The 245,817-nt window shown below is 40.1% G+C and overlaps 4 protein-coding genes across 6 annotated transcripts; 1 reads left to right on the plus strand and 3 right to left on the minus strand.

The window, feature by feature from the left end:
• Window positions 1-33,400: 33,400 nt before the first annotated feature.
• Ca2 (carbonic anhydrase 2) lies at window positions 33,401-48,674 on the minus strand. Its single transcript, XM_052716114.1, has 7 exons — window positions 48,530-48,674; window positions 47,254-47,451; window positions 40,191-40,309; window positions 39,678-39,770; window positions 38,583-38,645; window positions 37,287-37,442; window positions 33,401-34,172 (listed from the first exon to the last, which is right to left on the minus strand). The coding sequence occupies exons 1-7, from the start codon at window positions 48,561-48,563 to the stop codon at window positions 34,053-34,055; spliced, it is 783 nt and encodes a 260-aa protein (XP_052572074.1). The 5' UTR covers window positions 48,564-48,674; the 3' UTR covers window positions 33,401-34,052.
• A 650-nt stretch (window positions 48,675-49,324) lies between these two features.
• Window positions 49,325-158,137, plus strand: Ca1 (carbonic anhydrase 1). 2 transcript variants are annotated; one of them, XM_052716113.1, is made up of 9 exons: window positions 49,325-50,151; window positions 68,700-68,865; window positions 148,923-148,982; window positions 149,412-149,609; window positions 151,034-151,152; window positions 153,431-153,526; window positions 154,076-154,138; window positions 156,770-156,925; window positions 157,682-158,137. In XM_052716113.1, exons 3-9 carry the CDS (start codon window positions 148,946-148,948, stop codon window positions 157,796-157,798), a joined length of 786 nt encoding a protein of 261 aa, XP_052572073.1. In that variant the 5' UTR covers window positions 49,325-50,151; window positions 68,700-68,865; window positions 148,923-148,945; the 3' UTR covers window positions 157,799-158,137. The 2 variants fall into 2 exon arrangements, with proteins under 2 accessions (XP_052572073.1, XP_052572072.1); XM_052716112.1 differs by lacking the exon at window positions 49,325-50,151 and adding an exon at window positions 64,173-64,360.
• Window positions 63,468-72,920, minus strand: Ca3 (carbonic anhydrase 3). Its single transcript, XM_052716111.1, has 7 exons — window positions 71,897-72,920; window positions 71,039-71,236; window positions 68,745-68,863; window positions 67,616-67,708; window positions 66,750-66,812; window positions 65,839-65,994; window positions 63,468-64,283 (listed from the first exon to the last, which is right to left on the minus strand). Exons 1-7 carry the CDS (start codon window positions 72,222-72,224, stop codon window positions 64,164-64,166), a joined length of 1,077 nt encoding a protein of 358 aa, XP_052572071.1. The 5' UTR covers window positions 72,225-72,920; the 3' UTR covers window positions 63,468-64,163.
• Window positions 158,138-193,343: 35,206 nt separating the features above from the next.
• On the minus strand, window positions 193,344-224,253 carry Ca13 (carbonic anhydrase 13). Of its 2 annotated transcripts, none has more exons than XM_052717798.1 (7): window positions 224,039-224,253; window positions 220,453-220,650; window positions 213,946-214,064; window positions 207,423-207,518; window positions 206,004-206,066; window positions 205,019-205,174; window positions 193,344-195,441 (listed from the first exon to the last, which is right to left on the minus strand). In XM_052717798.1, the coding sequence occupies exons 1-7, from the start codon at window positions 224,073-224,075 to the stop codon at window positions 195,322-195,324; spliced, it is 789 nt and encodes a 262-aa protein (XP_052573758.1). In that variant the 5' UTR covers window positions 224,076-224,253; the 3' UTR covers window positions 193,344-195,321. The 2 variants fall into 2 exon arrangements, with proteins under 2 accessions (XP_052573758.1, XP_052573757.1); XM_052717797.1 differs by lacking the exon at window positions 224,039-224,253 and adding an exon at window positions 220,898-223,977.
• Between the last annotated feature and the right edge of the window lie 21,564 nt (window positions 224,254-245,817).

Here is a 245,817-nt window from a genome sequence, read left to right on the forward strand (position 1 = left end):
AAGTGAGTTCCAGGAGAGGCGCAAAACTACACAGAGAAACCCTGTCTCGAAAAACCAAAAAAAAAAAAAAAAAAAAAAAAATATTACAGTTACTTTGCTATAGTGCAATTCATTCTCTCAAATCTCCATGCCTACAGCAGTTGCTTTTGTTTAGGACTTACAGTGTTTGCCCCTTGTAAGTTCTGTGGCTGTTTTCTAACTCTCCCAACTCCAGCATGTTTTTCTACACTGTCCATGTTGGAGACGTATTTCTAAAACTCGGTTATGGGCATATTGAATTTCTCCAACTATTCCACACTGACTTCAGGATTAAGACCTCTTTAGTGTGTCTTAATTAAACCAGTCTAACTCCAACTTGCCTCTCTGCCAATATACTGCAATCTTAGGCCAAAACTGGACTGGCTATCTGTGTTCCCTTCAGGTGAGCCACAATTTCACACCATCTATTGTTTCTTACATTATCCTTCCATTTGTGAGCCTGAGGCCTCCTGGATGAAGTACCACCTTGTTTTCAGAGTTCTGACTACACTATTTTAAAGATCTGTTAATATCTGCATTTCCTAACCAATACCCAAACTCCATGTGCAGGACTGTCTAACCTCTCTGCTTCCTACTGCTCAGCATCTTCTAATCAGTCAATTAATGTTTGTTAAATAAATGCCTGAGGTAACAAATTAAGAACATTACATTCTGCTTTTTTTTCAGTAAAAAAAAAATAAAATTGCCAAAATAAGAAAAAAATCATTGTTTGGAAGGTTATTTACTACAGTAAGTCGTCATTGAGATAGCCACTTACTCCTACTCATGTATTCTATTTCTTAAATAGAGCTATTGCAGAACAATAACACTCTCCATCAAGATCTGATCTGCACTAACGTGCCTCCATGGGATTATAATAGAACAGGTGAGCCAAGTGTGCCTGATCCACTCATGCATTATTGTCTCAGGAGCCACAAGCTAGGCAGCTCTGGGTTCCCAACAGTACTCCACAGAAACAGGGAGAGGAAGTTGATTCTATTTCTCCTAAAATAAAACAAACGAACATCCCAAAACTGACAGGCCAGGTACTTAATTTTTTTTTTTTAAAAATCGATCTTATTGGCTTATTTACATTGTGCTTGATCTTATTTCACAATTAAATCATGTGTGTGTTATACACTACCGTAAGTCCCTGAAGTAGAACATAAAATAGAAATAGAGCATAAAATGGATAAAGTTATAGATACATGCTCTATCTGTATAATTACAGAGTTGCCAGTACATGCTATATAGTATGTGGGCTCATTGGCTTCATATTTATAAGATTAAATTGATTGATTTTTTGCTACCTGCAATATTAATTCAATTCTCTTATTGTAAGAGTTTTAAAGCTTACTACTTAAGGATTAAGTGTCAGTATCACTAGCTGCTTCATTAACACCTCTAACTTGAACCCAGTGCACAGCAGCAAAAATAGAATTGAACCAGCATGCCCCTTCTAAGATCTGAGGAATACACAATTTTTTCAAATACTTTCTTAAAAACACCTTTAGTCTCAAACGTCATAATTCAAGCTGCCATTTACTTTTGCTTTCAGATCTTTATAATCTTTACTGCATACCTCTGTAAAAAGTCACTTTGAATCTCTAACGATACACATTTTTAATAAATCAACAGGTCATTCAGTTTTAAGGAACACAGGCTTTTCAGTGTTTATTATTCTAAGAGAAACTGGGCAAACATATGATTCAGATTCTTTAAATATTTATCTAAGAGCCATGTATGCCAGGCACTCTGACAAGACAAGATACTTTCTCTTGATGTCTCATTTGGTCTTTTTGACAGTGCAGAAGAAAGACATTATTACATCTAGTTCCTAGACGTGCAGCTGGGAGAAGGTAAATTTCTTACTGCTGTTGCCTGGATTTGGAATGCTCTCTAAAGTCTCAGTGTCAAACCCACAGTTCCTAGTCAATGGTGGACACTTTAAGAGGTGGGGCTTGATTGGAGGGCCTTAGGTCTTGGGGTCTATAGCCTCAGAAAGGTTTGTTGATGCCTTTCTTTCCCTTTTTTTTTTTTCATGTAGAATATGAGATTAGCAGCTTAGCAGCACGGACATACTCCCCACCAGCATGTGCTGCTTCACTGCAGGAGCAAAAGCTGCAGAGCAGTCCACCACAGACTGAAGCCTCCAAGACTGAGTTTGAAGAATCCCCTCTCTTTATCAGAGTGTTATTTCAGGCATCTGTGACAGTGATAAAAAGCAACATTCAATACAGGCAGAATGGAAAATGTGCCTAGAACATCATAACAGACTGCACATTCTCAGTGAGCACACACTAGCTGACAGTGTGTGTCTTTTTCTTTATGAATTTATTTACTCTCTCTCTCTCTCTCTCTCTCTCTCTCTCTCTCTCTCTCTCTCTCTCTGTGTGTGTGTGTGTGTGTGTGTGTGTGTGTATCTGTGTATATGCCTGAGAGTATGTGTGTGTACCATGTGCGTGCAGATGTTCAAAGAGGGCATCGTATCCCCAGGAACTGGAGTTACTTTCAGTTGTAAGCTGTCTGATGTCTGTTCTGGAAACCAAACTCTGGACCCTAGCAAGAGCAACAAGTACACTTAGTCACTGACCCACCTTTCCCCAGAGTTCTGTCTTTTTAGGACAGATGCTGCTTCTTCCCAGCATTCCTAGAATCTTACACAAGTAAACTCCAGACAACCATTCTGGCCTATTTGTGTATTTACTTTTATATGTCTGAACAGGTCATTAAAATCTCAATTGTTTTCAATTCTTTTAACATATTAAAAGCTAGCTTTTCCACATGATAGCCTATGGTTATTCTGCAATATTTCCCTCCTTCGTTTTATTAAAGTATTGAAAAGAAATTCTTTGAAGTAATGTTTAAGGTTTTCACATGGATCTGGAGGAAGCATCCCTATATTCTAACATTGGAATTTGAAGTACACAAATGGAAACTTGTTTTATGATCAATCTGTATATTCTGTGATTCTTTCCCCCAAGTTCCCAGGGGCATGTTTAATAAATTAAAGACATTTAATAAATTAAATAGTTGATAAATAATTTCTATATTAAATAACAAACCCATTAAATAAGTAACTCTTCACTGAAATGTTCCTTTAGGTTGATTACAATCTTGCTAAAAGATTCATATCTGTCCTTAGAGAAGTAAACAAATTAAAACAAGGTTATCATAATGAACCTTGATTCAAGGTGCCCAATGGCCCCATCAAATGGCTTAGTATGTTCTCTCTCTTCTTCCTTGAGCAGTATGGGGAGACATAAATAATAATAAACACCTCTTGAAAAAGTCATATGGAAACCTAATTACTGTAGAAGCATCTGTGTGCATCAGTGTGTGTGTGTGTGTGTGTGTGTGTGTGTGTGTGTGTGTGTGTGTGTGTGTTTACATAAAGGGAGTCAAAATGAAGCTGCCTTATAACAAGGAAACAGTAATCTACCAAATATCAGAGGCTAACAAAAAGTCCAATGCTAGGAAAGGGTTTCTTCTTTTGAGGCTGTTAGCCAATAAGATCCCATAAAACCCCCAATACTACAGACAATTGCCATTGTTCTTGGTTGTCCTCAAGAACTTGACAGTAAGACCCTTTTCAAAAATGTCACATAGATGGAATTATAGAACATGGTACTGACTGGTACTGACTTGAAAGCTTTATCTCTGTTGGCTAGCTTTCATAATGCTAGAAGGTTCTACACAGGCTACCAAAGGAGAAAAGCAATCCTAAGTCATACCCAGCTATGAACTCTGTGAGTACAATAACGTCTGTCCTGTCAAGACATAGCCAGTAGTGCAGTAGTGGCATGAATATCATGGGAGTAAACAACCATTTTCTAATTGAATTTAAGTCCTGCACCACAAGACAAAACTTCTACCTCTCACTATTGTTAGATCAATAACCCATACTGAACAGGCCATAGGCCTTTTAGGAGAACCTCTAGTATCATCGTTATACCCATAGATCTCTCAACTCTCATTTGAGAAGCTTCTATTTGTAGTAGACACTTTCATTCCACCTACAATTATTAGACACCTCTCACTTGTCCAGTGTGGTGTTTATTGTCAGAGGGATAACTGTAGCTCTGATAGTCATGACCCATACCTCTGTGGAACTTACTGTTCAGCAAAGTTTTGAAAATTTCATGGAGCATTTGAGATAGTGAGACAATTTGGCATAAATAAAATGATTATCAAACAACACTGACTTCAAAGTGTCCGTAAACAAGATTTGATTTCTTCCTGGTTCTTTGACTTCATTTTCAGTCTCTGTCTCTATCCCTGTCTCACCATTCCCAACACTCACATATTGTCATAACAATCCAGACACACATGCTCATACTCAGACCACACCCCCACACCCTCCCAAATGTATTCTTTAATAGGCTCCCTTAAGTTTCCCAAAAGTTTGTTTCATGCCTTAGCACATTCCACTCTCTGTGGTGAATATCTTCTGCTCCCTGTACTTACCAGTGCAATGTTTTCCTGGATTCTGTGCTCAGGCGTGATCCTCACATTTTTCAGTTTTGTTTTGTTTTTTTTAATGACTACATTGGGCATGAAAAGAACCCCTCTGCTTCCGAAGTATTGAATACCCACTACTGCATTGAACTATGACTTTTAGAACTATATTGACTTTTAGAATAACCTCCATTCCTCTTTGCCTCTCCCTCCCTATCCACTCACTCTCTGCTCCTCCTCTCTCTCACGCCGAGTACAGTGCCATAGGAGACAAACTAAATACTCAACATAAGTTCATACATGCACAGTTAAACTGTCCCAGGACTCATTTTCGGTATCGCACCCACTTGTTGATCAGCCATGTCTCACTCTTTCACACACACAGTGTCATCTATCAGCAACAGCATTTGTTTAGTTCTATGTGTAGATGGAAATACAAAACTTAAGAAATGCAAATCTAAGTTTTCCCTGCCTGTGTTGCATTTTGATTTGACCTTAATCTCTTGCATAAGTATATTTTCTCCTGTTTACAAAATGGAAATTATTCAAGTATTTGTACTAAAATATACATTTGATTTCTACAAAACAGTACATTGAAAATAAGAAAGCTATGGGAAGAACACATTTGGGACAGGTTGCAGAAAGGCCTGGTGACTTTGCAGCCAGAGAGCTAATGAGAATAATGAATAATTCTGATATAAACCCAAACATAGCTAGAACTCTGCTGATACTTATGGCCAGTTTATACGTCTTCTCAGTCTTAGCTACTGATACTCTTGCTTCTTTGAGGTAGAAATCCTGTGGACACTCTCTTTCTGGTTAATTAGTTTATATCCATTGTATAAAATGATAGGCTGTACAATGGCATTTTCATACATGCATAAACTGTACTTTGCCTATATTAACCTCCATTATCCTATCTATACTCCTCCTTTGTGCCTTTTCTCCTCCTAAATAGTCCCCTTTTACTTTCATATATATATATATATATATGATTCTGTATATGAGAATAACATTATGTTTGCCTATGTCACTGAATATATTTATAAGTTCTATCCATTTCCCTGATAGTATAATTTCATTCTAATGTGTGATTGAATAAAATCACATTGTGTATATACGCTACATCTTCTTTATCCATTCATCTGATGATGAACACTGATACCTCTTCTAATAGATCATTTGATAAAGATTATAAATTATTTAGAGTTATTTTTCTTTGGTCCATTGCTTCAAACAAGGGAAAGAAAGTCTGCAGCATTCTGGTCTGCTTTCCCAGGAATCTTGGCACAGTAGAAAGTGCAGGAGTCCTGGTCTTCACCTCAGCTCTGTGGACATGGGAGTTTCCCTAAAGGTCTTTTTCACAGATTGCTATGGCTGACTCTATCTGAATAAATGCCAACAGTCTGCCTCTGGGTACTTCGAATCATTAACCTGCTGGGAAAACCGCACAGGAGATAATACACATCTGAAACATGGAGATGTTATTCTTCACATTTCCAAGAGTTCAAGGGGTAAGCACACACTTTAAAGTAAAACAGATTATATTTCTAAATTTTTACTGAATAAAACTAATCAACTGAGGCCTAATGAGATCATGTCAGAAAACTGATGGAATTGTACAAGGTAAATCTATTACTTAGCAGTAGACAGAGTTAATTGGAAGCCTCCCACATGACATTTGCTACAATGAGCCCCACTTGTAAATTTAGGAGAAATGGACTGTCAGCAATGGCAAGACCCTCGCTGGCTCCTTCCAGAAAGTTGTGTACTAGAACCATTGCTGTAAAAACAATATGCTTGCTTGAATTTCACCATGGGAGTCTTCTTCTAACAAGGGTCTGGTTGACCAGATGATTTTCAGGATGCAAATCTAAATGCTGTGGCTAAATTCCCTTCCAGAGTAGTTTCTCATTTTGTTCTCTCTGGCAAGAGCATTCTACCATTTGATTCTGATAGAGCATCAGGGTAGTCCACCACTGTCTTCCCTCTAAGATGAAGATATGTAAGGACCACTGAAAAAGATTTTCTGAATCATACAAAAAATATGAAAACTTCCTTTCTAAGCTATCATCTCAAAACCTGTTGGAAGTGATACTGGGACATATTGTTAAAAGAAAATTAAATGTATTCCTTCACTGAATGTTTTCAATTCTTCTCTCTCTCTCTCTCTCTCTCTCTCTCTCTCTCCTCTCTCTCTCTCTCTCTCTCTCTCTCTCTGTGTGTGTGTGTGTGTGTGTGTGTGTGTGTGTGTGTGTGTGTGTGTGTTCATGTATGTGAGTTCAGGCATTCATGTGAAGACCAGAAAACAACCCTAGTTGTAGGTTCTTACTTTCCACTTTTTTTGACACAGGGTTTCTTTGCCATCCCACATCGCATATGCCAGGCTAGTTAATCTTCCAACTTGCCAGGATCATCCTATATCTGCCTCCCATCTCATTTCAGAGCACTAGGATGACAGATGTGACAGATGTGTGCTAACATGGGAAGCTTTAGTTTACGTTGTTTCTAGGGATTTGGACTAAGGTCCTCATGTTTGCATGACAAGTGCTATGCCCGCTGAGCAATCTCCCAATCCTCCACTTTTTCTTTTTAACCTGAAACTATGTTGCCCTTCTGGAAAAAGAATAAGAAACAGATCTCGGTTGTGAAGTCACTGTTCCAGACAGGTGTTTGGAAGTCTCATCAATCTGGCTGGCCCTCATTAATTTCCTGTTGCTTAATGCATATGCCTGTAATCCATCTACTCCCACAGTAACAGACACTCAGAAATGTATAATAACATGAGCCTTGAAACATAATTAGGGATCTGTAGCTTCTTCTATAGATTACAAAAACAACAGCCATATAGAAGAAATGAAGAGTGAGATCCAAGTATTCGTTATAATACATACCTGTTTTCCTTTGAGGGTAAAGGCAGCAGGACATTATGAGCTGGCAAACATTGAAAGTAATGAGGTAGCCTTTGGTATATGTAGTAACAAAGCATGAATCAAAGTATGAGGTGAAATAATTTATCCTACTGAACTAGTAAACTTCAGAAGAGATCCCAGCCCCTCTTGATTCATTCTGAATTTATGGTCTATCTGATGCTCATTATGGGAAAGATCCTGCTTTACTCGTGGGGATACAAAGATAAGGAAGTGAGGCAAACATGACGATGGTTGTTCAGGAAATCAACCTGAACTGAGCCTAGCTTTACCAATTATTTACACATTCCCAATTTAACTATTAGCCTAGTAACTTATTTCCTTAACCTCTCCGGCTTTCTGCCTCACTAATCTGCCTTATAGAGCTTCCTCTAAATGATAAAATATGATAGCTGGCATGCAGGCACTTAGCACAGCAGCAAATGTCTAAGTGTCTTTCTACCCTAGACCTGGAGACAGAACTCATAGCTTTAAGGAGTTCACAATGCAGTAGGCGCATGCACACTAACTTATACATGCTGACACATTTATACTGTAAGATTGGAAGCATCTGGTCATTAGCCCACGTTTCTGTTGTTGAATGATTACATGGTAGAGAACGAAGAGGAAACATTTGGTTGAGAAAGAGGCTAGGATTCTAGGAAACAGCTGTGAAAAGAGGCTGGATATTGAAATATTTGGAATACCCTCAACATTGATAAAATATAGTCAAACTCACAGCAAGGTATAAACTACCTATGCAAAGTACCTCTATTTTTGTTACAAATTTGAAACATTTAGAGCAATAGAGAATACAAATAATCATAAATTGTATAATTTAATTGATGCAGATTTTCTTCCTTTTCTTCACAAACTGCTTATTTCTGGTGAGCACTATGTTTGACACTGGGTATCAGTGTTGATCAAGAGGACAGTTCTGGGTCCTAATACATATTAGCATTGAGAGGTAACAAGAGACATATGTAAATAAGGACCAACAATATTTGGAGTATTGTGAAGAAAACTTAGGTAAAATATTCAGCTATATCATCCTAAGGGAGTGAAGCTTTAATCTGAATCTTAAAGGGGAAGAGGGGGCTAGCAATACTGGACCAACTATATTGCTACAGGGTGATAAGCAGAGGTCTTGAGATACAGCTGGTAATGGAGGAGGCCCTACCCAGTGTGGATGAGGTCCTGAGTTCAATTCTCAGTAAAGAACAAAATAAACACACTAAAAAGAATACCAAGAGTGGAGACCAGCAGAAAGGATCTGATACTGAAGTATCAATTAACCTGAGAACACAAAAGCTACATTGCTGAGAACTCTACACAGTGCTCACCATTTATCATGTAACTGGATAATTAATGAATTAATTTTGAAAAAGCTGACTAGTTAACAAAAACATAGAATAGAAAATATCTTGACTGTATCAGTGCATTAGAAAAAGCAATTGCAAAGCCATCTGGCAAATGAATTGTGAGGCAGGAGGGGGTATAATCAAGTGATGGCCATTAGGATAGTTTTCCATAGCACAATATAATTTCTGAAACTGTAGTTTAGGATAACGGTGGAAAGTAGTTTGAACAGAATGATATCCAGTTTGATAGCCCTAGTAATAGGAGTCCAGGACGGACAAACTGGTCTTGTAAATGTTTCTTCAGACCTTGAACTTTACCTGGCATAAAACAGATGGATTATGAAGTTTCTGATTGGAATTTATGGTACCTTAGACAAATCATTTCAGTGACAAGATGAAAGATGAATTTTTAAGCTCCCCGGGATAAAAGGAAGGCAGGAGGTTATTGTAATTTTCTCATGAAAAATAGTGAGTAAGTGAGATCAGTGGGAGGTAAACAAAAGTAGGAGGCAATTGTAATGTTTCAGATGAAAGAAATAATGAGTAATGAATGAGGGAAGTAGTATCAAACAGGAAAAAGGACACTGACTCAAACTACTTAGGGATAGAATTCTTTGTGATTATTCATATATGCAGAGGGGGAGGAGGAGGAGGAATTTGGGTGATTCATAAGTACCTGACTAGGATGATTGAACCATGCAAAGAGCAAGAAATCTAGGAGGAACATCCCACTATGATGAGAAGGTAAAGGAGCTGAGAATGGGACAAGTGAAGTTTGAAGACACATGGTACACTCAAGAGAAGATATTAAAAAATACACTTGGCTATCCAGTGTAGTCAAATATGTGAAGTCAAGTAGCACAGGTAGACAGAAAGAGGGGTGAATGGATGGTTGATTGGTTGGTTGGTTGGTTGATTGGTAATTTTGTAAGGAATAATGTCAAATGCATCAAAGTAGCCAAGGAAACCCAGAATTGAAAATGACCTGTGTATAGAGTTAAGAGTAAAAACTGAGCACACTGGGCACTGCAGTCAGAGCACAGTAGTAAAACGGAAGATTTTTAGTAGGAATTACATTGGCAGCAAGACTTAGTGTATTATGATTATGTATGGCTGAGGTGGTATGAAGTTTACTGACTTTGAGACAGGAAATCAAGGGACGGTGAAGTCACCAGTCCACATGACCTCTGAAATCACTGATCATTGGCAGAACATGTTAAGCTCCTCTTCTGTTTGGAAAGTGAGCACAGCAGCTGGACAACTTGCACCAAAATGAATGAGAATGACACAGTCAGTTGTTGTTGCTGACGCACCAACCAGATTTTAAAGTGACAACTCCACTTTTTAGTCCCAAAGTACATGAGAATCCTGTGGTCTGTAGATTTAAGTATGGACTGAAGAAAAATAGATCAATGGTGGATCAAAAGTAGAAAGCATGAAACAGAACAGCCCGAGATAAGAGGACGTAAGTGACTCTTTTTTTTTTTTTTTTTTTTTGGTTTTTCGAGACAGGGTTTCTCTGTGTAGCTTTGCGCCTTTCCTGGAACTCACTTGGTAGCCCAGGCTGGCCTCGAACTCACGGAGATCCGCCTGCCTCTGCCTCCCGAGTGCTGGGATTAAAGGCGTGCGCCACCACCGCCCGGCTCGTAAGTGACTCTTAAGGACTGAGTTCTGTGAGAATGACAGAGGACTTAATAAGAGCCTATTACTTGGAAGACAGCAAAGCTAAATGTATTCAGTAGGTTATATGTGCCTACATGTGTGTATAAAAATTATAATTGAAGAAGAAATTATTAATTTGGGAGGCAGCACAGTGGTTGGTGAAAGTAGAGTGATAGCAGGACTAGTATAGATGTGGTGCTCATATACGAAGTTCTCAAAAACAAAATTTTGAACAAAAAAGGAAGTGAAAAAAGATTAGGGGTAAAAAATAAAGTGTGATTCCCTACCCTTTTGTAATCGGTGCATCTATTCTATAATGGGGTCATACTTTCTCACTTCCTCAGCACATAGGCTAATAAGAGATTAAAAAGTGTCACACAGAGAATGGAAGAGGAAAATGTGGAAACGATTGGCCACCAGGGAAAACAGCTGCCCCTGCAATTGCTGCTGTCTAGGAAGAGGCTGAGACAAAGGCAGTTGGGAAGCCATGCATGAGAAGACTGTGTGCAGTGTTTGTGGAGGATATGCATGCCATATAGCATACATATCATGGCGGAGCTCAGCATGCCAGACCTGAGAGGCCACAGGCAGTGGTTGGTCTTTGGTTAAGAGTAAATTTTATTCTTGAGCCAAATATCCTTCAATTCTCATAACAAGGTAGATGGGAAGACTGAAACACATCTTACTTCTTCTGGTTGAGAGATCTATTAGCAAACATGGAGGAGAAACTTAGCCTTTGCTTCAAAGAACGGTTCTATGGTCCTCATAGCTGGCATGCACTTTTCAGAAGGACTCTAACATCCTTTCTGGAAGGAAACAAAGCATGTAAGCCAAACCAATATGTGAGAGGCCTTTGTGAGTCCCACCCTCTCCCACCATGCTTCCTGTCCTCTTCCCTTCTGTGCGAAAATTAGCCTTTGCAATGAGCTGGAGAACAAACTTGAAGATGACAGAAAGGCAAGGTGCTTCTGGTAGATCAACTTCAGGAAATGTATGTGCATAAGTCAGGTGGCTGTAGGTAAACAAGGAAGTGGGGTGGTTAGCCACAAGGTTATTTCTAAAATTGTCATGAGAAAGCAAGAGAGAGGGAGAGATAAGAATGAACCTTGAATGGTGATACATATAAAGGAAGCACATCTGAGTATGTGGTTTTCAAAAACATGTTGATGAAGGAGTTTCAAATACTCCGTAAAGAGCAATGACAGCAAACCAAAGCATCACAGAACAGTGATTAACAACAGCATTGCCACTTTCACCACCTGGTCTTTTTCCAAGGCATTTTATAGTCAAACCGCCATCATAATACTTAATATAATTCCCATATTCTTTCTTGCATATTACTAATTGCACACTTCTCATATATATGCATATATCTATTCTACTCCAAGGCATCTAATAGTCAAACTGGCATCATGATATTTAATATAATTCCCATATTATTTCTTGCATATTACTAAATTGCACACTTCTCTTGAAGATCACTATTCCACTCCTGTGCAAATATCCAAAGGACAGTACTACGGAGACACCTACACATTTTACTCAGGTATAAAGAAAAACAAAATTACAAAATTTGAAGCAAAATGGGTAGAACAGAAAAAGTTATTTTCAATGGGATGATTCAGATTCAGCAGAAAAAATGCCATGTTCTCTTTCATGTGTGTCCTAGCTTCTATTATTTCTTTCTGTTAAACATACAGAATACCTGTGGATTACCTGTGGGTGCTAGGAAGAGGATATGGACAGTGGGTAATGCCTTAAAGGAGGAGATCTAAAAGGAAAATAGAGATGGCAATATTGGAGACAGAAAGGTTTAAGTAGGTGCAGGGTGGGGTGGGTGGGGAGAGATAGGAAGACCAGTTAAGCAAAGCAAAGTGTATATGAAAAAGACATATGGAAACATACTTTAATTTTTTTTTTGAACTTTTTTTTTTAATTTATTTTGCATTACAATTCAGTTCTACATATCAGCCACGGATTCCCTTGTTCTCCCCCTCCCGTCCCCCTCACCTTCCCCCCAACCCCCCCCCCCATTCCCATCTCCTCCAGGGCAAAGCCTTCCCCACAGACTGAGGTCAACCTGGTAGACTCAGTCCAGGTAGGTCTAGTCCCCTCCTCCCAGGCCGAGCCAAACAATCCTGCATAGGCCCCCAGGTTTCAAACAGCCAACTCATGCAATGAGCACAGGACCTGGTCCCACTGCCTGGATGCCTCCCAAACAGATCAAGCCAATCAACTGTCTCACCCATTCAGAGGGCCTGATCCAGTTGGTGACCCCTCAGCCATTGGTTCATAGTTCATGTGTTTCCATTCATTTGGCTATTTGTCCCTGTGCTTTATCCAACATTGGTCTCAACAATTCTCGCTCATATAAACCCTCCTCATTCTCGCTAATTGGACTCCCAGAGATCCACCCGGGGCCTAGTCATGGATCTCTGCATCCAGATCCCTCAGTAGTTGGATGAGGTTTCTAGCACAACAATTAGGGTGTTTGGCCATCCCATCACCAGAGTAGGTCAGTTCGGGCAGTCTCTCGACCATTGCCAGCAGTCTGTTGTGTAGGTAACAACCCAGATGCCCTTCAACTGAAGAATGGATAAACAAAATGTGGTACATATACACAATGGAATACTACTCAGCAGAGAAAAACAATGGCATCATGAGGTTTGCAGACAAATGGATGGATCTAGAAAAAATCATCCTGAGTGAGGTAACCCAGACTCAGAAAGACAAACATGGTATGTACTCACTCATAGCAGGATACTAGACATGAAACAAGGATGACTTGTCTGCTACTCACATCACCAGGGAGGCTACCTGGAAAACAGGACCCCAAGAAAGACACAGGGATCGCCCAATGACAGAGAAATGGATGAGATCTACATGAACAGCCTGGACATGAGTGGGGGTAATGAAAGGCGAGGGTTGAGGGAAAGAGAGCTTGGGGGAGCGGGAGATCCCAGCTGGATCAACAACAGAGAGGGAGAACAAGGAATAGGAGACCATGGTAAATGAAGACCACATGAGAATAGGAAGAAGCAAAGTGCTAGAGAGGCCCACAGAAATCCACAAAGATACCTACATACTTTAATTTAACCAAATAAAAACTCCAAAAGAGAGACTGAAGGGAGTTACCATGCATGGCTCCTTAGTGGTGCTCCTAGAAACAATGGGTTACTAAACAAAGTCCCCAGTGCCAGGCATGGACTGCCTTTGTAGAAGTGGTTGGTCAGGGAGGCCTGAGAGGCCCCCAAACAATAGAGGCAAGAGTCAGTCCTCAGTTACCCATCAAAATGAGAAAATGTGAATCTGTTGCTGAAGACAGCACGTACCTTGTTTGCAAGGTGTAGAGAAATGGAGCTGGAATGACCTGGAAATTTCTTGTTTGCTGGCTTTTAAAGTTCCAGAAGGTTCTCACAGTTGCCTTACCCAGCTTTGAGCTGTCCGAGTGACTTCTGTGTTTTAAACAGAGAAGGTGGATTTTGTTTGTTTTTAGTGAGGATGAGAGCTAGAATATGTCACAAGAAGTGTAAGGGGATGGTCACAGAAGGAGAGGAAAGCAGACACTCTTCATATGGGAAAAGTGAAGAGGAAAGTTGAAGTTTTGCTTATGAGTGAGATTTACTTCTTCTGAAACAAAAGAGAGAAAACACTGGTGATTTTTGAAGTGGTGATAGGGATAGTATTCAAAGTAGAAGTCAATCCATGCAGTCAGATATAATCATCGAGAAGGACTGAAATGAGAAGTGAGAGGTGATGCTCACGCCAGGCTCACCTCTGTTCTTGGTGAAGGGAAGCTGCTCACCCTGCCAAATTACTTTCACTTTCTCACTGAAGTAGAAGGTGAGGTTGTTTGATAAGAGGGAAGGGTAAGGGTATGGTTGTGATTTCAGAGGTAAATATTTAAAGGTGATTGTGGACGTGAACAAGACAGTATATCAACCAAAGATAAATAGTACCTACAAAACCAGGGGCATAGAATGAACAAATAAATTGCAGGTCTCAGAGGTGCTAGGTTGCCAAAGAATGTGATAGTAAGACTGGTGAAAAATACATAGGAATCAACAAAATAATTTTCATGTGTTTAGTGCTTAAATGTGGGCTTTTTTTGTTTGTTTTGTTTTTCATTGATAACTGAGATTGGAAGACAAAGGAAAAAAGAATTATTTAGTTTTGCTAATAGAAGGCAGTGAAAACATGGGTCCTATGATATGTTTGGTAAACATATATTTTTTTCACTATTAAAATTTTCAAATAATTGCATATGAAAGCTAGATTGCTAGAGATATAAAGCCAAACTTTAAAAATCTACCTTGTCCAAAATTATCACGTTTGCCTGTCATACACTCACAATAACAACATAAGCAATAAAAGAAAGTTGGGAATAAGAGAAAAACAAATAGGACAAAGAACTATGATTACATCACCACTGTGAATTTCTGTTCTCACTTTTCAATGAACTTTTGTTTGAAAGGCCAGATCATATTGAAAATCACTAATATCCTCTGCCATGGCTTTAAAATCTGGTTCTGAAGGGATTCATGTTTTTATAAGCAATACAAGAGAAAATTTGTTTCCATGCTCACTTCAGAGGTAGAAAGCATTTATTAATGAATACTGAATGACTAGTTTCCTATGTCAAAATGTGTGTCTTAGTAATTATGAAAAGCTAACATTTACGGAGTAAGTTCAAATATGCACTATGAAAAGAATCCTAATTCATTAAGCCTTTCTATCACACTTTTGCAGAGAATGAAAGTGCCCAGTTAGCCTTCCAAGAGCCATGCACAGAGGAAAGGCACACTGCCAGAGCTATAAACTGGAGGCCATGAAACACTATGAATAAAGTATTTACACAGATACATAAATAAGGTCATTCCAAGTAATGGTAGGTGTTTTGCCAGAAATACAGTAGAAGTTACACAGGAAAACTGATAGGAGTACGGTGTCGGTGTGGGGTTGGTTTTTCATTTGTGGGTTTGGTTTTGGTTTTCTGTTTTGTTTTGGTTTTGAGACATGGTTTCACTTTGTAGCCCTGCTGATGCAGAGCTCACTTTGTACTCCAGGCTGGCCTCCCATCTGCCTTGCCAGAGCTGGTGTTAAAGAGGTCTGCAGCAGCAAAACTCAGCGCCGTCTGGCACGAGAGTGATTTAGGGCAGTGTGAGCTCTTCCTTACGGCGTTCTTCCAGCTGAGACGACCAGTGGCAGGCATGTGAAACCTAGAAAAGGGGCCCCAAGCGCAAAAGGACAGTACAGGGGACTACAGCAAGATAGGGAAATGGAGGAGAGCAACCCGTCTAAAGAAGAAGGCTGAACCCCAGGGTACACAGCCTTGATGGCAAAGAATTGAGTTTCCTCTGTCATAGAAGGAAGCATGTGATGTGATTTGTGCTCTACATGGTTGACTGCAGCTCCTGTGTAGGAAATTAACTGTAAAATAGAGGCAGGGAGACATGTTTTGCTGCTACTAACAGAAAACACAAGGGTTCAGATAAAAGTTGGATGAAGAATGTTAGGGAAAAATAGCACTCAGATGTGATTTCTAAACTTTTCATTAAGCCATGTATAGAAAATAGTACCCTTTGATGCCCAGAGGGAGCTAAGAGATATTACAAAGATGATTCAGTAGTCTTTCTGGTCATATGAAAGTTTAGATGTAGACATCCGGGCGGTAAATGGACAGCTGCCATCTGGAGGAGAGGTAATTTAGGGGTCTTCCATTCCCTGTGGTGCAATGCCTTACTCAGCCTTGATGCAGGAGGGAGGGGCTAGGTCTAGCCCCAACATGGTGTAACAGCCTGTGTTGACTACCCAGGGAGGCCTCGCTCTCTATGAGGAGGGGATGGGGGTGGAGTGGGGGGGTAGGTGGAGGGAGCAGGAGAACAGGAGGGAAGGGGAATGGTTTGGTGTGTAAAAGAAAAGAAAATACTTTTTTTAATAAGAAATTATTTTTAAAAAGCTTTTAAGAATAAAAAACATTGTAATAAGACATTAACAGCATAGATGACTCTTTGAAAAAAATAAAACTTTCTATCAAAAACTGAAAAAAAAATGAATTTAGGGGTCTTGAACTGGGTTGTGTCTCATGCCACTTGGTGGTAGAGACTTGCCTAGTACGTGTGAGGCCCTGGATTTCACATCTAATGGGAACCTTTAATTTTTATTATTTTTTTACTTAAAAATAGATTTATTTTAAGCATTATATTATGATTACAGTTTCCCCTCTCCCTGATTCTCCCTGATCTTACCCACTTCCTCATCCATCCAAATCTCCATCTTTTATCTTCCTCATTAGAATACAAACAGGTACCTAAAAATAATAATAAAAACAACAACAACAACAAAAAACAGAATGGGATGAAACAAACTAAGAGAAGAAAGAGAGCCAAAGAACAAGCACAAGAAACACATATAGACCAAGAGACACACATGTTCACATGCATAGAAATCCCATAAAAACAGAACACCAGAAACTACAATATATATATGCAAAAGAGCAAAAGATCTGTAAGGGGGGAGAGAGAGAGAGAGAGAGAGAGAGAGAGAGAGAGAGAGAGAGAGAGAGAGAGAGAATGTCTAGACAAAGCATTGTGACACAAAGAACTTCCAAAAATTTAATTGGTTCTTAAGAGTGGTTTGTGTACCCAGGGAGATTCCGCTGGAGAAAAATAACTGGGAGTGGTTACCAGTTGGAGATAGCTTTTGGGTTAGGGATGGAGGCCTGAGTTCACTTTTCCTCTGAGTACTGGGATCCCATCTGGCTTAGACCTGTGCAGGCCCTGTGCACGTTGGCATGGTCTCCATGAATTCCTTTGTGTGTCTATGTGGCTATGTTTGGAAGGCCTTGTTTCTTTGGCATCCTCAATCCCCACTAGCTCATACGATATTTCTGTCTCCTCTTCCACATAGAACTCCTTGAGCTCTGGGGAAAGAGGTTTGACAGAAACATCCCATGGAGGGATGAGTGTTCCAAGGTCTCTTGCTCTCTGTGCATTGTGTAGTTATAGGTCTTATTTTTGTTCACATCTGCTGCAGGAGGAAGCCTTTCTGAAGATAGCTGAGCCAGGCACTGATCTGAGTATAGCATAACGTCCTTAGAAGTCATTTTATGGCTATGGTTCCTTTAGCAGAACAGCAGCATTTGGTTTTTCCCTATGTCTCTGACCTGTCTAGTTTCAGGTTCTGAGCCATTTAAGCAGTGTTGGGTATGGATTCTATCTCATGGAGTGTAGACAGATTTTTCTTTGGGCTGCCAGCTCACAAAAAAAATGACACAGAGACTAATATTAATTATGAAAGCGCAGCCTTAGGCTTGTTTCTAACTAGCTCTTATAGCTTAAATTAACCCCTATTTTTAAATCTACGTTTTCCCACATGTTTGTTACCTCATCTCCATTGCGCCCATCCTGGTTGTTCAGGTCTGGCTGGCGATTCTGCCTTTCCTCTTCCTAGAGCTCTCTCTGTCTAAAAGTCCCTGCTATACCTTCTGCCTAGCTATTGGCTGTTTAGCTTTTTATTAAACCAATCACAGTGGAATATTTTCACACAGTTTAATCAAATATCTCTAACAATGGAGTGGGCCTTAAATCCAATCAGATATTGGTTGGCTGCTCCTGCAAGCATTGTGCCAGTACAGCACCAGCAGATCTTGCAGACAGGTCACCATTGTGGATTGAATGACTTGCAGCTGTGTTGGTGTTTAGGTTTCTCACTTTGGTAGCATTCAGAGTACCTTGAGTAGATTTTTAAAAATGTGATACATTTACACAATGGAATATCACTCACCTATTGAAAAAAATTGAAATGTTCTGGTGAATGAATGGAATTAGAAAAATTTATCCTGAGTCAGGTAACCTAGACTCAAAAACATAAATATGATATATTTTCTTTTATTTGTGGATATTCACGTTTAAGTCTTCAAAAACCAGGCTCTACCAACCATATAACCACAGATGTTACATAGAGTAAGGGACTGAGGGAGGGGTGGATCTCCAAAATAGAATAGATAGTTTTGTACAGATGGGGAGATGGACTGAGACAAGAGGATCACGTGGTGGAGGAAGGGAAAAGGGGACAAGAAAGGGGACATGGGGAGGGACAGATGAAATTATAGTCCATTGAAGAGGTCATGTGAAAACTTAACACAGTAGAAGCTTCTTAAAATATACACATAAAAAAAGAAATCTAAATCGAAAAAAAGAAATCTAAATCTAAATCTAAATCGAATCACCAAATAATGAGAGGACAAATCCCCAACAAGACATCATTCATTACCAAATAAAACCTCTAATTCCAGGTATGGGTTACACACCTAATCAAGTTGTTGGCTAAAGGAGCCCTATGGACACACTCAAACAACCCAGACTATTTCCAAGGTTATTGGTTGCTCTCCACAAACTAATTGCTGCTGAAGACAATACCTACACAACCCATTGAACATGAAGTCATGTTGGTGCCTACCTAGAACCTTCACCTCTACTGACTAGTGTCCATGGTACTGGAAGGAATTATTAACAGGAACTTGGAAGTTAGATTTAAAAGTCTTGATCACCTAGTGTGTGACTCAAGAAGAAACAAAGGTCTCTGCAGAACCCAATCAATAAGAGGCTCGGCAGAGAAAGAAGTGTGTTGGTTAGTTTTAACTATAAACTTTACACAACCTAGAATCACCCAGGAAGAGAGTCTTGCTGGAGGAATCATCTAGATCAGGTTGGTTTGTGAACTTGTCTGTGGTGGATCGTCTTGTTATTGAAATAGGAAGACCCAATCTATTGTGGGTGGTTGCAGTGCTGAGGCAAGTGGTCCTGAACAGGACAAGGGAGGGGAAAGCTAGTTGAGAGCAATCAAGCAAGGGTGGATTTTGTATTTCCTCTTGACTATGGATATAGGTGTCAAGTGGCTTGTGTTCTTACTTTGATTTCTCCAAAATCATGAGCTATTACTTGGAACTGTAAGCCAAATAAATCCTGCTCTTGCTTATGTTGCTTTTTGTCGAGGTATTTTATCGCAGGAAAAAAAAACTAGAAAAGGGGCTAGCCATGGGGGCTCATATGAAAGAGATAGCAAATTACTGTTTGACCCCAAAGCAGCAAAAATGAAAGACGGATCGCTCTTATCAGATGTATGCCATGACAAGGAAGAGGAGAGAGAAGCAAGAGCTGTCTTCCTTTATGTATCTGTGATCTTTGCAGCTGTAATGGTAACTAGCACCATTAATTGATCCAATGCTGCAGAGTGATGACTCAAGTGAGTCACCGAGGGAAGGGAAAGAGGAAGTGAAGGCAAGTATGGACAGCATTACTAAGATTTGCCTGGAAGACACAGATTTACAAGCTCGCCTGGAGGACGTGGGTGATGAAATTCACCCAGGTGTGCAAAGAGCTCAAAGCGATGGGTCAGACATTCAACCTCAAGTGTCCTGACAAACTTTTAACCATTTGGTTGATATCTAGAGTGTTTTCTAAGTACTTACTTAGCATCACACTATTAATTTTCATAAAGCAGTAATACCACAGTCATTCACACACAGTTTTCTGACATTGAGAAAGTATCAGAATCAGTTAGTGGAGAAGGAGCTTGGGGGCTCCATGACTGTAGAAGTATAGTACAGGCTTACGATGAGACCTCACAATTATTATAAGAAAAACAACTGCGTGTTGTAATTGGGGCCATTTCCAGAAAAAAATTTCTCTTTTCCTAGCCATATACATTGTTGTAGAAGAAGCCAAGCTAAAAGTGATCCCACCAAACTTCATCTGAAAGCTCCTGTCAGACACTCACACCCAGGAAATGGTTTCTTCTTGGCTTCTGTTTAAGGTCACTGTATACACTATGCATGCAATGAATGTCATGCCAAGTAGGACTACCTCAGAATAATAAACTGCGTTGCCATTTAAGTTTGAGATGGTGGTTCTCAAATGTAACACTGAAAGTAGGCTTTAAGAACAAATGTGAATTTATTAATACCAAGAACAGAAAGTATAAAGGGGGAGGAAGGAGAGAGCATAAAAATTGTTGCTCACATATGTGCCAGCACAGAGCTACGTGCTTTAAAATGCATGATCTTTTCAGTTTGCACCAAAGGGCTTTCAAAGCTATTTTCTACATTTTTCCAACACGGCAAAAGTGAGGCTCAGACAAATCAGTTCCCTAAAATAATATGTGATGTACAGAGTCGATGCATGCATGGCCTAACCAAATTTTAACTAAGGCCATAAAATATAATGTGATGGCCAAAATAGCAAAATCTTGTCATTAGGCTGTGACAGGCTGCTTTGCTTCCTGATGGGCTTGTTGTTGTTGTTTGTTTTGGGAAGGAAACAATTCTGTGGAAATTCTTAGACTTCTGTTATACTGTCTCCACTGTGCTTCAGCTGTGGCTGCTTGTCACATGGCATTCATGGGAGCGTGACACATATTGGAAGAAAGCATCCACTCCTGATTCAGTCTGAAACTCAATCAAATGTCAGGAACACAGAAGTAGGACGTAAATAGTACATCTACACTATACAAGTGGGAGCTACACGTGTAAGTGGCTTTTGTTTATATTTAAAAAAATCTTAACAGACGTTTCCTAGTTGTATACATAGAAGAATGGTCATACTCTGAACAGGCAAGACAGTTGATGAGCTTGAACTGTATAGGGGCCCCAGGCAGTAGGATCAGGACCTGTCCCTGGTGCACGAGCTGACTTTTTGGAGCCTAGTGCCTATGGTGGGACACTTTGCACAGCCTTGGTGCAGGGAGGAGGGGATCGGACCTGCCTCAACTGAATGTACCAGGCTCTACTGACTCCCCATGGGAGATCTAGCTTGGAGGAAGGGGAATAGGGAGAGGGATTGCTGGGGGGGGGGGGGGAACCTGGGGGGCGGGAGGAGCGAGGAGAGGGGAATCTGTGGTTGGTATGTTAAAAAAAAATACAATGATTAAAAAGAAGAAGACTGGCCATCCCAGTTCAGAGTTCAGTTCTCATGAGGGCTCAGTGTTGTCAGAGTCCAGGGAAGGCCTGATCATGGTATAAAATGCTATCTGGTCATATGAATAGGCAAGTTTCTTGGAACAGTAACAATTCAAGCCACCTTAAGTCACAAAGAGGAATGCAAAGAGAGGAGACCCAGACAGTTCTAAGGACTTAGCTTCTCCCTGCTCTCCTGTGTGCTTCTGGCCTTTGTCTTGTAGGCATTGCATGTTGATGTATTCTCTCTCTACTAGACAATCCTCTGCACAGTATCCAGCCCAGCACATACAGGAAGTCTGTCCAGCACCCTCATTTGTTCATGGAAAGTTCTTTGGACTAGAAAGCTTTACTCCAAGATACTTCTTCAAAGCTTGAGTTAAGTCTTCCACAATGCAGTAAGTGTCCCCTGGGTGCTCAGAGAAGGACAGGATTCAGCTTCCTTAAACTGGAAACCATGCAAATACAAGATCAACTGGGAAAATGTGACAGGGGAACCATGCCTAAGGCAGTTTCTCTGTTCTCTGACTCCATGATCAAATTTAGTTTGTACTAATAGCATGCAGTTTAGCCAGCTCTTTGTACATGTTTTCCAGTACAAGTTTGACATTTTTATTTTTGTTCTTGTTGAACAAAGGAAAACTATATAAGGTATTTATTCAATATTCTTTACAAAATAAGCCTGATGTTTGAAGTCCAGATATACCAATATATCAGAATTTTTAAAAAGTTCGTGAGTATTTTTTTTTCCTAGACTGAGTTGATACAAATCCAAATTTCTGTTGACTTTCAACAAAATGATTTTTGTCAACTAACAAGTCTCTTAAAGATTTACTTCATTAACTGACAGCAATGTCATATGTTCATGCTATAGAAATAGTTTTGCCCTCATAAAAGAACCTATCTCCTAGCCAGTCATTTAGTCCTTAAGATGACTGACAGGCTGATGAGGTATAAGATGCAGTCAAGAGACACCTACCTTGCTTTACAAAAAATGAAAATGTGTAAAAAGTACATTTAAAGACATCAAGGATATGAGTATATCTTGGTAACTTTGTTATTTCTAGCTTGGTATCTATACAAATATTCTGTTGAAAAATCCTTCCTGTTGTAAAAGACTTGAATTTTTACATTATAAATACACAGGTCTCTACATTGTGCATTTCCCTTTTACACTTAATATTGGATTTCTATTGCCATGACTAAAAGTTATCTTACATAATCCATAAAAATCTATTCTCAAGGAACAAGTAAGTTACTTAGGAATTAATGAATAATATAGTTTATAACTTCACTTTCATGTAAAACAGTTTATACAAGAAAGCTCTTTTGGACAGTGTTAGGAGTTGACCTGCATTCTAACAATAGAAAGATAAAGATGCGTTAGAGTCCTAACTGCCTGTTTCTCCCAGTGTTCCCTTATTTGGAAATGGTATCAATTTGCTCAGACGTGCTTATCCCAGGGGAGGTATGTTCGGAATCCAATGTGAATGATATCCTTATTAAAATGAGTTCAGAATTAGGAGGCCAGGAGACAAGCCTTCCTTGACTATCTTCAGAAGGCTGGCCAATACCTTAACAACTCCAGTCTACCCATCTGCAAGACAAAGCCTTATTAGTTCACTCAGATTGTAGTTTGATGGTACAAAAGCCCTAGCCAACCAGTAGAGATGACCAAGCCCTGCTGGTGATTGGATTTAACCTCCCACCTTGGTGAATCCATTAAAATGTAAGTTGATATACTGTGGGGCAGAGTCGGACTTTCTCATATGTGTATGTTAAAATAAATCAGGTTTTGTAACAACTGAAAATATTCCTGCCTGTGTAAAAAGACATGGGAACACTGACTTCATTGGGATTCCAGTTTAAAAAGAAATGATTAAAACCAGAATGTACCATGACAAGGCAAGTATTGTGAGAAGAGACAGTCTGGGTCTAAGCTACATATGGCATGAAGATCCAATGGGCCCAGTGCTGTGGGAGATCCCTAGAAACCATTGACTCTGTGTGTACATAAGTTAATGGGCCTGTATGTGTGTTGAAAGAAACTGACCTACAGCGTTTTGGAAAACATAATAATTCCAATCCAGGAAAGCACAAAAAGAGAGAGGACACAGCTTTTTGTCAAGAACCATCCTCCTGAGCTTAGTGAAGGGTGTAGGCATGAAGGCCATATAGCTATCCGGTTTTGCTGGAGTCTGCACAGTTGACAGAGACTTTCATGGTCATCAGTTCCATTCCCTGACTGGCAGCAGAAGCAGTGGACCCAGAATCAGGAAGCCAAATCAATTCATCACTTATGGATCACTTATGTATTTCATAATTCCCTACTATGTCAGCAAGTAATAACACTGAATTATGATCAAGGGGAGTTTTTAAAATAAATATATACGTATCTCAAATCTGAAAATTAATTTGAGAAGAATCTTTCACAGATACGACAAAAATTGTAAACACTAATGTAAATGTTTTCCGATTTGCGTGCAAACTTGGATATAACAATCTTACTAGGGTACATTTTAAGTACACTTAAGATGTAAATATTAAAAGACAAAGAGATAACTTAGCAATTAAAAGCTCTTTCAGAGTATCCAGATTTGGTTCCCAGAACCCACATGGCAGGTCACAGTCATTTAAAACTCCAATTCCAGGGGATCCAGTGCTCATATCTGCATTCATGTGATGCACATAAACTCCTGTAAGTACATGTACATAAAAATAGAAATTTAAATATATATTAAATGTAAGATTAATTATTGTAAAGGCAATGGCACTTAAAACAACACATACTATAAATTTGAGGCTTTATTGACCATTTTGTAATTACTCATCAAAATCGCCTAAAAAATAAGCAAATAAAAATAAATCCAAGTCAAAATGATTGAGAGCACCCCAACAAACTTGCTTCTTGGACCCTGATGACTGACAGCTCTATCTCTACACTGAAGGAGCTAGACACTTATTTCTTCACAACCACATGTCAGGGACTGCCAGACAATTAATGAATTGTGTATCTGCTGGAGGTTGGACATTTTCAGAGATGTCACTGTAGATTTCCCCTGAGCTATTCCCAGGGCCATCAGGCATTCCACAGGCTCACCACATGTCAAAGTTCATTGGAAGGTAAAAATCAACCGTTATTTCCTTATTTGGTTATTCATTTCCAAAAGCCCAGAAAAAAAATCTACTTCCTACAACATGAGTCAATGAATGTGCTTCCAAGTATAATACAGTTATTGAGCATTTCCTACGAACTAGGCATGATATTAAGAGTTTCACTCAAATTGTCCTTTTACATCCTCAGAGCAACCCTCGTGAGTGTGCCTTTATTGTATTCACATAGAGGATAAGGGAACTATTACCCCAAGCAGCTGGATACCTTTCCTAGTCATACAGGAAGTAAACACAGAGCCCAGGTTCCCAGATTGCAGCCTGGCTGAACCATACAAGCTGCTACCTGGCTGCACACAGGTCAGTCAAAGGAAGCTCATGTGATCTTCACATAAGGCTCGGGCTGTAGTTGTAGCTTTGTTTAATTGGACAATAGATTTTATTTTGTGATTAGTGTGTTTCTAAGAACAACTGTTTACTGAGCACTTACTATGAGCCAAATCACACACGTGACCTTGGTATATAATCTCTCTTACTTTTCCCCATAGAAGTATCTCTCTCCTCCTACACAAGAAAGAACAGATGTGAATCATTAAGTAACTTGTTCAAGGTCAGACAGTTGGACTCAGGTCTCTAGGTTGGAGTTTAAAGAAATTATTTTTTTCTTTCTTTCTTTCTTTCTTTCTTTCTTTCTTTCTTTCTTTCTTCTTTCTTTCTTCTTTCTTTCTTACTTTCTTTTATGGTTTTTTGAGACAGAGTTTCTCTGTATGGCCCTAGCTGTATTGGAACTCACTATGTAGACCAGGCTGGCTTTCAACTCAGAGATTGGCCTGCTTCTGCCTCCAGAGTATTGGGATTAAAAGTGTTTACCACCATCGCCCAACTACTTCTTTCTTTTATTAAAAAGTTCTCATCTTAGTTTGTTTCTGATAACTTACTGATAGCTAATAATGATTCATATGAAGTATCTTTCTTCTCAAGTCAACATGTACATTTTTATGTCATATTAGACCAAGATAGGCTGAGAAAGGGTTCTCAATTAATTACAACAGATTGCAAAATAAAATGCCTATCTGAAATACAGTAATCATCTACCTTTCAAAAATAGAAATTAAAACAAATATGAGGCGAGGCAGAAACCCTGGCTAGTGGTTTTGCATCCATGTTGCCTTCTCCTGAGGCAGCACAGCTCTATGAGTTTTGTGGAGAGGGACTCAGCGATAGCTTACTTTACCAGCAAAAATAATCTTAAATATGCCTTTCAGTGGTGTTTTGCAAAGAGTAAAATGGGAAAATAATTTGGTTTCATTTTCTGGTTGCATTCAGGCTTTCTAGACTGTAAAACAGAAGGAAAAAATTGCTTTTTGTCTACTTAGTGCTGATTCATTCCTATATGTACAAATATTTAGCAACGAGCTCAGGACAGCCAGGAAGACTTCAATCACTCGAAAGCACGGCAGTAGTGGTGCTCTGATGCCCAGGAGAAGCAGAGTAAAGATGATATGGGGACTCAACCATTGCTGCTTCCAAGAAACACCTGGTTTGGGTTGCCCTAATACTGAAGGCTTTTATTTTTAGTGACGTTTAGAACCTTACTAACTGTCCTTGATTCGTGTGTGTGTGTGTGTGTGTGTGTGTGTGTGTGTGTGTGTGTGTGTGTGTGTGTGCTTTCTGAGCCTAAAAGTGTATCTGTTACATGGATTCTCTTTCAAGAATCTTATGTATCTGTTAGCATTGTATCAGTAATCCTTTTACTGATGAGGAAATGGGATTTAAAGAAATTAAATAACTCACCTCAGTTCAGGTAGCTAAGTGACACAAAGTCAGCTTATCCCAAGACACATGTGATCAACTACAGCATGCCCACTCTTCATCCTTTTAAGTTATGTTTACAAATTCACTGGGTTTGTGTTTTCTAAAGTAGTCTCCTGCCAGGTGGTGGTGGCGGCGGCGGCGGCGCACGCCTTTAATCCCAGCACTTGGGAGGCAGAGCCAGGCAGATCTCTGTGAGTTCTAGGCCAGCCTGGGCTACAGAGTGAGTTCCAGGAAAGGCGCAAAGTTACACAGAGAAACCCTGTCTCAAAAAACCAAAAGAAAGAAAGAAAGAAAGAAAGAAAGAAAGAAAGAAAGAAAGAAAGAAAGAAAGAAAGAAAGAGAAAGAAAGAAAGAAAAGAAAGAAAGAAAGAAAGAAAGAGAGAGAAAGAAAGAAGGAAGGAAGTCTCCTTTATAACAGACAGGAAAGAAGAATAATGGAAGGTGATATCATTACAGTGATTTACACTTCATATGTTTACGGTTGTGCTAGGGCACAGAGATGACTGTCATGCCTGACAGTCAAATGTTATCTCCAGGACCCACATGACAGAAAGAGAGAACACACTTCGGCAAGTTCTCCTCTGACCTACACATGGGTGTTATAGTATGCGCCTACATTTGTGCGTAGACACACACACACACACACACACACACACACACACACACACACACACACACACAGGGAGAGAGAGAGAATAAATAAATAAATGTCATATAAAAAGAAATTGTGCTAGAATACTGTCATAATAAAAGCGGTCACTTTAGCCATTTTTCAAGCTTACAGTTTTACTAAGTACATTCACATTGTTGTACAACCATCACCAGAACCGTTTTCTTTATATCTGGCATTATGTATGTTATGTTTTGTTTTGTTTTAAATCCACCTATTCAGGTAAGTCCCTGTTTCTGAAAACACCATGTACTTCAGACACCGGGCTGTGACTTGAAAGCCTCCTCCCTGAGGACTAACTTTTTTGGTACCAAAAGGTTCCATGAAAGCTTCCAAAAGAGGGAAACAGCCAACAGTTCTACCACAGCAACCACCAGCATGGCATGATACTGAGAGCACACCTAACTGGACTAAAGACCTACTCAACAAGAGGGGAACCTGCCTGGTATCAGAAAACCACTAGCTACCCAGGGCCAGTGAGGTCACTGATCCTGGAGAAGACCCTACAATCCCCATTTTAATAAACCAGCATGATCCCTAACTTCATCTGCCCTTATACCCACAAATAAGTGTATTCTTCACTCCTCATCAAGGAAACTTCTCTTTGCAATAGATGGAGACCACTAGAGAAAACCATGATCAACCAAAATGCAGAGTCATGAAGCCCAGCTAATATATTAGCCTGACTAATATATTGCAATGCAACTCCTGCACTTAAGGCTCAGGGATCCTTGCAGAAGAGGGAGCAGAAAGAATATAGGAGCCAGAGGATCAGAGTGTTTGCTATGAGATTGTGTTTCCTAGGAATGTCACAGGCTGTACTCATAAAGTCACACCAACATGACTGTCTACATGTGACCTGAATAAAGACCACACCAACAGACATGGTAGCATGCATGGGAAATCTCAGGAGGCTTCAACCTTACACAAAGAATTACAGGCAACTAAGGACTTCAGAGAGCAGGAGAAACAGCCTTCCTCAGGAAAGAGCATGCCAACTGGTTATCTAATACCAAATGTTCAGCCCTGAAAACATAGACATACAGGTAACACTATGCAGACTGACCAAGCTGTATTTATATATTTAGGAACACACACACACACACACACACACACACACACACACACACACACACACACACAATTAACAAAAAAAGATTTTGAAAGAGAGCAAGAAGAAGTCTAGTTGAATCTTTTTTTACTGGACCTCTTCTGACCCTTTTCATATTTTCAAATCTTTGTCAATCTGGCCAGACAAGCTTGATAAGCCCCCTTTCTTTTATTTTGGTGGCCAAAGCCAGCTGCTTAGAAAAGAAATGGGTATGAGGATTTGATGAAATTAGAAAGCAGGACCTGGCCCTGTCATCCTATGGGAGGTATTGTAGAGGATATATGGACACTAATTCTTCTGACATCCAAGCTTCATCTGTAAAGTTGATTATTTTTTTTATTTTGTGGTATTTAGTATATGATAAATTATAGGTGTATGGGGAAAGAATTTAAATTGATTAATAACAAGAAAAATGAGTATTTGTAACTCTCCAGTCACCATCCTGATGAATAGTCTTAGTTTAAAAGCATAGGGACTTTCATAACTTGTTTGGATGTTGCACTCTGTGTACATGTGTGCACATGTGTGCATGTGCTCCTGCATGATGAGTTCTTGCATGTATGTGTGAGTATACATAGGTGTATATCAGATGTGAGGTTGGTCTGTTGGGGAGATGGAGCTAAATGGATATGTGCAAATACAGAAACACGAAGCCCAGCTAATATTCTAAGTATAGGGCATTGTAGTGAGGGTAGGTTCAGAGTTCTCGAGGAGAAAGGGTAGGTAGTGAATGAAGTTTGGGCCACAAAGCATTGCATGTGTATGGGGTACATGCACACTATTTTCTGATACCTGCAGTCCACACTGCTCTACCTAAAATTCACAAATCTTCTGTTTGTAGGATGTACTTGAAAGTGATATGGACATAATGGTAAATCCTGCTACAGCGTGTTCTCTTGAAGAAGCCAGTCAAGTTACCAATAGAGCTATACACTATATAAAAATTATAAGTAGCATAAACACACATTTTGCCAACTGTGGTGTGTGTGTGTGTGTGTGTGTGTGTGTGTGTGTGTGTGTGTGTGTGTGTGTTTAAAATTGTTTTGGAATCCTCCGTGTATCCAATGTACAGGTCTCTGGGCTGAATGACATCATTAATACCATAGAACTTTCTGAGGGTTAGCTTTCGGCCATGAAACATACAGACTTCAAAGCTTTTAGGAACTAGGAACTTGGGAGAATGAAGACAGACCAAGTGACTGGGTAGTAGCAAAGCGCTGGACAGTCCTTTTCTTGGATGGCTGTGCTCTCTGTTAAACAAGCCAGCATCATGTGCTAAGAACTGGGGTCCACACTTTCTCCAAGAAGCAACCTTCCTACCAAAGACAGATATGGGTTAGAAACTCTCAACATCCTTGGCCTTGCTTAGAGTATGCAAAGTTACCCAAACTATGCAAGACTTTTTCCACACACAACCTTAGGCCTCTGTCAGGAAGGGCACCTTCCATTCTTCCCAACCGTTCCTGCAGGCTTCTCTAATGTCTGAGGCAAGTCCTTTCCAGTGTTATACCCTGAGGTTCTACAGAATATCACTTAATGGAGGACAAGGGGAGCTTTTATTTGCAGCCTGAAGCCAGCATGGCAGAGATAGAAAGGAAATTGAATGGTTTTCTCTATTCATAAGAAATGAATCTTTCAGGTTCTGAACCATCAGTTCTCCTTTATGGAACCATTGTACCATAAAACAAACAGCCTACTCCCTGAAAAGCAAGCTACCTATCAGTTAGCCTTATATAGACATAACAAAATGCCTGAGACACACTTTAAAAGAAGAAAAGTTTACTTAGTTGCAGAGGCTTCCAGTCCATAGTTAGTTGACCCCCTCCTCCATGGCTTCTGTCATGGAGGAGCATTTTGGGGAGAAAGCTGTCCCCTTTCTCTGTTTCTCAAAGAGAAAGTTGTGGCAGATGAGAGGCAAAGACTGGTTCCCGCAGTGACCTAGGACCTCATACTCGGCCCTGCCTCTTTAGTTTCTACCATCTCCCAATAGTGTCACACTGAAACCACCATTACACACCCGCCTTTGAGGGACAGCCAAACCCAAACTACCCTGGTACCTTTCCTCAGAGAGGAAAGGCGGTGCTGAAGAGAGGACAGGGGAAGATACGGGACGCAGGTGAAATTGCTTCGAGATTACCAAGTAGGTGCAGACATCTAATCTTTGCCGGCAATATGACCACAGTTATGTGGAGACTAATTTGGAAATAATCGCTGATAGATTGTCCCTATGGTGAAGCAGATTTGTGGGATTTTTGTTTTTCTGTATCATATCTGTTATATTCCTGGGAAAGAGTCAAAATATATATTGCTTTCAGGAAGAAACAAAGTAGAAGGAGGCCACTACACAAGAGGAGATGGCCAACCTCCCCTCACTTGGGTCACAGGAGAAGCAAAACTAAGCAGGCAGAGACACCAATCACCAGTGTCCTTATTGCCCTCCACCTCTCCTCAGACCTCGGTGTTCAGGCAAAGCAAAGCAGGATGCTGGTACTTTGCTCAGAGGAGAAAGGCTGCCCTTCTTTGCCCCTTACCATGTGACAGGGACTTCCCTCTTCCTGTTTCTGTGCCTCTGGGCACTTCCTTCAGTCTTGAGCAGAGACTGCAACTAAAGCTAATGACAGCAATCAATATTCAGCTAGAGGTGCCTGCAAACACCGGGGAAGATGAGCCCACCCTGGTTGATACAGATCAAGTTGTGGCAAGCAAAAGCCAATTACTCCACAGCAGGAACCTGCAGGACTCTGGAGTCACCTTCTCAAACCAAGGAACAACCCCATTGACTCGAGCACCATCTATGATGCCTGGTATGAGTGGGGATCAAGAACCTTGGAGATGCCGGGCAGTGGTGGCACACGTCTTTAATTCCAGCTCTCGGGAGGCAGAGCCAGGCGGATCTCTGTGAGTTCAAGGCCACCAGCCTGGTCTATAGAGTGAGATCCAGGACAGGCACCAAAACTACACAGAAAAACCCTGTCTCAGAAAAAAAAAAAAAAAAGAACCTTGGAGATTATCCCTTGCTTAACATCTAGTATCCACTTATGAGTGAGTTCATACCATGTTTGTCCTTCTGAGTCTGGGTTACCTCACTCAGGATGATATCTTCTAGTTCCATCCATTTGCCTGCAAATTTCATGATGTCATTGCTTTTTTTACAGCTGAGTAATACTCCATTGTGTATATGTATCACATTTTCTTCATCCGTTCTTCAGTCGAGAGACATCTAGGTTGTTTCCAGGTTCTAGTTATTATGAATAATGTTGCTATGAAAATAGTTGGACAAGTGTCCTTGTGGTTTGGTTGGATATATGTCAAAGAGTGGTATCATTGGGTCTTGAGGTAGATTGATTCCAAATTTTCTGAGAAGTCACCATACTGATTTCCAAAGTAGCTGTACAAGTTTGCACTCCACCAACAATAGAGGAAGGAGTGTTCCCCTTGTTCCACGTCCTCTCCAACAAAGCTGTCATCAGTGTTTTTGATTTTAGACATTCTGACAGTTGTAAGATGGTATCTCAGAGTCCTTTTGATTTGCATTTCCTTGATGACAACCCACAGCTCCAGAGAAGCTAGGTAACAAAGAGGACCCTAAGAGGGACACATGGATCACCTTGGGAAGGGGAAACAAATGAGATTTCCATGAGTAAACTGGGGACGGGGATTGGAGAGGGAGGGAGCAATAGAGGGGAGGGGGTGGGGAATGAGAACATGAAGGAACAGGATGGTCAAGCTTGGGGAGGGATGGAGTGGAAGATCAATGAAAGAAGTATCTTGACAGAGGGAGACATTATGGAGTAAGGTAGAAACCTGGTGCTAGGGAAATTCCCAGGAATCCACAAAAATGACCCCAGATTAGACTACTAGCAAGAGTGGGGAGGGTGCTTGAACTGGTCTACCCTGGTAATCAGATTGGTGAATATCCTGTCATCATAGAGCCTTCATCCAGTAACTGATGGAAGCAGATGCAGAGACCCACAGCCAAGCACCAGGCTGAGCTCAGGGAGTCCAGTCGAAGAAAGGAAGAGGGATTCTGTGAGCATGGGTGAGGGGATAAGATCATGATGGGGAAATCTACAGAGACAACTGAACCAAGCTCATAGGAACTCACAAACTTTAGTCCGAAAGCTGTGGAACCTGCATGGGACCAGACTAGGCCTTCTGCATATGAGACAGTTGTATCATTTGGTCTGTTTGAGAGGCCCCTGGCAGATGGATCAGGATCTATCCCTGGTGTATGAGCTGGCTTTCTGGAGCCCATTACCTATGGTGGGACACCGTGCTCACCCTTGATGCAGCCAGGAGGGGTTTGGTCCTGCCTCAACCGAATGTACTAGGCTTTGCTGACTCCCCATGAGGGGCCTTACCCTTTTGGAGAAGGGGATGGGAGAGTGGGTTGGGGGAGAAGTGCTGTGGGGGAAGTGGGAGGAGAGAAGGGAAGGATCTGTGGTAGGTATGTAAAATGAATTTTTTTTTTTAATTAAAAAAAAAAACCTTGGAGAAACTGCTTACAGTGGTTAGGATGCAGTGTTTTGAGACCACGGCTTCCAGCTACCTTCCGCTAAGCGGAGACTGCAGACAATGTGGTCCAAAGGAAATGTGCAGGTGAGCATCAGGTGAAGGAAATGAGGAGCTACCTGCCTACCATTTCTTTATATCAGAACCAGAGAGGCTGGGAGAACAGAGACTGGACCATAATCACCCAGTTCCTCCATAAAATTGGAGTAAAGCTTAAGAAACAGTGAAAGTAGAAGGAAATTTACCTGAATTTAAAAAAAAAGTTTTCAGTCCAAAATAGTGAGGCGTTTGTATATTAAGCATAGAGTCCAGAGCATGTTAAATTTGGCATTCCAGAATAACTCATACCCCAACATTCCATGGTGAAGGCAGAGGATAAATGCAGAAAGGGATGAGTGAGAGAATGTTATTTTGTTCACTCACTTCTCCCTGTCTGCAGTAGATACAATTTGCTGTTCTAAGACCCCGTTTGAACCCCACATGTCACTTTTTAAACACACGGGCTTTATTTCCAATGAGCTTCTATAGACTGGGGAGGGACCCTTCCTTCCTCCTTGGAGGATTCAGCACAGTCAGTCCTGACATCTTGCAGGATGAATGTCCCAGGAATGCCCCAGGACCATACAAGTGTCACACAAGAGCTCAGAAAGCACTCCAAGCAGAGCTAACAAACAGTGCAGGGCTCCCGGGATTTTCCTTCAGTTGTAAGCCAGCTGTGAGGCTGACTATCAATACTGACTGAGCTGACGTGGACCCTGTAAACAGACATTTGTTCTTCCACTTCTGTCCCGATAACACGTACAATAAGGCAACCCAGAATAGAATTCCGATTTTTATTAGAGAATATATCTAAAATACATTATCCATTAAGTTATATGTTATCTGAAGGGAAATATACTCTGTATCACAACTATTCCAATTTTTACATCTCTAAAATTCAAAAGTCACCAAGTTACAACATAATTCATATTTAAGATAATGTTGCTACAAATATATAAGCATTTTAAAAGCTTTTCTTTAATATAACCTCTTGGAATAATGAACTTTAATTTATAATCATAAAACTATGACTATTTTGCCTAATTTGCTTAAATTATCTCAGTTTGTCTCATGATAGGGGATTGTAATCAACCATTCTACTTTCCTATGTTTTAAAAATAGCATTTTAGTAAACAGGCCTGAGTACTCATTATCCTGTGGCTGAGGCAAGAGGCCACTTCTGTCCTTTGCAATAGATTGCTTTGACTGAGAAGGTATGTCGTAAGCCAGCCACCAACCTGCCAGCGCTCTACCACCATGTGATACACCTGGGTCTTGTTCTTCACATTTTGTTAGTAAGCACAACAGGTGAGAGAGGAGCAGCCTACAACGTCAGACACAAAGGCGGGATCCAAACCACCAAGGTAGAATTGTGCTTAGCTACAGAGAGGCGCCACACTTGTATTGTTTGGACGCCCGCTCCAGGACCATCTTATTTGAAGGATGCTTTGATCTTTCTGCTTTTCAGGGGCTGAGCCGGGCGCCAGTTGTCCACCATCAGCTCTTCAGGTTCCCCCTCCGTGTTGAAGTTTAGTTTACGGAACAGAGACATCTAAAAGATACGATGAAATGTAAAAAAAAAAAGTAGTGTCACAATATTACATACTTAACTGGCATGTTTTCTCTTTAAATAATGCCTCCAAAGCTCAGCAGTGGTGGCTCACACCTTTAATCCCAGCACACAGAGGCAGGCAGGTCTCTGAGTTCCAGCCAGCCGGATCTACAAAGCGAGTTCCAGGACAGCCAGGGCTACAGAGAACAACCCACCCCCCATCCCCGTCTCTCTCTCTCTCTCTCTCTCTCTCTCTCTCTCTCTCTCTCTCTCACACACACACACACACACACACACACACACACACAAAGAAATAAAAAATAAATGCAGCCTCTGATTCACACTATCATGAATTCCAAACAGTTACATTACATGTGGATAGAGGATGGACATATGCTTTCATGAGTAATCTGTTTATGGAGACTACAGGAAGCCACTGGGGTCTTTAATAAAATTTTTTGTGAGCTTGCTTTTCTTGTTTTCCTTTTAAATCAAAGTCAAAAGTTCTGTAAATCAGTACCTCACATAAAGCAATGATACCAGTTTTGATCCATATTAAAGTTTTGTTTTCTGTCTCAGAAAAGACAAAGTACAGCAAGTACTCGAGTGTGCAAAGGGCCAGGCCTACGAGCTCCCGAAAAGACTGAGTAGCTGGTATCTCTGCTTAGATATTCAGACACTCAGGTTGCACTGGGATTCTGAGACTCTGATCCTGGGAACTGGCTGAGTTTTAGTCTCCTTTGAGCTTGTTTTGGTTTCCTGGCTCAACATAGATACAGGCAGACTCAAACGTGGAAAGTTCTGCTTATAACATGCACCACAGCACTGTGCGTGCGTGCGTGCGTGCGTGCGTGTGTGTGTGTGTGTGGTGTGTTTATATGTTTGTGGGTATACATGCATACATATGTGCACATGCCTGTGGAGACCAGATATCAACCTTGAATGTTGTTTAGTAGGTGCTAGCCACCTTGTCTTTTCAGAAAAGGTCTCTCATTGGCCTGGAGCTTGACTAGTAGGAGAGGCTGGCTAACCTGTAAGCCCCAAGGATACATCAGTTCTTATTTCCCTAGCACTGGGATTACAAATTAACACCAACACATTGAGCTTTTTCACGTGCTCTCTGGAGTTTGAACTCAGGTCCTAGTGGTCCTGAGATAAGCACTTCAGAGACTAAGCCATCTCTTTAGTCCTAAAACTTTTTTTTACTATGTTGTTACAGATAGCTGACTTATGGCCCCTTTCCATCACTTACATCATATTCAAATATTGGTAAATTTGTCGCATCATTTTAGAATCAAAGACAAGGTTATGTGTAGAAAATTAAGATATCAGAATATAACCGATTGTCTATATTGTTCATTTACCAACCATTCCCAGCCCTCATACTTTCTCATAAACCGTTATCTGTCTTCTCCTAAAACCACAATAGGTAAATTCCTTAAGTTTTGCTTTTTCATGGTAACACTTTCTTTTGCTAGAATATAACTTAGAAATGAACAAGGGGCACAATGCTAGTCAGAGAGATGCGAAGAATTTGCTGAGCATCTTTGATCTTTAGAACAAGGCTTCTGTGTCACAGGGAACCAATGGAGGCTGCCTTAGAGGTGGAGTGTCTGGAGTTTTTTCAACCACCGCGATACAGAGCCAAGAAGCATAGCAAAGTGAAGGGAATCTTGGAGAAAGACCTAGAGCTGTGACTCTGAGCTGAGCATGACAAGACCTCCCAGCCTATGTTCCATGATATGCAAATGTGCCCTTACTATGGGATCTCAAACACTCAATTCATATTTGTAGCTTAACATCATTTCTACAGTTAAGGGAAAATCCATTGCCCGTACTTACCTGTATTTGGCACTAGAGCGTGTGCGGACAATAAATATACCTGTCAAAGCAGCTATTGATAACAGACTTTGAAATATCATAAGCTGTTCTTAGTGGAGAAATAAGAGGAATGCTGATGTTTTGCACCATATCTCAAGCACCACATCTACAGCAAGAAGTGGCATTTTAATCTTTTCCTCGTGCTACTTCAGGATGCTTGCTCAACTGTTAAAACTCCCAGTTTAATTTTCAAGTCACATTCCAGCCAAGCATACCATTGTGTGGCCCACTTTGATTATAATACACGTGACTTTCTAGTTGTATATTGATTTCTTCAAAGAACAGGTGTGAATTGTTTTTAACATTAATACATTAATATTCTAAAGGAGAGCACAGAAAAGAAAATGTGTTCCCAGCCGTACCTGGTACTGCCCAAGGGACTAAGTGGAATGCACTTCCATTTTCCCGTGCTTACGGTTTTTTATCAGCAAATTCCAGACAGTGAAATAAGAAAGTCTGGCAATGTGATCTCTCTTGCATATTACAAGTCTGAACTCTCATGATTTCAAAATTTTTCCAGTTTTAAATTACACAGTTACTCAAATAATTGTCACTTCAAAACTGGCTGCAGTTGTCTTTTATATTACCAAGATCTGACCTTTTGTGATTCCTGAGAAGTGTCTGTTTTCCACATTTCAGCATATGCTAAGGAAGCCAGGGGAAAACCCATTTGCGTTCACTTGCATGGGTGCTCACAGGTGACTTGGGGGCTGCACTGAGCACTCAAACATCACAAATTGCTCAGAAAATGTAGGAACATATGATCTGATCCTCTGAAGCAAGCTAGGGTGGGATGTTTTGAGAGATACATTTTCTCCAAGTCAAGACTACCTTGGTCAGGATTTAGAAGTGCATCTCACAATCACAAGACTTCACTAAGCTCTTACATCAGTGAGCAGGAGACTGAGAATCATTACTGATATCTATGTAACCTTCAATATGAAATCTCATTTTTCAAAGCCTCTATTTCCTCCTAGCTGTCAAAAAGGAATACATTAGTAAGCAGATACCATTCTCTTGTAATCCTCACAGTAACCAACAATCATAGATGAAACAAACTGCTTAAGAACTGCCTACAGTGATGGCAGTAACAGCAAATCTTTACTAACTGCCAAGCATTTCTGTGACATTAGCCACAGGATGAGAAGTCACAGGAGGATTATATCCCAGACCTGACTCAGAAGGCCAGCTTTTCTGAGTCTGTTAAATGAGAACTCTCCCTAGGAAACCAACCTGCTCACTGCTGACGGTAATGGGTTCCTTGAGCACAATCCAGGTCACGCACTCCAGCAGAGGTGGAGTGGTCAGAGAGCCAGGGTATGTCCAGTAGTCCAAGCTTCCAGGAAGAAGGGAGCGAGGATCGAAGTTAGTGAAGGCAGCACTCTTCCCCTGCAAGGCAAATGCCCAGAAAAAAAGTCAACACCAGATCCACAGTAGGAGACTATCACCCACAGGTCTAGTCAGCTCTTACTGAAAGTCTTTTGTACAGAGGTTCCAGGTTTATTGACAAACCAAATGAAGAACACTAACAGAAGACATTTCACTTGGAAACAGATTGGCTAGCAGGCGCATGAAAAATTAATTATGTTTCATTAAAACAATTCCTTAAGTTTTCCATTGCACTTAGCTGATCATATCTGGTATTTATTTAAAGCTATATTGTTACCACTAAAATGGTAAATATAATTAGGTTGCAATATTAAGAGAAATAAAGGATCTTTGATGATAAGGTGATAATTTTGCTATGATATTTCGCAGCTAAATTAAAGCACAGTATTCAGCTCTGGACACAGCACTTCCAAAGCAGTAACTGGGTAGAAATGTCAGATTTCGCACTACTGTTTTTTCTCCTTTTTAAGGTTGTTGCAGAGATGATGGGATATAAGAAAATAAATGAAGGGAACTAAGGATAATTAGCAGTCAGGAGGGAGAATAGGACCATGAGAAAGATGGATCAGTCTTATCACATATGATTCAAGGGGAGCAAGATAGGCACAAAGATTGTGCATTTCATAAGCTGGGTGCTATTTAAAGGTGAGCTTTGTGCATCCAGCCTGCCACAGGGATGGCCAGTCACTGCAAGTGAATGTTGTATATAAGCAGTTGCCCAAAAAAACTCAGCACACCAATGCTGCACAGAAGGTTTAAGCACAGAATGGATGAACTAAGGCCATTCAATATGAATCTCCATGGAGCAGGCTTGTCCAACCCATATATCTCTAGATCTCCTGGATTAGTATAGAGACCTCCCACAATCACTTCTGTGTGAATCACTGATGTTTTGTTCAGATGATCTTTCTTGCTCCTTGATGTCCTCTGGTTCTTGTGTATGTATGCTTCTAATAGAAAGTCATTACAAGCCAAACTATTTAACAGAATTAGAATCCACTTTTGCAGAAGGAAAAACATTATTATGTATATGCAAGTATTTACTTTCACTGAACTATTCATTCAAACACCATGTCATCAAAAGACTATTCATTCTGATGAAAAGAATATTTCAAAATCTAGAGTATTGAAAAGAGTTACCTTTGTTTTAATGGACCCCAGTGCATCAAGAACTTTCTGAAGGCCTTTTGTAGCAGGTCCAATCTGCAGAAAAGTAGGGGTTACAAAACCTTATGAGTCAGTTGGCAACACTATCATAAAATTTCTGAGAAAGAAGAAGAGGAGGAGGAGGAAGAAGAGGAGGAAGAGGAAGAGGAAGAGGAAGAAGAAGCTACTCCTTAGCTTAGACATGCTACACATCATCCGTGGCTTGTAAAGATTGACAACATGGCTGTCACTGAATCTTTAGCCTACCTCTGCTTCTGTAACTTGCTGCCCTGAATTTCCTTGTCCTATGTCCCCCTATCACCTCCAACTGCTAAGCTGAAAGAACTCTAGAGCTGACTGCAGTTGATGCTTTTAAAGGAATTCACATTCTTGCCTATCCCTCCTCATACAAATCGTCTTTCCCCACACCCTCTAGCCTTCCTATCTCTATGTTTCTTTTCATTCATCGGTAATCATGTTCTCAGGGCTTAAAAGCCTCACATTAGCAATTTCTCAGGATTATATCCTAAGCAGTTTTATCATCTTTCTCTTTCTGCTGTCTTTGGATGAGTTCATGAGCTCCTGTAGCTTCCTCCTCAGCATGGGACACTACTCATGAGCATCCATTCCCAGAGTATTCTACACTCCCTTTTCCAGCCTTCTAGGGACAGCTCAACTCTGAGATCTCACAGTTCCTGATAATTGCCAACATTGTGTCCCTGACCTAGAACCCCACCACCATCTTACCAGAACTTGATCTCACTTCAAGTCTATCCTAAACTAATAGAACAGTAATGTTAGCTGAAGGTTTGATTAAAGCAAAGCACGTCCTACTGGTGACATTCAGCTTACCTACCTGTCTTTTCTTTACATTATTATCTAACTGGCTTCTAAGTGACACACTCAAAGTGTCTTTCAGATATCCATAAGGAAAGAATGGAGTCGGGGAGGGAGAATTAAGCCTAAAAATACTTCAGTGCCAAAAGTATTTCCTCAAAATTTTTGTAGAATGTTCTCCCTGTTAAGAATATTCTGTCTGGCCAATAATTCTTGAAAGCAGAAACACAAAGAGCTGGGTCATTAACTAACCTTCAGAAAAATACCCAGAACAGCCAGTCCATCTGGTTGCTGCGCAGCTTTCCCAAAATCACCGTATTTGGTGTTCCAGTGAACCAAGTGAAGCTAAAGTCATGGGAGAAAAACCACAGTAAATGATTCACATGATAAAAAACCAACAGATTTTATCTAATGACTACTCTTCCCTTTACAGCCAAAGGTTATTAAAGAGAAAATGTGGATAATTTTAAGAAAAAACTTGATTTAATTTTAGTTATACTTGATATAATAATAGCACATCACTTTGAGAACAACTCTAAGACAAGGAAATGTAGATGGAGAAAGGGTACAGATTTTATTTATGGATTTATAATAAAATAATGCTGTTCTGACAGACTTAACTGGATGGCAATGAAGTGTGTAAGAAACCAGTGTGAAGGTCCTTTGCAAAGAGGTTGTTTACTTGGCATGCGTTGGACTTATAAAGCTAAGCTTTGTTAATTAATGCTAAACAGGCTTTTCCCTGCAACAAAGAAATGATATTACCTCCGCAGCATATTTTGTTTTGTTCACAGTGTGCTCGGAGCCATGCCCATCAGAGGAACCCCAATGAAAGTGAAATTGGATCAATCTGTAGGTGCCATTCAGAGGTCCTCCTTTCAGCACTGAAATTAGAATACACACGTGTAATGTCTCTGTAGACACACACACAATGCGAGCGCACACACACACACACACACACACACACACACACACACACACACGGAAACTAAATCCAGACAGGTTAAGTACAGAGTACTAACCAAAATTATTCCAGCTGTGTTTTATTCTCCTATGTGCTAGCTGATGGATGGATGCCTTGTCCATCTTGGCTGGGTACATGGGTATGTCTCCTGCAGACTCTCAAGTCCAGAGAGAGGAGATTTAATGTACGATTACTGAAAGGCCTAGTGGAATGATCTGCGAATCCAAGGACTCATCTTCCCATGTGGCCCAAAGATCATCCTGCCAGTCCAAACACCAGAATTTGTGAAAGAATTCAAAATATTTTAAAACTTAACTGTGCCTAACTGGCTTTGTCCCTGAAAATCTGCATCAAACCTCTGGAACTTCCTAATCTGTAAAATGTGTCATTCAATTATTTATATCATTAATAATAACCTGTCTATCATCTCTATGTGCAGTGCAATGTCCCTTATTATCTTCCAGAAGCTAAAACTCTAACTACAGAAATTATTCTGGATTCTCTATCCTGGAATTAACTTTGTTTTAGTCGATAAATCATCCTAGAGGCCACATGCTCGGACTCTTACATTATGGATACTTGACAAGTGTGTCTTGAAAGAGGATTACAATGGAATCAAACTAAAACTTTTATCGTACTTGTATGTATCCATGCCGTTTAAACAATACAGTTAAATGTTTTCGGAAGTGACTCAGTTCTACTATTTGATTTTTCTAGGATGAAAGCATCTGTTGCTTTAGGTACATTTTACTGGCCTTGAACTATAATTCTATAAAATAATGAACTTAAATCCACAGTGGCTTTGTAAAACATAGGGGTAAAGTCTGTACAATAAATTTCATTTGCTTCATTTCACTTAAATATGTTTGGCCAGTAGCAAGACCTATTCATCTATTCAAAGTAAAGGGTGAAACCGGCTGAGATGTGCTGTGTGGCCTTTCCACAGCAGCTAAGCAATCACTGGCTGCTGACTCTTCCAACAGGCCAAGAGAAAATAAGAAGAATGAAAACAGAAAGAATGAATCATAAACGGTGTTATATTACACGTACGTGAAGAAATGTGAACTCATATGTACTATGCTAAGATTGTATCTCTTGAAGCACAGAAGCTACTGTGTTTATTTATCTGATGAGACCACAAGGAAAGGATTAAGCCTAGGGCCTACACTAGGTTTTTTTCAGAAATAAAAGAATACCCTTCTTTCCCCTTTTTATTCTTCTCTCATATATTACATTCTGACTTCAGTTCTCCCCCCCATCTTTCCCCACCACCCCCTTTCTCTCCCAGATCCACCTCCCACCCCCAACACCTCCCCTAACCCACCCCCCCACACACACACCTCCCCTCAGACAAGAAGAGCAGGTCTCCCAGGGACATCAACCCAATAAGGCACAACAAACTACAATAAGACCAGGCATACACCATCACAAATAGACACTTAACAGTGAAACTATCTTTAGGAAGCAATTTAGTGCAAGGGAAAAATTTCTTTACACTGATTCCTCAAAGCTCACAATCAACTGACCAGTCATATGCAGCAAATGTTATGTATAGCATCATTAGATTTGCCAAGGGGCAAATCCAATTCAATGAAACCATCCTGAGCATCAGGCATCACCGATCTAAGTATATTTGCTTTCCCCCAGAGGAGAATCAAACCGCCATCTCATATTTTAAAGTGACCATACTTTCCCACTGTTTCTTATTCCCTCCTTTTCAGACCTTGAAATTGCATCATCTTTCACTTGTTTTAAGGAGTATTTTAAATGCAAATGTTTTCAGTGCATATACATTTTTATTTTAAAAGGCTTTGTGAACACTAGAAGAAATGATTCAATGATTAAATATACCCAGTAGTAACCTTTAACACTAGACAGACAGCTGTTTTAATCCACATTAAAATAAAACTTCTTGCTATGTAGATTAGAAGTCCATTGTAATTAGAAAAGGTTATTAAATCTTTAGAATTAAATTGCTACAGACAGCAGCAGTTTTGGCTTCAAAAATTGTTAGCATGGAGTTTAGTTGATTAAATCCTTTAAAAGCATCGTTAGAATCTTACAATGCCTTTATCCTGGATAAATACAGCATGTGTCACTTTGTCTAAGAAATAGAAATTACAACATTTTGATTAAATATAGCTTACACTATATTCCGAAATACATTTATTTATTGTGACTGCGATACACCACTTTAAAAACTGTATTGGTTTATAATGAAACCTGCTTTTCTCATACAAAAACATTTTTTTCAGGGTAGTAGAAATTACTGGCTGTATGATTATTCTCTGTAAAAATTCAGGCATTTGGGGTGGGGAACAGTACCACGGAGTCCATGCCTTCACTGTGCCACAGAAACTTGTTCTACCAGGTGGCAGATAAAGAAAGGGCCTTTCTGTACTTGTTTATTCAAGACTTTCAAATTTTAATTTAAATTTCAACTCTTTTTTTTTTTTTGGTTTTTCGAGACAGGGTTTCTCTGTGTAGCTTTGCGCCTTTCCTGGAACTCGCTTTGTAGACCAGGCTGGCCTCGAACTAAATTTCAACTCTTAAAACCAGAACTTGTCCTAATTTTAATTTTTATAATCTGTTATCAGATAAACAGTATAAATACCACATAACACTATATAATAATGTCTTCTTATACTGAATACCTGGATAATTTATTAAACTATATTTTTGTTAAAATAGGAGATTCTATACTACTGAAATTAATTTGAAACCCCAATGAAATAACAGAAAATTTACCATTTTTCATTGTTTTTCTTCAAAGTCACTATTACTAATTAAGATGTATTTGAACAACAAGCTAAAGACCACTGGGGTAAGTAATTGCCCTTAATCCCAAATTACAAGTAAGCATCCCCAATATGTAGTTCATAAACCAACATTTAGTGATTTTCTGTTCAATGAAAAACTTTCCACAGATAAGATGTCAGTGTTAATACCTGAACATTTTTTTCCATAAATACTCTGAAATTTTTTAATTCATGCTTGCAATTTTTACTATTGTTTAAGCTACGCATACTTTTCCTTTAACAGTAGCAAATGATCCCAGGACTATAGTATTGCAAGTATATCTGCAAGGGGTGCTCATATTCCATTTCTTCTAAACAATGAAACATTTAGCTACCAACTTCATTAGAGTAGCACAATGAAAAATCAAGTGTGCAGAAGTTTTAGTTTAAGCTACAAAGGGATTACTTAGGCTTAAGCCTGACCCCTTTTAGGAGAGAGTTTCACTACTCAGCGTTCTTAGGAAACATGGCTTAGTGTCCTAGGTATTAGAGATTCTGCTGACATCATTGACCACGTGCATGGAAAGCCCTTCCTTGGTTGCTTATGATGGCTTGTGGAAGGTAAATTTATAGCTTCAAAATTAAGTCCCTGTAAAGTCAAACAGAATCCAGGTACAAAGCCCCATTATGTTATCCAGACAATGGTCGGCTTCAAAGGCGCACAGGGGAACCACTGAGCTTCCTTCTTTCTTCTTGAACTAGCATAAACAAATAAACGTTGTTTCTGTTTTTAAAAACAGAAAGCTGACTGAGATGAATACGATGTTGTGAGCTGACCCAATAATTCCAACATTGCTCTCAATATTCTCCCGTAACTTTGCAATAAAGCACAGAGTTCTAAACTTATTAACAAAAGTTAATAAGTTAGCAGTGGTTAATTAATGCTTTGATTGTTTTTGTACCAGAAAAAGCTGGCAGGAAAATATCTCAAGCAGAGAAGTTTATTCCTTCATAATACTTTTTTAAAGAACTTAAAAGGATTATTAGCAATTTTTCATTAATTTAAGATTATCGGCTTTAAACAAATTTTGAAAACTTTAGTGTGGACTTCAGATTAAGACCTATTAATTCCATGTGTTAAAAGAATTACCTGCAGGTAAATAGACAACACCAAATTCAGCTAGCTCGGTTTCTGACACCAAGTACTTAAGTCTGTGTGTAAGATAACATTCAGAGCATACAGTAAAGCCAGAATTAAGATAAATTCTAGAAGGCTTGGATCTCAGTGTTGGGGTGGGGGTGAGAGTAAATGACTGATGCATTTAAATGTAGAACATAAGAAAATCAAAATAGCCTAACAGAGACTCCTTAGTGTTAAATTTCAAATATCAAGTAACCAAAATGAATTCATTTTAGACTTAAGTGTACAGAAAAATTACAACGGTTTTTTAAAACATGGTATGTACAACTAAACATTGAAGATGCTTATCATTTGAAGATTCTTACATATATTTATTTATTTATATACAATACATAATATAATGTATATATTTAAGTCTGCTAGTTAATGTTTTCAGGAAAGTAGTGCTGACAAGGACAAACTTCAGCAAGTGATTCTTTCTTCATGTTGTGGACTGACTATAGCATTATTACTGTCTGTTCTACTTCTGTGAATCTAAGAATCGTTAAAAAGAAAATCTAAAGGGTATTTTTCCATGTGGCATATTACTTTTTAACTTACTCTGTAAGTGGGTTTGCTTTTTATATCAGCATTTTAATACATTCTAGATTCTTGTTTAACCAAAGTCACTGAAGGAGATAGGAGACACTGGAAAAATTACAAAGGAGTCTTTCACGGCATGGGAGAGCAGTTCCCTCTAATCTTTGCTGACCCTTGTTTTTCCTAGACCTTTCTGCTATCTAGGGCACATAGACACACATCCTGTACTCTCTTTAACCCCCTGGAGTTTCCTAATTCCCTTTGCTGGAGTCTCTTCCAACACACCCCAACCCTTTATTCCTCTGAATGACCCTTATTTACTCTGGAGACTTTACTGAGGTGTCATGTGGAAGCCAAAGCCTCCTTTGTGTTTCTACAGTCCCTAGGACCACATCATTTTTGCAAGTACCAAAGTGACAGCCTTCCCTTTTCACAGATATTGATAGATACCCAACTGGGGACATTGTCTATGAGTCTCTAGCTAACAGACTTCCAAATGCCAGGATTTCCCACCTGGGGAATAAGTTTAAATCAAAAGAAGTATTGGTAGCCACATATCCTGTTCCCCACCCCCTTTCCTGCATGGAAATTCAAGAGCTTGGTTGCAAGCTCCTGCTATGAAACCATCCCCCCTACCTCATTACTCTCTTCAGACCACCCCACCCAACACACACACACACACACACACACACTTCCATGTTGTCTGTTTCCGGTGCTAGGGTCTTAAATTCTCCTCAAACAATTCTTACACCAAACTATCCATTTCAATGACCCCTTGGATCCCATATCAAGAGCCTGCAGTTCCTTGAACAGTTTATTTTTGCATGTATCAAGGTTCTTTGCAAGTCAGGGCCTATTATTTCTATATCCTTCGATTTTAGATATCTTCAATACATTCTGGATTCTGAGGATACAAGAAAGAAATCAAGCTTCAACTGCCCTCATGACCCTTATCTTATGAGGCATGAACTGACGTTAGTGATGATGACAGACTAGGAATTAGAAAGATTCCTAGTAAGGCAGAGAAGGGGAGGGGGCCACAGCTAGATACTAAAGTGGCTAATTTCCAAGATGGCCAGCTTCTTCACCACCCTCATGACTTGAGATAAAAGTTTAAAACAAAGGCTCTGCAAGACTTCTGTCTTCCACCAGCAGGCCCCCTGCTGATGGACTGACTCAACAAGTTCCAAGGGCTGCTCAGGACAAGTCACACAACAGTTCTGGGCCAATCAACCATCCTAGCTTTCTTCAAACTGACCAACCCTAAATTAGGGGAGGAAAATCTTTCAGAGACTTAAAAAACCCTGCCCTCGAGAAAAGACTAGATTTTTTTTCTTTTTGACATTCTCAGTTCCTCTTTTTCTTGCAGAGGGTCTTTTTCTCTGTGTGTCTGCTGCATATGTATGTTTCCCCATCCCCAATAAATGCACCTTTCTTCAACTGTTGATTCTGTCTGAAGTATTTGTGATTTCTCTGCTGCTAGTGAAACATAATGGTCAACCTGATTATAATACTTTAATTATGCATCATATACATGCATTTAACATGGTCATTACTTCCAACTCTGACTGCAACTGTAGCTGTTTCCTCTGTCTTTGCCTTTTCATCTAACACAACCCCTTCTCCAAACCACCAAACATAATGCATTTACAGGCCCATTTCATTCAGTGACCTTCAAAGGAAAACATTCAGGAAAATAGGACACTAGCAATTAAATCAGCCAGCGAGCAATCAAGACAGTTACTATGTCTAAATGGGATCAGTCTCTTCTTTCTAAATAAAGAAGAAAAGCATTCACCAGCATCCTGTCAACGGCCCTATTACAAATAAATTATGGTAACTGGTTTTTTCAGTAACTGGCTAGGTATATCCAACCAACTCTGAAAAATCTTCACTTGTGGAATAGATTTCTGAATAAGATACTGGTACCTTTATCATGCTCTGCTGATACTGACATATTTACCAGGAACTTCTATATTTTAAGTCATCAGACTCATCACTTTCCATGCTGCTGACTTGAAGACAGCAAAGACCTACTTCTCTAGGATAGACATCATCAACTCAGAGGGACAAATGTTTTAAAACTTTAGAGAATCTTAAAAATTTAAAGGTTTTGTGAATTCCCTGGTCTCTGGATTGCTAAGGACCTGGCTTGCTTTCTGTGAATTCTCGCAGGCACATTGCCTGATGCCCTACATAGCTCACAATCTGACGTGGTAGAAAACAGCCCCAGGATAGTTCAAAGTAATTTGCCTACTTCTAGAACCTAAGGAAGAAATCAGAGTGACATCTCAGCTTCTAGGAACAAACTGTGGTGGCAGGGGCCTCCTGCCAGTGCCCCTGTATCTTCCATTAAGATAGAAAATAATTATTGGCTAAAAAGCCCAGTATTTCTTAAATACTGACCTGAACAGTCCTGGGAGTCATCAAACTCCACGTTGAAGGAATGGCCATTGTTGAGAATCTTTTTGGAAGTAGCTTGGTCATAACATACACTCAGAGGCTGAAGCGCAGGGTCATACTGGGCAGTCTTGGTATCAATGTCCACCGGGGACTGCCGCTCTCCATTGGCAATGGGGAAGTCCTTGTGCCAATGCTCTGGTCCTGGAGGTGAAAAGACATCTGTGAAGTCATCAGTGTGGGAAAGGAGACACTAGCCACTAGAAGCCACCAGTAACTCTAGAGAAAGTCTGCTCAGTTTCAGATTTGGAGGTGATACTTAATAGCACTGTAACGTTTACAAAAACAAAACGTGCCTTGGTCTCCTTATTTGCAACATCAGGTAATAATATTTCAAGTCTTCCTAATAAAGGTCAGTGTGAAAATTAGAATCCATATACATCTATTTTTTTTAACAGAAACATAAACAATTTTGAGGTCTTCTTACCCAAATTCAATAACTAAAACTGGACAGAACTACTGGTAGGGATGTGGTCTCGCTGGGGATACACATCCTCTTGCGATTGGGTTTGGGATATGTATTCTCCCTACGACATTATAACAGATCCGGATGCCTCCTGCTGTCACACTAGGTGACAGTACAGACGATATAGACCACGCTCAGGCAGTCACCTCCTTTAGAACTCTTCCTCCTAGGGAGCCCACACACTTCAACCGCGAGCCAGGTGCGCCTTCCTTTCCCCTCAGCTGGCCTCAGGCACCTAGGTCTGTGACCAGGAAGACGTCCGGTTATCGACGACACTGGAAGTTGAGAAATGAATGGAAAACTCTGGAGCCAGCGCGATTAGATTTAAACTGGCTCCAGAGGATGCCGTGACAGAGTACGCTGGGAATCTTAGCCACAGGTGCGGCAGAGGGTGATGTGAAGGGGACAAGAGCCACTTTCCCCCCGCCCCTTAATCTTCCTGTGACCTACAACTCAAATATTCGTAATAATTTTTGTGCGATTCTGCCTGGGTTTGCATACGGTGACCAGCTGTGGTCCGCATAGGTACTGTCCTCCGATCTTGCGTTGGGCTGTCCCTCCCGGACCCTGTGCGCGGCCGGGATGGCTTGAGATCAGATCCTCGACAGCGCTCCGAGTGGCGCCAAGGACATCCCAGCGCGGGGACCCTGCTGGGACCCAGGCATCCAAGCTGCGCTACGGGAGCCGCGGTGCTAGGCAGGTGCCTGAGCGGAGACCGGGAGCGCGCGGCCCGGAGCGCGCGGCCTCCGCACTCACCGTTGTTCCCGCCGTATCCCCAGTGGTGGGACATGGTCGCGCCGGTGCTTGGGGCAGAGCAGCAGTTGTCCTCTGACTAGCTGTCTTGCAGTATGTGTCGCGGGTCGCACGGTCCGGCTTTTATAGGCTCCCGCCAACTTGGTGCTTTGGGCGGCCCAGGGGAGGGACCGAGTGGACCTGAGCAAGGGGAGGAGACGGCGGAGGTGGCGGATGGAGGTGACAGGCGGAGGCCTGGGTAGCCGGGGGCTCCCGCTGCTTGGTCGGGGCGGGGCGCCCTCCGGCTTGTCTCCGCTTCAGCGTCCGACCCGCTCTGCGGCAGTCGCGCGCTCTCCACCCCTCCCGGGCGCGGCGCTGCCTCCCCGGCCGCCGGCGACCCACATCCCCGGCCCCCCACATCCCCGGCCCCACTGTGCGCACAGCCTGTGCCACCCGCCCACAGAGCTCGACTCCGCTTCGCAGAGTCGCCCGACCCCCGGAACGCGGCCCGCACGAGGCTGCCGGGTTTGACCTTGGGCGGGGAGCGTCTTGGAGGCGCCCTGAGCGGGGATCCCCGAGCCCGGAGCGGGGAGCCGGGGGCCCCCTGCTGCCCGGCTGCGGGAAGACGACCTGGCCTCCCCACCAGGGCGCCCTCCTCCAGCTTCTCACTTGCCCCGCAAATTAACCCAAGGCACCGAGCTTTCCAGTCGCGTGTTAATTTAACATGATCAACACTTCTCAAAAATCGATTTTCTTTTGGAATCGGGTTTTTAAAAAGAAAGTCTTCCAAAGGGATGAGAACTTTCCCTGCCTGGCAAAGGAATTAGCATTTGGAATGCCTAAACAAACAAAATAATTTGATCAAAATGGCTTTAAAAAAGAAAGGTAGCCCTCTGACTTTCCAGGGAACTAGGGCGTCGCAGGGACACGTTTCTCAGTGTTCCGTTTGTGCACTTATGTTTAAACATTTCCCTTCACATAACACTTTGTTTTTCCCATTCTGACTTTGAGAACATTTTCGTAGACTTCTGAATCTATTGTGCACCCGAGGCCATAGTATTTAGAATTAAAACTGAACTGGATACAGTTAGGGGTGGGGGGCGCTAGACATCACATTACCTATATATATTAAAATCTATGAGTAAATACAATGACAAATTAGCATGTGACATTTTGAGTGTTCTCGGAATCTATGTGCATTTGTTTCAGCCAATGTCACACAGAGATGGTGCATGTGTAGATCTCCTTGTTCTTATTCTAAAACTCAGAAGATTGTGTTCGTCTGTATACATGAGTCTTTAGGTTGATGTCAAGGGAAATTTTTGACAAAGGAGCATCAATCACAAATTTTAGATTTCTGGGTCATTACCAAGTGCAGTTCACAGGGTGTCCCTTCCATCTGTGACACTGGACCCGCATAAATTGCTGCGCGGCTCTCACTCATTTCCTGTGAAGCCTACTGTTTCAACACAGCCATGCACGGAACAGGAACAGATTTTGATTAAGTACCTCTCAAGACTTCAGACCCCACCAACTGAGGATGCAGCTCCTGGGAATCTTCATCATCTTGGGGACTTCTTAGTGGGAGCCAAGCCCCTGCTAGGGAGTCTCGCTTGTCTGCCTTGGGAGAGTCAAGAGAGTCTCAGGTATTGGATTTCTTACTCATTTCCTTTTCAAATTACAGCGGTGGTCGGCATTTTCTTTCTCCTAGGTTTTCCCGATGGAGATGGCTTTGCACAGTCATGTAGATCAGTCACTGTCTAACTCCGGTGTACTGCGGTCCTTCCTCCCAGGCTGCCATCATTCACTGGCTCCCAGAAACTGACACTGGGTTTTTAAAAGTAAAAACAATACTTAAGTGCTTAGATCTCCTTAGAGGGAATAAATGTACCTCCGGGGGATATGCATGTATGTATGTGTGTGTGTGTGTGTGTGTGTGTATCATGACGATCAGAAAAACCTCATTTAAAAATTACTAAAATCATGTTCCACTTATTATAATAAAAATTCTTTATCATGAATCTGAACAAAATTTTAAAACAAAATGAGAAAGCATTTGATTTACTCCCAAATACAGATAGTTAATATATGTTACAAAGAAATACATCTAATTTATGCAATAATTAATGAAAGAAGTGGGTAGTCTCATAGTGATTAATTGGAGTATTAAGGTCCTATGGAGACTGAGAGTCATCCCTTCTCAGGGCTCCTAGGGCTCTATATGTAGCCATCTCTCTACCATGGTGCAGCCATCCAAGCTAACCCCTGTCTAACCACCTGTTTGTAACCCACCTCCCCAATATGCTATTGATTGTTCATGGCGAATTGATAATAATCACACCGAGCTAGAGCTGTTGCACAAATTCAGCTAGTGAATGCACATTAATCACCTGCCACCTGAAGCCATCATCAGTAAGTTCTGACTTCAGAGTCCATCCTACATAGGAGTGTACAAAACACCATGCAACAGATGTAAAAGTAAACATCTGGGCAAAAGGGAGAGAGAGAGAGCACGCCTCCAGTTGTCTGGATTTTCCTTGTGGAGGGAATGAATAGTGTATGGGACATGAACATCCATTCTACCACACACTGAGCCGTTCAAGTGCAGAGTGTGTCATATTCTCCTGGCTAAATTTTGTCAACTTGACACAAGCTAGAGTCATCTGAGAAGAGGGAACCTCAATTGAGAAAATGCCTTCCTAAGATCCAGCTGTAGGGCATTTTCTTAATTAGTGATTGGTGGAGGAGGTGGGCTGGTAGTCCTGATTCTATAAGAAAACAGGCTGAGCAAGCCAGGGTGAGCAAGCCAGTAAGCAGCAACCCTCCATGGCCTCTACATCAGCTCCTGCCTTCAGGTTCCTGCCCTGCTTGAGTTCCTCCCTCACTGCTTTTGATGACGCACTGTTATATGGAATTGCAGGCAAAATAAACCCTTTCTTCCCCAAGTTGCTTTGAGTCATGGTGTTTCATCACAGCAAAGGTAACTCTTGGTTAAGACATATTCTTTCTCTTTATATCCTAGGTAATGGAACCCTTTACCTAGACTGAGCCCCCAGAACACATGCAGTAGCTGCTCATGTAAAGCTCTTTGAAAGTGTTTTGTGTTTTCATTAATCTAGGTGAAGACAACAGCAACTTTACTAAGAAGCCAGCTATTTAAGAATGGCATTGTATTAAAATTAGAGTGGCTTTGATCTGGGTTTATTTACTAGCTTTATGGCCTTGGGAAAATTGTTTTATATATACTCATAAACACACACACACACACACACACACACACACACACACACACAAGGTTTCACTGTGTAGCCTAAGGTTGTTATGAATTAAAATTCAGCATCTCACCTGTAAATTAAGATAATAATGATTCTCATGTCATAAGGTCATAATGAGAACTAAATGATATGTCATGTGTAAAAGGGTTTGACATTATGCCAATGATTACAGCTTATTAAATATGAGTTATCATTTTTCCTACTGTATTTCTTGAGACCCTACTAAGTGCTCAGTATTTTCCATTTACTTTTTGGGCTACATAAGGTAAATCCATTCATTTACCAAGATCTCAAATGCTACTTTGGGCTGTAGTCATGTCAACCTGATGCCAGTCCTCTTGGCGTTCGTGATGAATAAATATGGAGACAGCAGGGAACGATAAGCAAACGAAAGCTAAGTGAATTCCAACAGTGCCAATGAGTGTGAAGTTCATGACACAGAAATGAGGTAGAGTGGCACAGGAAGAGAGGCCACTTTTAGACTGAGGATCCTGGAATCCCTGCTGAAGGAAGCCCTGGAAGAGCCACTAAGGAATGACCAGAAACAGAATAGTTCAAGCAAAGGAAATAAGTATAAAGGCCTGGACAAAGAAGTTTCTAGAACAGAAAAGTTTGTAACTTTAGCATTGGGATCAAGAAAGAAAAGACAAGCAGTAGCATCAGAGCCAGGCAGGACCTACAGCCAGAGGAGCCTTATAGACCACCATACCAAGGAACCGTTTTCTATTTAAGTATACGAGGAAACCAGGGGGCAAGTGTAAGAAAGAGAATGACACAACCTATAACTAAGACAAATAGAAGTTTTGAGGCGACACATCCAACTCTTCATTTTACAGCCAAGGATCGGATGGAGGGTCTGTGTGACCCTTGCTATCCCCACCCTTGTGTTTGCCTAAGAACTACCTTCAGAAAAAGAATCCAAGTCTCTCTGATACGGAAAGCCATCTGACTCTGGCTCTGGCTTCCTTTTTGGATTTTGAGTCTCCCAGCATTCTTCTACAGGAACGAGAGCCAGGTTTTGTGGGTTTGTGCTGGGTCTCTGCGCCTTCCCAACTGTATAAACTTGTATGATCTATTCTACTCCCCAAGCTTCTGTGTTTACACATGAAATGTATTAAGCATACCTAAGGCTGATGAGTGATAAACTTCATTTATGTGGCTTAGCTGAGGCTTCCTGTGTTATTAGCTTCTCTGTCGGGGTCCTTGTTATTGTGGAGGAGAAGCGTAGATTTGTGAAATTAAATCCAACTTTCAGTGTGAGCTGAGTCCACCATCGGACTCCAGCATAGCCCTGAACTAAAATTAGGCAATCTTTCTCAACTTGCCCTGCTCCATTTGTAAACTGATGAGAGAGAACTCTAGCCACAGAATACCATTATAAGACAAAGGGTCTGGAAGATCTCAAAAGCCTGGTGTGGTTTTATGCCTGAATTAATAATATAATGGTTATTATAATATTTTCCACTGAAAAGCAATAGATTGCCTTTTCTGTGTCACTAACTTAAATGGAAAAAGAGCATTTAATTAATATGTGTGAGTTTTTACACTCTTAAAATAACTTATTAAAACTATTCATTTACCAATACAGTTCTAAAAAATAACTTACTAAAAGTAGTTATCTACCAATACAGTACCAAATTCTTCACATAAGTCTAAATTGCAGCCAGAGCACTGGATGACAGAGATAAGTTTCTTGACCCCAGGCCACTAAGCTAGCAAGCATTAGAGCCAGGTGTGAATCAAACTGGCAAATCCAGTTTGAACCCTCAGCGACCTGTCCTTTGGCCTGCTAAGAGCCAATGAATTCCTCCTTGTCAAGGACTTGCTCCATGGTCCTGGAATAACAATGTGTTAAGATTATGTGTGCAGCCCTACTCTGGGAAGCCAAGTTATGTCAACACGCCAAGCACTTTTGGAACATCCTGCCAAAGTCCCTCTAACTACAGTTTGGGTAAGAGATAACACTAACTTTACATCTACAAACAGTTGAATTTAACTGCCCTTAGCCAGCTGTTTTCTAGATTTTAAAAAATGTAATACCTACATTTCTAAATTTAAAGATTTTTTAAAATGTCTTTGTTTTTTCAGAATACCTGGTAATATTTAACTCCTGTAAGAACTAAATCCATCCAGAGTAGTCAATGAAATCAAGTATATTGAGTTTCCATTTTAAGCAGAACTGAGCTGAAATATCAAATGAGAAAATTATACTCAAGTGTGCAAATTACACCTTTTTAATGTTAGGTGTTTCAGAGCAGCTGCCACATTTACCACACACAATGCTCCAATAAAAATAAAAGCCCCCTTCTCCTTAGAACATCGGTTCTCAACTGATTTGCCCTATGGGGAATATTGATCATCTCTGGAGTGATGTCTGGTTTTCCCAGCTTGGGAGATATGGGTGTTCTGTGGCTGGCATCTATGGACAAATGTCAAAGATAACCTATATATGCCACAGTGTACAGGAAAGACCCTGGAGACTATTCAACTCCTAATGTTACCTACCTAGCAGAAATTTCCTTACTCCTGGTTTCATTGGCTTCTGTTACCCATGGTCAGCCATATATAGGAATTAGTAAATGGGAAATTCCAGAAATAAACAATTTATAAGATTTTTATCATCCACCATTCTCATGAAATCCAACAATGTTCTGCCTCATCCCACTCAGGACATGAACCATCCTTTGACCAGAATAGCCATGCTGTAAACACTACCTGCCAATAGCAATTTAGTAGACATGTTGATTAGCAGACTGACTGCCCAGGTATCATGGAATTTTTTTCTAACAAAAACTGTTTTAATTAATGACGACCCAAAGCACAAAAGTAGTAGCCAGGGTATGAAATATTGGAGGACAATTAACTCTGGAACTGTGCATCAAAGCTGCAGAGCATCTGGGGATAAGAATGGAATATCTGTGGTTTGGTACTATCTAGATTTTGAAGTAGGACCAGGAGTCTTGGGCTGTATCTCCTCACATATGAGAAACCCCACCAGACCAGGCTGTGAAATTCTGCGATAAGATTATCTACATGGTTAATGGCTGAGGTAGAGCTTAGGGGCAGAGTGTAGGCCTAGCATGTGCAAAGTCGTGGGTTCATTTGCACACACACACTATATATACTATACTATATACACATATATATGGTAATTCTTTTCTTAAAGGTCTGGAAAACAATTAGGAAAATTATGTTTGTATTCAAAAACCTCTGAGACCTAAGACAGTGAGGCATTCATAATATTCCCTCACTTATCTTTTGTTCACTGGATTGAGTAGGAAAGAATAGAACTCTAGCACTGCACCTTGGGAAATTGTCAGTTTACGCTGCTTGAATGCACACCTAGTCCTGTGCAGATCTGAACAGCTTGTTAGGTGAGCATTAGCTTCACTGCATGATTAAACGTCTCTATTGCCAATAAAACACTGCTCTGTTTGGGGAATTCTGACTCCCTCTTACTAACAGGAGCGAACTAACACTTTCCATGCAGGACTAAAGGCATCACAGCTACACAATTCCTCTGGCTTAAGGGCAGGAAGCCAGAGTGACCAGCTCTGTTTACTAGGAGCAAACAGAGACATAGCCAGCAGCACTTTCACAACTCCGTAACATGTATGAGTGGGCTTCTACAGATGGGCATGGCTGCATTTTATAACTGTCGTTGTCTTGTTTTGTTCTTATTCAAGTTAATTCAGAAGCAGAAAGGAAATGTATTTTATTCACACACACACACACACACACACACACACACACACACACACACACACACACAGATATTTTAAGAGTTTTGCACTACTCAAAATCAGGATTCAGGAAAATAGAAACCATAAGCTAAGAAAATGCTCCTGACTTTGAACTCGGACAGCATTTGCTTCAAGCATCTTTGCTTTATGCAATAATTTCATGTTCTAACCACTTCGTATAAAATTTTCAAAATTAGACTATAATTTTCAAGAGCGTTTCTGTGCCCTCTTCTCCCCACCTCAGTACAGTGGGTGAAATATAAATATAAACATTTGAATGAATAACTGAATGTTATTTCAGTGGACAGGAAATACAGTAAATCCTATATATGACAAAATGTGTTATTTTCTCTCTCTCTTCTTCTTTACTCTCCTTCCTCTTCCTCCATCCATTCCTCTTATTTCTTCCTTTTTTGGGGGGGTGGGGTTCGAGACAGGGTTTCTCCGTGTAGTTTTGGTGCCTGTCCTAGATCTCACTCTGTAGACCAGGCTGGCCTTGAACTCACAGAGATCCGCCTGGCTCTGCCTCCCGAGTGCTGGAATTAAAGGCGTGCGCCACCGCCACTGCTTATTTCTTCCTTTTGTTCCTTCCTTCTTACCTCCCCAACAACAGGCTTCCTTTAAACCCTTCTTTCTTTTTTTGCATTGTCTGACCAAACTGAAAGGGTTATAACCAATTCAAAACTGACCCACCGAATGCTGAAGCTGGACAGCCTATGCTGCATGCTTCCCTTCTCCCACCAAGGCAGGAGTGCTGGCCTGTTTTTCTAATATTCACGGTATAAGACTTCTTTTGTTTCACTCTCCGGTGCCCACTTGAGAAGGCTGTGAATGAAATAACAGATCAGCAGAGTGAGAAAGCACAGGATAGAACAGTGTGGACAGAAAGGCTGGAGACCACGGCTGCTCTTGTTAGCAGAAGACTACCCAGCTTTCCACAGAAGACACTCCACACAGTTCAGAGGTGTCCATGATGTATCTGTCACCCATGGCAGGAAGAAAACAGATGAACTTGTATTTATGATTAATTTTCTTCACCCTTTAAAAATGTCTTGTTTTATAACAGATACTTTAGTTATAACAGATATATGTTCTGTGTGCCCATACATTTAAAAAAAAAAAAAAAGTCCTGTTTGGGGATCGTGTGCCTCAGGGCTCACATCACCCAAAGTAAGCCTGGAGTCCATTATGGGTTCCCAGGCCTGCTGACCCAGAACCATGTTTTGCAGGCCACCTGTCCTAGGCCCTGCTATCTAGGCATCCTTTCCAGTGGTGTTGGTATCTCTATGGAACACACCCTGGTGTTGTGGGCCATGCTCATGCCTGATAAGCTTTTCTTTTGGTAGCCATAGCCCAAATCAGCCTTTCTGCTTAGAGACTGCCTTTCTCTTCTTAATTTTTTCTCCTTCCTGCATCCAGGTAGTTTATTGACCTTCTTTGATGTCTTACATTCTTGTCACATAAACACATTTGAAAAGCATGGAACAATTCTGAAAAGAGGGTTTTACAAAACCACTTGTGTATTTATTTTTAAAGCATGTGTCTAATACTGAAGGCTTTTCTATATTCAGCTAATGCCACTGCTTCTAGCCACATCCCTCCTTCCCTGAGCCTTATGCTTATTTCCTAGCTCCTCTGGAACTCTCCCTTCCCCTTGGGGCCTAATCTATGTTCTCTATCAATTAGGCTGCTGAGGGCAAGAGGCTCAACATACCTCACAATCTTGACAACAGGTCCTTTGTAGAGAAAACAAAGTAAAAAAGAGGAATTGGACTTTCTTTAATGACATGTCATTAAAATATTTTATTTAAAGAAAAGCATTTACAACAGGTAGCTACAAATCAACTTATGAGCTAAGACACAAAGGACCACTCAGCCTCCCCACACCAAAATAATCCTGCTTTCTCTTAATTGATTATCTGGGGTCAAATTTTGGTGTGGTTTTTTTCCCAAAAATATTCTCAGCTATATTAAAAAGGGCTAAGATGGGCCTCGTGGTACAGACCTCTCTTCTTAACCACGAGACAGGCTGAGGTGGGAAAATATCAAGTTTAAGACCAGCCTTGGAAATTTAATGCAGCTCTGTTTCAAAATTTAAAATAATAATAATAATAATAACAACAATAAAGAGGGCCAGGATGTAGTTCATGGTATAGTGCATGCTTGAGGCCCAGTATCACGTACACACACAATAAAAGGTGCTGATTAGTAACTGCAAGTACATGAACATATTGGTAGTATTTGTGTCTGGGCTGCATGTGGAGGGGGCCATTTCCCTGAACTTCCTGTCTTAGTGGAGTGCATCAGTTAGGAGTGCTTGTTGACGCTTCAAAAGCATTCTACTCTCTGATTTCTTACCACGAGGCCAGGATTGGACCTAAGAAGAGGACTCTTTATCATGTATATAGAATTGCTTTAACAGTCCTCACACAAAACTAGAAATTACTGGAGAACTAAGTCACTGAGAAAATTAAGAGAAACTTCTAGAAAAAAGAGAATGGGCAAACACAAGCACCAGGATGGTGATGCAGATGAGTGCTACTGGAGACAAATCCCCCAGGCACTCTGCCAGCCCCTCGCTCCCATTTGTACACAGCAGTGCAGGTGCTAAAAGAGATAAGTATCCTGGGACAGAATTCTCTTTCATATCTCCTAACACACATCTCTTCTTTGCTGAGTTCAGTTTTAAATTTACAAATAACAAATGTTTGGATATATGTAAAACGGCGTTTCCCATGCATTCTCTTCATAGAGAAACTTGGATTCTACAATTTTCCAAAAACTCTGAGGTGTCTCTGACCTTCAAAGTGTGAGGAAATAGCTCCTGCCAGAGCACTGACAAAGACTAGCAAAGATTATTGGACCATTCCTGTTTCACCATGTATTCATCCCTCATCCATTCAACAAACACTTTTGAGTTCTGGCAGGTTCGTGGTTCCAAGTTAGGTCTTCAGGCCTCAGTGCAACAAGACATATCAAGTCCTTACTTCCATAAAACCTTGCTGTCCACCCTCACCTATTTATTCATCATACTCATATTAACCCACACCAACCTTCATTTCACGTAGAAATTTCAAATATATTTGCTCTTTCTAAATTAGTGTACACAGCAAGAACTTGAGTCCCTTTTATATTCCCAGAATTGTATGTAGCCAGCCTCTCTCTCTCTCTATGCAGCGCTGGGCCCTGCTCTCACACCTGCTCTGCTTGGCTTGTACAATCTCATCACCTTTCCAGTCTCTCTGGGGCTCTTGCTCCATCCATGCATGCCCTTGGTGACCTGAGGTCCTGCTCTGAACTGCTCACAGAGAGGCTGAAGTGTGACTTCTGTGAGCCCTGTACTTGTATTATGCTTCCATGGGAATCAAGAGGTCTTTAGGGAATGACTTCCCTTTAACAAATGTGTTTGGAAGCATCCAAATTTCAAATGAGCACGTGAACACGATAGAAATTTACAGGCAAGTTGGAACAGAGAAAATGTTTACTTAATGGAAAAACATTCTCCCTGAGGTTTCAGGCTCCTTTACTTGGGGCTGATTCAAATACAAGGGAGAACCCGGTTCCCTGTTTACTGCAGAGCCGCTTCTCAACTGGCTAAAATTAGCTTTTAGATCACTGGGCTTGTGCGGCAGCAGTGCACCCTGTCCCCGGGGGCTGCGCTGTTAGACTCGCACTAACTCCTGCTGATCACCTGTGATTATCTCCCTGGCTGAGCAGTCACAGGTTGTACCTGCTAAACTCCATCGCATCCGCAAAAGATGGATCATTAGCACCGCCCGATCCCTTGATCATAGATGTTAAGCTTAGGCCGCCTGACTTCACTTCCTTCCATTGGAGTTGAAAGCCCTCAGCAGCACGAACGCTTTTCCCGAGTGTGACTCGTACATCATGTTTGGCATTCTCACTTTAGGACATGCCCAGGCACGCTCAAAATTAATTTCACAGCAGGAGACTTTCTGCCTTCAATATTGAGATGGCTTTTCCACCGCACTCGGCACTGCAGGAGACCCTGTTCATGACATTTGAAAAGCCAGCGTCAAACAGAAATGAACATCATAATTCTCCAGCCTCTTTTCTGTGCTTGATTTTTCTGGATGTCGGACTAATCATACACCTCCTCCACTAGGAGCAGAGCTCCCGAGGCAGAAACTTCCCCAGGAACAATTGTTTAGTCTTCCTCCAAGCCACCTCTTCAGGAGATGTGTTAGTTCAGTGTGTCCACACCTTGGTTACTGTACTTCATCTCTGGTACCTGAGTTATTGCTTTTGAATAGCATCACTGGGCCAGCAAGATGGCAATCTCCTGATGCCAAGTTTAAAGACCTGAGTTTGATTCTTCAAGACCCACGTGGTAGAAGGAAAGAGTTGACTCCCAAAAGTTACTCTCTGCCATTCACAAGAGCACTGTGACACATACACACACACACACACACACACACACACACACACACAACGTAACTAACTACCTAACTAAATGCATACACATACATGCATACACACGCAGATATATTTAAAAGAAATTAATCAAATAATAAGCAGCAGTAAATGGGAATTTTCACGCCCTTTCCTACAGTATGAACAGATGAGATGTAAATTTCTAACACCACAAAAAGCTTCATTAAAACATGACCTTTGGAGCCGGGCGGTGGTGGCGCACGCCTTTAATCCCAGCACTCGGGAGGCAGAGCCAGGCGGATCTCTGTGAGTTCGAGGCCAGCCTGGTCTCCAAAGCGAGTTCCAGGAAAGGCGCAAAGCTACACAGAGAAACCCTGTCTCGAAAAACAAACAAACAAAAAAAAAAAAACATGACCTTTGGGATTGTAATAAGCCATTAGAATTTTCCTAAGTTGAAGTAAAATCAATTTTAAAAGATAAAGGTTAACCCTTACTGAGAATTTTGTCACTATGACATTGTTTTGTATTATAAATGTATTGATTAAGTCTTAAAAATATCCGTCCGATAGATATTGTTGCGGTCCCCACAGACACAGAGAGATTACAACCCCTTCATGGTCTCCTGTCCAGCTGTGTGATTTTCCATCCTTTACACACTAAACAGGACTCTAAGCTGCTCAGTGCTTCTTGGTCCCCTCTCAGTTCAGTAACTGCTTCCCTGTTTGCCCTCAGCCCTCCTTTTTCAGCTAAGGTTCTTAAGAATAAGTAAAAATCCTTCATCTCCTTGGCCGGACAGTATCAATAGATAAGAGTAAATATGTAAGCAAAGGAAACAAAGTGTCAGTTTAAAAAACTTGAAAGCTTAGCAACTTAGATGTCAACATGATTGAAACACAGGGCAGCTTTTAAAGGCTACTATTTTTGTATCAGAGATTTTATTGCCATCTAGTGTTCAAAATGAAAATAACATGCAAACATGTTAGCCTTTATTTGCATGTAGTCTTACTACCCAGGGAGTCACTTAATAAAAAATCATTAAATTTATATACATTAAATAAGAAATAATTAAACTCTGACATGCAGAGCTATTGTTTCCTCTTACTTCTCTTATTATTTGTATGCTAAATAATATGCTATACATGTCCAGAGTTCTTTCTTATATTGAATAAAACCTTAAAGAAAATGGAGAACTAATTTTCAGTAGATGCAGTTAATGTGTTTGGGGACCCTATGGTTTATTTTAGGTCAATTTTGCGGAGTCAGCTGTCATTCTGGTATCTGGTGTATTACCATTTCAAATGCTTCCGAGTGTATTTATGGCTGGTTCATCTCAACTAGATTTATTTAATGGTGTAAGTGGCCACAGTCAGGTGCTGAGAGCTATAATATAGCTTTGCAGTTTCTATGTAGAATAGCTCCCATTTATCCACAAAATGATTCACTTATTTTGCATTTGGAAACATTCTACATTGAAGTCCTGAATTATTATTTGCCTTCTCATAAATACAGTATCTCTCCATTTTACAAACCCCGGGCCTGTCACGAATTTGCACCCCTCAACCTAACAGCTGCCTGCCCGTGTTGCTCTCCTTGTAGGCTTTTCAACATGCCATTATCTGAAGATTACGAAACACTTAATTCACATCGGTTTCTCCAGACTTTGAAATGTTAAGATACCTGCAATTATACCCTGGAAAATAAGGTTGGCGTGTTCTGGAGCCTTTTCAGGTGGCAGCTCTTGGCACACTGCTCTGCAAGCTACAGAAGCCTGAAGTGCAATCATTTGGAGGCCTGGACCTAATCTGGAAAATGATGGTCCCTCAAACACAGAAGCATGCCTGTCTTCAATACTCCAAAAGAAGTCTATTGCGGCACCACACGTTAGGGGCAGTTGTGTGGGGGGCTTAAGATGGCTGATTGTTGTGTGCACTATCAATCACTGACAGCAAGGGCCGACAGGACACTGGAGAGTCTCCACCTACAGTCAATGAAATGATTTTTTAGGAAGACATCAACTAAGAGGAGCAAAAGCGGTGTTAGTATCAATATTCAAAGTGCTGTGAAGTTCAAGAGGCTGGGCCTTCCCTGGACCCCTCTATTTTCATGACATCATCTGTTCATACGAAATTCGGCAAGTGGTTATTTTTTGCTGGACACAGTATAAGGTGACAGGCAAATGCCAGTGGCCGGAATAGTGCCTATGCCCTCTGGGAGCTTATGGTTCAGGGAGACAGCCTCCTCCAGCCTTGTCCAGCCTGTGTCCTAGAATAATAACCATTTCTAACTGGTGTGAAACCGTGTGCCTCCCACACACAGCATAAAAAAAAATGGATACATTCTTTACCATGCTCTAAATGTGACGAACCAAGTATCCTGAGACAAGCAGCTTGTGTATTACCACTAATGATGAGAGCACCACACCTCTTAATTTCAAGGGATTTAATTAACACATCCTTTTCACACTGACCAACCTGGTTTTACCTCACCCAAGTGGTAATCTATTAAATAACTTCAGCCTCCCAGGACTTTGTCACATGATTTGACTTCCAGTGTCTCAGGGCTCTCCTGATCCAGGGCCGTTTTCACTCCTTAAGGTAATGTGCTTATTGCTACCCTTTTCTACAGTAGCTAACTTGTAGGCCACCAAAGCAACGAAAGATAACCCATATCTCTGACTGTGCAGTTGGACTTTGTGTCTAGAGATATTAAATGTTAAAAGTCAAATATATGCGTTTCTGTGCTGTTGGGTCATAGCATTCTGAAGTACATTTTTCAAACAGTGATAAAAGGTGCTATCTGGCCTAAAGGGAGCACTGGCTGGTCCCACTGGCCTGCATGCCAGAATCCAGCTTTGACTTGACCCACTGGGACCTTTCACGTGATGAGACTGACCAACACCCACTGCTCAGGTCTGCAGTTGAGTTAGATGCCCTTACCGACTGCCTTTCCCCCTTTCCTAAGGATGCAGCATCTGAACTCAGAATTTGACTCTTATTGCGACCCTTCAGTTACAAAAAACAAACTTGAGAAGATTGTCATTCCAGGTTTCCTCCATTTTTGTCATTTACAATACTTTTCCATTAATTGTGCACACAAAATACAATCTTATTAGGGGAAATAAGTCAGACTCAGAAAGACAAATAAGGCCTAGGCTTAAAATAATAAATATCTATGGACTTATGGGTGGTCGTGAAACTATAAAGGGGATCATGAGGGGAGGAGAAGACATCTTAAAAGGGGAGGACAGTGGGATTCATGTGATGTTGAAGCAGAGGAGGGGATGGTCGGAGGGCAGATGTGATGGGGGAGGGCAGTGATGGAGCGGCTAAATTAGAACACAATATAATGATGACTCGTATGCATGCCATAATGAAACCTGTCACTTCATATGCTACCTTAATACAAATGTTTTAAGTCTTCAGTTTAAAAAGAGGATACACCCACTTGTCATTTACATCCTGTCTTTATAGTTTCTGTGACCAAGTTGTCATCCACTCCTTCCTGTTCCAGGAATCATTCATTCCAACCTCAAACTCAGAAGACACCAGAGACAGTTTTTATTTTTATTATTACTATTATTATTATTTTAATAAGCATGCAAAGATAAAAGTAGTGAAATAAAAAAGAAATGGCCCTGCTTTGGACAAAGAAAACCATCTTTATGGAGAAGAAATTCAAATGCTGGATTGAACATTTTAAAACACCTGATCGTGTGTGTGTGTGTGTGTGTGTGTGTGTGTGTGTGTGTGTGTGTGTGTGTTTTACAGACAATTTAAACCAGGTAAACTTGGTAGTAGGCAAAATTTTAGCGAGTAATGGAGTTTTGCTGGTATTAAGAGATAAAACACAATGATCCTAACAGTGGGCACGCATCTCCGTACCCACCCACGCACACAGCATGACTTCTGTAATATCAGTAACTCAGTTGGAAAACAGGAGCCCTGAGATTGTGAGAAATTCAATATGCTCAGTAAGTCATTGTTGTATATATCTCTTCTTCTATTTCTTCCTCATTGAACCCATACTAGAAATACTAATTTTATAGAAAAGGTGGTTATTATAAAGGTTAGGTGTGAAATTCATGCTTCTGGGTTAGAGAGTGTCAAAAGGCGTTGCTATTTCACGTGACTGCATCTTTTCCCTCTAGGTGTTTTAGAACAGCTTAGAAAACAGAGCACCAGGAGGAGGAGGCAGGCAACTCTTCAGGAGCAAGTTTTCTTTCCTGAAGAGGGCAAATCCAGAGCCTCACTTGAAGGAGGCCCTCACCACCCTGCCCTTGACCGGCTGCGGAGGGCGCCAGTTCCCCACCAGAGGCACTGGGGGCTCATTCTCCGCGCTGGCGAAGAGGCTGCGCAGCTTGGCCATCTGCAAAGGGAAACAGACTGTTAGAAACCACTGACTGTCCAAGCCAGCCAGGCAAACCACAAGCCAAGTCTCCAGAGGTAGGACGTGAGTTGGCAAACATCAGCTCGTACCATAAACAGGTCCTTACATCCGGGATCCCCTGCTCTCTGGATACCCACCTTCCCCACCTGTTGTAAATTGAGGGGTCAGCATGAAGTATACATTTTACATAGAAGGGGATGATGGTTTATTGTATGCCTGCAAATAAGAAAAACCTTGGTAGGCTTCCACTGTGTAATCAACTCAAGTATTTATGAAATTACTTTAAAGGACGAGAAAGAAATTAAAATCGGGCTATACATGTTAACCCTTTCTTTTCTTTTTTTCCATAAAGGATCAGAAAATAGGAAGTTCTCATAAAAATAGTATGTCTTGGTAGTTGAGATGGTTCAGTGTGTAAAAGTGCTTGTGGCAACCCTGACAACCTTCGATGTCCAGAATCCACAGGGCAGAGGGCTGTAAGTAGTCCTCTGACCACCTCACATGTGTTCACACACATGCATATACATGCACATGTTGTACTTTTACAGTTAAGATAGCCGAGCGGTGGTGGCGCACGCCTTTAATCCCAGCACTCGGGATCTCTGTGAGTTCGAGGCCAGCCTGGGCTACCAAGTGAGCTCCAGGAAAGGCGCAAAGCTACACAGAGAAACCCTGTCTCAAAAAATAAAATAAAAAAAATATTATGCTTTAGTAATAAAATGGTTTTAGCTTTCCTCATTTAAAAATTGTCATTCCATTTTTAAAATCTTTATACCAGTGAACAAGACCGTTAAAGCTAATCCTTATTTTATTCATTTATTTTTTTAACGTCGGTTTGCTCTTGGGTCCACCCTGGAGGAAACATATAAGCCACTGTCTTGGGCCAAGGAGTCAGCTGGTGAGCTGATCTTACTGTGAGACATTCATGTTCCGGGCTGTGAGCCCTATGTGTTTCACGTCTTTACCTATGTTCTCCATGTCCACACCCACTTAGCTTTCCCTGAAGCCCCGGTCTTGTACATGTTACCAGTCCATTCTTTCGATGAATGGAAGTAGGGCAGGAATGAGAAGAGCAGCCAGGAACTCCTGGAAGTAAACAGGCTGGGACTGGGATGAGGATTTTGTGCTTGGTTGTCCTTGTGGAGAAATTGATTTATGTTTCAGAAACTGAGCCTCAGCTTCTCTACTGGTAAAAGCTGGAGGAGCGCAGCACTCCTCAAAACCTGTCCTGCTAAATCACTTCTGCGTCGTTCTCTTCCTCAGGCCCGGATTTACCACCCCATCTCCTAGCCAGTCCTTACTCTTACATAGACCCAGTTCAGGATCCCACCTGCTCTTTCAAGATTGCATTGTCCCACTACCCTTGGGAAGCTCCCTTGGATAAAGCTGAACAGGCTGTGGGAACTTCTAGAGGGCCAACCGTGAGACATCTGAGGACCACACCAGCAATCTGGCATTCAGCGTCTATGTGTTTCGGCTTTAGCAAAGGCCTTCAGCCCGCAGTTCACACACAGGGCTCTGCGGTCGCGCTCACCTGGTCTGAGCTCACGGTCATAGGCTCCTTCAACAGCAGCCACACGATGCATTCCTCGCAGGGTGGGGTGGTGAAGGAGCCATGGTAGGTCCAGTAGTCCCGGCAAGCAGGGAACAGGCACGACGGGTCGAAGTGCGTGAAAGGAGCCTCCTTGCCCTGGAAGACAGGAGGAGCAGGCACTCTAAGCCGGCACGTGCACTCATCGCCCCCTAGAGGCCTCACTTATTCATTCATGAGAACGGAAAGGAAAGCAGGCATTTGAACAGGTTCAGGCCCTTCACTAGCAAACCTCAGATGAAAAGAAATCTGCTTTATGTCTGACTTGATCTGTTACCGTCACTGTAGTATTTTATTCCTTGTTTTCACCCTGTGTGGGGCTGCTACTCTGTCCTTTCTCACACGGGAGACTGAGATTGAAGAATACTTCTTGGAGGTTGATTTGAAGACTTTCACTTTAGTACATTTCAAGCTCAGAATACTTCTTCCAGTGTCCACACTTAAAAGCAGCTACTTGAATAATCTCAAAGATAACCAAATTGTGTCAGAAGAGATTGTTGTTAATATTTAATGTATATAGGGGCTACCAGGAAAGGACAATACCAGGATTGAAAGAGTGACCGTGGGAGGCCTGAAGAAGCTCAACAATCCTGTGCTCACCATGGAGTGGGGAAGGAGACCCCGGAACCTCTCACTTACCTTCCTGGGGAAAGTCCTTATCTGATAGACTGACTGACAAGTGAAATAACAGATGTGAACGTGCTCTAAGGACTCAACACTAAACAAACACCTGGCATTTACTTTTGTATGCAAACGTAGGATATCCATCAGACAGTGGAAGGGTTTTCCCGAAATTCAAACACAATTGATATGTTGGGACTTAGGTTTGCAGTCCTTATCTGATTTGCTCTTACCTTAGTCTTAACTTTGTCCAGGGCATCTAGGAGAATCTGGAATTCCCCTTTCTCCCGTCCTATCTGTAAGCAAATAGGCATCCAATAAGATGTTTTTTCCTCCTCTATAATTGGAGATCATCATAAAAGCTTATTTGATCCATCCACATGCAATTGGGGTTTATAAGTCTTCCATAGTCTCAGGTTGGGCCAAATATAAGTTTATTCACCCTGAAGGACTGTAGAATATATATTTTCTGATCTAAATTTGGATTTTAGTTCTCTGAAGTACAAAACCACAAAATTACATGTTGGTTCAACTCTATTTCCTTGACTCTCTCTGCAAAGTCATTCCATTTTTTAAAAGAGCCAAAGCAAAAGTAAACTATGTTTCCACAACCGAACTTACTATCTCCCCCTCACAATCTTCCCAGTGAATTCAGAACCTAGAACAAACTAGGTCATTCGCTGGCTTAAAACTCAGATTGGGTTACCATGAAGTTCATGTGTTAATGTCACTAAGTCCTCTTTAAACCAAGGTTGGCTGAACAACACACACATTCTTTGCGCCATCCTAGCCTGAGATTCTGTGGGTGGTGGCCCCGTTAAGCTGAGGGAAGGTCCAGCCAGGCACTTGGCATCCCAGAAGTTCCCAGCACTGGCTTTCTGGTTTCCAGTGTGATGGAAACAGAGTGGTGTGAAAAGAAAATGGACACATGTCATGCTCACACTCGCCCTTGCTCTTGTCTTTGCCTTCATAGGCTTTTTAAGATCCTGCCCTCACACGTGCTTCAGATACAAGGGGAAAATGGAATGCATGGTCTCCTAAACATTAGTAAGGGATTGCATTCTGAACGAGAAAAAATTACCATCAATGTCTACCTCACCTTCAGAAAAATGCCAACCACAGCAATTCCATCGGGTTGCTTTAGAGCTTCTCCAAAGGTGTTGTACTTCGGGTTCCAGTGAACCAGGTGAAGCTGCAACCACCAAACACAGGCTGTGAGATAAATCCTTGGGATGCAGAAATGAGCATTATTATCCACAAGAGACCCAAATGTGTGCAGTCTCCAGGTTGTTGCTGAACACTCTCATGGAAGTTGATGAGATTCTAAATATTAATAAGCAGTACTTCGGTGAAATTTCAATAGTTCAAAAAAAAGGGGGGTATGAAATTGTGCGCCTCCTCATAGACAGAGCTCCAGTGTCTGGCAGCAAGCATATCTTAATTTAGGACATGAGCACAGCTTAAGTAATCAAGTTGCCCATATTGAGTTACTTAAAATGGCAAGAGAATAGTTTATAGCTGTTAAACATTTATATTCAATTTCAAAAATGTGAGATAATCCCATGTACAAATACCACACTCCAAGACTTTTCCACATTCGGAAAAAAAAAATTAGCCTGAACTTTCTCCACTGGTGGAGGAAATGCCGAGCCAGGAAGACAGTCCTAATAATTTATTGGTCTCTACCCTAGCTTTCTAGATTGGCTGTAGAGAAATGGCCATACCACCCTAAATGTGCTGGATCTCATCTAATCTGGAAGCCAGCCAGGCCAAGCCTGGATAGTACTTGGAGTTTTTTCAAGTTTTATGTAGCCAACAGTTAAGTACTCAGTGATGGCCACAATGGGATCAGCTATAGTGTGCTGCCATGATTACACTTCCATCCCATCCTAGTGCTCACCAACATCTTTGGAAAAGAGTGAAACAGAAAGAATGAATTTTTGCTCTCGATTTTTGAAGAGTGAATTTTGACTTGATGTCCTAATGAAAATGAGAGGTGATTTATCTTATTCCATTTGCAAATTACTGCCTTAAACAAGGTGCCCGTTTCTCAAAATAATCTGGAGAATCTTCATTGAGGATGCTGACCCATTTGCCCACTTCTCTCTGACCTTTGGTGGCTTCACTTTATGAGTGGGAGGCCTGAAGCAGAAAGAGTACTGAAGTTGTTTTTAAATTTCCAGTTTCAACGATTTGAGACCTCGAGTGGATCAGGCCATTCCTCCTACCTCAGCAGCATACTTCACTCCATCCACTGTGTGCTCAGAGCCATGGTCATCCGAGGAGCCCCAGTGAAGATGGAACTGGCGAAGTCGGTAGGGTCCAGAGAGAGGACCACCCCTCAGCACTGTGAGTAAGATAATAAGGTGACTGGTGAGTTCCCCTACCTCTGCGGGACCCTGTCTGAAACCAGCACTCTACAGAAGACTCCATGGGTAAAAGATGATGTCAACTTCTGGGAATATGGAGCCATCCCCAAGTGCTTGTAACTTGAAGTCAAAATATATCAGAGCAAGGATTTTCTTTTCTCTCTCATTTTTGCTTGTTTATCTTGTTCTTTTAACACTTTAGGAAACAAATTAAAGTGGCAGATATACTATAAGAACCCTGAGGACAGGCTAGTAGTACAGTACTGTTGGGAAGAGCTGGGCACCTGACAGGATTTAAGTACCATTTCTGAGTTGACACCCTCATCGTTGTGTGATCTCAGGCAAGATACTCAGCTTCTCTGAACTGGTCTTTGAATCTCTAAGAAGGAAATAATAATCCCGTACTTTTTGACTTGCTGTGAGGATTCACTGAGATCAAGCACTTAAATGGTGCTCATCTCACAGTGCCCTGTGAGGGATCACTGAGCAGGCAGGAACTCCTTCTGAGTGTCCCACTTCCAGTGGTGCTTCTCCTTAGATGACAAGGGGTACTTCTCATACACATCTATTTTAGATTGTATCTGCTCCTGGCAGAGGAAACAAAAGTTCGGAAATTTCCCAGGAAGCTAGTCAGGGTGGACAAGTATATGTAATCATTATATAAATGTGTATGTATGTGTGTATGTATGTATGTATGACACATGTATCATTCTTAGGCATTAGTTGGGGCTTGTATAGCACTTGTCTAAAACTCTCCTGTAATTTGGTCTCAATTCATTCTGCCTGGAGATTAATTTAAAGATTCAAATATCTTCCAAAGGATACTGAAAACTGTACTGAAACCCTAAAATCAAGATTCAGCAATGAAACAGCATTGTAACAGCAGCTATTTTAGAAAGACTTGGTTTCTTTCAGTGGTACAGGGAAACCCACAGTGAAGACCTACAGCAATAATGCTAGTCTTGAACCAGCTTGATCCGATGGGAAGGAGGTGGTTTGACCTGTAGTTTCCTGTTCAATCCCATTTTTAAAAACAATTTTTTTTTAAAAAATGGCATTTCATGTGATTCTGCTTGTGGTTTCTAATTTTGTTGGTTTTTCCCCCTTCCAAATGGAGCTTCAGCTTTTAAGGCAAAGGGGAAATGGGAAAGAGCAAAAGGAAATAACTGCTCAGGAAATGGTAAGCTTCTGTCCTTTTCCTTTACTGGAAGGTAGGAGTGATCACTCTACCATTATTTCTTATGATATCACTGGGATGTTCATTCATGCATATCAATAAAGGAAATTTTAGCTTATGAGGAATGTTCTTCTAGGAAATCACATTCTTGATAACTAAAGCATAATTCTTATTTAGACTTGTTTACAATGAAATAAAGCCTGCTTAATTGAAACAAAATTTCACTCTTTAGATCTGACTGGCCTGGAATTCATTAGCAAGACCAGGTTAGCCTCATATTTGTGGCAAACCTCTTGTCTCTGCCTCTTGAGTGGGTTTATAGATGACAGGCACCAAGCCTGTCTGAAATAAAGTCAAATTAGTCTTATTTTATTTCACAGATTGGTTACTAGTCTATACTTAAAAAAATTATAATATGTTTCCAATTTCATGCTAACATTGCCCCAAGAAGAAGTGGTCACATACATCAGAAACACTCACCACAAAGATTCTTTGGTTGATCCCCATTGAGGTACTGAACCCAGGTCACCTGAACTCAAAGTGGCTCTACCTTTCCCCATTGATTGGCCTCCTTCCAGTTATCCAGGGAAGATATGACCCTATTGATTTCTCTCTGTTTGAGGGAGTCTGTTCTCCATATCATCAGGAAACATATGAACTTCATCTCTTGGTACTCAGAAAGTCCATGTGGACTCCCTGTTCAACCATACTCTGTCTCTGGAATGTGTAGCTAATGTTTAGCTTGGGCACATGGCCATTTTTCAGCGACAGGGTAACCAAAGTTAGTTAGAGGGTATGGCATTCTTCTTCATTGCATAAATATAATTCTTTACAACTAGAGCCAAGCCAAATGTCATCTCCATTTCAAGGATGAACTTCTCCCCCTTCCCACTAGTTCTGTTACTGTGTCACAAACTGCATTTTGCCAACAGATACTGAAAACACCCACATGACCCTTCCTAGGTGCTGTACTTACTGGACCTGTCATAAGTATCATCAAACACAACTCTGCAGGTCTTCCCGTTGTTCAGGATGGTCTTAGCAGAGCCCGGATCATAAGATGCTGACCAGGGCTGCAGAGAGGGGTCATGCTTGATGTCTTTAGTATGCAGCTCAATGGGTGACTGGTTGTCCCCTTTGGCAATTGGATAAAGTTCATGCCAATGCTCAGGACCTAGGAAGTAAAAGGAAGGGGATTTATTTATTTAATAGTACAACCCAAGGTCTCTTTCCAGTGGACTAAGCCAGCAAAATACACATAGGCCAGAAAGTGGTTACAGAAAGGTCTTGGGTTCAGATTAAGCAACATAGCACTTTGCATTTCAAACCTATTTGGAGCCTTGCTTATCTATGCTTGAAGAGTATCTCAGTCTATGCAGTCCCTCCTCTCACTTAGGAATCATGTAACTTGAAAAGCTTATCTTTGAAATGAATCACACATTGATCACATGATTTTGCATTATTTTGCAGCTTTCTTCTCTTGCCCATGGCTGAGGGCTGACTCATAATCAAAGCAATGATTGTTACCAGGGCCCCAGGCTTAAAGAGGCCAAGTGCTCGCTGCTCAGTTTCACAGAGTAAGGACCAACCAGACCTGATTTGGGGTTGAGTGACTTCTCAGACACATCATCCAGCCTTAGACTAGTTACAGTGTCTCTCTGAGCTTCGGAATCCTCGGTGGAAAGGAAAACAGTGAACCATGTTAAAAGGACCAGCAGCATGGGACACCTGAAAGTTCTCACTACATGCTAGCATTAGTAGTTCTTAACTACTCCTATGCCAGCACATCTGTGTAACGCCAAGGACAACCCTGTAGTGCCATGGCTCTACTCACCGTTGTGGCTGGCGTAGCCCCACTCCTTAGCCATGGTCACCTTCTTGTTTCTCAGCGCTGGACAGCTCCTTCCTTTCCTTGCTCCAGTTGTCCTGCCGTCCCCAACTGTCCTGACTTTTATATAGGTCTCCTGCAGTGTGCATGGCCTTATTAGGTCAGCAGGGTGAGGCAGGGGGCTAAACTGGATTGGGGTGGTATTTGGAAGGCGGGGCGGGGGAAGCCAATGAATTACAAGAGCTGAACAGCTGTCCGGGTGAGAGGGTGGCAGGAGGGGGCAGCGAGGGGGCGGAAGCCCCCCCCACCCCCGCCCTCCCCGCGGCTCTCGCATGAGCCCTGGCTCCTTCCCCTGCTCCCTTTGCAAGTTTCCGAGAGGCAGGGCTTTCTAAGAGCTCCGGCTTTGGCCATGCTGGTTCCCTCCGTCTTTCATGCACTTGGGGGTCTGGGGAGGCGCGGGCGCAGGCGGCCGTGCTGTTCCGCTTAGTCAGCAACTAAAAGTTGCACCCGCGCTCTTGCAGCCCCACTCAGAAGACGTTGCTTTTACCTCGGACTGGAGGACCACCGGCTGCGGTCTCTGAATGCTAAGGTTCCTTTCCCTGTAGGAATCCGGTTAGAGTGGCAGGAAAGAACTCCTCTGATCCTCTAACTCAAGCATGATTCCCTTGTGAAAAACATGTAAAATCCCGGGAACAGAGATGAGGAGGAGCCCGCAACTACACGTTGCCCAGTCCCGTTATCCTTCAAGGGATGAGTTTCTGAGGCAGATCGTGCAAGGCTTTACATCCAGTCTAGTGGGTACATTTGTTCTGTAGGACTCTGAGCACAGCGCCGGATCCCTGGCGGAGCAAGGACTCTGCACCCCAGCCTCACTCAGCAGCTGTCTGGGACTGAGCCACACTGGGAGTTGTGCTCCGTTAGTCTCAGGACGCCAAGGATACCCGAAGCTTTAGAAGGGCACTGTCAAAAAATGAGTATGCTACCTAAAAATTTCACTCTCCAAGACAAATTCAGACACTAGGCAAAAAGGAGAAAAGGGTCTACGGAATCGGTTTTTTTTTTTTTTTGCGGGGGGGGGGGGTCGTTTCTTTTCTCTCAGTCTTAATGTGTTTCATAATACAATAAACCACATAAAAGGAGACTAAAACTGGAGTATCCCATGTATGCACGGCAAAGATATAATTAGCAATACCTGGTTGCTGTTCACACTAAAGAAATCAGTATAGCAGATGTTTGCAATTCTATGCATATATTATAAAAATTCTTGTTTGGACAAGATTATCTTTTTAAAAGACCAGAAAGATACATCTGACCTTAGAAATTAATTGAACAAGATTTATGCATGCATTTTCTTATAACTTCTACTTTTCTAAATAGCTTTTTCCATTTTACTTTTCCTTGGGAGTTACAAAACCTGAGAAGGAAGTCTCTCATCACGGCAAAGACAGCTCATCGGCTAGGCATGTGGAATGCCTGACCACACTCAGAACCTGGACGCCAGGGGAGTCAGTCTCCAGGGTATTTTTGTGACCAGGGATCACTTGATCCACACAATAGCACTGTGGAATCAGGAACCCTCAGTTAGTTGGAAAATCCAAGCAAACACAGGGAAACAAATGCCCTTAGCTCTATGCATGGCTGGGTTTCTAGCTCACGGTGATAGCTGCTGCTGTGTTTGGGATTAATAGAGGTGATTTAAAGTTATAAGTGCATGATTATTGGTGTGAATAAGCCATAATCTCACTCCAGGTCATCAACTGTGATGCTGACTCTTCTCTGACCTGGGTGATCAGGAGATTGATAATTAAATCTCATAGTTACCAATAGTTATTTGATGCTGAGTATTGAGTTAAGACATAAAAGGAATTATAAATGCAATCTAGGAATTCATTATGCTACTACTGTTTATGATGGGAGATTTTTTTTAAATGCTTCATTTACAATTTAACAATGTACCCAATGACACTTAAAAAAAACACTTGTAAAAAATTGTCAAAGTGAAATATCTAACAGAATTAGATACAATAATTTTGAAAACAATACTTGGAATTTTTTATCTTATTTTCTTGTAAGAAATTAGTGAAAACTGTAATTTAGCATAATTTATAATAAATTGTGTAATTGTAAGTGAGGAGTGGTGGCTCACACCTTTAGTACCAGCATCTGGAGTTAACAAAGTAGGCATATCTCTGCAAGTTTGAGGCCAGCTTGGTCTACATAGGGAGTTCAAGGGCTGCTAAGGCTACAATAATGAAACCCTGCCTAAATAAAGAAAGAAATAAGTAATTATATCTCATCTGAATTCATCTGCAAATATTTTTTTAAAAAAAAACCTCACCTGCAAATTTATCATCTGCATCTTAACTGAATTACTCCAGCTTACTTAACTATAAATTTCAAAATTATCTGTCCACAGAGAAAAAGATACTTCTAAATTGGGTTCAGGACTTATAAGCTTTTGGAGTTGGCTTGGAAAGGAAAACTGTTAGGCATATACCAAAACTAGAAGAAAGATAAAAGAGCCATTAATAATTAACTACAGACTATCTCTTCCAGTTCTCCCAGCAAAATCATGGGAAAGTTGATGTAGTGGGTAATTTTCTGGATTTTCCTCCAAAAATGAGTGTATGTAGAGAAAAAAATAGGAGAAAAGAAGGGGAAAAGTAGGATAAGAGGTGCTCTTACCAGAGTCACCTAGAAGATATTAAATTAAATTTAAAATATTAGAAGTAATAACATTTAGATATATTTTATCCATGATTTAACCATTCTATTTTGCAAAAGATATCATGTAATACAATTAACTCAAATCATCCACAAGTTGGTATCATTTGGCATTTGTGTTGCATTACTGAAAAAGAAAATCACCAATTAGGATTTGAAGTAATTTAATAATTCAGCTTAAATATTGTAATCAGGAGCATGAATTTTCTACTACTTTTGATTTTCATAGAATAAGCTCTAGGACAGGAAAGCAAAAGTAGGCAGCAAATATAGACACCACAAATGAAAATTTCAATAAACTGCCTGAATACGATGGGTGGCCCGACTTTGACCTTCCTCATCAGTGTGGGCTGAAGCTTGGCTGGGTATGCTATAGATAATTGCAGGCTCCGTTCCCAAGTTTGCCGCTAGTGACAGCTGGGTCATTTGGATAAGATCTTATATTTGGCCTCTGTTCTTGGCAAGGCTGGAGGAGAGCAGCCTAACTGGGATATGTCAGGCTGATCACTTTACTTGAAAGTGGGAGCAGGAGTTCCAGGGTAAAGCCCTCCCCGATCCACCCAGTAAGATCTGATCATCAAGGCCCATCAGTTCAAACCAGTTTCTTCCAAACATAATTGTTATTTTAAAATATAGTAATAGAATATTAAGTGGAGAAAATGGTTGAACTTTATAATATATTTTCTTAGGGTCAAACATGGACCACTGAGACTTTATTTCTAATAATTTCATGATGTTTGTTTATAGAATTTAACAGGTAGAGTTTTGTTGTTGTTGTTTTGTTTGTTTGTTGACTTCTCAGAAACATTTAGATGGCTGTTTGCCTACATTTTTCTTTGGTCTTAGGTACCTCCTATGGGAAATGGAGGAAATAACTCCCACCTTACGAGTTTGTTGTGAGGCTTACATGACAATATACAAAGCAGCTAACACATCATACATAAGATAGAGGAGTGAGCATTCAGCAGAATTAGTGTCTTTCCTTGTTCGCTACACATAACATCTCTCTGGAAAGTCATCTACCCTGAATAATCCCTGTTCTTTGTTGACCATAAACAGTGCCTTCCTTGCATGTTGCAAAGTGTAGGTGCTAACCTGAAGATATCATTACATAAAAGAGATAACTTGGGTGAATGAAATAAAAATGGATACCCACAGCATTCACCCTCTCCTATGAACTGTCTTGTCTTGCTTGGAGTAATCATGCTTTGGCTCTTTTCAGCATAGGAGTCATAGCAAGCCAAGAACCAGTTATACACATAATGCATTAATCTAACAGAACTCAATGAAACTCTCAACACTCCAATAATACCTAAAAATCATCTTACAAGGCTGAAAACTTATGCTACTTGATGATCAGGATTTTTGTTTCCCGTTAATTCCTCATGCTTAATGAAGTTTCAGATGTGACATGAATTGCTAAATAGTCTTTTAATAAAAAACCCAGAGCCAGATATTGATGTAAATGCTGAAAGGTTGGAGAGACAAAGGAACAAGCCACTTCTTACCTCTAGGACTCCTTCGCCCGAAAAAGCCTTTCTAGCCGAAATGCCTTTAGCCAAAAGGGATTCCTCAGCCAAAAAGCCGTTAGTTTCTGTCGCCTCATGCCTTATATAACTTTCTTTGCCCAGCCATCACTTCCTGATATAGGTGTGTGTGCTTCCCCAAGTATTGGGATTAAAGGTGTGTGCCACCACTGCCTGGCTCTGTTTCTCTCCTAGACTGAGTCAATCTCATGTAGCCCAGTGTGGCTTTGAACTCAGAGATCCAGACAGATCTCTGCCTCCCGAGTGCTAGGATTAAAGGTGTGTGTCACCACTACCTGGCCTCTATGTTTAATCTAGTGGCTTACTCTGTCCTCTGATCTTCAGGTACATTTTATTATGGTACACAATGTATCACCACATTCAGGTGCTTTCAGAAGCACGGTGCACATACTCTTCACCCATCCTTCACTGCATCCATGGAGCCTCCTTTACTCTTTCCATAAGGCTTTTATTTTTTCCTTGCTGTAGACTTCTTTTTACACACTTTCCTTTGGTTTAGCTGCTTCTTCCTTTTTCTATACCTTATAGTTTAAAACTGTTTATAATTGCAATTATATAGACTATGTCATGTGTATTAAAATGCTATGCTCCTGTCATCTATAAGATCAGTGATGTATTAAACCTGCCTTCTTTTGTTTCCAACTGCCATTCTAATTCAAGGCAAAGCTTGTTGAGCTTGTAATGACTCATTTTTGGAGAAAAGAAAGAATACTACATCCACTGTCGTGTGCTTTGTTTCCCTGGGAAGAAAAATACAGCAACCTCATTTCTATAGGAGCTAGAAGATTCTCCTGATGGTACCCTCTGTAAACCACATCATATAAAGCACTGTGACCCTTGGGTAACTAGATAGCTTTTCAGAATAATGTCTGCCAGTCTCTGGGTTCCCAACAGCAAACAAAGTGATGCAGTTTACATTTAAAAAGTAATATGTTGAGCTAATTCTTACTCTCATGAATTTAATTGAAGAGATGATTAAGGAACAAATAAAAAAAAGATTGGCTTTTAAATTGTAAATACCATTTTGCAAGACACACCTGGGTTGGCCCCAAATCTAGAGCTGGCCGACTAGAAGTTTAAGAACAGGCTGCCGCAAAGACTTGGCTCTGGAGGGGCCCTTGGGAGGACAGACCTGGGTAAGGGAGGACATGTGGCAATGGTGAGCAGTGCACACAGAACAGTTGTTTAGGTGGGTGCCAGACTCACCACAAACAGCCATCCTCCAGAGAACTAGGTCTGTGCTTTGAAACCTGACCCACTCTCAAGAGGCAGCATTAGCCCATACATAAGCACAGAGCCACAGGATCAAATGACCTTCCTTTAGGTCACACCTCTTTAAAGTTCCACCACATGTCACCACAACCCTGGGGATCAAGCTCCCAGTGCAGGAAGCTTTGGGAAGCAAATTGCATCAAAACATAGCAGAATCTTAGAGATATGAGAACATTTGAGACTGTATTTCTTCAACTTCTATGTAACAGGGCACAAAATCATCTTCATCAACCTTTCTAAAATACCATTATTCATTGTTTTCTAAAGTTCAATACCTACTAATAACATGACTCTTTCAATTTGGAAAATGCATCATACCACTCTTATATCCTGTTTATTCCAAATAAATAATAAAATTTAAAGTCTGCTCTTAAATGTTTTAAATGTTGAATACTAATGTGAAAAACTTTAATATTGTAAGACTAAAAATAGTTTCTATAGAAAATGTTATGCAATATATCTCCATTTCTTCTTTATTCATTTAAATATAAACTATTATTTTATGCTCCCCCCAAAATATAATAATTTTAATCAAACTATAACCCAATGTTTTAAAAATACTTTCAAATAGCCAGGTGGTGGTAGCAGGCCTTTAGTCCCAGCACTCAGGAGGCAGAGGCAGCTGGATCTCCATGATTCTGAGGCCAGTCTGCTCTACAAAGCAGGTTCAAGGCAGCCAGGGCTGTTATACAGGGAAATTCTGACTCCAATAAATAAATAAATAAATAAATAAATAATAAATAAATAAAGCAATCAATCATGTGTTAGTATTCCCAATTAATATTAGCCATGACTACAAATTATAAGCACTGAAATCTTAGTTACATATTAGCATATGAATTGGTGTTTGATACTTAAATAACTAAATTCATATGAAATCTTTAAGTGAATTTCCACAAGCCAGAGACTTGTTTATTAAAAAATACCACTATAAGAAAAATGCAGACTGGACAGTGGTGGTGCACACCTTTAATCCCAGCACTTGGGAGGCAGAGGCAGGCAGATCTCTGTGAGTTCGAGGCCAGCCTGGTCTACAGAGTGAGTTCCAGGACAGACACCAAAACTACACAGAGAAACCCTGTCTCGAAGAATTTAAAAAAAAAAGAAAGAAAGAAAGCGCGCGCGCGCGAGAGAGAGAGAGAGAGAGAGAGAGAGAGAGAGAGAGAGAGAGAGAGAGAGAGAGAGAGAGGAGAGAGAGAATGAGAGAAAGAAAGAAAGATGCAACTGTGGAACACAACGGGATTAAGCTATGTAGTCACCAAGGCAACTATAGCATAAACTTAAATGTACAGGACACATAATTGGGACCAAGAGAATCTGCTATGAGAGCAAACAGCATCTCTGGCCTTTTACTGTTCATCTTTTAGCTGTCCAGTTCAACACCTCTGACTGATACAGTGTCATTTTCTTATGACATTGAAAGACACTATAAATATCAATAGTGACTGATATGAATTCCTGTAAAACTAAAAGTTTCCAAAGAGGTCTCTATAAATGCCAATATCTACAGTCTGTGTTTTGTTACATGCTGGAATAAATATTTTCTTAAAGCCAACACAGAATGGGACTAGAATTTGTGATTTTTGGAGTTATAGTTCCATATCTGAATTACCTATACTAGAACTTTTTTTGTTTATTTGTTTTGTTTTCATGTATCAGAAGTGTCTGGTGAATTATGATGACTTTGAGGAATTTACAATTGACAATAAATAATTTTTCCTTATATCAATATATTTCAACCTTGAAATACAATGTGAGTTGATGGAAACAGAAGTTGGTTTATATTTTTTATAATGTTGACTTACCAGAATGCTCCATTGATAAAGGAGCAGAACTGAGTGAGAAGTACTTCTGGGGCATGCAAAAGTAAATTGCAGTCCTTGGGACAGCCAGACCCAAAAAGACTCAGGACAACAAACACACTATGTCACATTCTATGGAATGTGACAGAGCACATAATTACTGTTAGGTAATATTTACAAATGTCAACAGATGGGACAGTTGGAAAGCATGTCCACATTGCAGAGCTAAGACAGTATCGATTAGACAAATAGAACGTGTAGGATACCGCGGATGGGCCAGGGGGAGGACGGCTGTGAAGACTAGAGTGTCCTGTGCTGGCTGGAAGCAGCTCTGTCCTGATACCTCTCCCCATTAGTTCCTCATTAAACTCTGGGGTTCTGTTGATACAAACCTGAAGGTCAGTTTATCCCACTCGACACTATCAAAGCCTCAGTCCTCAAGAGTGGTAATTCTGATCAAATCAAGGTTTTTTAGCTTCACATACATAATCATTTATTATTGATCTTAAAGACATCCTTCTTTTCAGAAAGTGCCAAGTACAAAAACCAAACAATCCACAAACAAATTTGCACTCAGACGAGCAAAATGAACCTGGCTGGCCCTGTTGGCAGAAGTTCACACAAGATTCCTTACTCACAGCCAGACTGATGCACAAGGCGTTTCCAAGATAAACAGGGCTAGGCTCCCTGTTTGGCAGCATTGTGTTGAGACTCACAGTACTGTCCTGGGATAGTCTTTCTTTTAAACAAGGATCAGACGTGAAGCTGAGAGGCACAACTGGCCCAATCTTTCATCTTTGGCTTAAGTCAAAGACTTCCCACCTTGATATCTGACTAAGAGAATGAGTGATGGTCATTGTTGACGAGGACTCTGCAATCATTAACACTGCCTCCTCTACCAGGGTGATGAGAGAAAGAAATGGCCGCCTGGCCACTTTCCCCAAGCACAAGGAAGAATTGGCATAATATCAAAACAGAATTTTTTGAAGCCCAGTAGTTCTGATTCAAGTGTAATCCCCATGTTTTCTCATTGCTGAAATGCTGTGCTACTTAAGCCCTGGTGGATTTTTCAAGCTCTCTTATCAAAGGAAATGAAAGAATGCCTGTCTTTGGCAGTGAAAAATTAAGAAAAAAATCTGAAAATGTAATCATTTGATTATACTAAAAACACAAAGTACAAATCTGTTTTATAAATTTAATGTACTTTGACTAGAATAAAAACCTTTAATTTAGATTTTTCAGTAGACATAGATATCACAAATCTTATCATAAATCCATAATCCCTCTAAAATCACTCCATCATCCAACAAACCCTGTAAATAGGTGACTTATAGTACACTTGTCATTGCTGAAGAGTCTATGGTTATCCAGTCATATCTGATTCGATGGATTCCAAATGCAGCAATATTTTAACAAAATCCAATACATTCAAAAGATATATTTAAAGAATACAATTTAAGGACTTACATTTGTTTTCTCATGTATTCAGCACATTTACTCAGTACTCCTATGTATAAGCCTCTGTCCTAGGCACCAGCAATCTAACAAGGAACAAGAGAAAGTTTCTCTCACTTAGCTTACGGCTTATGTTCTGGTCATGCACTGACAAAAACCAAGCAGACTAATAACCTGTGGTTTGTGATTCATGATAGAATAAAAGGCTAAGCAAGGAAATAATTTATTGGGGAGACCAGAAAGAAGAGATCCCCTTAGAATATAGTTGTGGAAGGCTTCCAGAAGACATAAAGTCAAAGAACTAATGCTTGGAAAGGCATTAATCATTTGAAGAGTTCAAGGAAGGGAATCCACAGGGGCAGAAACTCCAAAAATGCTATGGCTGGAGGGTGATGATTCAGAGAGGCTGGTGTAAGGCAAGCTTAGGGAGCAGGTTGAGCACAGGCCATGAGACCTTAAATGTCACACTAAAGAGTGCACTTTGATGCACTGCTGAGCTAGATGATGTAGCTGGGAGGAGAGACACAACCTGATTCACATCATTTGTTACTCACTGTTGCAGAAGAAGGGAATGAGTAGAAGTGGAGGCAGAAAGCAGAAAAAGCACATAATTTGTATTACAAAAGTTTTAGCAAAATATTTCCTCTGTATGACTAAGTTAGCAATTTCATAGATCATTAAAAAGGTAGATATGGCTACACAAACAAGAAGAATACAAGAAGCAAAACTCAGTTCAAGATTTCAATATGGATAATTGTAAAATAAGATAATGGAAATGCTGAATGCTGTCTTGGTTCCCTCCACATTGGGAGATGGGGAGTGGGTATCTGTCTGAGATAGTTAACTAGGAAACCACTGAGAGTTCCCTTAGTCATCTTCATCTTATGACTTAGACTAAAATATATCTCTAAGATATAGATCAGAGCACCCAGTGATAGATGGTCACAAAGCTCCCCAGAGCCTGCCCAGATCATAACTTCAGCTATAGCTAGACATGGAGATGCTAGAATAAGTGTTTATTTGTTTCTGTGTTTGATTTTATTTATGTATTTAGTTGGTTACTTTGAAAATGTAATCAGGAAGACATCAAAACCTTACAATTAAGAACAAATTAAAAACAGAATTTTAAAAAATTTAAATTAAAAATAAATTAATTTTAAAAATTAAAAATAGAATTATTATGTGATCCAGTGATCTGATTGCTGGATATAAGTCTAAATGAAATAAAAATAATATTGTAAAGAGATACTTGCACTCACATGCTCATTTCAGCATTATTCAAAATAAGAATTAACATAAATATTCTTTGATAGATGAATGGAAAAGAAATGTTGTGTATATATGTATATGTATGTGCACACAAATACACACAGAGAGAGAGAGAGAGAGAAACTCAAATTATGTAGCCTTTACAAAGGAAGAAAATCTTACCACCTGCAGCCACACTGAAAGGAGTCAGATTATAACTGTGCTAAGCTAAATAAGCAAGACATAAAAAAAGAGATACTGCATGATTTCACTTATTTAAAGAAGCCCCAATATTTAAACCAACAGAAACAGATAAATGCTGAGTGAAGGAGGTATGGGATGATGTTGGTTAAAGGCACCAAAAGAAGTAACTGTTAAATGCTACACTAATTGTCTATAATAAGGTGATTGGTTCACTGTGTGTGTGTGTGTGTGTGTGTGTGTGTGTGTGTGTGTGTGTGTGTGTGTGTGTGTGAATGTGTGGCTAATTTTAATTTTGTCAACTTAATTCAAGCTAGGGTTATCTAGGAGGAGGGAACCTCATTTGAGAAAATGCATTCATAAGACTGGCCTGTAGGCAAGTTTGTGGGGACTTTTTTGATTAATGATTGATGTGGGAGGCCCCTACTCACTGAAGGCAGTGTCACCCCTGGGCAGGTGGTCCTGGGTTGTATAAGAAAGCAGGATGAGCAAACCATGGGGAACAAGCCCCCAAAGCACATTCCTCCGTGATCTGTGCTTCATGATCCCTGGCTTCCCTGAATGAGGGGCTATGATTGGGATGGGTAAGTCAAATAAACCCCTTTTATCCCAAATTACTTTTGATCAGAACGTTTTGTCACAGAAATAGATGTAAACTAGGATGGTGAACAATATACAAAGTTGTATTCTTATGATATACACAGCTGTTGTATGTCAAGTAGATTAAATTATCATGAACTAGAGAATTTAAGAGACAAGATAAAATCTTTTAAAAGTAAATTCAAGAATTGGTTTAAAATGTTGTAATTAATCTCTTAAAAGTGGGTTAGTCTGAGCTGTCTTTCAAGACTAAAGGTAATATTTTCCCTTTGAATTCTGGGTGGTGTGTATTCCTCTTGTCCTCAGGATAGAGTTAAGTCCTAGGGCTCTTTATAAACATGTATAATGAACTTAAAAGAGCCTTTATAAACAACTATGAATCACTTAAGTGTTCATCATGAGAATGTAGATAAAGAAGAGTATAGATTCAAGAAAAGCCAATCCACCAAATATACTTAAGATTAACACTACATATTAAAATGAAAAGAGGGCCCCATAATATACACAAAAATAATTACATTTGTAGTGGTTTGAATAAGAACACTCCCTAGGCTCATATATTGGAATGCTCGGTCACTAGGAGTGGTGGTATTTGACAGGGATTAGAAACCCCATCCAATGACTGAGGGATCTGGATGCAGAGATCCATGGCTAGGCCCCGGGTGGAGCTCCGGGAGTCCAATTAGCGAGAAAGAGGAGGGTTTATATGAGCGAGAATTGTTGAGACCAAGGTTGGATAAAGCACAGGGACAAATAGCCAAACGAATGGAAACACATGAACTATGAACCAGTGGCTGAGGGGTCACCAACTGGATCAGGCCCTCTGAATGGGTGAGACAGTTGATTGGCTTAATCTGTTTGGGAGGCATCCAGGCAGTGGGACCAGGTCCTGTGCTCATTGCATGAGTTGGCTGTTTGAAACCTGGGGCTTATGCAGGGTTGCTTGGCTTGGCCTGGGAGGAGGGGACTGGACCTGCCTGGACTGAGTCTACCAGGTTGATCTCAGTCCAAGGGGGAGGCTTTGCCCTGGAGGAGGTGGGAATGGGGGGTGGTTCTGGGGGGAAGGTGAGGGGGGCGGGAGGGGGGAGAACAAGGGAATCCGTGGCTGATATGCAGAACTGAATTGTATTGTAAAATAAAATAAAATAAAATAAAAAATCTTTAGCATCACTAATAATAGGGAAACGTAAATTAAAACTATACTGAGATTTATCTCGTCAAAATCAGAATGACATTCATAAATAAAAAACAAGTAACAAACGCTTGTGAGGATGTGGAGAAAAAGGAAAATCTTGTGGTGTTGATGGAAATGTAAATTTCTAGTCACTATGAAAATCAGAATGGGGATTCCTTAAAAAGCTTAAAAGGAATTTATTATATCACCTAGCTACCACTCCCGTGTATGTACCTGAAGTACTGTATGTGAACATATCGCGGAGATATTTGCACATAGTGTTTATTGCAACATTATTTACAGTGAGATAAGTTATAAAGTCAACTTCAGTGCCCATCAACAGAAAAATTAATAAAGAAAACATGTTGCATGTATATAATATAATTTCTTTCAGTCAAAAAGAATGAAACTATGTCACTTGGAGGAAAATTGAGGCAAGCAGAAATGATCAGATCAAATGAAGTTAGAATGAGCAAATATAGCATGGTCTCTTGCACTCGTGGAGTCTTTATTTTATATAGTTACACAGAGTCCTGCATGTATGTGTGACAGGAATGTAGACACAAAACTGCCTAGAAAAGCAAAGGGAACTAACAGGAGGGGGATGTGAGAGAAAGGGGAGATGAAAGGCGCATAGGGCAGGAATACGGTAAAAAATGCATTAAATATTGTATGAAAATATTCTCATGAAACCCAGTGAATGTACACTAATTAAGGGGAAAGGAATGTACTGAAGATGCTGCCACTTTTCTCCTCTAACAATGGCCTACGCTTTGTGTTGGAGCCTAGAAATTTAAACTAAACACATATTTTCAAGTCTGTCAGGAAACATTGGTCAGTTACTCAACTGCTAGGAACAAGAAAATAAAACCACAGACGCTGCAGAAAGTTAATTGCCTGACATACCAGTAAATACGGTAATTTCCATCCTCTCTTCATTCCATTCTCTGCTAGGCTTCTGCTAGCATGGCATGCATATTGAAATCCCAATTCAGGAATGAACATCTGAAACCAAGCTATCTGCTTTTGTGTACTCTGGCACTCTCTTTCTTAAAATGATCCAGGAATAAGACATGAGCTAAGCTATCTGCTTTTTTAAATGCTGGACCTGAGAATCCAGAATTCTGCTGAAAGAGCCTTTCTTTCCACAGAGATAAGAATTCTAGTTGACCTTGAATTATTTAGATGTCCAACACACAACACATCTTTATTTATAGTCACTCTAAGCATATAGAATTCAAGTAAAATTTTCTCCTATAGTCAATCCATCAAGCACACTAGAAGACATGAAGACTGGGAGTTTTTTGTTTGTTTGTTTTGGATTTTGTTTTGATTTATTCTGGTTTTTTATTTTGTTTTGTTTTGTTTTTGAGACAGTGTCTCTTTGTGTAGCTTTGGCTGTCCTAGAACTAACTCTGTAGACCAAGCTGGCCTTGAACTCACAGAGATCCTCCTGCCTCTATCTCCCAAGTCCTGGGCTTAAAGGTGTATGCCACCACAACCCAGCAAGCCTGAGAGTTTTAGAAGAGAACTTGTTATGTACAGCCGGAATTCCACAGCCTGTGTTTGTGTCATGTGTCTTGGGAAAAGTTACTCAGCCTAAGGCCTCAACTTCCTCACTCATAAATAGGGAAATGAGAGTTGAAAGCTCTTTATAAACTCTTGTGGGGCTAACTACAACTATATTAGTTGATATCATGAAAATTATTTATTATTCTTCTTGCTTTTTAAAAGCTCATGAAGATCTTTGAGGTCATTAAAACAATCCTCAAGGAAGTTCAATCAAACAGTTTTAAGTGGTCACCCAGACTCTTTTTCGGTAGTTCCCATAATGGTGTGCCTGTCCCACATGTCCATGTTGTGTCTATGTCCCAGCTGCCCAGGTATGTGAAAATAGTGAAACAGGAGAATTTTGCATCACCATCTCATGGGTCCTGGTTCCCTGAATAACTATCAACCCTAAAAAACCACTTCTGGTTTTCGTCCCCAATCCCACCTCCCATTGTGTTGTACATGCTCTCTCTTCCAAGCTAAGTCCCCCTGCTCTTCATATGACAATGCTATACTTCTGGCTCCTCTTCTCTGCACTTGCTCCAGTGTGTTGATGCACCTCTTATAAATGACTGCCCTCACTGCCAAACTCTACTGAATCTGACAACAGCAGAAACCAGAAATGCACTTGCATTCCTTTTCCTGGATGCTGTATTTCTCTTAATACAGGATAAGAGTGCTTTAGCTCTTTTGGCTCGCACCTTTGGATCACATTGAGCTGCCTGTCAATTAAAATATCCAAGTCTTTTTCGTGTGAATTCCTGTTAATCCAGTTCTCCTTGAGCCTTGTATTAATTTCAAGTCATAGTTCCAGTCTGATGGATCTCTGTGAATCCTCATTCTTTTCTGTGAGTGCATTAACTGTCTCTTCCAGCTTTGTGTCAATAGCAAATGTAGTTGGGTCTTCATTTATGTTGCCGATAAGAATATTGACTAGCATCCAACCAGGATCAGAACTCTGTGAAGATGCTGGAGATGGAGATCAGTATAAGCTCTTGGGTTTCAGGCACACAGTGATTTGACTCTGTAACTCTCCTTAGTTATACCATGACTCTCTTAGACACAAGCATGCTGCATTTGGAAGCATGACCTACGGAAACAGCCTGGGCTTTATTGTCACATACAATAGTTAAAATTTTTAGTGTCACTTACTAGTTTATTTAACTTCTGGGAACTTTTCTTTTGTAATCAAAATAATGTTTTTGTTTGTTTGTTTGTTTGTTTTAGTTAGTAGGCTAATGCCACGGAGACTTATCTCATTCTGACCTCTATATCTCCAATACCCAGAACAAAGCAGGCACTTTCAATGAAGTAGCAGCAGATAATTGTTGGAACACCGTTTAAGAACAGAGTTGTGCAAAGAGAATTCTGAGCACTTGTGAAGAAACTCCAAGAAAACAAGACAAGAGTCTTGTGACCTCAATTTCTTCAAAAACACAGAATTGTCCTGGGAATGTGCTGTCATGCCCCTCCCAGGTGTAGCAGATAGGAGTGAGTTGACTTCAGCTGTTGTTATTCATATGCCTCTATGGAAAAACACGTTTTTGCCACATGTGGCTTGTCCTTGGGATTGTATATTTTACTCAGGTGACTCTTCTTAACTCTCAGAGCATAAATTGTCTGATTCTCTGAATAAAGTTGGCTACTGCATGATACTTCAGTCCGCCTCATTTTTTAGGCCCCACTCTCCTAGGTTCATGCTGACAACTACAGCATTAAACAGGTAATTATTTATCTAAATAAATAAGTAAATAAAACAATGATTGGACCAAGAAAAATTGTTCATGTCTATTCCTGTATTTGTTTGTTTAGTCCAATTATGAAAAACCATCAGACATAGTGTTATTCAATTATCACTTATTCTTCATTGATTTGTTGTTGTTTTACTTTATAAAAATTTGCCCTTTTCAGCTTTGTAACTCAGTTACTTTGAGTATCCTCACAAACTTGTGAAAATGTTATCATAATTTAAAATCAGAACATTCTCTGAAATTGATCATTTGAACTTCCTTTCTGTTCAACCTAACAGACATTCATATTTTTTCTCTTGCCTTGAATTTAGTTACTGGTCATGTTTATAAATGAGGTTATTTGATATGCAGTCTTCTGTGAATAGGTTCTTTCAGTTAGTGTCATTCTTTCAAGGTTTACTGAGGACTGAAAATTCATCAGTACTTCATTCAATTTTAGGGTCAAATAATATTTCATTGTTCAGAAACATCCTGCTTTACCCATTCTTTACGTGGCAAATATTTGAGCTGTTCCCTAGCTTTGGTTTTTGTGAATAATGGCACCATAAACACTCACATAAAGATTTCTGTGTGAACATACTTTTCACTATGGTGGGTGTAGTAAAATGGGTGGGTCCTTTGGTGACTGTTTGACCTTCCTGTGTCTGAAGTAGTGACACCATCTTGGGCTATTAGCAGTGTAAGTGGGCTCACATTCCTCCACATCCTAGACAACACTTGTTACGGTTTGCCTTTTTGATTGCAGCTGTCTCAGTGAATGTGTGGTAGTGTCTCATTGAGGATCTGAGGTGCATTTTCATGAAGACTAACACTAATGAATATCTTTCTACTATTCTCCCACCTATTGGTTAGTTCTAGGGGGAAAAGTGTCTATTCAAAGTATTTGACCATTTTTCAATTGTGTTGTCTTTATTGTGGCATTACAAGAGGTCTTTCTGAATACTTCATATTCTGAATACTAATGCCTTACCAAATGTATGATTTATTAGTACTTTCTCAACGATTTGTCAATGCTTTCTCAATGGCATCTCTTAAAGTACTACAATATTTAAGTTTTGTGAATTCTAGTTTACTAATTATTGTTGTTTCTTAGGAGGTGACATCATACTTAAGAAACAACTGCCTGGTCCAAGGCCACCAAGATTTATATTTATGTTTTCTTCCAAGAATATAGTTTTTGCTTTTAGGTTCAAATCTTCTTCAGTTGTCATTGATGATATGGCAATTGTTCATTTCTTGGGAATATAAAACTATGATACCATAGTTTCACTATTTCCACCTGATTTTTGTATGTCACTGAAAACATTTTGGGAACTGTCTTCATAGCCCTCTTTTCCTATATGAATTGAAGTATTTTCATTGAGATAAAATTCATTGCTCAAACCATCTTAAAATATATAGCCCTGCCAATGTCTTCTAGTACATTCCAAATATGTAAATCATCACCAGTATCTAATTGCAAAGAATTCCCATAACTCCAAAAAGAAACCCAAGTCCATTAGGTAGTCACTTCCTGCTTCCACTCTGACCACTCCCAGCACTGGTGGCTCTCACTGTGCCCTCCATATACTGACCGTATCTTTAAAATAAGTTGGATTGTACAAACATGACTTTTCTGCCTAGCTTCTACTTGATTCATAGGTGTAAGAACTTTATAGGATTTTTGTTTTGTTTTGCTTCTGCTGAGATAATAATCTCTTATTATACTATTAGTTTATAAACATTTGGCTTATTTCTATATTTTTAACTTATTGATTCTTCATGGATTTTACATCATGCATTCTGATCCCACTTATCTCCCTGTCCCTTCTTATCCACTCTCTGCCCTTGCAACCTTTGCTCAAATCAAAACTAAATTTAAAAGAAAAACCAAAAACCAATTAAACAAAACAAACAAAAGGAGAAGAATTTCATCATGGAAGCTCTAGTGTGGCCCGTTAAGTCACACAGTTTACCTTTTAGTCCATCCATCTTTACTTGCAAATATTCATTGTCTTAAGTCATTGGTCTGGCTTGAGGTCTCTGGTTTCTGCTACACCACCAATACTGGGCTCTCACTGGGGTTCCCCTTGGATATCCTGTTGTTATCCTGTGTCATGGAGAATCTGATGTTTTGGATCTGTAGGTTTGTCCCCTTCATATGCTCCAAAAGTTCATAGATACAATGGATGTTGGGGTGGGCCAACTTATAGCCCTGGTTTCTGGGCCTGGATTGTAGCTGGGTTGATCAGCCCTCCAACGTTTCCTCATCGTCACTACCTGGGCAAGCTCTCCAGTGCTGCCTTGGCTAGTTCACCCAATGCAGCCTGAAGCAAGTAAGTAGTGGGTATTTATTGTTGTTGTTGTTGTTGTTGTTACTAATACTTCATAGAATGCTGATGTCTTCTTAAATCCCTCTTCACTATATTCTCCTGGGTGTACCTAAGAGGAGGCTTGCCGAATCATTGGGAAATCTATGCTGAAATTTTGGGGTAAAGAGCTACACAGGTTTGTTTGTTTGGGCTTGCTGTTGTTGTTGTTTTCTCTATTCAGTGAGAAATTGTATATCATTGTGGTTTTGATCTTCATATACATTTATTATATCTTTTTCTCATTGTCTGCTTTTCTGAATTTGATATTATGATATAAGTGACCGTGTAAGAGTTTTAAATGAGAGATATTAGTTGCTCTTTATGCTTTGTACAATTCAACAGCTAGGGACCAATCCTTTTACTTATTTGTCTATTTAACTTGCTGACATAAAATTTTCCATTGCATTTCCTTTCAATTCTTTCATCTTCAGTTTTCACAGTGTAAAAGTAGCTCTCCGTGACATCAAACAGAAGCTGGTTGTTTTCCTTTCACCCACTTTAAACTTTAACATCTGCTCCAAGAAGCAGTGAAAGTCTTTCAAAATATTAGATTAGTAAAAGTCATAAATATGTTGCTTGCCACAGTTATATTTCACCCAAGTCAGAACTAATTTTGTCCTTGATGTTTGTATAATTATTGGGTTACTCTGAATGCTAGTATTCCTACATAAGTCTTATTTCTACATACTTCTACTCAATTCCTATATCTATATGTCTTTGCACATTTAGGGTTGTCTTTAATCAACAATCTAAGCTTTTTTCTTTAACTAGAAGTAATATATTAAAATATGATGTTTACCTGGTATTTATTATATAATAAAGGCTTCAAAATTTTTATAAGTCTGTAGCCAGTTCCTTTTAATTTTTCTGTTCTTTTAGAGAGAATAGGGTGGGAGTCAGATGGGAAATGCCTTCCAGAATCCAAGGAACCCTCAATTCTGCTTATGTTTCCTTCTCTGCCTAACCTTGTTCCAAATGCTTCTTCTTCACTATAGGATTCCCTCTCAGAGATTATACTCATACAGTTGAGCAGGCTCATCATCATTTTCATTTTGCCAAATGGAGACAGATATTCTATAACAATAACACTTACACTGGGGGAGAGGTGAAGAAACCAAGACAACCAAAAATTGTCCAAAAAGCAATTTAAAGCATTCCAGGCAAGGACATTTTTTCTAGATATATATTGAGATGGTATTTCTCAGTTTGTGGAGTTCTCCATTTATTTCACAGTTATACACATGAACTGATAATTCCATTTATAAAATAGAATGAGCATTTATTATTCCTTGCTTTCTAAGAAGAATCATGTTTTTGCATCCTCAGTGAGCTGATGCACGTGGACATTTACCCATTCATTCCAGAAAAAAAATGTCATGGATATAAAAGTGACCAAAATACATCCCTGACCTCAGGAAGCTTATATTCTAGTAAGGAGATATAAGGACAATTAAAATTTTGATAAACAAATTATAAAGCACAATAAATGTGGTTAGTGCTTTGAAGAATAAAGAAAAAGTAATAAAGAAGACAGATGTGAGGCCACAACTTTGCAATGTGTCAGTTGTTTTTGAGTAAGAGTTATTTGCACAAACAACTCGAGGTATTTTCCCGATGTATTTCACCCATGGAAATCATACCATCATGGGTTTCTACTTCAAAGTCTCCTGTGATACACAGCACCTGCTCTTCTGCTGGGTCAAATGGCCCGCTGTCTCCTGTGTACCATTCTTCCACCTCTAACACCTCCGCACATTCTTGTCCCCTTTCCAGTCCTCATCAAATATCTTTCCATGTGCTACCATGGAAGATGTGTTCTCCCACCAAGAGACATGACATTTTAAAAAGGCCTTTGACTTCTATCATGAGCATACTATAATAGATAGCTGTCCTCTGGAGAATTTCCCCGTTGGAAAAGGTCCTCTAATTTCACCGTTTTTAACAGTCCTAATGTGGTACAACTCATTCTGTAACAAGGTACCAGTTTCTGTTATTACTATGTGGTCCATGATTTAATATTACTAGAGTGACTTGTTTTTTAACATTTTTAAAGTAACTCCACCTAGATTTTTTTTTAAAAAAAAACTGTATTTAATTGACAGTTGTTAAATTCAACACTTTGTATGTTAATAGAAAATAACCTACCAAAATTGTTTCAGTTCCCTCAGAGGACATTTTTTTTATCAGAAATAAAAAGAATGTCTCCAAAATCTAAAGGCTAGAGAACTACCCATGTCATTCTTTTTGGACTTCTTTATTACCCGAGGTTATTTGTGGACAAAGATTATTTTTATCCTGGATAATTTTATGAAGGTAAAGATGAGATCCCTTTAATCTTAATATTATCCCTTAAATTATAGAATGGGCATGTTTCAAAGGTTGGGAGTGGCATCATCTCCAGGGAGATGCTGAAAGAAAGACATGGACATTTGTTCAGCATCTCAAGCTGGTTGTGACCCTCACAACAGCAGAGGGTAAGTCCTCAGACCCTCTCAGCAAGTGATACAACTGAAACTGAGAAAGTAAGCTGTCCCAGACCACAAACCTATAGACTAGAAAAGCTGGGCTCAAACCTGGTCTGTGTGGCTCCAATGCCCATTGGTTATCTTTCTAGCAGTTCATATCATAATGGTACTCAAATGGAGTTCATCTCAAATATTAGTTATTATAGAAATCCAAACTACTAAATCTTGCTAACCAAAGAACACTGAGTTATAGGTGATTTTTAAAGTAATTGAGTCCAGTTAGTTGCAAAAACAAAGTTTCCCTAAGCACGAAAGACAGAAAATCTTGCTCCATACTACGTTATGAAATCATTTTGAAGTTTTTTTCCCAGCAGTTTTTAGGGAACATGGCAAGTGCCTTCAGTGTGTTTTGAAAGCACAAGTACACCAAGTATTGAGTTTCACATAGTAGTGAAAACTGAAGACTGGAATGTGAGTCTCTTTTCCAGTGCAATGTTTCCCGAGGAGTGGGTCTCCTACCAAGTTACAATTCATTCTAATGGCTGCTGGACACTGATGGATCCCCACAGCCATGATCGATCTCTGCACAGAATATTCAGTTCTGTTCTGAGAACTGTTGCTAAACCGCACACACCAGCCCTAACCTAGACCAGACATCTTGAAAGTTCACATCCCTGGTCAAAGAGAAGAGAGACCAGACTGTGGATAACTCATCACTCATCACCACTGGAAAAACACCAGCTCATAGCTGGTGTGAGAAGATCTGGCATTAGTATTAGTACCATGGCTGTATAGTGTGTCTTCAGAGCCTGGGCTATTGAGGGATACATTGCTAAAAAATACTCTAACATGCTGAGCATATGATACAGCAGAGCAGCAAGTGGAGGCTTTTTCCTCCCTCCTCTATTGTAGAAAAACAAAGGTAAAGAAAATGAGGAGCAATAGAAAATTAAATTAAATTCATAATTAGAAATTTTCGTTCTAATTATTGAGGCATATTTGCACGTTAATTTTGATTAATTTATTTTATTGCAATCACCTGATTTTTTTGTTAAGGAATTTTTTATTCATTTTAAATACCAACCACAGATCCCCCTCTCTTCTTCCCTCCCTCCTTCTGCCTCCAACTCACCCCCCATTTCCTTCTCCAAAAATGTTTGGCCTCCCATGGGGAGTCAGCAGAACCTGGTATATTCAGTAGAGGCAGGTCCAAGCTGTGCAAAATGTCCCACCATAGGTAGTGGGATCCAAAAAGCCTGCTCATGCACCAGGGATGGATCCTGATCCTACTTCCAGGGACCCCTTAAGCAGATCAAACTACACAACTGTCTTGCTTATGCAGAGGGCCTAGTCCAGTCCCATGCAGGCTCCACAGCTGTTGGTCTAAACTTCATGAGTTTCCACTAGTTTGTTTTGGTTGTCTCTGTAGGTTTCCCCATCATAATCTTGATGCCCCTTGCTCATAGAATCCCTCTTCTCTTTCTTCAACTGGACTCCTGGAGCTTAGCCTGGTGCTTGGCTGTGGATCTCTGCATCTGTTTCCATCAGTTACTCAATGAAGGCTCTAGGATGACAGTTAGGGTATTCACCAATCTGATTACTGGTGTAAGCCAGTTCAGGCACCCTCTTCACTATTGCTAGTAGTCTAAGCTGGAGTTGTCCTTGTGGATTCCTGGGAACTTCCCTAGCACCCAGTTTCTCCTTATACCCACGATGTTTCCCTGTATCATGGTATCTCATTCCTTGCTCTCTCACTCCTTCCCTGTTCCAGCTCAACCATCCTGTTCCCTTATGTTCTCATCCCCCACCCCCTACCCTCCATTGCTCCCCCATCCCCAGTTTACTCATGAAGATCTCATCTATTTCCCCTTTCCAGGGCAATCCATGTGTCCCTCTTAGGGTCTTCCTTGTTTCCTAGCTTCTCTGGAGTAGTGGGTTGTAGTCTAGTTACAGTTTGTTTTACATCTAGTATCTACTTATGAGTGAGTACATACCATGTTTGTCCTTCTGAGCCTGGGTTACCTCACTCAGGATATTTTCTAGTTCCATTCACCATTTCATGATGTCATTGTTTTTTACTGCTGAGTAATACTCCATTGTGTATATGTACCTCACTTTCTTAATCCATTTCTCGGTTGAGGGGCATCTAGGTTGTTTCCAGGTTCTGGTTACTATGAATAATGCTGCTATGAGCATAGTTGAGCATATGTCCCTGTGGTATGATTGGGCATTCCTTGGGTATATTCCCAAGAGTGGTGTAGCTGGGTCTTGAGGAAGATTGATTTCTAATTTTCTGAGAACCTACCATACTGATTTCCAAAGTGGCTGTACAAGTTTGCTCTCCCATCAACAGTGAAAGAGTGTTCCCCTTGCTCCACATCCTCTAAGTGGAAGCTTTTATAGAGCTTGCTTTGACATCATCTTTGTAAATGAGAAAACATCTACACACTATATAGGTACCAGGTAGTATTGAAGCCCAGGACCATACTGAATGCAGCCTACCTTTGGGATACACTGGAAGTGAAGCCTGTTGTGTAGATAACAGAAGTGCATGGTTAAGTCAGCCTCTATAAATGGTATTAGAGTAGTGAGAACAGGGTTCTAAGACAAGGGATAGTAACCAAGAGAAAGTAAGGCAGTTGCTATTACCCATGGCTCCACAGAACTTTGCTTGTGGTTACATATAAGCTCTTAATAAGAACTGACATTTATCTATAAACAACTCCCAAGGATACACTGTTCCTCTCTGCAGCCTCTGTGCTAGTGAAGACATACACTGCTCAAATTTGGTAACCTGGGAAGGCGAATGACAATGGTAGGATCAAGATTCCTAACCTCAACTTGACTACAATTGACTTAAAGATCAATTTCATCTTGGTTAAAAAAATAATAATAAACAAGTAATTAAATATATAAACCTCACTAATATTGAGGAAGACAGTCCCATGCAAACCCCAGAAGTCTCCCACCCTCCCTTAGTTTCATTTTGCCTTCATTTGCAGATGGAAGACAGAAAGCAAACTGGCCTGTTCAAGTTTGCTTCACTCTAACACTAGATGGAAAGCAGCCTTGCCGCCAGCCCCTGTCTGGTCTCTACAGGGCCTTTCTGGCCATCTGTGCTTTGCTCCCCAAACAGTTTTACCAGCTGTTTTGGAGCTGGCAAAGCAGAAGTCATTGTAACATTTTCTAAGACAGCCGGGATGGAGAATATTCTTTTTGAACTCGCCCTCCCTTCCCTTTGCTACAGCCATAATGGAATCAGAGTTCTAAATAAAGTGCTTACATGTGTTTTTAAACAGCCGAATTCACCTCTGTTTACTTTGCCTCCAGGAATATTTCTGGCTGGGAGCTCTGGAGCTTCATTTATGGGTAGCTCAGTTAAGGCAGGCTATGACATGCTTCCAAGATGGCCTTTGGGCAGAATTTAAAAGAGCTGCTTCAAATTCTTTCTAGCAGCAAAGAGGGGATAAATAAATAGAATTTTGAAAGTAACTATGGGAGAGATGTAAGAGTCATATCTTCTCTGGAATGAGATAGGGTATAAATACGTAGATAACTATGCAGGTTTCCATCTCAGGTATTTGTTTACAAGGAAAGGGTTGGCTGCCTCAAGTTCACATACTTTATTGCTAGCAGGGTTATTTTCCTGAAGTGAGATGCCAATCTACTGCCTTTTTTGCCTCCACCTTCCATGCCTCGCATTATCTACCAGCGCACAGTTTTCATTCCAATTTATAAGACTTGTGGTTTAATTTTCCAGACCACCGCTCATCCCTCTGACACATACTCTTTTCTTATCACATAGCAACTGGATCCATAGCTGGCATGTCTCTCTCTGCTCCTGCCCCGTCCATACCCTGCCATGTGACTATGTCCTTTTTCCTTCTCTGTAACTCTGCTCAGGGTAGTGATTTGCTTTGCCTACAGAAGGTGGTGTGAGCCAGGTGGTGGTGGTGCACACCTTTAATCCCGGCACTCGGAAGGCAGAGGCAGGTGGATCTCTGTGAGTTCCAGGCCAGCCTGGGCTATGGAGTGAGTTCCAGGAAAGACACCAAAGCTACACAGAGAAACCCTGTCTCTAAAAACAAAACAAAACAAAACAAACAAACAAAAAAGGTGGTGTGATAATGATTGCTCCATGGGTCTTCTGGAGGTTTTGTGTGGTGTTCACTTCTCTCAGAACTTGCTGTCATGACAGACAGCCTAGGCTAGCTTGGTGGAGGATGGTGTTCACATAGAGCAGAGATAGCCATCCCAGAATATACTTTTAGACACACAAGCATCCAGCCCCAGGCAGCTAAGTAAAGACACATCTTAGACTATCTAAGTAGGATGAATTCACAGAGAATATTCATGGTCACAATCATCTCAGGAAACACTACAATAGTTTCTGCCTTGTAAAATATGGTAGGCTGGCAAAACTGTTCACCTCTCTTCTAAGAAGACTGAAACCTCATGAAAAGCCCTGAAGAGGTTGGGCAAAGAACTGGCTCAAAGTTTGGGCAATTATAATATAAACTCCCAAGTGCATAATTTTTGTGGTGATGTAAGTTTTCAGATCATTTTGTTAAATACCACAGACAATTATCTGGATCATATGATCATAATATCTTTAATGTTCAAAGAAATGGTCAAACTGTGTTCTGATTGGTTGACTTCAAAATTTTATATTTCCAAATATCCCTGCCTTTTCTGTGAAAGGTAAGATTCCATTCTTGTTAGTCTATGAAAAATGTTCTACTACTGCCTTTCCCTGTTCGTTACAATCTTTTCCTTTCCCATCCCCATCTACTGCCCCAAGTTCAAAAGAAAAGTGGATGATAATATCAACCCATTTCTATTATCTGACATGTCTATGAAGTTACTTTCTTCTTTTCTTATCTTCTTTGATTCTGAATGGATAGAGAAAAACATAATCTACAAATGTCCTTTAATATCATTAACACTTCCTCTTCACCTGTTTCTTCTCACCAGGTAAACTAACAAATAAACAAACAAACATAATCCCAACACAAAAATCCTCCAGTTACACTGTCCTGACTCCTTCCTGTCTTCTCTCTCTTTTTTTCCTCCCTCAATATTTTTATTTGTTTCTTAACTATCAGCCCCCACACTAAGTAATGGGTGTTTTTATAGCTTTTCATACACACTTTTTTGGTTTACTCTTCTGCCTCCCCTGTCCTCTCTTTCTCGTTCCCTTCCTCCCCTCAGTAGCTATAATTCAACTCTCATGTCATATGTGTTCTTTTGTTCTCTCTTCCAACCCTTTCCTGAAGATCCAACCCCTTTCTTAAGGCCTTTCATGATCCCCTTTCTAGTTTCATGTCCTATACATATATTACCATATACATACAGACACACAAACATATCTAGGACTCATATATGAGTGAAAACAGGAAGTATTTATTTCTGAGTTGACATCTAGGCAGATTGCTTCATAATTTTTGCAAAGAAGGCAGCAATGAGTATTGGTGTTCAAGTATCTCCATGGAAGGACTTAGAGGTCATTGAGTATATAGCCAGGGATGGTAAATCAGGGTCAGATGGTACTTCTATTATTAATTTTTTTGAGGACTCTCCATACTGATTTCTATGATGGTGTCTCATATCTCTCTATATCCTCACCAGCAATGAATAATGATTCATTCGTAATTATCCATATATTCAACAAATCATAGAACCTTTCAATTAATAAATGGGCGAATAAACTGAACAGCAGGTCTCAAGATAAACAAAAAAGTCAATAAATGCTTTTGAAAGTGCTCAACATCCCTAGCCACCAGAGAGATGTAAATTGAAACTATGAGATTTCATCTTTCTCTGTAACTTCTCCCACAGAAACAATGGGTCAGCCCCACCTACTTGACTTGCTCCCTTGTGGTTCTCTCTTTTACACATTGACTTTTGCACCCCTCCTCCTTTGGATCTGTTTTCTCGAAGGTCAAAAATCATCTATGCATTGCATAACCCAGTTAGTGCTTTCCAGCCTCACTATGGCTGGCTTCCAGCTGCTTTCTGTACAATCTTGACTTTTTTCCTACTTTTTTCTACCACTCTGACCCTTTGGTTTTATCCAATGACTCACTCTCCTGGCTCACTCAAGTCTCTGTTAGCATTTTTGTCTTCAAAACCACAGGGAAGCTACTTAGACCTATCTTGACATTTTTAGATTACACATCTGAACCACCCCTTGGCTAGTATAACGTCTAAACTCTTAATTGCCTCCCTTCAACTCCATCTTCATTACATAGGCTCACAAATATATATATATATATATATATATATATATGAAGCACCCCTAAGGACATCTGAATTGTTTACCTCACCTCATCCTCTCCTTTCTGTTCTTTCTTCGATACTCCTTTTCTGAGTAAATGAATTTCTGGTCATTTAAACCACATTTGTTTTGCTTCAATAAGTTGAGCATTATTGCAAGTCTTACACTGTTTTCTTTAAACTTAAACCTCTCACAGTTCATCCCATAACGTACTACCAGCACTACATGCTAACAAACAACTTGAAAGTCACCTTCCTAATCAGAAAGCTTCAGCAGCCCTCTTGATTTCTTTGGAATAGGCACCACATAGAAGCCCTGAGTCCCTCTTACCAGGCTCTTCTCCCAGACCTCGGCTTCCTTTCTTGTCAAGCTAGCTCACACTCATATTCATGACCCAGAAACTTTAAGATATTTAGCGTTTTAGATGCTATGTAATTTAGGAGTCAAACAAATGAAACAAAACAAGGACCATACTAGCTTTGCGACTGTGACTAATTTAGTGCAAGAAGAATAACTCATGAGTGGTATTGACTCTGCTCTGAAAGGATAAACAACCATTACTGAAGTGTCTGTAACTGGAGGGGGCACAAAAAAGGAACAAGTCCCTTCTTTCTCTCCTGACTTTCAATCTGCCTTTAGAGACTCCTGAATATCTATCAAAAACTCTCCCTATATAAGAAATAAGGAGCCCTGATTCTCACTATGAAAGGTAGAAGGTGTGGTGTTACTGCCTTTCTGGGCTCCTGCAGCTAAAGCTTCTATATCTATATAAACCACAGGTGGTTCTCAACCTGTGGGTTGCAACTCCCTTGGCAAACCTCTGTCTTTAAAAATATTTACATTACGATTCATAACAGTAGCAAAATTATAGTTATGAAATAGCAATGAAAACATTTTTTTGGGGTTGGGGGTCTCCACAACATAAGGAACTGTGTCAAGGTGTTAGGCCCCTTTGGGGCCAAAGTATTCATTAATTTCAATGCATAACATTTAGAAATACTGCAAGCATTTCTATTGGGTCATATTTATGTTTATAAAACTTCTAGTATACAAATTAAGCTAATATATACACATATTCCATGGAAGTTACATTTACCAGCCAAAATATAAAATTCAAAACATCATCATGCAGAAAAGTACTTCTTTGCACAGTACTCTATGTAGTATAATTTATCTGTTAATATGAGGCTTATACAAGGCATCTATTCTCATGCTCCTTCAACAGCTAATAACAGAGGGATCTGAAGTGACCTTTCCTTACACTAAGCTTCTATAACCCAGAGTAGAGAGAAGAGCATGCTCTGCTGGTCATTTATGTACAGTCTATATGTAGACATGCTCTTACTCATCCTTCCTTGTCCTCTCAGTGTCATTGTTAAATGCCCTAAATAGGCCCCGGCAGACAGCTGTGGTGTTTCTGAAGTCTTTCCAAGGCTGATGCTGTTTTCTTCTTCTTCTTCTTCTTCTTCTTCTTCTTCTTCTTCTTCTTCTTCTTCTTCTTCTTCTTCTTCTTCTTCTTCTTCTTCTTCGTCTTCTTCTTCTTCTTCTTCTTCTTCTTCTTCTTCTTCTTCTTCTTCTTCTTCTTCTCCTCCTCCTCCTCCTCCTCCTCCTCCTCCTCCTCCTTCTCCTTCTCCTCTTCTTCTCCTCCTCCCCCTCCTCCTTTTCTCCTTCTTCTCCTCCTTTTTCTTCTTGTTCTCCTCCTCCCTTTCCCTCTCCTTCTTCATTTCTTTGCAAGTTTGGTTTCTCTAATCTCTAGGATACTAGTAGCAGAGACATCCTCAAGTACAAAGCTGATACACATGCCAGAGCATCTGAGTGTGTTGTACATGCTCCAGCAGAGCAGAACTCATCCCTCTGAATACTGGTCCTCCTTAACAAGAGGGTTAGGAGGATGAATAGCCTTTTTTTAAGCCATGGACCAAGTACTAGAGGATAAAAGCTTTAAAGACATTCATTGGGGCCCAGAACTTTGTCCCTTCAGCCTATTTGATTTAAATACTTCTGAATGGATTCATTTCCATGTTACTACACTGATTCAATGGAGATAAAGGGTGCTTTCTGTTTCTGGTTTCTGAAAGTGCAACAGATAGGGCTCCAAGTCTGGATGGGAGTGATGGTGTTCACACTAGCCCCTTCCCATTTTGGAATCTGTTTAAGCTTACTGCTCCTTAAGGGGCTTAAGAGGAGGTTGACAGTCATGGAGAGACTCAAGAAATTTTATTGCTTTAAACAGATCTTTGAGTACAAATTTTATCATTTTTTCAGAAATTCTTCTAATATTATACTTAGATAAGTTGCTATGCAGCCATATATAGGCAAATGCTTATATTTACAATTTAAGTCCATGCATTAGTGTCCAAATAGGGAGAGAAGGGAGAAAAGGATGAAAAGGAGGAGGGAGGGAGGGAGAGAAGGAAAGAGACAACCAAGAGTATTTTACTTTTTTTAAAAGTCAAGGCATAGTGTAGAAAAGCTATACTGTTGTAATAATGCTGTGCATGGTGGTGCAAACCTGTGATCCTAGCATTTGGGAGGTAGAGGCAGGAGGATTGAGAGTTCAAGGTTATCTTTAGTTATAATAGTAAGTTTGAGGTCAATCTGGGCTACATGAGACCATGTCAAAACAAGTAAACAAATCTATACTACTGTGAATTCCAGAACACAGTCTGAAGTGCTAGTTCCTGGGCTAAACATATACCCAGCTCTGCAATCCACACTAGTCTTTTTAAATCTAGAGAGGAGAATCACTGTTTCAAAGACAGCCTATTTAAGAAAAGTAAATAGATCATCTCTTTTGCTTAAGTGTCTTCCAAAGTTTCACCCATTAAATGCTTGGTTCTCAGGGTAGCACGGTTAGGACATGGCAATGACTTTAGAAGTGGGGCTTAATTGGAGGTTTTTGGCCACTGGGGGTACTCTTGAGAGGCTGATGGGTTCCTGGTGTTTCACCTTCTCTTATGCCTTGGCCACAAATTGGGAGGTTTTATTTCACCAGGAGCCCCCACCATGCTGGGCTGCCTCATTACATGCTCCAAGGAATGAGGCCAAGAGCATGGACTTCAGCCTCTGAAACTGTAATCCCAAACAAACCTTTGCTCTTTAGAAAGTCTCTGTAATTTGCTATAATGACAGGAAACTAGGCAAACAACCAGCACAGTTTGTCTTCTGTAGCTCATCAATAAAACACTCACCAGGAACCGAGTATTCTGCAAACAAAGAAGATAAATACAAAAACCCTCTTAGCAACTACCCAAAATGAGCACAGTGAGGTTTTTCTTCAGTCAAAAATGAGAAATAAATGAACATGAATTCTCTTAGGATTTTAAATTTTTCTACAACAGCTAGTTCTTTATAAATATAGCAGTGTCAGGTTGAGTTTATTCTGAAAAAATTACAACTTTACTTTCTGGAATTTATCTCAATATTCCTCAAGGAACTGAAGCACTGAGGAATTCAACTAATCAAAAGATACAAGTTTTATTATTCACCAACCCAAGGAAATATTACATTGCTACGTTTCTATGTTCATGATTACAGTAAATTAAATAAGAAAAAGTGGCTTTCTCTACTGTTAAATAAAATTGTTTGAGGCTTTTTTCCTCCATTTTTTTTTACATTTTATATTTTGACTCTGTGTGCGTGCGAGCGTGCGCGCGCGTGCGCATGTGCCTAAGTATATGCGTGTGTGCAAGCTCCCGTGGAGGCCAGAATGTAGTGTCAAACGCCATGGATCTGGTGTTGCACCCGAGTGCGGGTAGTTGTGAGCCTCACATGGGTGCCGGGAACTGAATGCAGATTCTGTGGAAAAGCAGCAAGCACCTACTGAGCCATCTCATCTCCCCAGCCCCTTGTTTCTGCTTTTGCTTTATAGTGCTAGAGAACCTAATGCATGCTAGGCAAGTGCTCTACCCCTGAGGTACTCTTCAGCCAAGAAAATACCACTTTCCTATTATATAAGAAGTATAAATTCAATTTAAATTCACAAAATGGAGCCTGCTTGAACGTACATTTTCACATGTGCTCACTTAACCATAGTGGAAATCCATATTTATATTTAATTTTGTGTCTAAAAGTGCTATGATGTTTTTGCAATATGTCATAACATTTTGTAGCCTAAATGCCTGTTTACATTATTAATTGTGTTCCTAGATTCATGTGTTTTTCTTTTCCATAAAGATTCTTTGAGAAGAATATATTCAAGAAAAGAATGATGGTTTCTCAGAAAGAAAGCTGGCAGACGAGAAGGAATCCCAAGGTGAGGGCTCAGCTTCCTGTCAGAGAACTCTGACAGCTCCTCATGCACCTCCAAAAACCAAAGTCATCCAGTGGCAATCCATATGATTGTGTAACCGAGCTGACTTCAGACAATGCAATGAGTGTCTCAGTAACCATGCTGAGATGGGCTACATTCAAGACAAGACTTCTAAAAATGTCACATGTACAGAAAGTAATTGGAAATTGGCTCCTGAACTTTCCCACTCAAATTGCTATATTGCCTTCCAATTCACCTTTTAAAAATATACTTCACTTATGGTTTTTTTTTATCTTGAGAATTTTTTTAAAAATGTACTTTTAATCAAAATACACTTAACATCACTTCCACCTTTCTCTTTCCTCCCTCCCACCCCTTCCATTACCAGTTTCACTCTCGAACTGATAACCTTCTTTTCTTTGATTTATATATATATATATATATATATATATATATATATATATATATATATATATATATATTCAATATAAATGCACTGTAGCTGGAGAATTTCTCTCTAGCTCCCTCTAAGTCTCGCCAGTCCTGAAGCCCACTTATAAAGTAAACACACAGACTCTTACATTATTTAAACTGCTTGGCCATTAGCTCAGGCTTATCATTGTCTAGCTCTTACTCTTGTATTTAGCCCATTTCTATTAATCTTTACTTTGCCACGTAGCTCGTGACTTACGGCACTTTACATCTTTCTTGTCCTGGCGGCGGCTCCAGGCGGTCCCTCCTGCCTTCCTGTTTCTTCTTTTCTCCTCCCTGTTAGTCCCGCCTATACTTCCTGCCTGGCCACTGGCCAATCAGTGTTTATTTATACAGAGTGATATCCACAGCAATGCACAAATATATAAATACAACCTGATGAGCCCTTTTTTGTTGTGTGTGTGTATATATGGTTTCAGGGTTGATGCCTTATATTGGGTAACTAAGTAGGAGGCTCATCCTTGGGATAGACTCATTCTCCCTCTTTGAGAGCTTGTTATGTAGTCAAATTTTTAATCTTTTCTTCTTCTTACCTGTAGGTTTTGAACCAGTGGAGAAGTCTTTCTAATTTAGATAATAAAAGAATTCATACATTGTAAGTGTCCTTTTCCTCCCTCTTTTCCTTATGATACCAGCTAGGTGGTGGGTTCTTTTTCTCAGACAATTAAAGAGTTAAAAGATGTGAAAACAGCTCAGAGCAAAATGAAAGTCTATTGACAAGTATTGCTACTTCTGGTGTAGAGAAGGGTTCCAGAGCTGGACAGGGCTGACTCCAAAAGCTTTATTTTGGGTTATGTATCAACCATTCACTCCCTCCACTTTTAGTGTGAGGATTGGGTCTCTTGCTTCTGTTCTTGGACACAGAAAGGACTGCTGTATGGTTCCATGTGTTGGTGCACAAGCAGGAAAACATCTATAATAGGGTCCTCAGTCTCCACACACTGGTACTGAAACAGGGCTGACTGCTTGGGATGCTGATTGGTTGGAGTTTGAATGGGTCACCAATCCCACCAATCTCCTTATTGTGTGGTTACTGGAGAATGAAAAAAATTACTGTAGGTGAGAGGAAATGACTTACTTGTGCACGTAGTGGGCGCTTGCTTCTGTGGACAAAGACCAAGAAAGAGATTCTCTCATCCTAGTGGTCTACCAGTTTCCCTCCTCCCCCTCTTTCTTCTTCCCTCCCCCTCCTTCCCTCCCTCTGTCCCCCTCCCTCCCACCTCTGCTCCCTCCCTCCTTCCATTACCCTCCTCTTTTCACAATCTCTCCCTCATATCCCCCCCTTTCTTTTTTCCTTTCTTCAGTCCTTTCTTTCCAAATATCTGGGCCACTGGATATAATTTTTTTTATGTGAGGAATAAATACTGACCTGACTGCATCTTTTTTAATGAGTTTTCTCTTCTAGGCAATTTAAAGCCCATCTTTTCTCTTATAATTTAAAATGTCACTCTTATTAGAAGTAAATCCCCCTCCCATGTGTTAGAGTCTGTTTCTTGACAAGCAGTTCTGTTTCTCTGGGTGATATCTTTGTTTATTTGTCAATACTATCATAGGCTAGCCTCAGAGGTTTTCTAAGTATTTGTATTAGCTTTTATTTTCAGAATCCTATAGAGTATTTTGGTTCATCACACTCTTTTCTCCTGTGCACAATATTATCTTGTAGAAATCGTGTTTTGCTTATGAATTAATCTAGAGAAAAGTTTTGTCATTCTAAGGAATCATCTGATCAAAATTTTGCACAAATATCATTTCATGCCCATCATACTTCATAATTTCAAGTTTATTTCTATGTATATTGTCTTACTTTACTATTTAAATGGAGTACTAAGTATCATTATATATGTTAATGGGTTATTTTTGTTTGCTACCTAATTATGCATATTAATTTGTGTCCTACACTCATTTTATTTTGTTTTATAATTTAATAATTTATTTTTGAAATCAATGTATGTATATAATTTTCCTAGCTTATATTAAAGCACATTTTTGTTTTTTATTGAAAATAAGGGTTTTTTTCATATTATACATTCTGATTATGGTTTCCACTTTCTTCCCTCCTCCCAGATTCCCCTCTACCTCCTTACCCTTCCAATACCACACCTTCCTCCTCTTTCAAGAAAACAAATGGGCAAGTAAAAAAAATAACGGAAATAAAATAAAAATGAAAAACTAGCAAACAAAAAAGAAAGAAGGCCGGGCGGTGGTGGCGCACGCCTTTAATCCCAGCACTCGGGAGGCAGAGCCAGGCGGATCTCTGTGAGTTCGAGGCCAGCCTGGTCTCCAAAACGAGTACCAGGAAAGGCGCAAAGCTACACAGAGAAACCCTGTCTCGAAAAACCAAAAAAAAAAAAAAAACAAAAAAAACAAAAAAGAAAGAAAAGGAAACAACATGAGAAATATACACACAAACTCACATACACCATAAAAACACAAAATAGGAGTCATAATATCAAACAAAAGACCAGTAGAATAACAAAAAAACTAAACAAGGAAACATGAGACAAAAAAATCTACAAAAATGCCTTTGGGTTGGTTTTGCATTGACCATCTACTACTGGGCATGAAGTGTGCCCTTAAGTGTGGTTTCTATATCCAGTGACATTCATTCAGAGAAAACTATTTTTTTTTTTCCTTTGAGAGCTGTTGTTAGTCGGAGATGGCTTCTGGGTTAGGGATGGGTGGTTTGTGTTCACTTCCTCATATCAATGCTGGGACCCTGCCTGGTTTGGCCCTGTGCATGCTACTATGATCCTGTAAGTTCATATGTGCATCAGTCCTGTTGTGTCTGGACAATAGTTTCATTGGTGTAATCTGTCCTCTCTGGCTTTTACAATCTTTCTTCCTCCTCGTCTGCATATTCTCTGAGCTCCAAAGGGAGGGATTTGATGGAAACATCCCACTTAGGACTGAGTGTTGTTACAAGGTCTCTCACTCTCTGCACATTTTCCAGGTGTAAGTCTTTGTATTAGTTTTCGTACTGCAGTAGGAAGTTTCTCTGATGAAGAGTGAGTGAGACACTGACCTATGGATATAGCAGAATGTCATTAGAAGTCACAGGATTGCTATGTTCCTTTAACAAACCAATAGTATTTAGTTTTTCCCTAGGTATGGCCTATCTAGTCTCAGAGTCTTGGCCACCCTAGTAGTGTTGGGTGAAGATTCACCTACTACATTTATTGAACTCTCTATTGCTCAAATTCATTGACATATCTTTGAAAGCACTATATTGTACACAATGGAGAAAGAGTAGTATTTTTGATAATAAAGGTTGGGAAAACTGGATGGACCTCTATAGAATAAGATTGTACCTAATCTAATATTACATATAAAAGTTAACTCAAAATGGGTAAAACTGAACTAAAGCAATCAGAAGACTCTGATTATAAAGCTATTAGAGGAAAACATAGGATAAGCACTGTGTCATTGGTCTGAGTAACATTTTCTTGAAAATCAGACATTGGAGCATCATAAGGCTAAAATGCTTTTATATACAATATAATATTATGTACAATAATAATAATAGTAATAGTAATTGACAAAGAAACTGACAATGCATGAGTCAGTGGGAAAGTATTTGAAACTATTCATCTAAGAAGCTCATATTCAAAATAAAGAAGTGATTCAAACAACTCAATAACAAGAAAAGAATAATCCAATTAAAAACAGTCAAAATATTTCCCAGAAAAAGAAGTGAATGACCAACAGACACATTAAGCCTAATCATGAAGGAAATATAATTTAAAACCACCATGTTAGATCATCTATATCTTTTGTTGTTGGTGGTGGTCGTTTTTTTTTTTTTTTTTTTTTTTTTTTTTTTTTTTTGGTTTTTCGAGACAGGATTTCTCTGTGTAGCTTTGTGCCTTTTCCTGGAACTCACTTGGTAGCCCAGACTGGCCTCAAACTCACAGAGATCCACCTGGCTCTGCTTCCCGAGTGCTGGCACCTATATCTTTTATAATGGCTTTCATCAGGTAACAATGAAACTATACAGGACACTATATGTGGAATGTAAATTAGGACAGTTATTTTGAAAAATAATAGAAAGGAGCTTCCAAACACCTTTGAACTACATTATGATCTAGCAATTCCATTTTTAATATATATGTAAAGGAATTGGAATCAATCTGCTCTCTTATCTTTAGACTACTCAAAACAGCTAAGTCATAGAACCAAATTCAGTGTTGATGAAAGAATGAATTTTAAAATGTAGCATGGGGCACTATATAGTGAAATACTATGTGACTCTTTAAGAAATTGAAGACAGCGATTTCTAAAATAGAAAGTGGTGATGGTGTCATAGGCCTATGAGGATGCTGGACTAAAGTCTATCAAATTGTGCAAACAGGCAAATTGTATACTATGTGAATTATTTGTCAGTAAAGATTTTATAAAATGTAAAAAAAAGAAGAAAATACTGTCATTCACATCAATATGAATAGAACTGTATGATATCATTCTAAGTGAAGCAATACAGGTACAAAAATATGAACAATATATGACCTCATTAAAAAATGGATTCTAAAAACATTAATAGCATAGAAACAGAACATAAAAATGGAGTTATCAGTCTTCTGGGAAAGAGTGCCATGGAGCTAGGAGAGATGTCACTTAAAGAGCATACATACTCTAGTGGACTAGAGAAATACATTTTTATGATTCCATTGCACAGCACTAGCACTATAGCTAGCTATACTATAATATGCATTTCAAAACCGGGCGGTGGTGGTGCACACCTTTAATCCCAGCACTCAGGAGGCAGGGCCAGGTGGATCTCTGTGAGTTCGAGGCCAGCCTGGTCTACAGAGCTAGATTCAGGAAAGGCAAAAAGCTACACAGAGAAATCTTACAGTCTCGAAAAAAAAAATATGCATTTCAAATTTTCTCTTAAGAATATATTTTTAGCTTTCTCATTGCAAAAAAAACCCCATAAGTTGGCTATATGATAGGCATGTTATCTAAATTAATTAATTATACAATGCACACATAGATAAAATGTCATTTTATATTCCATAACTATACCCAGTCATTTTTCAATTGAAAGAAGCTAAACACAGAATACAAACAAACTATGATGTGGAATCAGTTTCCTGTAGTCCCAGCATTCAGTAGGATAAAACAGGAGCACCACCAGAAGTTTTACAATCAGTATTACATAGCGGATTTTAAGTTGGCTTAGACTGTACAACAAGACCCTATTTCAAACAAAAAAGAAATTGAAGAAGGGCTGGTGGCATGGCTCAGCAGGCAAAGGTGCTTGCTGTGTAAGCCAGGTGGCCCGAGTTTCATCTCCAAGACACAGGTAAAAGTGGAAGAAAAAAATGCACTCCACAAAGTTGGCCTCTGACTTCCATATGTACAGTGTGGTATACAATCTCTCTCTCTCTCTCTCTCTCTCTCTCTCTCTCTCTCTCTCTCTCTCTCACACACACACACACACACACACACACACACACACACACACAAATTCTAGATAATTTTTTTAAAAAGAAAAATTTATTGAAGTATTAAATGTAAGTGTAGTATAGTGCTATTTGCATACGTAAATTACAATTCATATAGTTAAAAGTGAACAATATCTTGTTAGTATATGTTATATTGGATTTCAGAAGACTTTTGTAGAAGGTGAGGAAAGAATTGTGTGAAAACCACTAAACCACAAAGAAAATTGAAAATGATAGTTTTTAAATCTTTACATGAACTCTGACCTCAAAGTTGCAATTATTTATGGAAAAAAAAACCGTTTCTCAATAAACATTTTAGACAAAATAACAACTTCATCACAATAGTTACACCTATAAACATGCCAACTCTTTAAACTTAAAAAAGTAAGTGTAGCTATAGTTGACTGAGAAACTTTCAGATCCCAGCCTGATGCTAATTATGTCAATTCCTTCCCTTACTTAAACCTCAGAAGCAACTCTGGGCAGTTGCTTTTTATAACCACTACTTTACAGATAAGGAAACTGAATCTGAGATCTTTGTCAATGGCCCACAGCCACAGCTGGTTCATGTGGAGTCTGTCACTCTATCAGATGACTTGCCTTCAAATAATACTTGTCAACACATTATCAATGAACAGTGGATGACTTAGCTAATGATGTAAAGATACATACACAAATGGGCCCCTTTCCTCCACTGTTTACTTGGGATTATTTTAATTTGTTATTTATCTGCTGATAGAGCTGATTCACTTTCACCTGTTTCTCTTTTGTCAGGAGCAACCACGATGTTATATAAAAACATGCTCTCATCCCCAAAGGCAAGGTGGTCAGAGAATGCCAGTGATGGGGGCATGATGCTGGATATTAAGTAGCGTTACTTAGACTGCAGCTGCAGGTGGAGTCACTCATCTGCGGCATCATTGCAGATAAAGGGTTTTAGACCACAGCGTCGTTGGTCCTGACTAAAAGTTCCAAATGGTTGGTTAAAATCTGAGATCAGCACTTCATCTGGATTCTAGAGCAGGGTCAATGATGCCAAGAGCAAGATTGATTGTACAACTGCAGACATGGCAGCCTTCGCAATCATGATTTAGGGCAATCAACTTTCACCTTTCCTTTCATTCTAGATATAGGAAGAATATTTTTATCTTTAAATGCTTGGTTTTACTTTTTCTGGAATCAGCTTACTTTTGATGATACCCTAATTTCAGGATAAATTCAGAATATCACATCAAAGAGTCTCTAGCTTAGTACTTTTCCATAATAATACATATCTACAGGATTATGATCTTAATGTAGGATAAATTAACTCCCAAAGATTTTAATCATTTCTAAATTAAACTAATAGGTGAACACAGAGTTTACATACAGGTAGTCTCTGAATTTTGTCTTCTATGATTCTACCTGGCTCTGGTCAGTGGGTAAAAGCTGTACAGAGAATGAAAACACTATTTCACAGGCAGAATTTTTAAAAGAGAAAATTTGGAATTAATATGATTGCGTAAGTTAGAGAATTAAAATTTTTATTCCTAGTTCTTGTAACCACAGGAAAAGTTTGGAAAAATTTCTTTGAATATTTTAATTTTATATCTAATAAAATATAATAATATCTAAATTTATATTTTAGAATGTAAGTTTATATAAAAACAAATTTTAGTGGCCACACACTTTTCTCTGAAGAAATCAGTGTGTAAATAACTAAGAATGTGAAAAAAAATCATAGGAGTAAATCAGAATCCTCTTCACATTTGATGATAAAGTGATCCATAATCTAGCTTCTCTCACAGGGGATTTGATCTGCATACAACTTTTATCAATTTGGAACCATGTTTTCACTCCTGGTGCCTTGAATTAGACTTTTCTGCTCCTGTACAGTCTACCTAATGCTCAACCTATGTTTACCCACTACCCCCGACTAGAACACATAATCCCTGTGTTACACATTGCTCAGGTCAAGCCCTCTCAACCCTGCTCATATCTTCTCCAGTGACCTTCATCCAGCCTGGCCCTGGAATTTACACAAATGGTCCCATTAAAATGTTCCCTGTGCATGTTTGAAGCTGATACTCGGTGCTCAGCTATTTCAGAAACTTATTAGAGCAACTGCTCTGTCTTTAAAGTGTCTGTGGACAGGTGTCATGGCTGAACCAGCCAAAGAGTAACAGAGCCCATCAAAGCATTATGTGCAAGCTCAAAGTACTCTGGTGATGTCATTCAGGGAACACAATCTCCAAGCATGTGTGTCATCTGGTCCAGCTCTCTATCTAACTTAAGAACCCATCAGTAATACTCAGGGAAGGTGAAAAGAAAAGAGTAGGGCCTTCGTGAAGTCTGGGCTTGAATACTATATCCAGACAGTTCTAATTCTGTGATCTCAGGCAAAATGCAAATGTCCTGAAATTCAGTTAACACTTATAAGTGTTGGCTTCGAGCAGTTGCCTGAGAAATAACCAAATGAGCAACACATGGGTAACAGTATTTTGGGTATACTTGTAAGATTTCAAACCTTTACCTTCCCCTCACTGTTTGTGTAACTGTATTCTCTGCCCAGGATCATCTTGGCTCTTTTTCACCCTTTCATCTAGTTAACTGTCCAGACGAATTTCCTTACAAGAGCTTTCCAACACCCATGTCATGCAGGCACTGCTTCCATCTGTCACATATGAGTTCCTTGAGGATGAAGGGATGTTTTATTCCTTTATAGTTTTTTCTTTTTATTCCTTTATACTTTATACTTTGTATTTTCCTTTGGTGCAAAAGTTCATATTACTTGCATCTCTCAGTTTAGAGAAAATGATTATCAGTCTCACAAAAGACTTTTCTTAACTTCCCCCTCCTTACATTATTAATTTTTTCGAGACAGGGTTTCTCTGTGTAGCTTTGTGCCTTTCCTGGAATGCACTCTGTAGCCCAGGCTGGCCTCAAACTCATAGAGATCTTCCTGCTTCTGCCTCCTGAGTGCTGGGATTAAAGGCGTGCGCCACCACCACCCGGCTACATTTTTTTTTTTAATCTCCACTATAGTAGTACTTTCTTGTTGGGACTTCCAGTTCACAAATACTGACACAGCGTCTTATTAGCTGTGAAAGGTTGGCCATTAGCTTAAGCTTGTCCCACTAGCTCATATAAATTAATCTGCTTTTGCAGAGACGCATCTTTACATTGTAAACAAATATTCCACAACACTCCACATCCAACTCCTGTGTTCTCTCTCTGTGTAAGTATCCACTTTGATCACACAGGTCTTTGGATCATAAACATTTCAAAATGAGGTATGTTGTTTGTATATCTGTCTTTATTTTGCTAATTGATGTATTCTTGAAACAACAGTACTTACTTTACAATTTTTAAAACTTTAATTTTCATAAATAGAATGGCTACTATCATAAAGCCATCCCGAATTAATGAATGTCTATAGCATTATGAATGGATCTTGTCAGAAGAGGCCACTTATTTATCTATACCAGTTAAGATACTTGAAACTCCATAACACCAGTTAAATCAAGAAACAGAAGAACAACATTCTTCCTTACATGATTTATTAAAAAAGAAGTAATAAGAACTAAAATTTTTCCTTTTGATAGTCCAAGTGCATCTAAGACCCATCCAAGTAAAGGAAGGCTCCTAGTTGATTACAGCCATCTAAAGATATCCCCATCAAAGTAGCTGTGCTCAATAGTCCTCAAAAGTCAAAACACAGTTAGCGACCTGGCCAATATTCCTTAGTGTGTTCTGATTGTGGGGCTTGCCAGTCTCAGTTTGCCTTCTTCATAGTATTAATGGACTTGTCCCCATTTTCCTGTGAAATATTTACACACCTTGGCTGTGGCCAATAACCACTGTGATCAAGATCACATACTGATTGGCTTCTCCTTGTTGCAAACATTGTACTATGATATTCTCCTAAATCTGAATCATCAAAGGCTATCTATGCAGATAGGCCTCAGTGCCTTAACTCCAAACTACGTTGGTCTGTCACACTGCATTTACTTCAATGTCTGGCATCGTTTCCTAAATTCCAGGGCAGTAGTCAATGGTCTAGATTCTGGTCCAGTCAATGCATGCTCATATACACACACACACACACACACACACACACACACACACACACACACACACACACAGACTGAGAACAGAGAGAAGAGAGAGAGAGAGAGAAGAGAGAGAGAGAGAGACAGACAGAGACAGAGACAGAGACAGATAGACAAAGAATTTCCTTATGCAGGACAAACAGTAACAAGGGACATCAATTTGATAGCAGTTGGCAAATACCTTAAAGTCTGGGTCACCCATGTCTCTATTCATACTAGGGACAGTACATCTAAGGCGCTATAACTATATTAGGATAGAATGAGTATGCATTACAAAGGAATTTTATTATATTGACTTAAAGGATATAAGCTAGATAATCCAACAGTGACTTTCTGCATATCCCAGAGGCTGAGGACCCAGTCACCGCTCAGTCCCAAAGGCTGGATGTCTCAGCAGTCATCATCTGGCATTGAAGGCTTGGAGGATTCTTGGAGAGCCACTGGTCTTCAGTCTACAGTGACAGGCAAAGAAGTTTAGCTCCAAAGTCAAAAAGGACGGCAAAAGCAGTAGCCTCAGAGTAGATGCACTCACCCACAGAAGGGAGAACAAACAGGCAAAACTCCTTGCCTTTCAATTTATCCTCCCAGGAATTTTTCTTTTTTTTTAAAAAAAAAAATATATTTTAACTTAGTGGTTTTATCAATTCTTTGAAATTGTCATAGAATGTAATTTGATCACATTCACTGCCCATTCCCTGCTTAGCTCCTCCCAGATCCATCCCTACCTTCTTACCCACACTCAACTTTGACTCTTTTTTTTAAATCTCATTAAGAACAATATGTGCTATGCATAGACTCCTGGGTATGAGGTATCCTCGGGACCACAGTCAACCAATCAGGGGTCAAACTCTTGAATTAAACAGACTCTCCCTCCACCAGAAGCCATAAACTGCCCACAGGTCTTTGGTTAGGGGCTGAAGCTTCTGAGTACCTTTCCTCCCTATGCTGAAATGTTGACTGGCTTGATCTTGTGCAGCCCTTCTGCAGGCAGCCCCAGTTCTGTGAGTTCATGGGTGCAGTGGCCTGCCATTTCCAGGTGACACTGTTTTGCTATAAGATCCTGACTTCTGGATCTTGCAGTCTTTCCACTCCCTCTTCTATGATAGCTTCTGAGCCTTGAGGGGGTGGCATAGGTGTCTCATTTGTAGCTAGGCACTCTACTGATACTCTTGACCAGTTGTGAGTTTCTGAAGTAACCACTGTCCACTGCACAACAAAACTTCTATGATGAGGTCTAAGAGCTGCACTAATCTATTGGGAAAGATATGAACTTAGAGTGTTGCTTGATACTTTTTTCATTATCAGAATAATAGTTGTAGGTTACCTTCTGGGGTCTATGAGTATTTCAAACATGGGTTCTTGGCCAGATTTACAGTACTAGGCATGCTTCCTGTGCAGTGGAGCAGTGGACCTTAAAACCAATCAGAGAGCACTCAGTCACACACACACACACACACACACACACACACGCACACACACACACACACACACACACACACATACACACATACCCCATAAGATTCATGCCATTGTTGTACCCAGGGGTCTATCTTGCTACACCAGTCACTATTGTAGTTCGGAGTCTATGGTTCCGTAAAACTGTTGATGGCTTTTCTCATAGCAGCTTATACAGGACCTTCTAATATTACAAAAATTATTTGTAAGTGAGGAAGCTCCAGGATATATTCTTACACACAGCCCCCATAGACATGTGTTATTTGATTCCATATCTAATCAAGTTGACACCTACTCAAGATTAACCATCACAAGGGTGCACCAATGATCAAGCTAATCTAGTAACAATATACTGCCCTATAAACTAGACTGCACCCACTTGTTAATGGACTCATCTGAGACCCAAATTTTCTTACTATTCATCTTGTAAGGGATGAATGTTTAATCTGACTTCCCTGCTTAACTCCATCTAAGAAACTGAAATTACTCTTCCACAGAAATTTCCACAAAACATAGACTATCAAGGAGGGAAAAAAACAAATCCATTGAAAAATAATGATAGAAACCTAGTGTGGTGGCTCATAAACCACCAAGGAAAAAATTTAAAAAGAGGATTTTTGTGAGTTTGAGGCCACTTAGGCTACACATAAAAACCAAGTTTCAAAAACAAAACAAAACAACAATCAATATTCTTTCCTACTCTAAGACTAGGCAACCTTTCTTTGGTGACAATTCCTATCAGAAGGAAAGAAATATCAAACAATAAAATGTTGCATGAGGTAGACAGATAACACCAAGCAAACCTTGATTCTAATATTGGTTTGATTGTTTTCATTGTTATATGATTTAGAGGCTCAAAAATTCCAAAATGTCCTTGTTTCAACAAGACATAACAAATCCTGTGGCCTCTTCATTTACCTCTTGCAAGCCCTAAAACCAAAATATCTTCAAGACTTGCCTATCACTACTAATCAAGACCTGAGATAAAGGCCCAAGTGACTGATGGAATGAAGTCGTCTGTAGGCTTGTATAAGAGTTTCAAGTTCAGCCAGTGATATTTTAACAGGTAAACTTCCTAACATCCTACTGACCATACACACACACACACACACACACACACACACACACACACACAAATCACACTGTGTGATCTAAAATCTTGAGTAAGCCTAACCTCCCCTCACTCATCCACAAAAGACCTTGCATTGTTGAGAACATTCAGATTAACCTACTCTTGATGGAGACTAAAATTGTATCAGTCAGACTCTAGCACAGACTCTGGTCCACTTACAGATGTAACAACTCTGAACACCCACAAGTCTACAACTGAAAGGATAAATCTAATTTCTACAACCCAGTATTACATTTAGATTCTACAAATGGCTCTACCTCTACATGACGACTGATGCAACAATGTAAGCCACAAAATTACATCATGCATGGTTTATATGTGGGAAGATATCCCTAGTACCACACCATCCAGGCCAAAGACTTACCTTTAGAGGTGAATTTGTCTTATCTCCAATTACCAGGAATATGAACTACACCAGACCTTGGGAAGCCTCACCACACAGGAGGCCCTAAACTGTCAGTGACCCATTAGATTACTGAGTCCTGTTTTATTTAAAAGGTAGGACTCACAATACAGGGTAACTTTCCAGACGTTACAGTTTGTGTGCACAACAAATTAACTCTGTCCTATGATCATGTGTACTTCTAAGTTCTTTTCTCTGTGACCACAATTTGGCTATATTCCATGGTAAGGTTAAGCCTCCATGGGACCACATCTAATGTTTCCATAACACTTCTAAGATGCATATTCCTGGTGCTATCACCTCCTGCTTCTGCCTAACGGATATACTTACCAAAGTCTGCAGACTGTGTGCTCCCCTGGTATCACAGAGCTATTCTACTGGCCTTTAAATGTTCAAGTCATTTAGTCCCCTTTATCCTTCCCTGACTTCCTCACTGTTATGTCTCCTACCCCTACCCAAATCTCTTTTAAAAGCACCTTGACTTCTTGTATTCTAAAAACTACATTGACAGTAAAATCCAAACTTATTGTCATAGACTTTGGATATTTAAACAGATATCCAAAATATACACACATCTGACTGAAGTTATGTCCTACAAAGTGATTAGATATGCTATCATCCTGTGGCCTTATATCACACACCACACAGCAAACAAGCTGGTAATTACCCTAGATACACAATATATGGAGAAATTAAAACTTCTTTCAAACCACCACCTCCCTGTATCTGGGGTGCCCCCTCATGACAAGTGGTCTCGTGTTTCCTCCAACAGACATGTCTGTGCTCTCTTAGGACTCACAGAAACTTTGTGCTCCTCCATTTCCATCCTTCATGCCCAATTTTTATAAAATGTGGTACAATCATCCAACCTAAAGATGATAGCACACTATACTGTGGTTCCACAGCAAAGCTGCACGTTACCCTACTTTGTCCTTCCAGTGCCCTCAAACCTAAAGCCATATGGAAGCACTCTAGTGTCTCCTGCCTTCCCACATATATAATACCAACCATTCCTCCCCAGCCTGGCCAGATGTCACCACTGTCCTATACTTCTGACAGTGTTCCTCATTGTTGCCTGGGGAGTGGCCAGAATGGCCACAGGAACCCTTGCTATAAACCCAGCATTGGAAGCCATCAGTGCTAACCCACAAGTTCCCCAAATTCCACTATCTCATATTTCTGAAGTACAGCATACACTAGACCTGCTTCGTGAAGGTCAGAGAACTCAGCAAATGCAGAGCTGACAATAAACTTGTCATCAAATCTCTATTAGCTAGTTCAGCTGATATATGTAACATTAATTGTTCTTGCTTATGAATTAACACCACCAACTGAGGGTCCATTCCAACAAAGCTTGGACCAAACTAGCATCTTTAGCATACTCTGTAATTCTAAGCAGAAACCTGTAATTTAGGCAAAATGATGGTGAAGTCTCACTTGACTTACTTGCCTTCCCAATACCAAGCAAATACTAAATCCAACTGCCAGTCAAGCTTCAGTCACTTCCTGTTCCTACTTGGTCATTTCTTTTACTCCCATATTAGAATGCTTTCTGTCTTCATCTATTCAATCCTTAGAAAAGTGACTGTCTTTCCTCCATGCTAGAAACTATTTCCCAGTTCTCTAGGAGTCCCTTCCACTCAAGCCACTCAACTATCTCCCAAGTAATTGAATTTGAAACTGATATCAAGATATCTAGGACTATAATAATTGCATAAGGCTGTGCATGTTTTCTTTTTTTTTACTGTACTATCTTGTGGTGGTTTTGAGACCCTGGTAGTGGCTGGCCAGTTCCCTTTCTTGAAGAGTTGATTAAGTCCACACCCCAACTGCTTCTCTTATCAGGGTCTCATGTTCTGGGACCCATTATGTACCTACACTAATCATTGTGAGGTCAGGCAACAGACATCTTGGGACAGGGCCTGGGCCCCACAGCCCACCAGGATTATTCAAATCAGCCAACATGGGCCCCTAGCTAACCCCACCCTGTATACTGTATATAAGAAGTCACCTACTCCTCCACATTGCTGTACCCATCCTCAGGAGGGATCCATTGGGTGACCTGACCAGCCTTCTCTGGAGCTGTAAGTAGCACAGGGTTCTGTCTTTTATCTAGACAGATATTCTTATGAACCTATCCATCAAAAAGATCTTATAAACAGAGTCCTACCTATTTCTCAATGTATTAAAGTTACAATGTTTAAACTCAAGTTTTTCCAAAGCTTTATGTTTAATAAGTAATTCTTTACAAATCTTGAAATTTGGGAGAGGGATATGATGGATTAGTTACACCTATTCTTTGGTTAATTCAACATTCATTCCCCTAACTTATGTTACTAACAGACTTGATTAAGTTTCTTTAAATACTATAAGTTACATAAACTACTAACTTAGTCTATCATAATCTCTCAAGCCTCTCAAATGTTTTTCAAGTCAATTTCACAAACTTGAAATTGGCAAAGGAATGTTAATAATTAAGGCAAAGTTGGTAAAAATAGACTAATTTCAGTATGCTGTGGCACTTCTATGATCCCAGCATTCAGGAGGCTGAGGCAGGAGTTCAAGTTCAAAGCTAGCCTAGAATGTATAGCAAGGCCTTGTCTCAAAAAGTCAAAAGAAAACAAGATCAATATGTTCATTCTCCTGGTTTCTCATTCCATCTAACACTGTGTAGAGATAAGAAAACCGTATTGTTTCTTAAAAATTAAAACCATATAGTTCATGCATCTAATTTTCTTTTCAAATTACTTTCTTTGTTTGTTTGGTTTGGTTTGGTTTGGTTTTTCGAGACAGGGTTTCTCTGTGGAGTTTTGGAGCCTGTCCTGGATCTCACTCTGTAGACTAGGCTGGCCTCAAACTCACAGACATCCACCTGGCTCTGCCTCCCGAGTGCTGGGATTAAAGGCGTGTGCCACCACCGCCCGGCTTCAAATTACTTTTATTTGTATAATATGTATATGAGGAGTGGAGCCTGCCATGGCACACATGTGGAGGTCAGAGGACAACTTACACGTGTTCTGCCGTGAGGGCCCTCCCATGGATCAAATTCAGGTGGTAGGACTTGGTAAGCCATCTCACTGGCTGTCATTCATCTGATTTTCTAACATGTTAGGTTCTGTTGTGCATTTCCAGGCTTTTAGAAACCTTAATGACTTACCTCAATGATTACAAACATTAAATTCTTGAACTTAACATGAACACAAACTCTATAGGTTTAACCTTGTGTTTCAGAATCACAGCATTCTGCCGAAGTCTGTTTGCTTTTGGCACTCTATTGTTCCACCGTAGACAATCATGAAGCATGAGGTAAGGTAAGGAGAATCAGTGTCTAGACAGGAAGCAACACAGGCAGCTGTGCCGAGGAGGCTGGAGAGTCAAGGGCCCATCTAGCTCACTTTGGCCTTCTTCTAGGATAGCAAAGTCACTTACTCAAACAAAGGGAAGGGTCTTATGACCCTACAGTTGAAGTTACTGTACTGAGAATCATGGCCAAGGGTGAAGCATCAATAAAACGTCTTAGAGGGAATCGAGACCTAATGAAAACCATGGATATCTAGGGTGACTAGCCTGAGACAAAGGGTAGCATGTGGCATACTCCCCTCAAGTAAGGACTTTCTACATCTTGTAGACCTTTACCCTATTTTTAAGTCACACTCCGATCTGATCGATGAGAAGCTATTTACATTCTAATGTTCTTTAAATTTAACTGATTTCTTTTTTATTATTGGACCCTGTAAGCTTTTTATGTCTTTCAAACTGGTATGATAACAATCATATTATTTTATTGATCATTTCCTGTATAATAAGCACTACCTTTTGGATGTTTTGTTTTACAGCATTATGTAAATGTACATCAAGGTCACTGCTCTGCAGCTAACTGCCTGCTCCCATCCTGTTTTGAAAGTTGGTTTGGCATGTACCTGCAGAACAGCTCTGCCAGGTCTCCACGGGGCCTCAGAACCAGTCTGAGGTCCTCCATCTTGAATAGCTCTGCCAGGTCTCCACGGGGCCTCAGAACCAGTCTGAGATCCTCCATCTTGCCTGAGCATTCTTCCTGCTCTCCCAGAGAGAGACCATGGGGCTCACTTAGAGCATGTAAGATTTCCATGGAAATGCCTTGACCTTTTTTTTTTTTTTTGATTTATTTATTTTATATATGTGAGGGTTTTGCCTACATGTTGTATGTCTGCCTGATGCTTGTGGAGTGCCTTAGATCACCTGGAACTGAATTATGGCCAGCTGTGAGCCAACTTGTGGGGACTGGGAATCAAACCTGGGTCCCCTGCAAAAACAAGTGCTATTAACCACTGAGCCATCTCACTAACACCCTGTTTTATTTTCAGATCCATTCTTGCCAATGTTTGTTTTAATTTTTCTATTTGCTCAAAATATTTATTGTAATTATTCTCTTCAGAAGAAAAAAGTTAGGAAAAAGGGAAGGAAAAAGAAAAAAGAAGAGAGAAAGTAAAGGAGAGAGGACAGAAAAAGGAAAGGAGGGAGGGACGGAGGGAGGGAAAAATAAATGGTTTGTGTCAGCACCGGTCAGTGTGGGCAGGTGGACCAGGCACAGAATTACCCATGCTGGGAGGCAGAGGAGGCTGCTACACTGTTTTATATCCTTGCTAGAATGAACAGGCTTTTCTATTCTTCCATATCTTAGACAAAGCCTGCTATTTTGTTTGTTGGTTGGTTTAATAACTATCTAGTTATTGGCAGAAGTATTTTTAGAGATAACCACCAAAACAATCCTGTGCATTAAACGATTCAGGTGGGCATTGAAGTTCTACTTTGGTAAAAAATGATCACTCAGCTCTGTTTCCTGTATTCTTTTTCTCTCTTGTAAAACAAGGAGACTGGCAGATATGTCTCCAAGATTCTCTTGAAGGCCTTTTGAAAGAATGCTTGTAAAGCTGTTAGTCTACACTTAGAAAAGTACACCATTAATTTTTACTTGTTTTCACAGCTCTCTCTCTCTCTCTCTCTCTCTCTCTCTCTCTCTCTCTCTCTCTCTCTCTCTCTCTCTCTCTCGCATAATTTCATCTACAACAGCTCATGGCCTAACACACAGTCAGTATTTTTTTACTGCTGTGGTACATAAAATAATTTGTGAAACCCAGGGCATATTCTTTTGAACATAGTGATCACTGAGGCATTCCTCTTTAAACAGGAACTGAAGGTCAATATCAGAGCCTTGCTGTTCCATAATCCGCTGAATGCAATGAAATCTTTATCGATATGGTAAAACCTTTATTGTTCTCATTCCCTAAAGCAGCTTCACTTGTGCTCAGAAAATGATTTTATTTTTCTCATAAAGTTATAAATTACAGTATCTCTATGGGTATGGCTCTAGACAAATATTTGCACTGGGCGGAACCTACCTGACCAGTGCCACAGAATCAGATGACTTGGGATACTAAGTAGTACATGTGTCACTAAAGCCTTCAATGTCTAGAAACTCCTTTCACTCTAGAAGGATCTAGATCCAGACATGCAACAATGATAGGATTATGACCTCAAATGAAAAGTTCCTAAAGTACCTAGACTAGTAAGAAAAGCAGCAATTTAACAATTGTAGATCTGCATGAGCAGAGCAAAGGTTTTTATTTATATTTCATTTGTACTTTAGTCTAAACTTCATGTTTCATCTGATAAAAAGAAACTTGAAATTATGTATCTTCAATGTAGGTCTGGTTAAAATAATTTATGAAAAATCAGCAAAAACAAATACTAACTGAGGAAAGTAAGAAAGGAAATTATGAGTGACAATGTATCCTTAAACACAGTAGTGCAGAGTGTCATTCATTTGTAAATTTTTTACTTGTATTGTTTATTTATTTTGTGTGTGGGGGGGGTGCACACATGCTATGGAGTATAAGCAGAGGTCAGAGGACAACTTGTAAGAATTTGTTCTCTCCTTCTTCCACCATGTGGGCCTGAGGAATCAAACTCAGGTTGTTAAGGTTTGGTGGCAACTACCTTTACCCACCATGACATCTCACCAGCCCAATTACCAGCCCATAAATGTTGACAGGAATTGTCGTTTTCTGGAAACTGAGGTTACTTTCTATTTAGTCTATGTGAATAAAAAATTCCTCTTCTTTCCTGTGCCACGCCTGCATGGTAAACTGGACAGTTCTTACTGAGTTCTGTGCTTCTAGAAGTGAGGCAGAATATTTTACTTCCTGTCTGAAGCAGTTGCCAAAGGTGACTGAAGGGACTCCAGATCCTTTTATTTAGAAAGTTAAAATGGAACACTGCCAAAAATTGTAAATATTTTCAAAAATGTGAAAAGTTTCAGTCCTATTGAAGACATTTCTGAGTCTAGAGGCTTGGTGTGACTTCCCCTGATTTAGGATCCCCTCACGGTCATGGTCACTACCATTCTTGTCCCCAGATATCTAATGCAGTCTCAACAAAGCTAATATTCATGATTCCCATTGCCAAGCTAAAATGGTCTTGGATTTTTCAAAGGCAAAGGAATCAGTATAATAAACATATTTATGTATATATTTTATTCTATTTGTCTTTTACAACATGCATCTTGATCCCATTCATTTTCCATCCTTTTATATCCACCCTCTATCCCTGTACACCCCCACCCCAAATAAAACAAAATTTAAGAGAAAAAATGAAAGAAAAAAGGGAAAAATTAAAAATATCATCATGGAAGCTGTAGTGTGACATAGTGAGTTACTCAGTAACCTCATTTGTCCATATATCTTTACTTGCCAGTCAGTGTTCACTGCAGAGTCATTGATCTGGTTCGAGGCCTATGGTGCCTACTACACCATCAATGCTGGATCCACACTAAGACTTTTCTTGGACATCCTGATGTATTGTGTTGTGGAGATCCTGAAGCTTTGGGTCTGCAGGTCAGGTCCCTTCATATGCTCCAGCAGATAGATAGGGTGGGTGTTGGGGTAGGCCAAGTCATAAATTTGGTTCTGGGTCTGGGTAATTGTAGAGTTGGTCCACCAGCCAGTTCTCCCCTTTCCTCACCACCAGGCTGAGCTCTCCAGCATTGACCCAGCTAATTCACCTCTTGCAGAAATGAGCAAGGGGTATGGCAGGTTCTACTTTCACACCCTCAGGGTCAGCTTCTCCCACATCTATACCATTAGGGCCAGCTCTATTGTGTTGCCCAGGTGAGGTACAGGGGCCACTGTACCAAGTACTGCAGCTAGTGAGAGGTAGAGACAACCCTCCTGCTCTTATGACCCCAGGGCCAGCTCCTCCACCTGTCTCAGGTGTTGATGGATGGGAGGTGTCAGGGAGGGTATCTCTCCTCTGCTCATGCTACTATATGTCTGATAAGAAATGGAGACAGCTTCTTTTGCTTATAACATTGGGGCTGGGTCACCCTCACCTCCAACCACCACCAGGAAGCACTGCTGTGCTGCCTAGGTGAGGGGCAGGGCCTGATTCTTGAGTGCTGCAGCTGGTAAGGAGGAGGATCAGCTCTCTCATTTGTTGCAGGTGGTAAGGGGTGAGGGGCAAGAGGGGTATCTCTCACCCTTCCACACCACCACATGACAGATATTTTTATAAGAAATAGAAGAAGGGGCTGGAGAAATGGCTCAGTGGTTAAGAACACTGATTGTTCTTCCAGAGGTCCTGAGTTCAATTCCCAGCAACCACATGGTGGCTCACAACCATCTGTAATGAGATCTGGTGCCCTCTTCTGACATGCAGGTAGAACACTGCATACATAATAAAATAAATCTTTAAAAGAAAAAAATTTTTAAAAAAAGAAATATAAGAAAATCAAAACCTGATTGGCTTATAAATTACAGATTGTTTATATAAGATAGCTAGTTTTATAAAACAATATAGCCAATTCAGGCAGCTAGTTCATCATCCATCCCCTACCCTGTCACTTCCAGTACTGATTACAAAAGAGTGATACCCTGTTATTTCCCTGCAAGAACTGGTCTACTAGACTCTTAGCCCTGATCTAGCCACAAAGCCTCAGAACCTAACCTATTACATATTACACTTGGCTATTTATTGAACTGTAATCCTGCTCTCTACTTACAGAGCTAGAACCAAAGGGTTTCTTAACCATAATTAAATGTTTCTTCTAGTCTGTAAGAAATAGGCTAGCATGAGTCCAGCTCTTGGAGCAACAATGTGAGGATGAGTCTTTCACTGTGTAGGGTTACATTTACCTCTCTGTTAGATAGGAATTTCCTGGAGTCTTTCAAAGGAGAACACTGCTTGCATCCTCATAAGCACAACTCTCACAGCATCTTAAACTGATGTACTGTGATGTGAGCGACACTGGGGAACTGCTCTGATACTCTGTCCCTAAACTGTAATTGGTTGTGACAGTCCACTGCTGGAAATGTATTCCCTTACAGAAAGGTATTTGGAGTTTAAAATTTCCATGTAAAACACAGATTAAATTGGAAGAGATTATCTTTTAAAGCTATGCTCCCTTTAACAACCTGCTGTGAATTTGTATCAAGATGGTTAAATATTCAAATTCAGGGAGGTTTAGTTTGGGGACAAACGTCAGTAAGATGTATTCAGGCAAGCTGGGTACTCTCCAGAGTAGACTAGCCAAGGGATATAGCCTCAAGAATCAGTGAGCTTGGAGAATAGAAGATAGCAAGTAAGATGAAATCTGATACAAGCCAGGAGCAAGGAAAGCAAAGCCTCATTTTCTCAGATCTGTCAACCAACTGCAACTCTGACCTCTGGTTTCTCTAAAGCAATCACTTTCACAAAGTAAACATACAATTTGAAAGTATATCTGCAATGGCCATGCAATTATGCTGTACAACATAATGGGATGGGAAGAGCCCAAAGACTAGGATTTGAGGCAATGAGAGGGGAGGAGGGTACTTTACTTAGAAATATTCTTAGGTCTCTGGAAATGGCATCAAGCAACAGTATCAAACCCAAGCTGAAAGAGAAGCTTTGCTGAGCCTTCCTGCAGACGTGTTATGACCTAAAGATCCTGTCTTTGAAGCTCACTCCAAGGGAGTAGTACTGGGTCACACAGAAGGCCAGATTCAGTTTCTGAGAGAGAAGGTCTGTGGGTACACGACAAATCAGGAGCCCGTGTCTTGAACACTTAGCTTTGGGGCATATTAACAGTAGAAGACTGCCTATCACTGAGGCTTGCTTCTGGAAATTTCAGCCATTTTTGACAAAAAGGGATGCTTTTTTAGTATTTAAATATTAAAATATTTTTAAATATTTTTAAAGCAATGGTTCTGTAAGTACGGTCCTTAGGCCAGCATCATCAACGTCACTGGGGAACCAGGAATGAGTACATCTTCCTAGCTTTCACCCAGACCTATTTACCCTCATGGTGAAGTGGGGCAGTAGCTTTTCCCAACCTTCCAGATGGGTCTAATGCACACTGCTATCTCAGAGACAGTGGCTTAAAGGCACATGGAAAAGAGTGTCATGCCCCAGAGATTATTCTGAGATTTTCTTTCCCAATCACTCAGCCTTAATGTTTTAATTTCTTATGCCATGGAGTTCAGTCAAATTGATCCCTTGTTTTCTCCAAACCTCGTATTTTTCTCCAAACAAGTAATTCTTTATCTCCCAAGAGGATCATCATAATCTAAAAATAAAATAAAATTTCTTCTCCATGTGTTCATCTGGTTAGGAGAGTTTTTGATTTTATGAAACAACAACGTAGTATTTAAAAATTGCATGGCATCTGGACTAACATCAGTAGATTAAAAAAAAACTATAGAAACCTATTTTTCTCCTATGTTTTTAAATATAAAACTTTTGAATAAAGTACACAAATATTTCGGATATATGTTCATTGTAACCATCAAATAACTCAGATGTGAATCAAGTAAAATTTAGTAGCCTTTCCTTCCTTACGCTCATGGGCCTTTGAGGGCCACAGCACCTGACAGTGTCTATCTGTAGACTCTCATTTCACTGAGTGCATAAGCTTGTATGTGCAGAAAACTTCACACACAAAATCAAGATCATTGTATGTTACTGCTCAGAAACTAACCCTTTACATCTAAAAATAGCAGAAGCACAGTCAGATTATTACATCCACTCCTAATTAGATTTTTGAATGCCTGCTCTTCAGTTAGCATTCTGACATATTTATTTCTATTTACTCCTTTTAAATTTTTAGTGGGTTCCTAAAAATGAGATGTGGGGGTCCTAGACCATGTCAATTTATAATTTAGAAATATCCTGAAAAGTAAGTGTTTCCCCCATTTCTGGTGTCTCCCATGGTTTCAGTTTGCATTTCCTGACCCCACTGGTACCCCAGGTCATCTTTTCTCCTCTTATCGTTGAAAATTTCACCTTAGAGTCAAAGGGCCTCTCTGAATCTGTAGGAGGGAAACTGATGCCCTGATGTTACTGGTAAGGAAGAGTATGGTGGGCCCTTCCAGTTCTCAGCAGTGTTGGCAAACAGCAGTTCGATTCAGGGTTCCAGTTTCTCTCAAGCACTACTGGCGTTCTCACTAGAAACCGAGAGGTAGATTTTCTCCAGGCTGAAGGGTGGCCTTGGTTTAAATGTTTGGACCCACTCAGGAAGCTGGGGCTCTGAGTTGCTGCCAGAGCTAATAGATCAGTCCTCCACCCATCCAGGAGCTCCTGCCTTCTGCCTGAGTCTCAAACAATGAGATGCACACCTGTCTGGTTTTGAGAGTGTATCTTGGAGGCTCACTGACCTTGTTATTCTACTGTCTGAATCTTTTGGGTGGAATACTGACCAGGAGAGGGATCATGGGTACACAATCACACTGCCATATTTCCCAATATCTCAGTTATTATTCAACTGTATGGTTTGTTTCAGTTCTTCACCCTCTGCTTAGAAAAAAAAGTTAATAAGATGATACTGAAAGAGATGCTGAGTTTAAAATAATACTCAAAGTATGTCAACTTTATCTATAATGAAACACAAGCAAAATACACGAAGTGGTCTCCCAATTCTCTGAAACATTCTTTGGAAGCAAAGCCCTGTGTAAGAACAAGTGCAGGATGCTGCTGTGTGAAGACCATACTGGCTTCCCAGCCTGCAACGTGAGAAATTCCTTTTCCCATAATAATGTGAGTGAGGCTGAGCACAGCCAGACAAGGTTCTCTTTCTTAAGTCACAGAGGTTTATCACATCAGGCAAGATTTCAGCATCATGTAGTCTCACCTTTCATCATCTCTTATGTGAGCCCAGCCTAGACTAGCTCCTTCTAGACTGATGTGCCTACAATTCGATCATAATGCTCTGAAATGTAGCACCTTCAAATTTACCCCCTATGAAGACCCCCAATTTTTTTGTCATAAAAGATACAATATAGTCTCTCGATTCCATGCTGTAATTCAATATGAAATTTCCTGGTCCATTTACAGATCAACAATGACCCATCTCATCACCTTGCTCTATAGCATTCAGCATCATCTCTGGAGGAGAGTGGAGTCATTTTCTGATGCCCTGCCCGGGTGATTACCCACCTCCCCAGCTCATCTGAGAGCTCTTAGTTGCTAAAGCTTGTCACATCCATCTCTTGTCTGACTAGGGAGAGCAAGGGCCGCCTTCAGAGACGTGAGCAGTTGTTGCTGCCAATATCACGACTAGAGGCCAAGCTCTAGCCCCAATCATAGTGTTTCTCTCCGCATGCCCCTTTGCTGGCTCTCAAGAGTGGCTAATGCTTGGGCTAATTTGATACCCTCAAGCTCTGTGACAGTTTGTCATCTTTTAAAAGTTGAAACTTATTTATTCTCCAGCAGGGAGGTTTCAGCTTTCTGGTACTAAGATTAGACAGAGTCTGAGGTCGTGAGATGGTATCTCTTTCTTGAAAATGGTGTACTAAGAAGCCGGTTTCCAGAAATGAGATTTCTCTTGGCTTAGTGTATCCGAGTACCATCTTCCTCACCTGAATAATCCACTAGTATCGATCCACATGACTCTTATTCTTGAGTAGGCTCAAACAGTTTGTTCATGTTTTCACTAATTTCCCATGGAACAAATGAACAAAATAAAATCATTCATTCATGTGAACACAGAGTATAAATGAAGCATAATGCAAGACACCTAAGAGTAATAAGATTCAGTTTCTAATCCCAAAAACCTTGCCATGTGGAGGAGAGAGAAGGGCACGAATGAATGTAATTATGGCTTCAATGTGAAAAGTGTCAGAAAGAGGCAAAACAAATTCAGCGGCAATGTGGAGATATCATTCAATTTGAGACAGTATACATTTCATGAATACCTTCACTAAGCAAATACTGTATGGTTTCCTCATCAACAGTTCCCCTCTTAGAACTGTTTCAGTTACCTGTGGCCAATTACAGTCCCAAAATATTAAATAGAAATTTATAGAAATGAATAATCATAAGTTGTAAATTGCACTCTATTTTCAGTGTTGAAAAAAGCAAACAAAACAAAACAAACAAAAATTTCTTGTTCCTTTCCACTTCATTTTTCCTGGAATGGGACCCACCCTGTGGTCTGTGTGTCCATGCTGTGCACACAATCCACCAATTAGTCACTTAGTAGGCTTCTTGGCATCAAATTGGCTACTCGGAATTGCAAGGCTTGTCCTCAAGTGACATAGTGACCTAAGCTTACAGAGCAGGACATCATGTGGATATTGTATCATGTATATCACCTCAAGGAAGAAAGATAATGAGGACAGTACAATAAGTATCTACATAATTTTTTGACAACCTGGAATTTTAGTTTACTATTAGCGTTTGCTAACTTCATGCCTAGCAAATAACCTATGAATATATCATAAATGCACATATAGAGAGGAAACACTATTTATAGGTTTTTGTGCCATTCACATATTTTCAGACGGTCTTGGAATTACCACATTAAATAATAGGGCACTACTGTACCTGCTATGTAAGAAGTTCTTAGATTTTTCTAAGTGAATATGCGTTTAAGATGGAAGTTTGCACAAGAGTAAAATGAGTATCAAATCCTGAAGGTGGAAAGATGCATGCAGACTAGATTTAGAGATAACAGGAAGTCCTGTTTTACTGAAAACTTAAGCATAGAAAGGAACTCCCCATGTATTCTAGAAGAATAGATTAAAGGTGCTTGCCAGGGCTGCTGTTCACCGTTTTTTGCAAAGCAACTGCTAATGAGGTAATTAGAATTGGGTTTCAGGATGACTATTCTCAGTAGGACTTGAGCTGGTTCAGAAAGAAGAAAGGCTCAGGCAGCATGGCCAGTTAGGTTATGAATTTATATCAGCAGTTAAGTAGCAATGTCGACATGGGAAAATGAGGGAGGAAGAAAGAGTACTAGAGGGCCTGTGAAGATGAAATTGGTTGTCTCATACTTTGGAGCCGAATGAAGAGAAAGAAGACAAAGGGAACTCCAAGACTATGGGTCTGGATCTAGCTCTCCATCATGGCCACCCTGTTCATAAAGACGCCAAAGGCAGAAGGAAAGAATCACATGTTCCCTTGGAGATAAGAGGGCTGAGTACAGACAAGTCACTCCCATCATGCTGACCTTTACACAGAAGGACTGAGTAGATGTTAAGGACATTTTTACAGATGCCCTTTGGATGTGATTCTGCATGTTTTACAATGATTGGCTGGTGGTGTTCTTGGCATCACTCTTCAGCTGTGTGAACAGAGGTGTTTACTCTGCTGCTCTCCAGTTCATGATGGCCCAGAGCTTAGAATGACAGACAAAGGCTTATGCTGAAATTAACTTTGAAAACTGGAGTTTTTCTCATTAGTAGTGAATCTCTGCCATGCCTGAAACAAGTATTGGGGAGAAAACATTCCCTTTGTTGTGCCCTCAAATTGTAGTGATAGATTTGTGACAAACTAGTGACCCTGGTGACTAAGCAAATCTCTGCAGCTGTAATAGCCCCTATAAAATAAAACTTGTATCAAAATCAAACTGACTCACCTCTGTGCTATTGTATCACAGGGGGATTAAGGTGGATAGTCCACACAAATGGTTTTATTGGCAATCTTTTTGGCAAAACAAACATTTTCAGTTCTTCTTAGTCATTTCTCATGTATCAGTTGCTGACATTAGCATGATATTTTCCTCAAATAGTATGACATACTAGCTGCCTAAAATATCTGATATAATAATGGGTAGACATGTTACACCAACTACGATCAATTAGAAAAGATACTGAGAATACTATTTATGGTGGTGATGAAATTGTTAGGTCATCATTTTATCTCAGTTTTCACTTACTCTTCCTATTGCCCTTTTCACAATCACACTCATATTTCATTTAACCATTTAGTAAGTTAATCAAGTGGTTGGTTTCCAGGGTATAAGCCAGGGCCCTTCACATTCTAAGGACATGCTACTGTTGAATCAAGCCCTTGGTTTTATCTCCACATTTTAGAGTAAAATATCTAGGTCTTTTTCATTCAAAATTCAGCTAATTCCTTTGAATACCATAAATATACTATCCAAACATTCTCAACTCTTGTCCTCTTGTTGGCCTATTTCAATAGGATACCCTATCTATTCTCAACTCCAATCTCTATCATAGTTTTATGAATCCTTCAGAAAGTACCCTTTGCTCCCTAGTGGCCCCAAAGATGTCCACAAGAGAGTCCCCAGAACCATTGAATATGATAACTCACATGAGGAAGGGGATTTCACAATGTGGTTAAATTAAGGACCCTGAGGTAAGAAAATTCTATATAAGAATGTAAAGAGTAGAATGAGAGAAGCTTCTATGCTGCTGGATTTGAAGCTGGAGCAGAGAAACACAGACAGCTTCTAGAAGCTGAAAGAAGCATTCTTGTTTAGGGTCTTTAGAAAAAAATACAGCCCTATCAACATATGGAGCTGAGCCTGTTAAGATGCATTTCAGACCTGTGATTTCCAGAAATGTCAAAAGAAGAATTTTGTGTTCTCTTAACACCATTGAAATTTTAGTAACATATTACTCCCTTACTTCTGTATGATTTACCATGAATTTTTGGCCACACAGCTATAGATTCCTGCCCAGGGAGAGGTCCCTGTATTATCAACACAAACTTCAGGGTGATGATAACTAGAGAAGCAGCACTTGCAGCCTCAGTTACAGAAGAAAGGATGAGGTGGAATCTGAATGCACCTTCATACAGAAAGCACCACTGAGTTTCACTGATCCTGCAAAGTGTTTTACGTGCTGTCTCTTTACCTATTTCTCCCTTATTATCTTTTATTGTGAGCTCGTTGCTTGACGATCTCTGGTTGCTCTGAATCCCCAGATTTTCCATCTTTCATTCAAAGAGGTCATTACTATTGGACATCCCCAACCATGAGCCAGAACCAGTTCCTGTCATAATCTGTTCTCCATGGACAAAGCTCACAAGTTCAGAGGCTCCTCCTCTTGGACCAAAATCACAGTGGTTATGAGCACCCACCTCATCTTGAAGCCATACTTCCCTTGTACACAAGCCCTCTGTTGGAGGTTTTATTTTGTTTTCAGACAGACAAATGCCTCTTCTGAAGCTTCCATGATGTTTTGCGTGGCACATTCTTCCTGAACATCTTCCTAGAGTCTGGTGTATCTGCAGAAAGAACATGGCAGAGGTTGAAGGTAATGGAGATGGCTTTAAGCCACTAACCTTGTTGGCTCTTAGATATGTAGGTTTTGTGAAAGGAAATATTCAAGAAGGATTATGAGATTTCTTTTTCAAGAAAGAAGAACGGTGTGATGCCATTTATAAAAGTAAAATTGAGAGGAAAAGTAGGAGGATGGGAACCAAGCCTTGCATTTTACACTTGATTTTGCCAACTTACTTATCTTCTACTTTTATTCCTTTGAAGTTTTAAGGCTGAGTGACCAGAGCAATTTCCATTACTTTGTAGACTGATAAATAAAGGTCAGTAATGTCTTTATTTCATATTAACATGTTTATCATTTTATCATCCTATGAATAAGGTCTATCTGAGCTTGATTTCCTGTTAAATAGGAAATGTTAGTGAATATGTCAAATAAGTATGGCTGAAGGAATTAAAAAAATGAAACTCTCATATGATTTATCTTTCTGGAAGGATTTAGAGAACTGTAGAAGACCGACAAGGATTTATTCGGACTCAAGTGGTTCTTGTGTACCTTTGTGTTTTTTGTTTATTTAGTTCCTTCCCATCAAGTGATACAGCCAGGAAACACAATCTGCACAGAACACCAGCACTTGTTCTCCATGTTCTTCCAAGGAATTTGCTCTGCTCTTTAGTGCATCACATACAATCCCAACAGATAGCTTTGAACCGGATAGAACTCAGTTTTCAAAGTATATGTGTATCCCAGACTACCCCAAGGAGTTCAGGTGAGGGACGACTATGTGCCTCTGAAAAGACCCTGCTGTCCACCAGGCTGTCCACATCCTATTGCAGTTGCTTCTATCAGATTCTTAAACACATAAAGAAAAAAGATGACCAGTCTCTTTCTCTAGCTTCCCTCCGTACTCCTCTTCTAACTCCATGACAACCTCTCTCTTTTAAGCTTAGGCTTGGCATCTTCTTTTTCTCAAATCTTCTCCGCCATGTAAGATAAGAAAGGTCCTGGTATGATAATTTCATCTCATGGAATCTTATGCTTATTTATGAGTTAGCTGACCCAGACTGTTCTATTTTTAAATGTTCCTTGAATTCTCTAGGCCTTGTCTACCAAATGAAGTCACTGATTGATAGCATCAGCCTGCAAACCAGATTCTCCTCATACCCCACCCCACAGATCTTCACCCAGAAGGCTCTGGATCCTTCAGAATGTTCATGTGCTCAGAAAGAACTCTGGACATGTTCCTTCCACTAATATTCTTGTTAGGCCTTTGAAATCTTTCTTGTTGATGTGGGTTTTCTCTCAGTTGTGGCAGATAATTACCATAGTGCGAAAGTATCATTCCTAGCTAGAGTAAAATCTGTGAGAACCTTCCATTTTCTTTCCATTTTCCCTATATAGAAGCAGTTATTGCTGCCTTTACTTCGTGATTTTTTTCTTGCTTGTGTGATTGCTGCACAATAAGGACCTATGAGTTGTCTGTCTATTGCTAGAAGTGTTTAAGCTTCTTGTAACTAGTATTATAGAATATGCATTTCTCCAATGTAACTTTCTTTGCTTAATACGTTTTGTAGATTTTTCTATGTTGATACACATGTTTCTATTTAAACTCTGCAATACAACAATGCCACAATATATTTCTCCATTTTGCTACTAGTTGATGATTAAAGCATTTCTTGGTTTGGGCCATAAATTACAATAAAAATACATTTTTAAAAATTTCTTTTAAGGTAAACTCAAGAAACAATAAGTATGGAAAACAAACTAGTGAAGTATCGTTCTTCAAAGGTATATTTGGTCAGGATTGTCACAGAAAGTCACATTTCGGTATGATAGTATAGGGGAAGTGGCTACCTTGAGGGGTGCTTTCCAGTAATAGCCATTCCTTTCTTCACCTTTGCTTTTCTTTCTACGTCTACTATCCGGTTTCATGTCATGCCTGTTCCATAGCCTCAACATTCTCTTATATTTCCAGTCCAGAGCCATCCAATCTCTTACATTGGCCATAACCTGTTCCATAATTAAGCAGCCTAAATTAATTTACCACCCTTTCCTTTGCAAATCCCTGAATAAAGGTCAATCTTGCCTTCATTTTTCTGATCAGTAAAGAACAGAGATGATATGCACGACAGTACTATATTACTTATTCTGAGATTATGTCACCTAAGGGCCCTAGGTGACAATTTGGTCTCTTCCCATAGTGGGATGCATGTGCCTCCTTTTCTAGATTTGATTGGATCTGCTATTCTACCCCTCCTTATCATTTCCCAAGCATAGTTACTAGCTTTCTAAATGAAGGCTCGATGGCTGGAGATATATCTCAGTGGTAGAGCACTTGTCTAGCATGTACAGACATGGGTTCAGTCACAAGAATCCATTAAAAATTCTAATGGAGGCTCGGCCTCCTGAGAGAATGTTCCTAGAAAAGGCATCAGAGCTTCTCTGAAATCATTAGAGTCCTGATCCTGGATCATGGTGCTGGGATCTTCTCCCATATTCCGTTAGTTCAGCAACAACAGATGACTGAAATAGTCTCCTAACCGGCTTCTTTGATCCAAAACATTCTCCCTTTAAATCTGTTAATAACCTCCCATCACTTGTAATATGAAATGACTGCATGGGCAAGGTTCCTGTTGACTTCTCTGAACTCTGAACTCCCTTTTTTCCCGACTTCTCTGCCTCAGCCCCTTTCCAGTTCTTCTGTAAGTACTACATCACCTGAAACCTCATCACCTTAAGTGGCAACTAATTTTTTTTATTAATCATAGTTCTGTGGGGTGAGGAAATCACTCCACTACTTTTAACTGAGCTTACTCATGTAGCTAAATTTAATTAGAAGGTCTTGGAGGAAGGGAGGGTTCTAAGTTTTACTTACATATCTAGGATGCTTGGTCCTTGATCTCCCAGCCATATTTCATACTGAGAAGGGATGGAAGCAGGGCAGCTTTCCTTACATGACTCCTTTGTTCTAAGCAAGCACTTACCAAGCCTGTACTTGTATTGTTTGCTGATGTCCCGATAGCCAACCCCAGAGCCAACATTAGGAGTAGCAGGGATAGGAAAGCCCAAGAGACAGGATTCGGGAAGAGCCACTGCAAGACCACAACACCTCATCGTGCTTGACGCTCTGTGGTCTTTTCTCCCTACAACTCTTGTGTGGTCTCATCCTTTTTTTTAAGCCAAATAGATGAATAAAATACATAAAACTTTAATCTTCTTTTCCAAAGAGGAAAAGCATGTAATTAACAAGTTGCAAAAAATTAAGATTATTTTAGCAATCATAAGATGGTCTGTAGAAACAAACTGAAGTGATTGGTAGGGAATATCTGGCAGAGATGGAGAGATAATGATGTCAATAAGTTATTTTGGAGGGATGACACTAGACCTAAAATCTGAAAGACGAAAAGGAGCTAGCCATGTGGTGTTGTAAAGGAGGACAGTCCCAGGCAGGAGAAACCTCTCTTTGTCAGGTCATTGCCTCTAGCCCCACCTCCTCCCAGGTTCTTTTCTGTGAACTGCCTGTTTGCTCTGCCCTTACGGTTGCCAGCCTTCTTCAGACTTGTTATTCCCTTCAGAGAAGCTGCCACAGTGTGTAGCAAGCTGCTCTTGTTGCTTGTATAAGTATACAATAAAGTATAATACCCATGAAGACAGGATCATGTCTATACACTTCTTGAACATCTCCAGAAAACTAGTTGGTCAGCACTCAAAAAATATGCTCACCAGGCCCTATATATACCATGACTAATCCTCTTAAGTAAAGAAATTGAGGTCCAGTCAGGCTAAAATATTTGTTTCTACTTGCACCATTAAGGTGTTAGAGAGCTTTTCTATAGGCCAACACATCCTGTGGATTAACTCTGGAAGAGTCAAGTGTTTTATTTTATTTATTTTTTAAATAAATTTTTTATTAAGAGATTGTCTATTCATTTTACATACCAACCACAGATTCCTCTGTCCTCCCTCCTCCCACCCACCAGCCTTCCCCCTCCAACCCCCCCCATTCCCATCTCCTCCAAGGCAAGGTCTCCCATGGGGAGTCAACAGAGCCTGGTACATTCAGTTGAAGCAGGTCCAAGCCCCTCCTTCCTGCACTAAGGCTATGCAAAGTGTCTCACCATAGGCACTGGGCTCCAAAAAGCTGGTTCATGGACTAGAGACAGGTACCAATCCCACTGCCTAGGGGCCCCCTATACAGTTCAAGCTAAACAACTGTCTCACTTATCCAGAGGGCCTAGTCCAGTTCCATGGGGGCTTCTCTGCTATTGATCCACAGTTCATGCATTTCCACTAGTTTGGCTAGTTGTCTCTGTGCTTTTTCCAGTCATGGTCTCGATATCCCTTGCTCACAAAATTCCTCCTCTCCCCCATTGACTGGACTTCTGGAGCTCCACCTGGGACCCGGCCGTGGATCTCTGCATCTGCTTCCATCAGTCACTGGATGAGGGCTCCATGATGACAGTCAGGATATTCAGCCATCTGATCACCAGAGTAGGCCACCTCAGGCACCCTCTCGACCATTGCCAGTAGTCTATGGTGGAGTCATCCCTGTGGATTCCTGGGAACACCGCCCCCCGCCCAGCACTCTGTTTCTCCCTGTTCCCATGAGTATTTTATTCTTAATAGTATAGTATGGCAAAGTTCAATGTGGTCTTAAAGTTCCCAATTGTGGTGAAAAAACACAGTTGGGCCTAGTCTCTTTTTGTGGGATCAAATCTTATCAAATCTTATCTCTCCAGCCCTGAAGTGTGATATCAGGTATTCCATGTCCACCCTCAGAGTGACAGTCACTATAGTGGGTTCACATGTTGTCGTGGGAATTTTGTCAAATCCTGAAAGCACCGTGTGCTACAAGAAGCCACTGCAGGCAGACACTCTTGATCTTCCTACCCGAAGAGGAAATTTATCATAATGTACCATCAATAAAAATGCCTAGATTCAGACTATATGTTTAGTTTCAAGCTACAATAAGAAAATAAGGTGTGCTTTATTATTGCTTCAAATTGAAAATGTGTGCTTTTAATTTTCCTTTTAAAACTGAATTTATGTGGGTATGTGTGTTTGTGTGCGCGCGAGTGCACATGTGTGTGTGTGTGTGTGTTCTCATGTGTGTGCATGCTCACCATGGCACAAAAGTGAAGGTCAAAGGACAACTATATCTTCCTCCACCATTTGGAGCCTTGGGGATTGAATTAGGATCCTCAGGTTTAGCAGCCAGTGTCATTACCCCGACCCAACTCACCAGCCCAGATTATGTATTTTTTATGTTATTTTTAAAGATTTGTTTTATTTTTAATTATGTGTAGGTATGTTTGGGGTGGGTGGGTATGCGGACATGAACGCACCTGCCCTTAGGAACTGGAAGAGACCATCAGATTCCCTGGAACAAGAGTTACAGGCGATTACAGACCACTGGACATGGGGGTGAATTTGGGTCCACTGCTGGAGCGTTAAGAGCTCTTAACAGCTGAGCCATCTCTCCAGCCTCACGTGTATTTTTTAAAGTACAGAAAGGTAAACCTCTATAAAGGAGTAGGCACACAAAATGTGTTTGGTCATCTGCAAACTGACCTTTGAAGTTTTTTTGTTTTTTCTGATGGCTTATCTGGTGCTTAAGTCAGACAGGAAGCCTCTCTGGAGCGGTTCTCGGTGTCCATGTGTATCTCAACCTGTTGTTCATGGCTCCAGATCTGAAGCTCAGTGGGCCATGCTTCACTGCGTGCCTTCTACTCAGAACACTCGTTTTCTCCCTTCATGCTGATCACAGAAGCAGTTGTAGAGCGCTCCTCAGCAATGCAGCAGCAGTGCTCCTGTCTCCTGCTTCCTCGTGCTTCCCTCCGTCACCGAATCAGAGATTGGAAACAAACAAAATCTCTGTTTTCTCCAGTTAGTTCTCTCTGTTGTCTTTGTAAAAGGTAGCTTGAATCTATCCTCAATGAAATGAGACTGCCTCTCTCTGCTTCTATTGCAATTTGCTTTCTTTTATACTGTGCATGAGTAGGAAGGAAGCAGGCATTTTTAAAGAATGGAAAAATTGTCTCAACAATGTTTCCATATTAGCACTTTTTCTGGAAAATAGAATGGATTTCTCCACTAAAACGTGATATTTGGGGTGACTACAGAAGAATGGTTTCTGTCCAGCCTTATCACTAGAAAAAGCTGTCTGTGTGACTTCCTCTTAGATATGGTTTTCCCAAGTACAAAAACCATGTTGCTCTTAGCTCCCTGTTATTAGTGTGTTCTGAGCAAGTGTAGGTGAGCGAGCACAAAGCAAAGCTGCCCCTGTAAGCCGTTTGTATCACCAGACTCTATTCTTCTTCTCTGGAGCATGCCTTTTAAGAGCCAGAGATCCCTCGAGGTGTTTGTTTGTTTGTTTGTTTGTTTGTTTACCACTGGAGAGCTCAATATGCCCTCTGTTCCTAGCACAAGTTGGCTTGCTCTCTTTCCCCGCTGTGGCTTAGATCCCTGTGCACAGATTTCTTCCTTGGCATAAGCTCAGCCTCTAGTCCAAACAGTTGCCTCACCTGCCTGAATTCAACTACAGCCCATAAAAGGTCCTGGGACACAAAGAATAAGGGGTCCTGGCCTCAGAGCTGGGTTGACCCGGCAAGCAGGAGACAGGCAGGGCAGGAGCCTGAATCCTGAGACATACAGCAGTAAGAGTTGTGACATAGCCAACCAGAGGAAAGGTCAGAGTCATGGCTGAAGGACCAGAGATGAGGTCCAGAAAGCTCTGGTGGGCCAAGACAAAACTGGGACCAAGCATAAGTGTGTGGGTCCAGTGATCAAGCTAACTTGAAGCCAGCTTCAAGAAAAGACAGGCCTATACCTGAAGTGTGTCTCTGCACTGGCTTTAAGCATTTTTCCTGCTTACAACATGTGGTACAACAAATATTATCTCCCTCTCCATTTTCACTAATATCTGGCCCAAGTTTTTACCCTAGTAAGCCATGAGCCATTGAGTTCCAAACACGCTTTCTCCATTCAGTGCTAGGCATAGTGTTGAGTGATTTGGGCACATTTCTGCAGATAGGTATCTTGATAGCATCAATGACAATATGTCACTGAATTACAAAATCAACCCCTAAGAGCTGCAATGCTAAAGGCAGTGCCCCACAGCCATGAGACCATTTGTAGCACCCCGGACTTTGCTTGTCTACACACTGCAGTTCACATCCTCTGTAGGAAGAAGCAGCAGTGTAGTCTCAGAACGTTTGATAGCAGTGTTGTAAATGATCCAAGTTACACTAGTTTAGCAGAGGCATCAGGAATATCATGACTCTTGCCTCCAGGTTATCCACAGAAGTGGTGAAAAGAAGTAGATTTTCAAGCTTATTTTGGAAGAGACAAGCAGGAAAGAGACTGAAAGCTGACTATAAATCAGTTACTTTGGGCTGCACACCTGCCCTGTCAGTCTCAGCTACATCCAAATGGAAAAATGGGTGATCTAGGATTACACCAGGGCCATGCCAGCAGCCACAGAACTGAAAGGTCACATCTATTATGGTTGGCACGTAGCCCCCAGAGCTGTACTTTGAGAGGATGTCATAGTCATCTCATGCAGAAGGCACGTCCATCATGCCAGAATGTTGCTGTCAGTATTTGATCTAATAAAAGACACACTATCCCCCTTTCATTCAAATTCAATCACATCTAGCTACTGCTAAATAATGATCACTTTTTTCCCTGCTATTTTACCCTTACATTTTAAGCCCTGGGTTAATTCATCAAAATTGTGTTGTTTGGCTCTGACTTTAAAGTTACAGAGATTCTTTCAAAAACATTTTATTAACTAAAATAAATGATTCAGTCAGCCTATACTTAGGGGTGGCTTCATATAACCAATTGGTGCTGCCTTGGAAGAAACCACTGGCCCCTGCTAATAATATCAAGTGTATCAGCAGTCAGAAGTTGAATGAGGACTACAAAGAAAATTCTGAAAACAAAACTAAGGCAGAAAAGAGCAGCTACAGAGCTGGTGCCATCTGTGAGCAACCACAGAGTCAAATCTTACCCTGCTCTGCAGAGGAATTTGTAAGAATTCTCAGAGCCCTGCACAGGAGCAACAAAAGACCTTATTGTAAGAATGTTCATGTGAGCCCTGGCTAGCTAGCTTCCCTGGGGATTGCCAACTGGAGGCATCGAGAACATAGCCAGGAATTTATCTTCCCAGATCAAGTCACTCCACTATATAAAACCAGCCATTTGTGTCCCAAGAGATCCATAGTTATAAGGTTCACCTTAACAGGAACATGGTTCTTAGCGAGTTGGGCCCTTAGGATTCTTTGGGTTCCATGGGTGTCCATTTAAAAACATTGACATGAACCTGAGAGGTGTTTTTCCTGGAGTTCTTTCTCACTAAACTGGTTCCGGCTGCCTCCTGGGTGATGATGGAAAATGCAGGCACTAGCCAGCATCAGTCCCTGCTTTTGCAACCTTTGGGAGGTTGCACAAAGGTTCTGTGGAACTTTACCAACTCATTAGAGGCAAAGTTGGGAACAGTCTTAAAGATATTACTGCAATTTCAAAGTAACTGCATATTAAGGAACTTTTGGGACAGGCCAAACACCATTCCCATGGGATGCAGCAGGGATCTTGTCCTTTGATACCTTTCCCAGAACCCTGGAGTTCAGAAACGCAGTGACTCCAAGTCATGTTTGAGAACTCTTGCCTATATGAGCTAATCAGAACATGTGACTTCAAATAAAAAAAAATAAGAAGGAAGCAGTTTGTTGTCTGCACAGAGGATTCACACATATAAGAAAGCTCCAAGAGTTATGGCATTCCTTACTTAAACCAGTATTTAAATCTGTTTTGAAGCAATGTGTGTGTGTGTGTGTGTGTGTGTGTGTGTGTGTGTGTGTGTGTGTGTGTATGTGTGTGTGTGTGTGTGTGTGTTTATACATGTTCCTTTGTCTGAAACAGCTAGCAAAAAATTAGAAAGAAAAACAGGAAGTTCAAAACAAAAGATATGCCTTATCAACTAAATTAATTCCTTCAAGTAAACTTTTACCTAAGGAAGATAGGCTCAGAAAGGGCATTCATTCAAACTTGTTTACTTTGCCCTCAGCTAAGAGAACAGAAATCTTTCCTGGTCTCCTGTAATGACTCAAATATAAATGTAATGGTTTTTTACCTACCTGTCCAAGAAGGGAAAATATCTGTCCTTCACCCCTAGACATAGAAGAAATAAAGAAAATGTTTGTGGAACTGTAGAAAAACGTCACCAGCTACACTAAGATCTGGTGGTGTAAGCCACGTATCACCTGGTTTCTACACAAAAGCTCAGCTCTGGGTCTGGATACATTGGCTGTGGACATGTGCAAACACACAGTCTATGTTCTTTTGGGGGAGAGTGTGACTCACACTCACAGACAACATCAGGAAGGACACCAGGCTCCAAAGAGGAGACAAGAGTCTGTGTCAACTCTGTGACCTATACTCCAGGGAAGTACAACGACCATTCGGAGGTAGCAGCTCCTTGTTTAAATGAACTCTTTGTTGATAACGAAATAAGTGTAATGGGAGAAAGGCTGTGGTTGGGTAATTTTTTCAGTAACTCACTATAGTGAAAACAATTCTTGACATAGTTTGAAGATGAGATTCTAAGTCTGAAGTGTATAGCCCACTTTGAACAAGTAGGACAACCCCCTCAACTATAAAAGGTTATATGTTCATTTTGAAGTGAAAATACTGATATTTGTTCTTTCACCACACAGAATACTTAAAAATTGCAAATAAGGTCTTACAAGTGAAGCTACAGTGACTCAAAGCTTCCTTTTATGGGGCTGCATAAAAGAAAACATTTCTTTCCTGAAAAGCACCTGTAATCATTCCACTCATTTTCTTTTTAAAGGGAGGAATGTTTTTTTTCTGGATCACATCTCAAGGATAAATTCTATCACAGCAAGGTCGTTGAGGCATCAGTAGCTTTAAGCAATTTGTCATGTTGCACTCACTTTAAGATATTTTTAAGGATTATAATTATGTTATTCTTCCCCTTCCCTTTCCTCCAACCAACCCCTTCCATGCATCCTCCCCTTACTCTCTTTCAAACTCACGGCCTTTTTTCTTTAGGTTTTGTTACTTGTGTGTGTATGCACGTGTGTGTGTGTGTGTGTGTGTGTGTGTGTGTGTGTGTGTGTGTGTGTGTGTGTGTGTATTCCTCAATATATAAATATACCCTGCTTGGTCTGATTCATGTTGTTTTATGTATGTTCTCAGGGCTGACCATTTTGTATTGGATTACTGATTGGTGGACTTTTCTCTGAGGAAGACTATTTCCCCAGCTCTCAACATCCCTTAGTCACCTGGAGTTTTGTCTATGGTGGAGGCCTCTTTAGCTTTCCCCCTTCCACAATTAGTATGTCTACTGGGGTTGTTCTTGTTCAGGTTTGGCTTAGGCAGCCACTTTAGTGAGACTTTACAGGTGCAGCTTCTCTGACATCTCTAGGAGACACAATCTCACAGCAAACTTTCTGATCGTCTGGCTCTTATAGTCTTTCTGCCCCCTCTTCCGAAATGACCCATGAGCCTTAGGTGCGGTTGTGTTGTAGATATAACAGCCTGGGCTTCACAACTCTGCGATCCTATCCATTGGAGTCTTTTATAATGGCCTCCATCTGTTGCAAATAGAAGTTTTCTTGATGGAGAATGATAGCCATACATATCTGTGGGTATAAGGATAAATATTTAGAATCTAGTTAGGGATTATGCTGCTTTATTAAAGTGGAGGTTGTAGGTTCTCTTCCAAGATCCATGACTTCACTAACCCTAGGGAGTTTGCCAGGTTTCCAATATCAGGCCCAGTTTCCCTTTCTTTGAGCTGGCCTTACATTCAATTAGAGAGCTGTTGTTAACATCAAGGTACGTGTGCCACAACTGCACCCTCAGAGTTTTTGTGCCATGCTGATATTGTTGCCGTGGTTAATAGGCATCATAGCCAGGTAGAATTTGGAAGCTTGCATGGGGCTTTCTGGTACCATGAAAGTTAGTCCTCAGTGAGGAGCTTTCAGATCAGATCCAGTGCAGGGTCCTCTGGGTCCTATGTCCAACGCACTTGGTGTCTTCAGCGATAGGGACTTAGCCTTTCACCTCTGGGAGGCAAACAAGGACAATATCAAATAAGGGCAATATCAATTGCCTAGAATGCTTTCAGAGTCTCTTGGACAACTATGACCAACAACTCAAAGGAGGTCTTCTAATGCCTGGTGTTGAGGTTTTCTGTTAGACAGTCTGTGGCTCTTACCATGTGGGAAAACTTCATTTAAACCACATATGTATATGAGCACAAAGACTGGTGTGTATTCCATGTTAATAATATATTCTTAATAAATATATATTACATATATTCTTAATAATATATTCTTGTGTATTCTTGTTAATAATATATGTACAGTCAGGAATTTGATCAGAAACTTGTTTTCACTTAAATATACCTCTTGGAAAATAGATGGGAAGAGCATTCACATAGCTCCCAGATATAGCTAACGGGGCTACCAATGCTTATGAAACACACTTGATATTTGTTGATCATTCAAGCTAGCTACCATCATTTCATAAAAGTAATGGAAGAATACGATTCACACATGAGCACTTTTTTATTACCACCTGGTGAATCCTAGGTATGTCTTCTGTAAACTACACATTAAGAAACATGAGATTTAAGAAAGGATGTATTTAATTGCAAATATATTTTAGAAATCTACAATGATAGGATAAAAGAGTTTAGGAGCTAATAAAGGTAATGGGGGATGGTAGAACTTTTTCTTTCAGTCTCAAGATGATTTTACATAGACACTCCAAAGAGGTACATGAAGTACAGTGACAAAATCACTGATAAAAATGTCCTTCACCTTCCTTGATATTTACATTTGAAAACTTATGATATTAAGTTTTAGATTAACTTGTGGTATTTAGTTTAAGCTGTGGTAAGCAGATCTGTTATGCAATTGTTTGGATTTGAGGCCACATGCAATCACTTCAACTCTCTTGCTTTATGCAATTGCCTATTTGCCTGAGAGTTAAAAATCAAACTCTCTTCTCAGGGCTTCATTTGGTGGTTTAAATATGTTTTATGGCTTATGAAGCATTGTGCATACCTTGTTTTGCTGTGAAAATGTTGCTTGCTTGTGTCATTTGGTTGGGGGTCACATTTATTTCTTAATCAGTTATAGAAGGTAATATACAAATGATTTTTCTCAGCTTTAAACATAAATATGAGGATGTTCCAGCCAGCAAAGAAGGGATTGCTGGTTATTATCTGAAATGTTCATAAATCTTGTTCTCAGAGGGGCTTTCCAGCTGGGTTATTTTAGTGAACATGCCAGTAACTAAATATATTTAAATTTTAAAGTTTTTATGCATACCAAATTACAAGATACTATGAATTCCTTAAAGCTGTTGATTAAAATAGTTATTTGTGTAGAGTTGAGTTGGTTACTAATTTTTAAAAATTCATTGCCAGATTTAAAAGTCACCTTCAAAAGTGCTATGCTGTAAGATATAATGTGTGTGTGTGTGTGTTGAGTGTTAAAAATTGTCGTTAATCATAGCAATGGGAGTCTTAAGAATCATGGTTTATTTTCAATTTAACATGTTAAAATTCAAATTATAATTGAAGAGTTAAATTTTGACACATAAAGTGTCAAAGTATTTGACACTTCTAAGAACTAAAGTTCTCACACTCTCAGAAATGAATGACAGAAGCAGCTGGTCCCTTCACCCTCCCATTAATAGAAGTGTGAGGGGAAGGTTCTTTCTGCTTAGTCCAAATGTGGACATGAGTTCACCTTCAGCAAAGCTCATTCACATGCTCACACATCCGCTCTCCACACACCCAGAGTTTAGATCAAACAGCCCTGCAGAGCAGCTTGCCCATTGCATTCTTCATGAAAATAAAATAACTGAGGTTTACAGGGACCATTCAGCTGTTCTGTCTGCCAAAACTGAACACCATTATTTTCCAGAAGTTAAAAGGAGAGAACGTGGTGGTGGAAAGCTACCTGGCCAAAGTCCTGTCCTTACAGAGGTGATCTTTTGGAGACTGTTGCAGACACTAAGCAAGTAAATGAAGGACAGATTGAAAGAGGATAGAAACAGAAGGATTTACAGTTTTGGAGTTTTTCAAAACTTTGTAGCATTTGCTCAGATATGAGCTGAATATCATTAATCTGAAGCTAACCCTTCTCCAAAATCTGAAACTGTAATGAATCTGCTAATTTTAGAATGTGACTAAAAAGAATTTCTAATACAACAAAGGCTACAAACTAAATAACATAGAATGGTATAGCAGAGTGGCTGGCGGGGCAGAGACACAGTAGAGGATTTGGAAGTCATCTGTGAGAGGGTAACACTGAGCTTTAGAAAGCCCTGATTCCAGGAGGCAGGCCCACAAGAGCAAAGTCCATCAAAGAGATGGACACTAGAAGAATAAAGTTAGCAACATGTCTTCAATGTAACTGGTATGTGTAAAATTCAGATCAACCATTCACATTGATTAAATGTCTTGGCTAGTATTGCCATGTTCTGTGGCTCAATTATTCACTCAAAATAAGGATGGTCTTATCACAACAGCATCAAAAATATAATTTCTGGAAGGACATAGTGTTTGGGGAGCATTGTGAAAGTGAGATATCTGCTTACCACATGCTTTACCTATGACACGTTTCATCAGATCAAATATAATGGGACAGTCTACCTTGGACTGGAACCTCCAGAACCATGAACCCAAATAAACTTTATTTTGTAACTTAATTTTTCTAATTCTTTTGACATAGTTGCAAATAATGAGCCAGCATAATTTGTATGCCAAGAAAGTCCTCCAGCCTTGTGGAATTCTACACACTTTAGAAAGGTGGTTGCCTTCTGGACTTAGGGCCTATTGATACATGCAATTTTCTTTCCAGTGGCACTTGACAGGTCACTGCCATAGCTTGACATGATGCTTTTTAGCCTTTTTACTCCTTAAATACTAATAAATTATTTTTAATTACAAATTTAAATTTAATTCTTATTACAGTTCATTTTACTATACAGTCTGTGGTTTACTTTTAAAACATCAAAGTAAAAAACGAGAGGAAAATATTCATCTAAGGAACTAGACAAAAATTAGAATAAAAAATTCTAAAAAGCACTTTAATATCATTTAAAAGTAGGTAATACACAAGTCTAATATCTGGTAAAACATTAAATGATGCTGCTTTTTTTTTAAAAAACAGTGTTTTCAGATATTAAAAAAGTGTTTTCCTTAAGTCAGTTTGTGTAACTTGACTCCCAAGAGTCAGCTGTGAAGGCTGAATTTAACAATTATTTTAAAGGACCCAACAAAGTGAACTCATTCAGTAAATAATGTGATGACCTATGAACTTACCTTTTAGATGCGTCTGATAAGAATGGTGCTGTAACATAAGCAAAAAGACAGAACATACCTGGGCTGTGGGCATAACCAGAAACTAATTCAAATGCTGGTCCTGCTTCTTAAACATTCTCCTTCAATTGTCAATTGATAGCCAGACCTGATGGCACAGCTACTCAGGTGGCTGAGGAGAAAGCCACAAGTTCAAGGCCTGAGTTGGTTACAGAATGAGTTCAAAGCTTCCTGGGCAATTTAGTGAGACCTTATCCGAAAACTAAAAACAAGAGAAGGAAAAGAAGGCTGAAGGTTGCAACTTGGCACAAGAGCTTCCTTAGCGCACATTAAGTCGTAGGTTCAATCATCAGCACTACAGAATAAATAAAAACAAGAATTGATACTAACTTCTAAGGTCTGCTATGAAAATTGAATGAGATCACTATTTTAAAGGCCCAAAAAGATTGATACCATTCAATAAAGTGTTCTTTTCCAGTCTCTACTGCTTTTTATTAATGGACAACTTTTAGCATTCTTGAATATTCTTAATATCCTCAATTAGACAATCTCTAGGAAAAATTCTGCTTTGCTTTTCTAAAAAGTGAAAGTTTTATTACATCAATCTAGATGATTTATGATTAAGCTTCAGGAGCATCTGACTTCCTTCAGAACAGTCTATTAGAAAAAGCAAAAAGCTTTTTTCCATATGTACATTTGATGGTTTCAAGAAATAAGCTGTTTTGAAGAGCAAAGGCTATAGATTGAGCATCTTCTTAGAATGCAAAAGCAAAGCAAAGGTTATAATCCTTGGGAAGTATAATGGAAGAGGCCTATGAATCAAAGTTCAATGGATGAAAAATTAAACACCTTCCTTTAGCTTAGACATAAAAACGAGTCAGTTTATGAGAAGAAAATAATGAATAAAAGTAAGTGAAAGTAGTGTTAGGGTTGAACCCTCATTAAATTTTACAACTCTCTCTCTCTCTAATTCTTTCCTTGTTGGAATACTTGCACATGCCCTGAGTACATAATAAAATAAAGGATCATGAAGGTAGGAGTCAAGGCAGTTTTGTCCCTAAAACTTTAAATGAATTACCATACCGTATAAATGTTAAGTCATTCATATACTGAATTATCATGTAATAATGCAAGAGTGTTGTTCCTTCCAAATGCATTGATTAATATAGTAGTTCAATTTAGGTTTAAAGAGATGACTAAAAGATACTTACTTACAGTGAGACAGATATTGTAGAGCAGGGTTCTATCGTTAATGGTGATGGGTTGTATTCTTAATAATGAAGAGAGTGGACATCAAGCACTATTGTCACAAAATCAACTCTAGGTAATATGACCATTAGCTGGGTTTAATTGTTTTATAATGCACATGTGCTCTAAAACATGATGTATGTGAAAAATCCATGGTGCTATCCATCAGATTAAAAAAATTAAAATTTAAAGAAACATAAGTTCCTTTCAAGTTGTGCCTCCTGGTGCTTACTAAGATCATAAGGTAGGAACTGTGGCCTCCTCATGTTCTAGATATTCATGAGCCGCTGGTCACTTTACTCCTGAGGCAGGACACAGTCATCAGCACTAAACAACAACAGCATGATAGGTGGGCCTGGTTAAACATGTCTGTCTGCCCATTTTCCTTCATGGGTCATGGCAGCTCAGACAGTCTGCAGTGCAAGGAAGAAAAGCACTCATTATTTCAGAAGCTTATGGTTCTGCTTTTATTTCCAAAGAACACAATTTGGAGGCTTTGAAAGAAGGTCTTAGCCAAATTCTGACCCATCCCAATCAGCTTCGTTTGCCTCTCTGGAGAGTGTTGTGCAGCTTCTTTTTTTTTTTTTTTTTTTTTTTTTTTTTTTTTTTTTTTTTTTTTTTGCAACACATTATAGTTTTATCTCACCCAATAGTAAGCTATACACAAAAGGTACTTGGCATAAGAAAAACACATTCGTGGTAAACATTTCTATCAATCTGAGGTAGTTAGAGAACTAGTTGTCTAATATTATGTCAAGAGCATGGTGGCTGGGGATGCAGCTCAATGTTAGTGCACTTGCTTAGCAAAGGGATGAAGCTGGGTTTGTTCCCGGCACAGTGAAATACAAACAAAGTGAATCCCTGCAAAACAGACCAGCTAACCAAGTCTTTCAATGGCAAAAATGACATGATGGCCTCAAAGTGGCTTAGGTAGACTGCACCTTCAGCAGGGCTACGCTCAGCTACGAGACATCCTCACACCGCCGCCCATACCCTCTCCTCTTGGACTTTTGCTACCTTTAGTACTACACTATATTGAAAGAAAGAACATGAAGCCACAGGACTCAGAGAATAACTACCAGATCCTCCCCAACTCCCTCCTCAACCTGGGACTCCGCATCTGAGATTCTTGAGTAGAACAAAGTGCCAGTGCCTAGAGACACAATTTATTGTGCAGCTTCTTACTGCTCAACAGTGAGTGAGCGAGTGAGCAAGGTGAGTTCTCACACTGATGCATACTCAGACTGAGCTTCTGAGCACGGTGGACCCAGAAGCAGAATTAGGGAGCATGAACCCACGCTTCACCCACGGTGACATGCACAGTGGTGGGGTGAAGGAAGCAACTGAACTAGAGGCCGGTGTCCTGACATCTTACTAGTTGTGATGAATTCCTTCATCATCCTTCAGTTACAAAAGGAAAATTCTCACTTTAAAAGATTTGTATGAGTGATCGCATAATAATAAAACAGTATGAAAATTATACATAAATTGCAGAGAACTATAAAGAGGACATATTTTATTCTAGATGGGAAATGTCAAACCACATTCAGCTTTGATATTAATACAGTCTTCCTCATTTATGAATTCCAGCATTTCTCCAGAATAAAGGGCCTTTTTCTAACCTGACTGGTTGTTATTGTCCTAAAAGCTTATATTGGAAGAATGTCTCACATTGACAAGTTCTTTGGGATTCATCTATAAAATATATTTGTGTTTCTATAAAATGTATCATTATGAATACTGTTATGTTACTGAGAATTAATTACTGGGTCTATTAACCTAATTCTAAATTAACATTATGATATTCATTCAGTTCAGCCCATAACCATGCTAACTCATTTCCTTATTAAATTACCATTGCTAACATTGTTTAGTATCCAGTTATGGCATCAGTAGAAATCCTAAGTGCATGAAGTACTTTTTATTCTAGGAAATTTGATAAGCTTCAGTCAATATTCAGTCACGTCTTCCACAAGCATAGAAGAACAAGACTAGTTTAACAACATCTATGATTTTGATATTTCATTTTTATATTACAATAAAATAAAACAATTAGAGCTGACGTAACCCTGATAGACATTTTTTACAATACCACTTATTTTGATATGTATACTTCCTGATAAGCAGAGATGATGAAACAGTGGACTATTACAGGGAGACAAGTTTCTATAAAAACCCATGGTATCGCTTAAGATCTCTGCTGCAGGCACAGGTGCGATTGGTTATTCCACATATCATTTCTCTTTTCAGGAACCAAAACTAAATAGGAGATCATGGCAAGTGCAGACTGGGGATATGATGGCAAAAATGGTAAGAGTACTTCTTTTACATATATCAAAATAGCAGCTTATTCCTGTTTCTAATATGGAATTTATTAACCATCTAACTTAACTGTGTAGTCACAGGTTAATGGTTTGAGTCATTTTTGAATAATTACAATATTCTTGTATTTATTTTTAGTAGTTTGTTTTGGGGCGTGAAGATCTTCAAAATATATTTGATATGTACATACTGTTTCTACACTATAATTGTATAGACAGCATAATTAGGCCTGTATTGTTGATGTTGCCAAATATACTGTTTACTAGTATAGCAACAAAAGATACATTTTTCAAGCACTGAATGTCATTTAAGAGGCCTGAATAAACCATAATCTAATAAACAAATGCTTAAAGTCCTGATATTTGGAATGAAGCATTCTATAAAATTGTGGTTATATGGATATGTTTGTTCTCATAGGTCCTGACCAATGGAGCAAGCTGTATCCCATTGCCAATGGAAACAACCAGTCTCCTATTGATATTAAAACCAGTGAGGCTAAACATGACACCTCTCTGAAACCTATCAGTGTCTCCTATAATCCTGCAACTGCCAAAGAAATTGTTAACGTGGGACATTCCTTCCATGTAGTTTTTGATGACAGTGGTAACCAATCTGGTGAGCCCAAAGAAAATTGTGATGTTTGTTTTCTTAGAATCTACTAAGTGATTATTTTGTTGAAAATAGATTCTTCTCTCTTATAATACATCCGACTACAGTTTCCCTTCCCTCCACTGCTCCCAGATGCTCCCTACCTCCTCTCTCACCCAGAGGTACCCCTCCACTTCCCTTCCAAAAAGAGCAGATCTCAAAGAGACAACAACCAAACATAATAAAACAGGATACAAAAGACAAGGCAAAGGTATTCATATTGAGGCCAGACAAGGCAACCCAATGTGAGGATGAGTCCCAATAGCAGGCAAAAGAGTCAGAGTAGCTTCAGAAATACCACAGCATCCTATGTATTTTGCACATTTATTTGTGTATCTTAAAATTGCAATGGCTGAGAGGCTTTGTGACCTCTTGGAAGATGATTTGCCAAGCTCCCAGCTCTGCTTTCTCTCAATCCTTCTCCTTCTAAATGAGCCATCTTACCTATTCTAGCCATTCCAGGCTCTATATGCTTATTTCTCTGAAAAAGCAACTTTTCTCCATAAGAGTCTAGTGATTAAATCAGTATGGGCATGAAAACAAAATGGAAATATTCTAAACAGGATGAGAGTGGGTGATTAATGAGAAGACAGGTGAAGCACGAGTTGCCCTCATACTGAGAATCTGGCATGTTGCTTACCACATGGTCAGATTTTCATCAGTATTTATTGAGTAAGCTAGTAAGTGACCATTCTGTAAGTTCCAGTGATGTGAAACACTATCTTGCTCTACTTTCCCACAAAGTTCTAATTGTAAATGTAAGGTTCCTTAGGGGTGTGCCCCTTGCTAGCACTAGGTTAGATCTAGTATTTTTATTGCTTAAGTAATCATATGATTAGATATACTTGCCAGGCTGGACTGTCATTCAGAGCGTAAGTTTTTAAAGTGACTTTGCCCCATGGGCAGTATCTCTTGGTCCCTTGTCAAAGGGTCTCAACAAATTTGTCAAACTACATTCTTGTATCTTCAATGATTATTTAAAAACAGGTGATGGGGAATTTTTTTCACTAATAGAAATTGTGCATAATATCCACACAATAAGGTTGAATGAAGGAATAAACTTGCAAATTAATGGAGATCCAAGGAAAACTATGTGATAATATAACCTATTCACTTTGAAATATGTCATTTTGGTAACATAAATAGGTAAAATTGTGGTTCCTTTGTTGGAATTTTTGTATATTTCATGAGCTATATTATTGCTGTCATAATCAGGAAGGCACTATATATAAGAGTCATTATCAGAAATGTGGAGTGGGGAAACACGATGAAAACAAACGGTAGACACCCATTGGTGTTTGTTTCTATTTCACACAACACAGTGCAGCCTTGATTTTTATTGAATATGGACTAGAGATCACCTGGCTGACAGTACCTCTCTTTCTTTCAAGTTCTGAAAGGTGGCCCTCTCTCTGGTGACTATCGGCTCACCCAGTTCCATTTTCACTGGGGCAACTCAAATGACCATGGATCCGAGCACACCGTGGATGGAGTCAAATATTCTGGAGAGGTAATGTGATATGTTAATGAGAGACAGTTCATGAGAGTGCTCCAGAAACAGCTCTGGTACTAGAGGAGCTATTTGAGAATGCCTCGAAGAGGACAGCTTGCTGATCTTTGTATAAAAGATATATAAATCTATTAAAATCAAACACTGGCACACCATATGTTACAATAGAGGGATATTTTTCTATGGAAAGAGACGCCTGAAGTTGTAGGTGAGAGTTCATGAAAAACTTTGACATTTTACCACCTTCAAGAATTGTTCTACCATTCTTTAAGTCTCTGAACCAAAGAGTTTTCTCACAGGCTATAAAATATATGCAGTTTATTGCAATAGAATTAGATGCTAAGTGATTGAATACAGCTATAACTTGTTTTGCTTAAATTTGTAAAGTTTAGATAATACCTATCAGTGTTGCAGAAGGCAATAAAAACTCATTCCTAGTTTCCCTCTGCAAAGCCAAAGGTAGACTAAAGTGGAAAGAAAGCCTAAAACATTATGGTTTAGGAAGGATACTTGTAAATATTCATGGAATCTAAATCAGGGTTTATATTCACTCAGCTAAATTGAGAAAAAAAAAATTAAAGCCAATGATGAGAAACATTTAGTCACGAAGTCCAATGTGCTATTTAATATTCAGCTCAAAAACTTGTATGGGGTATGCACCAGGTTCAAGAGGTAGTACAGGTGATGGGTGACAAGTGCAAGCTCCTCCCTTGACCTTCTTGGAGTCAAAGCTGAGCCTCTTATTGGCTGTGTGACTCTTCTCACCTACAGAGTTGGGTATACAGCATTAATCTTCTCATATACTTAAGCCAGCTTCCATATTATAAATACTCAATAACATTACCTGTAGTTCTACAGAGGAGATAACATGTGAATCAATGTTGGAGATTAAGTAAATTGTAGTAAATGTAGTAAATTGTAGTAAAAGTGCTTACAAAGAATTGTCAGTGAGTGGGAAGAATAAAGGACAATAAGACAATGCTTGAATTAGAACTGGGGACTGATCTTCCTCAAAGTGAGTGTTCTAATTACTTATATATCAACTATTGAGCCTTTGTAATATACTAGATTTTTGTTTTTAAAGTAACTGAGTCAGAATCTACATTTTTAGGGGAATGAAAACCTTTTAAAAGAAGTGAGGTAAGATAAGAAGGAAAGAGAGGGGTAGAGAGAAAGAAGAGATCAGATAAATGTATGAAAATAATAGACTTGAAGATGGTAACTGTATATTGGGTAATCAAACCATTGAAGTGTGGCATTTGAATTCAGTCCTACTTGTAGAGAAAAAGGAAGGAAATTCCAGGAAGTCAGCAGCTAATACAACCCCCCCACCCCCGCAAACTATGACCAAGTGAGGAGGTGTTCTCTGCTAGGCATAGAGGGTGATAAATGTGTAAAGTATGAGATTTGTAATAACAGTGGCACTTTTTGACTGAGTGATTAGGTGTTTAGTGTTACCTTTCCTAAGAGGAGAAAATGACAAATGTGGTATGAGGAATCAAGCTTTCCTTTGGCCATGTGACTCCTCAGCCATCTGGTAGACACTCATATGAAGATATCAAGACAGTGTCACGAACACATCCAGGTACATGTGGATGCACAAGCCTAAAATTCCACCAAGAGTTTAGGCTGCAGAATTTGACTGAGGGGATCCTGGGAAGGACACCGATATACCCAAGCTTCTGAGCAGTCAAGGAGCTTCTTACAAAGTTATCTCATGTGAGAGAAAATGATTTTGTTTTTTATTCTAAAGTTTGTTGCCCACAAGATGAGAGCTCATGCATGCACTTTCTGTTTTTATTTTTGTTAGCTAATATTATTTCCTTCTTGGGTCTCTGAGGGAGTTGAAGATTAGTTAGTTATAGTTGAAGGTTAGTTAGTTATAGTTGAAGATTAATTAGGATAGAAAGTGAATTAGATACATTTTGGACTTAACAAAATAGGATAGATAATGAAATTATTTTCTCTGAATTTGTCAAATACAAATGGACTAGACATTGTTTAGACATTTATTACTTGTATATATTGTATATAGTCATTGTACTTTTGTATATAGTTTTTCTTTTGTTAGTTATAACCTTTTTCTTTTTTTTCCTTTTTATTAAAATAGAAAAGGGGAAAAAAAAAAAAAAAAAAAAAAAAGATGAGAGCTCACATGTATTTTATCTATCTGTACCGTGATATATCTTAAATATAACAAATTAACATGTAATTCATTTTCTGTCTTTTTATTTGCCTCAATATTAATAATGAATTACCTACATGTCACCACTTCTAGCTTCACGTAGTTCACTGGAATGCTGCAAAGTACTCCAGTGTTGCTGAAGCAGTCTCAAAGGCTGATGGGATGGCAATCATTGGTGCTTTTTTAAAGGTGAGTCATAGGTAGTTACATAGCTGTCACTTGATTTTTAAAACGGTAGATGTGAAACTTATTATCATTTAAATTTATATTATCATCGAAGAGATGCTCTGAAGAAAACCATCATTAAGTTGGTGAAGACTGAATGACTAAATGACTTTTGAGATTACAGTGTTTGGAGGTGATTTTTATCAAACACTGTACAAAATGTGACAAAAATGCACTGAGTATAACTAACATAACAGATAAAAATGAAGGTGTAATTTTTGTGTCATTGTTTTGATAAACATCTAGTCTGTCTTACATACCTCTGGCCATCTTATTCACGATCAAATTTAAGCCATATTTTCTGTTTCCTACTTTGTTTGTCATGAGAAACTGGCAGAGTACAAGATCCATAAAAGTATATATACTTCAGAAAATTTCCTCTCTTGGAGAGAAAGAAATCCCATTTCTCTCTCAACAGTTATTGATGTTAATTGAAAAATTAAATTTTGACTAAAGAGTATTTTATAAATTACAGTCTTCAACCCATATTTTCTTTTTCTTTTAATTCTCTAGGTTGGTCCAGCCAACCCAAACCTGCAGAAAGTACTTGATGCCCTAAACTCAGTTAAAACTAAGGTAAATAAGCTAAGTAAGCTAATTTAATCCTGAAAACAAGAGCACACAGAAGTACAGAAACCATCCAGCTGCCTGTTTGAAATGGGAAACAGGAAAACTGGTGTAGAAGTCAAGCAACCACAAGGTGCCATGGAGACCTTGCTTGTCCCGGAGAACCTGATGGAGGAGTTGGTTTTGCTTTGTTTTCACGGTGCTTGTTCCTAGTAAAGCATGTTGCTCAGTCACTTTTTGATCTGCTAAAAATCAATCATACTCAAGTTTGATTGTTTTTTGGCAGATCATGTTTCATGAAAAGGAATATCTTGATTTCTTTAGCAATGTAAAAAAAATGGGCCTGAAGAGCCCTATTTGAGAACTATGATTCTGAACTAAACTTAAAACCCTTAATGTATTGTCTGAAATGTCCATCCTTAGTGCACTGTTTTAACATTAACTCCTTATTCTGTAGGTCAAAGTGATTCGTCATTTTCTTTCACAATGAGGAGAACTATTATGTTTTTATGTAAAATAAGTTTGTTTTATGCTGAGTTCGGAAAAAAACTTTGAGTAGGCATATTGTAAAGTGAGAGATGGAAAATGAAAACAGAAGGGAATAGTGAGGATAAAAGCAGAAAATAGTAAAATAAGAAAATGACAGATAAGTGCAAAACACTGTTTTATAAATAAATAAATAAAACTATTCTATGGAATAAGCAGCAACAAAAAAAATGACTTGGGCAGCTTTGGCAAAGGAAAGCTGGCACAAATACCAAATGCTATTATAGAGGGACTGGCAAGATGGCTCAGCAGGTGGTTGCTTGAGTTCTGAGAACCCACAGAGTGGAAGGAAAGAACTACCTCCTACAGGTTGTCCTCTGACCTCCACATGTGCATCCCCATGCATATGCCTACAGACAGATGCATGAATTAATTAACTAATAAGTGTAAGAAATTCTATTCAAAGCTTAGAAAAAATAGTATAGATGTGGAAGAAGAAATTTTGGAGCAAAAACTGCTTATAACAGTATACCAGTAAATTTGAAAAGTCATAAAATGAGTGATATTTATGACAAGACAAAATTATAAAGATGAAACAAAAGAAAAACCAAATAGACAAAAACTCTAAGAATAAGTTGAAAAGATAGTGAAAATATATCTATTAAACAAAGATTCCATGCCCACTCCAATTTATAAAAAAATTTACTCAACCTTTAAGAAACAATCAAATGGGGTAGATGGCTCAACAGATTTTTCCATGCCAAAAAAAAAAATTGCCATGTAGACATGAGTGTCAACATTTATAGCTCCAGAACCTACTCAAATGCCAGGGGTGCATGGTGTGTCCACTATAATTCCAGAGCTTGGAAGAGAGAGACAGAATTGCTTGAGCCAGGTGCCTAGCTAGACTAGACTTAGCTAAGGGCTCTGGATTCTACTGAGAGACCCTGCATATAAAATAACATAAAGAGCCATCAAAGAAGACTCCAGCCACCAACCTCAGGCCTTCACATCCATACTCACACACCTGCACATATGCCTTCATGTGAACATGAGTGAGCACACATACACATGTGCACACATAACACACACACACACACACACACACACACATACATAAACATACAAAATATCAATGAAGTACAAAAAAGGAGAAAGGATAAATCATGGAGTGTCAACTAAACATTTGCCCAGGTGAAGAGACAGAAAATTCCTATGAGTCTAATGAAATCTAGTACACAAATTGGGTAAAGAAGATTGCAAAAAGGAATTTGTAGCACAACCTTTCCTAGTAGTATGACTGAAATAACCCTGAAATTATAGCAAATCAGTGACAACAGCATATTGATAAAGTCTTATTTTTGAACAAGTAGAGTTCACTCTTGATGTAGATAACTTAGTGTTAGGACATCTTTGAGTAGATGCATTATATTATTAGATTAAATATGAAAATTCGTATCACCAGCTTCTCCAACTGAAATTGTTCTACTGAAGTCAAGAAAAAGAACAGTACAGTGTCTACTACCACCACAATTTACATCAGAATTAAAATTTTAACCATTAAACAAATAAAGAACAAAATATAAAGCTAAGTACTGGGAAAGCAAAGACAAAGTTATCATTATGTGTCAATTATATGTTAATTGTATTTACCTGGAAAATTTAAAAGAGTCAACTAGAAGATGAAATTGATACAAAAGTCTGGTAAAACTATTTGTATAAAAATTATCATGCAAATATCAGTTAATTTTTTATACAAATAATAACTGATCATGAAAAATCATGGGAATAAATAAGAATAAAATGTTAACTGATGAGCTTGTCCTGAATGTCCTGAATGAACAAGATGGAGCATTATCCAAAGAAATTAAAATGTTTCCTAATGAATATTGTGTCTTTTGATAAATACAAATTTCAGAAAATTTTTTAGGTTTTTTTTCTCATTCACCAAATGAAGAAGAAGATTTAATATCCAAAACTTCCAAAAATATAGTATTTTTGTGTTATTTGTATCATTTATACTCACAAACATATCAGTCATGATAATTGTTTTAGAAAAGCCAATTTAATGCACCTAAAATCTCTAGGTAATATGTAAGGTGGGGTATATATTGATACATTCTATAGCATGATATATACTGCTTTTGTTCCCAGGGAAAACGAGCTCCATTCACAAATTTTGACCCATCCACTCTCCTTCCTTCATCCCGGGATTACTGGACTTATTTTGGCTCTCTGACTCACCCTCCTCTTCATGAAAGTGTCACCTGGTTCATCCTTAAGGAGAGCATCACTGTCAGCCCTGAGCAGGTATCAATTAAAATGAATTTGCTTCTAGTGAAGAATCCCCAAGTTTTCAAAAAATAAAATAAAAACAAAAGCCCATGCAATAACTTTTTTTACTGTATGCAGAAAATAGATGCATGAGGTTCAAAGTTGCTGTTGTTCTTCATAAAGAAAAACCAAATTTGTTAGATGGCTTCCTCAAATGTCAGGAACAGAGAGTGAACTCTCCTCGGAACTTCTACCGTGGCTCTCAGGTGGCCTAACTAAACAGTTTGGTTTTTCCAGCTAAAGTTTTAAAATATCCAGCAAAGTACCTTTTTGCTTATTGCTTGTAAAGATGATGCTGCTTATTGATGAAACAGCTACTTTCCTGAGCTGTCTTGTGTTTCTCACACCGTTGTGCCCTGTCTTTAACTGACGCTTGTTGAGAAGAGTCATTGTACACCAGGCGCTGTGCATGGATTAACCCATTTAATCTTAACAACAGACCCCCAATAGAAGATGTTATATGAAATTAAGGGATGCTGAACTGACATACTACTTGCACAAGCTCCCCAGCTAACAAAGAGAAAGCTGGTGGTCTGACAGAGCTAACTATGCCTCGTTTAGGCAAAATACCTGGTAGAGAGGCAGGAAAATGAGTCCAGCCACTTCCTGTCCACTAAGACAACCACCGCTGTCTTCAACTGCTTTCTAAACAGCGGTGCGCTAACTTCTCTGAAAACAAAGTGCTTCTGAGACTTTAACAGCTTTTCATCCTTCAATCGTCTCACCCCACAGCTGCAACAACTCCGCAGTATCCTGTCAAGTGCAGAGGGAGAGGCGGCTGTTCCTGTTCTGAGCAACCACCGTCCCACCCAGCCCCTGAAGGGCAGAACAGTGACAGCTTCATTTTGAGACCCAGCAAGGAGTGAGTTCAAGATCAGGACCGGGCCCCTCTTCAGCTATGACCTAGTAAAGTAATCACTTTCAAGAAACAAAATTATTTCAGTGCTAGCAACACAGCATATCTGCAAGTTTAATCCATAGAACTAAAACCCACTTCTTTTGATTCTTAATGCATAATGCAAATTAATCTATAAGCTTGCCATTTGCCATCTTTGAGTATGTACCTGTGCTTAAATCCACCTTTTTTTTGTGGAATGCTTCATAGTATAATTACATTAAGAGATTTGTTCCCTTGCCAATCTCTCCATTTTAATTGAACCAATAAAATGGCTTTATCTCTTCTTCTTGTCTATTGTGCGTTTGCGAGTCCTGCCCCTTTCTGAGTGGAGATGAAGAGTGGGTGGGGAGGCGGGTAGATGGGAGTTGAGGGTAAGAAATGGGAAAAGAGGATGGAGGGGAAACTGGTCAGTGTGTAAAATAAATAGAAAAATTCTAATAAAATAAAAAAAATTTAAAAAACCATGAGTTTTCTCCTCCATTTACAGTCATAAATCTTAAATAACTTACTCGAGTCTTTTGTCTCAAATGTAAGCTAAGAGCATCCAGGAATGAAACGCTGGCTCATCTATTTGACTTCCGATGGCCTCTGGATTTAGTGCTGTTATGTCAGTACAACACTGTCTTCATCTGTGCGCTCTAGGATTAGAAGGAAAAAAAGTACCTTCTGTACAGGAGGATGGTACTTCTGTGCATCTTTTTTCCGTTCTTTCTCCGTTGGCAAGGCCAGTGCTTTTCTGCCGCCGTTATGGCTGACAAGTTTGTAAGGACATTCTGTGTTTTAAAACTGAAAGGGGCCGGGCGGTGGTGGCGCATGCCTTTAATCCCAGCACTCGGGAGGCAGAGCCAGGCGGATCTCTGCGAGTTCGAGGCCAGCCTGGGCTACCAAGTGAGTTCCAGGAAAGGTGCAAAACTACACAGAGAAACCCTGTCTCGAAAAACCAAAAAAAAAAAAAAAAAAAACTGAAAGGGGCTGAGAAGATGGGTCAGGCAGTGAAGTGCCCTGCCACTCAAGCACAAGGACCTGAGTTCAAGCCCAAGAACCCACACGAAAAACACAGCTATGGGGGCGTCATTGTAACGCCAGTACTGAGGAGGTGGAGGCGGGCTTATCTCGGGGGCTGTCTGGCCCGCTGCAGACAGTGAGTCATATTGATTGCTTTTATGTGTATGCTGTGTGTGTGTGTGTGTGTGTGTGTGTGTGTGTGTGCGCGCGCGCACATGTTATGTTTAGGTATATGTGGAGGTCAGAGACCAATATCAGATGTGCTCCTCAGTTTGCCTCTATTTTTTGAGACACAGTCTTTTTCTGAATCTGGTGTTCAATGATTTGGCTAGATTGACTGACCAGTGAGCTGCAGGGTCCTCCTGTCTGTCTCCCCAGTGCTGGTGTTACAAACAAAAGCTCCCATATCCAGTTCTTGTGTGAGTGATGGGGATCTGAATTTAGCCCTCATCTTGTGTTGTAAGCGTTTCACAAGCAGATATCTCTCCAATCCCAATAATTACACTTTGATTCTAAAGCCATCCTAAGAGCCAAAGAGAAGGGAAAGTTAACTTAATTTGAGGCATTCATGTTGAAGGGATGCTCAGGATCCATATTTTAAACATTTTCTGGAAAACAAGCAATTTCAAAATAAGTCTCGGAGGAAGGACCTAGAAATTACTTTATTCTATGACCTGAGTTTTGTTTTTTGTTTAAGGTTAAAATGGATTCCAGGATTTATTTATGTTATGTGAGTTTCACATTGGGAAGGATAAAAATGCGACAGGAGACAAATGAAGGTCACCAATCTGCTCCCCCTACGCTGAATACCCTCAGGAAGTTGGCTTCCTTCTTGCTCCTTCATGGGGTTTCCATGCTTCTTTAAAGTGACCAATAAAGAGGTCATGCCCAGACATGGAGGAGCTTTTGGACCATCTGAGGATTTCACTCACCTCCCTTCTATTCTGTGCACTCTCTGCTTGCTGACTTTGGGTGGAATATTGAACAGCCTGCAAGAATTCTATGTTATTTTTAAGAAGTTTGGCAGCCGACTTTTATGTCAAATTCCCTGGGACTCTCAGAAAGGCCTAGAAGAACGGTTTTATTTCAACTTCAATTTCCTCCGCTGTGTATCCAACCAGGGTATGAACTTCAGATCACTCTGCCTTTTGGGGTAAAGTCAGCTGCTCAACAAGTGTTCCTTCACCACAATGGAAGGTTCTAGATCAGTGGTTCTCAACCTTCCTATGCTTCAATACTTTAATACAGTCCCTCATGTTGTGGTGACCCTCAATCATAAACTTATTTTCATTGCTATTTCATGAATGTAATTTTGCTACAGTTATGAATCATAATAGAAATATCTGTGTTTTCAAAAGCTCTTAGGTGACCCCTGTGAAAGAATCATTTGATCCCCAAAAGGGTCCTGACACACAGGTTGGGAATGGCTAATCTAGATGATCTATTGATATCTTTTTTGCTGAGATGAGCCAGTGTACTAGGAGAATAGATCTAAAAGAGTGAGGTGAAGAAAAACCATCTTTCAATATAAAATAAAATATTACCAGGGCTGAGGGGATGGCTCAGTGCACAGAGCACTTGCTGTGTAAGTCTGAGGACCAGAGTCTGGATCCCCAGAAGCCACATTAAAACCGTAGCAGGTATGGTGACCATCAGTTATCCCTTGAGCAAGCTAGCTGGCTACCAAGCTTAGTCAAATGAGAGACCATGCCTCAATAAATATAGTGGAGAACAATTATGAAGATGACTAACCTCAGCTTTCAGCCTCCACCTATACATGTGTATATACACTTATATGCTCCTACACAATCCAAACATTCATATATACATGCATGATGCACACATACTACACACATAAACAGGCAAAGGGAAAAAGAAAATAAGTCCATCTCTATACAGAGAAGTAGATACTGGAGCCAGCGCATAAGCACTGGCTGGGTTGACCAGATGTGGAGTCACAGTGTGTCTTCTCATACCCTTCATTTAAGGCACCATTTTTAGAAACCATCATAATTGAATTTGTGTGATGCAGTCCATTTGGCCCAGCTGTGAAGAGAACACAGATATAATAAGCATGAATAAGAATTGCTTTCAAAGAGACAAGAAAACATGATCCCCTGCAAAATTCCCAAGTCAAGTACAAGCTATGTTTTCTGTAAACCTGTTCTCAGTTTTTAAAGTCTACACGAGGTCAAATGAAGCAAAGAAAAACAGCACAGTAGTGATTTTAAGTTAAATCAAGTTCAGCACTCTGAAAGACAAAGGCATCATTCTGTAATATCACAATCCCTCTAAAGCATTCGAAAAGAATTCCAATGTTTCCCTTGAGCAAAATAGAAAAGAATTTTACTAAAGATAACTGAAGGCCAATATCTGACTTTATGCACAAAAATTGAATGGGTAGTATGCATGATAAACCAGATGCTAACTCATGTGAGATGAACTTTGACTCAAGGAGAAAGCAGCCAGGGAGCAGTTCATATTGCAAAGAACACCATCCCATCAGACTATCGTCGCTGAGAACTTGATTTTACAGGCACTCTTTGGGGGAATCAATCTTTCCATTGTAAGAATGTAACTATTCTGTAACTCAAAGTTTTAAAAACAATATATACAAATGAACTCAGTTAAAATGCCTTAGACATTAAACAGACAAAAAAACATAATCACATCTCACTATACCACACATTTAAACAATTACAAAACCCCTGCTCACCTATGTACTCAGACTTCTCCATCACCTCATATACTGTTCAACATCTCTCTCTATTTTTCTGGCATCTACCTTATCATTGGAGAAAGAAGTCACTGCTTCCCCCGAGGCCATTATCCATACCAACTCATTCATCTGCTTCTAATGTCACCAGACTTTTAACTATGCCCTGCATTCAAAGTCCATTTTAAATAACCACTTGGTATAAAGCCTCTCATTTCCTTCTTGCAGTGAAGCAAATTAAAAGTTCCTTACAATTTGCCCTGAAGATCTGTCATGTGTTTCAACCTAACACTCCAGACTCATCTCTTACCACTTCCCTCAAGTGAACTGTACTCCAGCCACTGAGCCATGTCTGCAGTCCCTGAATAAGCTATGCTATCACATACTGTGGTGCCTTTCCCACTCCCAGCAACAGGCTTCATGGTTCCTATTTCCTTCAAGACTAAACAAATACCTGCTTCAATTAAGAAAAGCCCATATTCCTGCAGGTAGTATCTACATAGATCCTCAAGCCTAACCAATGAGAGTTCCAGGCTATGCACTACATTTTGAGTCCTTAAAAACGCATAAGAAATCAAAACCAAGTTTACTGAATCACCTATGATGCCTCCTCTCTCTCTCAGCATCTGACTCTCAGACCAGCACAACAGACCTGGATATCGGTTGTAGTGACTAACATGATCAGATCCTAATAAAATGCCCCTCCACTTCTCTACACATGTGTTCTAGGAACATAGGCAACTGTGACTAAGTGACACAAAGGCTACTGGGTTACACCAACACAGATGCTGGAGACTAACTAGGGAAAAGGGGAGGATTTGCAGTAAGAGTGCTTGAGCAAAAGCAAGCCACAGTCATCACTCTTGTTTGCTGGCACATATGCAAGCTGAAATTTGCAAATAGGTTCTTGCAAAACAAACTGCTATTCCCAGTGGAGAGCCAAGCATGCACTTTCTCATTTGCTTGTGTGCTCAAATGTATGGTTCCATGACTTCTCACAAACCCGTGAATATTCACAGCAACTACACATGGCAGCTGAGGAATATTGTACAATTTTAAACAACCCACCCTAACCCTTCCACTTGAATATTAGGTGGGTTAGAAGCAACAAGTGGCTTAGTCATTCAACTACTCCCTAAACATGGCTCGGCTACATTTGGGAATAGTGTTCTTTTCTGAAAATATTTAATGTAATGATTCCATTTTGTAATTGAATCAAAAATTTCAATATTAGATAACACTTTTAACTTTTTAATTGTTCATCTTATATTCTACCTTTCAAAATACACTACTGTATATGAAAAGTAAATTTGGGTATTGAAGAGTCGCCCCGTGGGTAGGTTGTTTATCTAGCATGCATGTTGCCCAGGATTTAATCTCCAGCACCAAATATGCCAAAGCACTGGGAAAGTAGGCGCAAGAGTATCAGCAGTTCAAGGTTATCCTTGGCTGCACAAAGCTCAAAGCCAATCTGGGATACATGAGAACTTGCCACAAAAAAAAAATTTTTTTTTTGAAGTCAGAATTTTAAATTTTGTATACTGGTTTCACCGGTAATTTATCAAAATTTGTTAAAATTCTATACACTTTGGTGTTTGTCTGTTTTGAGATAGGGCCTCATGTGCAGGCTGGCCTTGAGCTATGTACCCAAGGAGGATTTGGATTCCTGGACTTCTAGATGCTCCTTCCTAAGATTGTGTAAGCCATTAAGTTCAACAAAATTTTACAATACTTTAGACACAAGTGTACTTTTGGGCAGCTGAGATATTCTTGTCAATAGTTAACAAATTATGTGAAAAATATCACAATTAATCATTTTATTAAAATTAAGCATAAAAATACTTATGGAGTAAATTAATTTTACTTATGAATAATGTTTAATTTTTCTTTTATCTTTTAACCAAATATTTCCAGATCTTCAAAACAACACACAGAAATGCCTACTAATTTTTAAGTCAGCTGTTTTTATATGGCCTAATTTTTAATGACATAAAATTCGTAGTTTACACTTAATCACTACAAGAACAGCTTTGTGAAAATTGACTTATAATGTTTAAGGCTTTGGAAATATGGGACCTAGATCTCCCTTCGTACCTGCTCCACAGCCACTGGGTTGTTCAGAGATGGGAGGAAGACTTTTGGCTTGCTATGAACTGCCTCTAAGATGCCAGTATAAGTCAACCACTGATGCATGGCATTAGGATTGTTTGTTTGCAAATATTTTCACCACAAAAATCAACATCTTCTCAAGAGTAGAGATTTCATCATCTCTGTCACCCAAATGCCTATGACAATCCCTGGCATACGGTAAGAGTGAAATAAATTACTTTAGTTAATAGATACATAGACAAACCTTGTTTGAGAGCATGAATTCTACTAGTACTACTCGTCCCTCATTGAAACCCAGGCTCTGATAGTGTCTCTTGACTTCATTTTGATTTGTTTCTAAGAATGGATCTCATTACGCATGGGCCAAAATAGCCTTGAAGTAGCAGTCCTCCTGCCTCAGCCTCCAGAGTACTGTGATTATGTGAGCACCATATCCTTCTATAATGGTGTCTATTAACTTTAAACAGTTAACTTTTTAGCACCTTGATCTGCACATCTTTACATTAGAGCTTATAAAATCACCTACCCTACAATGCTGTTTACATTAAGGCATTCAATAAAGGAATAGATAGCTTAATATTCATAAACAGAACTATAGCTGCACTTCAGGTGCTTGATAAATAAAAGCCAAGTAAAGTTAGTTAACACTCTGTTGAGTTTTACACCAACCATGACTCCTTTGATCATCACAGATGTCCTATGAATTATACATAATTATTATCTTGATTTCACCATGAGAAAGTTGTGGTCTAGAGAGCTCTTGAGCTTGTCTCAGGACAGATAGACAGGCACTAAAAACAAAATGAGAATTCCAGTTTTTAATAGTTACATCTGAATCCTTAACTTCCAACTTTCTTTGAGATGCAGTCACTGTTTTCAGTACATTCATTACATATATAATGAAAATACAGTTTCACTTTTTATTATAATTTATTTAATTTATCTTAAATTAACACAATGTTCTAAAAATTTCAAGAAAAAAAAATGTACTTGAAAGCTAAACAGTAAAGCAATCGACATTAAGAATGCAGCATATCCCAAAAGGTAATATTTATTGCTTAACACAAATAAAAACTGGTGAGCATGACTATGTATGCCCTTGGCATTCAGAATGTGATAAGCTCCTGAGTGGCCATGTATACTGAAGTATATTATAAGGACTATCATGTTTACTCTGTGGCACAAAAAAATTACATGAGAATTACAGACATTGGTGTAAGGGAAAATGAATTACTTCTGTGAGTCATTTTTAGAAAAGAAAAAAAAATCAAGTTAATGCTCCTTTGTTCTAAGAAAAAATTAAAAATATCCTATTCCCATAGCAAAATATTATTAAGAAACCTCATGGACCTTGAGGATGTTGACATTGTGTTTTTATGTTGTCAAATTTATACACTTTTGAAGTATCCTTTACCCCATGGGCTTTACACTCAAATAAGAAATAAAACTGGTCAACACAAATGCCTACTCACATTGAAATATGAGAGTCCTAAGCTTTAAGTCATGAGATCTTGAATGTTCTACTCAGCCAGGCTCAACTACATGGTATAGTTAGAAAAACACATGAGGAAACAGATATGTGAAAGCAGAATCCTCACAAGAGACAGGTCAATGAGATCTTGCCATGGAAGCAAGAACAGTGTGTGATTTGTGTGAGGGTTTGGCTAGGATGGCAATGTTACATTAGAAATGTCACAGATCTGTACCAAATATGTGGGATAATCATTTACCAACAGAAAATTGAGATGAGCTGCTAGGATTGAAAGAAAGATAAGAGAAAGTCAAGAGCACTGTCCTAAAACCCAACATACAATGCATGCTTCCTGCACTAAGTTGTCTGTGTACTCCATCCACATTTATCCTCTCCCTATATATTCACTGTATGTACTTTGAGAATACATTTGCTGCACATAACAGTTATAGACCCTAAACCACACAGGCTCAAGTGGAATCTTCAGCTTTTAAGGAGCGCCACTGCAGGAAGAGAGAGAAAACAGTCAATGCCCCCTGCAGGAAGAGAAAGAAAACAGCCAATGCCCCCATGCTATGTACTCCTTGGCATTCATCCAGCTCCCATATTTGAGATTCCCATGAAACCAATGAACTTGTTCTTCATGTCATTATCATGTTCTTGCTGCTTTATTCAGGTAGGTCATCAATAAGTATTTGTTCATTGATGCAGATGGTACATTTGGCAATAAGAAAATTCATCTTTGTTTTCATTGTTGGCCATTTTATTGTTCTTAGGGAGAGAAAAGAGGTGATTTGTGGAAATATACACAGAGTTCAGCAGAGTTACAGGAGGAGGCAAAGCTTGTATAGATTACGTACCGGTGTTCTTTATTATTTTCCAAACTGTTTCATTTCCTGATCTTCATGGATGGAACAAGTCCTACTAAAGTAATACAGCCCTGAAATAAGACATCAGATTATACTTGAGAAAATGAGAGGAGAGGAAAACAGCTTTCAGACTAGTGCAAACCACTGGTTTTGCTGTCTTACGTATATATCAATAAGAGAGTTTTTAAAAATTATTTTGAGACAATAATTTTTTAAAGAGGAATATTGCAGTGGTTGGGCATGGTGGGACACTTTTGTTCTCCCAGCACTCAAGATGCTGAGGCAGGAGGATTATGAGTTCAGGGTTAACATAGACTACATGGTAAGACTATTTCCGGGGTCAGAGGGTTATGCTGAGGTGACAAACTTAAAAGAACCATATTTAGGTTGATGATCCATGATTGTTTGGTGAGTTTATTAACTGAAGATACTGTCTGAGAAAAGTTGCTCTAAGTTTAGATGAGACCTGGGGTGTGGGACACTTCAACAACCCCCCTCAGGAGAGCTTGCTAAGTCTTTCCCCAACCATACAACTTTTGGGATCTTTTTAAAAAATATTCACTTCTTACACTCTTCTAATCTGATGTGGTAAGGGTCCAAACTCACTTGTGTGAACTTCCAATTTCAAACACCTTTTCAATCTATGGCCTGGTATCAGATCTGTTCTGGTTGCCTTTTAGCCCTTTCAGTGAGAACATATAGAAAAACAGATGGAGACAGAATACCCACTCAACTCAGCCTCCTTGGAGGATGTGTCAAAACTAACTTCAAACATTACTTTTAAAGCTAGGAGTGGTGACAATTGCTGAGGCAGGAGGATCATAAATGAGAAGTCCACCTGGACTGTACAGTGAGACTCTGAGTCAAACAAAATGTTAACTTTACAAATGTTCACATTTGACTCTGTGCCATGGCATTATGAAAATGTGATCTTTGTGTTTCTATTTAGATCTTAAAAATGCATGCACATGTGACATTGGAAATGGTGATCTTAAACCATACACAAGTTCATGACTTGTGGCATAATAGCACTCATTAAATCATGTCATCTGTGAGCACCATGATGCTATGGCAAAGACCATCCCCAAGCATGTAAAATGCCAATGTGGGAAAGACAAAGCAACCAAAAGATTAGTGCCTTCAGAAATTGCCCCTGAGCTAATAATGCCTTAGCTCACTAATGTCACCAGCCATAGCTTTTCTGAATGCTCTCTGAGTGACTGACATCTGTAAGAACAGATTCTTTTTGGCAAGAATTGTGCTCTTAGAGATAATTTTAAAAGCTCGTGGTAATTGCTCTAGTTTCTGTTTGTGGGTAGTGGTACCTCCCTGAACACTGCAACATGGGAATCATACCCTGATAAGCCTCTGGGCTAAAAAGGAGATTGGAAACAAAAAGCATCTTGTTTGAGAATCAACAACACTCCATGTCTATGGCCTAATAGTAATATTGGTCATTGTTGAGCCACTGTGGATTTATACATTTCCGGTATCAAAGAATTTAGAATAGATTTTACAGATACCATTCTGGGTGTGTGGCAATGTGAGTTCGATGCTACGTACATGCAAGAAACTCATTCTTCTTTGTGATCAGACTTGTGAAGTTGCTGCCATGTGTAAGGAAGTTTCCAGAATGTGTGGTGGAGAATGAAGGTTGTAACACAGGTTCACTATGTAAAAATTATAAAACACAAGCCTAAAAGATGATTTTTTTAAACAACCAAATCCTATCTCACAATCCATGGATACATCAAAACACCTCACTGTACCCCATAAATAAAAAAATGTTTATCAGTTAAAATATGCAATTTTAACTTAAAAATATAATAATATCATAAAAATTGCCCAAATAATACTGACCAAAAAATCAGTATTAAGGTTTTTCCTTTACTGTATTGCAAAAGAATGCACACATACATATGTATAGGGGGTTTAAAAATATAGACAGGGGAAGCCAGATAGATGGCTCAGAGGTTATGAAAGAGCATGGGCTGCTCTTCCAGAGGATCCATGTTCTATTCTCAGAACCCATATGGTAGCTCACACCATATGTAACTTTAGTCCCATGAGATCCAACACTCTTCTCTGGGTACTGCACACATGTGGTGCACAGACATTCACACATATGCATAAAATAGAACAACATCAAAACCCCACAACAAAAAAGATATAGACAAATATATGAGTGAAGAGAGATACAGAGAGCTAAATGTGCAGCTAAATCATATAGGTCGATAAGACTATATAGATAAATATTATAAATTGATACCGTATTCTTCTGTAAGTCACTTGTTTTATTTGTCAGTAATTTATGAACAATCTTCCATATCAGTTAATGCACTTCTACAAGTTAATGTTTAATGCCAAAACTGTTTTCTGGGGGCTGGGAAGATGGTTCAGTAGGTGAAGTGTTTCCGTAGATGAAGTGTTTCTGATGCAACCATGAGGACCTGAGACAAAATACCCAGTACCTGTGCTTAGCATCATTTCTAACTCCAGTTCTGCAGAAGCAGAAAAAGGTAGATTGCTGGAGCTAACTGGCCAGCCAGCCTGGCCCAATTGCTGAGCTTGAAGATCAATGAGAGACCGTGTCTCAAAAAACAAGACAGAGAAGGATTAAGGAAGACACACACACACACACACACACACACACACACACACACACACACACAGGAACACGTACATACACAAACTAATATTCTATCAGTAGGTGAGATGTGTTTTAGGACATTTAGATACTCTCATTGAGATATATATATATTTGATGGGCATCTTCATGGTGATCATCTTTTACAAAAAGTGCTAAAAAAAGAGACATGATTGACTTTGTTTTCTTGATTATATAGAGTGATCTGAGGACATGCACATTTGAGGGCTGGGGAGATAGGTGAGTAGATAAAGTGCATGCCTTACAAGGATGAGGACTCAAGTTAAATCCCCCAGAATGTATGATTTAAAAAAAATAAAAAGCCAGCTGTGGCTCATGCATGTAATCACAGCACTGTGGGTCCTTGGGGTTTGATGGCCAGCTAAGCTAGCATAATAGCAAGTCCTAGATGGATGAGAGACGCTGTCACAAAAAGTAATGTGGATGGCTCCTGTAGAGTAACTCAAAGTCGTACTCTCACCTGTATGTACACACACAGAGAGAGAGACAGAGAGACAGAGAGACAGAGAGAGAGACAGAGAGACAGAGAGACAGAGAGAGAATATGCATATTTTTGAGCTATTGCCATATACTTTCCTTTGAAAGCCAAGCCTGAGGATGGTAAGGAATGCTCTTGTGTAATAATCATCTTTTCTGCTCAGGAACAGTCAACCAAACATGGGATATAACATTTTAATGAAGAACATCTGTTTAGGAAAAAAATAACACTGATAGAATGGCTTTCTTTAGCTTTCCTAACCCTCACAAACAAGCATATCCATGGGCCCATGTACTGAATACTTCTGTCTAACTAACTGTGCAGGTGAGGTTGGTGGGAGGTGGGCTTCATGATGCAGCAGGGTTTTGGGAACTAGCACCCTAAGATCATTTCTCCTCCAGTAGCATGGATAGACTCCAAACCTATGTCCTCTGTACTATCCTGCAGCCACAAGTCATGGGCATGACAGCGTGGCTCTTCTGGGCCAGCTTATTTTCATATAGAACTCACTCACTTCCTCTGCTCCTTTCTATGAATGTTCCTGTGTTGTCTTCTCTGCAATGACCTTTGACACACTTTATAAGCCTATAACTCCTTGCACACATTCCTTTCTTGTTCTCTGTTATAAACCATACCTTTCCTCTGTCTACACTGTCTTCCCTGTCAAGTTGCTCCTAGATGACATGGCTCTTCCAAAAAGTGGCCAAGAGTTGGAACACCAGTGATCAGGAAGTAATTGCAAGCAGTATTAAGGCTCTAACAGTAGTTTAATATGCATAGGACTCAGGAAATAGAAGGACAGCAAGAACCCAGACTCAGTATAAGAGAAAGACAAGGTGAATGGTTCCCACTCAATTGCAGTCAAAGTTTCCAAACTGTTATAAGTTCAAAGTTCACTTATACACATAACAAGAAATGACTTAAGTATCAGCGACTACTAAGGTGGTATTGACAAAGACATGGAAAAAATCTCAAAGCCCTCATGCATTGCTGGTGGGAGTGCAAAATGGTTCAGTCAACTAGAGATCACGGTTTGATGGACCCTCGAAAGGCTGAACAGGGAACTACCCATATGACATAAAAGTTCTTCTTCTAGATACATACTCAAGGAGTTGACAGCAGCATTATCCACAATAGTTGAAAGGTATAAGTGACCTAAATTTCTGTCAACAGAGAAATAGACACACAAAATGTTAAATACACACCTGGCAGAATATTATTCAGCTATAAAAGGAATGGAGTTCTCATGTATGTGATAACAAAAACGAACTCAAAAACACCATGCCAGATAAGCAAACCAAACACAAAAGGAAAAATACTTTTCTCTGACTACAGCTGTATAAAACATCAAAACCAGAGGTGGGCAGTAGGTTATAACTTGTCAAGGGTTACTTCCCATCAAGTGAGCTATACCTTTGAATGAGAACCACCCTGGTCCTATAAGCCAGACTCAAGTCAGTTAGAGGCTTATAATGCATTCCTCTATAAATTTCCTATTGCTTTCATAACAACTTGCAACAGGCCTGGTGCCTTAAAACAATCCACACTCATTGTCTTACAGCTCTGTAGGTCAGAAGTCACACAGGGCTCTCCCTGTGCTGAAATCAGTCATCAGCAGTGTAGTTTTCTTGGCTGGCTCTGGCATTGCATTTCTCTCTTTGGCTTCTCCAGATCCAGAAGCCACTGGCATTCCTTGGCTCACGGCTGACTTTTTCATCTTCAAGGCACATGATACAGCATCTTGCTCAGCCTGCTTCTTACTTCACCTTCCTTTCTCTAACCATAGCCAGGAACGTCTCTTGGCTTTTAAGATTCCTGTGGTTGTATTGACTAACCTATCTGTATATTCTGAGGGATTCTAGAATCTCAAAGTATACATCTTTATTTACATCTGTAAAAGCAATCAGGGAAGGAAAAGTTAATTTTGGCTCATAGTTTGAAGGGGTACAACATGGTGGGAAAAGCATGGTAGCAGGAGCGTGAGGTAGCTGGTCACACTGCATCCACAGTCAGGAAGCAGATAGCAATGAGTGCTGTTGTTCGACTCACTTTTTCTTTTGTGTTCAGATCACTTCCCCAGTCCATGGAACGGTGCTGCCCACATGTAGAGTAGGTAGGTCTTCTGCCTAAGTTAACTTAATCTAGAAACTCCTTCACAGAAATTCCCAGAGGTTTGCTTCCATACTGATTCTACATCCCATCAAATTGTTCATCAGTAATAACCACTGCATCTTCTGTAAAGCCTGTCAAAACCTGATGGGTAAAGTATTGCTAGATTCTGAGGATTAGAATAGAGGCATCTTTCAGGACCAGTTATTTTTCACAGAAGAACACCAGGCAGTTTTAAAAGCTTTCATTAAAATGAGGGTGTAGCCTACGCTGTGCACATTCTGAGGCCTTCTCCGGACGTTTCTTCCAAAAAGATTCCTTCTGCTCTCAAATATATCACCTGGTCTGCAGAACCACTGAACAATCCATGGTCTTTAATTATCAAGGCCAAACTGACCTTTTCTATCATTTCACAAGTCAGTTTTTACAGACTCCTACATCTCAGACAAGTAGACCAAGTTTCCAATGTGTTTGCTCCACATCTTTGGAAAATGGTATCCAGAAGCATCAGATGATTTCGAATTGCACTAAAGGAAGAAAGGTGACGTCTTAGAAGGACTGGGGATTGGCTTGTGCTACTGCATGCACTGTTTAAGCTCATGCTGAGTTTTCTCACCACCCTCTTCTGACTCTCCTTTGCATCCTGTACCTGCTAGCTGTGCACCTTTTAAGTGGAGCCAACAACTGCTCCCATGTCCCAAAACGGAAGAAACAGCACACCATCTACAACAGGGCCAACTTGTTTCTGTGGAATCTTCAAGGCCAGCATCCTTGCCAGGAGCATCATGAAAACACAGACCCCTGGACAGTCTTTCATCATCTTAAAAATGATCATTCTGAAGATGTAAAAGAAGTCTTCAAGTAAGAAAATTCTAAAATACCTTACAGGTTCCATGCCATTCTAGAGTATTAACTGCTACTCAAGGCAGGATAAGTATCCAGCTTCCTTAAGAGTATTGAGTTTATTGTGCTAACTCCACTTACTCTGTGTGTTTCTGGATAATTAGTGTCCTCCAGGTTATAGGCACACACTGAGCAACTGCCCTCTGAACATCTCTCTGCTCTTCTGGCCATGTGCCTCTGAGTTTCTCCTTATGGAGTAGAATAACCGTTGTCTCTGCACAAATCCTTTTGTGGTGACATCTGACCTTTACAAAATGCTGAGCTCTTTACAAAACGCCAGATGACTATTTCAGGTCATTAATAGCTGGGACTCTGCATCACGTGGAGAAACCTGAGGAAATTCTAGCAAACATTGACCCCAAGACCAAGAGATAGGCAAATACTGAAATTGAAGCTCTCCATACACCATTTTTCTGCTTCTCCTGTTGAGCTTTGCTGGATCTTCTCAGTTTATGAGAAGATGACTGTGGTGGCTGCAGAGACTCCATTGCTCGACTGCTACTCTGGAATTCTAGAGAGCTGGGCTGACAGTAATGAAGTACACTACTCCATACGTATGTGTACGTATGTGTGTACATGTTTAAGTATGTACACGTGTATGTGTTTGTGTGTGAGAGTATATGTGTGTAAACATAAATGCATATACATGTGTGAGTGTGTACACGTGCATGTATACACAGGTGTATGCTCTAATGATGCATGTGAATGTATCTCTGCATGTGTGCATGCATATGAGTTTGTATGTGTGCATGTCCACAAATCTGTGTATATCTGTATCTGTGTATGTGTTCATGTGTGCTGTTGTGTATGTGTATATGTATTTGTGTGTGCATATGCATGTGTATGTGTGCTCCTTCCCATATCAGTGTAGTGCACTGTGGGACAGCTGCCCATGGCACAAGAGGGAGAAGCTGAATGCCCCACACCCAGCAAGAGCACCCAGGTTTTGTGTTCCTGCTGACAGAGTAAAGACCTGTTGTTTAAATACATCTTGGAACAGCACAAAGAATAAATTAGATTACTTTCTTCGTTTTTACTTCTTAAACTTTTAAAATGTACCTATACACTGGAGTTGTATGCAAAAGACTAAATTTAAGGATAAATATGATTTTCACTATTTGTAATTCTCCCTCAAAGGAGTTTCCAAGCCCTGTCAGGTCAGAAACACTGTGCTACTGTTTTTATCCCAGTGCCCATCACAGCATCAGGCACACAGCCAAGACTAAGGAAGGGGCAGATGAGTAAACAGATAACAAATATTGTGAAATAGTCATTGTTTGCTTGTCGTTAACCAATAATCTATTTAGGCTGATGCATTCATTCTCAAATATTCATCCAGCGATGATACATCTGGGTGCCACGGTACTCGTGAAGCTATAGGCATGAAATTCACAGACCTCTGTCTTCAAAGACCTGAGCCCAGCAGGAGTGGAAGCTGTAAAAACAAGAACAGCAGGCATGATTATAAGCCAAGCCCATCAAAGCAGAGACAAAGATTGTTCAATGGAGTCAAAGCGTCAAATATGCGTTCTAAAACAGGCTACACTGGTGGTGGTTCTTAAAAGGAAATAATGAGAGAATGAAGCTGGTCATAGTTACACATGCCTGAACTCCAACTACTCAGGGGGCTGAGAAAAATGAGTTAAAAGTTCAAAGCCTACCTGGAGTATACAGTAAGGTGAAGGCCAGCCTGGGCTGCAGCCTGGACAACTTAGCAAGACCTCTCAGAATACAGACAAAAAGGACTTGGTTTGCAACTCCGTAGTGGAGTTCTTGCATGACACATGTAAGGCCCTGGTTCAATCCTCAGTACTGCAAAACAAGGAGAGGCAAGTGAAGGAGGCGGATAGGAGGGAAGAACAGAGAAGAGCCAGTCAGCAAATGTGGCAGAAGCAAGGATTAGAGACTGGGAGGCTGCCTGCCTGATGGCAGAGCCACACACCAGGGCTAGCTGTCCAAGGAGAGTCGAGAGTTGTGACCAGGAGGGCTTCCAGCCTACAAATCCAGACCCCTCCAGTGCTGGAGAAGGTGTTCAGTCTGTTCTGTTAGTATAATACCGAGCAAGTATGTGTGGCAGAGGAGGAAACCACCACCACTGTGTTCTGGAGATTTCTACAATGGTGAGGGCTGACTACAGCCAGTTTCTAGAGTCATTTCCAAAGATTCTGGTTGAGGATGGGTAGCTCAGTAGTGCAATCCCTTCTGCATCCCAGACAGACTCATGCCTAAGGCAAACTTTCTCTGCAAAAAGGCAAATGGGATGCTTTCATTAGAATCCCAGTGTCTTCTAGAACTGCTATTTAATCTGTCCTTGCTTGCTCCAACCTGAAGGTTGACATCTATGTGTCACCACAGACTGAATGTCTCTGCTCTGTGAGAAGACAGATTAGCACCTTCAGACACTGTGTGACATTCCTCAACCATTTGCCACCACCCTGCCTGGGTGATGTCACTTGAAGGCGAGGAAATAGAACAATTGCTTGTCCTCTCTGCTGAGCTTGAAGGTAGAAATGACAGCTGAGGAAGGCAAACTTTACCCTTCACAGTACAAAGTACGCCTAAGTTACTCCAGCTAGGCTATGTAAACACACAAGTACACCTAGCTTGTCCTTTCCTGGATCTCCCTTTGCCTGTCCAACTGATAAAAACTGAAATAAATTATTCAAACTTTGTTAGAGCAAGACATAACAGAGTTTCATCATTTCAAAACAGTAAGAATTGTTGATATAAAAGTGGACATACAAAAAGAGCGTTCCTTATTTCATTTTTTCCTTGTCTTTAATAACTTTGAAACTGTTATCTGCAAGAGTTAAATACATTGTCATTTCTCCAATGAACGAGCAGGACCAGTTGAATTTTTTCCTATTTATATTTCAGAGTCAAGTTGCCAATAGGAAGACTAGTTCTGATGTTTGTGGCAGCTCCTGAAATTCCAGCCTAAGGATATCTTATCTTCTGTGTGGTCCCTAAACACCCTTCATAAGCGGCACTTGTTCTACCTCAGTAGACTTCCTATTGAGAGAGAGTTGTTTCTCACCCACTGAAGACCTTGAGTGAATGGAAATTCAGTGTCATTAAATTTAACCACAGTCAGCCAGGTGTTAGTGGCGCACGCCTTTAATCCCAGCACTCGGGAGGCAGAGCTAGGTGGATCTCTGTGAGCTCGAGGCCAGCCTGGTCTATAGAGCAAGATCCAGGATAGGCACCAAAACTACGCAGAGAAACCCTGTCTCAAAAAGCAAAAAAAAAAAAAAAAAAAAAAAAAAAAAAAAAAAAAAAAAAAAAATTAGCCACAGTCAAGCTCCCCTTTGGAGTAAGATGTTCAATCTTCCTTCTATTTTATCTTATTTTACTTAACTATTTACCTTAATTACTTATTTTACTTTAATTAATGTATTTATTTAGGCTTTTTGAGAGGAATTCATGTATCCCAAGCTAGCCTTAAATTCGCTATGTAGCTGAGGGTAGCCTTGGACTTCCAATTTTCTTTTCTCTGCTCTCAAATACGAAGATTATAAATGTGCACTATCATTCTTGGTTTAATCTTCCTTTAAAATTAGGTTGATCAAAATGTACTAATATGTTGTTAGTTTTTTTTTTAATGCTTTGGGGTTTTATGCATATATTACAGTTCATTGTTTTTTTTTCTTTTTTTAATTTTTCAAATCCCTTACTGTTGGGATGTGGATAAACTTATATGGTTATCAGCATCATTAAACAGGACAACTTTTACAATTACCCTTAACACACAAATGTCTGTGCTTGCTACATCTAAATCTGCATTTGGAGATTCCAGGTAAAAAAATATTAAATGAAAAGAAATGAATATAAAAAGTCACTCATAGCAATACTGTCTATAACAATAGACAAAAATGGAAGATTTATAAATCTCATATATGAATAAAAAAAGAAATAACAAGGAAAGGACATGACTGCTTCTAGGTGTAGTGGAGGAGAAAGTTTATTGTAGATAAAAGGAAGACATAGAGTCAGGGATATCTGGGTAAGTCCAGAATGAATATGACCAGACTGAGTTGGGCCATGTGGGAAGGGGTGGCGGGGAGAACCAAACCAAGAGTCCAGGAGGGTGAAGAGCAGACAAAAGGGCCAGGTCATCAAAATGGTCGGACGATACAGGGGGAAGGGCAGCCCCGCCCCTGGGCTGGAAAATTTAGTGTAGGAAGTGGGGTATGCCAGGCACAAGGGCCCTCAGGGAGGGACTGAGGGATGCTGGGAGAACCTGGTGGCCAAGTCTGCTTTAATATGCTAAATAGACACCTCGGCCATTTATCCCAGGATTTAAGACCTAACAATATAGTTAGTGAGATCTGAAAGATTTTGCCCTGAGCTCCTCTCATCAACGAAATGGTATGCATACAGTAAACACAGAAATGGCTTTTAAATATTCAAGTTTTGCAGAGAAACTGCTGTAGAGGGAAGAGTAAGGTAGTGAGGAAACCGAGTCTGTCTGTGCTCTTTCCACATCTCTGCTCTGCAAGGGAGCCCTGAATACGTCTGAGGTGCTCAGGACATGGAGGAACAGCGTTCGAGAGCTGCTCTGCCATCCTGTCCTCCATGTTAGTTAAGAGTACACCCGTGCTATGAGTAAACACAACTAGAGGAAGAATGCCTAATTCAGAAGATCAGAAAGATGGTAGATAAAAAGAACATCACCAGTCTTACAATACCTTTTTATAAATATGTACTTCCACTTAACAGAAATGAGTTTTTAACAGGATGGCTGCTTTGTGCCATCTGTAAAATGGGTTCCTTGTGGCACCCATGTTTCTGGTTACTGTGCTTTGAAGAGTGCCTCAGGGATTTCAGTTTCCATCTATAATTCTGTCATCCATGCTTAGTTGTAAAAACTCTTGAGGTATGGTCGGAAACCAAAGGAACAGGATGAGATACAGCCAACTGCCCATCTCCTTATTTTTTTTTTTTTCTCAGCACAGTTTGGCCCCAACACTGATAAAAACAGAAAATACGCAAACAGTGCTATTTCTGAGTAGAGCTCTCCAGGTCAGATATAGCAGCCATAATTCAGCATTGTGTGAATGTATTGCTTTGATTGATTGATAAATAAAATGCTGATTGGCCAGTAGCCAGGCAGGAAGTATAGGCGGGACTAGTAGAGAGGAGAATTGGGGGAACAGGAAGGTGGAGTCAAGGAGACTCGGCCAGCCACCATGAGGAGAAGCATGATGTAAGACACCAGTAAGCCATGATAGATGAGGACATCATGGGAAAAGGAAGAGGCAGGGTGCTGGGGAGGCTCTCAGGAACTCACAAGGATGACACCATCTTGGACTGCTGGCAGTGGTCCAGAGGGTGCCTGGACTGGTCTACCCTGGTGACTAGTCTAGCAAATACCCTAACTATCATCATAGAGCCTTTGTCCAGTGACTGATGGAGGCAGATGCAGACATCCACGGCCAGGCACCAGGCTGAGCTCTGAGAATCCAATTGATGAGAGAGAGGCGGGATTCTGCAGTTGAGGGACATTGAGATCATGATGGGAAGAAGTGCAGAGATGACCGGCTACACTATTGGAGGCCCATAAACTGTAGACTAGTGGCTGTGAAGCCCCCAGAGGACTGGACTAGACCCTCTGGATATGGAAGATCGTTGTTTGACTCTAACTGTTTGGGGGGCACCCAGACAGGGGATCAGGATCTATCCCTGGTGCATGGGCAGGCTTTTGGGAGCCCAGTGCCTGTGGTGTGACGCCTTATGCAGCCTTGGTACAGTGGGAAGGGGCTTGGACCTGCCTAGGCTCAGTGTGTAGGGCTCTGCTGACTCCCCATGGGAGACCTTGATTTGGAGGATGTGGGGATGTGAGGTGGCTTGGGAGGGAGGGCTGGGAGATGGGAGGAGGGAGGAGGTGGGATCTGTGGGTGGTATGTAGAGTGAGTAGAAAATTTCTTAATAAAGAAAAAAAAAAGACACCAGTAAGCCATGAGGCACGTGGCAAGGTATAGATTTATGGAAATGGCTTAATTTAAGATATAAGAACAGATAACAAGAAGCCTGCTATGGCCATACAGTTTATAAGTAATATAAGTCTCTGTGTGTTTACTTGGGGGACGTTAGTGGGAGAGATTAGCCCCGACAGCAGGCAGGCTGGGACACAGGAAAACTTCAGCTACACCCCATCCTCTTTTAATACTTGCTAAAGGCAGCATTCCCCTCTCGCACCCCTAATGTGATTCACAAAAGCTCCACTCTTCCTGAATGCACACTGCACTTCTATTGTAAGGAATCTATTCTCCTCTAGCCAGACACTCTAGTCACACTGGATGTGAAATTTAAAAGAAAACTTGAAAGATATATAAATTGACTTAAAATTTGATGAGAAGGGTAAATTCGTATTTTCTATGTTACCTGACATGCAGACAGTATGGATAGTAAGGCATTTCATTTTGACCTGTCTTTTGCTTCTTCAGCACCTAATTTTCCTGATAACCTCTTACCATCTCCCCTTCCTTTTCCAATATCTGAGGTAGAGTTCCTTGTTTCTTTCCTTTAGAAGCAGAGGTTTACGGTATCAGCAGCTCCTTTAATATAAACTTCAATGGGTCAAATCAGCAAATCATGCATGCTCAACTGAGGTCTACATATCTTGATCAAAGCCTTGCAGATTTGATAGCACTGACTCGCCTTTACTTTGGTATTCAAGGCATGCTCCATGCCTATATTCTTAAGAGATAAATCTCCCCCTCACACACCTTCTCAGGATTCTATCATCTGTTGAGATGTACTGAATGTCAGCACTGTCATCCAGTACCAGCACCTAACAGGAATCTGGCAGCAGACTGTTCTTGGGACTCCTTGATTGACAGCATGCACATGTGCATGTTTACTAAGCATCTCAAGCACTGTAGTAGTTCCTTTAAGAACTTCCCCTTCTGTAAGATGACATGAAGTGCCTGAATCACATTGATGTCACTATCATCCTCCTTTTATGATTAGAAAGCAAGGCCTGGAGATGGTAAGAAATGGAGTGGTGTTTGCCAGCCATGGTGTTTTACCCATCATCCTTCTGGTTAGAATCAGTACGTCTGTCATGGCCACTACTATTAACCTCCTTTAAAAATATTCAATCAGGCCAGGCGGTGGTGGCGCACGCCTTTAATCCCAGCACTCGGGAGGCAGAGACAGGCGGATCTCTGTGAGTTCGAGGCCAGCCTGGTCTCCAAAGCGAGTTCCAGGAAAGGCGCAAAGCTACACAGAGAAACCCTGTCTCGAAAAACCAAAAAAAAAAAAAAAAAAATTCAATCAGGGAACTGGAGGCGAAACTTCGTGGTTAAGAGCATTGACTGCTCTTGCAGAGGACTTTGGTTCAATTCCCAACACCCATATGATGGCTCACAATCATCTGTAACTCCTTCCACAGGGAATACAACACCCTCTTCTGCTTTCCATGAGCACCAGGTACACAGTGATGCACAGACATACATGAAGGTAAAACGGGCTTACACACACACAAAAAAAAGTATTTACTCATTAAGTAAGTAAATAAATAAATAAAATTTCAAAAATTCCATCAATGGTGCTCATAGTTGGCCTCCAATGTCTCATTTCAGGATGAGTTAGGCAAACCCAAAGGCCTCTCAAATCAAGAGAAAGACATTTATTTGAAAAACCTGAGTTCCTGAGGTTCCTACAAAATCATAATCAGGCTCCCAGAAAGTGTGTGTGTTCGCTTTCTCTAATTCTAAAAATGTCTTTTAAGGAGTGGAACTGTGTGGATGGATAGATGGGTGAGTGAATGGGACCCTGGGAGAACAGTGAGACTGAGCAAGGTAGCAAACTACTTAGAATACAATCTCTGAACTCTGACAGCCGGGCTGTTGTCATGAACAACAGAAAGGCAGGAGCTGAGAGAAGTGAAGAGCACCAGCTGGGCTGCCACCTTGCATGGACAGGAGCACGGTATGGCAGACAGTAGACAGGTGCGAGTAACCCTGTGAGACAGTTAAGAAAAAAGCCTTTGGAAAATCGGCCTTTGGCATCCACCAATAGAACTGCTACAGGCCCTCAACCCACGGCTCACAGATAAGTCTCTCTTCCATTGGCAGAAAACTTGGGAAATAATTATGCAGTTACAGGGGTACAGGTGAAGGGTCACCCAACATTGACATCGCCCGAGGCTCCTCCTCTAGTAAGCCTCCCCACCCCCACGGAGGCTGCAAAGGCTGTTTACTGTTGATGAATTCTTCCTCAACCTTCTCCTCCCTGGCAGCTGCAGAAGCAGGGTCCAGAGGGATCTGCATGGCACCCAGAGGAGTGAGCAGTACCAGAACAGGTGGCAGGCTGCTCTCTGGGGAGGACGGTGGCCAGGAGATGCACCTGGGGGCAGGAGGAGGAGGGAGAGAAATGAGGACAAAGAAATTATGTGACACTAGGTGTGAGCTGATTGAGTGACTAATGAGCAAAATGAGACACTCCCTGGGCTTATTAGCAATAGAGAGGAAATGATGTCTGGAAGGGGCTAGAAATCTGCACTGACCAGCTTGAGTCGGGTGGTGAAGTAGCCTTTCTCCCTTCTCCCCGCTCCTGTCCAGGGTCGGCAGAGCGGATCAGCTTTATAATCCTGCAGTGCCACCTTCTGGTCACAGTGACGATGGACCATGGAGGTCCACGGACCATCCTTTTTCCTTTTTAAAGAAATCGGCTGGCACTTTGCTTCTTCCTAGTCTCATGAAATCTTCATTTACCATGGTCTCCTATTCCTTGTTCTCCCTCTCTGTTGTTGATCCAGCTGGGATCTCCCGCTCCCCCAAGCTCTCTTTCCCTCGACCCTCGCCCTTCATTACCCCTACTCATGTCCAGGCTGTTCATGTAGATCTCTTCCATTTCTCCGTCATTGGGCGATCCCCGTGTCTTTCTTGGGGTCCTGTTTTCCAGGTAGCCTCCCTGGTGATGTGAGTAGCAGTCCAGTCATCCTTGTTCCACATCTAGTATCCTCCTATGAGTGAGTACATACCATGTTTGTCTTTCTGAGTCTGGGTTACCTCACTCAGGATGATTTTTTCTAGGTCCATCCATTTGTCTGCAAACCTCATGATGAGAGGCCCACAGAAATCCACAAAGATACCCCCACAACAGACTGCTGGCAATGGTCGAGATACAGCCCTAACTGACCTACTCTGGTGATGGGATGACCAAACACCCTAATTGTCGTGCTAGAAACCTCATCCAACTACTGAGGGATCTGGATGCAAAGATCCATGGCTAGGCCCCGGGTGGATCTCTGGGAGTCCAATTAGCGAGAATGAGGAGGGTTTATATGAGCGAGAATTGTTGAGACCAAGGTTGGATAAAGCACAGGGACAAATAGCCAAATGAATGGAAACACATGAACTATGAACCAATGGCTGAGGGGTCCCCACTGGATCAGGCCCTCTGAATGGGTGAGACAGTTGATTGGCTTGATCTGTTTGGGAGGCATCCAGGCAGTGAGACCGGGTCCTGTGCTCATTGCATGAGTTGGCTGTTTGAAACCTGGGGCCTATGCAGGATTGCTTGGCTCAGCCTGGGAGGAGGGGACTGGACCTGCCTGGACTGAATCTACCAGGTTGATCTCAGTCCAAGGGGGAGGCTTTGCCCTGGAGGAGGTGGGAATGGGGGGTGGGCTGGGGGAAGGGGAGGGGGGCGGGAGGGGGGAGAACAAGGGAATCTGTGGCTGATATGTAGAACTGAATTGTATTGCAAAATAAAAATAAAAAATTTAAAAAAAAATCGGCTGGTATTGTTTCCATTAATGTTACCCTAAGTGCCGCTAGACTACATTTTCTTTTACTCCATATTCTCATTTTCTGCAAGTTGCTTTCTCCCTCTCTCGTCCTCTCCTGTGATCCCTTCTCGAAATATGTCTCTCACCATGATGCTGTTTTGATAGATATGGTGTCAGGAAATAATGTCTTTGTTCTTGTATAATATTAGGGGGACCAGCCTTAATATTACACATCCCAGGGGCTCAGGAGAAAGAACTACAAACGGCGGGGAATATCTTCGGGAAATAGAATCTCAGCACACGGAGCTCTTAGTCCAGTCATTTATTCTTCCAAATCTTCTTCTTCCTCTCCCGTGCCATGGGAGTCCTGGTATACATACACTTACAAACAGTAATTCCTTGACAGTGCAAAGCCAGGCTTCCAGGGTCAAACAGAGGGTGATAAGAATCACACAGAGGGGCAGTAATTGTTAATTATCATTTGCAACCCAAAAGGGAAGTGACTAATGAATTAACTAAAGGCTAAATTCAGGTAATATCTAAGAAGAGGGATCTTATGTGCTCAACTATATCTTAAACATGATTGGTAGAAAATGTTAAGAATCTAGCCGGGTGGGCTGGAGAGGTGGCTCAGATGTTAAGAGCACTGCTTGCTCTTCCAAAGGTCCTGAGTTCAATTCCCAGCAACCACATGGTGGCTTACGACCATCTGTAATGAGATCTGGTGCCCTCTTCTGGCCTGCAGGGATATGTGCAGACAAAACACTGTATACATAATAAATAAATACATCTTTAAAAAAAAAAAGAACCGGGCGGTGGTGGCGCACGCCTTTAATCCCAGCACTCGGGAGGCAGAGCCAGGCGGATCTCTGTGAGTTCAAGGCCAGCCTGGGCTACCAAGCGAGTTCCAGGAAAGGCGCAAAGCTACACAGAGAAACCCTGTCTCGAAAAACAAAACAAAACAAAACAAAAATCTATAAGTTGCTAGCTAGGTCAATGGGAGAAAATAAAACTGCCTTCTTTTTGTCCTGTGGTTCCTATCTGTCCAAGCTGTCTGCTGTTTTTCTGCAGGGTGGGGGAAAGTGTGCTCAGTCGCTAGGCAACCTGTGTACAGTTAGATGCCTCTGGTGATAGTTAAAGGGAGATCTGGAACTAGAGGTAAGGTTTGGGAAAGCAGGAAGTAAAGCTTAATTAGCACATCTGCCAGGCCTTCTCAAACAGGTAGTCTGGACACTTAAGTCTGTTCTTAGAGAATACAGAGGTATCTCTGATAAAGTGCTCTCCTCCATCTGGGGATGGACCTGGCTGGATGCTGCCAATGATGATAATTACAGGGAGGCTTGAACTGGGGTTCTGGCTGTGCATAGCTGTCAGCGCAGAAGGTTATCTAAATATTCCTTTAGTAGAGGGGAAATGGTGCCCAATAAATGATAGAAAAGCTACAGTAGCACACAAGAAACTCATAGCAGGAAACAGCTGATAATCAGAAGCCAAATATCACCAAGGCTCCTTGAGCCTCAGCTTGACCTCTGGAAGGCCCTTGGCTTCTTCCAGGTGTTAGCTTTGTCATAATCAGCCGAAATCCTTCTTTGTATATTTTTGCAGCAGTTTGTTATGTTGTGAAAACCATCCACAGCAGTTCAAAGTATTGAAACAATACTGAAAATCATTTGTAAACTTATGTAAGTAATGGCTGCAATAACACCTTAAAACTTTGGTATCTTTTGAGGGGGTCTGAGGAAAGCTGTGCGTTTAATGTATTAATAAAGCTAAAAAGATGGGGATGATGTCACATACCAGCACTCGGTCGGCAGAGGCTAGGAGAATCATCAAAGAGTTCAAGGCCAACCTGGTCTACATAACAAGTTTCAAACAAACAAAAGGAACTGATATATATTTTTAATTCTATATCCAGTCATCTATAGAAGCACAAAACTAACAGAAATTTAATTATATTGCAATCTATATGCTATTTCAAATGACTATGAAAAACTTTATTCATGAAATAAGAATCTGTTGGCATTTATCATGTGCTTTGGTGATAGAGCACTAGCTAAGAAAATAAAACCATGCCGGGCGGTGGTGGTGCGTGCCTTTAATCCCAGCACGCAGGAGGCAGAGGCAGGCGGGTCACTGTGAGTTCAAGGCCAGGCACCAAAACTACACAGAGAAACCCTGTCTCAAAAAAAAAAAAAAAAAAGAAAAAAAAGAAAAGAAAAAGAAAAAGAAAAAAAGCCACTGTCCTTAAAAGAGAGGAAGAACAGGAGAGCTGGCCTCAGGTTCATAAGAGAGAGATGACCCTGCCCCTCACCTGCTGTACCACACAGGAAAGCAGGCCCTGTATCTCACCTGGGCAGCAGACTGGAGCTGACCATGTTAGCAGGGGCACAGGTGAGTCAGCGCTGAAGGTATGAGAGCAGGAGAGCTGGCACCCCCCACCTCATCTGCCATGTGGAGGCCTGGGTGAGGGAAAGATGCCCACCCCCTTGCCTTCTGTAGAAGGTGGGAGAGCTGGCTTTAGGAGCATGAGAGTGGGGAGAGCTGGTCCCACCCCCTCACCAACTGCAACTCTCAGGAGAAAGGGCCCTGCATCTCACCTGGGCAAAACAATAGAGCTATCCTTGGTGATGTGGGTGCAGGTGAGCCAACCTTGAGGGTATGAGAGTGGGAGAACTGGCCCCACCCCTTGCTGCCTGCTGCATTGTGTGGACTAGCCAGGGCAGTGTAGGAGAGCTTGCCCTGGTAGTGACAATGAGGGAAACCTGACAGGCTGACCAACTCAGCTACTACCCAAGCCCAGAACAAGGGCTATGAGTTGGCCCACCCCAACATCCACCTGATCTGTGAGCTGCTGGAGCATGTGAAGGAGCTGGACCTGCAGATCCAAAGCTACAGAATCTCCATGACACAAGGCAACAACAGGATATCCAACAGAAGTCCCAATGAGGGACCAGGATTGATGGGGTAGCAAGAGCCAGAGGCCTTGGACCAGACCAGTGATCGACTGATATGAACACTCACAAGATGGATGAACTGAAGAGTACACTGTGTCACTCACTGTGTCGCACTACAGCTTCCACCCCAAGACTGCTTGTTTGCTTGACTGTTGGTTTGTTTTTGCTTTCTCTTTTAAATTTTATTGTATTGGGGGGAGGTTGCAAGGGTAGAGGGTGGATATAAAGGGACAGGGAGATGGATGGGGTCAAGTTCCATGCTATGAAATCCACGAAGAATCAATAAAAGGCTTTTTTTTTAAGAGAGAGGAAGAAAAGGGAGTGAGAGAGAGAGAAGGAGCAGGTAGCATGGAGACTGGGAGAGAAGGGGGGAGGGAGAGATACTTGAATTATGATGTTAATTTTATTGTACTGTGAAAAATAGGAAAGGAGGTAAGGAAAACGAAAGAAACAGATAAGAATATGTCTTCAGGAGCAGGGTCCAGGTTTGAGGAAAGCCCATTTGAGGAAGTAGCATTAGAAAGAATGAGAAAGTGATCTAGATGGATTATCTGGAAAAAAATGCTCCAAGGGAGTATGAAAAGGAATGTTCTAAAAGCAAGAAGTGTTGATGAGGAAACACAGTGGGTGGGACTGGGGGCAGGGATGCATACAAGGGTAGCTGGTGCTCATCGGGAAGAATTCCCTAAGCCATGATCAAGACTTTCTGGGGTAGGAAGTCACAGCATAGTATGATGACCTTGACCTGCTGGGTAAGAGTCAGGCTGGCTGCTGCCTGGAGACTGTGCAGCAGCCATGGGGCAAGACCAGCTCTGTGACACATTAGGCAGCATCAGTAGAGCCTGCTAAGGCCGTCCATATGTGTTTGAGAGAAAAGGGAGGAGAAAACTGTGAGACCTGAGCAGCTGATGCTGTCCTCAGTGAGAAGGAGTCTGCCAGGAAAAGCCAACATTCCCAGAGAGGAGCTGGGGGGCACAGAAAGTACCAACGAGAAATCTGTATGGACATTACCAAAGATCCTGGGAGCCATCCCATAGGTAAATGGATATGAGTTCAAATTTCAAGGAAAAAAGATAAAAATGCAGGTGATATCTACTAATTTAAATAATACATAAACTTGTCCCACTAGAAAATGGAAAAGAAAAAAAAAACCCTAGGGAGTGAGTAAAGAGATAGAAGAGCAGACTAGAAAGGGGTAGACAAAGAGCAACTAGAAAATATCTCAGATGACAAATGAAGAGATAGAAACACTTTTATATCTATGAGGTATGTGTAAGTCATTTGAGGTACTTTGCTACAAATTGATGCATTTGTAATAGACATTAACTAGCTACAACATCTAACTCAGGAACTCTGACATATTCAATACCAGCATATTGAAATAGCTATCTCCAAAATCCTTTGTCTTAGGAAAGACTACTTTATATCTTAACTTTTCAATCTCACTGAATTTTAACAAGGGAACTCTTCTGGCAATGACATGATAAGGAGCTTTAGTTCAGACGGGCATGTGTGATGAACCAGGCTGATTTCATCTTAAAGTGAAATGGTTACACGCTCAAAATAAATTCATTTCTATTTCTATAAAATTTATGTGTCTTAGAATTTGAGCTGACTGTAACTTGAACCTTCCTAGAATCGGATTTGGTCTGTACCGGAGCCTTGACCTACACCCACCCTGATAAGATAAGGTGTTCTCCCAAATAATTTTGAAATGTTCTGCCAAGTTCCTGTGTAACCAAAATTCCTCTGGAAACTCCCTAGCCCTGCAACTTTGTTTTGTTTTGTGGTGTGTTTTTTGTTTGTTTGTTTGTTTTTGTTTTTTGCTATGTAAACCCCACTTTCTCCTATGTTCTGTGCTTTTCTTTCAATCCCCACCTTAGGGAGACAATCCTGTCTGACAGAAAATAAAGCTTGCTTAATTTGACTTAAAAAAATGTGGTAATGGTCTTTACTCCTTTCAATGGGATTAACACATGAAGTAGATCTTCTCAGTGAAGAAATAAAGAGATTAGATTGCTCTCCCTCATCACTGGTGGAGGAGCCTTAAGGAAAAGAGTCACTAGGGCTCACATCTCAAATTCTTGTGGCTAGTGAGTAAACAGCTCTACACATGTGCTTCTGTGTAGTGGCATGGCATTAGCAGAACCTTTCAGGACAGAGACCATATAGTGTGTGATTTCTACCGAGAACACACAAAAGCATCCACCTCATAGCAAATACAGCGGCAATATACAGGGGGGGGGGGAATCTGGGTCTCAGGGTGCTAAGTGACAGATGGCTAAACCTACACACTATGCCTGAGTAAAAGGAACATTGTTACGTACATATGGGGAGACCCCTTGGGACCAAGGTTGCAGGATTTTCATGAATCTAAAGATGCTGATTGCATAGCAGCCTGAAATCTGTCTACAAAACCCATAATATCTGTAAAATTTCCATTTAGTCACAGAATGTGATTACTCTGGATGGTGATTTTCACAGCGGGTGCCTTTCATCTGTGTTCCACTTGGCTGAGAACAGAATGAACCTACCTGAGTCAAAAGCCAAGTTTTTCTCTAAGAAAACTCCCATGGGAATAAAAGAGGAAGAAGTGATGAATCTGCCTATACTGAGACTTTTTAACCAACTAGTTCATTCTCTTTGAGATGGCTATTCTTGGTTGTCAACTTGACTACACCTGGAATTAACTGGAATCCAGAAATGAAGGGCACACCTCTGAGGGATTTTTTGCTTTGTTTGAAATGGGTGGAACCACTTCTAATGTGGACCTTTAAGGTAGGAGGATACACGCCTTTGATCTGAATCTTGAGGCAGAAAGATACACTTCTAATGTGGACCACACCTTCTGCTGGAAACCTATATAAAGACATGGAAGACAGAAGGTTTTGTTCTTTGCCTGCTTGTATTGTATTTCAACACTGTTTTTTTCACTCACTCAATAAATATATTAAACAATACTGCTTTCAGTCCTTGAGCACTATCATGAAACTTCATGCCCCATTACGTATGAGTGTAACAATCATATATAAAAACAAAATAGCATTAAGAATTAGACATTAATACATATATTATGGATAAGAGTGGAGCTAAGAAAACTCTCCATAAATCAAAATGACCTTCAAATTTGAAAGCTTTGAGTGGATGTGTTCAAGTGTCCAGTTAAGGAAATGTCAACTAAGGGAAGTTGATTTTGAAAAGTATCGTTAATGATTAAGAAGCTTACAGGGGCAGAAACAAACCATTTTCTGTGGACAGCTCTCACTATATCAACTGACCAACACTTTGTTATCTATCTTAAAGAAACAATCTTAATTTGTTCATTTCTAAGAAAATATTTGCCAGTTATCCAAATCTGGATATCCAGAGTTTGACAGCTGCTGTCAGAAATAATGCTTCATGGGGAAAAAATAGTTTAGCTACCAACTCAGTTCACCAAGGCTTTCTCTAAAGATAGTTGCTGTACTGAGTAGCTGTCCTTCACAAAATGCTACACTTGTCACACTGAAGGTTAAAAAAAGGAAGAGTTGCCGGGCGGTGGTGGTGCACGCCTTTAATCCCAGCACTCGGGAGGCAGAGCCAGGCGGATCTCTGCGAGTTCGAGGCCAGCCTGGGCTACCAAGTGAGTTCCAGGAAAGGCGCAAAGCTACACAGAGAAACCCTGTCTCGAAAAAACCAAAAAAAAAAAAAAAAAAAAAAAAAAAAAACCAAAAAAAAAAGGAAGAGTCACAGGTTCAGATTTAACAAAATTCAATTTTTACTCCAGAAAAAGAGAGTGATGAATTTATCAAAAAGAACATTAGGGAACGAGGTGACCCTCAGTTTACTAAAAGGGGAAATGGATCACGTAATGGCTACCAAGGTTCAAAATAGTCAATTCTCACTGACTCTGTTTCCAAGAAATTAAGACAACCTTTAAGATTGGAAGAAGACCATGGGTGTAAGGCAGGGACATCTCTTGGTCTGTTATGTTCTTTTTTGAAATAATGGGTCTACACGGAACGATGCCTTGAAAAGGAGAGAGCAGTGACAGGCAGGTCGAGCTCAGAGGAAGCTTGGAGAGGAGCGTGCAGACCAAGTGTCGGCTTGTATGAAGAAATGGGAAAACCAAAAACAATGAAAGAACAAATACATACAAACAAACCACATGCTTCTAAGTTTTAATGAAGTTGTGAGGAGTTTTGACAAAGAAACCAATTCCTGATGGCTTCTGTGAATCCTGCTTAGATGTTGCTTTCACAACTGCTGTCCCAGTCCCTTGTAAGTCAATGCTGATCTATAAAAAAATGCATCTTAGTGACTCCACAATATATAGTAAGGCAATTAAATTTTCATGGTTCCTTTAAAATCCATGATGGTGGATAGTGAGTTCAGGTTTAGCACCATCTAGGTCATTATGACACCCACAAAACAAGAAATGCATTAGCATTATTTTGTTTCTAGTAAAAAAAAAAAGTTTATCTCTTTGCAGTGAATTTTGTGAGCAAAATTGTTTAGAATGCATGTATATACCCATTTTAATAATTGCAGTATGTTGAGATTAGGATCTCTATTTCCTCTCTTTCCTGCATATTTTAGTTTTCCAACCTAGTTGGTAAATTTATAGACCAATAGGAACTGTTTGCGTTAGTTGGTTCTCACACAAAGTCTTTAGGAAACAAACTCAGGAAATAGATTCCTAGAAAAATTTTATTATTGATCAAGTAACTAATTATTTCCTCTAGAAAAATACAAAAACCAAGGCTTTGATTTATTACTGCTTCTGTAAAGTTGTAAAACAGAGCATAGTGTTTGCTTCCAAGGTTTGGCTTAGGAATCAAGGAGTTTAGAGCCTGGCAGAATTGAGCTTCTTTCTGACTTATTCTGTGGGACAAAGGTCACAGTAATGATTTGTGTCCTTTATTCTCTATTACATAATGGTATCAAATCACTGTTAAATTGATCATGTTTGTTTGCTTGTTTATTTATGTGTATGGGTGTTTGGTCTCTACATATGCCTGTGCACCACATGCAGCCTTGGTGGGCACAGAGGCCAGAAGAGAGTGTCCAATCCCTGGCACTGAAGTTGGAGATCATTATAAGCTACCATGTGGGTGTTGAGAGTCGAACTCAGGTCTTTTGGAAGAGCAACCAGAGCTCTTAACCTCTGAGCCACTTCCCCAGGTCCTGTTACACCTGTCTTAACATCTAACTATGGAACCTTGGAATGCATGAGCATTTTAATAACATTTTACTGTTATTATTTCTCATAATGTTCTCATTTTAATAACATTTCATGGTTTAGGTCTTTGTATTCTTAACAAATACAGAGTTAGAATAAATTAGAAAAAGCAATCAAATGTTTACATTTCCCATTTGTATTTTATTTTCTGAAAATCTCTAGAGGTATTCATTTAAAATAATGTAAATATGATTTCATTCGGTCATAAAAATAATAAATATAACATAAAAAAGGAATATTTTGTGTTTTGAGACTGGCTTTATACTGGTGAAGAAATAATACACAAAAGTGTTTGTTGCTACTGTCTTGATTTGTACTGAGAAATCAGCATTCTTAGCCAACATTTCTTTAATCAGAAGCACACATATCAAACAATGAAACCCCAAACCATATTTTGTCACTCTTATAAAGTAATGTTGACCTCACTGATCCCCTGAAAGTGTCCTGGATTCTCCCAGAGGTCAGCAAACCACTCAGAACTGCTGGCCTGTGGCACTTTCCTCATTGTCCAGAGGGTGGCAGTAGGTTTGACTCCAAGACTGGTGGCCTTGGCTGTATGTAGCAAAGCTTCCCTCCAGTTTATTTTGGAGTGATTTCCTAATCACCAAGGCAGCATTTCTTTGGCAAGCAAATTGCTTGTGTTTTCAGTGGAACAGTCTTGAGCACCTGCTATTTCATTGGGGGAAATACAATACATTGCAAACTGTGCTAGTCTTGCACCTAATCTGACCATTTATTTTCATCCATGTGTTCATTCAGTATTCAACAAATACTTTTTTCCTTCCTTCCCTCCTTCCCTCCCTCCCGTTCTTCCTTACATCCTCCGCTCCCTCTCATCCCATCTCCTCCTGCTCCTTCTCCTTTCTCTTCTTCTTCTTCCTCTCCTGCCACCCACATCCTCCCTGAGAACGCCTCATGTAGGCCAGGCTGTCTTCAAACATGAAATGGTTCTCTGACTCTGCTAGGATTACACTGGTGCTTTTTGAGTGACATATCCACAGACTACTGTGGCTAGCAATCCATGCTGTTTGCTGAGTAAGTTCAAAGGCATATAAGAAAGAGTAGGACAATATTAAATAGAGACACTTCCTCCCTTGAGCTGTCTTCCCTTGGCTATGGTAACTTGGTTAAGCATTGGGAAGGAGATTTGTTCTTGGCCAAGGAAAATTCAGGACAGATATGTCTTAATATTTGTGGACGTAGCACATGTCTGTTGGCACTAGTTTGGCTCACAGAGGGGGGAAAAGTGTACACTGATTGTTAACAGAACTCGCAAGGGTGTAGTTCGACTGACGCTTGATCTTGGTCTTTGCTTTGCCATTACAGAAGCCAGATTAATGTCTAGAAATTTTTCATTTTTAAAATATATTTATTTTTATTTTAAGTTTATGAATATTTTGTTTACATGTATCTGTGTACTATGTGTGTGCCTTGTGCCCCAGAGTTCAGAAGAAAGCTTCAGCTCTCCTGGAACTTGAACTACAGATGTTTGTGAGCCACCACAAAGTTGCTGGGAACTGAATCCAGGTCCTCTGCAAGAGCAACAAGTGCTCTTAAACACTGAGCCATCTCTCCAGCCCCAACTTCTAGATTTTTTTCTTTTAATTATGTAAGTCAGTAAATATCACTATTTGCCTCAGCTACTTTGAAATTCCCACCATTCTCAAAAAGACCCTGATATTTGTCCATACCACTATGTACCAGTTTGAAGACACTCTAGAGAGGAAAAGGACTGATTCAAAGTGCATCACAACTGAAATCCTTCCTGACTGTGTTAACTTCTCCAATAGTAGATCTATCCTCTCCATGTTGTTATGGTACTCCATAAGTACACCAAATTAAGAAATTTAGTATCTTATATTGATCAAGTCTGTTTTTATAGCTTGAAAGATTTGAGCTGCCTAAGAGCAGGAATCACCTCTCAGTCATCTTTATACCTAGCACAGTAATTAGTACATAAGCTACCCAGTAAAGTCATTGTTGAATTTCCAGCGGGCAATAGATGTATGACAAGTCTTCCACCTCTGGAGATTTCCAGTCTATCCTCATAGTGACCCACATAAAGGAGGACCACCCCAATGAATGCCACCACTGAGAAAACCTAGAGTACTCTCCATATTTCTCTGCCTCAAGCAGGGTTCCAGAGGGTAACTAGACCTCTCAATAAATAATGATGAAGGTTGTGGTGATGATGATGATGATGATGATGATGATGATGATGATGGTCTTCAAGCCTACTTAACTTCAGGTATGTGGCCGTGGCTCCTAGACAACTATGAGGAACACTGATTCCCGGTAAGGAATGTGGAGGCTTTACTGATCTTAGTAATCTCTTGGTTGTCTCCTATTCTGTCTTGTTTGTTTATTCGTTTTTGTTTTTGTTTTTGCCCTTTCCATTGCTTTTGGCATTAATTATAAGCATTTTCACAATCTGTTTGAAATATTGAGTAATTTGTGCCTTCCTGTGGGGAAACTGTCATCGTGTCATTTGTTAAGGTATTATGTATATGTAGCTGAGGCCCCAAGATGCTCCCTATCTCTCCATTTCCTTCCATCACCAGTCAACCACATATGATTAGAATTGCACGCATAAAGGTAGTTATTTCCAGAGGTCCTCATCAAAATACAAACCTTCATTGAGATTTTTTTTTTTATAAGTCACATCTTCCATCAGAAACTTAGGGGTGAGTCCTTCTGAATTCAGGAAGATGTACACTCCCAATACTTTCTTTGACTCTCCTGCTGTGAGCACAGCTAAGAAAAACCAACTTCAGCCTCCACCCAGAATAACTTGTACGAAAAACAAACTCCTTGGCAGGAATGTTTAATGAACCCACATACTCCCACTGGATGATTTGCTCTAATGGGAGTAAAGCAAGGAACTATGAGGCTCTGTCAGGAAGACTTCTCTCAACCCATGACAGGAGTGGAGGATTCATTGTGGTGTAATTCCTCTTCAGGGGTCAAAGGTGAGTTTCCAGCCATTCCAGAGAAATATCCATTTAATTCATTACAATGAAAAGTATTTTCCATTGAACAGAACCAAGAATTTTGTGCTCTTCCCTCATGTTGCAAAGCATGAGGTTAACGGTGCGCATGCACTCAAACTGTAAGGAGTTGGGATGGCATATTACTTTAAAATAATTCATGCATTATATCTGAAATACCTTTTTAAATTTGAGATTATTTCCTTTCAGTTTAAAATACATAATCTAATTCCATTCATTGCATTACAAAGCCTTGCTACTGACAAGTATTTTTCTCATTTTCTTTATTAAAGTTGAACCAAATTAAATTATAATACAAAATGCTTAATAAGCAGAAATCAATAGATGATGTGGGAAGTAAGAGATCCACACAAGTAACTTACAGTTTTATTGAAAGAGACTACTATGACAAATTTAAAGCACCGACTGACCATCTCCCTCCGAGAGATATGCATAAGCAGATGATCTCCAGGAAAACCAGTGCTAGTTGGATAGTTTTATCCCACTGTGGTGAGATGTACAGCACAGCACAGACACCACGCTGCAGGGAAAACGCGAGTTACCAACTGTGTAACACTTGGATGTCATTAGCGTCTCCACCTTCACACATTCCAAACTTTGACAGAACAGACCCCTCTCTGACTAGAATGCTTCCCTGCATGTGTTTCCAAACTAAAGAAATGCCTTCCCACCTAACACTGATACATTTAAAACCATTAGAACCTCTGGTCATAAAAAGTGGATTAATAAATACTATCTCTGAAAAAACTTTCAAGAGACATTCTATTTTAATTGTTAAATTAATTTGACTGCATTGATCTCAGAGAGAATGACGGTTACCAAAATTATCAAATAAATCCTTACCTATCCAACTCATTAAATATTTATGGTATATGGATCTTCCTCAAGGCCTTAAGTTGGACACTGAGAAGGCAAAACAATGGCTGAAGTGTCCATTCTAATATTCAGGCTCTTGTTTTATGTGACAGTAGATTTAACCATACAATTTTCCCAAAATGAAATTATTCCACCAAGAAAAATACAAAGAAGATTTTTAATAATTCGCTTTACATTTAGAAGATGAGAGAGATCTGAAACAAATCATTGAAATTAAGAAACCCAAGGACACTTTCTCAGAAAATAGCAAAAGTATAACAAATATTCAAGTCAAGCACAGTTATTGAGTTAATGACAGGGTCACTCCATAATGGAAAAACAAAAGGAATATGGCACCCATCTTCCTCCATCAAATGCAAACAAAAACCTCTCCAGACAGAACAGGATAAAATTAGTACCAAATGGCATCTTATTAAATCATGTAAGAGACTTAGTACAATTGAGTAATGAGATTTGACAGGAAAATATATTGGATGACTTACACATTTATGTGAGACTCGGTTCATTTTTTCACTAGTGACAGAAAAAACAACACACGTAGGATAGCTCTGCTAAAACACAGGGCAAACGTAGGAACCTGTTCACCAGCTCAGGGCAGTTCTGCTGCAGTGGTATCGTGTAACCTGACAGTCTGAACTGCATTAATGCCACGAGCCGGCCAACACTGCTACACAATATGCCAGTGATCACCCTGGTGGTCATTAACATTATTAGGTGAATATATGACATGAAATAATGCCTTAAATAGCTGTTTATATCCTGAAGAATTCCTCACTGAAACTCTAGGTTACTTTGGTCAGAGAAGTAGACACAGTATTCTGTCTTAATCCCTGTGTGTCTCATGTAGTACACTCCATCACAGTACTCACAATGAGAGTTTGAGAAAAAAGTACACTAAAGGAAATACATATTCTTGATTAATAAGAAAAATACAAAAACTATAAGAACTTCTTGTTTAGGAATTACACCATTTTCAAAGTGAATTTAAAGTTTCTAGCAAACACTATTTAAAATGTGGTAAGATCAGCCAAAGGTCACAACAATCTTTTAGTACGGTGTGAGGTTTGTAAGGCTGACCATATATGGTCATGAAGTGTGAGGCAGGTGTACTTTGTGGTACTAATATACACCCAACAATGTTTACCAATTGGACACGTGTTGGTGCAAATAGAGGAATGATGAGCTGAGTTAGTTAGTCCAGATCTCTGGTTTTCTCTGTGGTGCCAAAGCTGCTGGGAAAGTGGGATTCATAAACCTGAAAGTCTAGAAAAGCTGCGAGTAGGACTGTCTGAGTTCTGTTTCATTTGACGCCTTCCTGCTCCTGCTTGGGCTGACCGGCTGGTGGCTGTTAATAGAAAGATGCTCTCACTCTGCGGCCCTTCAAGGGCTGTGGTGGACGATGATTGCTTAACAGAAAAGCTGCCGTCTCGCCCTCAGCTGTACACAAGAGGCTACGGAATCTGGCCAGCTGTTGAAAATCAGAACAAAATTAATTTCACCACAGAAAGACTGATCTTATGAGCTGTGTAAAAAAGATAACAAGAGTTATAATCTTTCCTCTGCCAGAATCTAAAAGTATTGCAATGTGAAATTTCTAAGTTACAGGTCACAGATCATAAAGACTTGTTCTGCTAGGTTCTCTTTGCTATGTAAACAATGTGGCTCCAAAATTAAGAATATAAACATCCTTCACTTGAGGATCAAAGTTGTAAAAGTAGAATGTGCTCTAAATAGTGCACACCGGTATTCACAGAACAGTTTTCCATATGTCCCCTCTCTACTCTACAATACACATCTGACATATTTTATTACAAAAATGTGCTCAAACATTCGATGTTTGAAATCTGGTTTTTCCACATAATACATGCTATAAGCATTTTTGCATATCAATACACATAACTTTATACACTACTTGTAATTTCTCCAGAGCTCTGTACATACATTGTTTGTTATAAATGTGATTTATGAAACTCCAATAATCTGTGGAAGCTTAATATTGTTTACTAAGATTTAGCAAAAGTCTACAGTGATAAAAATAAAGACTGGATAAGTTACCTGGGTACTCCTAACCTCATGCTTTACAGAAGGAAATTGCTTATTAGAACTAGGTTTGCTCTTTGTTTGGATTTTTGCTATGTTTTGATGAAGACAAATTAGTAAATTGTTAGACTGAGAGCCTCTAGTCTCTGTGCAGTTTTAGCCCCTTGACCTCAGAACCACATCAGTTAGGCTTTCATCCTCTTCATTTCTTGTGCAGTATCAACTAGGAGGGAGGCAGATGTAGATGTAATGGTCTTATTAAATAAGAAACACAGGGCCAAATGCAGAGTTAAAAGCTCAAAAGGTCAAAGCAGTAGCTAAGAGCTGAGACTTAAAACCGCCTTCTTACCCTTCACTGCCGTCCTTCCCCTGAGAAAGAGGCCTACTTTCTGTGTGTCTGTCTTTTTATTGACTTTCTGTTCTGCCTTCTTATTGGTTGTAAACCCAACCACATGACCGCCTCATCACTGCCTGTCTATACAGACCTCTAGGTCTCTATGGTTGGTATTGAGATTAAGGGCGTGTGTCTCCATGCTGGCTGTGTCCTTGAACACACAGAGATCTGCCTGTCATGTGATTGGGATAAAAGGTGTGTGCTACCACTGCCTGGCTTCTGCTATGGCTTGCTATTAGCTCTGACCCCCAGGCAACTTTATTTATTAACATACAAATAAAATCACATTTCAATACAAATAAAATATCACCATAGGCAGAGGAGAAAGAGACTCTCACCATCAACACAGTAGTTTATGACCATGGTCTATGGATGCAGAATCATCCACTTATAAGCAGATCTGTGTCTTCACAAATCATATTTCGTCATGTCTTTTTAAGGAGCCCAGACTTGGGAATGAGGAGACAAATGATTACCACTTATAAATAGTCGTTTGTATTAGAGTAGATCGTTCTAGTTGAAACAAATAAGACTTACGAGAAAGAATCACTGATGAAATTCAGTGACAGAGGCTAATCTAACCCTGGTCACAACTCAAGTCAAGATGATGGTGCTGGAAATGCAGTTCAATCTATGAGCCTTCCAGGACAACACACCTCTGTAGTGACATTACTGATTGCTCAGAAGACCTGCTTTGGGTTTACACACACACACACACACACACACACACACACACACGCACGCACGCACACGCACACACACACGCACGCACACATGCACGCGCGCACACACACACGCACACACGCACGCACACGCACACACACATGCACGCACACACGCACGCACACGCACACACACATGCACGCGCACACACACGCACACGCGCGCGCACACAAACACACACATGCACGCACATGCACACACACACACACTATCGAGTTCCTCTGGAAGCTCTCGATGGACCCCTATCTCTGCATCCCTTTCACCTCACCAGTGTAGAACTGCATCTTACTGTAGCACTTCCTTCTGTCAGCTTGCTCATTTGCTTAGAGTCCTCAGCCCATCTCAGTACTCTCTCCATCACCTGGCCCAGCTACATAGGACCTGGCAAGTCCTGTGAGGCTGGTTTCTTTTGGCTGCATAGCCTACCTGGCTGGCTCAGATATCTTAGCCCCTCACGTAGGCACATGCCCATTCAGGTGGAAACCTTCCCTTCTTTCACCACGGCTGACTCAGCACCCACCCATTCTTGGCAGATACATCCCAAGGTAGCCTGGAGGCTGGGGTAGGTGTAACCTGTTTGCTGGTTTCCTGGGCTCCACTGCTAAGATCTTCATTTTCTTAAGTAGCAACCTCAGCAAGATTTTTTTTTTTGCAAACTCCTCTATGTAATTTTATGTCACAGTTGTGCTCAACCAGATCTTTAAGAACTCTCTGCTGCCTGCCAAAGTTGAGTAATAATGAAAATAAGCTCCTTCCTGGAACATAGAGATCCAGACACTTTGCTATGTGCTTTACACTACATTATTTTATTTAATAAGTTATTTGGGGGCAAACAATGTACTGTTACCCCATCATAGTAATGGCAATCTCAAGAGGCAGCTGGGATGTTTCAATAAATAAGTTATCTGTCAACTAAATCATGACCTACCACAGAAGTAATTGCATTAAAATTTCCTTTAAAAAAAAGCGTTTTACTTTAATCTGCTTTCACTTAGCTTTTATTATGGAAACATTAATAAAGCAGCAGGAACGCTTCAACCATCAACGTATGTTGGTTCTCAATCCACACTCCTACCCAGTCTCTCTTTGCTCAATTCAGATGACTTTGAGGCAAATTCTGGACATTTGGTAAACATTTCAGAAAGTATCTCTATAAGAAGTGGCACTTTAAACACTTTAATAGGCACACAGTGTGAACTTTTCAGCATCATTTCTGAGCCTTAGACTACCACCATCCCTCTAACTTTTCTGAATCTTTCTAGATCTACATCTGCAGGTACGATGCAAAGTCACTTTTGTAAAGGTGGTCTCAGAACACCTAACTGACAAGACTAGGTTGATTCCAAAAAATTCAGACCTGCGGATCTTACCCTGGACCTCTGAACAAGAATTTCTAATAAGGTCTGAGGGTGCACATTTCATCAGTTTCTCCAAGGGGATTGCTTAACACACTCACCATTGATGTCTACAGTACAAAGCTGCCTCCATAGGTTCATTCACTCCTCCTTCCAGAAATGCCCTTCTTTCCTTTATCCCCCCCACAACCATTTGATACATTTAAGCTTTTAAGCATCCCAATGCCTATTACTCACGATATGTCTCTTGATGTCTACACTGAGAAAGCCTCTGATTCGGGTTTCCACCATCCTGTCTCCCTCAGGGTGGCAGTCACAGCCCACTGTGTAATAGTTCTGCACATTTATTTTATCCTGTTAGGTTACAAACTGTCAAGGATGAGGACCTCTTTTTATACATTATTTTATTCCCTGAACCATAACTTGCAAAAAAAAAAAAAAACCCTAGTATTTGGTAAACAATATTCCATAACTTAGTATTTTAATTTGAAAGACACAGAATTTTACATATGATCACAAAATACAAAATTTTCCTGTTAAAAATGGAATGGTTTGGGTTTGTTTCTAGGCAGATTTTTCTAAGATCCTGAAGGCAGACACTCAGACACAGCATGGACAACAGCACTAGGAAGAGGCTGACAGTGGAGGACCACAGGTGGAGAAGGCACGCTTGCTTGGAGAAGAGAAGATTAGAGTGTTTCTCCAGCTGCAGCTAAATACAGACTGCAAGGTGCACACAGATGCAGTGGGGCACTTTTTGTGCAGGAAAATGACCAAAGAGAGGAACCTCAAACTCTGCCCTTATCTCTGACTGACCTACTAATCACAGCTATGTAGGGCAGATTCCAAGCCAATGCACCGCAGTAGGACCAAGGCTGTGGCACAGGAAGCAATATGAACTTCTGTCCCACTTCAAATAATTATTGCTAAACTTAAAGAAAAAAAAACACTCACCAGAGAAAAGTAACAGAACACAGGGTTTCCACAACTTAACATGTCATACAATGAAGTAAAAAGGTTGCATGACAGCTGAGTCAGGAGAATATAGCACATTCCCAATGAAAGAATAATTAAACATTGTAACTTAAAAGGATGTTGAAGTAGCATTTGTAACTACTCCAGGATACAGGAAGTTAAACAGAGCACTTTTTTTTTTTTGGACATGAGAAATCTGGAAAGAAAAGGAGACTCTCAAACAATTAAAAGAGAACCAAAGAGAAATTTTAGATCTAAACTTATGACTTCAAAACTAAAATTATCCCAATATAGAATTTTACAGAAAGGCTGACATGATAGGAAATGAATGTGAATACAGACCAATAGAAAACATTTATGAGGGATAACATCTAAGCAACAATACTTAGGTGTGACGTCTGACCTCCATATATACTCACTCTCAACACTCATACACAAACATACATACTTGTAAGGACACATGCACCACACCCCCCCACACACACACACACAGAAAATGGCAAGTGATTTACACAGATATTTCACAAAAGAGGATACATGCACAGTTAGTGTATCTATGAAAAAATGTTCAGCGTCCCTAGTTATCTAATACAGGCAAACTAAAATCACACACAGCTATCAGATAGTTAAGTTAGCAAAACTGACAGTATCAATGCTGGCAGGGAGATGGAGCTACAAGAAATCTCATAAAACACTGGTGGGAAGAAGGCAAAGAGGTACTGTCACTTCAGAAAACAATGTGTTGGCATATTATAAAATTAAGCACTTGCGACTTAGTAATTACAGTCATGGGCACTGGTTCAAGACATATGAAAATGTGTCTATCCAAGTGTGAATGTCAATTACTCCCATATACAAATGTGAAACAAAGTGTTCATAACAACCCCAATCTTAATGTCCAAATTGCTGAATAGAATTTTTAATGTGGTATATCTATGTTACAATTGACTTTATGCCAGTAATAAAAATGAGTGAAATGGATACAGCCTAAAATTATTATGCTAAAAGCCAAACACAAAAATTTATCTACCTGCCAGGCCCTGTGGTACAAGCCTGTAACTGTAGTTATTTTGGAAGGTGAGGTAGGGTGTTCATAAGCTCAAGGCCTAGATAAGCTATAGAGTGAGTCCAAGGTCAGCCTTGGCAACTCAGTGACTTTATCTCAAAATAAAAAGTATACATACAAATAGTATTTACAGACTGATCAGGTTATATTTAAGAGCATATATGTAAATACATATATATATATATATATATATATATATATATATATGCATGCAATGCCAATGCAAAAAGAGGTCATGACTTTGAAAGAGAGCAAGGAGGTGTATATGAAAGGGCCTGAAGGGAAGAAAGGAAAGGGAGAAGTGTAATTATATTATAATCTCAAAAATTAAAGAAAGAAAAAAAGAGGTGGGGGGTGAGAATGTAGGTCAGTGGTAGAATTCTGGCCTAACATTTGTAAGGCTTTGGGGTCTCCTCTGTCACAGCATTTAAAAAAATCAAAACAAAAGTTATTACTGTTTGATTCAGTTAAACAAAAATTCTAGAAAATGACAAACTCTAGTGATAGCATTACAGTTATTGCTGAGACTATGACAAGAAGATCTTTAGCCAAAAGATCTACCCTGCCTTCATTGTGGTGGCTGTAGTATAATCACCCAAATCAGTAAGCAGACATTTAAATTTGTGACTTTTATAATATACAAATGATGTCTTAATAACTTTTTTTTTTTAGAATAGGATCAAAGCCAAGTATGTTTTGCATTGAGTTTTAGCAATTGAGTACCCTAATCAGTTAGGCTACTCCAAAGGGACCTGGAAGAAAAAGCCAGCTTCCAAAGAAATGAGAGATTTTTTTATTTAAAGTACCAAAAGCAGTCTATTACTGCATACAGTTAAACCAAGAAGTTAAAAGTCAATAAAGTGACTCTAAGCAAGAAAAATTATTCTAAATTAAAAATAAGAAAATTTAAGAGCTTTAAGAAAATTAAATTTAAATTAAATTAAATTTTTCTTTAGGTCAAATAATACTTTCACAAGAAATTGTAATAGAAAACCCTAGGGGGCAGGAATATGACGACTAATTAGGGTGTATACTTCAAAGCTGGTAGCATTAAATGGTGGAGTTGAGAAATGAATACAGACAATATTTCTCTGTGATCTTCAAAAGAAAGAGATTCCGACATTGAGATTAAAAACTATTTGGGGGCTGGGACTACGGCTCAGAAGGTAAAGGCACTTGGTACACAAGTGCAATGCTGTAAGATCAAGTCCTAGAACTCACAAACAGGGAGAAGGAGAGAACCAACTCCACAGAGTTGACCTTTTACATCTACATGCACACTGCAGCATACATACACCTGCATCCACACACACACACACATCACACACACAGAGACCCCCCTGCCCCCCACCACACACACACATACTCACAATCTCTCTCACATACAGGATAGTAAAAATAAATAAAAATTTTTAGAGAATTAAATGTTTTAAAAAATTATGCTTGCTGAGTAAGTCTTTAAATCAATGATATAAGACATTTTGTCTATTTATAAAAACACTGAGCAACTGAACAATTCTTCCATGTTTTTGCGTTTTTATAAGCTTTATATTTTAGGAAAAATTCAGATTTGCAGAACTACTACAGAGAGACTACAATATTTCCCACATACCCCAGACTCAGCTTCCCTATTAATTATGTCTCACATTCTATGGTCCACTTTCTGTAACTGTTGGTCCAACAGAAGCCTGGCATCATTAATTAGTCTCTACTCTACTCAGACTGCCTTTGGTTTTTGCCTAATAATGACTTTTATTTACTTTCTTCTGTTTTTTCAGCACTGGGGATTGAACCCAAGGTCTTGCAGGACACTAGACAAGAGCTCTACCACAGAGCCAAATCCCTAGGCACTCCTTTGACATTTCTTGTTAGTTTCTCAATCTCCTTTTGCTTTCGAAAACACTGACATTTTGGAAGGAGTCCTAATTAAGTATTTTATGTTATGGCCCCTAGCAGCGCTTTGTCTTAGAATTTTCTTTCCTCGTGATTAAGTTGAAACTGTATTTTTAAAATATCTTTTTCTTCATTCCTTTATTCTTAATAGTAATTTGAACGGTCATTAAATGTCTCCCTCTGTCTGGTTAAGATTGAAATATCTAATAGTGTCCCAGCTGCAGTCAATTTAAGTTAATGTTTCAAAGGAAATTGTGAATCCACGGGAGTTCTAAAATTAAGCTATTCTTTCACATACTCTCATACATGAAAAGTCACATTAACAATTTTAGTTCAATGAGCCTCAAATATAACACAGCAGTGAATCCACAGTAGAGACAATTATAATACCTAACTTTGTAGGGAATTGCTTTTAGTAAGGTTCATTTTATTCTCAGTAAAGAATTAAATTATATATTTTTATAATGTTCTTGTCAAAATCACTCATGGATTGGAGAAAAAAACAATAACACAAAGTTATTTCCCAAGTGTCTTTAAAGAATAAAGATGTCTTGAAATATGTAGGAAAACATTATCCACTTGCCATTAGCCATTTTGAAGTTATAATACTTAAGTCTCTGAAGTTTAGTAAATGAGTAAAAGTAAGCAATTTAGCAGTGAAAGAAAGAATATTAAGCCCATTTATAAGACCACTGAATCAGAAGCAGGTCATTTTTATTTTCTCATTAGATGATGGACAAAATTCATAGGGCTCCTGGATTTTTAATCCAGTCTATTTACTCATCCACACAATGCATATGAGTGCTTTGTCTGCATCTATGTCTTTGCATCACTCGCATGCCTGACCCCATGAAGGCCAGAGGAGGGTATTGGATTCCCTGGGACTGGAGTTACAGACCCCTGTGAGCTGCTATGTGGGTGCTGCAGCCAGTACTCTTAATTGCTTAGCCATCTCTCCAGTCCCAGGAATCCTGGGTTTTCTCCAAACTTTCATGAAGTATTTTAATAACTATGCACTAAGTTGTTATTTGTCTTTAATCCTAAATACAAAGACAATAAGGGGAAATACTCAATACAATCCTAGTGTTCACCCCAAGGGAAAACTTGCCCTGAGATGACCTTGGAAAGCCAAACCAGACTTAATGTGATGGAGGTGAGGTGGAGAATACATAATCAGGCAGATACACAGGCCTAGAGCAGGAAGGCATATTAACTCACTACAATCAATCAATCAATCAATCAATCAATCAATCAATAACTAGACCTGTTGCTGTGAAGATTGCAGTACCTAATTTTAAAAAGCTCAACATATGTGAGACAAAAATCTACTAAGAAACGTAATATTCAGGAACATATTTCTAAGGACTTGGGACATCCTGAGACTTTAGACCTTGTGGCCTACTCTGAGGGCTGAATAAGCATTTCACAGAAAAAACGAGGGCGGGGGTGCAGCATGAATAAGGCCCTTTATTTGATCCCCTATCACTCTGAAAGATAAATAAAAACTTACAAAGAAAAATGCCTGAGTAAATGCTTTACCAAGGAAGGCACAGATGGGAGCAGCCTCTTAGCAATGTTCCCTCAGGCAGCTCCAAAAAAGTTCTGTCAACAAAAGCCAAGATTCAACTGTCGTTATTGCAGTAGAAACACTTGACAGAAGAGCTACCCCCTTGAAGGGGTAAGTATACAGCATTTTCTCTTCTGGAAGATAAAAGGTATTCACGTTTCTCAGGGTGCCATGCCTGACACTGATCTCAATGTTCACTTCTGAATCTGTGGGAGCAGCAATCTAGGGACTGGGGAGAGAGAAAAGGGTTGCCTTTCTTGAGGCACCTCTCTACCAACTGTCCTCTCTCTACGACACTGTTTCTATGTCAACTGAAACAAACAAACAAACAGAGAAACAAACAAACAAAAACAAAAATAACAAAAACAATCAGGGCTTCAAAATGATGCTTCACCCTCAAAGAGACTTAAAGGCAGTGTTTCTCAACCTTCCTAAGGCTTTGACCCTTTAATACAGCTCCTCATGTTGTGGTGACCCCCAACCATAAAATTATTTTTGTTGTTACTTCATAACTGTAATTCTGTTCCTATTCATAAATTGTAATGTAAATATCTGATATGCAGAATATCTGGTATGTGACCCCTGTGGGGGTCACAACCCACAGGTTAAGAACTGATTAAAGTTTAAGAACATAGCATTACCGAGCAGTGATTAAAATATGGACTTATACAAATGGTCAATTAAGAACATTACCAAAACCATGTACTTCAAATGGTGACACATGCCTGTAATCCTAGCACCTGGGAGCTGAAGCAAAAAGGTCTTGATTTCAAGGCTAAGCTAGGCTACATAGAAAGATGTGGTGGAGGGAGAGAGAGAGAGAGAGAGAGAGAGAGAGAGAGAGAGAGAGAGAGAGAGAGAGAGAGGAGGGAGGGAGGGAGGAGGAATACAAATTTTATCTAACCATTCACCTAATTAATGAAAGAAAACGTCAGACTCCAAACTACGGCAGAAATAAAAACAGCATTAAAAAATGATTTAGGGGTTTCCTCTGAAAACATCACAATCAGCTTGGAAGAAGAATTATCATACCTGTTGAGAGCTGATATTTATAGGTTGTTTTAAAACAATCCATGTGACACTTTCAAGGAGAGGTGGAACTGTCAGAGAACCAGGATACGTCCAATAGTCCCAGGAGGGTGGAAGCAGAGACAATGGGTCAAAGTTTGTGAATCGGGTTTGTTTCCCCTGGAAAAGTAAAGATAATTGATACAGATTACAAATCACACACACACACACACACACACACACACACACACACACACACACACACACACATTCAAATTCTGTGTAATTACATACTGTAATCCATTAATATTTTAGTAAAATAAATTTCTGCCTCAATCCAAAAAAGATCAGATAAAGTAGCAATGGATTTATTTAAGAAGGATACGAGAGTCAGGCACATACCTATATCCTAGCAGTCAGGAGGCAGAGGCAGGAGGATCATGAATTCTTCAAGTTCAGTCTGGGCTCTAAGAGAAATAACAGGCTATGCCGGGCGGTGGTGGCGCACGCCTTTAATCCCAGCACTCGGGAGGCAGAGCCAGGTGGATCTCTATGAGTTCGAGGCCAGCCTGGTCTACAAAGCAAGATCCAGGAAAGGTGCAAAGCTACACAGAGAAACCCTGTCTCGAAAAACCAAAAAAAAAAAAAAAAAAAAAAAAGAAATAACAGGCTAGTATGAAATATGTAAAGAGGTCCAGGGTCAAGAAAAAATTTATTTTACATAAGCAGTCTTTTAAATAAGGTATAATCTTTGTGTATAAAATTAGAGTATTAAGAACTTAAATCTGCATAGATTTATTGGTGATTATTTTAGATAATGTCACGCTCTTTACAAGTTTAAAAAGGTAAGAGACAGTAAGTTTTTTCTGCAGTTTTGGTCTGGTAACTTGAAACTTGCTTCAAAGAAAGCAGGATATGCTATGTCTAATGTGTACGATTTCAAAAGATAGTGAAAGAATTCAGGAGAGGAAGAAGCTGTTAGTCATTAACACATAGTAATTAATTTTACCTTTTCCTTAATGGAATCCAAAATGTCAGTGATCTTTTGCAGTTGGGGATTGTGTTCCCCAATCTAAAAATGTAAAATTTCAAAACAGAAATAGTTATAACAGCAAATCAGCACAAGCATTCCATTTCAGTCCTTAAGTTTTAATTATTTTCTAAAAGCCAGAGTCAGCTCAAGTCTACAGTGACTGTTCTAGAACAAAAGTTCTCTTCCACCTGGCAAGTTGATTATGCCAGAAGAATCTGAACAAGATATTACAGGGATTCTAGACTGAACCTACAGTCTGGTTCCAAAGCAGGGAGTACTAGCTTCACATGCTTCAGATGGTTTACAAAAGATTTGTTTTTATTTTTATTTTATTTAATTTATTTATTCTTGAGTGTGTGTGTATGGGTATCAGTCATGTATATGTGGATGCCCAAGGAGTCTAGAAGAGGGTGTCAGATTCTCTGGAGCTCGAGTTATAGGCCCTTGTGAGCAATCTGACTAGGGTCTGAACTCTGGTCCCCTGGAAGAGTAGCAAGCACTCGTAACTGCTGAGCCACAGGTTAACTTGAGAGAAACCTTGCGTGGGAAAGTGGCTGATGGTTAAGCCAGCTATGACATTTGGATCCAGTTCGGGCTGCAACCAATCTTAAATAAAATCTTAGATCTCCTACTTGCAGCCTAAAGTTACTTGAAGTCCCAGATCAAGGGGCTCTACCCTGAAGAGCATATGCATCCTGAATACAAATGTATAAAATGTATTCCTTTCACTAATGAGAGTGTTTTCAATTTACCTAAAGGTTTAAAACCCTATAAGATTCGAGTGCCTTCTCTAGCTATACCTAGATCCTGTTGCTACCACCTAGAGTTCATAGAAAAGCCCTGGCTGCTTCCCACATCACTCCCAATATCTGCCCCTCAACCCCACCCCAAGCTCCACAAGTTACAACATCATGTAGATAATGAGGCATGGAAAAAGAGCACGCCCTAAGGAAAGTGTCCCCAGGTGTAATGGCAGGACTTGCCTATTCATATGCAAATACCAGAAAAGGAGAAGCTTGGGATTTTTTTTTTCAAAACAATTGATCAGTATGTTTGAGATGATTTGCCAATGTTGTCAAACAAAGGCCTCAAGAAGCATGAGCTTAAATTTTCTGCTGTTCTAGGTCTCTAAATATTGAAATCAGAAAACCAGAAAAGCCTAGATTTCTTCTTAGATTTCAGCTGTGACTTCTGCTGTTATTCTTACGGATGTATCAGTTGCTACTTCCATATGAATCTTCAACTGGCAGTGTGAAATATAATTAGATACGTTTCCAAGCTATTATGGAACTTTTTACTGTTCACTTAAAAAGGAAAATACTAAATTTAGAACTAGTTTGCTATTTAAAACTAATTGAATGGCTGACTATTTAAAATTAAACAGTGGAGTCTCACCTGCAGAAATACTCCCAGGACAGCCAGCCCATCCGACTCATGAGCTGCCTCTACAAAGCTGGGGTATTTGTCTGAATTCCAGTGGACAACATGGAGCTGAAAAGAAAGCACACAACATAGTTCAAACATTTGCATAAGAATGACAAAAAACGTAAATGCAAATGAAATGTTGATATAACTGACTGGTGTTGGGGCCTCAAGTGCATAAGGATTCTGTGGTAATTTGAATGTAATTGGCCCCCATGAGCCCATAGGTAGTGGCACTATTAGAAGGTATTAGAGTAGGTATGGCCTTGTTGGAGAAAGGTGTCACTGTGGGGATAGGCTTTGAGGTTTCCTATGCTCAAGCTACAACCAGTGAGACAGTTCACTTCCTGTTGCTTGGAGATCAAGATGTAGAACTCTCTGCTCCGTCTCCAGCACCATGTCCACCTGCACACCACCACGTCCCACCATGATGATAATGGACTAAACCTCTGAAACTGTAAGCTAACCCAATGAAATGTTTTCCTTTATAAGAGTTGCCATAGTTTCTTCATCATGGTGCCTCTAGACAGCAACAGGAAACCTAACTAAGACAGAGTCCTTCATGTAGACCTTGACCTTATCCTCCTAATCTATTCATATAAAATGAGACCAGAAGGATTGCAGGCTCCTAGCTATCTCTGGTGAACTATTTGAAAGCTCATTTACTATGTCCTGAACATTCTGCCCAGTTTCTCCAGTCCTTCCATACTCCAATATTGTTCTTATGTGACCTAGGGCCTCTGACCCTAACTGAAGTTACTGCAAATGAGCAGGCATGGGTCAGATACCAGTTGCCCATGGGGTTCACTGAGGTGTCTGGGCTCTACGGGTACGAGAAGTCAACTTCCTGTAGAGTGGCTGCTGACAATAACAAGGTTGCTTCTGAAACTGACCCGTGATGTATTTATCATTGCAGTCTCACATTTTTGTGGCTGGGAAATGCAAATTCTCCTTATGATAAACTATTTTAGATCCAGTCATATTTTTATTATTTAATTATTTGTAGGGGCTGGAGATATGGCTCAGTGGTTAAGAGCACTGGCTGCTATCCCAGAGAACCAGGTTCAATTCCCAGCACCCGTATGGCAGCTCACAACTGTCTGTAACTCCGGTTCCAGGAGATCTGACACCCTCACACTAATGCACATAAACTAAAATTAAATAAATTATTTTAAAAAATTATTTGTACTGTTAAATGATAGTCACATACATTTGTGGGGTACCATGTAGTATTCTGATGTAGGGGTACAATATTCCCATGATCATATTGAGCTGACTGACATAGGTAATTTACATTTACTACCTTATATAAATATATTCAGATCCTTTGCCAAGAGCAAGTTGTGATGGGGAAAAAGAGACTTTGGGTCAAAGAATCAGAGGTGTTTGAACATGAAGAGAGAGGCAGCAAGTGCTAGGAGAAAGAGAGAGAGAATTTTGAGAACTTAAGACTCTTGAAAAGGCTCTGCTTACTTTACAGCTTAATTCTTATGCAAGCAGACATTTACAAAAACCTACATGTGCCGGGCGGTGGTGGCGCACGCCTTTAATCCCAGCACTCGGGAGGCAGAGCCAGGCGGATCTCTGTGAGTTCGAGGCCAGCCTGGACTACCAAGTGAGTTCCAGGAGAGGCGCAAAGCTACACAGAGAAACCCTGTCTCGAAAAACCAAAAAAAAAAAAAAAAAAAAAAAAAAAAATCCAAGCTCCAAATCATGACCTACAAACAAAAACCTACATGTTAGAGCACGTGAGTATCCTGAACACAGAGGAGTATGAGAAACTGCAGAATAACCAAGCTGATTACCACTTCAGTTCTGCTTGAGAGAAGGACAGAGAAAAGCCAAAGGGCAATATGCCATGCCCAGAAGATTTAGTTCCTATCATAAATGCTGAAGGCCAGGCCATGTTGTTCAGAAAAGGGCCTGATGACACTAGGGACCACCTCACATAAGAATCCTTAGGGATCTGCTTGTCAATTCAGGAAAGGAACACTCATTCAGCCTTCATGCTCACATCCCCCTCTCAGCGAACTGTCACAGAGAGAATTTGGCATACTCAAACACATACTTTCATCCCCATCCTTCAAATTAAACTCCACATCTTATAGGCAACTAATATAAAGAGTTTCTGATTAGATAAGAATTATCACACATACTCAGCTATAAAACTATAACATAGTGCAACAATCATGTGTAATCAAGGGAAACAAAGGGATAGCCAGACCGAAACATACAAAGGTGGATTCTGCACCACATTCCTAGTTGGTGTGAGATAGTAGGGGGAGGAAAGAGCCCTGAAAACACTGGATGATGAAACTAGGCTCACACGGCTCAGGAGAGATAAAGAACGTTCCACTGTGGGGATGGGCTGATGAGAGTGCTAAAGTTGTTTTAAATGGCTCTGTGCCAACTACAACAACTCCTTAAATAGCTTGCTTAGTGAGAAATGGCATCAAAGGGTCAGGAACGCAACCAGTTAGAAAATGATTGTGTAAATACAAGGGAAGAAATCTTCTATGAAGACATCTTTCTGCTGGCTAAACAACAACTGTTTGAAATACGATGAGAAACCAAAACAAGAAAACCTGTTTGTAAAAAAGTCTTCTTCTCCCCCATATAACCTTACCACACATTCGTGGAGGACCTGGTGTCACCTTTATATATTGGCTTTTTTTTTTTTTTGCATTAAAAGTAAACAAATTAGCAACTTCATACTTCCTGACTAAGAGGGACATCGATTAGAGATGAACGACAGGTAATTAACCCGCACAATAACCAGATTATGATTCTTCCCACAGGGTGTAGTAGCACACACCTTTAATTCCAGCATTTGAGTGCCAGCAGAGGCAGGTAGTCTGCGAGTCTGAGGCCACCCTAGTCTATACAGTTAGTCCCAGGTCAGACAGAGCTACTTGTGAGACTCTGTTTAAGACCAAAACAAAACAAAACAAAACAACAAAAAAAAGATTCTTACTTATTGGTAAAATCATTTCTAAATATAGCATTGCTTAGCTTTAGTGCTTTTAAGTTGAATGTTTGTAAGATGCAAAATATGCTGCCAAGCACTATGAAAAAAATCTACCATGAATGTGGAAATCTGATTTATGCTTCTCCTACATTAATGTGAGCTTTCATCTGTCCTGAGAGCATCAATCTATAAAGAGAAAAGATTTATTCAGGCTACACGATCAGGTAGCCCCTGGCTTTTTGGTCTGTGGCAAAGTAGCATATCTCACCTGGAGTGCCTGACAGAGTAAACCTGGTCACCTCATCACCAGGAAGTCAAAAAAGTCGAGGGAAAGGGCAAACTCCCACTATCCCCTCAAAGGCACACTGGCAATGACCCAAGGACTTCCTCGGAAGCCAGTCCTCTCAAAGGGTCAGCAACCTTCCAACAACACTACCCTGGGGAGGAAACCTTTTGATAAGTGGCTTGTGGGGGATAATTCAGATCAAACATATAACAATGATGGATAAACCATAACCAAATAAAGTTTCCAGCACAGACTATTAACCTATTCTTTATATCTCCATGTGTATCAGTTACTTTTCTGCTGCTGTGAGAAAACACCATGACCAAGGCTACTTAGAGAACAAGAGCTTATTTGGGCCTGGGGCTCCAGACAGTTAGAGTCCATGATGGTGCGGAAGTATGGCAAGCAAGCATGGTGGTTGAATCAGCAAGCTGAGAGTTCACTTCTCGAACTGCAAGCACAAAGCAGAGTAAACACTGGATATGGCAAGAGGCTTTGAAACGTATTTCCCCCAACAAGGTGGCACCTCTTAGACCTCCCCAAATATCGTCACCAATAGGGGACCAAGTGCTCAAATACAGGAGCCTGTGGGAACCATTCCCATTCAAACCACCACTGCATGTCTTGGCACAAAATTTTTTATGATGAGATTTCTTTAACCTCTCTATAAAGCCACAAATCATAGTTGAAACATTACATTTTCATGTGTTGCAATTTAAAATATCTTTGTTTTCTTTTTTGTTTCAAATTCATAATGGGACATAACTTAATTACAGCTATGTTCTTAAACAAAGATGCTTAGAAAGGCTAATTAACACATTGGAGCCATCTCTAGAGCTGACTGAGCACAAAGCAATTTTTCTGAACTTTAGGCTAAACGTGGCCATCTCCCAGACACTAGCATTTCCAGTGCTGATGTCCTCTTTAAAGTCCAGGTTTGTATCGATAGCCTGCTGAAGCTCAGCATCCTTGCTATAGGCAAGTCCCACTGGCATGGCCTTCCAAGCATATCATGGACCACTCCAGGGTCTTCACACTTCTGCTCAAATTATCACTGCTCACCTCAACTCTTCCATAGTCTTCTGCTTTGTCTCCCTCCTCCAACACTTGCCCCACAACAGCCTGTTCTCCACTTGGCAGTCAGATATGTTTTAGAAAATAGAAAGCAGAACATGTCAGTGCTCTGCAGGACAGGGTCCTCTCTTTTTTCTCTCTCACCAATTCCAGTCCTATAAAGCCAAGCCTTTCTCTTCCTGAGCTGACCTCATTCCTACAGCACAGCACTTCCCTTTGCTATTGCCTTTCTCTGGAAAGCACTCTAAGTCAAGATTTTTCTCACAGTGCTTTCTCCTTGTCCTTCTGTCTCAACTTACATACCATCTCAAAGAAGCATTTCCTAACCCCACAGCCACTCTTCAGATCATGCGCTACCCTTGTTGCCAGAGAATTGACCACCAATCACTTCACTCCTGCCCCCTGAGGACAGAGCAAGTATTGCAACACAAAACACTGGCAAAATGGACATGATAGATGGCAGCCTAAAAGGCCAGGTACACATATAAACAAATAGGGTAACTGGAAAAGAAGTTTCATTTGTTGGATTTTCTCAACAGAGTCGTCCTGGGTGTCTAACCACATCTCAGAAACATGAAAAGCTGAAGGGAATCTGTACCACCTGGTAACTGCTCAGTCTTGTCTAGATAAATCACAGGCCATGCTCGTTTCACTCAAATTGTCTTTGTTGAGTCATGCAAGACTTGGCTTTCATCTCTCGGTATAGTTCAGTGCCATTTAATGGTATTAAAATGAGGTATATCACACTCTGCCTTTTAAGCAGAGGATTAGAATAGTCAGAGTATTCCTGATGAATGTAGTTATAACAAAAAGGACTATCTTACCAGAGAAAAGGGAACAAGATAATGAATCATTAATTTTGTGCTTGAAAGGAATGGTATCAGCTCAGGATCCCCAGACCAAGTTCTCAGCAAAAAGGAAATTTATTTACCCTAGAGGGACAGAGGGCAGGGAATAAGCGATAAAGACAGGAGACATAGGATGAGGTAAAAGAGGAAAGGAACAAGGGAGGGGTGGAGGGGTATCCTTAGTCTCAGAGGGACAAAGGACAGGGAATAAGAGACAAAGACAGGAGATGTAGGATGAGGGAGTAGGGGGTGGGAACAAGGGAGAATGGGTATCTGTCCTAGAGGGACGAAAGACTGCCTCTGGATAGAGAGGAGACAGATGTGGCTCATAGGAAAATGGCGTTTATAATGGTAAAAGGGGAAACCCTATGTCAGCATGAGGTGTTTAATTTTAATTGGGCACATTAGTTAGGTGAGCCAAAGGGGTTTTTGATTGCTGGACTTCAATACTTTGATAGCTGGACCTTGGTAGTCAGCCTCAGAAGGAGGAAGTAGTCAAATAAGGGACTAGATCTTGGTGGCTAGCTTCAGGAATGTAATCTAATGGTTTTCAGTAAGGCAAAGGAATCACGGAGAAGAGCAGGAACTGCCAGAGCCAAGTTTGCCATGCTAGAGCTGGCCAGTCCCTTCAATGCTGTTTATAGATGTTCTGAACAGTGAGCAGAGGCTGCATTAGATTCCTGCAGATGCAATCTGAAGCTTATGTCCTTACAGTTTAGTCTCAAACATCATTGTCATATATGGAATGTGAGTTTTATTTAGGTCTGATTATTTGTGTCTGGATCAAATATACACAGAGCTGAACATAATACAAATGTTTCTCTTCTCTCGGGCCTTTCAGGAAATCGAACAGATGAAGTTTAATGTCACAAGACTTGGGTTTTAAATAAATGAATCATAATGATTCCTTGCTGGAAAAGTAACTGACTCTTTCCTGCTTAGTCTCTGATTTATACCCCCTCCCACCAACAAATACATTTCTTGTTGTTTTTGGTGTTATTGCTGTTGGGTTTTGTTTTATCAGACAGAGTCTTGTCTTATATCCTAGGCTGCTGGCCTGGAAGTCCTGAGCCTTCTGTTTTGGCCTCCCCAGTGCTGGAATTACAGGCATGTGGTACCATGCTAAACTCAGTTTACTCATTTCCAAACATATAACCAACACTAAGCTCTCAGAGTTGGTTCAAGGCTATGAAAGGTCACGTTTGAAGTTCTCCTGTTAGATAATGATGCTGTCTCAGACACTGAGGTGTCTAAGCAGCTGAAGATGTACTGGGGCGATGGAAGGCTTCCCCTATGGAGTAGGTTATACAGGCAGCTTACCTCTGCAGCATATCTCACTCCATCTACCACGTGCTCAGAGCCGTGGTCATCTGCTGACCCCCAGTGCAGGTGGAATTGCCGCAACCTGTAGCTTCCAGAGAGAGGACCTCCACGAAGAACTAAACACCAACACATTTTAAATGGTTAGCAAGAAAAATCACAGTTACCCATCCCATCAAAACCCATAACTTCTCCCTGAATCACTAAACACATTCCTGTCCTTACAAATGAACTGTTTGCAGATACAGATACAATTTTACAGATAGGAAGAGTGAAAACAAAAGACTGGAAACAGAGTCCACCATGTAAATTTTTACAGAATACTTGGCAAGTCACAACACACCCACAGGCAGCAAAGAGAAAAGATTTGAATTCTCAAAGTGAAAATCCTCTCTGTTTAACTGAGAGCAAGCCAGAGTCTCTGAATAAGAATACAAAATGCAAAAGGGATTCATTGTGAGCTTGGGAGAGCCAAACAGCTTGCATGATTAGATACAGGCTCTGCAGGATGTCTAGATGGCCAGGGTCTTGACTTTCTACATCTGCATAGTCTTGGACAAAACTGACCTTCTAAGCTGCCAATTATGCATCTAACCACTGGAGAGAGTGATACAGTCTCCCTAAGACCATTGTGCAAATAGAAGAAACAGGGTAAGCAAGACACCTTCCAATGCCTAGCACACAACAGTACTGCAGACTTGCTACCCACTGCTTCCATGGTGTAGCTATTGCTATAACCGTAAGGACTGGCACACCTTCTGTGCTTGGAGTCTGTACTTGTGAAGAAACAGAAAATACAGGATGAAATTAAATTACTTTTTAAAACTCCAAGATGTCTTTGTCACTTTGATAGAGTATATTTCAGTGTTTTCCTTATATTCAGCAAATATTATCTCTAAGATGATGATAATAAAATTATATCAGAAGTATATAGAAACACACTTTAATACAAAGCAGTCCTAAACTAGGCGTAAGGCATATGCTTGTAATCCTGGTACCCTGGGCTATCCAGTGAGTTTGAAGTTAGCCTGTGCAACAAACTAAAGAAAAAGAAAAGGGAGGAAGGAAAGGAGAGAGGAAAGAAATGGAGGGGAAGGAAGGAGAACAGAAGAGAATTCTAAATTATTTCTGCCTAATTCTGTTGTATGCTGCAGACATAGGGACAGAAAGGAAACATTGTGTGCTGAATACACCATACACATCACTAAACTCCACCAACATACAACAAAATTGTGTTAGACTGGAGAAACAAACACATAACAACAGATATTTAAATTACTCTTCAGAGAGTGTAAGAGTGATGTATGTGCACACATCACACATCACACATGCACCAGCACACACACACACACACACACACACACACACACACACACACACACAAACATAGTCTTAAATTCCAAACCTTATCCACCTTATATAAAAAAGCATGTTGATGTAGATATCTTTGTAATACATAAGGGTGGGGTGGGAGGAGTGACTCAGCAGTTAAGAGTGCTTGCTGCTCTTCCAGAGGACCCAAGTTCAAGTCTCACTCCCCATGTCAGGTAGCTTCAGGGGATCCAGTGTCCTTTTCTGGCCTCCACTAGCATCCATATGTATGTGGCACACACACACACACACACACACACACACACACACACACACACACACACATAAAAATTAAAAATGATAATACCAAAAGATGGCTATTTCAAAGCACTCTGAACAATAAAAAAAGAAGAGACCACCATTTCGATCCGTCTGTGAGCTTGCTCTTGCTTTACTCTGTGAAACATAGTTACTTTTATTGCTTCTTCTTGTCCTGCGCTGCGCTGGTGAAAGCAGAGACTGGATCCTGCTATCACCACCACCTAGCTTAGTGACTGTCAGAGGAGATGCGCAAATATCTGATGAATAAATGGATAAGATATTTGATTTGTCGTTAAATCGATTCACCAAGGTCCCCCTGAGTGACGCCAGTCATATTTCATTACACAGCCTGCACTGACTGGGGCTGGAACGACACCTGAAGGAGGCTAGTCAAGGGCTCTATTGTGCTTTTCCTCCTAGCTGTTGCATAACAAAATCTGAGCTGGCCAAAGAGTCATTCCCTTGCAGATAGAAAGGAGATTAGAGGGCTTGAGTAATCAATGTGGAATTGACTTTGGGAGAAGACTCAGGCAAGCTGGCTCTGGAGAAAGAAAGTGATACAAACAACACACATTGTTAGGGAGACATCCAAGAATAATGGCTGTAGAGGTCACAGTTAAAGTCAGGTTAGCTGGCTTTGCAGGCTAAGCTGTGCGGATTGTTTTACGGCTTACATATTCAGACTGCACAGGTCAGTATTTCAGTAAACTATCCAAGTGAGTTTATGATAAGCAAATGCCTAATTGTGGAGAAGACTGTTCTTTTGAATAGGACTCTTCCAAAAAATTAGGTCAGAAAAAGTGAGCTTAAAATATCTAGGTTTAGCCAGGTGGTGATAGTGCACATCTAATTACAGCACTTGAGAAGTACAGGCATGTGGATCTCTGAGTTCAAGGTCAACCTGGTCTATAGAGTGAGTTCCAGGACAGCCAGGGAACCCTGTCTGGAAAAACAAACAAACAAACAAACAAACAAAAAACTCCAAACAAACAAATATTAGGTTTTTAGGGTCTGTAATAAAACAGTTAATGTGTGGTACAAAGTTTATTTTGAGCTTTCTTTGTGTGGAGAGGAGGGTTCGAGACAGGATTTGTCTGTGTAGCCCTGGCTCTCCTGGAACTTGCTCTGTAGAAAGGTTGGATTTGAACTTAAGAGATCCCTCTGCCTCTGCCTCCTGAATGTGGGATTAAAGGCGTGTGCACCGCCGCTGCTTCTTTTCGGCTTTTTAGACAGGCTGGAACATGACCCTCCTACTTCAGCCTCCCTGTCAGAACTCACGGGACTCCTCTTAACCTGCAGAGAATAAATGGTGTGCCGCTTTGAATAAAGTTGGCCCAGATGAGTAAATAATAAACTATTGTCTTTATCTTATTCTTTTTTTTTTTTTTTTTTCAGATGCAAACAGCAAGAGGCTTTATTCAGGAACACGGGTACCCGGGGCGACACAGTCCCTCCAGAAGCTGAAGAGACTGGCCTTTTTTTTTTTTTTAAAATTATTTATTTGTTTTTACATGCATTGGTGTTTTATTTTGCCTGTGGAAGGTTGTTGGGTCTCCTGGAACCGCAGTTATGGACAGTTGTGAGCCGCCATGTGGGTGCTGGGAATTGAACCTGGGTCCTCTGGAAGAGCAGCCAGTGAGTGCTCTTAACCACTGAGCCATCTCTCCAGTCCCCTATTTTATTCTTTAAAACAAGTAATAACTTCTTCAAAGTCACACCTGCTATTATTTTCTTTCATTTCGAATTTCCAAAAAGAAACTTCTTCCAAATAAAACACTAATGTAGGAGGTCAAGAGATGCCAACCTGACAGTTACACCAGTGTGGGAAGCTCAGAACACCAGGAGAGCCAGAGTTAGGTGAGAGCCTGAGAAAAGCGAGTTCTGAGTCTAGAAAGACAAGTATCACAGGCAAGAGCAGCCCGGTTACCCCATCAGGTTTCTCTTTCCTCATCGGCCTCCTCTATGCCCAGTAGACACTCTTCCTACAGAATCTCATATCCATTTGTCCTCTTTTAAAGGACTATTGGCATTCTGAAGGGTGGGTGTCTGCAGGCTAGGCAATGTGCAGGTGTTGAACCAAGTAAAACCCTCAAGGGGCATGAGGACAATTCTATGTCATTGCTGTGTTCACTGATAACATTCAGAGTTAATTTTTGGTCAAGAACAGTTTTTTGGAGCTGGGCGGTGGTAGCACACACATTTAATCCCAGCACTCGGTAGGCAGAGGCAGGTGGATCTCTGTGAGTTCGAGGCCAGCCTGATCTACAAAGTTCCAGGAAAGGTGCAAAGCTACATAGAGAAACTTTGTCTTGAAAAACCAAAAATTAAAAAAATATATATATAAAAAAGAACAGTTTTTTGGAGTTAGAGACTGGTGGCTTAGTGGGTAAGAGCACTTGCTATACAAGCATGTGGGCCAGCATTTAAAGGCCAGGGATAGGAGTGGTGGCTCCCACCTTTAATCCCAGTCCTCTAAAGGCAGAATTAGGCAGCTCTATTTGAGTTCAAGGACAGCCTGGTTTATATAGTAAGTTCCAGGTCAGCTAGGACTTCACAGGGTTATTCTGACTCAGGAGAACAAACAAACAAACCACAAAAACAAAAGAAAAAAAAAGATCTAGATGTGGCCACAGGAGAATTTCTGGGAATTACAGGCTACCATCCTTGCTCCAGGTTCAGTGAGAGACCCTGTCTCAAAGGAGTTGAAGAGTGGAGAGGAGGGGAGGGGAGGGGAGGGAAGGGTGAGGAGATATGGGGAGATGAGAAAAGGGGGGGAAAGAGGGAGGAGGAGGGGAGAGAGAGACCTAGACTACTTCAGATCAAATTGAATTGGGGATTCTTTTCCAATAAAAATACTAATATTCATAAAGAAAATCTCTTTGAAGTATGACCTCAACACTTTTTATTCTAATATTAGATGTAAGTAGCGTTAGACTTTTTATATCTGAAATATTATAAAAAGTATATAAAATGTGGATGATAGCAACTTGCTATTTAGAAACTTTGGACTGCTTTTCCAAACTTCTCAGTACACTAAGCACACCTATTTACATATTCACAAAACTGCAAACCTGGAGGAAATAAAGTTGAATACTTATAATAAGGCAGGTTTCCCCTTTCTGCTTCACATAAAAAGAAACATCAAACTCATTTTTCCTTATGTATTTTATACAGGTCAACAGAAAGGGATCACTGTGATGACAGGACAAACGGGAGACATTTGCACAACCTTGCAATTCTTCACTAACCACAACGCCTTTACAAAAACAGGATATGATGACTTCAATTATAAGCTGATGAAGTAAGTGATGAAATTTTATAAGTCCTTAATGAGGAGCTAATGACACGGCTCGGGGGATGAAAGTGCTTGCCAGGCAAGCCTGATGACCTGAGTTCAATCCTTGGGACCAACATTAACTTCCGTAAGGGCACTGTACAGGTGCCGTGAGCCACAGGAAAATGTAATGGAATTCAGCTACTATGACAAAAGCTATTACTTGGAAAGGTCAAGGACTTTTCTGAAGGTCAAGCCATGGCTTAAGAAGTCTTGGTGATGTATTAGCCGGTTCCTGCAATGATTTTCCTGTATGCTTCTAAGAACTCCTAACTGTATCTATCTGATATACTTCTCATGCATCCTAGGCCAAAACGGCAAACAGACCAAATGCTGTGTCCCTAATACAGACGCATGCAAACACAAATGACAGGAAAGTTTTCACATCTTTGCATTGGGATATATATTGTTAACACAGTATCATCCATACTTGGCAGCAGATAGGCTCAAAGAGTATTAAATATTCATTTTAAATAAATATTATTTATTCTCTCTTTAGGTAATAAACTGACAAGTGAATTAAATTTTTATTAAAATTTCATTTTGTATGTCCACAATTCACATTGTGAAAGATATGACCCATGAACAAATTAAATATAGTTTTTATTACAAGTTGAAAAGTATAAATTAGGATAGATGTTTTTAAATATTTCTACTTTTAAATTAAATATCTACTTTCCTTCCTTCTGAAATGTCCATTGTTAGGACAATAATGTATAAATTATGATAAAAGAGTAGTTGATATATCTCATCTACTAGTAAAGGCATTAGATCTACACATTCTAATGGAAAATATCCATGAAGTACTTTGAATAGGAAAAATTTTCAGAATAATATAAATCAGCCTAAATGTAATTTAAAAAGCAAGTGTAAAATAATATGACATGACTGTGTATACATGTGTGACTATACATTTATGGGTGCCACACTGCTTACATAATAATAAACTGTAGGGATAGACTTAATTTTTATTCTACATTTCTGTATGTTTTGTTTACTACACATACATATTATGATCGTAAGCAAATAAAAGAGATTTTAAAAGCAAGTCTCTTACTACTATAGGTTTACCATAATTAGCAAAATAATCATGACTAAACACTTTCCAGAAACAGAAGACTAGACAAATGGTTCAGCAGCTAAGATTAAGAGTATTTGTTTCTATTGTACAGAGGACCTGGGTTCGATTCCCAGCACCCATATGGGGGCTCACAGCCATCGTAACTTCCAGACATCCACATAGCAAACATTCATACATATAAAATAAATAAATCTAAAAAATTTAAAGTTTCCAGAAAAAAGATTAAAATCATTTATGAAATACTATTCAATTTCAATATTTTCGCAGTTAAGTAATAATAACCTAAAGCCAATTATTAAATATCATCTGGAACACTTTTTCCTACACATTTTCTCTACTATTTAATGGTAACATTATCTTAAGGTCCAAATAGATAATATTTGAATTCCAGAATCAAAGATAGGAGAATAAATCTAACTATCCAAAGTCTTAGCACAACAAATAGAGAAACAGAGCCAACCTGATTTGTCCTCTGTGTCGTCGAAGTCAACACTGAAGGAATGGCCACTGTTGCTGATGATTTTAGCTGAGGTAGGATCATACTTGATACTGAGAGGTCGGAGTGAGGAGTCATATTTCACTTCTTTGGTTTTAATCTCAATCGGAGACTGCTGATCACCATCAGCAATGGGGAAAAATTCATTCCAGTGAATAGGGCCTGATATGCCAAAAGAAAAGGTCTAAGTAAGTTCTTCATTCAGCAAATTAATGTTGATAACAGGCAACTAGAGCGCTGGCTCCATGGATAAAGTGCTTGGACAAATGTGAGGATGAGAGTTTGGGGCCTCATCATCCACATTAATGCCAGGTGAGTGTGTCAGCTCACTTGTAATCTAGCACTTAGGAGGCAGAGACAGAGGGTGTCTGGAGAAGGCAGGCTGGTTTAGACTAAATGAATCACTTACCTCTAGGCTCAGCGAGAGACTCTGCCTCGATGCAAAAGGTGGTAGACAGCAAATGAGAACGACAACCAAGGTCAGTCTCTGGTCTCCACATACACATGCACCTCACACACAAGAAAACACTCACATACACATGCACATGCACATAACCCACACACAAGAAAACACTCATATACACATGCACATGCACATACACCCCCACACAAGAAAACACTCATATACACATGCACATGCACATACACACACACACAAGAAAACACTCATATACACAAGCACATCACCCACAACCCCACCCTGAAAAAAAAAGATTAGGAAAAGTAATATTCTCATTCTCAGGGCCCCCATACTTATATTTTAACCAAGACTAGTGTTTTGTGGGTATGGAAAGCATTTTATCTGCTTTAAGTCGTTTTCAGAATTAAAATGTGCTTATAGGTAAAAGAATATTTATATTTAATAAAGTACTTCCCAAAGTATCTACTTACTAACTAAAACAAAAGTACAAGTCATTTTTGCAAACAAAAAAATTCCATCTCAAAATCAAGAATGTGCCCTGGCTGCTCCAGAGGCCAGGAAGTCTGTGGAGAAGAGATAAAAAGATGATGTTAAGTGTCAAAGAAAGCAGTCATTCTAAAGATACTGCCTGTTAGTTTGCTTGTTACACCGATAACAGATATCCTCAGGTGTCACTCAACTCAACTCAGTTACCTGTGATGTACAACTGGTCTACCCAAGACACACACAAATCTTTCACACAGAATAATCCAAATAAAATGTCTACACCGTGTCAGTAAATATAACATTATTGCTCACACGGGTTCCTGAAAAAAAAAAAGCTGCAACATGAACACATGACAATACTCTGCTCAATAGGTGTCCTGGGAATCAGATACTTCGAGTCATAGCAATTTTGCATTAAAAATCCTCAGAAGACACTATAGAAAGTGCATTACATTTTCTTATTAGGTCATTTCCCTTATCTTTCTGCGTGACTACTCTTTCTGTTCACAATCTTGTCTTCTTATTTAATATAGAAAATCTTTCTATTTCATGGACATCACATATAAGTTAATCTAATGGGCACCAGATTTCAGTACCAGATTTCAAATATGCAATGCATGCATCACAATGTGCAAACATTTTTACAACAGGCAAAGGGCTGTTTTCATTTCCTAATCACTTTCTTCATCAATTCCTAGCCATTCATAACCAGATCAGTTTATAGAGAAGTCAAATCTATTCAAGATTAAAAAAAAAAAACTTGGATCAAATAGTCAATTTTATCTATTCATTTGTACTATTGTGCCTCTTAAAAGAGACCTGCCTTCGTACATTTTCGAGCATATTCAACTTTAAACCCACTTAAACATGGTTCTTAAGTGAAAGGTACATGGTTCCTCAATGGTTTGGGGAATTTTTGAATATCCATAGTGATATATAATGCTTGGTGATGTCACATGGCTTAAATCAATAAAAATGATCAAAGGGTAGTAGAAGAAGTGACAAGCTGCTTGAGAACAGGCATTCTGTCCAGAGTTTCCCTTCCGTTCCATTAATCACTGCTGCTCTCAACTCAAGATCCCCTTAATCTGCCAATGACTATACAAGAAAAAACAACAAGGCGTGCTTAGTTAGGATGCAGCACATCCCAACAAAATTTTCCCAACAAAATCTGCCTTCAAGGTGCAGTCCTCTTAAAACCACCGTATCCGAAAGACAAGAATCGTTCCACAACTCCTAGCTAGAATGTAGAATGTAGGGACCATCGAGAAGGCTCAGCAGTAAAAGGCACACATTCCTCTTGCCAAGCACCTGGGTTTGATTTCCAGACCTACATAGTGGCTCACAATCATCTATAACTCCAGTCCCAGGTGATCCGATACCCTCTTCTCACTTCCTCAGGTACTAGGCATGCATGTGGTGCACTAACACACATTCAAGCCAAATACTCATAAACATTGCTTTAAAAGAAAATGAATAAATCTTTTTTAAAATTAAAAAATAAATAAAATGTAAAAATGATTCCTTGTTAATGCCTTTTCAGAATTTTTAAATTTTCTGGAGAAGAATTTTACTGAAACCAATACTTTCTACCTACTAGGGTGCAGTCAGTACCTCTTGGCTAACACAACCTTAAAACTGCCAAATAACAACAATAAAAATGATTCCATCGGGGACAAAAATGAATGAAGATTGTCTTTCCAAAACACAAATCAGAAGACAGTGAAATGTAAGATTGTTATTGTGACTTACGTCAAAAGAAACTCACCTAAATTATAAATTTCATTCTTAAAATTCTAAAGTTCATCTGGTGCCATTTTAAAAGTAACATTAGTCATCACAACCTCAAGCAAGCTGCAATTAGAAATGAAAATTTTCCATGCAAGGCAGGAGGATGACCACCAGTTCTGCCCAGTCTAAGCTACAGAGTGAAACCTCATCTCATAACACAAAAAGGAAAATATAAAAATAAAAGAAAGGAACAATTTCAGTAAACTTTGCATAAAATGTACTGTAGAATACCGTCCAATAGTGTACACGAAGTTTTTAATGTTATTCACAAACTCCATTTTGACAGGCTTCTATCAATGCTGTCCTGGTATTTCTTTGCAATTCTTTAGAATAATTACTTGAAGCCATCAGTTCAATAGACCAACAAGAAACCGGTTTTATCTCTAATACATTTACTATATGAAGGAAAGTACATATCTCATTGCCACGCTTATCAATAAGTACACTTGGCGCCACGTTATGATTTCTATAATCATCTGCTAAGCCTTGATCTCTGGAAGGATAGGTATGGTAGGAAAGGAAAAGTGAAGAACAAGTTCTAAGTAAGCCTCCTATCAGTATGCAAATTACAAGTTACCAAGATTTCTCCAACAGCCTCTGGAAGGCATCCCGTGACTTAGAGATCAGTGCTCAGGCCGCCCTCAAGTTGTCCTTTTTCCTCACAAGTGTGTCACCTGACTTCTGACCTCTCAGGCTTTCCCCGGACAGTGGTGGGCTTTTTGAGTGAAGGTGACTGAACACTTCTGTCCGCCCCGAGAGAGCACACGGGACCCCGGCCCCGACCCCCATCCACCCACGGGGCTCAGATCTCCGGCTGGCCGGTACCTGCCCCACGCTGGAGCCTGCGCTCACCATTGTGCTCGCCGTATCCCCAGCTCAGCCTCGCCATGGTCCTCGATGGAGAGCCGCGGACCCTGTGGCCGGTGCCCGCGCCGGGACAGCTGGGCGGGCCCAGCGGGTGGAGGGCGGGGCGCCAGTGCCCGGAACCCGAAACCCGGGGGCACGGTCGTCACCCCCAGGGGGCGCCCGCGTTGGGGGCGGGGGAAGGCCTGTGCCCAGCAGCCAGAAGCGTTTCCAAAGGGGATTTCCTGCCGTCTGGGAAGTCGACACCCCCGGGAGGCCCTTCTAGAAATGACTCACCCAGGCAGGAGCTGCTGGCTGGAGGTGGAGGTCTTGACTGGGAAATGCAAGGGACCTTGATGGAGGTGGCAGCGGTGATTACACACGCGCACACACACATCAGTGCTGATAGTGGTAATAACTACCACTTAAAATAACAACTGCTAGTTATGAAGTGCTGACCTCCCGGGCCAGCCCTCCCTGCCCCCACAGCTCCATCCTTTGCAGCCTGCATTACTCATTTCTCTGGTTCCTTTTTGCTTACTCCAGCATCTTGCAGGCTTGGCCCTGCCTAGAAGAAACCAAACCTACTGGATTCTTGGTGCTTAAATTCCACTACCCTTCCAACTGTTGAAGAAGGAAGGTGTTCAGAAGAGATGCATGTTCTCGGCTCCTACTGAAATGTAAAAACTGTGAGACCTTCGAAATTATTAGTGTTCTAGTGGTCTGAGGATTTGAGTTGTGGTCCGTTTCTGATGCTGCTTATGGACCAGCTTGATGGACAGGAGCCTGACATTAAAACAAGACGAGTGGTTGTTTAAAATCACCTCTTTCTTTCCCTACTATCCACAGAACTGGGGCATGAAATAGGAATCCAAGTCACTTGAGAGCTGTGTGGTAATCACTGCAAAACACACACCACTAAGTAATAATCCATTAACTGCTGCATATTGCTACCCTCGTTAAATACCAAATACCGCAGCCTGTCCCTCAGCATAAAAAGCAGCAGAACAAGTTTTCAATATAGCATTAAGTATAGTTAGCTTAACATGCTCCCTCTGTGTCAGCAGAGTGCTAGCTTCCTTTTTTCTCCATTTTCTGGAAGAATTGAGTTCAGTTATGGTGTGCAATTTTTAAGAATAAAAGTTAACTCTTATTTAAATATATATAAATAAAATATAAAATACTCACTTTTATCAGAGAGGAATACATAGAGTTTGTGTGGGCCTGAGAGATGGCTCAGCACTTGCCTCTCAAGCCTGATCACCTGAGTTCAATTCCTGACTCTACTCAAATGTGGAAGGAGAGAATTGATTCTACAAAGTTGTTCTCTGATATTGACATTCATGCCCTGCCATGAAAGTACACACACACAAACACACACACCGGCATACACACACCAGCATGCACACACCAGCACACACACACACCAGCACACATACATACCAGCACATACACACCAACACACACACAGTAACAACAACAATAATAGATACTCTTAAAAAATACATTAGGGCTGGAGAGATGGCTCAGTAGTTAAGGGCACCTTTTTCTCATGCAGAGGACTTGGGCTCATTTGTCAACATCCACAGAGTGGCTTACAAACATCCATAACTCTAGTTCCAGGGAATCTGTTACCCTCTCCTGACCTCTCTGGATACCAGGCATACATACACATAAGGCACATACATAGATATAGGCAAAACATTCATGCATATAAAATAAATGAACCTAAAAAAATTTAAAAGAATGTATATACATTTTCCCCTCAGTATGTATAGGACCTTTAGCAGACACATTTTCATATTTTCAAGTAGACTACACACAACCTCCCATATACTTTAAGATCATTTCTAGATTCCTTTTAATGCCTAATATATGTAAACATTTTGTAAATGATGGTTAGGGTATTTTTAAGGGATTAATGACAAAGGGAAAAAGTCTTTGCATGTTCTGTACAGATATGATTAAATTTTTTCTGTTTTTATATGAAATTGTTTGAATTCACACATCTCACGGATAAAGAGAACAGACTATGTGTTATATGTGCACACATATACATTATGAATATGAATGTATTATGTGCCCTATATTTATTTAAGATTATCAACATCAAAAAGTAAACCTAGGTGTGTGGTTGTCAGCTTGACACATCTGGGAAGATGGAACCTCAAACGAAGAATTGTCCCCATCAGATTGGTGATCTGACCTTGTCTGTGGGGGTATTTTCTTGATTGCTAATTGATCTAGATGAGTCCAGTTCACTGCGGGCAGTACCAACCCTAAGCTGGTGGAATTGGACTGTATAAGAAAAGCAGCCTGGGAGCAAGCCAGGAATCACATTTCTCCAGGGTCTCTGCTTCAAGCTTCCGCCTTGAAATCCTACTTTGTCTCTGCTCGGTGACAGGCTGCAAACTGCGTGCTGAAGTTTCCTCCTTGAGTTGCTTCTGGTCATGGTCACAGCAACAAGAAAAGAAGTAGGGCACTGGGTTACCCAGCTAAATAAGTCCTGAGTTCTGCCTCAGACCTGTGGGCACAGACTTTAATTATCGGTGACATGATTATTCATCATGTCTGTCCTCGTTTGCTTTCTCTTGCTGTAATAAACACAACTAAAGACAACTTGGAGAGGAAAGATTTATTTTTAACTTACACGTCCAGACACAGCCTACCATTGAGGGAAACTAAGGCAGGATCTCAAGTCCAGAATCTGGAGTCATGAACTGAAGCAGAGACCACAGGGAATGCTGCTTACTGGTTTGTTCTGCATGGCTGTCTTATATATCCCGGGACCACCTGCCAAAGGTTAGCACTGTCCACCATAGGCTGGGCCCTCCCACATCAATCACTAATTAAGAAATTGCCACTACAGAGTTTGAATACACAACAATCTGGTGGAGGCATTTTCTCAGTTGAGGTTCTTTCTTCCTGTATGTCCCAAGCTTGTGTCAAGGTGTCAGAAACTAATGAGCACAGTGTCTGTGCAGTCAGAGAGGTGATAAAAACTCAATTTCCTGAAACACTGTCCCCAGTATCCTTACTTCACGTCAACTGCCTATGCCTCATAAATCCAGACAACTTCTCTACGAGGGAACCCATGTTCGTTAACTCAAGTGATTTAACACATCATGGTGACTAGTGTTCTAATATTAGTTTCCAATACCCAATAATTGTTGTCTAATGAATGGATCAATGAATTTAAAAAAAAGAAATCTGATTTTGAACTCTTGTGCTTTGAATTCTTCGGGCAGTCTGTTCACTTTTCCAAAACTGCAGTGTGTATAATGAGAAAAAAATCCAAAGAACCACTCACAGGAGACTGGTTAGATATCCCAAAGAACATCTGTGCAGTAGTCAGCCATCCATGAAAGGAGCAAACAACTCCATGAACAATATGGAGCAATTCCTGGGCCTTACTAGCTGAGAGAAAGAAGAGAAAAAGCAAAGGAGTGTAAACAACATTTGTTTTATGGAAAAAGAGAAATAAAAAGGTACATACATTAGCAACTTTTTGACAAAAACCTCATAAGATTTATTTAGTTTTATTATGTGTATGAGTGTCTGCCTGCCTGTGTGTGTGGACCACATGCATGCCTGGTGCCTGGGAAGGCTGGAAGGGAATGTTGGGTCTCCTGGAACTTCAGTTACAGGTAGTTTTGAGCTACCATGTGAGTGCTGAAAACGAAACTCAGGTCCTCTGCAGGAGCAGTAAGTGCTCTTAAACTCTGAGCCATCTCTCCAGCACTGACTAAAAACCTTTGGAAAGATAAAGCCACAAATTAGAAAAACTTGTTTCTCAGATGAAGCAGGTGTGAATGGAATGGATGATGGATTAGGAAAGAGTGAAATTGTCCAATATCTTCTTGCTATTTTATTATGTTTTGCATTTTTCAAATAAAATGAAATCAGTGAGGAATTGTAGCTCATGCCTGTATTTCTAGCATATGGAAGGCTGGACAAGAGGGTTCTAAATTTAAGGGCATCTGGGTAAGTCAGTGAGTTCGAGGCCACTGGGAATATCACGACATTTTGCTTCAATAAAATAAAAATATGCAAATAAAATGAAGGCAGGTAAGGTGTTTCAGTGGGTAAAGGAACTTGCCGCCAAGCCTGATCATCTGAGTTGAATCTCCAGAACTCACATGGTTAAAGGAAAGAACTGACTCCCTCAAACTGACTTCACAAGTGTGCTGTAGCACAGACACACATACACACACACACACACACACACACACACACACACACACACAAATATGTAAGTGTAAAAAAAATAAAATGAAAGAGATTTTAAAACGCTAAAATTGACTTAAAAGAGAAACAAATAAAATCAATTTATATTGAACTGATTATAATAATACGGAAAAAATATTTTAATGTCATAGCTCTAAGTGTCCAAATCATCAGTAGCAAATACACTAAGAACACCTACAAGAACAACTGGAACATTACTATTAGGCTATTTTTGGTAGAAATATTGGCTGTGTGATCCAGAAAACATGTTTTCTCTATTATAAGACAGAAAAAATGAACAAGAATATTGATGCAGAACTGTGATGGTCACTGTGGCTCCTAAAAACATGAAGTTGTAGAAGCTAAGAAAGGCTCGTACATGTGGAAAATTCTGTTCACTGGAAGATATCAAAAGTGAAGCAGGACAGAGAGATGCAGAAAATTAAAGGGACATAGTCAGGAACAGGAGCTGCTCACTCTGAGGTCTGATTGCGATCTCTAGCTGGGAGGAAAGAAGCAAGCCTAGCATGGCTAAACAGTCTTTGCCATGAAGGTTGCCTACATAAAGACATTCCTTTTATGTAGAGATCGCAGAGAAGTCTGCTATAATAACAGTGAACCATGCTCAACGCCTAAGTGTGTATGGCCACACACTGCCTTTTTTACCTCCCCACTGTAAGCCTACAATTTTCTAGGAAGCTCACAAGCAAAACAAGGAACTCCATTTACATAAAAGCTATGAACTAACTCCCTGGAACTTTTTGTTAAGCAACTAGACAAGTGATATAAAGTATCCCTGGTTTGTAGAAATTTAAGCTTTTATACTATTTTCCAGCTGTAGTAATTTTATAAAACCAAAAATGATAGATATGTTCTGTGTATAGACTTGTATAGTTTAAAAAAAAATAAAGCTCAACTTACATCAAGAATTTTGTAAAAGAAAATGAGACACAAAGCCAACAAACATGAGAAGGAGATGTAGTATGTGTATACAGATATGATAAGAAGAAAATCCTTTTAGACTAGAAAGTATTTTATATGATAAAATAGAATTGTGTTCTACAAATAAAAAATTATCCCAAACTAGAAATAGAGGCAAAGACAAAACCAGATGCTTAAAGTCTGTTAGTTTGTAAAACTGAATAAAAGTTTGTGAAAAATAAAACCTAAAGGTTGCATAGATATGACTAATTAACTATTAAAAATTCTTAAGGTCAAAATTAAATACAACAATGTAAAATTAAAGCCTAATTCTCTATATACAGCAATAAGATTGTCTTAAAATGCTGATTTGTTCCTAATGACATTTACCAAAAACAGACAGACTGTTAACTACTCAGGAAGCAGTTGCTTCAAAGTCATGATACAGTTTAAAGTCTTTGCTTTTTTTTTCTAAGCTTTAAGTCTATACTATCAACAATTAAAATTAAAATACTCTTCCTTCTTCAAATCTGATAACTGACCTTATGTACATTTAACACTCATTCTCAGAAGCTGAAGTCAATGAGGATAGAGACTAAGAAGATAGTTAGCCAATATTATGGCCTTTGACTCAAGTCATTCAGGTACCAGGCCCTACAGCTCAGGCCATTCACTCCTCAGAGAGGTCATGGAGACCAAGTTGGACTCTAGCCATTCTGCAAAGAAAAGGTCACTGCAGAGAAAAATGTCCTCAGTGCTTACATGGAACTCACATGGTTAGCAAGACCCTGACCTATCCCAGTAGATCACACACCTGGTTGTGAAAAACTAAAGGACCCCAGAGGCTCCTTGTAAGTCCCTCAAACTAACCCTTAAGGAGGTGCAGCTGAACTTAACAGTAAAAAAAGAAAGGTAACTTTTGCCTATCTACTTGGTTTAAACACACAACAGGGAAGCAAAGTTCAAAGACTGGAGTAATTAGAAGTGACACAAAACAAACTGAGCTAGAGTTTTTAAAGGACTCTGAACACTATTCTAGCTGTTATGGAATCTCTTCATGGTGTGATCATGTAGCTTCCATTTTTATGTTATCTGTAGAGCTATTATAGGGCTTCAGTTGTCATATTAAAATTCTTACTAAATATTCTTAAAAGGCTTAATTTAAATGGCACAGCCCAGGGAATTTCACATAAGTGTGAAGGAAAAACAAAATGGTACAATTATACAGAATCGTACGGCTTTAAATACCTCTGCTTTGGGGAACACTTTTACTATTGCTAAGGTGGATTGCTGCATGTATATTCTGGATAAATTCACTAATTTCTCATCTGCTTTACACAATCTACAAAACCAGACTCAAACCTGTTAGTTTTGGATGGAATGGACTGACTCAAAAGGACACTAAGACATTACCACAGCCTACATAGTTCATTAGAAGAGTTATTAATATCATAGACAGACAGAAGAGGAGCAACAGACTGCAAGGGATTCAAGGAGAATTCAGGTCCCTGCACCAGAGACAGACAGTGTGACAGTACACGTGACAGAGGAGGTATTGTCTTCTGATACCTTTTGAGGATGAGGAGTGGGGTTCACAGCCAGAGCCTGCAGCCAGGCTCTCTGATTTCCAGCCAAGATGCAGCACCTCTTTGATGTAATCCCACTCTCCAGGTGACATGTCAAGGAACTGACAAGCCAGCTGAGGTAAGAAGTGCCAAAGTTTCAATGCGGGTTGGAACTTCCAGATCAAAGCTGGAATGGCTACCCACTACAATGTTAGAATTAGATCTCCATATCTTTGTGAGCAAATGTCTTACCCCTTTTGTAATCTTAGTAGTAATTCTATCAGTCTTGGAACTTTGTGTGCTTAACTGCCATCCTAGTTTTATCTCTTCTCATTGATAGCCTAACTACTCTCAGATGATCCTAGAGCATTCATTTCATATACCTGGGTCCATTCACTTATTCTCTGAATTCTAAAAGTCAACAAGAGTGAAACTCTATGTCCCATTTGACCCATAAATACTCAGACCAATCCAATGCCCATCTCAGAAATTATTTTAGGGTTTCATCTCTTGAGAAAGGACTGTTTGGTAACAAATTAAATATTAGCAGGCTGGGAGCTTAACTGAGACTGGGACCCTCTTTCATAATCAAAAGTATGTAAAGCTGAGAACAGAAACTTTAGGATAATGATTGCTAGTCAGTTATTTGGATCCTGAGTCTTATCTCTGGCCCTAGGCAAGGGTGAGGCAGGGGATCCTCATTTCTTTGAAGTTCATTTTTAGATAACAACTATATAAACAACTATCTAAATTAGTGAATTTATCTGGAACTTCCTTTGTATTATTTCTGTGTAGCAGGACATATTTCAATAAAGAACAAAGATCTAGCATGGCCCCTTACTAGCAAAACAAGCAGGCTTGCTGACTACCTGGACAGAGCAAGTCCCTCAGGAAAATGTGCTCGTTCTAAAGACTGGAAATAGGAAGAGGCTTGGCTAAAGTGAAGATTGGCAGAATGGTCCCTTTGGCAATTGTTCTAGCTTGCTTTCTATTGCTGTGATAGGACACCGTAATCAAAATCAACTTAGGGAGGAAAGGGTTTATTTAATCTTATAACTTTATAGTCCTTCATGAAGATATGCCAGGGAAGGAATTCAAGGGAAAAAACTAGAGCAGAGACAGTGGAGGAATGCTGCTTACTGGTTTGCTCTCCATGACTTGCTCAGCTTACTTTTAAGTACAACCCAAAACTACTTTTCCAGGAGTAGAACCACCCATAGTCATTATTCAAGACAATTCTTCCAGACTTGCCTATAGACCAATCTAATGAGGCATTTTCTCAACTGAAGGTCCTTTTTTTTTTTTTTTTACTTACAGAACATAGCTGATGTCAAGCTGACCAAAAACTAGTACATAACTCTCCCCTTTCTACAAACAATATTTTCAAATAAAGGATGAATATTTACTGATGGCTCCAACAGAATGGTCCCTTTGGCCATTGTGTGTTCTTGTCTCTTGAAAGTGCTTTATAGAATGTGCTGGAGGAATGGCTCAGCAGTTAAGGGCACTTGCCTGTCTTGCAGGAGACTGGATTCAGTTCCAAGAATCCACATGGCTGTCAATAATCATCTGTAACTCCAGTCCCATCACCATCTTCTGGCCTCTATGGGCACTACATGCATGTAGAGCATATACATACGTTCAGGCAAAGCACCCATACAAGTGACATAAAAATAAATCTTTAAAAATAAAAAGGAGCCTTCTACTTAAATCCATGATAAATTATGCCTATCCTCTACAGTATATATTTATATGTCTCATCTGAATTCTCTTGAAGCAGATCATAAGAAATAAGGAGCAGAGAGTAGTCTAGACCAAGATCCTAGTGACACAAGGTGTCCTTCAATTTGTACCTTGTTTCCTTCACTCATTAAGTCCCATGATTTGTGCAGTTGGGACTTATTAACCATCTATCTTATTGTTCATTTTATGACATCAATATTGTATAAAATTACAATTTCTTTAATTTTACATTTCTAAAATTATCCTAAGAGTAGGATTGCAAAATGCAATCTCTCAAGGGAAAATTTAAGTCTACCAAAGTCTAAAGGCTTGCTCAAGTGATCTAGATGCCATGCCAAGGTGAGGATTCTCAAGCCAGAACTGAAAGGGTAGCTTCAATGAGTCATTTATTTGTCAAGTTAGGGTTGTAGCTTTCACAAGCTAGAGTCAAAGATTTCAACTTATAAGCTAAATTCAACAATTTAAGTCTTTTATCAAATCACACAACTAATAGAAACATACCCATATCCTATTTTACAATATTTCATACCATATATTGTAAAAGTAAGTAAAATATGAATGAGAAAAGAGGAAGATAAGAATGTCATAAATGGAAATGAATTCATTTAAGTGTTGAATCAATGTTGAAAAGCACAGGTAATTTAGGACAAAATAATTAGTTACCAAAAGGTAGATAATAGTCCCTTGAATCAGATCAGGTAAGTCAGTATTGCTTATTGCTATCTTCTTTCAAGTATGATAGAAAAAAAATAAAGATTGCTTTGAGCGTTCTCTCATCAACTCACATAATAGTATCTACTTGTTTCTGTCCTCTAGAACAGGGTAGGCTGTTCTCTGGAGGAAGGAGATATTGCCTTCATTCCAAGAAGTTTGCCATTGGATATGACCTTCCTAGCACTGAAGACTTGCTGCACTAGCCCTAGACATCTAGCAATGGCCCAGGTTCTCACCAACATACCTACACATCTTGTGTAGTCTACATCATCAGCTCGCCCCCTATGTACCACCATTCCCATTATCCTATGTCGTGTTCTATGTTCTCCTCACTAGGGGAGAAATCACTTCCTGAAAATATATACGTCTCCCATTTGCTAACCCCCCATTTTCCATGGCTTTCCTGGGGTTAATCCTTCTATATTCAATTGTATTTGCTAAAGTTCTCTAAAGAAATGTAGTGTGAGTGAGAAAAAGGAGAAAAGAAAAGGGAGGGAGGACAGAGGGAAATGAAGGAAAGAGAGAGAAAGTGAGGGAGAAAGAGGAGAGAGGAAGGAGGGAATATGAGTGAGGGATAGGAGGAGATGGGAGAGGGAGAGGGGTGTATGTTTCTAAAATATCAGTCTACCTTATTACAGAGGCCAGCAAGTCCCAGCACGTGCAGGATGAGTATTTAGGCTGGAGGCTTGATAAGGTTGGCACTCTCAAGACTTAGGAGGAACCAGCATTTCAGTTTATATATATGCCAGGATAGGAAAATGACAAAGCCCATCTTCAAAGCAACCAAGAGAAGGGATTTTCTCTTACTCAGAAGGTCATCCTTGTTAAAACAGTCATGCTTTCAACTTCGGAGGCCCATCCACACTAAGGAAAACAGCCTACTCACTCACTCTACTGAATCAAGTATCAGTTTCATCCCAACTACCCATACAAAGATCTTTGTACCTCATGTCCCATTCAAACTGATAAATAATATCAATCATCATACCAACCATTGCATTTAGAAGATGAGAGTTGGGTCTCTTTTCTCACTGTTTCTTCTTCAACACTGCCATCAATTTCTATGTTCACAATCTCCCTCACTTTGATATTTGTTACAGAAATACCCAAAGGAAATAACTTGTGTTATGAATGCAAGACATATATACATCTTTAAATTTTCACTAGTTACAATTTTGAAAGTAAATAGAGAGAGGAATGAAATTAGTCCTAATGGTAAGTGTTATTTAACCCAATAGATCCAAAATATTATTACTCCAACATGAATCCGTATTTTTAAAACACTGACTGTGTCACCTAGTAACTCACCTCTCAGCTCAACTCTGGCCTCACCACACATTAGTGGTTCTGTGGTAATAAAACTTGGAGACGTTTTCTTCAAGCAAGCAAAATGCTCAACTTTCTTCAGCAGAAGGGGGTTGCAGGCAAAAGGAACAGCTCTTTCTGGTTGCAGAATGCTGCTGCCTTCATATTTTCTTCTTGTCGTTACCAGAGATTTTAAGATCAAAGTCTGGACCCTCATAGACTTTACAAGACAGATGCATCTTCAATATACCAGTTAAAGAGATGAGTACTAATGAAAACAGAGAAAAAACATTTCCTCATTGTCCAGTGGCCTGCTGTCTTCAAGGCAATGGCATATGATTTAGGTTTAAATACTGCACAGATTATAACACATTAGTGATTAACTCTAAATTACCAACAATGCATTCACCTCACATTAAAGAAAGAAATCAAAGCACTTCCCCTTTGAGTCATTTAACCAAGAGCGATTCCAGATTTGAATTCTCTACTTCACTGCGTCTTTGGTCCTCTGTCTGGTGTATCAATCTGAATCTGTGCCTGCCTAAATGCCGTCACATTAATTTGTTTGTCCCTGTGTCTGTGTGTCTACCCCTATGTGGCTCTGTCTTGTGTGTGACTGCTGTGTGACGACTATATGTGCATCTATGAGCATGAGTGGTCTCTGTCTGTCACGAAGGACTTCTCTCTGTATTTATTAAACAGTCCAGAAGCATCACATGGGGAAGGCATGGGGTAATTTACAGAAATCTTTAACAGAGTGTTACAAGGGATCATGTCACTGGCTCCAACTTATCTCAACTGACCCAAAAGACAAACATCATTGTTTATCAACCAATATCCATAACGTTGTTTTCAATCAGTATGGTAGATTTTTAGGAACTTACTCTCAACTTCCGTGTTTACTGATTTCAGCAAATGATACATGTGCATTTTTCTGGGTCAGAGGCATAGAAGAGTACATAACTTAAGATTGCAGCTATGCATTAACTTAGGTAGCAAAAGTTGATTACATGGGAAATCCAAGGCAGGTAAGGTTGGTTGTTACATTGTTCCCTTAAAGGCAGGTTAAACAAAGTTTGAGTATACAGCAGGTAGCCGTCTTAAGTGATTTCAAGGTGTATTATTAACTTTGAATGTGAGGCCCAGCAAAAGCTCCATTCTCTCAGAGTGTAAGAGATATTTTCAGAATATTTGCATAGCCACAAAATATAAGGATAGAAAGAAGTATGCATAGCTAAATAGTCCCATCAAGTGTAGTCCTGTCCATCACTGACTCATCATTTTCTTATTAGCTGCAGTTTCTCCTGCAAGGTGGTCTGGTATTGTCAGATCTCTGTGAAACCTCATCCCCAGAGACAAGCTTCTCCTCTAACTGACACCAGGCTTTATCCCTTCCCTTCCCTAGCAAGAGATTCCCAGGGGGAAATTCCAGTTCCTTGAGGACCATTATTTCAATTGTCTGTCAGTCAATGGGAGGAGTTCAAGTGCCTCTTTACAGAATCTTTGTTATTGTAAGGACAGTTACATGGCTCCTTCTGAGTTATTATCAGCGTCTGCTGTCCACAGCACACTCATTTTGCATTAGCAGGTTCAGAAACCTACATCAAGCCTCCTGGGCAGCTCTACCACTTCTCCATACAGTCCACCCTCATGCCACCATCCTGATAAGCAGATTCCTAGCCTCCTTCCACATGTTATTCACCACCTTGGCCTTCCTGACAGGGACCCTGTGTACTCAGTGCCACATTTTACATAGCCTATGGTTTGTAGCCTTCAGCACACCTGTGTGCCTGCCCACCAGCCCTCGCCCTCCTGTTCCCCACAGTGGTACTTGCTGATTCCTTGACAAGCTGAGGGGCAGCTCTTGGCCATGCAATCCATTGGACTACAACCACACCTTCCTCAACAGTGTGAATCCAGCCTTTGAGAACAGGCTAAATTCCAAATGTGCTCCTCTTTGGAAACTTCCGTAGCTACTGAATATTTATTCCCACTGTCTTTACATACTCACCATAGGTTATAGTTAATATATCTTTACAGTGAAACTTTACTGCACCATGTAATATCTGCCTCCTCAGTGGACCTTGCAATCATAACTATTATCCTTTTTCTCATACAATGTGTTTTAAATTTAGTGTTTACTTTGATTGCATATCTCAGTTCAGACAAGAGGTTGCTGGCTCCAGTTACTGATTAACTAGCACAGTTCTGAGATTTATCTTTATTTTGTGTGTATATGTACCACGTTCATGCATGTGCCCACAGAGAGCTGAAGAGACAGTCAGATTCTCTGGAACTAGATTTACACACAGTTGTGAGATGTCAGTATGGGTGCTGAAAATCAAACCCAGGCCCCTTGCAATGGCAGCAAGTGTTCTTAATCACTAAACTATCCCTCCAGCTCTGGCAGCATAGTTCTAGTTCCATTGAATTCTTCTGGACTACTCCAACATAGTATATCTAAATGGAGTCTGTGGTAGTTTGAATGTGATTGGCCCCTATAAGCTCACAATTAGGAGGTATGGCTTTGTTGGAATAGATGTGTTGCCTTGTTGGAGGAAGTGTGTTACTGGGGGGATGGGCTTTGAGGTCTCCTATGCTCAATTGTAACACTGTGTGTTACAATTCACTTCCTGTTGCCTGCAGATCAAGATGTATGATTATCCAGCACCATGTCTGCCCTCCTGCCTTTCATGTCCCACGTGATGATAATACACTAAACCTCCGAAACTGTAAGCCATTCCATTAAATGTTTTCCTTTATAAGAGTTGTCTTATATGGTCATAGTGTCTGTTCACAGAAATAGAAACCCTAACAAAGACAAAGTTGAATTATTTCATTCATGATTTAACTTTCCTTCAGTTTTCTCTTCTTTACTAAATGGTGCTGAGAAATAGAGCTATGTGGAAATGTATCAAAATAAGCTGAGTGGTGGAATTCACTCATTTGTTTAAAAAGATTGCACACTAGTTACGTGCCAGACACTGTTTCAGCATGGTGACCTAGAAGCTGCACTGGCCAGCCTCCTACATAATTCACAATGCTCTCTTAGTTTCAGTTCTTTGTGAATCATCTTCCTCATTGAATTGGGGCTGGTACGTGTGCTGAATGAAAGAAAGGAATAGAAGTGATGGTGGTGATTCCAAGTCCCAGTCATAAAAACGGTCAGCTTTCCCTGACTCTCTTGGAACACTGGGTCTGAAGGACACCAGCTGCCCTGTCATGAGCACATGAGATAGCTCTGTAAAAAGGTTCACTTGGGAAGGGGCTTGGGGCATCATGGGTTTAGTGGGGACCAGATTGCAGCTGTTCATTAAGATCCTTGGAAGCAAATGCTCCAGCTGCAACCAAGCCATATCTGACTGTGACATCTAACTCAAAACTTTCAGAGGACCCTAAGCCAGAACATTTAGCCTACTGTTACTGCTCTATTGGCAGCATGAACCTGGGAGAGTGGAGCCTAAAGTAAAGCAAACTAAAGTCTCATGCAATAGTCAACTTTTTTCAGGAGATCAGACAATTTATATTCTGAGGATATTCTGATGGTTAAGCAAGGTCATGAGCACAGTTCTCATGAGTTTGTCCTGTATACAGGACAATCCATGCTTGTAAACATTTTTAAATAACAAAAGTAAAATGATAGAAAATCTGAAGCAAAATCTACTTGTATTTATTATACTTGGGAGGGCCACAAAAGCACATGTCAAGAGCAACCCATGCTATGGAGGAACAGAGGTTACAAGACTCTTGTCGTGTTTACCTGGAGCTTTCTCAAAAGCTCTCAGAAATCTCCCCACCCAGTTTTATTCATGGACTGTGTTAATACAGCCTAGCCCAGAGACTGTAAGATAGAAAATGATGATTGGTGTTTTGAGCTACTAAATTTTTGATGATTTGCTATGCAACCTTAGAAAACTAAAGTAGTATCAAACAAAACAAGATGAAAAGACATGGTTGTATAAAACATTCTAGCAAGAGACGCCAACACAATTCAGTCAGGCATGGCAATTATCGCCTTTAATCCCAGCACTCAAGAGACACAGACAGAAAAATCCCTATGAGTTTGAAGCTAGTCTGGTCTACATAGAGTGTTCCAGGCCATTGTGAATGACAGTGTAATTGTGGATGACAGGGTTTTTGTTTGTTTGTTAGTTTTTGTTTGTTTCTTTGGTCAACTTACTACCCACTAGCGTCATCTGGAAAGAGAAAACCTCATTTGAGAAAATGCTCTGTAAGACTGGCCTGTAAGGAAGTCTATGGGATGTTTTCTTGACAAATGATTGATATAAGAGGACTCAGCTTTCTGTGGGTTGTACCACCCCTGTACAGAAAGTCCTGAGCTGTAAAAACAGCAAACCAATAAAGAACAAGCCAGGAAGCATCATTCCTCCATGATGTCTGCTTCAAGTCTTGCCTCCAAATTCTGTCTTATTCCTACCCTGACTTCCCTTCACTATGGACTATAAACTTTGGCTAACGTAAACCCTTTCATCTCTGAGCTGCTTTTGGTATGGTGTGATTTGTGACTATGCCGTGAGGGAGTGTTCTAGGCAGAGAGGCCAAAGAACAGAAACATATCAGGTGGATTAATGAGCAATAAGGAAGTAGCAGAGGCCAAAAGACCTTCTGAAAGGCTTGGCTGTCTTCTGAATGCTGTGAGGAGAGTAGGATGAGGAGTGATGGGTTTGGCCAACACGTTAGCACTAATCCTTCTGTCTACTAAATTGAGCAGACCAGTTAGAAGAGATTTAATAAAAACAGAGAGAGAAATGTAGACTAGGTTAGAATGTGGTTATGGCTGGTTGCCCATCTTTATACTCTTCTGAATTATTAAAACAGTCAAATATTATTGAGTCTGTCTTAGCTTGAGAGTTTACTGTCTCAGCTAAACTTGGTTATTACAAAGCACTGCATGATCCCTTTAAAAAAACAAAAACCTTTGGTATCCTAAAATTTAAAATGTCAAAATGTAATTTGATAGTATACTGCCTTCTTTGCTTTTGACAGTTTTCTGTTTGCAACATGTATCTGCTAAGCATTGGACAATTCCTCTAATTTTAAACCATTACCTGAATTTTAATTCAGTACCTCAAAAATATGAAAGGACTTCATCTACCTCTTGGGTATTTTCTATCATTTTTATGATATATATTTGAGTATTCTTAATCTTTATTTATTTTATAATCAAGCCCTTCTTAATTGTTATAGTGAGTTCAGATTCAAGATTTCTGGGCATTTGACTGGTGAACAGCTCTGGATAAAAATTTTTGGTTAAATTAGAAATGTGGTAGCATACATATTATTTCCAAAGGCATGCTACAATGGGGCTACAAGAAGATAAAATTTTCTTCTAGGGACGTCTTTATCATGATAACAATGAAAGTGCTTGAAAATAATGTATAATATGTGGTGATATATTGTGCCCCCAATATATTGTGTACCCTAATAAAACCTATCTGGGGTCAGAGAACTGAACAATTAGACATAGAGGCCAGACAGTGGTGGCACACACCCTTAATTCTAGCATTCTGAAGGCAGAGATCCATCCGGATCTCTTTAGTTCAATGCCACACTGGAAGAAGATCCAGGCATGATGGCACACACCTTTAATACCAGGACTTGAGCTCTCATGTCTTGCTTGGGAGACACATGCCTTTAATCCTGGGAAGTGATGACAGGAAGCAGAAAGGTGTATAAGGCGTGAGGACCAGGAGCTAGAGGCTTTTTAAGCTTTTAGGCTTCTAAGCGGTTCAGCTGAGATCCCTTCCTGATGAAAACTCAGGAGGCTTCTAGTCTGAGGAAACAGGATCGGCTGAGGAGTTGGCAAGGTGAGGTTGGTTATGACTTGTTCTGTTTCTCTGATCTTTCAGAATTTACCCCAATATCTGGCTCCAGGTTTTTTCTATTAATAAGATTGTTTAGAAATTCGTGTTACAGTCATGCATTGTCATTAAAAACTCTTTGCTTTTCACACTGCAGAGAATTTTATTTCATTAAGCCAAAGCTCATGCCATGTGATGGAGATACAGTAATCTGAATGGAAATCTAAAAGTGAAGAGTGCAGGAGAGAGATAAATAAACACAAGTAATATGGTGTTTTAAAATAGGAAACATGAGCCAGGTGGTGGTGGTGCACACTCTTAATCCCAATACTCAGGAGGTAGAGGCAAGTAGGTGGATCTCTGTGAGTTCAAGTCCAGCTTGGTCTATAGAGCAAGTTTAGGACAGCCAATGCTACAACAGAGAAACCCTGTCTGGAAAACCAATAAATAAATAGATAAATAAAATAGGAAATACAGTGAAAAGTAAGTCTGTGATCTATTTCCTATAGCTTTTTATCAGTCAGCTGAAGTGTGTCACTTTACATTCAGTTACAAAATGTTAGTAAACTGGTGCAAAACATTTGAGTTTTGCAATTCTGTGGAGTTGGTGTCCCAGGTTTCGGCACCAAAATTGTAGGTAAATTGGTTGCAACAACTCTGGGAAAGGTGTCCTGACCACCTGGAGAGTCAGGCAACACCTTGAGCTACTTAGGACTGCTCTGATGGCTGAACTGCAAGGAGATAGTTCAGCCCTGGAGGGCGAGGAATCCTGGACACCTCGAGCTGCTCAGAACAACAGCTCTGCCCTGAAGGTGTCCCGGACACCTAGAGCTGTGTAGCACAGCTGTGATGGCTGGAACTGCAAAGAAGCAGCCCAAGCATGAAAGGGAAATTTTTCTGACTTCTCAGGAGAGACAGGCCTGGAACTGCTTCAGCAGGAAAAGGTATCCTGACTCTTCCGGAAAGTCAAGGTATACGTGGTGTGATGGGGGATGGTCTCCCTGCAGGATATAGCAATCCTGCTCCTCTCCTGGAGAGCCTCTACAGCTGAGTTTTGCTCAGCCTCCAGTTAAGGGGACTTCGTAGCAGAGCTCTGCTTCTCTGGCCTAAGATGTTGCTTCTTTTGCTTTACTCTGTGAAAGGGGAAAACCCTGCAGAAATGTAGCAATCTCCTCCGGCTCAGGAGAAAAGTGTTAACTTATTCTCTCTCATTCTCTCATTCTCTCTCTCTCTCTCTCTCTCTCTCTCTCTCTCTCTCTCTCTCTCTCTCTCTCTTCTCTCTCTCTCTCTCTCCCTTCCTCCCTCCCTCTCCCTCTCCCTCTCCTCCCACTCCCTCTTCCTCTCCCTCTCCTGCCTCTCCCTCTCCCTCTCTCTCTCCCACCTCTCTCTTTCTTTGTCCACTGAGTGACATCTGAGCAAGGATCTTCTCTATGCCAGTGAATGAAGATCTTTTGAGAAAAGATCTCTTTTTGAGAAACAGATTTATTTGGGAAAGAGAAGTCCAGGAGAGTAGCTGCCTCTACCAGGGTGGAGAGAACAGCCTTTTTTCCTAACTGACTAGGCAGGACAGTTTTTCACAGGAAGTCTCGGGAGTGGAGTCAACCCTGGGTCCAGGGTTCTACTATAATGCTCTGTAATGGTTGGTTTCACAAGTCAGTTGGTCAGGGCCAGAGATGGCTCTGACCTGACTGAGCCAAACTGTTTCTTTCTGCCCTGATCTGAGCCATCTTTCCCTAGTTCTGGGCTCCAGGGTCAGCCCCTCTTCCCTACACAAAGAGTTAACCATCTCTTTTTATTAACTCATCTTTAACTTCCAGATATTTCTAGGAACATTTGACCTAGAATACAAGGTTGAAGATCCTATATAAATCATGTAATAAATGTTCATTCATTGACTAGAAATAAATACCTCTGTCAATGAGGACATTAAAACAAGACTCATTATTTCCACAATAAATAATGAACCTTTTCATGCGCCAATTTCAGATTTCTAAGAGGAAGGTAGAATTTACTGGACAGGTAGTTTTACTGTTTATTTATCTCATACCTCCTCAAAACAAAACAAAACAAAAATGGATCCAAAAACCAAACAAAACATAAAACAACAACAAAAACTACAGAGATTGAGATTATATATGATTTATACTGACTATTCTTCATACACTGGATACTAAGAGAAGCCATTGTTACTGCACAGTCATCCAAGGGCCTCCTTTGCCTCCTTAGGTTTCATCATTTGCATCCTTACACGATCTCCTTACCTGCAACCACAGAGTAAAACTCCCCACCCCCCCACCCGGAGACGGTTTCCTCTGTGTAGCTCTGGTGCCTGTCCTGGATCTCTCTGTGTAGGCCAGGCTGGCCTCGAACTCACAACTCACAGAGATCCATCTGGCTCTGCCTTCTGAGTGCTGGGATTAAAGGCCTGTGCCACCACCGCCCAGCTAAAGTAAAATCTTAAACTCTGCTTCTCTTCCTCCTTACTCCCTCCATCTCTTCCTTCTTTCCTTTCCCCATTCCTTCTCAACTCAGTCTACAAAACATTACTCTTAGATTAGGAAGAGAAAAAGATGGCCACAGCCCAGGGCAAGTTAGAGTCTGAACAACAGGGTGTGGAAATCATCTATGCTGGTGGCAGCACATGCCAATGACAGAAGCCCAGGAGCCTGACGGGAGCCTAACAGAGGTGAAGAGTCATGTGCAAGGGGTGGGATAAAGGAACTACACGGGAATAGTTAAGGAAAGGAAACTAAATGGGTGCATAAATGAAGAATAATGGAAACCACACCACTTACCTGTGAAGAAGGAAATAGTAGGTCAGTAGAAAGTTTAAACTTTATGGCATCCAATTGAGAGTGTATTGGCATGAACCCATACTTTGAACATATAGTATCAAAGACAATTGCTGAGTTGTGTTGTGTTTATTAACAAGTATACCAGACTTGTAATATGTACACACAGGCATATATTGGCCAGCTCAATCCACTGAGATGTGGGTGTGACACACCTCTGTTCTTGGCTTTTAAATATTCTTAACTAAAGGAAGTCAGGGCTCTACAAATACATGATTGATTCTAGGATTGGGAAAGCACAGATCCGGGATGAGCCTAGAACGCTTTGTTACACTAGAAAGTAAGAGGTGGTCAAAGAATGTAGGTGAGGTCATGATGATACAGTTAGTTGAATGCTTGTTTAGAGGTACACCCATTGACCCAAACTGAGCGGCTTACAGCATTAGTTATAATAAAAAGACCAGAATCTACTGCATAAGACGGGAACTCACAATCCCATACTGATACAAACAAAAGGAGAAGCAATGGAATGCAGACTAGAGGAGGGTGGTAATAATTAACTTGGCATAGTCTAAGTCCATTGGAAGACAAAAGATCACTTTGTGGCTGTAATAGTGTAGAGATTTTAGGCTACTGCTCCCAAGGCAAGAGCAGTGAATGGCAGGAGACACCGAGCTTACGCACTCTCATAAGGCCCTTAGCCACCTCTTTTCATTTCCCCAGTTTCCAGGGAAACTCACCTTCTTCCCTAGTTTTACATCATTCTCTAAGAAAGTGTCTTCCACTCATCTGAGATCTTCCATTTTCAGCCCAGAGCATGAACATCATCATTAATCATCAGAGGGAAGGTGACTCAAATTCATGACACAAATGTTACCTGTTTTCATGGAATTTTGTGATAGAACACGCCTTTAGTTCTCTGAAACTGCCTATAGCTTAAAGTGCAAATTTTAAATAATTCAACCATTTATACTACTGGGCTGTTCATCCTCAACTATGGTAGTGGATGAAGGGTTTTAAAAGCTTTAAAGTTGGTGAAGGGACAGGTAGAAGGTATTTTAGGCTTTTTATGTGTGTGGTCCTGCAGGAACTCAGCTTTATCATTATACAGTTGACCGCAGGCAGCACGATGAGCTTAGTTGTGTGCCATGAAACACTAGCTACCAACATATGAGGTTCATAGAACACTCATATGATATAGGGTGGTATTCTCACTTTCACTCTGCTCCATTTGGAAATGCAAAATTATTTTTAGTGTGTGGACTGTGTAAAAATGAACACTGGTCTATATCTGTCTTTCTCGATGTAGTTTGTAAATTTCTGCTTGAAGACAATCAGATCACAATATTAACAGGTTTCCAGAATTTCTTTCATAAACGGCATACTTTTGTGCACTCATTATTGGTTTTACAGATATTACTAAGAATCATTATTCTTGTGCATCTGTACTCTAGGTTATGGTGACCTTTTGAAGTGAATAAATGTGCTGGTACCTTCCTTTGAGGTCCCATAGAGCCTGGATGTTCACTATTTTAGGAGAATGAAGCTGGCGGGGAGAATAAGACTGCGTAGATTAATGGGTTTATTTTAGATTATCATTAGTACCAGGCTGGCTTTGTTCCTGTGGTAGTTGCAAGAAAATGCCCCCAAAAGGAGTGGCACTATTAGGAGGTGTGGCCTTTTTGGAGTGGGTGTGGTGTTGTTGGGGGAAGAATATCATTGTGGAGGCCAACTTTGAGGTCTCATATATGCTCATGACACTGCCCAGAGTCTCAGAGACCGCTTCCTCTTGCCTGCCTATAAAGATGTAAGGATTCTCAGCTCCAGCACCATGCCTGCCTTGTTTCCAGGCATGCCGATAATGGACTAAACCTCTGAATTGTAAGCAAGCCATCCCAATCAATTTTTTTTTTCTCTATAAGAGTTGCCGTGGTCATGGTGTCTCTTCACAGCAATAGAAACCAAACTAAGACATTTCCCTGTAATGACTTTAGTTATAGGTGGTTTTTAATTGTGTGTGGTCTCTTTTTCCTTATTTCCTTTATTTGACTCTTGAATTGCTCCCAAGATAGTTGTTTTAGAACGGGCCTGTAGGAATGAAGCATTGGTGAATCTCAGAAGGAGAACTAAAGTTTTTAAAAGATGTGACAGTCAGTCTTAGTCAACTTGGTACAATGTAGAATCACTATGAAAATGAACCACTGGGCATGTTTGTGAGGGCTATTTTAGATTTGGTTAATTGAGGAGTCAAGGTCTACCACGAATATGAGAGATACTATTCCCTGACCTAGACTCTCAGACTGAATAGAATGGGGAAAGGATACGAGTGGGTGCCTTCATCTCTCCTGCTTTCTTACTGTGGTGCAATGCGATCAGCTGCTTCAAGGTCCTGCTGTGATGACTTCTTACCACATTGGACTCTGAGCGGAAATAACCCTTTCCTTGAGTTATATTTGTCAGGCATTTTGTTGAAGCAACAAGACAAATAACTAAAATAGGCATGTATTGCATATATGGTTTTATTCATTTCTAAAGTTGCCAGAAAAAAAGTGCAAACCAGCCAGGTGTGATGGAATACACCTGTGATCCCGGCAACTGGGGAAGGTAAGCCAGTAAGCCTGAAAGTTTGAGCCAGACTGTGCTAACAACAAATCCTGGCAATATGATCTTTGTAAATGTTTTTAAAGACTTTCAAAAGT

Source organism: Peromyscus californicus, unplaced genomic scaffold (assembly GCF_007827085.1).
Source record: "Peromyscus californicus insignis strain IS unplaced genomic scaffold, ASM782708v3 Scaffold_5__1_contigs__length_169319896, whole genome shotgun sequence".
In the NCBI taxonomy this organism is placed as follows: domain Eukaryota; kingdom Metazoa; phylum Chordata; class Mammalia; order Rodentia; family Cricetidae; genus Peromyscus; species Peromyscus californicus.

Bases quoted from the DNA above. Each gene is read 5' to 3' on its own strand.
- Ca2 (XM_052716114.1), bottom strand. From the start codon at position 48,563: ATGTCCCACCACTGGGGATACGGCGGGAACAACG. The intron at 47,452-48,529 runs GTGAGTGCGGAG...TTTCACCTCCAG, and splicing joins GGGATACGGCGGGAACAACG to GACCAGAGCATTGGCACAAG. The intron at 40,310-47,253 runs GTCAGTATTTAA...TTCTAATTTCAG, and splicing joins TGACTCCCAGGACTGTTCAG to TGCTGAAAGGAGGACCTCTG.
- Ca13 (XM_052717797.1), bottom strand. From the start codon at position 221,066: ATGAGTGTTTTCTTGTGTGTGGGTTATGTGCATGTGCATGTGTATGTG. The intron at 214,065-220,452 runs GTTGGCTCTGTT...GTTGGTGTTTAG, and splicing joins CGACACAGAGGACAAATCAG to TTCTTCGTGGAGGTCCTCTC. The intron at 205,175-206,003 runs GTAAAATTAATT...TTACTTTTCCAG, and splicing joins TGGATTCCATTAAGGAAAAG to GGGAAACAAACCCGATTCAC.
- Ca1 (XM_052716113.1), top strand. From the start codon at position 148,946: ATGGCAAGTGCAGACTGGGGATATGATGGCAAAAATG. The intron at 149,610-151,033 runs GTGAGCCCAAAG...CTTTCTTTCAAG, and splicing joins TGACAGTGGTAACCAATCTG to TTCTGAAAGGTGGCCCTCTC. The intron at 156,926-157,681 runs GTATCAATTAAA...CTCACCCCACAG, and splicing joins TCACTGTCAGCCCTGAGCAG to CTGCAACAACTCCGCAGTAT.
- Ca3 (XM_052716111.1), bottom strand. From the start codon at position 72,224: ATGCGAGAGCCGCGGGGAGGGCGGGGGTGGGGGGGGCTTCCGCCCCCT. The intron at 67,709-68,744 runs GTAGGAGGAATG...TGGTGGTTGCAG, and splicing joins GAGTGAAGTATGCTGCTGAG to CTTCACCTGGTTCACTGGAA. The intron at 65,995-66,749 runs GTAAGAGCAAAT...CCTGTCTTCCAG, and splicing joins TGGACAAAGTTAAGACTAAG to GGCAAGGAGGCTCCTTTCAC.